Source organism: Lissotriton helveticus, chromosome 4_1 (assembly GCF_964261635.1).
Source record: "Lissotriton helveticus chromosome 4_1, aLisHel1.1, whole genome shotgun sequence".
NCBI lineage: Eukaryota > Metazoa > Chordata > Amphibia > Caudata > Salamandridae > Lissotriton > Lissotriton helveticus.
Window position 1 is genome coordinate 2,004,250,217 of NC_136063.1, and position 288,358 is coordinate 2,004,538,574.

Below are 288,358 nucleotides of genomic sequence, written 5' to 3' on the forward strand. Positions count from 1 at the left end.
CCTTCTCTTTGGTTTCTTCCAGCTCCCAACCACAGGAACAACCTCCAGAGGCCCAACAGTGGAATAAGCACCTCCTGGCAGGTTAGAAACCTCAGCAAGAGGGTTCAGGGGAGCTGGGGGTGAAGTCTTTGCGTCCCTGAGATTTCAGAACAGGAGGCCAGCACACAGGCCCTTGGAGATCGTCTTCAAGCAGATTCAATGCAACGTTTCAGACTTTGTCCTCTCCTTGGTAGAAACAGCAACTGCAGGCCCATCCCACACAGCACACAGCAAAGGGGAATATTCCTCCTCACAGCTCTTCAGCGTGTCTCCTTGACAAAGGGTCCTCTTGATTCCATAAGTAATCTAAATCTCTGGGAGGTTAGGTCTAATACTTATACACTTATACCCAAAAATGTATTTGTTCTCTTTGTGAATGGGACTCTGAGCCCAGTCCAAACCAGTTATGTCCTCACTGGTGCAGTATGACCACAAGGGGAGGATACACCATTGTGCAAGGAAGACAGTCCCTATTCAGGCACAAGGAAATCTCCCCCCACTACTCTAAATTCAGCTAGGGTCTATTCAGCCCAGCTCTGAGTCATACAGGAAGGGCCAGGTATACCTCACCCCCCCCCCGTGGCTGTCAACAGTGTATGCACATCCCCAGCCCCCATCACTCCAAAACCAGACAGTCAATACACAAAGAGGCAGGGGCAGACAGAATGGTAAACAAGAAAATGCCTTCTTTCTAAAAGTGGCATTTTTAAACACTCAATTTAAAAACCATCTTTACTGGAATATGTTTTATTAAATTCTGAGTTCAGTGAGTCTAATCTTTATTTTCTATCTTGTCCCAATGGGAAGTTATAAGATGTTATAAATAAACTCCCATTCTATCCTATGGGGCAAGATAGCCTTTCAATAGTGAAAAACGAAATTGGCAGTATTTCACTATCAGGACATGTCACTCACACCAGTACATATCCTACCTTTCACATACAATGCACCCTGCTTAGGGGGTACCTTGGGCATGCCATTGGGATACCTTGCATGTAGAAAAAGGGAAGGTTAGCGCCTGGCAAGTGGGTGCACTTGCCAAGTCGACATGGCAGTTAACAACTGCGCACAGACACTGCAGTGGCAGGCCTGAGTTACCTTTTCAGACCTACTGTTGTGGGTGGCACAATCAGTGTTGCAGGCCCACTAGTAGCATTTGATTTACAGGCCTTGGCACACTTCAGTGCACTTTACTAGGGGCTTACCAGTAAATCAAATATGTCAGTCAAGGAGAACCAATTGTAACAACAATTTATGCAGGGAACACTTGCACTTTGACACTGATCAGCAGTGGTAAAGTGCCCAACGCATCTAAGCCAGCAAAAATGTAATCCAGCAAAGCATCAAAAACACAGGGGGTAGAGGGAAACCATGCTAAAGATGCCAAGTCTAACATGTGTCCCTTCCAGCTGACAGATGGGGAGAACTTCCCACCCTCTTTGGAGTTCTCATCACTAAGGCGGAATAATCTGGACAGACCAGCAGCATTGATGTGTTCTGTACCAGGGCGGTATTCCACCATAAAGTCCATTCCCTGGGGAGATGGACCACCTCAACAGTTTTGGGTTCTCAACCCTCATTTGCATCAACCATCTGAGGGGCCTGTGGTCTGTCTGAACCAGGAAGTGAGTCCCAAACAAGTAGGATCTTAGCTTCTTCAGTGCCCAGACCACAGCAAAAGCTTCTCTCTCAATTGCACTTCACCTCTGTTCCCTGGAAAGTAGACTCCTACTAATGAAAGCTATGGGTTGGTCCAAACCCTCGTCGTTCAATTGTGAGAGTACTACTCCCAGACCATGCTCTGAAGCGTCTGTCTGCACAACACATTCTTGGGAGAAGTTGGGTGCCTTGATTTCAGGACATCAAAAGCGGTCTGACAGGCATCGGTCCAGATCACTTTTCTTGGCTGCTTCCTTGAAGTCAGCTCTGTGAACTGAGCCACAATGGTGCCATATCCCTTGACAAACTGTCTGTAGTACTCGGTGAGTCCTAAATAGTCTTTAACCTCTGTCTGGTTCTTGGGGGTTTCCCAAGCCAGAATGGTGTCAATCTTAGGTTGCAGGGGCGCCACCTGGACACTTCCTTTCTGGTGCCCAAAGTACACCACAGAACCCTGCCCTATCTGGCACTTACTGGCCTTGATAGTGAGGCCTGCCGTCTGCGGGGCCTTCAACACTCCACAGAGGTGTTGCAAGTGTTCCTCCTAGCTGGAACTGAACACAGCAATGTCATTCAGAGAAGCAGCGCTGAATTCCTTCAGCCCGGACAGTTCCTGGTTGACCAGTCTCTGAAATGTGGCAGAGGCATACTTAAACCCAAAGGGCATGATATGGAACTGGTAGTGCCTCTCTGTCATTGAAAACGCAGACCTCTCTCTTGCCCTATCAGTCAAGGTAATCTGCCAGTACCCAGACATTAGATCAAACATACTTAGGTACCAGGCAGCTCCCAGCTGATCAATTAGCTCATCAGCTCTGGGCATGAGGTGCACTTCAGTCCTGGTGATGGCATTGAGCCCCACGGTAGTCCACGCAGAATCAGGGTTCAGGAGTGCCACAGAGTGCAGCAGCTTTTGGAACTTAGACCACAGGGCTAACCCAGGGACTGAGAGAGGCCTCTATCACCCCTAATGCCAACATCTTGGAAACCTCTCCCTTGAGGCTGGCCCTGACTTTGTCAGCTACTCTGTAAATGTCATGTTTTACAGGTAAACTGACTCCAGTGTCCACATCATGAACACACTAATTCGTGATTCCTGGAGTCAGGAAGAACAGGGAGGCAAACTGTCCCAGCACCCGGCGACAGTCCATCTGCTGCTCTGGGGTCAGGGTGGGGGAGAGGTTCACTCCATCCACTTACCCATCATTTATTTATTTTATTTATTTATTTATTTTAAAAGTTTTATATAGCGCTGGCTAGACCCGGAGGTATCAGAGCGCTTTACATGAGCATCAGATCATAGTTACAGGTTACAAAGGTTACACAGTTCTTAGAGCATGGCACATAGTTACTTGTAAGGTCGAGATAAACAATAAGCACAAATACGTAAGGGGAAAAGAAGGCAAGGTGAAAGATTCAGGGGTGAGTTGGAGTAGGGGAAGTAGACAGATAATGAAGGTGGGAAAGAGGAGGGTAGGGTGAGAGTCACAGCATGGGGAGAGGAGGGGAAAGGTGACGGGGACAAAAACCGGTAGACGAGTCAAGGCAACGTCCAAAGTCCAGTAAGCTGTGATCCCAGGGGAAGTGGTATCCCTTCCCTATCTCTATTGCGAGAGGCTCCCTTTACGCAGTGGACTCTCTCAGAGAGGTCTCTGAGACTCCAAGGCCTACATACTGGATCCTTCCCCAAAAAGGGGAGAGGGAGTGCTTTGGCAAGGGGTGCCATACCATACCTCAAGTGTGAGTGGCTCCCTTGGCGCAGTGGACTCACTCAGCGGGTTCGCTGAGACTCCAGAGTATAAATATTGGATCTTTCCCCAACAAGGGGAGAAGAAGTGCTTAGTCAAAGGGCACAAAGGACAGGGGGTAGGCAGAGTAGCAGGCAAGGGGATAGATTCAAGGGAGAGAGGATAGGAGCTAGGGAAGAGACAATAAGGAGAGACGAAAAGAAGTCTGCCTAGAGACCGACTGGGTAGGTGACGACCAAGGAGGGAATCCAAGGCCCATCTCCCCTATAGCTAAACCAAGTAGCTCCATCGGGCATCAGACAAAATAGTTCAGTCTCAAAACATTGAGAGAGGAGGGAGGGAGAGACATAAATAGAGGGAGGATGTGGTAGGAGACAATAGGAGAGACAACAGGAAGTGCAACAATGTGGTTCAACAATATACTAGAAGAAGATCAACAAGTAAACCTTAAATAAAATAATCAGCGATACAAATTAGGGAAGGAGTGAAAGGCGAGAGAAAGTAGTGGGGGTAGGAGAGGAGAGGGAGTGAGGATAAGGGAAGAGACAGCCATAGAGACGAAAGGAAGTCTGTCTAACGTTCACAGAAAAACAGGGTGGGGAACAAAGGGCAAGGGCAAGTGAGGGCTGAGGACAGAGGACAGAAGCTGGAAAGAGTAGGAGCGGAGAGGGGGGATGGTTGCATAAGGTGCATAAGGTTTGAACAGACAGAGGCACGTATCTCCTGCCTGGGGGCTGTATTGTTGGGACCATGTTTAGATACAGAAAGGTCCTGGGTGGGGGAAGGGAAATTGAGAGGAGGCATATTGGGCAAAGAGAGAAAGGTAAATCAGATAGTCACGTGAGAAGTCAAGGGAGGGCAGTGTGTTGAAGCTGTGGAGGCAGAGACGTGGAAAGGGAGGAGTGGAAGGACGCGGTGTTGGGAAAGGGAAAGGGTAAGGGTAAGGGTAAGATGATATAAGAGAAAGGGGCGAGAGACATGAGAATATGAGTCATGTAAATAGGTACGAAGGAAGCGGTAGTCAGACGGAGTTAGGAGGTAGTGGGAGAGTCAGTAGTTGAGAGGTAGAAGGCAAAAGTTATCGGACGTGCGTTAGATTTGTCGAACAATTTTGTAGGGCCTGCCGTAGACAATCAGCAATACTGCTTTACATGATTGCTTGTGAACAAAGTAAGAAACATAGACCTAAGCAAAAAGAGAGAATACAATTCCAAATCAATATATGAAGCATAGACTAGGGATCTCAAGGTGCAATAAACAGAGGTACTAGATGGTAAACAACAAAAGGACAAGGTACATAATATAAGCAAGTAGGAAACAGGGTAGTCGGGATAGAAAAGGCAAAGGAGACTAGGCAATAGTAGCAAAAGAAAAAGGGGGGGGGATTGACACTGTCCAGCAAAGCAAACAATTACAGCACAGCTACACTTGGAGGGAGTTATAATAAAGCAATGTTAAATAACCCTAGCAAAGCAAACAATCAATCCCTGCAAGGCTATAGAAGGAGAGGATCGCTAGGTTCAGGATCAAAAACATTGGGTCATCAATCAGCACAGATTTTCAAGGTGGGAGCATTGTTAAAAACAGGCCACAATGTGGAGCTCCAGGCTAAGGAAGGGAGCAGTTTAAAATTCAAGGGAAAAGAGGCGCTGTTATTCGAATGGCAACACGTCCATCTTGAGGGGCTTAGAAGTCGTCAGATCTAGGCTTTGGCACCATTTTGTAAGGCTAGTAGGTTCACGCAATTGGTGCAGCAGGTCATTCGTTGCATCGTGTGGGCGGCAGCCTGTATTAGCCCATTATGAGTGATTACTAGGAATCCAAAGATATATTACAGACAGTTTTCACCGCTTTGATCTAGCACTCGGTTACTCCCATCAGTGTCCAATCTGTTAGATTACTCCTCTTGGCGCCGGAGGGAAGCTGATATTTCCGCCTTTGCCTCCGCAGACACTCACTTACAGCGTCCCAAACACTCTGGTGCAAGAGCAACTCAGCGCGCCGCCATTTTACATGTTGCTGCTTTGTCTCACCCCCAGTGCTGGCTTGCAATTGTGCCGTTGCCCCCACACTGTGCAATACCTTACTCCTATACCACGCAGGGCCTATGGATCGTCCGCTGAACACTGTAATAACTGGATGCTGCCATCGCCACCTTCGCGTCTGTCTGAGCGCAGCTCCGTAAGCAATTTGGCGTGGCTGCAATCTAGAGAACCTCCGGCTCACCACATCCCTGGAACTCTCTCCTGATAAAGCCTCTTCCCACGCAGGTCAGCGATCCTTCACTCTTGCGCAGCGCGGGTCACAATTACGGTCCACTGTGCACTTTACCCGAGTGTTTCCGGAGCTGAAGCTGTCACGCAGTTAGCGGGGCTCACTGACCTTCCGTGTCTCAAGCTGCCGCCATGTGGCGCTGCAAAGATCCTGCCTCACCAGAAGTCCACTCACGATTACTCCGCCACATTAACCAATTCAGGTCTCTTCTGCTGCACAGGTTAGTTGCGAGTTGTTCCGATGTCCATTTCTGCCGAATCGACTCAGATCTGCAGCCGCAAATCCAAGTCTTCAGATGATAAATGTGCCTGACCGGCGGAGCTCACTTCTCTCGCCGCCATTGAAAAAGGCACAGGTGGGATTAGATCAATGCAATCAGATTGCTTAAAAGCACCCGCCAGCCTCACTAGTCGAATCCAAACTGCTCATAGGACCGACTTGGTTCCTGGGTATCGTCAGTGTCATTTTCGGGCATTCGGGTATATTGCAGGGAAAAACGGCCGAACACACGTACAACAGCCTCACTGTGTCTATGTGGCCATCGATTCCCAGGTCAGCATAGTATGGAGCTTCATCGTCGTGGTCAGCTACTGGATGGAGTGCCAGATCGTTGCGAAAACGTACACAGTCCTCTCCCCGGCGGTGTCGAGCATACGGGTGGGCGTGCGGGCATTAATAGGGATTTTCACAGAAAAGTGAACCCTAGTCCAGGAGCTACTTCACAGCGCTCCAGTCCCACGGCCATCATGTTCCTTGGCTGACATCCCATCATCTGTAGCCAGGAGCATTGTTACTTCAGACCTCTAAAACTGCGGTTTGAGGAAGTTAATGTGCAGGACCCTGTAAAAAGGGTTCCTAGGAGCCTGCAAGTTAACCAGGTAGGTTACATCACTCTTGTGCTCCGCCACCTCAAATGCACCAGTCCACTTGTCTTGGAGCGCACAAGGCTCCACTGCTGCCATCACCCACACTTTTTGGCCAGGCTAAAACTCAACCAGAGAGGTATTCTGGTCAAACCATCATTTCATCTCCTCCTGGCTGGCTTCCAGGCTCGCCTGAGCAAGTTATCACAAGTGTTAAGTCTGGTTTTTGAAAGCCAGCATGTAGCTGAACACATATTGGGTAGTCTTACCAGGAGTTTTCTCCCAGCACTCCTTCACCAGACTCAGAGGTCCTCTCACAGGGTGCCCAAACAGCAATTCAAAGGGACTGAACCCTAAAGATTTCTGCGTTACCTCCCTGTAGGCAAACAACAGGCATGTTAGAAAGATGTCCCACTAACGTCTCATGAGTTCTGCAAGACCCTTTATCATGCCTTTCAGGGTTCCGTTGAATCTCTCAACCAACCCATTCCCTTGGGGATGGTAAGGAGTGGTGAACTCATACATTACACCGCACTCCTCCCACAGTGACTTCATATACATGGAAATAAAGTTTGTGCCACGGTCAGAGACCACCTCTCATCTGGGGAATCCCACATGGGTATAGATCCCCTTCAAGTCACAGCTCACCACAGGGGCCGTGATTGTCCTGAGAGGGACAGCTTCCGGGTACCGGGTAACATGGTCCACCAAGACCAAGATAAACCTGTTGCCTAAGGCTGTCTTGGGTTCCAGTGGCCTCACAATGTCGATGCCCACCCGCTCAAAAGGGGTGCTCACCACAGGAAAAGGTTGGAGGGGAGCCTCACACTTCTCTCCATTCTTTCCACATGCCTGGTAAGTCTGGTAAGACCTACAATATGTGCCAAAGTGCCTCTGCATTTGGGGCCACTAAAAGTGGGTGACAAGCCTGTGATAGGTCTTGTCACACCCCAAATGTCCTGCCAAAGGCTTGTCATGAGTCTGAACCAGTAGGAAGGTCATGTTGCACGCGGTTACCACCAGCACACAGGCTGCCCCGGGCTCAGTAACCTTAGGCTCATTGTAAAGGAGACCTTTCTCCCAATAAATTAAATGTGATCCGGACGGACCACCTGCTGCCTGGTCTGCAGCCTGCTGCTGCAAACCAACCAACCATGTGCGCCTTGCCAAACTCCTCCCTGTAGCGACCTCCTTCCTGCTGCCAATGGGTCAGCTCAGGCAGATCTCCCAGTTTAGCTACTTTGATCCCTGTAGGTTCCAGGGCATCCCCTTCAGGTTCTGCCTCCTCCTGGACCGTGTGAACTTCGGGGGCTGGTTTCCCATGCCCCCTGCCCTACTGCTTTCTGGCAGGCACCGGAGCCACTCTTTCAGGCTTCAGGTTCTCTTGATCACCCCTACTGGCTGCCATTGACTGAGTAGTCACACAGGTCCACTCAGGCAGTCCCAACATCTTTAACCCCTTCTATGCTCATGACCGAGCGGTTCCGTCATGAGCCACGGTGGGCGTTACCTCTAACGGAACTGCTCCATCATGGCCCCTACACATGGGGAAGCGCTGGCGTTCCCCCCATGGGCAGCTCAACAACTTCCTACAAAGGGGGATGGCAGCAGAAGCGTTTCCGCTGCCACCCCAACCCTCCCATGGGAATCCCATGATGTGAGCACGCACAGCACGCGCTGTCGTCATCAGGAAGCCCTTTGCTTCCAGGTGTCAGACGGAGGAAGATAGGTTACCATGCCCCTGGGGCGGTGTCCTCCCTGTACAGAGGCATCTGGGGAGAGGAAAGAGTTTTTCTACTCCCCTGTTGTCTCTTTGCAGGGCATTTCAGCTTCACGATCGCACACAGCGTCACCATCATGCAGCAGAAATGTCCCCACTAGGCATCAGTGATTTAATTTTTTTAATGGAAGCAACCCCTTGGGCATGGCTCACTTCCTTAGGGGACTGAAATGTTGTGCAGGTTTTTTCTGACCCCCCCCCCCCTACCTGGGGACAGATCGGCCCTTTTTTGGCCTTTCTGTCCCCAGGGAGGGGAAGAAAACCCCACTATGCACCAGTATTTTTTTTTTTAATGGAAGCGACCCCTTGGGCATGGGTCACTTCCATAGGGAGCTCATATTTTAGGCATGTTTTCTCCCCCCCCCCCCACCCTCGGGGGCAGATCGGACCTTTTTTTTGGCCTTTATGTCCCCTCCTGCCCCCAGCAGAAAACACCACTCGGCACCAGGGATGGTATTTGTTTTAAACAGAAGCAACCTTTTGGGCAAGGGCCGCTTCCAAAGGGGATCATATTTTCTGGATGTTTTTTCAGCCCCCCAGGGGCATGTCAGCCCCTTTCTGCCCCCCCTAGGTGGGGCAGAAAACCCCACAAGGCACCAGGGATTGTGTTTTTAGTGTTTTGAAGTGACCCCTTTGGTAAGGGTCGCTTCCAAGGGAGATAAGTTTACTGGATGTTTTTTCTGTCCCCCTGGGGGCAGATCAGCCTGTTTTATGGCCTTTCTGCCCGAGGGGAGGGGCAGAAAACCCCAGTAGGCACAAGTGTGGAAGGGTATGCTCAGATGTGAGTCCCTTGCTCACTGCACCATCAGGATTCAAGCAAGCCGGGCCGAAGACGGCTGTAATGCCAGAAACCGGTCCCCGGAAGCTTGTTTCCTTTCCAGTAAAGAATTGGCTTGATAGTTTGGTCTGCCCTGTTCCCATGATGCACTGGGCCAGGGACAGACTAATTTGCATGTAGCCAGGTTCTGAACTGGGATGGTGCAGTGAGCTAAAAAAAAAGGTGATGGATCAAGCCCTGATCTTTTGACTGGGTAGGAGTGTTCTGCTTAATTCAGATACTCTGTCCATCACCACCCCCCTTTTTGAATCGTTTTGGCCACCACAAGTGTGGAAGGGTATGCTCAGATGTGAGTCCCTTGCTCACTGCACCATCAGGATTCAAGCAAGCCGTGCCGAAGACGGCTGTAATGCCAGAAACCGGTCCCCGGAAGCTTGTTTCCTTTCCAGTAAAGAATTGGCTTGGTAGTTTGGTCTGCCCTGTTCCCATGATGCACTGGGCCAGGGACAGACTAATTTGCATGTAGCCAGGTTCTGAACTGGGATGGTGCAGTGAGCTAAAAAACGGCGATGGATCAAGCCCTGATCTTTTGACTGGGTAGGCGTGTTCTGCTTAATTCAGATACTCTGTCCATCACCACCCCCCTTTTGAATCGTTTTGGCCACCACAAGTGTGGAAGGGTATGCTCAGATGTGAGTCCCTTGCTCACTGCACCATCAGGATTCAAGCAAGCCGGGCCGAAGACGGCTGTAATGCCAGAAACCGGTCCCCGGAGGCTTGTTTCCTTTCCAGTAAAGAATTGGCTTGGTAGTTTGGTCTGCCCTCTTCCCATGATGCACTGGGCCAGGGACAGACTAATTTGCATGTAGCCAGGTTCTGAACTGGGATGGTGCAGTGAGCTAAAAAACAGTGATGGATCAAGCCCTGATCTTTTGACTGGGTAGGAGTTATCTGCTTAATTCAGATACTCTGTCCATCACCACCCCCCTTTTTGAATCTCCCTGTACAGAGGCATCTGGGGAGAGGAAAGAGTTTTTCTACTCCCCTGTTGTCTCTTTGCAGGGCATTTCAGCTTCACGATCGCACACAGCGTCACCATCATGCAGCAGAAATGCCCCCACTAGGCATCATTGATTTAATTTTTTTAATGGAAGCAACCCCTTGGGCATGGCTCACTTCCTTAGGGGACTGAAATGTTGTGCAGGTTTTTCCTGACCCCCCCCCACCTGGGGACAGATCGGACCTTTTTTTTGGCCTTTATGTCCCCTTCTGCCCCCAGCAGAAAACACCACTCGGCACCAGGGATGGTATTTGTTTTAAACAGAAGCAACCTTTTGGGCAAGGGTCGCTTCCAAAGGGGATCATATTTTCTGGATGTTTTTTCAGCCCCCCAGGGGCATGTCAGCCCCTTTTCTGCCCCCCCTAGGTGGGGCAGAAAACCCCACAAGGCACCAGGGATTGTGTTTTTAGTGTTTGGAAGCGACTCCTTTGGTAAGGGTCGCTTCCAAGGGAGATATGTTTACTGGATGTTTTTTCTGTCCCCCTGGGGGCAGATCAGCCTGTTTTATGGCCTTTCTGCCCCGAAGGGAGGGGCAGAAAACCCCAGTAGGCACCAGGGATTCCTTTTTTTTTTTTGCTGATGAAAGCGGCCCCTTGGCCAAGGGTCGCGTCCAAGGGTGTTAAATTATACCCATGTATTTTCTGCCCCTCCTCCCCCCGGGGAAAGATCTGCCCGTTTTTGGGCCTTTTAGCCCTCAGGTGGGAGGGGCAAAAAACCCTACTAGGCACAAGGGATCTATTTCTTTTGCAAGGGGCACATTTCTGTCTGATGTTGTCTGCCCCACCTGGGGACAGATCGGCCCGGCAGAAAACCCCACCAGATCCCTTGGGCAAGATCATCCAGCCCCTATTTTTCTCAGCCCTATTTGAAGGCCCATCTGGCAGATTGACCATTTCGGTGGTGACATAGCGTGTTATAATGTTAATTGTAACATTGTATTTCTCCTTTTTATTTTAGTTAAAGGCTTTTGCTCTTTAGTCTGTGTGAGAAGTTGGCCTGGTATATGATGCTCACTAGTTCTAGTGATCACCTTGTACCATGCCAAGCAACACTTATGATGATTGGTTGTAAGTCAACCTTATAGACAAGCTACCCTAGGGGTAGCATGGACTAAGCAGTCTTAGGCTAAACTCTGTAAAGGCATTTGAAGCAAGCTGTTTTACCATACACAATCCCCTTGAATACCAAATGAAAGGACACCACACAGATATATATTGAAAATATATATAGATTTATTTCTACAAAGATCCCCTATACTCTTTATGAGCACAGAAGCAAATGCGTTAAAACAAAACACAGTTTAAATATACAAAAGTTGCACAATATGGATGAGCCCTAGGGGCCACCTAAACCATATACTAAAATAGTGGTATAAGAACCACTATGGGGAAAGGAAAGAGGCCTAGGGCCTGGGGAATCGCTGGAGCTGTTCGGGACTAGCAGTGATGAACTCGAGAAAGGCCAGCGGGACTCGGGTGCAGCGCTTAAAGCGCACGCATGTACCAATGCAATGTCAACGGTGCGTAAAAGTTACAAAGTTAGTGTTTAAGGAACCTTCCGATGGACCTACAGGGATAAAACTTTAGACACAGGCACTAGAGGTGTATACCAGTGTGGGAACACCGGCGTTGCTGAGTTACCTCACCCACAGGAAGCGGGTGCACGGTGCGAAGTAGTGTCGGGTTTCGTCACGCAGGTCGATGGTGCTTGGAGCTGAAGATGCTGCAGGCGGGTCGTCGAGGAGAGTTCCGGTGGATCCAAGGGTGGATCTGAAGAGGTGAAGACCTGAAAGCAGAGGGGACAAAGTTCAAAGTCACTAGCCAGTGACTACCGTGGAACCAGGATGGAACCAGGCAATGTCGGGTGCAACCAGGTGAAGAAGTGAAGATTGTCTCTGCAGCCACGTGGACACGAAGAGGTCGAGGACGTCTAGGCATTGGTCACGAGCTGTCCTATGAAGGTTCTAGCTGTTGGCGGTGTCGGCTTCTTGATCGGAGCAAACAGGCCTTGGCTAATGCAAGCCATGCAGGAATCGATGCAAGCTTTTCATTCGGACCAGCAAGGTCAGAGCGGGTGCTCCGTTTCAGGGGAGCAAGGGCCAGTCTGGAGCAACTAGACCAGTGGTGTAGTTTGTCGTTTTCGTCGCCAAGATGGCCGCTAGTCACGTGGCAAGTGGCCGGGATGGCGCGTCAAGTGGCAAAGTGCAAAAGGGCCCCACGCAGATTGTGGAGATGCTGGGGGGCTGATCTTCAGTGCAAATGCTGCTCGGTGTTGGGGCTTCTCAAACCCCAAAGCACAGCATCTAGGGTGCCTCGGGTGCTGCGCAGTCAGCTTCTCGGGGGTCTTCCAAGATGTCCGGTCCTACGACTCTCGGTGCCTCCACGGGTCTCTTCTTTTCAGAGACTATGGATCGGGCTCTGAGATGTCTGGAAGTCTGGGTCTTGTCAGGCTCTGGGCTCTGGCTCCGGCGGGAGGCGGCGGCAAAGCAGATGTCGAGGTGCTGGTTGGTGCCTGTATTCACAGGGTGGTCACTCCTTGGCCACAAGGGAGATTCTCTTCAGTCTTCTGTGCAGCAGAATGTCGAAGTCCAGTTTTCTTCTTAGTTTCAAGTCGAGTTCAGGATGATCTGAAGTCTTGGGACACAGCTCCTACTCTTATTCCAAATCTAGGGGCCGGATTACCTGCTAGGTCCCTCCTCTGGGTGGGACCAGGAAGGGGGGTGGTTACACCCCCTTTCCTTTGTCCAGCTTCGCGCCAAGACTGGGGCTGGAGAGCCCCAGCACCGGTTTGAACTGGCATATGCACAGGGACACCTTGTGTGCCCCAGGCATGTCTGATTCTATTCAGCCCTCTCCTACCCAATACACAAAATCCTGTCTGGGGTGGTGCTAGCACCTCCCAAGGCAGGAAATCCTTTGTCCAAGCCGCCCTCGCTGAAAGGACTCCCAGCAGCAGGAGGTCAGACTTGTGTCTGTGGTGGCAGCATCCATTTTGTGATGCTGAGGCTCATGTTTAACTTTAACCGGGGTTCAGGCTAGGTACATGTCGTGTCCCTCTAGAAGGGTGGAATGCTACCCCTGTTTCCAGAACTGGCGAGGGGGTAGTATTCCAATTCGTATGACACCTTACTCGACATGTTTTGATAAAGCCAAACCAAAGATAGCATTTAACCGCGAGGTTCATAATGCACTTAAGAGTATATGGTATGGCAGTATCATGGAACAGCTAAAGGACTTGGTTCCGAAAGCTGCAGACAGGCTCAGCTCATGCCAGAGCACCATCTCACATATTTCCAAGCACTCTGCCTCCAGGATTGAAGAGGCCTTCCATAGGAGTGGCTGATAGGAACATATGTGTCCATTTTAGGTTAGGCATAGGCATACTATAGCTAAGTAAGGGGTGATTACACCGACTTACCCCAGCTGAGTGATCAGCCAGTTGTGTCAAATATGGAGGCCAGGCCAGGGGTGGCAAAATTCGTGCTGCAGCCCCTGGTAGGCCTTGGAAGCACCTATGCCCTGGGTACCTGGGGTACACTGTTACAGGGGCCAATAAGGTAAACCAGTTCCAATTTCGTAATGCACCTAATGTGCATTGGCATTAATTTAGAGAGAGAACAGCAGGCTATGGGTCTGATTAGCAGGCCCACAGCCACATTAAGTCATAAACCAGTGAAGCAAAAAGCAAAAATTTGGGGTGACCATAGTGTGGAAAATGACTAAAATCAGTATACATAAGCGGCGTTCATTTATGTTCACCACAGCCACTGTTGAAAGTAGAGCGACAATCATGAAAACAGTAGCCACGCCATCTTGTCCCTTTTAGGCCCCATCGCGAAAGTAGGTGGCAGCCATTTTTGTGTCACGACCTCTCTGCCCACTGCCAATAGCCTGCGCGCCTCTCTCCCTCACACCCCAGCCTCGCAAGCATTCCCCCGCGCCCCGGCAGCCCCCGGTTTCTCCTGCTTGGACCATAAGCGCACCTCTAGTACGACCCTGTCTCCGAGCCACATCCCGTGCTGAACCCCCTCGCTCTTTCATCTCATTCAAAGAACAGGCCCTTCTTTGATAACCTCTTCCTCCCTGCTCGATTGTCCAGCCCGATCCCAGGCCATCACCTAGCCCGGCAGATGCAGTTTATTGCCCCCTACAGTAGGGCCCCGCCTCACATCAAAGGAGCGGTGGTTAATCAATACCCTCACACCTCCAGATCCGACCGATCGCCCCCTTTCCCGTTCCCAGCAGAATGTCCAGCTGCGCGACAACCACCACATGCTGAGGTCGAGGTGGGAACTCTACTGTAAATGTTTGTGGGAACGGGGGTGAAGCGGGGATTCCGAGGATGTCTTTCCGTACATCAAGTATTGACAAGAATGTGTTTCATGTAATAAAGCAATAAACCTGTGTATAAGAGGCCAGGCCTCAAGGATGTGTGAAGAGCACCTCGAGAAGATACCCTGTTGTCTGATTTGACGTGTTCTGCTCCGTCGGAATAAACTCCTGTTTCCTGCCTTCTGTCTCCAGCACCTGCCTCTTTGTTTGGTAATCTCGAATGGTATGAGAGGCGGCTAACGTCGGGCAAATACTGAAGGGTTCTTGGTCGAATTCGGCCCTACCTTTCGACAATTGGCGTCCCAAACGTGGGGCCCATCAGTGACGCGTGGATCCAGTGAGAGAGGTCCCAACGACAGAGTGAATGACTGCAACGATCGGGAAGTGCACCTGCCCGATAGACCCTCGTCTGGCAGCCGATCACCCGAACTTCACCGGTTCCGAGCAGACCTCTCTCGAGTGATCTACGGTCCTGACTGGGAACCATCAGGAGTGCCACAGCAATTACAGAGAATAGAGGACGATCAGGCGCTGGAAGCGGAAGACGAGAAACTGTCCATGCGGTCCGGGTAAGGTCGTGTAAACACGACGAATTGCGAATTGATTGTTTGATTGTTTGAAAATACTAGTATTACTCATTTGATTGTTTCTGAGAGATTCTCTATTTGCAAACAAGCACGGAGTCGCCATACTCTGTTTAGTCTTTGCAGATAGTGAAGGGTAGGTAACGCAGGCCTTTGCCCCCGTTGTAACCCGTCGTGCCTACTTCCCTCTCCATTTGATTGATTGTTATCCAAGCATTTACTGTTTTGGAATTGGTTCTCTTTGGACAAAAAAGCACAGAGTCGCAATACTCTGTTTAGTCCTTGTGAATAGTGAAGGATAGGTAACGCAGGCTTTTGCCCCCGTTGTAATCCGTTGTGCCTATTTTTATCCCTCATTTGATTGATTGTTTGACCGAACATTGATCGTTCGGAATTGGTTCTCTTTGGGTTATTCTCTATTCACAAATAAGCACAGGGTCGCAATACTCTGTTTAGTCTTTGCGGATAGTGAAGGATAGGTAGTGCAGACCTTTGTCCCCTTTGTAACCCGTCATGCCTATCTTTGCCCCGTTTGTTGGTAGGTGGTTCAGCCCGGACCGTTTATTAGAGGTAGATCATCCGGCTCCGCCGGAGGACGCCCCTAATAAAAAGGACATAAATATATATATTAAAAATTGCGGGTTAGCCGCTGTATCGCGCTAGCAAACAAAAACATAAAAATCGTTAGGAAAACCAAAAAGGAATCGAGTAAAATCAGTAGGCCACTGATGGGATCTCTTTCCTGACCTCGCTAAAATAGAAACATTAGGAACAACCCCTCATGAGAAATATGAAACTAATGAGAAGAATCGAGCTCGACGCCATGATGGCTGCAAGACAGCTCGGCTTCACCGCCCACCCCGCCCAAATAACGACAAACCCTATGCAAGCATTATAAATATATACAACACTCCAGCAAAGTAACATGTTAAAACTTTTTATTAAACAACTATTTAAAACTCTTTATTAAACAACTATTTAAAACTTTTTATTAAACAACTATTTACATGGCAGCCGGCTGCAACAACAAACCCAACGCATTCGCCGTCTGCTTAACGCTGTTCCTGTCCCGCCTTTAATGTTGGGCTACTTTGAGCTACTTTTTAGTAGGCTTTGGGCTATAAAAAGTCTACAAAAGCCATCAGCCGGCGAGGTAGCGTCGGTAGCGGCCCGTTGAGCGAATAGGCCGGAGGCTACCCAACGCGCCAAGACCTTGTTGGCAGCCATCGGCCGAAGAGGTCGTCGGGTGGATGGCCCGGAAGCACCACGGCCACGATGTCGTTGTACGGGCCTTCCCATTCGTCCGCCCTGAGATGGCATCCGGACGGCGTGGGGTGCGCCGGGAGGGAGAGGCGGCGCGAACGAGCCTCCCCCACCTCCCCAGGTGGAGGTGCCTCAGCTACACCCCAGCGCTTCACTCGGCCATCCAGTTGCGCCCGCTCTTGTGGCACAGTGCCTCGCTCGGCCAACTGAGTTGCGCCCGCTCTTGCGGCACAGTGCCCCGCTCGGCCAGCTGAGTTGCGCCCGCTCTGGCGGAACAGTGTCTCATCCACCATCCAGCTGAATTGCACCCGCTCTTGCGGTGCAGCGACAGGCGGCTGCCACGGAGCTCACAAAATGGCGGCCGACACCCCAGATCTGGGCCTGGTCCATTGGAGTGGTGCTGGGCTGCCTTGGAACTCGGATGCTTGCCTGCTCGGGCATGGGCCCCACTCTTGGAAACGTCCTCTCGGTTTAAAAAATTCTTCGAAAGTTACTGGCCCTCGGCGCCCGCAGGCTTCCGGTGGGGGCCACCGCCACTGTTGCTCGACTATCCTCCATGGATATGCCACTGCCCCGGGCGACCGCCACCTTATCCACATCTGGTATCGAAGGAAAGACTGATTCAACGTGTCGGTGGAGGGAAACACCTGCTGTCCCGCTCTCCTGAGTGGCCATAACATTGTCACAAGGTGGTGGTGCTCTCGTGCTGACACCGGCCTTTGTACTGCCAAACTCGATCAGCTCCGGTGGGACCTCAGCGGGACCCGGTAGGGAAGATTTTGCCTTCCTCGCCTTTAAGCCGCAGTCCACGCCGCTTGTCCTCTCTGTTGGCGCTAACGAACTTTTTTTGACTACCGAAAGGGATTCTGGTCTGGCCGCTGGTTGTCGGAGGCATTTGAACTATACTCTGGACCCACCCGGCCACGCCCCAAAATGGCGCCAGTATGGGCGAGACTTGCAACTCCTTATGACGTTTTAGCTGCGTAGCCTTGATATTATGGGAATATGTATACGGTCCTTGAGCACGTGGCGGGCGGGGAAGGGTACTGACTGGGCATGCGGACAACCCTGCTGATATTGGTTCTTATTCACTATTGATTATTGTATTTTCGAAGTAATGCTACTCATGATGCTCGCCCATGGTATGCGTATAAACGATTTTATTGTAACTAATCTTGTTTTACTTTCAATTATAAAATCAACCTTCATTGATCCTGCAACCATTTGTCTCGTTTGAGTTTTTACAGATAAAATGAAGCAATTTTGGTTATGAAAAATTAGAAAGGCATGGTACATACGAACAATGCGAAAAGAATAGTCAAGATCTGTCGTATATTTGCATTCCTGCAGCATAAGCAATAGGTAAAAGGCTCGGATTTAGATATATCTATGAATGGGACGATAGACCAGTCCCTCTGGGCTGCAATGCCGAGATGCAAGGTACTGCTTCCCACAGAAGATAAGTTAGGCACATGGTAGGTAAAAACATTTTCGTGTCTTTGCGCTCTGATGTGCTTTGTACGCTGTCACCCCCCCTTCTCTTTCTCTGCAGGTTAATATCGGAATTTCAGCTGGAGTATGGAGAAGACCCAGAATGCACCGTGTTACACGCAGAAAGAGGAAGAATTGTATGGTATGAATGCACGCGTGGGCCCCGATTTGTGTTGTATGAATGCTCATGTGTGGCGCACGTCTGGGTTGACGAACAATTTTTTTTTGGATGACTGAGGTATGGATCGAGCGGTTAATGGAATAAGAAAAACAAGCCCGAACATGGTACCTGCATGTGAAGGACGAGAAAGAATATAGCACTTACCCTACCTAGGAACGACTCTCTCTCTCCCTCTCTGGAGCTAGTGAATGGGAGAGTGGCCTACGCCAGAAACTTGAAGGGTTATTGCAGTACCTCGGACCCCAACTGATATCCCAAATGAACGCCCTAAATGACGCGCACCAGTGAGTCAACTTAATGTGCAGACTAGATTAGAAAAGTTAAGGATACCCCGGGTTGGGATTCATCTAAAATCCCCCCTCAGCCCGGAAATTAGGGATATTGTCATGTTTTAGATTCACCCCCTCTTCTTCCATCCTCATAAGAAAGTCAGAATTGCACCATCGCACATCCGACGGACACCCCTCCTTTACCTCAACTCGGATCGACATTTGCTAGATGTTGGAAGGCCCCACCGTGAGTATAAGCACGACTGGACCAGTGTCCGACCAATTAAAAGGAGTAAGTATTTATTGAAGCGAGGTTACCAACAGAAATTGTCTGCTATTAGGAAGGAAGGAGAACGAAGAGCTCGACCCCCGAATGAATTAGCTGGAGTACTGAACATATGCAACACGCATGAAAAGGCTCTTTCGCCAAAAATAGCCCTCTGTTTTATCTTAAGTTTTCGTACTTGATGTATGTACTGTCGCACCCTATCTGGTATTTGTGTTTATGTAAACTATGAATTTATGTTTTCCCTCAGCTTGTGTTCTTTTTTTACGTGAAACTGACCCGTACTGATCTATATGTGTGTGCACTGAATAGCCTATTATTGTACACGTCTCTCCCTCTCTCTCCCTCTTTTTATGTTGTACGTGTACTAATAGCCTATTTGGTACGCACAACGCTCTCTCCCTCTGAGGGCTCCCTCGCTCCCTTTTGAATAAATGACGACACTGTACCTCGCCGGTAAGGGAATAATTGGCTCTTAGACACGACAGTGTTTGAACAAATTGACAGAAACAAAACGATCGTATTTTTGCCATAGTACTACCTCTCCTTTCTGTAAAATGATGAAACTTAATTGGCCGAGAAAGAAAGGACAGGTGAGAGGACTGATGTCCCCTAATCTGACCCTTAAAAAGGGAACTATATGTCAGTGGCTTTTGTCTTAAGTACTTTGGTGACACCACCCTCATCATTCGGATTACCTCCGCCCATTGCACAAAAATAGAATGTCCGATACGTCCCCGTTCCTCCAGAATGGTCCCAGTTCTGTACCAGCCGTCCCAGAAAATCTTAAAGACTGTAGCTATAGTCCCATGATAACAGCATTTCACAATTTTTATAAATTAACAGACCTTGAAGAAACATATAGCTCAACAGGATTTGTTTTAGACAAACGCGAGTCTCTACTGAAGGAGCCGGTTTGAATTCGATAAACTATGTAATTTTTAGACATAAGACTTCTTGCCACGTTCGCAACTATAACAAGAGTAAAACGCCAGACAGACGTGTTGTTTGAAAATAAAAAATGCTTGCCAACCTGCACTACAGCAATGATGCATGAGTTAACAACATACACCGATGTAAGGATTACTAAGCATCCACCCTATCGTGACCAATGAACGTTTCCCCAACTACTTGGGGTTGGGAGAGAAATTAAAGTGTGTAAACATCTTCCCCTGCCAATTCTCTAAAAATTGTTTTTTTATATACTCATTCAAGGATAACGTGCAGTCGTCGGGAGGAGAGAGGCCGGATGTGACGCACAGCCTGGCTGCAGATCGGGGAAAAATCTATGACCTCGACCTAGGGGGAGCCGCAGAGCAAAGAGTTGCGGGACAAGGCACCGTTCTCAGCGTGGAAAGTGAAGGAAAGAAGGGCCACCCAGACGCCCCTGCACGTTGATGAGCTTGTGTCGGAAGTCCCAGCCCATTGTGCCCGATTGATTGGCCCGCTTGCTTGAAATTTCTGCCCTCCTTGGTCCGTTTCAGATCTGATCCCACTCCACCCTCTCTTCCCTCGGCCTCCCAAAGCACGCCCCCATAACCCCCCCCTTTTTTATATGGAATTTTTGAACTTGACTCTGAGGACAAACACAGGACTGTGGTCCAAGAGCAAAGAATGGCCACACCCTGCAACGCGAGATCTGAAGTAGAGCCGGACGCGTAGCTCCACCGCCGGTGCTCAACAGCGCCAACGAAAGAGGAAGAACGATGAGAGTCTACCAGTGATGGCTCGCTGTAAAAAGACACTGGACAGACGAACCCTTTTTGAACATTGCCACCCCTTGACTGTCCCTTGTCAAGTTGAATTTCTCTCCCAACCGCTTCATATTGATTACCACCCAATTGAGTTTTCATAACCTTATATCGGTCGCTTTTCAATTGTAACTAAGAAGGCGTTAACTCTATACCTTGATGATTGTAGAACACCAGTTATGCACATGAACATGTTGTTTAGTTTTGATCCCCATGGAGTCCAGACCTCAAGTGATAATAGCCCTTATTCTGCCAGAACATTTTCTGTATGATATCATGCTTGTATTCGAACGAATTTCCTGCATCGTCTAAATAATGTCCCCGTCTCCAAGGTCTGACGTATGACACAGCTAATGTAATTTTATATGCACTGCCTCCTCGCCTATCGCATTGACTACCTGTGGTTATGTACGATTCTGTCAAAATTTTAGTAGGATTATTTCCATCTGCCCGTAATGCATATGGGCTACCAAAGACCTCGATAGACAGCCCAGCCACATACCTCCCTTATTAGTATAACTAAAATGTCAGCTTGTACGTCCTTACCTCAGACATGAACAGAAATGAACTTACTCATGATAAAAACTGGGGACTGTGGAAAATGACTAAAATCAGTATACATAAGCGGCGTTCATTTATGTTCACCACAGCCACTGTTGAAAGTAGAGCGACAATCATGAAAACAGTAGCCACGCCATCTTGTCCCCTTTAGGCCCCATCGCGAAAGTAGGTGGCAGCCATTTTTGTGTCACGACCTCTCTGCCCACTGCCAATAGCCTGCGCGCCTCTCCCCCTCACACCCCAGCCTCGCAAGCATTCCCCCGCGCCCCGGCAGCCCCCGGTTTCTCCTGCTTGGACCATAAGCGCACCTCTAGTACGATCCTGTCTCCGAGCCACATCCCGTGCTGAACCCCCTCGCTCTTTCATCTCATTCAAAGAACAGGCCCTTGTTTGATAACCTCTTCCTCCCTGCTCGATTGTCCAGCCCGATCCCAGGCCATCACCTAGCCCGGCAGATGCAGTTTATTGCCCCCTACAGTAGGGCCCCGCCTCACATCAAAGGAGCGGTGGTTAATCAATACCCTCACACCTCCAGATCCGACCAATCGCCCCCTTTCCCGTTCCCAGCAGAATGTCCAGCTGCGCGACAACCACCACATGCTGAGGTCGAGGTGGGAACTCTACTGTAAATGTTTGTGGGAACGGGGGTGAAGCGGGGATTCCGAGGATGTCTTTCCGTACATCAAGTATTGACAAGAATGTGTTTCATGTAATAAAGCAATAAACCTGTGTATAAGAGGCCAGGCCTCAAGGATGCGTGAAGAGCACCTCGAGAAGATACCCTGTTGTCTGATTTGACGTGTTCTGCTCCATCGGAATAAACTCCTGTTTCCTGCCTTCTGTCTCCAGCGCCTGCCTCTTTGTTTGGTAATCTCGAATGGTATGAGAGGCGGCTAACGCTGGACAAATACTGAAGGGTTCTTGGTCGAATTCGGCCCTACCTTTCGACAATAGGATAGCAGACCCTACTCTCCTACAGTCTGATGTTCCAGGTTGAGGGTTTGTTGCTGGTGGTTCTGCAGTTTGTGTAGTTGCATGTGTTTGATAAGAGAATTTCTTTTTGTACTATTTATTCTGAGTTTCATTTCCCTGCATGAATGTGTTTTTGCAAAGGGTGTAATAATAGCAACATGTTTTGCTTCTGTTTTTTGAGTGTCAAAATCTTGTTGCATTTGTGCTCGATGTGTACTTTGTTGTTTTGTGAGTAATTGGTTTTGTTTTATCTTTCTAGTGTATTTTGTTGTCTTGTGAATATTTGGTTTTGTTTTTTCTTTCTAGTGGGATATTGTTGCTTTTTGCTGTGTCTCTGCAGAGTAGGTGGTGGTGAGTGTAGCTATCTTTGGCAAGTGAGTCATATTGTATTTGAGTATATAGATCTTTGTGATAAAGCCACACTTTATTATTACTTACTTTGCACAGTGTTGGTTGTTGTTGACTCGTTTGTGAAGTCTCCGTTCATTGTAAGGATTATGGCTAGCTGCAGGATTACTGCTCAGCAGGTTGTTGGTATGCTTTTTGAGTCTTCCTCTGAACATGGTTCAGAGACTGAACCAGCATTTGAGACAGAGGAGGTAGTGGGAGATTCTGGCAGTGAGTTTTCTGTCCACGAGGAATCATTGTGTGGAAAATGACAATGTATATGTACATAAGCGGCGTTCATTTGTGTTCACCATACCCCTCGCTGTAAGCAGAACGAATACCGCGAAGCATTGACCGCATCATCCCACCAGCATAGGCCCATGCACGCACGTACACGACAGCCATTTTAGGCACCAAGGCCTCTCTGCCCGTTTGTTAAATCCCCAGCACGCCCCCCTCCCCGTTGAACACCCCCGCTCTCTCATGCATAGGCCATAAAACCCTCTCCCTCTGCGCGACCCTGCTCTAAAAGTGACACCCCTGCCGGACCGACACCCCCTGCATTCCTCCCAGGAACACCCTTCCCCATTTCTGATGACCCCCCCCGGCTACACCTGGCCTCTCAACCCGGTCCCAAGTCATAAAACAAAGCCTCATGGATGTACCCCCCCTGGCCCCGCATAGCGAAACGTGATACACCAACCGAAGTGCCCGATCTTATCGCCTGCCCAACCTTAGATCTGACCACCCCATCTTGCCCTCGTGTCCTGTTGGAATGTCCGGCTGCAAGATTACAATCACATGTTACATTTGGGAGGGGAAACGACATCCGAGCGACAGGCATGGGAATAGGCCTGAAGCTGGGATTCCAAACGTGCCTTTTCGTACTTCAAAGTTTCTTTATTGCAATAAGGAATGTTTGTGCATCATAAACCTGTGTATAAAAGACGGAGCCTCAGAGAAACTTGTTAGAGCACCTCTTGAAGACATTGTGCGCGTGTCCGAAATGACAGGCTCTCCTCATGAGAAATAAAAATCTGTTCTTGCACTCTCGCTTCCAGCGCCCGTCTCTTCATTTGGTAACTGATGAAAATGGGAACTAAGAGGCGTCTTGTGCCAGCAGCCTGGGCATCGGTTGTAAATTGGGCTGTTTTTCCTCAATTGGCGTCCCAACGCGGGGCCCATCAGCGACAGAAGGTCCGGTAAGAGAGGTCCAGACGATGGGGTGAACATCTGAACGATTGGAGTATACCTGCCTTGAGAGGGCCCTCGTCCGGCTGCCGATTGAATGAACTTCACCGATTCCGAACGGACCTCTCTCAAGCGACCTACTGTCCTGACTGGGATCCCACAGGAATGCTGCGGTAAAAACATGGAGTAAGAGAACGATCGGGCGCTGGAAAGGGAAGGCGAAGAACTGTCCACACGGTCCGGTCCGGGTAAGGTTAAGTAGGACGTCTTTACGTCTGATAATCGGTATTTAAATACTGGTATTGTTCATTGATTGGTTCATTTAGCCTTGGTTGCTACTTGAAGTATTGGTTCTCTTTGAGACATTCTCTGTTTGCAAACAGCGACGAATAGGAACGTTCCTCTCTCTTTGCAAATAGTGAAGGATAGGTAATGCGGACTTTTGTCCCCCGTTGTAATCCGTCATGCCTATTTTTCTCCCCACTGATTGATTGGTTGCTCTGTTGCTCTTTGAGACATTCGCTGTCTACAAACGGGGAAGAATAGGAATATTCTCTCTCCCTTTGCAGATAGTGAAGGGTAGGTAATGCAGACTTTTGTCCCCCATTGTAATCCGTCATGCCTATCTTTCTCCCCACTGATTGTTTGTTATCGATTTTTTATCGATTATCGCTCTTTTGAGATATTCCCTGTCTACAAAGAGAGAAGAATAGGAATAATCTGTCTCCCTTTGCAGATAGCGAAGGATAGGTAATGCAGACTTTTGTCCCCCGTTTTAATCCGTCATGCCTGTTTTTCTCCCCACTGATTGATTGATTGTCTGGACATTTATTGTTCAAGGAATAGTTCTTTTGAGGTATTCTCTGTTTGCAAAATAACGTGGAATAGAAATATTCTGTCTAGTCTTTGCAAGTAGTGAAGGGTAGGTAATGCGGACCTTTGTCCCCCGTTGTAATCTGTCATGCCTATCTACTCCCCACTGATTGGTAAACTAGTTCCACCCGGACCATTTATTAGAGGTAGATCATCTGGCTCAACCGGAGGGCGCCCCTAATAAAAAGGACATATGTAAAATATGAAGTAATCACCGTATCCTGTTAACAGAAACTTTAGCGCAAAAACACACTAGAAAAGGAAGGAAAAAGAAATCGAGCAAAATCAGTAGGCCACTGATGAGTTTTTGACTTCGCTAAAAATAAGAAACGTTAGAAATAGCCCGCAATAAGAAACCTGAAAGTGGTGAGAGAAGCCAAGCTTAACATCACGGCAGCCACGAGGTAGCTAGGCTCCGCCGCCCCTCACTGCTCCAAACATGTCTGTCCCACCGCCCGCCACGCCCAATAACGGTAACATAAGATAGATACAAGTCAGCAGATACCTACCCCCATTCCGGAAGCTCCCGAAGTGCAACAGGTCCACGGTTACGCCCATCCGGAAGACGAGGCCTCGACACGTGCAGGGCGGGGCCCGGCTGGCCGCCATCGGCCGGAGAGGTTGTGGGGTGGATGGCCCGGAATGTACTGGTCTTCCCATCCTCTTCTTCTAGCGCCTTGCAGGCCACGGGGGGGGGATGTCTTGCTTACGCCTCCGACCCCCCCTCCCCTCTCTCATCGCCTGGTCCGGCCATCACGAATGCCATCGGCCGGAGAGGTCGTGGGGTGGATGGCCCGGAATGTACTGGTCTTCCCATCCTCCTCTTCTGGCGCCTTGCAGGCCACGGGGGGGGGGTGTCTTGCTTATGCCTCCGACCCCCCCCTCTCTCATCGCCTGGTCCGGCCATCATGAATGTCATCGCCAGAAGACGGCGTGGGGTGCACTGGAAGGGAGAGGCGGCGCGGACTAGCCTCTCCCACCTCCCCAGGTGGAGGCCCCTCAGCTGCACCCCCAACGCTCCACTCACCCAACAAGGGTCCGTCCACTCTTGCGGTGCAACGCCACGCCCGACAGGCTGGAGTCCGTCTGCTCTTGCGATCCAACGACTGCCGGTTGCCGCGGAACTCGTAAAATGACGGTCGACTCTGCAAGATTGGGCCAGGCGTGCAAAGATGGCCTGGTCGCTTGCCAGCTAGAAAATGAATCCCCCGTCCAGAAGCGTTCTCCTCAGCTTTGAAGATTCTTTGAGAGCTGCAGGGGCCCCCGACCCCCGCAGGCCCCCCCCGATGGGGAATGACTGCCATGATTGCCCGCGGAACGACCAAGACGTAGCCACGAGACGTCGGCGCTCTCATGCTGGCGCCAGCCTCAGTTTGAATGACCAAAATCCTGCAGACTACCAATTTGATCAGTTCCGGTGGAACACCAGTATGACCCGGTAGGAAAGATTGTTGCCTCCCTCCCCCCTTTGACTGATGGTTCATGTCGACGGCCCCTTCTGTTGCCCTTTAACGAAACTTTTGGACTGCCGAAAGAGGCTCTGGTCCAACCACGAGTTGGTGGAGACATTTTGACTATACTTGGACCTGCCTGACCTCACCCAAAATGGCGCCGGTACAAATGAAACTCGCAACTCCCTGTTGTGTTCCGGTTGCTCAGCCTTGATCGCATGGCGGGAGGGGATGGGTACTGATTGAACACTTGGACAATGAATTGATGTTAAGTTCTGACGCGTCATTGATTACCGTATTATTGAAAGTTCGAATTTTCGGCACTTATGGTACTTGTCCACAATGAATTTTCGATATGATTTTATTGCACTTGTCGCACCTTTATGAAATCAACGACCACCGACTCCGTTACGTTTTCCTCAAATAAATATCCCCTCATGTACAGTTCCAGTCTGCTCCGTGGCTGGCCCACGTGGTTGTAGGCCCGTATTTGTGCGCCAACATTTTTGAATAAAGGGTTTTTTGAAAAGCAAACATAGTTGTAGCGCTTAGATTGGTAAGTTTCCAATAAATGGCCACTGTTTCCGATATAAGTAAAATACAGGTGAAATGAAGCAACTCGATTACTTAAAGGTTAAAGTACACAGAAATATGGCAAATGTGAATGGTCCAGGTTTGTTGTGCGTGTGTGTTTTTTTTTAAATTATATTTTTATTTTTGTGCAACGTAAAGCAATCGATAAAGGTCCCCATATTTAGCCTTTACTTTATGTGCCACATGTATCAGGGAAGTTGTTTCAGATGCCCCTAAGCCACTCCGAAGGAATGCCACCTAGCCCCTCTAGTTTCCGTGCCTGATGAACAAAAACGACCCTGTACCACTGTAGACCATCCCCCCTCCTCGAAGGAGAGCACGAGTTCACCCCCCACTTTACACTGACTGCCCTTTGTTTTGACCCTTCCCTACACACGATCCGTAATACCACACTTGGGCGATCTATGCAATACACAGTCCATCAATGATTATCTCTCCCGCACTACCGGTCCCTCTGGGCTTAAACGCCGAGATGAAAGGGACTGCATCCCGCGGAGATAGGTCGAGTATGTGGTAAGTAAAAGCATTCTCGGGTTTATGTGCGCTGATGTGTTTTAAAACGCTGCCCCACCCCTTCTTTTTCCCTTCTTTTCTGCAGGTCACATCGGAACGTCGACTAGAGTATGGAGAAGACCTAAGCAACACGCCATGGTTCCGCACGGAAAAATTGTATATTGTCTATGGGGACTGCCCCTGAGAACATGACCAATTTGTGTGATATGAATGCACGTGTGTATGCCCTGATGTGTATAGCTCGACTGAATGTACGTTGCACACGTTTGGATTGATGAGAGAACTGTTTTATGTATGACTTAAGTGATGATCGAACGGCCGATGGAATGGGGAAAAGGGGTCTGAACATGGTGCCTATACAAGAAGAACAAACAAAGATATAGCACTCCCTTACTTAGGAACGACTGTCTCTCTCTCTCTGAACCCAGCGACTGGGAGGGTGGCCTGAAGCAGAAACTTGGCGGGTTATTGCAGTATGACAAAATATGACTCCAACCGGCACCCCAAATAATGCAACCAAGAATGACGTGCACCCATGAGTAAATTCATACGGTAACTAAATAGGGAAAGGTTCAGGAATATTCCGGGGTGAGGTTTACCCAAGTACCCTCCTCCTGGAAGACTAGGAATATTGTCAATGTTTAAGATTTACCACCTCCTTCTTGCACCCTCATAGACATGAAACTCAAAGCTGCCCTATTGTTCTCCCGACTGACACCCTCCGTTGCCTCAGCCTGGATACCCATTCACTAAAAATGATTCGAAGATCCCACCGTGAGTATTAGCCCGACCAGGTTAGTTCCCGAACAATTGACAAAGGTGTAAGTATTTGCAACCGAGGCCACCAGCAAAGGCAGCCAGATGAATTAAGTAGGAGACTAAGGATGCGCAGCATGCAGGAAGAAATCTTTTTGGCCAAGTACTGTTCTATGTTTTGTCTTGGATTTTCGTATCTAATACATGTACTATTCCCCCCCCCCCGCCTGAATTCATGTGTACGTAATGTATGGATCTACGTCGTCCCTCAGCCTGTGTTTCTATATAACTTGACCCCTGCTGTTCTGTGTTGTGTGCGCACTAAATGGCCTATTATTGTACACGTTTCTCTCTCTCTCTCCATGTCGTACGTGTACCGAATAGTTAGTTTAAAATGCGGACGACTCTCTCTCTCTGAGGGTCCCCCTGTTCCCTCTTCCTTTGTGTGGTAACGTTGTGCCCCGCCGGCACAAGCCTAATTGTTTTTTTTTAACACAAAGGTGTTCGGCAAAATTGACAGAAACTAAAACAATTGTAATTTGCCATATTACTACCTCTCCTTTCTGTAAAATGATGGAACTTGAATTGGCTAAGAAGGAAAGGACAGGTAAGATGACTGATGACCCCTAATCTGGCCTTTTTTTTTATAGGGGACTATATGTCAGTGGCCTTATGTTCTCAGTTTGTTAGAAACACAATCCCCAATGCCCAGATTGCCCCACCTCTCTGCACCCAAGTACGGATGTCCAAAGCGTCCTCGTTTCTCCCGATTGACCCCAGCTCCATACCCCGAAGTATAACTGATGACCCTGATTAACCGTTGCTCCCCGAGAAAAGAATGTTTAGCCTCTGTCCCTCTCTCATGATGATAGAAGATTGCCAGGGCTTGGGTTAGAAAGACGAGTCTCTACCGAAGGATCCGATTTCGAGTTTGATGGAATACGCAGTTGATAGGAGTCTGACTTCTCTCCATATACGTCATGAATGAACGCCAAATAGACTTAGTGCAAACTCAGTAGAAATGCCCGCATACATACTTCATAGTGATAACTTCTGACCGTGACCGATGAACGTATCCCCAACTACTTAAGATTGGGGGCGGAATTGAAATGTATAAATGTCTTCTCCTGCCAGTTCTCTAAAGCTTGTTTTGTACCCATTCAAAGATACTCAATCACCGGAGGAGAGGGGCCGGACGTGACGCACAGCCTAGCCGCAGATCATGAAGCACATGTGACCTCGACCAAAGGTGGAGCCGCAGAGCAACGAGACGCGGGACGAGGCACTACTCTCAAACACGGAAAATGAAAGGACGGAGGGCTGCCTTGAAGCCCTCTGCTTGCTGACCCACGTGTGCCAGAAGTCCCCACCCCTTTGAGCCCGATTGATGGGCCTGCCTGCTCGTTATCCTTTGCTCCCTTGGTTTGTCTCAAAGATCTGATCCCACTCCGCCCTCTCTTCCCTCGATTATCCGACAACCCCCCCCCCCTTCTTTCCACATGGATTTTGACTCAGAGAAGAAGAACAGCATTTAGGTAGAATAGGGTTTGCCACGGAAGGAGAAAGAAATGCAGGTGCCCAGCATGAGGCACCCTTAACGAGATTAGTTAGGAAACAGGACTGTGGTCTAACAGCAGAGGACAGATCGCACCCTGCGACGTGTAAGGATGGATCCGAGCTGGACCTATAGCTCCACCGCCGGTGCTCAACAGCGCCAACGGAAGTTAACGAACTACTAGAGCCTACCAGTGATGGCTCGCTGCTAAAAAGACACTGTGGCGAAGACCCCCCCTCCCCTTTCTGAACTTTCTACCCCCCCCCTGACTATTTGCTTGTATTGAACTGAATTCCTCCCTCAACCACTTTGTATTGCTCTCAAAATGTTTCATCGGTCACTTTTAACTGTACATTGATACCGCCGGAGAGAGACTCAGAACATGGTTCCATAATGTGTCGGGACATTTCCTTGATTGACTCCGACTGAGTTGTATGCCGATCTCTAGACTCGTATATATAACACGACAAATGTAAATTCATATGTATTGCACCTCGTCTATCGCATCGACTGCACATGGTTATATGCAATCCGCCAGTATTGACAAACGCTATTTCATTGACCACACATGGCTATATGTACACCCCGTCAGTTATGATAAACACGGAAATGAACTAACTTATGTTAAAAAGCGGCGACTGTGGAAAATGACAATGTATATGTACATAAGCGGCGTTCATTTGTGTTCACCATACCCCTCGCTGTAAGCAGAACGAATACCGCAAAGCATTGACCGCATCATCCCGCCAGCATAGGCCCATGCACGCACGTACACGACAGCCATTTTAGGCACCAAGGCCTCTCTGCCCGTTTGTTAAATCCCCAGCATGCCCCCCTCCCCGTTGAACACCCCCGCTCTCTCATGCATAGGCCATAAAACCCTCTCCCTCTGCGCGACCCTGCTCTAAAAGTGACACCCCTGCCTGACCGACACCCCCTGCATTCCTCCCAGGAACACCCTTCCCCTCTTCTGATGACCCCCCCGGCTACACCTGGCCTCTCGACCCGGTCCCAAGTCATAAAACAAAGCCTCATGGATGTACCACCCCTGGCCCCGCATAGCGAAACGTGATACACCAACCGAAGTGCCCGATCTTATCGCCTGCCCAACCTTAGATCTGACCACCCCCTCTTGCCCTCGTGTCCTGTTGGAATGTCCGGCTGCAAGATTACAATCACATGTTACATTTGGGAGGTGAAACGACATCAGAGCGACAGGCATGGGAATAGGCCTGAAGCTGGGATTCCAAACGTGCCTTTTCGTACTTCAAAGTTTCTTTATTGCAATAAGGAATGTTTGTGCATCATAAACCTGTGTATAAAAGACGGAGCCTCAGAGAAACTTGTTAGAGCACCTCTTGAAGACATTGTGCGCGTGTCCGAAATGACAGGCTCTCCTCATGAGAAATAAAAATCTGTTCTTGCACTCCCGCTTCCAGCGCCCGTCTCTTCATTTGGTAACTGATCAAAATGGGATCTAAGAGGCGTCTTGTGCCAGCAGCCTGGGCATCGGTTGTAAATTGGGCTGTTTTTCCTCAATTGGATGATGAAGCCACTCTTAGTGCAGCTGAAGTACCTGTCTTAGAGGAGGGCATTGATGTGCTGATAGTGCAGCAAGAAGTATATGGGTTGCAGCCTGGGACTGCAAAGCCTCCCATTGGATGTAGTGACCTCTGGGTTGCCCCAGGCATGGTGCAGCCGACATTGCCAGACTTTACTGGTGTTCCAAGTTGTGGAGTGGATACTGAAAACATTTTGCCTATACATTTTTTTCTGTTGTTTATGGACGATGTATTTTTAGCAGTTTGTTGAGCAGACTATTTTTATGCTGAACAGTATTTGAGGGGCAACAGTACCAGCCAGAGGCCCCACTCTCGAGCTACGCGGTGTACTCCCACAAATCTGGAAGAGTTGAAGTTCTTGGGTTTAACTTTTTTGATGGGCTTACTGTAAAGATCCATAAGCAGAAATAATGTTATAAAGAAAGCTCAGTTTATTATAATAGAGCACAGTACATCCATCCAGGCCAAAGGTCTGAGCTGAATGTCTTTTTACAGATTCTAAATGATGTCATATAAACAGAATGGCATGTGCCACTAATTAAATGAATACAACTTCTAACATTAAAAGGGCAATACAAATAAAAGAGAAATGCAAGATGTAACACATTTTTCCCCTTTAAGGAAATACATTTCTACCTTTTGAAACACGTCTAACATTCCAAACATGTCCATCTTGTGTAACAATACTATTACGATTGACTTTAATAATTCTCACAGGTTTACCAAATTTATTGTCACCTTTTAGCAGAATTCCTGTTTTTTTGATTCAAACAAACTCCCCAATTTTAAATTAAGGAGTTTTGACTTTCATACGGATGTCATATAAATCCTTACTCTTCTGTTGTTTTCTCTCAATATTATCAGACAAAACTTCATGGTTAACAAAAGAAGAATGATGCTTCACACTCTTCTTCAACCACCAAGGACACAATTTAGAAATTGGATCACGTCCCTTGAGTAAACGGATAGGAGAAACCTCCGTTGTAGAATGAGGTGTTATTCGGTACATCCATAACTTTTCCATCAATTTATACTTCTAATCAACTCCAAATCCTAGAGCCCACAATATATCTTGTTTGAGGACCCTGTTAAACCTCTCAACCTGGCCATTACCTTGTGGTTCATAAAGGGAAGTAGTGACATGATTTATACTATGACATTTAAGAAATTCTTCCATTTCATAAGATTTCAGTTGTACCCCATTATCGGAGATCAAAACTTCTGGTGTTCCCTCCCGAGCAAAAACTTCTTTCAAAAACAGAATAACACTTCCTGTATCAACCCGTGGAACTAACTTAACTTCAGGCCATTTTGAGTGGTAATCCACCATAACAATGGCAAATCTACAATCTTGTGGCAAAAAATTAAAAGGACCAGCAATGCCCAACCCAACTTTTTGCCAAGGAAAACTAGGCCATCTGACAGGAACCAAAGGAGCAGGAGAACACCTAAGAGACTTTTCACTATTTACACACTCAGAACATTATCTCACTACTCTGTCCACATATCTATCCATCCCCGGCCACCAAAAAGTGGATCTGATAAGCCTTTTCATTGATGACATTCCCAAATTATGAGAGACAAAATTGTTTCGAGTAAAGAACTAGGAGGAACACATTTCCCATCCCTGTACAATATGTCACCTTCCACCACAATCTCTTCAGAAATTTTCCAAAATGGATGTAACTCCTCAGATATTTCATTCCTTTGTGGCCATCCTTCCAATGTAAATTTAATGACATCTTGTAACAACTTATCATCCTTCATCCCATTACTCCACAACTCCTCAGATATAGATCCAAATTTCCCTGACAACAATTCTGTAATGTTGGAAATAATCTCTTTAGGACACAATTTCTCAGAAACCTCACAAGGTAATCTCGACAGACAGTCTGCAACAACATTACACTTTCCTGGAACAAACTCAATACTAAAAGAATACTCTCATAATCTTGACATCAATCTAGCTATTCTGGCTGTGGCACATAAACCTCCACCCGGTGATAATATACTAATTAAAGGTTTATGATCACTTTTGATCACAAATCTTGCACCCCAAATGTAATTTCTGAAATGTTCCACACTCCATACACACGCCAACAACTCTTTTTCAATAACAGCACATTGCCTTTCTGTCGCATTCAAAGTACGTGAGGCAAACGCTACATTCCATGTCTCATTCCCAGATACTTGAGACAAAACGCAACCTAGTCCATACTGACTAGCATCAACAGTGAGTACACAAGTTTTCCCAATACAAAACGGTTTGAGAGAAGTAGCAACCACCATTTCTTTTTTAATATTTTCAAAAGCCTCTTGCTGTCTTGTACCCCAGACAAATTCTACATTCTTCCTCGACAATTCTCTTAAAGGTTCAATTTTTTCAGCAAAATTTTCGATGAATTTACTGTAGTATTCACATAACCCTGAGAATGAAAGTAGTTTCTCTTTGGAATCTGGTGATGGTGCTTTAATTATGGCATCTACCAATGATTTCTTTGGGATTACACCTTCTTTTGACAATGTATGTCCTAAATATTCAACCGAATTTTGATACAGTTTACATTTTTTCCTCTTGAAAGTCAGACCATGATCTTTCAGAATTTCACACACTTTTTTAAGATGTTCCGAATGCAAACTTTTATCTGGAGAAAAAATCAATATGTCATCCTGGAAGCATTTTACAAAAATCCCTACATCATCAAACAAATGGCACATAGATCTTTGAAAAACAGAGGCCGCAGATGCCAGACCAAATGGCATTCTTGTGAACTGAAACAATCCAAATGGTGTGATAAAAGCCGTCATGTGGCGAGATTCTTCAGATAATTCCACCTGATGATAGGCTGACCTAAGGTGGAGAATATCGTTGCACCACCCAACATGCTAACAACTTCATTTATGTTGGGTAGGGGATGACAATCCACTAATATATTTGCATTCAAAGCACGAAGATCCACACACAACCTTAAAGAATTATCAGGTTTCCGTGCTAAAAGAATTGGAGAAACCCACTCTGGTGATTCCACTTCCTCTATCACCCCTTCTTGCAGCATCTCTTTCAAAAGTTTTCCTAACTCTTCGCTTACATTTAAAGGAACATTTCTTAGTTTTTGCTTAACTGGAACAGCATCTTTTTTCAATTTAATCATATGGCGGAAGCCTTTAAGCCTTCCCAACGAATCAGAAAATACTTCAGGAAATACTTTTCCTAAATCAGCACACTCATCTCCCACTGACTCATACTCTTCAACCATCATGACAGGTTCTTTATTACGGGGATTGAGCATTATCCCTAATTTCCACTGATCTCGCCAACCCAGAACATTCACACCTTCTTTCACAACATATAATTTAATAAAAGCTGTTCTTCCCTTGAATACCACATCAGATGCAACGTATCCTATAAAATCTATAGCAGAACCATTAAAGCATCATGCTAATACATCAGGAGGATTCAAATCATCCACAGACATAACATTCCCATATTTTTCAACAAAATATACTTCTGTTACAATGGTTCAGGGAGAACCAGAGTCCGACATTAGTTCAAGTGTTTCATTGAGAAACGTCACCACACATTTTGGAGACCCAAGATTGTCTTCCACAGCACAGACATCAATGATGAAAACTATCAAACCTTTCTCTTCAACACCACTCAAATCCCTTACACAGGAAACTCCACTTTCCTTGCTTGTCAGATTTTTCTGGGAGTCATAACATTTTTTCCTATCATCCTTGCATGCTTTGGCAAAATGTCCAATATGTCCACACTTGATACATTCTTTTCCTATAGCCGGACAAAATTTGAAGGACGCCACATGGTTGGTGCTACCACATCTAAAACAAACCACATTTTTGTTAAACTGATGTGTGGATCTTGGAGGAACACATTTTTTAACAGCACACACTTCATCAACGCACTTACTACTATCACCCTTTGAACTCACATCATCAATAGTTTTCCTCCACTTGTCACTCTGCTCAAAAGCTTTAGCTGTAGCAATAGTGTCATGCAGGTTAGGATTCCCTAAAATCCATAGTTGTTCTTGTGTTTTCTTATTCCTTACATTTACAATAATTTGATCTCTAATCATTTCATCAGCTAAATTACCAAAGTTGCAAGAAATTACCAAACTTCTAAGAGCAGTAAGAAAATCATCAAAAGTTTCTGATTCTCTTTGTGCCCTAGTGTAAAATTTATACCTATTAAGCGCTATGCTAGTGGTCGGTTTAAAACGAGTTTCCATTCGCATCAAGGCTTCATCAAAAGTGCCCAAATCACCACTGGCAGTAGGTAAAGTTCTAAACACTGCTTGACCTTCAGAACCTAAACAGTGCAATAAAATGTTTTTTTTCTTTCATTCCCCATCCTTTCCCCATCAATAGCTTTTAAATAGGTTATAAACTCTTCTTTCCATCTTGACCATGGAATTGGGGGTTCACCTTTTGATTGTAAAAACTTAGATGGTGGATCAAACTGCATTTTCTTTTTTTTAAATTGAATAACAGTACTATATATAGTAATAAAAGTAGTATAAATGCAGATGAGGATGAAAAGAGTATCAATGTCAAGTATATGACATTTGTAAATATAAAACCATTACCACAAATAAAATTTATGAAAGAGTTAAAAATCCAATAAAATCCTTTTTAAAAAAATGAAAAATCAGGTGATAGATATGAAGTTCCCAAATAAATTCGATTGAAATCTGCTTCCGGAGTGCAAATCCTTCTTAGAACGATGTTAAAAACGATATGTTAGCGATGATATCCGAAAATGTCCCAATCAAAGAGGGCCGCCACGTCCGATGACGTTAAAACGTCATCGCGCACGCTCCGCCAGCGTCAGCGTGATGACATCTCAGCTTGCCGTGTCTTCAGAGCCGTGTCCTCGGGGAAGACGCTCGTTCACCAAGAAGTAAGTTCTAATGACGCGTAAAATACAGTGCGTCCTTTAAAAGTATAACGTTGCAGTAAGGAATTCTGATAACGTTGCGGGCACATTATTTTGTTGAAACTTGCCGAAACTGCGAGTAATTAAGTAACGAAGGAAAGTTACTGAAACAGTATAGTGGTAGATCGGCAAACAGACGTTGTTCCAATATTTAAATAGTATTGTGGAGTAAAAAAAAAATTCGCCCGATAAGTATTAAATAATCCCAATATTAGAAAGCAGAATAACCTTACTGTTGTACAGCTGTTGAATCCAGGCAGCAGTTCTTTATTTAAGGTGAAAAACGTAAATCCAATGTAATCCAATGGTGAAATGACTCCAAAAACTCTCTAAACTGTCCAAAAGAAATTTTCAATAACATTTTTGGTACCACTCCTGTGCTCTTGTATGTAGCAGGTACCAGTTTCCCTCGTCGCCAATGTAAAGATCCATAAGCAGAAATGATTTTATAAAGAAAGCTCAGTTTATTATAATAGAGCACAGTACAACCATCCAGACCAAAGATCTGAGCTGAATGTCTTTTTACAGATTCTAAATGATGTCATATAAACAGAATGGCATGTGCCACTAATTGAATGAATACAACTTCTAACATTAAAAGGGCAATACAAATAAAAGAGAAATGCAAGATGTAACACTTACTAAGGAAGCTGTTGATGTCTTCATATTGGTCTACTAGTCCCTTGATGGCAATGTCTATATTTCAGGCAGTCATGAGTCGGGATCAGTATTTGCTTCTGCTTCGGATGCTGAATTTTGTCGATAATGGTGTAGCATTGCCACAAGAGCATCCTGATTTTGACCGTCTTTTTAAGATTCGGCCTGTCATTGATCACTTTGTAGATCGATTTTCTGAGATGTATGCTCCAGGGAAAGAAGTAGCTGTGGATGAGTCTTTGGTCTTGTTCAAGGGCTGCTTGGTTTGTAGGCAATACATTCCTTGCAAGACGGCACTCTATGGAATTAAGATGTATATGCTGTGTGACAGTAGGACTGGATATGTCTCTGATTTCTGGGTGTACACTGTTAGGGATTCCAGGATTGACCCTCCTGGTTGTCTGTCCACTTTTGGAGTGACTGAGAACATTGTGTGGGAACTTGGTAGAGGACTTGTTAATACATGTCACCATTTATATGTAGATAACTTCAACACTGGTGTGCAGTTGTTCAGGTAATAGGCCAAAGTGGACACTGTTGCTTGTGGCACAACCTGCTCTAACCGTAAAGGTTTCCCAAAAGAACTTGTTTGTCGAAAGGTTGTGCGAGGATAGTGCAGTGCGTTGCATAACTAGTCCCTCTTCACTTTTTACACCCTATTTCATAAGCATCTAGGTCCCCTCATAGGTGCTTCATCTCCGTCAACAGAGGCGTGTTACAGCAATTTCATCTCCGTAAGAAAAATTGTTAGCATGCCGCGAGGCTTTGCTGGCACTGTATGTTCGTTATGAACTTTTATTTAGACACTTTCAGTTTTCTGAGCACTCTCACCAGATAACGCCACACAGACAATAGTTATCACGTTGATCTTGTTACGGTGTCTCTGTTTCCATGCCGACTTATGCCACACGCATACCAGTAAACTTCTGTAGGGTTCATTAAGCTGTTTTTTATATGCTCACACATTCATAAGCCGGGCGTTTATACTTACCTCACCACTATGAACTTCTTTCACACTTTTTTCTAGCATGCTTGCACACCCATGGTACGACTTCTAGTATACCGCACATTCACTCACGTTCACTTTGTTGTATTGGCTGTATTTATATACACACTGTTCTTGGGTTTTTATTTAAACAGTGACTTTGAAAATACCTTGCACCCGGATTGAGGTGATGGTACGTGATCTTCATTGTTTGGTTTCCTCAAACTATCATTGCTAGTTTCCTTGTAGATATTTTCCCCTGGCGAAGGGCTGATACGGCCCGAAATACATTGAGAGAGATGATTGACATTTGTGATGGGGTCATTTAAGTTAATACCAGCTTTGTTCGATATGAAGCACTAATATCGAACCACAAATAAAATTCTTACAAGCTTCATAGATATGATTTGAGACTACATTATTTTGCATTATTTGCCAACAGACTTCATATATCCCGCAAACTGGGTTTCGTGTAGTGCGCAGGGGGACGTCCCCACATTAGTAGATGCTATTTTTTCATAGATTGAAAGATCGCCACTTTCATGATCACATTCCTCCCATGCCCTCAAAGGCTTTCCTAGTAGGAGATGTAGAGTCTATTGGCAAAGACGTACGCGGAAGGAGACTCGTATGTACTGCCCCGAATGTCCTTCTAACCTACCGCTGTGTGCACCTTCTTGTTTCAGAATGTAACACACGCAAAATACTTTTTGTGGGCATCCATGAATGGTAAAGTGAACTGAATGGTATGAATTATTTAAACATTTTGGTTCAATTTCAAGGTTGGCATTAGTGCAGTGTAGTTAGTTTCAGATTTGTGTTAGTAGATTTGTATCTATTTACAATTTGTGTTTTCTTTTTTGTATAAAGAAACCCTAAATGTGATGGCAGTGTGTGTAGGCTGGCGCTTGGCTGGCAGTATGTGTAGGCTGGCGCTTGGCTGGTGGTGTGCATGGACTGGCGCTTGGCTAGTGGTGTGCATGGACTGGCACTTGTCTGGGAGTGTGCGTAGACTAGCGCTTGGCTGGCAGTGTGCGTGGACTGGCGCTTGGCTGGCAGTGTGAGTGAACTGGTGCTTGGCTGGTGGTGTGCATGAACTGGCACTTGGCTGGCAATGTGCATGAATTGGCCCTTGGCTGGCAGTGGACATGGACTGGCGTGTGTGACTAGTGACTTGCCGCTGGTCACTACACACACTGGCAGCCAAACGCCAGTCCACACAATCCATCAGCTGCTGTGGTTGCTGGGTCAGGCATGTGGGCATGTGAAAGTGATGGGCCCTTGAATGGCGCTGTCTGCTGATGTGAGTGTTGTAATGTGATGGGCCCGCAGCTGGCGGTGTGAATGGTTTTGTATGTGTCACACATATGAAAGGTGTATGAATGGCCTGTAAAGAGGTTGGTGCCTTGTTGTGACTTCAATAGTTCAGTCTCTTGTCCGTTCAATTATTAACATTGCATTTCATTTTTGTAAAATCTCTTGTTAATAAAATTGTATATACTGAACCAGCACTCACGCTCATGCCAAATCCAACAAGTATGTATGTGTGTGCTTAAGGAATAGATGGTTGTGCAGTAATATTTGTCTTTTCTGTCTTTCTCAAGCAGGGTGTACCTTGTCCCTTTTTGTGAATGTTGTAATGTCTTGGTTCCGTGCCTCGTGGTGTGAATGGTCTTGTGTGTATCACATACAAATGCTGTGTGAATGGCCTGTATAGCTGTTAGGGTCTTGAACCTCGTGCCAAATCCAACCAGTATGTGAGAATGCTTGAGGAATAGATGGTTGTGCCGTAATATTTGTCTTTTTCTGCCAAGGTGTACATTCCATCTAAGAAAAACCTCCCAACTATAAATATTCTTGTACACTGAATACCCAGGGGAGTACAAGGTGATGCTCTCTCGGGGATCTCAACAAGTTATCTTACCCACAATGCTCTGCAAACCTCCAAATGTGACTGTCACGTGTTCCTTGCATTACTGTGGCATAATTTTCACGCTTCAGAAAGAAACAACAAATTTCCAATAACCCATTGTTCCCCAAATCTCCCAATAAAAATGGTATGTCACTTGTGTGGGTGGGCCAAGTACCCACAGCAGGAAAGGGCCCAAAACGTAATGTGGAGACATCAAAATGTCTTATTTCGAAACAACCTGATTTTGCAAGGATTTGCCCCGGCTCGGCGGCTATCTTAGGAAACCTACCAAACCCACATATTTCTGAAAACTGGACACCCTGGGGATCCCCCATTTCCCTACCCATAATCCCCTGCAAACCTCAAAGTTTGCTTAAAAAATCAATGTATTTTCTGATTTTTGTGTGGGAAAGTTGTAGGATCATCGGGTTGACACAAATTTCCTAACACCCAGCATTCCCCCAGGTCTTCCAATACAAATGGTACCTCACTCGTATGGGTGGGTCAAGTACCCACGACAGGCAAGGGCCCTAAACATATTGTGGAGACTTAAAAATGACCTAGCAGAAAATGACCTGGTTTTGCAGGGTGGGCAGCACCAGAGTTTTTAGCCCCATGCTCAGCGGCCATCTAGGGAAACCTACCAAACCCACACAGTTCTGAAAACTAGACACCCAAGGGAGTCCAGTGAGGTATGGCTTGCATGGATCCCCTAATGTTTCCCTACCCAGATTCCCCTGCAAACCTCAAATTTTGCTGAAAAATCACATTTTTCTCAAATGTTTTTGTGGGAAAGTTGTAGGATCACTGGGCTGACACAAATTTCCTACCACCCAGCATTCCGCGAGGTCTCCCAATGAAAATGGTACCTCACTGGACACCCTGGGGAGTTTTGTTTGACAAAGTTTGAGGTTTGCCTTGAATTATGGGTAACAGAACCTAGTTAGAGCCAGACATGTCACCCCATACTGAATTCCCCTGCGTGTCTAGTTTCCAAAAATGTATAGGTTTGCTAGGTTTCCCTCCATGCCAGCAGAGCTAGGGTTCAAAATCTACAGCAGGGCACTGTGCAAAAAAGAGTCAGTTTTCACTGTAAAAATATGGTTTGTCCATGTTATGTTTTGGGCCGTTTCCTGTCGCGGGCACTAGGCCTACCCACTCAAGTGAGATACAATTTTTCTCCGAAAGACTTTCGGGAATGCGGGGTAAGTGGAATTATGTGGATCCACACCGATTCCAGATCTTTCTATCACAGAAATGTGAGGAACATTTGTTTTTTTGGCAAACTTTGAGGTTTGCAAGGAATTCTGGGTAACAGAACCTGATGTGAGCGAGACAAATCACCCCATCCTGGATTTCCCTGGGTGTCTAGTTTTCAAAAATGTGTAGGTTTGCCAGGTTTCCCTGGGTACCGGCAGAGCTATGGTTCAAAATCCACAGCTAGGCACTTTGCAAAAAAAGGGTCTGTTTTCACTGCAAAAATGTGGAGTGTCCATGTTGCGTTTTGGGCCATTTCCTGTTGCAGGCACTTGGCCTACCCACACAGGTGAGGTCCCATTATTATTGAGAGACTTAGGTGAACAGAACAACTGGTATTACCTGTTGACTTTCGATGCATTTCAGTCTTCCAAATTTAAGACAATGTGAAAAAAAGAAGTCATTTTGAATATTGTCCTATTATTCACATGCTAGTATGGATACCCACAATTTCGGTAAATGTGCAAATAGCTACTGTTTCTAAACTCTATATTTTGTTCCCATTTCAGAAATACATAGGTGTCTTTCATACCTATTTTTTACTCTTTATTTTTCCCAAATTAATTGCTATATACCCGGTAAGCAATAAAAAAACATTGCAAGATGCTGCTCAGTATTGGCTATTGGTTCGTCGGGTTCTTGGTGAACCTATAAGTCCTATATATCCCCACAACTAGATAAAGTCCAGTGGATGTAAGGGTATATTGCTTTAAAGAATCTGTCATACTTAGAAGAAAGTTACAGGTGAAGACATTGGCACAAATGCCTGTTTTTTTCAACTAATTTTCAATTTTTCCTATTTCAACTGTTAGTTCCTATTGAAAATACCTTGATAGATCTACACAAATAGCCCCTTGCTGAATTCAGAATTGTGTCTACATTTCTGAAATGTATAGCTGTCCAGGATCCATTATTGCTTTCATACCCATTTCTACCATCAACTGGAAGGAGGTTGAAAGCACAAAAAATACCCCAAATTGGCTATTTCCCAGTAACATGCCAAAACTGTGTTGAATGTTTAGGTTTTCTGACAAAACTCTGTAAGTCCTAGAAAGCCGGGAAGATGGTGAATTCAGCACCATCAACCCTTTGTTGTTACCATTTGCGGGGAACAAAACAGACGCTTTCATCTGCAGCATTTTTATTTTCCATTTCCCACCACCAAAAACATTTAGCTGTATTTTGGCTAATTTATAGGTCCCCTCCATGAGAATCAACCAATCCTGGGTACCTTTAAAAGACCCATGATGTTGGAACTAAAGGACACAGATTATGTGTGGATACCTTATGTGATAAAAAAGTTACATGGGCTTAAGCGCAAACAACCCCAAATAGCCAAGAAAAGGCTTAGCACAGGAGGGGAAAAGGATTAGCAGCGAAGGGGTTAAATGAGCCTGGCGCTCCTCCTCCCTCCAAGGTGAGCTCCCCAGGTCATTGCCAAGCAGACAATAAATAGGCATGGATGGACCAACAACGACCTTCAAGGAACCTGAGACTCCCCCACTCAAAGGGAACTTGCATCACTTTACACAGGTGCTCATAGTTGTCTGCAAGTTAAAGTACATTGGGGATGACCTGATCTTCAGATACCCACTGACACCTGACAGATGTCACACCGGCTCCTTTGTCTCTCAGAGCCTCCACCCTCCTACCATTGACGGTCACCCACTGTAGGTACGTTTTAGTGTTATCCAGCAGGCAGGTTTTCTGGACCATCTCTCTGAACCAACTCCTCCCCCAGCACTACACTAACTATCCCTGGTCACGGTGCACCAGTGGGTGCTTGTGATGCCTTAGGGTACTTGGGATCCTTCACCAGGTGGCCTTCCTGACCACATCCATAACACTTGCGAGGACCCCGTTGTCTGGCCTACCTTTAGGTGGCATATCTTCTTAGAACTGGGGGGCAGGGGATAATACCCTGGGAACTATTTTGGGGTCCTTTAGAGAACTCCTTTTCATTACCCTTGCCCCCCCACTCTTTTGCTGGGGACCCAGCCCACCTTTTGCTGTATATCCCACATACCACACACTCAACCCACATATTGGATTCAAGCTTCTTGAAGGACCTAAACTTTTTCCTGTACTTCTCAGGTGTGAGCCCATACCTAAGGCATGAAGCCTCCTTTATATTGGGATAGGTCAAAGCACCCGCCTCCTCCAAAGGTGTCAGAGTGTTCCTCCCATTAGCCTCAAAGTGTTTCCACAGACCCAACCCCCAATGTTTCTCTGGGACCTCATTCATACGTAGTACTGCCTCATAAGATGAAAACAATGCATAAATATCCTCCCCCTTCTGGAAATTCTGTACTAGGTCCTTGAGAATGTAAACATTACCCCCTTGCACTGGCTCTGAGCTGCCACCATTTGTACTGGACTCAACCTGTTTGGCTTTAATGTCTAGTTCTCTCATGCTCAATTCATGTGCCAAAAGCAACTTCTTTTCTTCCAAGGCACAAGCACTCTGGCCCTCCTCTGACTTGTTCTGGATTTCCATTTCCTTCATCTTGAGCCTCAGGAGTTCTAGCTCATGCTCTTTTGTTCTCCTCTATGTCCTCTGGAGACAAATTTCTGGAAGAATGATTGCTGCCAGCCCTCAAGGCTCCTCTCCCAACAGGCAAATCCTGGAATCTGAAACTGCACACTGGTACACCCCATCCACATCTGCATCCCCTGCCTCCTCAGCTTGTCATGCCTCACACCAGCCCCTAGGTCCTTCTGTAGCTCCTCTTTCCTAGAGTTGCTCTTCACGAGACATCCAAAGCTCTTGCAGAATTGATTGAGTTGCTCTACTTTGTAACAACTTAACATTTCAATGGAAAACTCCAATTCTGCAGCCTCACTTGCTGATTTACTATTTAGAGACATGATGATTTGATAGCCCAAGGGTCAGATCAAAAATATAACAAAAAATAAAACAGTATTCGGTTGAGTAGTGGTCTGCACTAAACTAGTGATGTATACCAATCACTGTGGGTCAAGTACAAATACAAGTTCAAATCCTCACCGCTGACCACCAATGTTAGAAATGGGTCTCTCTCTAGTTGGCAGAGGTATGTACATTTGTCCATACAGGGTTAAGGGGATACACACTTTAAATAACGCCTGCTCACCCCTGGGGTGGCTTAGCATGAGCAGACAGACTTATACCAAAGGCAACGTGTAAAGTATTTGTACTCAAAACACACAGTAATACAGTGATAACACCACAAATGGACACCACACCAGCTTAGAAAAATAAAGTATCTTTACCCCCTCAACAAGTCCAAACGGCAAAAATTACAACATACAGGTAATAAGATATGACTTTAGAACAGTTATAGCAAAAATAAATTTTGTAAAAAACAAATAGCTCCACCTGGGGCTATTACGATGTCGTGACAGCAATAAATCCAAAGTACAGCGCCGACTGCGAGTAGTCTGGCGTCGGGCATGGAGTCACACAGACCAGCAAACAAACAGTACCTTGGAAACGAAGTCTATGATGATGCACAGCATTTAGGAGGTGAGGCATTGGTGCCGAGATCAAGGCCGGCTCCCTGGCGGCCACAAGGGAGGCGAGGCTATGTGTCCATGAGGAGGCAACATGTCATGTCCAGGACAGAGGAAGGCAGTTGCGACGGCGGTGAGTTGTCGGTTCCGATGACGCTGCAAAGTGAGCAAGTTTGTGGGGTCACCCGAAGGTGGTTACAGGTGCCGCGATAACAGGATGCAGGCGCTGGTGAGGACTGAGTTGGTGCAGGCGCTGGCATTGGGTATGACCTATAACTGCAGGAGTCTGCGGGCATCGGAGCTGGTGTGCAGACGGGGCGGTACGTCGTTCACTTCACGAGCGGTGCCCCAGGCCTCGGTGCAGGTCGCAGCGACACAGAGGGCTCGTTGATGGCATCAGAAACAGGTTTTCTGGCTTCTCTTTGGTTTATTCCAGCTCCCAACAGCAGGAATAACATCCAGAGGCCCAAAACTGGAATAGGCACCTCATGGCAGGTCCGAACTCTCAGCAAGAGGGTTCAGGGGAGCTGGGGGTGAAGTATTTGTGTCCCTGAGACTTCAGAACAGGAGGTCAGCACACACAGGCGCTTGGAGATCTTCATCAACAGGTTTGTAGCAAAGTTTCAATCTTTGCCCGCTCCTCGGCAGAAACAGCAACTGCAGGCCGAACCCACACAGCAGACAGCAAAGGGGCAGTACTTCTCCTCACAGCTCTTCAGCTTTTCTCCTTGGCAAAGGTTCCTCTTGAGTCCAGAAGTAATCTAAATCTCTGGGGTTTTGGGTCTCATACTTATACCCCAAAATGTATTTGTTCCCTTCGTGCAAGGGTCTCTGAGCCCAGTCCAAACCAATCTGTTCTCACTGGTGCAGTATGACCACAGGAGGTGGAGACAGCATTGTGCAAGTGAGGCAGGCCCTGATCAGGTGCAAGAAAATCTCCTCCCACTACTCTAAATTCAGCCAGAGTTTATTCAGCCCAGCTCTGAGTCATCCAGGAAGGGCCAGGCACACCTCAACATCCCCCAGTGGCTGTCTACAGTGAATGCAAATTCCCAGCCCCGGTCAATCCAAAACCATATACACAAACAGCTAGAGGCACACAGAATGGCCTACCTACTTTCTAAAAGTGGCATTTTCAAACTGACAATTTAAAAACCATCTTTACTGAATGGTGTGCTATTAAATTCTGAGTTCAGAGAGACAAAACTGTATTTCTCTATCTTGTCCCAATGAGAGGTTATATTTATTAGATGTTTTAAATAAACTCCAATTCTATCCTATGGGGCAAGATAGCATTTCAATAGTGAAAAATGAAATTGGTAGTATTTCACTATCAGGACATGTCACACACACCAGTACATGCCTTACCTTTCACATACACGGCACCCTGCCCAGGGGGGTATCTTGGGCCTTCCATAGGGGTGCCTTAAATTTAAAAAAGGGGAAGGTTAGGGCCTGGCAAGTGGGTGCACTTGCCAAGTCGACATGGCAGTCAATAACTGTGCACAAACACTGCAGTGGCAGGACCGGGTAACCTGTTCAGAGCTACTCATGTGGGTGGCACAGTCAGTGCTGCAGGCCCACTAATAGCATTTGATTTACCGACCCTGGCACACTTCGGCCGCATGCGACATGGTAAGCCACGCAGTTCTGTTATGCAGACTGGAGAAACTGGGTGTGAAAGGCAAAGCTCTGAAATGGCTACAATCGTATCTGTCAGATAGACAATAGGTAGTGACCATGACTCCGTATGCTTCCCCCAAGTCCCTGGTTCATCACGGAGTGCCACAGGGTTCGTCGATCAGCCCTATCCTGTTTAACATATACCTGCAGCCCCTGATCACTATCATAAAATCCTATGGGATCGACCGCAATTACGCCGACGACACCAAATTGGTGTTTTCCCTTGAAGGGAAACATGCGGTGTCTACGGACACCTTTCAGGAATGCATGCGTAGTGTCTCCGGCTGGCTCAATGCAAACTCTCTGCAATTTAACGAGGGGAAAACGGAGGTAGTGTACTGCTCGACAGCTAAACTGAATCAGCAATTACCGTGTGAGCTCAGGTTTTCCCCGGGGACCGATCTTTGTGTCCCAGTTAAAACAGTGCGCAATTTGGGAGTACTGTTCGATGAAAATCTTCAAATGGTATCGCAAACCAACAGAACAATCAGTGTATGCTTTGCCCTGGTAAAAGCACTTAGACAGATTCTCCCTCTCCTACCCAATGAGGCTAGACCCCTGGTGGTAAGGATCACAATCTTGTGCAGACTGGATTACTGTAACTCCCTATATTTAGGTGCCCCTTCATACATCTTGCAGGGGCTGCAAAGAGTCCAGTCTTTAGCGACTAAGCTAGCACTCAACAGACCGTGCAGTTCCTCCACCACAATGGCTTTGAGAGATCTCCATTGGCTGCCGATAAGGGACAGAGTTACCTTTAAATCAATGTGCATTGTATATAGAGCACTGCACAGTATGGGCCCCCTATCAATGCAGGAAAGATTTATATGGTATAAGCCCACTAGGCTCCTTCACTCCTCCAGTGTAAGTCTGGCAACAACTACCAGATTCAAGAAATCCAGGATGGGAGGCAGGGCTTTTAGTACAGTAGCATCCCGGTTGTGGAATGAGCTGCCCCAGAACATCAGGCAAGCCAACTCTCTGATTTGTTTCAGAAAGAGTTTAACCCCTTCGACGCTCATGACGAGCCCAGCTCGTCATGGAGTTTCCATTGATTTCAATGGAAATTGCATTGAAGACCAGCATGAAGCTTAGCATCCAAGTGGTTAGAGACCTGGCTATTTGCTAAAATCTGAGACTCCTGTGCCCTATACTCAGCCCTGCTTTCTGCCGTTTCCATCTGATTAGGTTTTCTAAAAAGCACCAGGATACCCGTAGGGTGGCAGTTTGCGATATACAAGTGCAATATACATATACATACATACATACATACTTACATACATACATACATATACATACTTCAGTGCAATTTACTAGGGGTTACCAGTAAATCAAATATGCCAATCAGGGAGAACCAATTGTAACAACAATTTACACAAAGAGCACTTGCACTTTGACACTGATCAGCAGTAGCAAAGTGCCTAACGCATATAAGCCAGCAAAAACTAATTCTAGCACGCATCAAAAATACAAGAGGTAGAGGTAAAAAGTCAGGGGATACCACGCTAAAGATGCCACGTCTAACAGTGAAGATATTCACATTGCTTTTTTGCAGGAAATTCACCTAGAAGATGGGGAGAGACAAACTATTGGTAAAAGAAGGAGAATAGGTTCCATCATGCATCCAACTCTACATGCTCCCAGGGAGTGGGGATGTAAATTGCACCAGAGCTTCTCTTGTCCATCACTCACTCATTGTCAGATCCCTGTAGTGTATGTTCGATTGAAAGCTGGACATTAGAGACATCTGAATAGCTCATGTTTACGGCCTGAATGTTGATGACTTTGATGCTTTTCGTGTGGTAGGATTGTGTGCTATGCTTAATTTGTGCAGGTGGCTGCAGGAGTTGTGGTGCTTAATCGGACTATGACCCAAAGCAAGAGAAAAATAGGTATAGAAGGTCGAAAGAAGGACAACGTGAAAATAAAAATCAGATGCAAAGGGAGTAAGCAGGAAATACAGAACCTGCAAGAGTGAGATAAAGAGACAGGATTGTGATGGATAAAAGATACATGACGTAGAGACAAAACAAGGCAGTCTTGGTATTTGACAACTGAGGCATTTTGCAGCAACAGTATTAGGGCCCCTTATTACAAATTAAGCGCAGCTTGTAAACTCCCCACATTGACTTCATGATAACCCGACTTTCACTGTGTACTGTATGAAATTTTTGACTTGTTAAGTTGTAAGACAGCAAATATCAGAATCTTTTCAGGGCGCTATAAGACATGGAAATGTTAGATGTCTGGAAGTAACATATGTTTATCTGTACTACTGGATTAAAGTTCGAAATAGGAGTTAAGGCATTTATTATAAAAAATAGGGTGAAATATTAGGTAGACAAGTGACGTGGATTTTGAAAAGGTAACATTCCCCGCCCACACTTGGGCTATTGGTATACACTTTTGCCATGACTGGAAAATTGGTAATGAGCTTATAATTTGTGAGGCCTATGGAAGCATGATGAAGACTTTTTAAGTGAGTGAGAAGGACACAGCTATCATGAAAAGCTAGGAGGACCAACAAAGAATTAATAGTGGCAAACTCAACTGCAAGCTTCTTAAGAAATTAGGCAGGTGCAGGCTCCACAGGGGAATTGACCTCTTTTTAGTTTCTAACCCCACAGTTCTACGTTTGCGTTTTTTTTAAAACTCTTATTTAATTATTTTTTTTTAGAATAGCCTGGCGCTCCTATAAAATGACACGCAGCCATGTCATCACTCCTTATTATACTCGCCTGCACAGCTCTTGCGCTGCACTTGCGAAATCACTTGTAAACAAAAACAAAGCTTAAAAGTGGCTTAGAGCCTGCCATTACTTACTGTTGCTCTGACATGCATTTACCTTCAAGAAATGAAAAGACAAGAGGTGTTTGGCAAAATAGGAACAAGCTGGTTTAATTAAACACAGAGGCCAGGAGAATCTCAACAGAATGCGTCTGAGGAAATTCTCTCGGTGTACAAAATTTGGATGGTATTATATACATTTTATCTGGTACAATGAAACAAAAATCTTCTTAAAAGCATCTCAGTTGTAAATCAACAAGCTCAGGCATTTGATAAAGACACAGATGGCTCTCGACCTTGGGGACAGCTAGTGTGGGCCAGTATGCATGTGTCCAGATATCCGGCATGAGGAGTACAGGATCATTACATGTGGTGTGCATGTCGTGTTCTGATTGGCTGAGTATTTCTATCTAAATTTATTATCTAGATTTTGTGGTATTCCTGGGGAACATGAGCCTTTGGTCAAACATGTTTTATTGGGACTATTTGCCACGGACATGTTCATGGTGCAACTATCTATCTGTGGGATCGATCAGGATTTTCCCTGTCCACCTGTTTGTCTTTGGGTTGAGAGGCCCCACCTGTGACCTGGTATTCTATACGAGCAGGTGTGGGTTGCAGGACCCGCCTGACCTTGTACTTCTGACTCGGGTTGAAGGGTAGGTCACCTTGGGTAAATCTGAGAGCAACAAGGTAAGTTCACTATAACTCCTAAAAATAATATGCAAGTAACTGGTATCTTTTTATCGACAATCTCAACATCTGTGTGTATAGTTGTCATAGCGTACATCAACATTGTCTTTATTTTTATTGGCATAGTTATGCATTCCTAAACCATGGGTTACATTGACATTGCTTTTACTGGTAACAACGCTGTCATTTGTACATACATAGACATTGCTACTGCCGGTATTGTCGCTGTTGTACAGGTACAGATTATGGCATACATTGACATCACGTTTATTGGTATTGCCGTTGTCGGGCATGCACATATCATGGTATTCATTGACATTGTATTTACCCATTCCAACATTACCTTTACTTACCATTGGTTGGCTCCACGTCAACCTTGTTGCCTTGCTTCCCATTGATCAGTGCCCCCACCGTGCCTCAGATTTTGCCTGGGCTTGGAGCCTTCGTCTTGCTGTAAAGCCTGGACCAAGTACTGCTTCCTGTGGCCAGTGTCCTTCCACTAGATGCAGGTTCCTGCATGTGCTTTTTAAAAAACTTTTTAACATGCACTCTAATAGAATGCATGTCTCGGCAGTCATCTCCCTGCCCCCGCTCTCCTCCCGCTTTTGCTGCTCCCTTGAGTTACTTTCCCTCACCTTCCTCACTCTTGTTGTCCCCCTTGCCCCCACTACTCTTGCTGTCCATGGTTACTTCAAACCTTGCTTTCACTTTCACCCAATCCACCCTGGTCCCCAATGCTGTTTTAAAAAAAATATATATATTTTTTAGAATCTGATATTAGAGTGTAAACAATGCACTCCTCGCCCGCCTCTAGTGCCAGGTGGCCGTGGCTTTGGCACATGAAAGGTCTTATTTTTACTCACAACATTTTCATATATAAATCACTGCCTGCAGCGCATTTAAATTCATGGAATGAGTGGATCGGGTTTCACAACGTGCATTGCAAGTAGAGATGTAAGTAAGCGCTATGTAAATCGAAATGTTGGAACATAAGTTCACTCTCATCTCACGCTGAGTTGCAATGAATGGTATGGTTAGCATACTCATCGTACGAACATAGAAACACTGGAGTCTAAATAATGATGTACCCTTTGGAAATTTAAAAAATCAGAGAGGTGGGTTGTTGGAAAAGATGTCACAGTATATGGACTTTTACCTCCAGGAGTTCGTCACAACACTACCCTCCTATATAAGGGACAGGAATGATATTTGAAAACAAAATTAAAGATGTACCCTGGTCAGACCAATACCATTTGGTAACTCTTGACATGCGTGCTTTGTAGACCAGCATTAATCATGTCGACGGGGTAAAAGCAGTGGGTTTCTTTTTGGAAAATGTAGCCTTTAAAAAGTACAAACGTGGGAAAATGATCTTAGAGATGATTAATTTCTGTTTGCACAACAACTTATTTTTATTTAATAAGGATGACTATCAACAAACAAGAGGTGTTGCCATGGGAGCAACTACCAAGTGGCCAGGCACTTCAAGGCTGTCCACAACAAGGACCTGAATTGCCTGAGATACTTTGTCATAGGGACCGTACCCCCACTAAGAAGAGGAGGGAACAGAGAGAAACTTTTGAAGAGTTTGGAGTCCAAATTCATTTTGGAGCTGGACATACGAGCACCTAATGGACTGAACAATGGGGAGGAACTATGTAACTATCTTTGATATGAGTAGGTGGATCATTTAGCTCTTTTATCTTCAATGTAATTAAATATATTTTTATATTCAGCTGCATGAGACTCCATGTTAGAGGGTTTGAAGATAATTATACTTTTATGACAGCTCCAATTTGAGGGGAAAGGTTTCACCAATTATATTGTTAGCCATACCTCTACTCTGCCCTCTGCACTTTATTCCCCTGGAGATACTAAAGCTTAATTTTAGATAATCTAGGAATTAACAAGCCGGTTTGAGTATGCATGATTTAATTGATTAAGCTGTGCTCATCCCCAGAGAAGTACCATTGCTGCTACCTTTCCTGGTCCCTAGTAGATATAGGTCTTTATTTTAGCACTTCAGCACTCTTTTCTAGCACTATGGGCCTTTTTTACTAATCCTGGCACTGTGTGTCAGGAGCACGCAGGCTAGTCGTCTTATCACAGATTTGGCTTAACTGCTCTCATTTCATATGAATGTTTTATTGAAAATAATTCATAACATGGATTTAGACTCGTCATAAATGAAAGGATTATATTGCACAAATGTATTGGCAGTTTCGATATACCTGCACCAAGCACTTTATTATTACTCCAGGGGAGAGAGGTCCAACATTCACACAGGAAACATTGGAACTTTGCTTTTTCATATGATTTGAAGAGGAGGCTTGTACTGCATCAATGAAAGTAATTGTAATGGTGTATGGTACACGACTAAGAATCGTGGTTACCATGAATGTTGTATTGCATTTAAGCAAGTATTAAGTCAAGCAATACATTATATACCAGCAGCATTCAGAATTTTTATCGGAATTTGTTTTTTAGATCTAGTTCATTTACTATACTTTTTATGACGAGCATTGTTGAGATTTGTACATACATCCATATCAAATTAGATCATTGGAGTCAGTCTGCTTTTAATGTCTATGCCTGGTTTTAATCACGTGGTGTATATTTTGCTTTAAACGTCAGTACCGAAGTGTGTCTCGCTATGTGAGCAAGCCCAGTGAGGTGGGTGAAACACATCATCCTGCTATAATATCAATAAAGTAATTCAATAGCACAAAGTGGAGTAAGTGTCCCATGTCCAGCACAGCAGCGCTGTGGGATTCAAAATGTGCATAAACACACACATATATACACACACACACACACGTATATATATATATATATATATATATATATATATATATATATATATATATATATATTACCTACTGGCGGTCGCCAGTAGGTATATATAGTTAGGATTTTTTCTCTATGGGATTTTTGAAAATTCTATGTCTAATAACTTTGGCGTTTTTGGACGGAATTGGCTGAAATTTTCAGGAAAATGGAACATTTTGTTTCTGAGCAGCCCCTGAAAATTTGGGGGGGGTTCGTCAAGGGCGGGCCGAGAAAAAAGGAGGGTCCCAAAACGCGTTTTTCTCATGTTCATTTCCATAGGGCGGTTGGCCTCACTTTTAGCCCGAACGGCTGAATGGATTTGCATGAAACTTGGCAAAATTGTAGGGACTGTTAGCCCGATGTGCCTTTGCTAGGTCTCAATATATGTGCTCCAGTGGATTTTGATAAATTAACGTTCAAAAAAATATATATATCTGTAACAGCGCTCCGGGTAGCGCTCCGGTTCGCGTACTTGACGCGTAACGGAACTTCGCGAAGCGAAGCTGATTGGCTCTCCGGTGTCTGTCAACATTCTAAACAGTCCGGAGCGGCCGCCATCTTGTCTCTCGGTAGGATCGAGAGACAAGAGGAGGCCAAAACAAAGGGGGACATGACCATAAGGGGGCATAGTAGATCCTCCCTCACCCTCTAGGTTTGATGTGGAGGCTTTAAAAGGGCCCCGCGGGGCAAAAAAAAAAAAAAAAAATTGTTTTTTTGCGTGGGGAGCGCCCGGTACGCTTTTGTGCAATGGGCGGTGGTAATCTAAATGATGAGGGGTGGGGGCAGCGTTCAAAGCACATCAGCGTGCATAAACACGAAAATGTTTTTATCTACCACGTACTTGACTTATCTCTAGCTTTATTAATACAATAATCAATAATGAAAAATCGACATCAATAGGGTTGTCAGTATTCCCAGTCAGTACCCTTCCCCGCCCGCCATGTGCACAAAGACCGCATACATCCCCCATAACGTCAAGGCTAAGTAACTAGAATGTCATAAGGAGTTGCAAGTCGCTCCCATACTGGCGCCATTTTGGTCGTGGCCAGGCAGGTCCAGAGTATAGTTCAATGTCTCCAATTAGTAGCGGCAGGACCAGAATCCCTTTCGGCAGTTCTGGCTTCGTCATTACGAGCACTAGAAAACAAGACATTCTGGGCAATACCACCCTTGACGCAGCCCTTTATTCTACAAGATGGTGTCTTTCAAAAGCCAGGGGTATAGGAGTATGTAACAAGCGGTCCATTTAATTGAAAAAACTAAACGTGACAAACGGTTGCAGGATCAGTGAAGGTTGATTTTATAATTGAAAGTATAACAGGATCAGTTACAATAAAATCGTTCATACGCACATCATGGGCGAGGAGTATCATGGGTAACATTATTTCGAAGCTTTATTAATACAATAATCAATAATGAAAAATCGACATCAATAGGGTTGTCCATATTCCTAGTCAGTACCCTTCCCCGCCCGCCATGTGCACAAAGACCGCATATATCCCCCATAACGTCAAGGCTAAGTAACTAGAACGTCATAAGGAGTTGCAAGTCGCTCCCATACTGGCGCCATTTTGATCGAGGCCAGGCAGGTCCAGAGTATAGTTCAATGTCTCCAATAAGTAGCGGCAGGAGCAGAATCCCTTTCGGCAGTTCTGGCTTCGTCATTACGAGCACTAGAAAACAAGACATTCTGGGCAATACCACCCTTGACGCAGCCCTTTATTCTACAAGATGGTGTCTTTCAAAAGCCAGGGGTATAGGAGTATGTAACAAGCGAGCCATTTAATTGAAAAAACTAAACGTGACAAACGGTTGCAGAATCAGTGAAGGTTGATTTTTTAATTGAAAGTATAACAGGATCAGTTACAATAAAATCGTCCATACGCACACCATGGGCGAGTATCATGGGTAACATTACTTCGAAGCTTTATTAATACAATAATCAATAATGAAAAATCGACATCAATAGGGTTGTCCGTATTCCCAGTCAGTACCCTTCCCCGCCCGCCATGTGCACAAAGATCGCATACATCCCCCATAACGTCAAGGCTAAGTAACTAGAACATCATAAGGAGTTGCAAGTCGCTCCCATACTGGCGCCATTTTGGTCGAGGCCAGGCAGGTCCAGAGTATAGTTCAATGTCTCCAATAAGTAGCGGCAGGAGCAGAATCCCTTTCGGCAGTTCTGGCTTCGTCATTACGAGCACTAGAAAACAAGACATTCTGGGAAATACCACCCTTGATGCAGCCCTTTATTCTACAAGATGGTGTCTTTCAAAAGCCAGGGGTATAGGAGTATGTAACAAGCGAGCCATTTAATTGAAAAAACTAAACGTGACAAACGGTTGCAGAATCAGTGAAGGTTGATTTTTTAATTGAAAGTATAACAGGATCAGTTACAATAAAATCGTCCATACGCACACCATGGGCGAGTATCATGGGTAACATTACTTCGAAGCTTTATTAATACAATAATCAATAATGAAAAATCGACATCAATAGGGTTGTCCGTATTCCCAGTCAGTACCCTTCCCCGCCTGCCATGTGCACAAAGACCGCATACATCCCCCATAACGTCAAGGCTAAGTAACTAGAACGTCATAAGGAGTTGCAAGTCGCTCCCATACTGGCGCCATTTTGGTCGAGGCCAGGCAGGTCCAGAGTATAGTTCAATGTCTCCAATAAGTAGCGGCAGGACCAGAATCCCTTTCGGCAGTTCTGGCTTTGTCATTACGAGCACTAGAAAACAAGACATTCTGGGCAATACCACCCTTGACGCAGCCCTTTATGCTACAAGATGGTGTCTTCCATTCAGAAAATATTGTTGCCAGCATTTTGAAAGGAAAGATAAACGGCCGTTCTCCTAGTGAGTCTCACATTGTTACATTTATGAAGAATGTTGAAGAGTAGTATGTTGAAAATCTGAAGCCATCGTTCTACAAACTCTCAACCAGCCTTGGATGGAAAAATCCTGAAGAATGTACAAACTGAAAACCAGTTTTTGTCTGCATAGCATCAGCAGCAACACTTGAGTCAGCTTTGTGTGAAGCCGCCATCTTGATCCAATCAATACTGTCCACCTGCACACATTCAGGGACCAGGCCGCATTGCGAGGGCACCGCAAGACGTGTCTTCAGGTCAAACGGATTGTGGGACAAGGTCCAGAATGAAGAGTCACCAAAAGGCAAAAAGTTCCGCCGGACCCCGGGAGCCGGCCGCCTATGTCGGGGGCGATCTCAGGCCACACCAGGGCAACAAGACTTGGGGAGGGGGCAGGAGCCAAGCGCCCCCTCCCAGTCCGCGCCACCACACCGCCCCTCGGGTGCCTCCGTCAAGCGGTTCAGGGAGGCACCGCAGGCAGCGGTTCTTCAGATCAGTGTCTCTCACCGGCAAGGCTCCCCTCCGTCAGCAGCGATCGTTGGCGCTGTGGTTGCGGCCAGAGGCCCGCCTAGTCAACGCCCCGGCCCCTCCATGTCGTAGGCCGCAAGAGTGGGCGCAACTCAGCTGGATGGCGGGTGAGACGCTGTAGCCGCAAGAGTAGGCGAAACTTAACCGGCCGAGTGAGGCACTGTGCCGCAAGAGCGGGCGGAACTCAGCTGGCCGAGCGAGGCACTGTGCCGCAAGAGTGGGCGGAACTCAGCTGACCGAGCGAGGCACTGTGCCGCAACAGGGGGCGCAACTCAGCTGGCCGAGCGAGGCACTGTGCCGCAAGAGCAGGCGTAACTCAGGTGGCCGAGCGAGGCACTGTAGGTCTTCCTCTCACAAAGATGAAAGTCAGAGTGAGGAAACAAGGAGGGGTTTTCATCATTTGGGACAAAAAAATAGTTCTAAACCAATGAAAAGTGTCATTTTTAGGTCACATGACCTAGCCTTACATCATTAGGAAACCAAAAGTGAAATGAACCAATGAAAATTTGTATTAACAAGTCACATGACCTGTTATGCTTACGTTACGCGCTCCGCGCCGCGCCCCGGATCGATTCCGGGAAGCTGCGCTTCGCGCCTCGCTTCGCGCCTCGCTTCGCGCCTCGCTTCGCGCCTCGCTTCGCGCATCGGGTGCGCTAACGCGACGCGTCATATGACGCATTACGCGACAACGCGATACTACAGTGTTTCTGGATGTTTCAGACTGAAGCTGGCGTCAGCATGAGAGCACCCCGTGGCTACGTCGTGACCGTTCCGCAAGCAATCATGGCAGTCGCTCCCCACCGGAAGTCTGCGGGAGTCGGGGGCCCCGGTGACTCTTGTAGAATCTTCAAGGCTGAGGGGACGCTTTTGGGAATGGGGCCCATGCCCTAGCAGTCAAGCGTCCGAGTTCCAGGGTTGCCCAGAGCCATCCTTGCAGGCCAGGCCCAAGTCTGTGGAGCCGACCGCCATTTCGTGAGCTCCGTGACAGCCGCCTGTCGCTGTACCGCAAGAGTGGGTGCTATTCAGCCGGATGGCGGGTGAGACGCTGTAATAGCAAGAGCAGGCGCAACTCAGCTGGCCGAGAGAGGCACTGTGCCGCAAGAGTGGGCGTAACTCAGCTGCCGAGTGAAGCGCTGGGGTGCAGCTGAGAAACCTCCACCTGGGGAGGTGGGGGAGGCTCGTTCGCGCCGCCTCTCCCTTCCAGTGCACCCCACACCGTCTCCTGGTGCAGGTATATGTGATGGTCGGACCAGGGCACCGCAGGACGTGTCTTCAGGTCAAACGAATTGTGGGACAAGGTCCAGAATGGAAGAGTCACCAAAAGGCTAAAAGTTCCGCCGGACCCCGGGAGCCGGCCGCCTACGTCGAGTGAAGCACTGGGGTGCAGCTGTGAAACCTCCACCTGGGGAGGTGGGGGAGGCTCGTTCGCGCCGCCTCTCCCTTCCAGTGCACCCCACGCCGTCTCCTGGCGCAGGTATATGTGATGGTCGGACCAGGGCACCGCAGGACGTGTCTTCAGGTCAAACGGATTGTGGGACAAGGTCCAGAATGGAAGAGTCACCAAAAGGCAAAAAGTTCCGCCGGACCGCGGGAGCCGGCCGCCTATGTCGGGGGCGATCTCAAGCCACACCAGGGCAACAAGACTTGGGGAGGGGGCAGGAGCCAAGCGCCCCCTCCGAGTCCGCGCCACCACACCGCCCCTCGGGGGCCTCCGTCAAGCGGCTCAGGGAGGCACCGTAAGCAGCGGTTCTTCAGATCAGTGGTCTCACCGGCAAGGCTCCCCTCCGTCAGCAGCGATCGTTGGCGCTGTGGTTGCGGCCGGAGGCCCCGCCTAGTCAACGCCCCGGCCTCTCCATCTCGTAGGCCGCAGAGTAGTCGGGGAGAAATCCCGGGAACGGCGGCATGTATTTGGATCGATGTTGCAGCAGGCTGCCATGTAAATAGTTATTTAATAAAACGTTTTACCCTGTTACTTTGCTGGTGTGTTGTATATATTTATAATATTTGCATAGGGTTTGTCGTTATTTTGGGCGGGGTGGGCGGCGGAGCCGAGCTGTCTTGCAGCCATCATGGCGTCGAGCTTGGTTCCTCTCACTAGTTTCATATTTCTCATGAGGGGTTGTTCCTAATGTTTCTATTTTAGCGAGGTCAAAAAGAGATCCCATTAGTGGCCTACTGATTTTGCTTGATTCCTTTTGTTTTTTCTAACGATTTTTCACTATCTGCAAAGACTAAACAGAGTATTGCGACTCTGTGCTTGTTTGTAAATAGAGAATGAACCAAAGAGAAGCAATTCCAAAACAGTAAATGCTTGGATAACAATCAATCAAATGGAGAGGGAAGCAGGCACGACGGATTACAACGGGGGCAAAGGCCTGCGTTACCTACCCTTCACTATCTGCAAAGAGAGAATACTCCTAAAAGAAAAGAGGGGGGGGCAGCGTTCAAAGCACATCAGCGTGCATAAACACGAAAATGTTTTTACCTACCACGTACTTGACATTTTAAAGCTTTTGATATTTGCTAATAAAAAACCATTGAAATTCACTGAAAAAACCATAGGTTATAGACCATATATAGTTAGGAATTAGCATTTACAAAACCTTGAAAATTCACTGAAAAAACCATGGGTTATAGACCATATATAGTTAGGAATTAGCATTTACAAAACCTTATTTTACTCACACAAAACCATTGAAATTCCATATATAGTTAGTTGCACTATATATCGCGCACCCGCAATCCACTGCTGATGATGTCACATATTACATCATTCATGACATGGTCAGTGACATCACTGATGACATCACTGATGACATCTCAAATGACATCACTGATGACATCTCAAATGACATCACTGATGACATCACTGATGACATCTCAAATGACATCACTGATAACATCTCAAATGACATCACTGATGACATCACTGATGACATCTCAAATGACATCACTGATGACATCTCATTTGACATCAATGGTCACATCACTGATGATATCATTCATGTGACAATACAATGCATCTCCTCACACTTTAATATAACCTCTGTTACACCCAGTGTTAAATACAGAATATAATTTTTTAAACCATTGACACACCAATACTAGTTACTACATACGCACTCACTGATTCCTACGTCTACACACACATTCACTCATTCACCCATACAATCATTCATACATACAATCACTCATCTTTACAACACTATCATATGCACTCATACACCTATATAGACACTCACACTCTGCCACTCATCCATGGAGTTACTCACACACCTAGTCAGTCCTGTAAAGAATCAATCACACTTCCATTTTCTAATCTATACAGTTAAACATAGAGTACCTTACATTTTCAAACATATACTAACACATACTTACTCTCTTACACAATCATTGATACAAGAACACATTGATCTGCACAGAGTCACACATCTCCCAGCCAGCCACACACACACTCAGTCTCCCATACAAATACTTGGACAATCAATCAATAACCCATATAGTTACTCATATAGCTACTGATCAACACATGCAGCAGTTTACAGAACAACAGACATAATGATGCACAAATTAAGACAGTTTAGTCACTAACCCATGCATTCAGTGAGACACATTTAATCACTCACTCATACAGTCAGTCACGCACCTACTAAATCCTTCATCCAGACACTTCTACATCTACTCATTCTTCAATATGTAAAACATATTTAAACTTTACAGAAACACACAGTCACTTATTTGCATATACAGGTATACACACACTACCACTTTACTTCTAAGGAAACTTACACATACTTACTCTCTTAAACAATCACTTATAGAAACACATACTAATTTAAATAGGAACTCTTACAATCTCTCACTCTCACATATACTCACTTATATACAACAATATTCACATATACTAGATTTAAACTTATGTAGTTACTGATAAGGAAACTAGTGAGACACTCATTCACTCAGTAACACACACATATACACAGTCATCCACCCATACAGTCCTGCACATATGCTGTCTTCAAAACACATACAAGCAGAGAGTCAGTCACTCATGCATCTATGTGCTAAGTAATACCCCCACCAAACCATATAGACACTCATAATGATATTAAAACAAACATCTAATAACCCATATACACACACATGTCGCTAATCACCAACCCATGCAGCCACTTATACACAAAGTGAAACACTAACACATATATTTGAATATTTAAACATTACTTGTTAATAGATGTATTCACTAAGATACACTTAATAAGCCAGTTAAACAATCAATTTGTTTTTTTTTAAAAACATCAATGTAAACTCTTATTTAAACATTTATTCTTCCAGCAACTTTTACATATACATATATAACAAATATTTATTTTTTTAAAATACAGACATTCACTGGATGGTCTCATCAGTGATGTCATGAGTGATGTCACTGACCATGTCATGAGTGATGTAATATGTGACGTCATCAGCAGTGCATTGCACGCGCAAGTTATAGTGAGTCCAACTAACTATAACGTGGGAATTTCAATGGTTTTATGCGAGTAAAACTTTCAGCTAACTATAACTGGTGTGAAACCTATGGTTTTTTCAGTGAATTTAATAGTTTTTTTTAATGCTAATTCCTAACTATAACTGATGTGAAACCTATGGTTTTTTCAGTGAATTTCAATGGTTTTTTAATAGCAAATCTTTATAGGTATAAAAAGTGAAAAAATGTAAAACGAATTGTATATTGTATATATATGTTAATTATTTATTTATTTATTTTTATTTTTCACCCCGGGGCGCTCCCGGGGCGCGTACCGGTGAACGCACGGGTAAGCGCAATGTTACGGCGCGCCCCGGGGCGCGTACAGGTGAGCGTCCCGACAGCGCTATTGCCGCGAACGAAAACAACATTGTGACGTATCGTGTAGCCGCCACGCCTTGCGTCATAAGACACGTATCCCGTACCCGCGAGATGCGTCTTATGACTCACCGCGTAAGCACACCCGGAAGCGCAAACGATCGGGCAACGTAAGCGCCTCGACGCGCTTACGCTACGCGCCCCGGGACGCGCCCCAGGGCGCGTAGCGTAAGCGCGTCAAGCCATGTGACTTTAAAATAACACTTTTCATTGGTTCAGAACTTTTTGAGAAACCCACCCATTTCTCTCACTATTGCTTTGTACTTGGAGAGAGCAAGAGCTGTTCTGTGTATTGTCTTCTTTTCCTAATTTTCCTGATCTACAGCAATGGCTGCAAGGGAGTCATCCAGCAGTGATTCAGAAGGTTTTTTGCCTGAGGACCCTCCTCACCAGAAAAAAAAGAACCACTTCATCTGGAAATTTTATGACATCCCTGAAGGACAAAAAAAAGTTAATGCTGCAAAAGTAACCTGCAAAATATGTGGCAGTATTTTATCGAGAGGCAATCCTCTAAAAAAATATAGCTTTGGAAATGCCAATTTAATTAGGCATGTCAAGAGAAGACACCCACACAACTTTGCCAGGGAGAGTGTCAGGGAGCTGGCACGGAATTTACCAACAGATGGCGGCAGCACCTCCACTGGTGGAGCAACAACTTCGGGACCGCCACGTGGAAGAATGGTCCCTAACATACAGCCGGTGTTTGCAGGCATAAAATTTCTGTGCGTGGAGTGTGAGGAACTGCTCTGTTATGGGGAGCAGAGCGTTGAACTCATTGCTATAAAGAGACAGGAACACCGCTGCCCTCCCCGTCCCTAAATTTTCAAATTTTTTTGCTCCTGTTGAGCAGTTTTGGAATCCCTGTTTTTGTTTTTCCCCTGAAAAAAATCCAAAAAAATATAAAATCGTTTTAAAAAGTATAAAAAAATATAAAACAACAAAAACAAAAAAAAAGTTCTTTTCAGAACTACCTCCAATTTATAAAAAAATGCTATTTTTTTTTAAAAAGTCTGTCATTCTTTTATCTCCATGGTACGCTCCCCGGTACGCGTACCCGGCGCTCCCCCCTCGAAAATCTATGGGACCCTTTTATGGCCCCCACATCAAACCTAGGGGGGTGTACCCTGCCCCCTTTTGCTCATTTCCCCCTTTGATTTTTGCCACCTCTTGTGTCTCAATCCTACCGAGACACAAGATGGCGGCCGCTGCGGAGTGTTTTGAATGTTTACAGACACCCGAGAACCAATCAGCTTGCCGTGCGCAAGTCGCGTGGCGCGCCCGGAGCCTCCCCGGTACGCGTACCGGGGCGCGGCTCTAGATATATAAATTTTTTTGATCCTAAATTACTCAAAATCCTCTGGAGCACATATCTTGAGACATAGCAAAGGCGCATTGGGCTACCAGTCCCTACAATTTTGCCAAGTTTGGTGAAAATCCATTCAGCCGTTCGAGCTAAAAGTGCGACAGACCGCCCTATGGAAATTAACATGGGGAAAACACGTTTTGGGACCCCCCTTTTATCTCGGCCCCCGCTTGACGAATACCCCCCAAACTTTCAGGGAACGAGCGGAGAGCCGCTCAACCGGCGCCAAAGTTATTCCAAATAGAATGTTGCGATTTCCCTATGGAAATCAATCCTAACTATAACTACCTAATATATATATATTACCTACTGGCGGTCGCCAGTAGGTATATATAGTTAGGATTTTTTCTCTATGGGTTTTTTGAAAATTCTATGTCTAATAACTTTGGCGTTTGTGGACGGAATTGGCTGAAATTTTCAGGAAAATGGCACATTTTGTTTCTGAGCAGCCCTTGAAAATTTGGGGGGGGTTCGTCCAGTGGGGGCCGAGAAAAAAGGGGGGTCCCAAAACGTGTTTTTAACATTGAGTTTTCCATAGGGCGGTTGGCCTCACTTTTAGCCCGAACGGCTGAATGGATTTGCACGAAACTTGGCAAAATTGTAGGGACTGGTAGCCCGATGTGCCTTTTGTAGGTCTCAATATATGTGCTCCAGTGGATTTTGAGAAATTAACGTTTAAAAAAAGATATATATCTGTAACAGCGGACCGGTTAGCGCTCTGGTTCGCGGACTTTTCGCGCAACGGAGCTTTGTGAAGCGAAGCTGATTGGTTCTCCGGCGTCTGTCAACATTCCAAACAGTCCGTAGCGGCCGCCATCTTGTCTCTCGGTAGGATCGAGAGACAAGAGGAGGTCAAAACAAAGGGGGAAATAACTATAAGGGGGCATAGTAGATCCTCGCTGACCCCCTAGGTTTGATGTGGAGGTTTTAAAAGGGCCCCGCGGGGCAAAAAAAAATAATAAAAATAATAATTGAACGGCTGAATGGATTTGCACGAAACTTGGCAAAATATTAGGGACTGGTAGCCCGATGTGCCTTTGCTAGGTCTCAATATATGTGCTCCAGTGGATTTTGAGAAATTAACGTTCAAAAAAAGATATATATCTGTAACAGCGCTCCGCTTCGCGTAACGGAGGTTTGCGAAGCTGATTGGTCATTCTGTCACTGGGCTATAGTTGGGCTACATCTGGCTGATATTTGGGCTACATTTGTTTTTTTGTGTGTCTGGCGGCCATCTTTGGGCTACATTGGGCTACATTGGGCTTCATTGGGCAACATTCGGCTAATTAGCAAATAGCTCATCGCAAACTAGGAATGGTAAAGAATCGCTATTTATTCCTTAAAGTTCGCTATTTAGGAAATGCAAATAACTTTGATGATACATATGGCGGTTCATCTCTAACAAGATAAGAAGCATAGGGATAGATTTATGATGACTGGCGCATCACCAGGGATGTGTTAGTCATTCTGTGCCGCTGTTCCGTCACCTATGGTGTGCTGCATTTACAATGCGGCGCATCACGGGGCAAAAACAGCACAGATGCGTGATGTATCTGTGCCGTAAAGGTGGCGCATTGCTGGAGTTGTATCGCAAGTGTGATGAAGGTCCAGCAAGGGTCGGGGGTGCCCCTGTCGCAGGGTTTCTGTTCTCACACAGAACTGTGGACAGAGGATTGGAACCTCGGCGAATTAGGGTGTCCCAAAACTCACGTTAGTAATCAAAAACTATTTAGCAAGCTAGGTACAGTGTCACATTGGATATAACAAACTCTCAATGTTTAGACAATCCAGAATATGAACTTATAGTACCTCAGGATACGTGGAACTCATGAACAGTCGGTCGTTATATATTTCTTAGAAACCAGAACATGGAGTTAAGAAGAACACATGTGTATTTGAAATGTTTATTTACTAATGCCGTCTTCTCAGGCGTAGTACCTTAGATAATAAAAGTACACATATTATCAGTAGCAAAATTACCAGCATAGTTACTAGTACATAAAAAGTGAATGGTGATAGTATGTTAACATGCTGTAAATGAATAAGAGTTAGCAACACTTATAAGCAGCCGCGGGCCGTGGAGGGAGTTACGGTGAGGCAGGGAGGCGGGGAGGGGGAGAAGCAGGGTGGAGAATACAAGTACACATATTATCAGTAGCAAAATTACCAGCATAGTTACTAGTACATAAAAAGCGAATGGTGACAGTATGTTAACATGCTGTAAATGAATAAGAGTTAGCAACACTTATAAGCAGCCGCGGGCCGTGGAGGGAGTTACGGTGGGGCAGGGAGGCGGGGAGGGGGAGGGGCAAGGTAGAGAGGGCTCCACCCTGCTTCTCCCCCTCCCCGCCTCCCTGCCTCACCGTAACTTCCTCCACGGCCCGCGGCTGCTTATATCTCACCCTCCCTAATACACATATTATATTATTTGCTAAGAAGGTCTCTTTGTGTTGGTTTAGGGCGTGCCCATACTTTAGTGTCTTAGATTTGAAGGAATCACATCAGCATACACCAGCTCTCTCTTCATGTGAACCGCATCAACTGTTGTGTATGTGTGTTCGGCAAAGCAATATAAAACCCGCCTCATGCCCAGAATTGGCAGAAGTTGCACTTATGTTATGAGTATGAAGTCGTGGAGATCAGACCTCATAACAATTCTGTACCGTGTTGTTCTTGAAACTTTAGCACTCGCTGTACAGATATAGTTTAACAAGTAAAGCAGATAGTAGACCAATAACATATTATTCTCATGTAAACCACGATGAACTACTAGGTGGAAAGCTAAAGCAACAACTAAATGTCGTGTGCAGAAGTTGCAAAAAAGGAAAAATGGCGTTTAAACCGGTAATGAGCCCATGCTAACTTAACACGGTGTAAAGATATCCAGGACCTAGATGACACCTCCTCATGATCCGGAAACGAACTGAATAAGATAATAGAAGTGCCATCTCATGAGAGCAGATTGCAAGTTTATATGTGGACGGTCCGCAAGGTAAAGCATTAAAAACTAGGAAAATTCAATGCTAAAGAAAAATAAAACAGCCAAGTACTTTATCGAGTCTTAAGCCAATAGGCAAGGTAAATAATAAAAACTTGACAATTAAGTCAATGAATTGTCAATGAAATGCTAGTACTCAGCATATGAAACATGAAAAAGGTCTATGACATAACTGTGTATGCAAAATAAGCTGCAACAGCCTCCAACAGGAAGTCACCGTCTTCATCCGAAAACAGTTCAGCCATCCAATTTAAAAGCGGAAAAGAACATACGTGCTCTCCCAGCACCGGATCCTCTATCACCATCAGAGGACAGCTCGGTGGGTTTTCAAGAAAGCTGTGTTCCAAGAAAGACTGTGCTGCCGCCAGTAAATTCCAGGGACCAAGTAGTCCATGCATCAATGCCACAGCCATAATCCTTTCGCCAGGACAAATCAACTCGTGAGTAATGATAGGAGTCATCAGCTGATTAAAGTCGACGTCAGGAGAAACCGGTCCGCAGAGACACAAATCAATGGCCCAATCGAAATCACAGGTCAGGCAGTGAAATACAGGCTGGACACAGGTGAAGTAGGAGAACCGAAAAGATAATCCATATGCCGTGCTTAATATCGCCAACGGCATTGTGCCATAATATTCTAGCATGCGATTGCGGAACAGTGTCAGCAGCTGCAGGGTCGGAGGTTGCATAGGAGGGACATCCATATTTAAAAATGTAAAAAAGTACAAGAGCGTCCGCTGGTAATGCAAGTAAAAATGCAATCCACGAACCAGAGTGGAGAAAATGGAATGAAAGGGAGCAGGGATGACTCCAAAGATTTTCTCAAATGAAGTCACGAGACCACTGGTAACAACTTTAAAAAAGTGTGCCAGGGATTTTGTGGAGGATGCGTTAAAGATAGTCGGAAACATGTTGCTGAAATTGAAAGGCAAACCTGTGTACGGGTGTTCGCTATGTGAAGTACGAAAGTTTCACGGGCCGAACTCAAGGCCACCTCTCTCTGAGACAAAAGAGCTCTTATTCTTGTCATGCCGTTGAAACGTGTCCCAAGGTTGGTATTTGTGGCCAGATTGAAAACTCCCTATGTTCATGTGTGGGAGGAAATAGAACATTTCTGCAGCAAATAACCCGTTCACTTACTGTTACGATAAAAGGAATACTTTTAATTAACTCAGAACAATCTTCATTATTGAGCATCAAATAACTACCATTTTCCAACAACTTGAACGTGGGGATGATAGCAGGAACTGGCGTGCCTTGCATCACGCAAGCCATATTTGGTCGCTGTTTGTTGCATGAATCGTGTAACTGTATGTGCCTACACATTAGTGAATGATCTGGCGTCTCAGTGCATTCCTCTCCATTCAGATAAACTTCTTGATCATCTTTGAAACATCTGTATGTGTATGGAAGCGACCAGACCTCATGAACAAAAGCACTACCTAAAGGTTCATAAAGACCTATTGGTATATATTTCATACAATTTGAAAACTTATATAAAGCAAAAGGCAGCGTTATTAAACCGTCGATAAGGCATGTTGCCAAAAAACCCGCAATCCTCTGCTGATGATGTCACTGAGCATGTCATGAATGATGTAATATGTGACATCATCAGTAGTGGATTATGGGTAATAGTATCTCTAGTTTACTCCCCTATAGCTGTCTTTCTTTTAACATAAGTGTGTGTTTCCTTCCCTTATACTTACTGTTTTTGGTTCGCTTCCAGTTCGCGTACCAGCGAGCGAACTAGGAAGCGAACTAAGAGAAATAGAGGTTGGCACAGTTCCAAATATTGTACCAATTTTTTAATAACGGGGAGGTAGTTCTGAAAAGAACTTTTTTTTTTATTTTTCTGAACATTTTTTTACTGTAAGGTTCCCGATTCGCGAAGCGGGAACGAAGAAAAAAAAATATTTAAAAAAATAATTATTCATAAACATATAAAATATATTTTTGGATTTAAAGAAGAATAAATTTTACAGCTACAGATATTAGCTGTTAAAAAACCAATGAAATTCACTGAAAAAACCATAGGTTATAGACCATATATAGTTAGGAATTAGCATTTACAAAACCTTGAAAATTCACTGAAAAAACCATAGGTTATAGACCATATATAGTTAGGAATTAGCATTTACTAAACCTTATTTTACTCACACAAAACCATTGAAATTCCATATATAGTTAGTTGCACTAACTATATATCGCGCACCCGCAATCCACTGCTGATCATGTCACATATTACATCATTCATGACATGGTCAGTGACATCACTGATGACATCACTGATGACATCTCAAATGACATCACTGATGACATCTCACTTGATATCAATGATCACATCACTGATGATATCATTCATGTGATAATACAATGCATCTCCTCACACTCTAATATAACCTCCGTTACACCCAGTGTTAAATAGAGAGTATCATTTTTGAAACCATTGACACACCAATACTAGTTACTACATACGCACTCACTGATTCCTATGTCTACACACACATTCACTCATACAATCATTCATACATACAATCACTCATCTTTACAACACTATCATATGCACTCATACACCTATACAGACACTCACACTCTGCCACTCATCCATGGAGTTACTCACACACCTAGTCAGTCCTGAAAAGAATCAATCACACTTCCATTTTCTCATCTATACAGTTAAACACAGAACACCTTACATTTTTGAAACATATACTAACACATAGTTACTCTCTTATAGAATCACTGATACAAGTACACATTGATCTGCACAGAGTCACACACCTCCCAGCCAGCCATACACACACTCAGTCTCCCATACAAATACTTGTGCAACCAATCAATAACCCATATAGCTACTTATATAGCTACTGATCAACACGTGCAGCAGCTTGCACAACAACAGACATACTGATGCACACTTTTAGACAGTTTAGTCACTAACCCGTGCATTCAGTAAGACGCATTTAATCACTCACTCATACAGTCAATCACGCACCTACTAAAACCTTCATTCAGACACTTATACATCCACTCATTCTTCAATATGTAAAACATATTTAAACTTTACAGAAACACATAATCACTGGATGTTGTCATCAGTGATGTCATCAGTGATGTCACTGACCATGTCATGAATGATGTAATATGTGACATGATCAGCAGTGGATTGCGGGTGCGCGATATATAGTTAGTGCAACTAACTATATATGGAATTTCAATGGTTTTGTGTGAGTAAAATAAGGTTTAGTAAATGCTAATTCCTAACTATATATGGTCTATAACCTATGGTTTTTTCAGTGAATTTTCAAGGTTTTGTAAATGCTAATTCCTAACTATATATGGTCTATAACCTATGGTTTTTTCAGTGAATATATATATATATATATTAATATATATATATATATATATATATTTTACCTACTGGCAGTCGCCAGTAGGTAGTTATAGTTTGGACCTATTTTCCATATGAAATCTGTAACATTCTATTTGAAATAACTTTGGCGCCGGTTGACGAATCTTCGCGAAATTTTGAAAACTGGTGGGGCACTCTGGTCCGCTCCTATCCTGAACGTCTTGTGGTGATTAGTGAAGCGGGGGCTGAGAAAAAAGGGGATCCCAAAACATGTTTTCCCCATGCAGTTTTCCATAGGTACCGTTCATTGCGGCTACAGCCTGAACGGCTGAACGGAATTACACCAAATTTGGCAAAGTTGCAGTCCTTGGTGTAAATCCGTTCAGTAGTTCCTGAGAAAATTACAATTAAAAATACATATATATCTATGACCTCGGTGGATCCGCGCATCTTGCGCGCACTCTAAGCGCACAATCCCGATCACGCGCTAAATGCTAATTGGCTGTCAAGTGTTTGTTAACATTCTAAACCAGGAAGTGTTGGCAGCCATTTTGTGCCTCGGTAGAAGTGAGGTTGAAGAATTCAGTGGAAGAAGTGTGGAAAGCGTATAAAGGGGGTATGGTAGAAATATCTTGACCCTCTATACCTGTTTAGAGGGTCCCACAACGACTCCCAGGGCCAAAAATGTTTATTTTTTTTGTCCTCATTTGCCTTACCCTCAATTTGGGAGATACCAACCACCTTGCGTGTCCTTCACTTAGAGCCGGAGCAAAATAAATTTACCCGTCACCTGTGCCAGAACGGGAGTATAATATAATGGTGGCAGAGAGGTCCCAGGGGGAAGAGGGGCTTTTGGGAGCTTGCGCTGACTCCATTAAGGTATGCTTCAACCTGTAGGACCAATATCGTAACGAGGCTAGACCCGGCCCAAAGAGTGTTGATGGCATAATCATAGGACTCGGGGAAAAAAAGAAAGAAAAACGGAATACTATCTCCACTTGGTCAACAAGTCCCAAAAAGCCATGTTACGCTTACTGCATGATCTAGTCAGGTCAACCTTCGATGTTTCATATAGGGACGTGAGCCAGCCAGAGTGTGATGGGGCAGTTTTCTCTACCCAATGTATAAAAATTTGCCTTCTGGCCAACAAAATGGCATAGAACAGGAGGGACCTAGCCTTGCCGGTGATACTGTCCTCCAAGCCAAAGATGATAAGTGGCAAAGTAATTGACAGTGATGTATTTAAGATGGAGTTTAAAGTAGACTTCACTTCCTCCTAGAAACGGCCGATGTGAGGGCATTCCATAAACATGTGGATGTCCGATGCTCCCATAAGGTTGCATTTATTACATTTCTTATCAGGGAGAAATTTAGAAAGTCTCAGCGGTGTGATGTAAGCGCGATGAACTGTGAAGAGATGGTTCCGTCTTAACCATGATGGTTTCACAATTTTATAGAGGAGGGAAAAAGAATTTAACCATATCTCCTCACACTGAAAGCCAGTCGCCTCCCCCCACAGCTCATCTGGGAGGGCAAACTCCCCATCAATTTCCTCCAACAGCTGCCAATACCATAAGGCTACCTCCTTTCCTCCCCTAGATCGTTCCACTAACAGTCACTCCAAGTTGCAGGCCTTCCCAAGTTGAACACCTTTACGACACTGGGCTTTCACCCAGCTGTCCAATTGGATGAACTTAAATCTGGAGAGCCCCGGACCGATGTGGTCACGTAACTCATCCCAGGCTATTACCGATCCTTCCACCAATAGCTCACCCCATCTTATAATCTTGCCGTCCTCTAATGAGGAAGACAGGCTGTCCCTTAAACATAATGATAGACCCAGGGAGTCCCATATTGGGGCGAGATTAGAATAGTAAGACAGCCCCAATCTTTTTCTGATGGTTAACCAAACATTAGCCCATGACTGAAAAATTTGAAGCTTAATTTTTTTAAAGAATTTCTGGCTCCCGAACTTAAACAAAAACCCATCCGCTGGTAAATTTGCTCCCATTAACATGGCTCTATAGATCGACCCACTGGGAAGGTTAGATGGTGTTTTTAAAAGCATCCTAGAGTGAGACAGCTGAAAAGCCCATCCATAGAATAGTAAATCAGGCAGGGCAAGACCTCCCTTTTCTCTCCTCCTCCTTAACTTCTTCCAAGCGAGTCTGGTAGATCTATAATTCCAGATAAAGGAGTTGATTTCTCGCTGGCACTTATCTATCATTTTGGCATCTAACGCCAGGGGAATGGCATTGAAAATGAACGTAAACTTGGGGAGAATACACATTTTTATCAGATTCACCCTACCCATTATAGAAAGTGGCAGGTGAGTCCAAGATTTCAGAAGCCTTTTACTCTCTTTAAATATTCGATCCAGGTTGGTTTGTCCTATACTACCCACTTCTTGAGTGATTCGTATCCCGAGGTAGCGCATAGAAGTGGAGATATTTACACCCACCCGTATATCAGGTATGTTCCATACCATAATTTCAGTTTTACTTGAATTGATGTGTACCCCAAGATACCCCAAACTCCTCTGCCCTCTGGATAACAATGGGAAATGACAGTACCGGGTCAGATGTAAAAACCAAAATGTCGCCGGCATAAAGTGCTACCCGCCTTTCCCACTCCTCAAACTTGAAAGATGGAATATTGGCCTCTGCCCGCAAAACCTGGGCAAACGGTTCGATATACAAATTAAAAAAGGAGGGGAGAAAGCGGGCAGCCCTGCCTCGTACCTCTAGTGATCTTAATGGCTTCTGTCAAGACCCCAATAATTAGCAGCTTAGCCGAAGGATCCCCATACAGCGGGGCGATGGTTCTACAGAAGCCCTCGCCAAAGTTAAACTTTTTCAGTACGTCATTCAGATAGGGCCAATTAACACTATCAAAGGCCTTTGTTGCGTCTAAGGTGAGGGTGGCCAGTGGAAGGGAAAAGGCCGAGGCTATATCTATTGCCCCTATCAAGTCGTGTGTTAGGTCTGATAGTTGTCGCCCTTTAATAAAACCTTTCTGGTCTTGGTGGACTATGGTGCCAATTACACTGCCCAATCTTGCCGAAATGATAGTAGTGAAGATTTTGTAGTCACTATTCAGCAATGATATCGGACGATAGGACCCACAATCCGAGAGAGGTTTCCCTGGTTTAGGGATAAGAACAATTGTGGCCTCACCCCATGATTTTGGCGGTAAATCTCCTTCTCTTAGAATGCCTTGAAAAGGGCCGTCAACACCGAGACGATAGCATCCTCCAATGTTCTATAAATCTCTCCCAGAAGACCATCTGGGCCTGACGCTTTTCCTTTTTTTATTTGGCCAATTGCTTGGCCAATTGCTTTCCTCACCTCGACCTCCGTTATTTCCATCTCTAGGCTATTGCTCTGTACTGTTGAGAGGGTTGGAAGCGTAATTCCCACCAACCATCTATCCCTTGCCACCTGGTCGTTGGTCGGACTTTGCTTTCCATGCAAATACCCTACCTGCGGCTTCCCCAAATTCGAACTGGGAAATCTTGCTCGCCTCCCACCTTTTATTTACCCGTTCTTGCAGGATGTTCTCCAATTGTAGTTTTAACTCAGCCAGTTTCGTCTGCTCCTCTGATGATCCTAGGGACGGGCCGATTTTTAACTCTTTTTAACTCTATTAGTTTCATTTCCTGCTCCCTGTATTTTTTCCGCCGATAGGTGGCTCTACTAGTGATACGACCTCTTAAAAAGGCCTTGAATGCCTCCCAGACTACATCTAGGGCTGAGGATTCAAGATTTAATTCAAAAAATAAGATGGTCTCTGCTACCAAAAAGTTAACTTCTTCGTCCTCAAGCAAGAGTGTCCGGTCAAACGACCAAGATGGAAAATAATTCTTACTGTCAGATCTCAAAGTAAATACCAGAGCGGAATGGTCCAACAGATGGGAGGGGAGATAATCTATCACTGTCAGAGTGTCCTTCAAGCAATAGCTTAAGAGGGCATAATCAATTCGAGATTTATGCTTAAATCAGTTATTCCGGAAGGACAGCCCCATTTTGTTACCTACTCTTTCTCTCCATAGATCTGCCAAGCCAAGCTGGGTCATAATCGTAATGAGGGTTTGCCTAGACTTAGCAGAGCTACAGGCTCTAGAGTTTACCGATTTGTCTAGCCTGGGATTAAGCACGATATTAAAATCCCCCATCCAGATCACCGGATCCTGGGATGTTACCAGATGATTCCAAACGGCATCCAAATGTGATGGGTCATCTGAGTTAGGGCCATAGTAGCCCAGCAAGGTACAAATCCGACAGTCCAGCGAGACTCTCAGTATCAACCATCTCCCTGTAGGGTCTTCTTTGTGATCCAGAATTAGGGCTTTTACCTATTTTTTAAAATTAAATAATACCCCCCTGATGTTAGCATTGTGGTCTGTGCAGCAGAATTTGTCAATCCATCTCTGTTTTTTAAGTATAGCGGTGGCCTCTGCTTTAAGAAGATGTGACTCCTGGAGGACTATGATCTGCGTGGGGGAGTCTCTCAAGTATTGTAGAATACGATCCCGCCTACTTCTCACACGTAGGCCATTGATGTTCCAGGACATATATTGAACTGAGGTCATGATGTTGCGCCTAGCCAATGCTCCTTCACAATTTTTAGCTCCCAGTGGCAAAATCCTAGTCTTAACATTTTAAGATTCTGGTGTTGCACAAGTATCAAAAAAGGACAGGCTAAGAAAAAAAGGGCAGACTCATGAGGAATTTTTACTGTTTTTAGTCTCCCTCCCCTACCCCTCCCCCCCTGGAAAACCCACCCCTACTTACTCTGGCCTGATGTCTAGCCAGATTTATGCCCACCTACAGCCTTTCATCTCAACCCCACACTGCTGCTATATTCAAAAGGAACAAGCTACAATTACCTGCCGAAATGGACGCAGAGGAAAATCTTAGGTTATATCCCAGGGATACCCTTACAGTGTAGTGCAGAACATTTTCTTTCTTTTTTTTTCCCTCAATCATTTATGTATTTATGTTTCTTTTTTTTTAATTGATTTTTAGATCTTTGCTACACCTCTTAGTGAATTATGTTTTTTTTAATTAACCCCTTTTATTAATTCATTATATCCTCTCTCTTTTTTTTTTTTTATTTAATTATTTCTATCTTGATCCTTACTTATCCCTTATACCCTTTTAGGCTTAGTGGTTTTCATTTGATTATTTCGAAAATTTGGAGATCTTACACGTAGGAATAACTGTGGTATTCCAACTGGGCCTAAGTTAAATTCCACTCTGAGCCTGGGCATGATCTCTGATGGTCTCTAATAGTTCGTCAGCATCCAGTGGGGAACGAATGTTGTGCATTTTGTTATTTACATAATGCGCAAAAAAGCCGGAAATCTCATCTGAACTGTGGCGCCCAATGACCTAAACTTATCCATGCGCTGCCCCAACTCCCACTGTCTATCCAGAGTAGTTTTGGATAAATCTGACCGTCCTCAAAAGAGAAGTCCGGGCCCTGTAGTGTTCTGGCTTTCAGTGCGAGGTTCAAGATCTTATCTTTGAGTGAGTATGTCAGGAAGTTTATTGAAACCTTTCTAGGTTTGTTTCTTGCTGGGTTCAGGCGGAAAGGATCCCGGTGTATTAGCTGGATGTCCTTATCCAAGTCCTCGACCGTTTCCTCAAGGTTAAGGGAGTCCTTTAATAACTTAGTTATGAAGCTTTTGAGATTTGCGCCTTTCTTTCCTTCCGGGATCTTCAGGAGTCGAATGTTATTCCGTCTGGAATAATTCTCCAATACTTCAATCCGCTCCCGCATACTCTCCCCGTCTCTTTGCAGTGTTTGTATTTTAGATCTGGCAGTTTCTAAGTTCGATGTCAGAAGACCCACAGAGCTTTCCAATATCGCAGTCCTTTCACACAGGCCGTCTACCTTTTGTTCGAGCACCTCGCAGGATGCTCTTATTTCATTCTGATTGGCCTTAGAGACCGCAAAATCACATCTAATCTCCTCCCTCATTGCAGTTATTGATCTGACCAGAGCCTCAAGTGTATTGCCTACTCCCAGGTCACCTTGAATACGTTCTGCACCGTCGCCCATTGTCTCCTTGCCTAATGATTTTGCCACTTGTCCCCTTTCGTCTGCCTGCTCATCTTGTAAGGTAAGTGCATCCCCCACAGTAGTAAGCTCTGAGAATGCCGGTAGGCCAGATGGAACATCAGGTAAAACAATAGTTGAAGGATTAACTGTGGGAATGGAGGCCACTAAAGGAACTAAGGGCGCTACCGGTTCAGGAGACAGGCTAGAAGTGGAGACAGAAACAGAGACAGGGATAGACAAGTCCGCCTGCAAGGCCTCTACCCTGGAGGTTGCCATACCTTGTGAAATATCTAACACTTGGGGCAGGACTTTGAAAAAGGAACGCAGAGATGGTGTTATGCCACCACAGATCTTCGGGTTTTTATTTTTTGTCTTTCTTTGCTTTGAGCCTTTACCTTTACTTTCCTCCTTTGTGACTGCACCCTAAGCCTCGCTTAACTTTAACTTTAATTCGTGCTCCTGGCCTCCATCCACACTTCTACCTGCACTTTGAACCAGCCCTGTGGTGCACCCTGGGACCTGTAGTTTTTTTTCATCCAACCTGTGCCTCTTGCCTCGCCTCCTAGTTTTACTCCTTGTATCCCTTACGAAGAGTTATTTGCTCTTGCCGCCTGTATTTATTCCACCCTTGGCCAGCCCAGTCACCTTACTTCTGGGAGAGCAGGAGTCCTCTGAGTCACCCGAGTCAGCCGCCTCTTCGTCCGCTCCAGGGGCAGCCTGCACCGACGTTGTACCGGCCTGGGGAGAAGAAGGAGATCCTGGCAGGACAGTGCCCTTCGTTCTCGGCCCTCCTCCCCACCCACCACCAGCAATCGCGCCGAGGAGCCCAAGAGCAGCGGCCGCGCCTAAGCTCCATGGCTGCCCACCTCCAGCACGGCAGAAAGGCGGAGGTGGGGAGGGGAGGTACAGCAGGCAGGCACATCCACTGAACACATCGAGGTTCAGTCTGTGGAAAATCACAGCCGCGCTATCCCCTTTTTCGGTATAAAACAAAGCCCAAAGGTCAAGGTAATCAAGGGACTGCGTCCTACGGCATAGTCCCGTTACCAGCAGCGCAGGGTCTCGGAGAGCTGCTCGGAGCGTGCCGACCGCTCTAGCCGACGGCCGCCATGTTTCCCCTGAGGGTGTCATGGGCATAAAAATATATATATTTTTCTAAAAACGCCAAAGTGCCCTTAGGGTGCGCGGATCATGCCGTAAATGAACAAATAAAAGGAAGCGCAGGCTTTAATAATTAGCTACCGGGGGGGCCAACTTCCGGGGGCAAAAGTTTTACATTTTATGGGGTCCCAGAGGGGCTCCTAGCACCAGGGATTGCAACCCTCCAAAGCTAAAACATAAATGGGTGGCAGGGGTGGCTCAACCACCACCCCACCAGTAAAATAGATGGGTGGGGGGTTTAAAGGCCTGCTACTCCCTAGGGGTTTTTCCAAAAATGGTTGAGGGGGGCTCAAAGGTCCCTCCAGTCCCAGAGACCTCCATTTCTGTTTGCTATAGCTCTCTGGTGTGAAAAAAAGTAATATTTTCAGATATACATGAAGCTTATGTGTTTAGATTTGGGTGGCTCTAAAAAGAGCCCTTGTGTTTATTGAGAGAATTTTGGTACTTCTATGCAGAGTCTAAAGTTCAAGAGGAAGACTCTATTACCCTCATCTGTAAAATGTACACCATCTGTGCTATAGATGCCATTAATATTGAAAAGCAGATTGTTGTGGTAAATGGACCCCATTCTATAATCTCGGGGAGAAAAGCAGAAACAGATTTATTGACATGTTTCCTAACTTCCTCAATCTGTGGACAAAATTGATTGGACCAGTTCCATTTCTGCCTTTGGCATGGGTTAAAATAGACAAAGGCAGTTTGCGGGAAAAGTGACATCAATTCTGTAAAGGTGTCCTTCATAAGCATTTCCAAACCTACCCCAGTCTAAGTGCCTAGGTCATTGCCACCACAGTGCACAATTATGAGGTCAGGGTGTTGGAGATGTACAAAGGATTTAACCAATGGCATCAATTGGTGCCACTTTAACCCTCTCTGTCCAATCCATTTAATGTCTACATTTGGTAAACCTAGGTCTTTGTCTATGGCTCCATTTTCTGCGTACCTTTGGCTCCAGAAAATATAGCTGTGTCCCACAATCCACACTGTAAGCATCTTTAAAGGAGGTCTGAGGAGGTCTGGATGCACTGAGATGGTCTCTGTAAATGAAATGGCAGTTTGAAAAGTACGATTTTTCTAAAATGGTGGATAAGGTGTAGTTTTGAAAAAACAATAGAAATGATTGGCTGTTTAAAAACATTGTCGTCTGAAAAGTAGGGTGCATGTTTCTGTTTTTTAAAAGCATATTTCTTATTGTTTAAGAAAAACTGTTTGAATGGAACATTACATTAGATTAGGTGATATTTTGAAAAGTCAAGCACACTTGCTGTTTGCATTAGCAACATTGTGTGCTGAACTTGTGACCTGTGTGCTTAGTTCAGTGTTGCATGTACTATTACCATGGTAACAAGCAGTAAGTAGATTGGGGGTAGGTTTCAAACTTATGTGAATTGGAAAGGGTTGAAATGTGTAACCAATAGAAATGTGTGTTAGATTTTGAAATAATGTGGGAAGCAATATGATTTGAATTTACATGTATATGTGTGCAGAATGAGAGGGAAACTTAGCCATTTTTTGGTTTTACTAAGTAGTGCAGTACAGAGATTCTGTATAAGAAAATCTGGTGTGTTACTGACATTCTTCTCAATCTACAAATCAATTTGAAAGGTAAATTAGTAATTTGTGAAGAGTTTTCTGTGGGGTTTTTATTTTTAATATAATTAATGTGTTTTTCCTCGTAAAATCCAGGTAGTAGTGTTGCTTGTCTAGAATTACAAGTGTGCCTGCTGTTAGGATCCTGCATAAACCGTAATTAGCAAGAGTTTTGGTATCATTCCTCAAGTGCAGGGTTACCTTGTAAATACAACACTATTGCTGTACTCCCCTCTTCCATGTTCTATTGTCATCGAAAAACGTACCTTGCCTCTGGGAATGCCTACATTGCAACTCAGTGGAGATACAAGGGTAGCCGTTACCAAACCGACTGCTAACATGCGTTAATGCATCTTATCGTCACCTAGACAATAGGGCGATATAATTTTCACTGCATTTTTGGCTTTTTTTAAAAATTGTGGCGAAATGGCACTTGTTAATATGCCCACAAGTTTGCTATGACAGAGCGGGAACCTCGACTCTGCCTTGCCATAGCAAACAGCAGTGCCAGTGTCCCGGGGATAAACACCCCGAGATACAGCAGGAGCCGGTCCTGGGGGGTGGTGTTTCCCAAGGCTTCCGACTGCTCCAGAATGGGGGCCACGTGGCCTGTCTCCTACATTATAAAAAGCCACGGAGAGTGGTGATCAGCAGGGCTTAGAGGGACCTTTGAGCCCTCTGACCCATTGTTTTTCAAAGCTTCGAAGAGTAGTGGTTCGCAGAGCTGAATGGGGTCTTTAAGGCAGTCCTACATAAGTATTTTTCTGGAGAGTACCTTTGAGTCTCCCCACACATTTGTAAATTTAAATCCAGTACTTGTATAGCGCACAAATCACCCTCAAAGGGGTATTTCGGCACTGGGGGCCATTGGGAAGATTAAGCGAGCTATTGCTCAAATTCGCATGGTGCTGGGCACACCCCTGCTGCCAGAGCTGGGGATCGAACCGTGATCCCCAGCGTCCAGCATCAGTTGCCCTGGCCGTGGCGCCACACCTCTTCTCCATTTATTTTTTAGCACCGAGGAATGGTGGTCCCCGGGCTACAAGGCCCCTCTGAACCCCAATGAAATGTAATATTGTAGACCTCGGGATTTGGCCCTTCCCAGGATGCTAATTTTTAAACAAGAACAGGAGCCCGTATTTCATTTTTATTTTTTTACGGCAGATCCATACACCCTGCGCACATTTCTCCATTTTTGTTTTTTAAAAAACATGCTTTAGGACATGGACTGTTTTAAACTGCTATACACTATGTATGTACTGGTCTAATCACCTTTACAGTTGTGTTTCAGGTCTACAATTCTCTAGTCAGTATACCTACTCTACAGCAAACACATTGTCACTGCTCTTGCAATGCCATAGTGAATCTTTAAGTACTATGCTTTAATCCATTCAGTAAAGTAAAACTCAACTAGTTATAAATTCACTTTGTGTCTTTTCTTGTACTATTCTAATTATTCAGTTAGTATGCATGCACTCATATAGTGAGCCAGGCTTTAGGGTACAGAGTGCTTCAAACTCCTATGCACTATGCATGTGGTGTAGTGTAACCACTTTCACATTTGTATTTAAAATGTACAATTCTCTCTCAGTATCTATATAGAATGTGTTTGCATAGTAATATAAAAGTATAATTTATAAGATTAGTAATATACTTTTATTCATGTTTATTTTTTACAGATATTATTTATCATCATTAAAATAAAGTTATCATGCCTGAAAAACGTTGAAAAAGAAAAAGAGAGCTAAAGGATATTTACGTGAAAAAAAACTCAACAACAAGTATTGGATGAGCAACATAATGTGGCCAAAAATAGAAAATCTTTTGGTAAGATTACTAAGAAGTTTATCAAAAATGTTTCTAGACCAAAAAATAAGGTTTAACCCCTTCGCTGCTAGGCCTTTTCCCCTCCTGTGCTAAGCCTTTTTTTTTGGCGTTTTGGGGTAGTGCGCGCTTAGGCCCCTGTAACTTTTTGACCACATAAGATATCCATGCCAAGTTTGCGTCCTTTTCTTCCAACATCATGTGGATTCTAAAGGCGCCCAGGGTTTGTGGATTCCCTTGGAGGGGTCCCAGAAATTAACCAAAATATAGTGAAATTTCTATATTTTTTCATTTACTGGGTATAGAGCACTTTGTCTTGGAAAATGTATACATGGAAAAATCTGTATGAAAGACACCTATGTATTTCTGAATTGGGTACAAATTATAGAGTTCAGAAACAGTATATAATTGCACATTTTCAAAATTGGGAATACTCATACTAGCATGAGAATTATTGGTCATTTTTCAAAAAGATATTTTTTTTACACAATGTCTTTCATTGAAAGGGAGAAATGCATGAAATCTCAATTGGTAATAACAGTTGATTTACAAATCTGAATTACCCTAAGTCTCCCGATAAAAATGGTACCTCACTTCCGTGGGTAGGCATAGTGGCTGCGACACGAAACAGCGCAAAACGCAACGTGGCCGCACCTCAATTTCCCTGTGAAATCTTGCGCTTTTTGGACAAAGAGACTACCTTTTGTTTTTGAGCCCTAGCTCTGCCAGCACCTAGGGAAACCTAGTAAACCTATACAGTTTTTGAAAAATAGACACCCAGGGGAATTCAGGATGGGGTGACTCGACTGCCTACCACCAGGTTTTGTTACCTAGAATCCCTTGCAAAGCTAAGAATTTGACAAAAAAACACATTTTCCTCACATTTCTGTGGTGGAAAGTTCTGGAATCTGCATGGATCAACAACTTTCCACCCACCCAGCGTTCCCCCAGGTCTCCCAAAAAAAATGGTACCTCACTTGCGTGGGTAGGCATAGTGGCTGCGACATGAAACAGCGCAAAACGCAACGTGGTCGCACCTCAATTTCCCAGTGAAATCTTGCGCTTTTTGGACAAAGAGACTACCTTTTGTTTTTGAGCCCTAGCTCTGCCAGCACCTTGGGAAACCTAGCAAACCTATACATTTTTGACCAGTAGACACCCAGGGGAATTTAGGATGGGGTGACTGGACTGCCTACCACCAAGTTTTGTTACCCATAATCCCTTGCAAAGCTAAGAATTTGACGACAAAAAACAAATTTTCCTCACATTTCTGTGGTGGAAAGTTCTGGAATCTGTGTGGATCAACAAATTTCCACACACCCAGTGTTCCCCCAGGTCTCCCGAAGAAAAGGTACCTCACTTGCGTGGGTAGACATAGTGGCTGCGACACAAAACAGCGCAAAACGCAATGTGGTCGCACCTCAATTTCCTAGTGAAATCTTGCGCTTTTTGGACAAAGAGACTACCTTTTGTTTTTGAGCCCTAGCTCTGCCAGCACCTAGGGAAACCAAGCAAACCTATACATTTTTGAAAAGTAGACACCCAGGGGAATTTAGGATGGGGTGACTCGACTGCCTACCACCAGGTTTTGTTACCCAGAATCCCTTGCAAAGCTAAGAATTTGACAAAACAAACACATTTTCCTCATATTTCTGTGGTGGAAAGTTCTGGAATCTGCGTGGATCAACAAATTTCCACCCACCCAGCGTTCCCCCAGGTCTCCCAAAAAAAAGGTACCTCACTTGCGTGGGTAGGCATAGTGGCTGCGACACGAAACAGTGCGAAACGCAACGTGGTCGCACCTCAATTTCCCAGTGAAATCTTGCGCTTTTTGGACAAAGAGACTACCTTTTGTTTTTGAGCCCTAGCTCTGCCAGCACCTAGGGAAACCTAGCAAACCTATACATGTTTGAAAAGTAGACACCCAGGGGAATTCAGGATGGGGTGACTCGACTGCCTACCACCAGGTTTTGTTACCCAGAATCCCTTGCAAAGCTAAGAATTTGACAAAAAAAACACATTTTCCTCACATTTCTGTGGTGGAAAGTTCTGGAATCTGCGTGGATCAACATATTTCCACCCACCCAGCGTTTCCCCAGGTCTCCCGAAAAAAATGGTACCTCACTTGTGTGGGTAGGCATAGTGGCTGCAACATGAGACAGCGCAAAACGCAACATGGTCGCACCTCAATTTCCCAGGGAAATCTTGCCCTTTTTGGACAAGGAGACTACCTTTTGTTTTTGTGCCCTAGCTCTGCCAGCAACTAGGGAAACCTAGCAAACCTATACATTTTTGAAAAGTAGACACTCAGGGAAATTCAGAATGAGGTGACTCGACTGCCTACCACCAGGTTTTGTTACTCAGAATCCCTTGCAAAGCTAAGAATTTGACAAAAAAACACATTTTCCTCACATTTCTGTGGTGGAAAGTTCTGGAATCTGCGTGGATCAACAAATTTCCACCCACCCAGCGTTCCCCCAGGTCTCCCGAAAAAAATGATACCTCACTTGCGTGGGTAGGCATAGTGGCTGCGACACGAAACAGCGCAAAACGCAACGTGGTCGCACCTCAATTTCCCAGTGAAATCTTGCGCTTTTTAGACAAAGAGACTACCTTTTGTTTTTGAGCCCTAGCTCTGCCAGTACCTAGGGAAACCTAGCAAACCTATACATTTTGAAAACTAGACACCCAGGGGAATTCAGCATGGGGTGACTCGACAGCCTACCACCAGATTTTGTTACCCAGAATCCCTTGCAAAGCTAAGAATTTGACAAAAAAACACATTTTCCTCACATTTCTGTGGTGGAAAGTTCTGGAATCTGCGTGGATCAACAAATTTCCACCCACCCAGCGTGCCCCCAGGTCTCCCCCAAAAAATGGTACCTCACTTGCATGGGTAGGCATAGTGGCTGCAACAGGAAACGGTTCAAATTGTATGGTGGTGAATTTACAATATCCTATTGCAAATCTACCTTGATTTTTTGGGGGGGGCACCTGAGTTTTTGGCCCGGGGCTCAGTGGCCATCTTTTGAAACTACCAAACCCAAACAGTTCTGAAAACTAGACACCCGGGGAAGTCCAGGGAGGTATGACATGCGTGGGTCCCCCAATGTTTTCCTACCCAGAATTCTCTGCAAACCTTACATTTAGGTTAAAAAAACACTTTTCCACACATTTTTGGGTGGGATCTCCCTGCCGGCACAAATGTCCTACCACCCAGCGTTCCCCTTGATCTCCCGAGTAAAATGATATCTCGCTTGTGTGGGTGGGCCAAAGCCCTGTGACTATGCTGGGGCGCTTAATTTGTGAAACCTAAATACTAGATTTTTTAAAAATTCATTTTTAGCCTGTTCTGCTTTGGGGCACCCACACAAGTGAGGTATCATTTTACTCGGGAGAACAAGGGAAACGCTGGGTGGTAGGACATTTTTGCCGGCACGGAGATCCCACGCAAAAAAGTTTGGAAAAGTGTTTTTGTTACCTAATTTTAAGGTTTGCAAGGAATTTTGGGTAGGAAAACATTGGGGGACCCACGCATGCCATACCTCACTGGACTGCTCCGGGTGTCTAGTTTTCAGAACTGTTTGGGTTTGGTAGTTTCCAAAGATGGCCGCTGAGCCCAGGGCCAAAAAATCAGGTGCCCCCCCAAAAAATCAAGGTACTTTTTCTATAGGGTATTGTAAAATCTCCACCGTACGATTTGGACCTTTTCCTGTTTGCAGCCACTATGCCTACCCACGCAAGTGAAGTACCATTTTTATCGAGAGACCTTGGGAAACGCTGGGTGGGATGAAATTTGTGTGAGCCCAGTAACGCCACGCTTTCCCACACAAAAATGTGTGAAAAATCTGATTTTTTTTTAGCTATAATCGAGATTTGCAAGGGATTCTAGGTAAAGGAACGTTGGAGGATCCACGCAGCCATACCTCCTTGGAAGCCCCCGGGTCTCTACTTTTCAGAAATGTGTGGGTTTGGTAGGTTTCCCTAGATGGCCGACTAGCACGGGGCCAAAAACCCAGGTAACCCCTCTTCAAAAGCTGGTGGTTTTGACAATGGTGACAATGTCAAAACCACCAGCTTAACGTGGACGGTTTGCATAACACTAAGATCAGGAATGGTTAGCATGATGAATCAGATCTCATCTACATACATGTACAGGTTTGAGGACGAGATCGCAATCAGGATACATTTCAAATACAGTAGACTCCAAATAAATAATAATAATGTTTTCCCAAAAAAACTAGGACACATCATAATATGAATTGGACTAGAGTTAGTACGACTGCGATCCAAGTAGTTTTATATAAGTAACAGTGGAGTTAGAGATAACAATATAGAATAGGACCACAACAGTGCGACTACAACCCCAGTGTATTTATATAAGTATTAGCGGATATGAACATGGAATTCAGAAATTCCCCCTTTTTTTAGTTTTTAATCAGTAGAGGGAAATAAGGAAGCAAACAATAAATAAAACAATGGGAGCGTTTATGGGAGACACGCTCGGAGAATAGAGCGCGATACGCTAGACTGTAGCCTTCTAAAAGCCTTAAATTAAAAACTGAGTTGGTGACCTAATATCCAACCAATAGTAGTAAGCCATAAAAAATATCGGTAATGATAATAGCGAACTAAAGAGCATTAAAAACATAATCGCGTTAAGCTAGTTCCCAAAAAAGCGGACAAGTCATGAAAATAAAAACTAAAGAGTGACTTTAAAGCGCCCAGGGATGAGACGGTATCACATTAAGTACGGTTCCGTTACACGGAGATACTAAGTTGGAACGTCTCCTTAGCAACGCGTCTCACCGCTTAAACCAATAAGCTTTAGCCTGTAACAAGAGATTCAGCCAACCCGAGCGAGCCTTCGAAAGTGGCGATCGCCATAGCGACCACTACAACAAACAGACATCCCGACCAACCAAAACTCTGGGAACTGGGCGCCCAATCAACTGGCTGATACTACTTAAGTAGGCAAACATCGCGGGTCTAACATTATCAGAAAACGCCGTGCGGTGAAAACAAGGACGGGCTGCCAGGAAGGAAGGAGCAGGGAGGCCGATACCTGTAACACTGGTGAGTAAAACGGACAGAATAGAGCCTTTTTCCTTAATGTTAGAGTTAATGTCTATATTTAACGTCTTGTTAATTAGTCTAGGCACCCCAGAGAATAATTAACTAAATAACTAATAAAAAACGTAAGAGGAGGGCGATACAACGAGCAGTACAGAGAACAATTGGGTTATTTAACAATGATGTTGAGCGGGGTTCACGTGCAATAACCTATCCATAAGGAATTAATGTGAGCACATTGTGCAGACATACAAGCAACTAACATCAACAGTTGTTAGAAGACCATAGGAACAATAGGCGAACGTAGTTTGGGAAGACTCAGGAGTTAAATCTAATAGATTTTAACTAGAGTCTAGTGTAAAGAGAAATGCATAGAAAAGATAATACATCAAAGATCAGGAGATAACTAATGGCACCCATACCCTTACAGAGCTCAACAACCTGAAGAGGAAATTCCTGAACACATTGATCGTATTTTTTGACACATCCTGACCTAATTGAAAGCGGTTTTGTATTTTAGCAACCGATTATCCGGCTCCCACGGTGAGTGCTATTACAGTCAAAAAGATTTTTTTCAATGACATTAAAAAAGCGTAACAGGAATCTGGGTTTTACATCCATTACATTAATGTTAACCCTGTAGGGAGAACATTGCCGAAAAACATACTAAACGGTGGCTCCTCCTGGCAGCTAAATACGGCAGGAACGTAGCCTACATAAAGGTATGTTGTCTACCATAGTAAATTATTCAATAGTGCACAAACAGAGGAAGAAAATTTTAAAACAACCCTGTATATTATGCTCCTAAATCAACAGGCACAGAAGGTGGGAATCAAGTTCCCCTATGATATGCAAAAATAAAACCATCTTAAACCAGAGGAAATTGAATTCACCCCTCTAATACTAGGTATGTATCAATGAGATCTATCACTCAATGCACCTAAAGGATGACTATTAATATGTATAAGTCATTGGCATTTATATGTCTTTATTTAGAGACAGAGCAACTTGGTATAAAAGTACGAGCAAATTGCGACCTACCAACTGTCCGTATTTTAAAGGACTCTCCATTGAACCAACTAGTTCCGTCCACATGGGCAATAAATCCATTTGGAATAACAAGGTACGCAGTCAATATAAGAGATGACGTACTATTTTTAGTGGTGACAGTATGGGGATGTCTCTAACAAGGTACAAATGTCCAAGGGGAAGGGAAAATAGAGGATTGTATAGATGTGCAAATAATAACTGTCAGCAATAAGCAATGAGAACTGAAAACGCAGATACAGAACATGTGGTCCACGTACCAGAAGCCAGAAACAATGGGACTAAATACCACTCAGAAAGCAGCAGTAATTAATCTGTCTAACCACCAGCCCACTCCTATGGAAATAAAATTACTTGAAAAAGGTCTGGGTTATGCAATCTGTTCCCCTGTAGACAGATATGCATTGGAAAGGGATATACAAAACTTTTTCAGAAAAGTCAGACTGCGCGTATTCTTTGAGGGTAAGGACATTCAACCCAGACATAATAAGTCAGGACTGAAAAATAAATCCACCTGGACCCCATCCCTTAACCTAGTGCATAAAGACATAGAGGCTTTCGAAAGATCGATTGATAAAAGTATAGACAATCTCCTTAAGCAAAAGATTTGGACACCATTCAATTTGAGTAAAGAAGAGAAAAGGGCATTAGAACTCCTTGAAAAAAATGATACCCTAACAATTAAACCAGCAGACAAAGGGGGAAGTATTGTACTAATGGAGACCATGGATTACAACATTAGAATGTACAAACTCCTTAACAATAGGGAACATTATAGCAAATCAAATAGGGAGGAATGGCAGACCCTAAAAGAAGAAATAGGAAGAATGCTCAGACTCGCCAAAGATGATAATATTATATGCGATGATGAATTTGCATTTCTGATGAATACAGATCCCCTAATCCCAGCACTATATGGCCTTCCTAAGGTGCACAAAGACCTCAATGATCCACCAATGAGACCAATAGTGTCCTGTATAGGATCACTTACAGAACCTTTAAGCAAGTATGTGGAGGTCTTTTTACAACCTTTAGTCCAACAACAGAAAGCGTACATCAAAGACACTACCCACATGATCAAAAAAGTAGAAGGATTAACCTTTAATCCAGATACACAAGTGTTAGTGACTTTGGACATCGAAGCACTATACACCAACATTCCACAGGACAGTACCATTGACATCATGGAAGAGATTTTAGGTAACCAACAGGACCTATCTGACCATCACCAAACATTTATTTTAGAATGTATCACCGTAATCCTAAAGAACAATATCTTTCTGTTTCAAGATGACCTGTTTAGGCAAATCAAAGGGACCAGCATGGGGGCCACATGTGCCCCGAGCCTGGCCTGCCTATATGTCTCCAGATTTGAAGACAACCACATCTATAATCCTGATGCCCCATTCTATGAGAATATCTCAGAGTGGGGTAGATACATAGATGATATTTTCTTTATATGGACAGGAGATTTGGAGATGTTGGGAGAATTTTTACTCTGGTTAAACCTTGGAGACCCCAACCTTAAATTTACCTAACACATAAACAAACAATATGTAGAGTTTCTGGATGTTATAATTAAACATACAGACGGTCACCTAACTCTGGAGCTTTATACAAAGCCTACAGACAGGAACACTATGCTGCATTTTGAGAGTAACCATCCTGCCTCACAAAAGAACAATATTCCTTTCGGACAATTTCTGAGGCTGAAAAGAAATTGTACCTCCATGCAAGACTTTGAAAAGCATGCGGCTACTTTAAAAGCCAAGTTCATTGAGAGAGGCTATCCTAAAAGAATGATCAGACATGCCTACAAACGGGCCAAATATTTTAATAGAGACAATCTATTCTTACCTAAGAACAATACCCAAGAAAATCAACAATCTATCATGTTTGTAACCAATTTCTCACAAGTGAGCCATAGGGTAAAAAATATTATAAATAGGAATTGGCACCTAGTAAAGGATATAACCCAGATTCCAATCCCAAAGCCCATCTTCTCATTTAGAAGAAACAAAACCATCAGGAACTCTCTTGTACATACATACAGAGAAAGCACCACAAATTCCCAACGTACCATTAATGAGACCCCTTTCCCAACAGGCACATACCCATGCCTGGGATGCAGCAATTGTTCAAGCATTATCAAGGGAAGTACAATAACGGTTAATGAGAGATCAACCAGCATAAAAAGCTTCATGAATTGCAGGACAAAAAACGTTATTTATTTGATTCAATGTCCTTGCCAGAAATCCTATATAGGCGAGACTTCTAGGGAGATTAGATTACGCTTGAATGAACATCGATCAGCCATAAGGAGAAATAAACCAGGGGCACCTCTTACTGAACATTGGCTTAGTGCCGGACACCACATTGAAGATCTCAAGTGGTGCGGGCTGGAGAAAATCACAGGAAACAGGAGAGGAGGCAACTTAGACAATAAGAGAAATAGGAGAGAACAATTCTATATGTCTTCCTTTAATAGTGTAAGGTGCGGTTTGAACTCTAGAGAAGATTGGGAGAAAATAATTCAGAATTGAGGATACGCATAACACTAAGATCAGGAATGGTTAGCATGATGAATCAGATCTCATCTACATACATGTACAGGTTTGAGGACGAGATCGCAATCAGGATACATTTCAAATACAGTAGACTCCAAATAAATAATAATAATGTTTTCCCAAAAAAACTAGGACACATCATAATATGAATTGGACTAGAGTTAGTACGACTGCGATCCAAGTAGTTTTATATAAGTAACAGTGGAGTTAGAGATAACAATATAGAATAGGACCACAATAGTGCGACTACAACCCCAGTGTATTTATATAAGTATTAGTGGATATGAACATGGAATTCAGAAATCCCCCCTTTTTTTACTTTTTAATCAGTAGAGGGAAATAAGGAAGCAAACAATAAATAAAACAATGGGAGCGTTTATGGGAGACACGCTCGGAGAATAGAGCGCGATACGCTAGACTGTAGCCTTCTAAAAGCCTTAAAATAAAAACTGAGTTGGTGACCTAATATCCAACCAATAGTAGTAAGCCATAAAAAATATCGGTAATGATAATAGCGAACTAAAGAGCATTAAAAACATAATCGCGTTAAGCTAGTTCCCAAAAAGCGGACAAGTCATGAAAATAAAAACTAAAGAGTGACTTTAAAGCGCCCAGGGATGAGACGGTATCACATTAAGTACGGTTCCGTTACACGGAGATACTAAGTTGGAACGTCTCCTTAGCAACGCGTCTCACCGCTTAAACCAATAAGCTTTAGCCTGTAACAAGAGATTCAGCCAACCCGAGCGAGCCTTCGAAAGTGGCGATCGCCATAGCGACCACTACAATATAGAGACATCCCGACCAACCAAAACTCTGGGAACTGGGCGCCCAATCAACTGGCTGATACTACTTAAGTAGGCAAACATCGCGGGTCTAACATTATCAGAAAACGCCGTGCGGTGAAAACAAGGACGGGCTGCCAGGAAGGAAGGAGCAGGGAGGCCGATACCTGTAACACTGGTGAGTAAAACGGACAGAATAGGGCCTTTTTCCTTAATGTTAGAGTTAATGTCTATATTTAACGTCTTGTTAATTAGTCTAGGCACCCCAGAGAATAATTAACTAAATAACTAAAAAACTAAAAAACGTAAGAGGAGGGCGATACAACGAGCAGTACAGAGAACAATTGGGTTCTTTAACAATGATGTTGAGCGGGGTTCACGTGCAATAACCTATCCATAAGGAATTAATGTGAGCACATTGTGCAGACATACAAGCAACTAACATCAACAGTTGTTAGAAGACCATAGGAACAATAGGCGAACGTAGTTTGGGAAGACTCAGGAGTTAAATCTAATAGATTTTAACTAGAGTCTAGTGTAAAGAGAAATGCATAGAAAAGATAATACATCAAAGATCAGGAGATAACTAATGGCACCCATACCCTTACAGAGCTCAACAACCTGAAGAGGAAATTCCTGAACACATTGATCGTATTTTTTGACACATCCTGACCTAATTGAAAGCGGTTTTGGATTTTAGCAACCGATTATCCGGCTGCCACGGTGAGTGCTATTACAGTCAAAAAGATTTTTTTCAATGACATTAAAAAAGCGTAACAGGAATCTGGGTTTTACATCCATTACATTAATGTTAACCATGTAGGGAGAACATTGCCGAAAAACATACTAAACGGTGGCTCCTCCTGGCAGCTAAATACGGCAGGAACGTAGCCTACATAAAGGTATGTTGTCTACCATAGTAAATTATTCAATAGTGCACAAACAGAGGAAGAAAATTTTAAAACAACCCTGTATATTGTGCTCCTAAATCAACAGGCACAGAAGGTGGGAATCAAGTTCCCCTATGATATGCAAAAATAAAACCATCTTAAACCAGAGGAAATTGAATTCACCCCTCTAATACTAGGTATGTATCAATGAGATCTATCACTCAATGCACCTAAAGGATGACTATTAATATGTATAAGTCATTGGCATTTATATGTCTTTATTTAGAGACAGAGCAACTTGGTATAAAATTACGAGCAAATTGCGACCTACCAACTGTCCGTATTTTAAAGGACTCTCCATTGAACCAACTAGTTCCGTCCACATGGGCAATAAATCCATTTGGAATAACAAGGTACGCAGTCAATATAAGAGATGACGTACTATTTTTAGTGGTGACAGTATGGGGATGTCTCTAACAAGGTACAAATGTCCAAGGGGAAGGCAAAATAGAGGATTGTATAGATGTGCAAATAATAACTGTCAGCAATAAGCAATGAGAACTGAAAACACAGATACAGAACATGTGGTTTTTAAATAAAAATTGTGTAGACCAAGATGGTAAAGAGTAAACTAAATCGGGAGGATGAAATGTGATAACAGACAGATGAATAATGTAGCACCCAATCTTATTTGTTTGGTAACTTTGTGTTTTATTATTTTAATTGTTTAGAATCAGTCCTGATGAAGGTGTACTAAAGAAAGCCGAAACGCCGCGTCGACCCTTTGATTCTGTGCTTACATTTATATTTTACCAAAAAATACTGTGATGATCATGTCTATTATTAAATGTTTTTAAAGTGGTTTTTAATATATTGTGTAAAGTGATAAAGTGTAATAAAATGTATATATTGTTACCAAATATATGTGGTGATATGCTTTTAATCAAAAAAAAAATGTTCATGCTTGTTATAATGTTGCAATTAGATTTGTAATACTGGTTGAAGGCATCTGAAGCAACTACTTAAGAATCTGTCATTTACCCGTGTCTACTCTAGTAACTATAAGTGCGCAATTTTCTGTATATGGATAACTAATGACATAAGTGTGTATTTTTTGCCTTTCCCGTGGAATTCACGCCCTTTGACAAATATTACAGTTAACAATTATTACGCCCATCTGTCAAATACTAAAATAAGACACAACCTTCGTTGTCCACCGACGTAGGACGTCTGTTGTTCTTTGCAAATCGTTTTACCCCACCGTCCCTCATAATTTAGTGTGGGGTCCTCCTTAAATTTTTCCCACCCTGAAATTAGAGACATATCCAGTCTCACTGTCACACAGCATATACAGTTTGATTCCATAGCGTGCCCTCTTACTAGGAATGTATTGCCGAAATACCAAGCGGCCCTTGAACAACAGCAAAGACTCATCCACTGCAATTTCTTTCCCAGGATAAAAGATCTCAGGAAATCGATCAACAAAATGATCAATGACAGGCCGAATCTTGAAAAGACGGTCACATTCAGGGTGTTCTCGTGGCAAAGCAAGACTATTGTCAACAAAATGCATCATCCGAAGCAGATGCAAATACCTATCACAACTCATGACTGCCGGAAATATAGCTGTTGCCATCAAGGGACTAGTAGACCAATATGAAGCCATTGATGGTTTCCTAAGCAAGCCCATCAAAAAAGTTAAACCCAAAAACTTTTTCCTCTCCTCCAAATTTGTGGGAGTCCACCGGGTAGCTCTAGCGTGGGGCTTAAGGCTGGCACTGTTCACCCTCAAAAAAATTTCAGCATACAAATTAGTCTGCTCTACAATCTCTGCCAAAAACACATCATCCATAAACAACTTGAAAAAATCAATAGGCAAAAAGTTTTCAGTGTTCACCCTACACCCTGGAACACCAGTAAATTCAGGCAATGCCAGCTGCACCATGCCTGGTGCAACCCAGAGGTCAGAACTTTCAACGTCAAGTCTTCCAGCCGCAGGCTGCCGCACAGCTGCCTCTTGTCTCACTACACCAACTGGAAATCTAGCAGCCCCAGGCTGCAGCCCAGATGTCTCTTGCCGCACTATTGGCACAGCAATGTCCTCCGCAACCACAGGCACAGCAATGTCCTCTGACACCACAGGCACATCATCCACACCAAAAGTAGCTTCATCAGCACTCAGAGTGTCTTCATCATCAGATGAAGCCATGTGTAGAGAAAACTCACTACCTGAATCTTCACCTCCCACCTCTGGCTCAGAATCAGAGTCAGTCTCTGGACCATGGTCAGAGGAAGAATCAAAAAGCATTCCAACAACTTGCTGAGCAGTAATCCGGCGGCTAGCCGTTATCCTTACAAATAAAGGAGTCTGCACAAACAACTCAACAACCCCAACACTGTGCAAAGTAAGATAAAAAATGTAAGCCTTTTTCACACAAAAATATATTTAGAAAAAATATACAATTCACTTACAAGACACAACTACACTCACCAGCACCTACTCTGCCAAGACACAGCAAATAGGCAACGATATCCCACTAGAAAAAAAAAAAACTTACATCTACAGAAGGACACATCAAAAACAAATGCAAAACCTGTTTTACAATCACAACAAACAGAAACCAAACATACTCATATTACTACACACTTTGTAAAATGTACAATGACATTACAATTGAACAAAAAAGAGGTCTCTTACCAAACACATGCAACTACAGAAACAGCAGAACAACAGAACCACCAGTAACGGAACCGCACACTGCAACAATCTAAAGAGAAAAACAATACACATTAGAAGAAACAAAAACAACACACATTACAACAGGCTATGTCACAAGGTATGTCACAAATGGGGTGTCTGTCCCAAAGAGGGGAAGATTATAAATCAAACGTGGGCCCCCTGGAAGCAACCCTACGGAGGGCAGAGAGGCCAAATAAAGACACGGCAGAACATACTTTAGAAAACAAATGGGCCCAAGGAAGCAACCCTTGGCCAAGGGGTCGCTCCCTATAAAAAAAAGTGGGCTTTTCTATCCCCCCTGGGTCCATAAACGGTAAAAAAAACAGCCGATCAGGGGTGGCAGAACAGTCTACAATATTTATAATGCCCCCTGGAAGCGACCCTTGCCCAAGGGGTCACTTCCTTAATAAATATAATAAAATCCCCGGTGTCTAGTGGGCTTTTCTACCCCCCTGGGTCCAGATGCGGTCCAAAAAATGGCTGATTGGCCCCAGGGGGGGCAGACAAGTCTAAAAAAAAATAAGGGCCACTAGGAAGCAACCCTTCCCCAAGGGGTCGCTTCCTTTTCAATTGTAAACAAATCCCTGGTGACTAGTGGGCTTTCCTGCCCCCCCCCCGGGTGCAGATCGGCCAAAAAAACAGCCGATCTGCCGCAGGGGGGGCAGAAAAGTCTGAAAAATATTTTATCCTCCTAAGAAAGCGACCCTTGCCCAAGGGGTTGCTTCCTTTATAAATATAATTCAATCCCTGGTGTCTAGTGTGCTTTTTTGCCCCCCCCTGGGTCCAGATGCGGCCCAAAAAACGGCCGATCTGCCCCCAGAGGGGGGCAGAAAAGTCTAAAAAAAATTAGGGCCACTAGGAAGCGACCCTTCCCCAAGGGGTCGCTTCCTTTTCAATTGTAAACAAATCCCTGGTGACTAGTGGGCTTTCCTGCCCCCCCCCCCGGGTGCAGATCGGCCAAAAAAACGGCCGATCTGCCTCAGGGGGGGCAGAAAAGTCTGAAAAATATTTTATCCTCCTAAGAAAGCGACCTTGCCCAAGGGGTTGCTTCCTTTATAAATATAATTCAATCCCTGGTGTCTAGTGGGCTTTTTTGCCCCCCCCCTGGGTCCAGATGCGGCCCAAAAAACGGCCGATCTGCCCCCAGAGGGGGGCAGAAAAGTCTAAAAAAAATTAGGGCCACTAGGAAGCGACCCTTCCCCAAGGGGTCGCTTCCTTTTTCAAATATAAGCAAATCCCTTTTGACTAGTGGGCTTTTCTGCCCTCCCTGGGTGCAGATCGGCCAAAAAAACAGCCGATCTGCCCCAGGGGGTGCAGAAAAGTCTGATAAATATTATGGTGATAAAAGGAAGCGACCCTTGCCCAAGGGGTCGCTTCCTGCACAAATAAATATGGGCAAAAACAATCCCTGGTGTCTAGTGGGGCATTCTTGGTGCTCCAGGAATGCCGTGCATTGGGACATCAGGGGAGAGGAAACACAGTTTTCTCCCCCCCGATGCCTCAAGGCACCGAAAAACGCCCCACCGGAGCAGCACAACACCCACCTATCTGCTGGACACGCTGGAAACAAATGGCTTCCAGCGCGTCCAGCGCTTCCTGATGACGTTGGCGCGCGCTGTGAGCGCTGACGTCACCAGGAAGCATGGGGGGGCCAGGGGGTGGCAGCGGAAAGTCTTCCGCTGCCACCCCAGGTACAAACAGCAATATCGATGCCCCAGGGGGGGAGCGCCAGCGCTCCCCCCCAGGGCTGTACTGATGACGGAGCGGTTCCGTCATCAGCACAGCCCAACCGATGCTGATGACGGAACCGCTCCGTCATCAGCATCGAAGGGGTTAAAATGTTGAAAGCAGTGATGACGCTTCAACAAGAAAAAAAAATCTAAATAATAGGAAAGGAAAAAAAGCAAATGTAGAATCAAAAAAATCGACTTTTGGTAAAAGAAGAGAAAATCAGTATAAAGCAATTCGAAAGAAAATATTTTAAAATAGAGTAGCACATAACTTGCTGAAAGATTTGAAGAAATATAAAGAGATCCCTATTTTATAAAAAGAAGAAGCATATTGAATCCATTGTTGAAAAGGCTTTTGAAGTAAAAAGGAAGCTATTTAATTTAGTTTTAAACAGAATTCGATCACTAGATAAACCAATCCATTCAATGAAGGCCAAAAGTAAGAGGAAAAGAGTAATTAACAGAACTAATTTTTGTGATTTTTTGGGGGGGAATGGAAACACAGTTCAAGTTCAGAGCCTTTCTTTAATGAAGAGAGTTATTTTCAGACCAATAATTTGTTGCATGCAGCTGACACCAGTGGTCGAGCTTATGAGGTTAAAAATGGTTGTCCAATTGAGAAAGAGAAAATGGTTCCCAGAAATGCAGAAGAAGTGATAGCTGATGAAGTTCTAGGCAGACGTGCTAAAGCCCCAGTGTACACATGGGATTGCAGTAGTATTTGTAGTGTATGACAAGAATCTATTGATCTTTTACGTAATTCCTTACGAGAATATAGTAAAAAAAAGTGTTAAACAAAAGATAGAGGTGTTGCAAGGACAAGACCCTTGCAGAGTGAGAAAAAATACTGGTTTGCAAGGTCATTCTCTGGCTTGTCTTTCTAGCAAAGTATGTCAAAGTGTTTTTCATCATTTCAGGATGTTGGCTGTACATCATACTCAAATGCGGAAGTTAGTCAGAAGATTGTATTATGCAAAAAGTCCAGCACTAAAGTTAAATGAGTTGAACAGTGCTCTTTTGCGTGGGTCAGTTTCAGATGTGAAGAAGATTTGTGATGATATTGAGTTTTGTTACTTTGGTCCTGAACAAGAGAGTGAAGAAACTCAGACATTAATAGAAAAAATGTTGAAGAGAATGTTGAACATAGTTGTACAAAAAAATTTTAAGATGAAATTACAAAGTTTAAGGTGATTTCAGGTAAAAGGCCAAATTACTCTTGTATTTGTTGCCGGCGAACTCACTATAAAAATCAGACTAGGAGTGTTGATCTGTATTTAAAAAGTGGAAGAGAAAATAATGATATGTGGAAGGAATTTGCAACTTTTTTGTTGGTAGAAAATTGTTTTGATTTGGGTTCTGATCAGCGTATTTGTAAATATTGTTATAACAAATTAGATGAGAATAAAATGCCCGCTAGAGCTGTCCATAATAATCTAGAGTTGGTTGCTATTCCTCCAGAATTGATAGATTTAAATACCTATGAGTCTATTCTCATCCAATGTGTGTACCCGTTTCAGGCTATTGTTTGTATGGACAAATATATAACAAAAGGAGGGAGGGAGAGGGAAAGTGGATTTGGTCTCCCCTGGCAATTCCCATAAACAAAATGGAATCCACTCTGGTAGTGGTAGTGGTCCCCACAGTGGTGGGAAGCACACAGTGTTGTTTTGAATACCCCTCACACACCAACAGGCCCCTTGGTGTCATGCTTCATCATTGGGGTCTTCGCACCCCTCTACGGGATGCGGCGTGCTACGACTCACGACTACGTAGGAGCACTTTAAAGTGTACTATGTGTTGGTGTGTGTGAGGGGAAGATAGATGTGAGTGGTGAGTTAGTGAAATGTGATGGTAAAAAGATACCTGGCTCATAGGTAGAAAAATAAAATGTATTAAGCCCTCGGCTGGTATCGTTAAAAGGGGTGCAGAGTGAGGTTGTTACTGTGTATTAGGGTACATCGACCTCAGAAAGTGCGTCGACATGTTACGGAGTGTGAAAACTCCTCTTCAGGACGAGGATATGCACAACTATCCTCACCTTACTCACATGTAGTGTAGGTGTAAAAGTGAACTCTACAAAAATTATTTAAAAATAGGCGTAATGTGCCTAATAGTGTATAGAAATGTAGTCTGTTGCGCCCATTTGGCGTTTATAGAACAAGACTTATAAACTAGGACTAGATGGCCTCATGAGGTGTAGCACGGTTACAACGAATTTTTTACAACGCACTACCATTACATCGCAACTTTCACCACGCAAACCATTACAACGCAATGCGCTGGGGGGCGCTCTAGGATAGGGAATGTATTTAATATACTATCCAACACCTTCCCTGCTATCCACGGGGACTGGAGTTGGAATAGTAAATTAAATAATTCACTATCCAGCGCCTAAAAGCATTATGCGTTGTAATGGACTGCGTGGTAAAAACCGCGTTGTAAAGGCATGCGTGGTAAAAGCATGCGTTGTAGTGACACCAATCCCCTCATGAGCCTATGCGTGGTATTGGGGTTTTTTTCTCCTGCTCAATGCGGCAACGATTTCTGCAAGACCCAGTAGGCTGCCTTCCCCTCAACGCGGCTCCTACGTACTGGGTACTGGCCATCCAGTCCTAGTTTTACAGAGAGGATTAAAAGGAAGAGTTGTATATTTACCATTAGAGTTAAAGAAAAATGTTGAAACTATTGGTGTAGAGTGTGTAGAAAATGAACCACTGGTGATTCTAGTTAATGGCGTTCCTACTAAGAGTAAGAAAATCTGGCAGAAGTTAGTGGATGTTAGAAAAGTACAGAAGGCGACTTTGTATTTAATAAAAAACAATCAGTACTATAAAAATGTGTATATCGGAGAAGAAGAAATAATTTTAGCATAAGATACTGAAACGTCATATGGACCAATTGAAAAAGTGGATATGTCAAGAAGTGAAGAAATGTATGAACATTACAGTGTACATCCACTTCATTCAAAAGAAGTGATGGGGAACACTATTGAGTTGTTTCAAATGAAAAAAGCAAAGGGAAGTCCCATGAGTGTATGGGAAGAGAGCTTGGAAGCTTGTTGTTTTCCACAGTTGTTTCCAACAGAAAAAGGAGGATGATATGATGAACGACCTGTGCAAATTCCTGCATCTGAATATTGGACAACAATATTATATGCAGAAGATCCAAGATTTGGACAATCAATCCCTTATATATTTAATCTTTTGTTTGAAAGTGATTTGTCTGGACTTTCATATGCAGTCTATCACATATTGAAAACAGGGGTACATCTGCAAAATATTTCTGCAAAGGATGTGATGGATAAAGTGCACCAGAGGGATGATCATTTAAAATCTCAGCTGATTAATCTAATGGCATGTCAGCATGGCACTAATGAATATTGGTACCGTCGTCATGGAGAACTGAAATGTATGCTACGGAATTTAGGAACTCCTACATGGTTCCTTACCCTAAGCTGTGCTGAGTACGCTTGGGATGATTTACTCGAATTTCTTCAAGGGGCATATTCCAATATAAAAAATATTGAATACAAGGCACCTGGAGAATTGTGCTCTTTGGATCCTGTTAATGTATGTAGGTATTTTAATCATAGATTTGAAGCTATGATGTCATTTATCTGAAATAAAAAAAATCCTCCTCTTGGAGAAGTTGTGGATTTCTTTTGGAGAAAGGAGTATCAAGCAAGAGGTGCTCCTCATATACATATGCTATTATGGATCAAGGATGCCCCAAAATTCGGAACAGATTCAGATGATACTGTTTTGTCTTTTATTGAAGAATATGCCACATGTACTATACCCAAAAGTACAGAAGAAAACAACTTAAGACAAGTCTTATTATTCCAAAGCCATTGATGTGGAAAATATTTCCGACAAAAATACAAGTCTATGGATAAGTTCTATACCAAATGTCGTTTTGCATTTCCACGTCCTGTAATATCCAAAGGAAGAGTGAACAGTTTTGTGTCAGCTATGCGACATGTCATCACAAGAAAGTCTCCAAAAAATGCCTACAATTTAAGAAGAAGCTAAGAGTCAAAATACATAAATGACTACAATCCGGTTATTCTGTCCATGTATAATGCTAACATGGATTTATTTATTTATTTATTTATTTAGTGTATTTTGGTATCGCGCACAGCTACCCCAACGGGGTGTCCCGGCGCTTCTGTGTAGCTGCATACTGCATGGAATGGTTGTTAAAAGAATGACAGTCAACAGAACAGGTAGGTTTTTAGGGCTCTCCGGAAAGGTTGTTCATCCTTGATCAACCGAATGGCATTAGGTACTTTATTCCAGAGAGCTGCCGTCAATACTGGGAAAGATTTCCCACCAGAACGGGTTTTCCTAAATCTGGGGACAGTAAGGAGGTTTTTTGAAGAGGAGCGTAAGGTCCTGGAGTTGTTATAAGGAACCAGGCACGTGGAAAGATAGGCAGAGCCCTAGCCTCGCAAGGCTCGATGAGTCAGGACCAGGGCTTTGAATTCTGCCCTTTTGTGGACCGGTAGCCAGTGAAGTTGACGACGGTGGGGAGCTATGTGCTCACGTAGGGGGATACCGCCAACCAGTCGCACCGCGGCATTCTGAACCGTCTGGAGGCGATGGCAGAGCCCCACAGACAGACCAGTATACAGGCCATTGGCGTAATCCAGGTGTGAAGTGATTAGCGCCTGTACTACGATCTTCCTAGTATTACTGGGCAGAAAATGAATGAACTTTTTTATCATTTCGGATCTTAGCTAGACATGCAGCGGAGACTGTGTGAACTTGATGGTCGAATGTGAGGTTGGAATCCCATCTTACACCTAGATTTTTCACAGAGTCTTTTGGGAAAGGAGGGGCGCTTAAATCAAGAGGCCACCAGATGTTAGGGTCGAGTGGAGATGGCAGGTGGAAAAAAAGGACCTCCGTTTTTCCTGCATTCAACCATAGGAAATTATTATCCATCCACTTGGCAATTGTTCGTAGGCAGTTTTTTAAGGGATCGAAAGTAGTGGGGGTGATGCTATTAAATGAAAACAAAAGCTGGATATCATCAGCATAGGAAGTGACTTTTATACCAGTTTGGGCAATGATATCAAAAAGAGGGGAAAAATATACATTAAATAAGAGCGGACTCAGCGAGGAGCCCTGAGGGACTCCCCACCGAAGCGGACGACTTTCTGAAGTAAAAGGGGGGTGAACACCACCTGGGTACGGTTGGACAGGAAAGATGATATCCATCCTAACGCTGTACCCTGAATGCCCTTCGAATGCAGGCGTTCAAGGAGGAGGGGGTGGGAAACGGTGTTGAATGCTGCTGACAAATCCAACAGCACCAACACCGCTCTTGATCCCTCATCCAATCTCCATCTTACAGCATCAGACATCTCGATGAGTGCCGACTTTGTACTATATCCTGGCCTAAAGCCGTGCTGAGAATCATGAAACGCACCTGATGTTTCAAGAAAACTCGCTAATTGTTGTTGAGCGAGTCTTTCGAGTACTTTAGCAGGGGCTGGTAGCAACGAGATTGGTCTATAATTAGTGGGCTCACTGGGGTCAGCGTTGGACTTCTTAATTATAGGAACTAGTCGTGCTTGTTTCCAGGTGTCAGGGAAGAGTCCCAGTTTAAAGGAATCATTCCAGATCCTGTTCAGGAAAGGGTTGAGAACGGGGGCTAAAGACTTATACTGTTTAGCGGGCCAGGGGTCTAGTGGGGAGCCAGATTTAGTTTTAAAAAGTTCCGCAAGAGATTGTTCCAAAGTGATCTCTGCGAAGTCAGAAAACAGAGACTCTCGACCCATGAGAGGGGAAGGAGAGGAACGTTTTATAGCCTGAGTATTGCTGGGGAAGGAGTCATAAATGGTGGCTATTTTATTCTTGAAGAAAATGGAGAGATTGTCACAGAGAGTCTGTGATACCACAGGGGGTCGTTTTAGGGCTAGAGGATCCGTAAAAGATCTCACTGTCTCGACTATTTCCCTAGATGACCCTTGGGAGCGGTTTATTTTTTATTCTAGAAATTTTCTTTTGTGTTCAATGATCTTCCTCCTATAGTTTTTCAATGCGGCTTTATAAAGGCTTTTGCGGTCAGGAGAAAAGGTAGTTCTCCAGCGTCTCTCAAGACGTTTACATTCCGATTTGAGCACTCGGAGGTCTTTCGAATACCATGGGGCCGAAGGAGCTGAACGATAAGTTTTTATGGGTCTGACTGGGGCAATGAGATCGATTACCGAGGTAATCCGATCATTGAGGTTAGTCAGCCGTGTGTCGAGATCTAGACTCGTGTCTAAAAAGTCGACCGACAGAAGACGAGGAGCTAGGCTCTCAGATGAAATCTTGCTCCAATTTCTGCCTTGTTGTTTAACCGGGCGAGCGTGTCGATTTATAAGATGGCAGGGTAATGTAAAAGGGACAAGCAGGTGATCTGACCATACTATTGGAACTAGATCAAGAACCTCCAAGCCCTTCAAGTTAGTACAGATTAGGTCGAGTGTATGACCTGCATATCGCAATGAAGCTTGCAGGACGAGGTCTAAAAAAGCTGGGAGGTGGGCTGGTTTAGAATTGGGTGGTCGATAGGCCAGAAGACCAGAAAAGGTAAAATTAGGAGACATTTTAATACAAAAAGGGAGCGCTTCGATGCGTTCTGATTGGATAAAGGGAAAGGACAAAATGGTCCAAAGGGATCTATATATAATGGCCACTCCGCCCCCAGGATGTGGGCTCTGTCTGTTGGCACACAGTATACTGTAGCCTGTAGGGATAGCTAGGTGTATCGCGGGATTGGTATCATCTGTTAACCATGTTTCAGTAAGAAACAATAGATCCCATTTATCCTCTTCCAGGGTATGGAATACGTCCAAAGAATGTTTAACTAAAGACCGACAATTTAACAGGCCAGCTTTTAAATGTGCCTGAGGCAGAGTTTTCTGCTGAAGAAGACAGTCATGCTTTCCATCTCCGGGTTGATGTAAGAGGCATTTTGTGAGAGGAAAGAGGGGTTTGACAGAAGCGCTGGAATTAGATGGTAAAATACAATGCCGAGGCTGCAAGGATTTTAGCCTGGCGCTATCGTAGGTCAGAGGAGGAATGCCAAGCATAGCAATACCTGCGTCTGCGGCCGCATCCTGGTCGCGGACGGGCGCAGACGGGCAGGACTCTGGCACGACTCCGGCACAGGTCCGGCGCGTCCGCTGATCGCGTCCGCTGCGCGGAGGCATGATCTTCCGTTTTTATAGTGGTCAACCGGTGCCTTTGAAGTCTACCCCACTCTAAGATGGCCGCCGAAGTTGATCCGATCACCCAGAACAGCGTTCCAATCGGCTGCGGTGAGTGAGGGTCTTGGTAACGGGGAAGCAACTATCTGACCTGCGAGCAGGAGGGGAGCGGGAAAAAATTACCACCACCGCTTTTCTAATCAGGCGGAGGGGATAACATGTGAGTGCTGCAAAGCTTCGTATTTCAAGCTAAGTGCACCTAAGCTCGTGTTCAGCAAAGTAAGTTACAATATTCAGCAAAATAAGTGCTTTAAAAAGCTGCCAGAACAGCTGCTAAGAACGTGCAAATTAAATTTTAACAAACAAAAGCAGCGGCCTCGCGGCTCACGCCTCAGGAGGGAATGACAGTTACAACAGGTTAGAGGACCAGTGCAGCGCTGTCCCTTTTATAGTGGTCAATCAGTGCCTTTGAAGTCTACCCCACTCTAAGATGGCTGCCAAAGTTGATCCGATCACCTAGAACAGCGTTCCAATCGGCTGCAGTGAGTGAGGGTCTTGGTAACGGGGAAGCAACTATCTGACCTGCGAGCAGGAGGGGAGCGGGAAGAAAATACCACCACCGCTTTTCTAATCAGGCGGAGGGGATAACATGTGAGTGCTGCAAAGCTTCGTATTTCAAGCTAAGTGCACCTAAGCTCATGTTCAGCAAAGTAAGTTACAATATTCAGCAAAATAAGTGCTTTAAAAAGCTGCAAGAACAGCTGCTAAGAACGTGCAAATTAAATTTTAACAAACAAAAGCAGCGACCTCCTGGCTCACGCCTCAGGAGGGAATGACAGTTACAACAGGATATGGATATTCAATATGTTGCGGACAATTCTATTGATGTTGCTCGATATGTAACGTCCTACATTACAAAATCAGAAAAGACGGAATTGAAAGAAATGTGGGAAGAGATTACTCACGAAAAGAGTCTAAGTAAGAAATTATACAGTTTCAGTTTGAAGATGTTATCCCATCAAGAAATTGGAGCATATGAATGCTCAGATCGGTTATCATCTGCAAGTCTATACTCCAAATCTAGAAGAATAATTTGGGTGAGTCTAGGTCTTGCTGCAATGCGAAATCGGGTATTGAAATCTGTTCAAGAAATTGAATATTTAGCAGAAAAAGATCCAGAAAGTACAGATATTTTGAAAATGAATATGCTGGACACATATTACCCAAACAGAAGTCATCATCTTGAGAACATGTGTCTCTATGAAGTGCTACAAAGCTACACTTTTAAACGGAATACTACTGAGAACATCAATGATGGAAAATATGGAGTGATTGGTTCCGGAGGATGTTTGATAAAACAAATTAAATAAAATTTGATTATTCACAGGTAGCTGAGTTGCGACACTGCTGATAAAAGGGAATTTTGCTATTTAGTTCTTTTGCAACTGTTCAAAACGTGGCGTTCAGAATTGGAAATACTTGGAGATTTTCAGAGCTATGAAGATTCCTTCAATGCTTGTAAAGATAACATACAATGTACTGCTTTTGCAAATTATGTGAAAATGTTGAACAATGAATTTGATCAAGAAGCTAATATTGCCGCTGAGATTGCTAGAGACAGTTCTCAAGACAGTCAAAGTTCTGCTGCGCTGAGTCAAGATCCACTAGGACAACCAATTGTTGAAAATGAAGCAGCAATCACCATGAATGAGGTGGAAACAGTAATGCATCAACCTCAAGAAGATGTAACCTATCTGAATGTATGTGAGTGGACAAGCTGGAACAGGAAAAAGTTTCTTAATTAAAGGAATCACCAGTTATCTACAGAAAACAACTGAGTCACATTTGTCTTGTGCTGTAACTGCTCCAAATGGGTTAGCAGCACACAACGTTAAAGGAATTACATCGTTTACTGATGCTACCTGCGGAGCATGAAAACAAATTGGAATATCACAAGCTATCTGGAGAAGCTTGTTGTGAAGTTTCAAAAGTGCTGAAGAAAATGAAACATCTGATTATTGATGAGGTAAGCATTTAAGAATGCAGCAAATTCTTAAAACAGAGTATGATGTGTTGTTTGGAGGAAAACATGTTATCGTTTTTGGAGATCTACTGCAACTTACTCCCATAAAAGGACAACCAGTATTTAAAACACTTGCGCATGAAGACACCAGAAAGTCTCTGGGTAGTGTTGGAAATATAAATATTTGGTCATATTTGGAATACAAGGAACTCATTACAAATATGCGACAGGCAAATGATGTTGATTATGGACTATTCTTCAAGATATAAGAATTGGCGTACTGACAGAACATGGCAGAGAAGCTTTGCAGAGTCGATTACTTTCCAATTTGCTTCCAAATGAAAATGTTATTCCTGAGAAAATATATATGGAAATTGCAAAAAGAAATCTGTAATCTGCTTAATGCCAACTCTGCGTGTGTGTTCTATATTTATGAAGAACTTTTGAAGCTGGAAACTGAAGAAATACTAAAAATGGAAGCCATTGATAAAATTGAGCATGAAGGAATCACTATTATTTTGACAGAAAAGTTGAAAACAAAATTGGATTCTTTAGAAAAATCGATATCTAAAACTGCTGGTTTAGAAAATAATTTATATATATGAAGAAACTGTTGGGTAATTTTAAGGCGTAATTTGGATGTAGAAAAAGATTTAGTTAATGGATCAATAGGCAAAGTTGTGGATTTTGTTAATTATCCGAATAAAGATGGTATCGAATTTTTTAAAATTAAATTTGATCAGATTGAAAAAGTAAAACAAATTTGTCGTTGTTCAGTTAGTTTTTTTCTTGTTAAAGATTTATATGTCCGTACAAAACAGTTTCCAGTTTCTCTGGCATATGCAGTGACTATTCATAAATCTCAAGGTTTAAGTGTAGAAAGTGCTTTGGTGAACATTGGAAATACTGTGTTTAAAGAGGGTATGGCATATGTTGCTTTGTCACAAGTCAAAGTTTTATCTGGTTTGTTTTTGATTGATTTTGATGACACAAAGGTTACTGCAGATGCAAACTGTGTAAAAGAGTATAATCCGTTAAGAAGAGTTTATGCTCCTAGTTTAGGTCAATATCCTGTATTTGAAAAGCGTGTAGTAGGAAGAAAAAGAAGATATGAGAACATCTGTAGTGTAGGTATAGAGTAGGGAAAAAAACAAGGTAATGTTGTTATTGCAAGCAAAAAGAAAAAGGACACTGTTAAAGAGATTGCTGGTTATCAGTTTGAAAATAGTTCAGGTGTCAACTGCTATGCTAAAATAGTGGTCAATGTTGTTTTTTTTTTTAAGGTTTGCAACAGCAAATTAAAGAGATTCGGGAAGAAAGATTTTGTTGTTTGTAAACTTTTGGATGTATGTTCTGGTTCTACACAATTTTCGCAAAATATCCAATAAGATGCTCAGGAATTTCGTATATGCTTACCATATTGGAAAATTAAGGTAAACAAATTGAAAACCTTTTTGGCCTTTGTTATAAATGGGAACATCATTGTGAAAATTGTATGTATACATGTAGCACTAACATAGACATTGAAAGATTTATATATTTGACATTGCCAGACTGTAAATCAGTGTCATTCAATAAACTAGTTAAAGCGGCAAATCAGACCATGGAGTCCAGCCAATGCAAATCAGAAATGTTATCAACATTATTTATACAAAGATATGGACAATATATAATTTTAATGATGCAACGTTATACAGCTGATGGAAGAAAATTAGAAACTTTAATAAAACATTTTGTAGCAAGTCAGCTATTGATATCAGGAAGGACTTTTGTAGCAGTAGCAATCACTTTCCATGAGGGTCCTTCCACAACATCTGGACATTACACTGCCTATCTAAAATGTGAAAAAGGCTGGATACTTTGTAATGATACTCAGTTCGTTTTTAAACAATGTTTGTCAAACAAATGACCTAATTCCTACCTAATATTTTTTAAGCTAAAGTTTTAAGAACAAAATTTGACCTCTGAGGAATTTATAAATATGTATTAATACGATTACTGTTGCAAAATTTCAATATAACGGAATTCAAGAATACCATTTGGCCTTGAGGAAAGGTGTTTATTTGAATTACGGACTTTTTCTTGCACATTATCTCGGCGTATAGTTTTAAGCAACAGCATTTACAGTGTTTATAAATTTAAGTTATGAAATGTTCTTACCAGTAAGCATTTTATATATGTGTGATTTGTATTTTATGTTATTTTATTGAGGATGGATTTTTTTTTTTTAAACAATCTTATTGATTGTTTTTTTTTGCCCACTGTTATGTGATGAGTGTGATTGAAATCACTGTATCAAGTGAAATTCAATATATTCTGAGCAAAAAAGGCAAAGAAAATAATTTGTGAAATGTAAAAATTATTCTGTTTTCTACAAAGTATAGTACTATGTATCATAACTGTATTTGTTCTTCTCTTTTACAGATTCTAATTCAAATGTATTAAAATTTATTTTATAAAAAAAACTGGAAAAAAATGTCTAGCCTTTTTTATTTATATTATTGTGCAGGTAAGTTTAACTAAGTATTAAAATGCACAATAGCATGTGTTTGCACACAGGTGAAGAAAATGGAGAAGGACGGAGTAGATATATGTGGAAAGATGCTCTGTGGGTGTTTTAAGTTACAGGATAAAATTAACATGAATACTGAGGGGCAGATCTAGAAGAAAGTGCTGCAGTGTGGCAACGCAAGCCCTTTGGCTGACCACGCTGCGGCACTTTCAGAGCACAGGAATACAACATATCTACAATGATATGTCGCATTCCTATGCTCTCCCCTGCGCTAGCACAGAAACAGCTGCCAAGCGCCGGCGCAGGCACCATTGCACCATGGTGCAAGAATGCCTGTGCCATGGGCAGATTGTTTTTGTGCAGGAACGGGCACCTTCCTGCACACAACAATCACTACAATCTTTTTCCTCTTTCAATGCATGCTATAGAATACAGCACACATTGAAATAATAATAATAATCCACATTTGTAAAGCGCACAATCACCCGTAAGGGTCTCTAGGCGCTGGGGGCCGTCGGGAAGATTAAGCAAGCTATTGCCCAGAGTCACATGGTGCTGGGCTAACCTGCCGCCGGAGCCGGGGATCGAACCCTGATCCCCAGATTCCAGCGTCAGTCACCCTGGCCGCGGCGCCACACCTCTCCCAAGAGGAAAACACGAGGAGAAATGAAAACATTTCTCTTTGTTGCCCCTCCCTATGCCACCACTAGGGTGGTGTAGCATTCAGACACATCTACAGATTGATGATTTCTCGTAAATCTGGAGATGTGTCTTGTTCCATGGGTGTTGCGTGGGAACACCCACAGCAAAACCCATCAAACGCCCAATCACCGCAAAGTGCTGCATGTGAAGGGGCCGTGTTTACAAGGAAAGGAAAAGTCACGCAGGGTGACTTTTCCTCTCCTTTTAAATATGGAGGAGCCCCCTGCGCCACCAGTATGTCACGAAAAGTGACGTACTGGTGTTGCAGAGAGCTGTCACTGGGGACCAACTAACCCAACAGATATGTATAGAAAGCATCCTATGCCAACAATATGTCACTTTTTGTAACATAGTGATAGCGTAAAAAAATCTTTCAAATTTACAAGGAGATGAAAAGGCATTCTGTACCTTTTCTTTTCCATGTAAATACGACTACATCATACACACCACTTTATGTTAAAAGGGCGTTCTATAGATGTTACTGTGCATGTTTGCAGAGAACACTCACAAAACAAGACACATCACCAGATTTATCAGAAATGATAAGTCTGGACATGTGTATAAATACTGCACCATCCTCCAATTGAAGTAGCGATGCACAACAAGGAGAATTCTTTTTATTTCTCCTCATTTTTTCTCTTTCAATATATGCTAAAATGCACACCATACATTGAAGGAGAAAAATGTGTTCATTGATTGTTTTTGTGCGAAAGGTGAGCTTTTTTGTAAAAAAATAAACTGCACATGACACAGATATTCTTGCACCATGGTGCAAGTGTGCCTATGTCACCACATGGATGTAGTTTAACCAGCAGTGCAGAGAGAAGCACAGAGTTGCAATATATTTATGTATATATGTTGCATCCCTGTGGTTCAGAAGTACCTTAGCATGCAGTAGGTAAAGAGCTTACAGTATCATGCTACAGCACTTCCTTATAGTTCTGCAGTTATACATTCACCATACACCACAAATGCATTCTTTCACTCAATTATGTAGTACGTATACATTCATATAAACGTTTGTACACTAGCATACAAATTTAGCTCTTTCTTTAACCAGAGTACCTCTGAAAATAACTTTTTTTTAGTTTTTTGTACTTTTATATTTTTTTTGATTTTTTGAACGTTTTCTTCTTTTTTTCGTTTTTTTTTAAAAGAAAAAAGTCAACAGGACAAACAAAACCATGAACTTTGAAGGAATAAAAAAAAAACTAGCATCGATGGTTATCAATTGCTCTGCAAACTAGGTCTGCTGACTGCTCCCCATAACAAATTAAACAATTGCACTTCACGCAGTGCATTATAACTTTCACAAATTGGGGATGGTGAAGGTGATGCCCCAGAGGTATTTGGTATTGCCGGTGGTGGAGGTGCATTTTGGCGCAGTCTTCTAAATTCCTTGTGAGCATAGTTCACAGGATGCAGGGATTGGAGGTGCTTGCGAATACTAGCAGTGCTATAGGAGTATTTTCTATTAGGATGAAATGAAATGAAAAGAAGATTTATAAAGCGCGGTAGCTGCCCTGAGGCGTCCTAGCGCTAGGAAAACTGTTCCTTCTGGTCAGACTGTTAACAGGAATTATTAAACTTTTGTGAAAAGGAAGGTCTTTAGATGTTTGCGGATTAGGAGTAGGTTGAGCTGAGATCTCAGATGAAGGGGAAGAGAATTCCACAGTTTAACCGCGTTGTAGGAGAAAGATCGACCCCGCATCTTGATCTTTTAATCCTAGGGACTGTAGCAAGAAAGGACTGAGCAGAACAGAGCTGTTTAGTAGGGTGGTAAGGGGTGATCAGGGGATGGTTAATAGCAGCACCTGTTTTCCAGAACGCTTGGTGGGAAATGCAGAGGGTCTTAAAATTAATTCTCTCCCTAATCAGAAGCCAGTGGAGACTTCTGAGGCCGGGTTTAGCTGAGAGACGGCGGGGAAGCTGCAACAGAGTGCGTTCTGCACAATTTTGAATTATTTGCAGCTTTTGTAGGGTTTTTTCAGGGGCTCCTAAGTAGGGGGCATTACCAAACTCCAGGCAAGACTGGATTAAGTCTTGGATTACAATCTGTCTTGCCTCAAAGGGCAGCAGGGGGAGAATCTTTCGGATAAGCCGGAGAATCCCAAAGCAAGAGGCTGACAGTTTGGTCGCCTGGCAGTTGAAGCTGAGAGATTTGTCCAGCCAGATACCAAGGCTTTTTATTGTGTCCTTCGGTGTAGGGGATGGGCCAAAGCAAGCGGGCCAGATTGAATTGATCGAGGGGGTAGGAGAACTGCCGAGAAGCATCAGCTCCGTCTTGTCTCCATTCAATTTCAGGCAAGACAAAGTCATTCAGCTGTTGACTTTCTCTAAGCAGCCCTTTAGGTTAACCTGCTCATTATGTGGATCAAGCTGGTTGAGAGACTAGCTGAGTGTCATCGGCGTAAGTTATGATCTTTATTCCGAATGGACGGACTATCTCAGCTAGTGGGCTCAGGTACACATTAAATAAAGTCGGGCTCAAAGAGGAACCCTGTGGTACCCCACAGCTCAGGGGTTTGCTGGGGGAGATGGTATCACCGTCAAAGACTTGAAAAGACCGGTTACACAGGAAGGATTGAATCCAGGCAATAGCTTTCCCTGAGACTCCCAACTAAGGAGCCGATGTAGTAGTATTCTGTGGTTCACCGTGTCAAAGGCGGCGCTTAGATCGAGGAGGACGACTGCCACCGATCCTCCCCGATCCAAGATCCCCCTTGCTTCTTCTGTCACAGCAACCAACGCGGTCTCCGTCCCATGTTTTGGGCAGAAGCCCGCCTGGGAGGAGTCGAGTAGATCGCTAGTCTCGAGAAACTCCGTCAAAACCCTATTGATGTGTTTCTCCAAGATTTTACTTATCCAAGGAAGCAGAGAAATAGGGCGATAGTTGCTGGGGTTGTTAGGGTCCAGATTTGGTTTCTTAATAGGCGCTCTAACCATTGCCTGTTTCCAGGGAGTTGGAACAATGCCTGTGGAAAGAGAGGCATTGAGCACGTCCAAAATGATAGGGAGGATGCTGTGAGTTGCGGACACCAAAGTACATGGAGGTGCTGGGTCGCATGGGGAGCCGGACTTTACTTGTTGCACAATGAGGTTGAGCGTCTCTGAGTCCAGAGGTGGAAAGTACTCCAGAGTGTTAGGGGGATGCCGTTCTTGTTCCGGTAGGCAGGTGGATGTATAGTCAGGGCAAGTGTGAATGGGGGAAAAGGAGGTGTAGATCTTTTGGATTTTTTGAAAAAAGAATTCCGCTCGGTTGTTGCAATGATTTTGTGCATTGTGAGTTGGAGGAGCATTATGAGGGAGTTTACTGAGGGTTTTGACAATTTGATATATTTCTTTTGGTTTGGAGGAGGCTATGCTGATTTTCTCAGTATAGAAGGAGGAGTGTGTGGTTTTGATTTTGTTTTTGTAAGATCTTATTGCTTGCCTGTAAATGACCTTATTTGAAGGGGAGTAGTCTAAACGCCACTTCCTTTCCAGTTTTTTGCACTGGCGTTTCCTTTCCCGCAGTTCGGGAGAGTACCAGGGTGCGGTTTTTGACTGTCGTTTAGTTTTAGTACAGCATATAGGAAGTGTGAAGTCCAGTGAGTTTGAAATCCAGTTGTTATAGCTTTGATTTGCTAGGGTGGGGTCCTGAATTTTCAAAGTTCTAGTGGATTCTAAGACTGTTCTCCATTCTTCCATGGGGAGTTTTGACCAGTTGCGTGATTTTCGTGAGGTTGTGTTTGAGAGAGGTGAGGTATGAGTGGTCCAGATGAGGGTAATAAGGAAGTGATCGTCCAAGGGAGCGGGGAGGCAGGGCCCACAGTGAAATTTGTGCAGTTACTAAAGACGGGATCAAGAAGGTGGCCTTTGGAGTGGGTGGGGGACAGAACACATTGTTTTCATTGCAGAGCGGAAAGACTGGTTGTCAATTCCGATGCGAGATGATCTGTGTTATCATCAAAATGAATATTAAAGTCCCCCAATAGAGTATAATTGGCTGGGCTGGTGGCTAAGTCAGCAACGATGCGAGGTAAAGCTTTGTGGAATTGTTTTAGAGTTCCGGGTGGGCGATAAATAAGTGTCCTGGAGAAGCTGCTGTTAGGGGAAAAATCGGGATCTCCTCTGGAAAGCACTGCCTGGCAAATCTTGCATGTCACCTTCCTGGCATTACATTTCTTTTGCTCCTCCGGAAAAGTAAAACATTTCTATACGATGGATGTGTACCTTTCGGGAGGAGGAGGTTCTGGTAGAAATTATTCAGCAACAAAATCATCAGAATCAGATGATTGTTCCAGCGGTGTAGCCATTTTATTCTCAAAAAAAGAAATTCAGATTTCCAACAAAGGAAAAGTGAGGTTCTTCTCAGAACAAATCTTCTCCTAAGGAAGGTCTAAGAAGAGTAATTGAAATGGGTGGGGTTCTTTAATAGTTAGAACAGTAAGTGTTACAAACCAATCAAATCTCTTTTTTTTTAGGCACATGGGATCCACGTTGGGTGCGTACATGCAACACGCACCTAGCGTGACTCTGCGAAATTGCATTTAAACGTAATATAAGTTTATTACAACTAAATGAATATTATTTTTTTCGCCTTAATATTTATATTAAATGCATATATATATATCTTTTTGCGTACCAAAAAATTTCACGGAAGTCACGCGCCCACCGCGTTGAAGACGTAGATGATATCATGCGGAACCATGCTAGCGTGGGGTGGCATGATACGTATATGCCGCATATGCGCTTGAAGTCACGTACGGGTCGCATAGCGATCGTGCATGAAAATACGCACCCATCACCCACCCTATGTGGATCCTACAGAACAATTGTAAAATGACAGCTACGTTCCGCACAGTAATTGTGAGAGGTGAGCTTTGGGTTTGTAAAAAAAAAAGAAAAAAGAAAATATTGTAAAAATATTGAAAAAAATATACAAAATACATTTATTAAATAAATATTTAATTTTTTTAAAGAAAAATATTAAAAATGTGTTATGTAATGTAAAACATAAGATATCTAAAAAATAAATAGATTTAAAAAAAAATAGTAAATCAGTACCAAAGAAATAAATATATTAATTGTTATATTTATTTGTTTGGTTTTACAATTACAAATTGTCACTGAAAAAAACCATAGGTTTCACATATGTTATAGTTAGGAATTATCATTTAAAAAACCTTTTAAATTCACTGGAAAAACCATAGGTTTCAGACAGGTTATAGTTAGGAATTATCATTTAAAAATCTTAGAAATTCACTGAAAAACCATAGGTTTCAGACATGTTATAGTTAGGAATTAGCATTTAAAAACCCTTAGAAATTCATTGAAAAAAACCATAGGTATCATGGGTGTTATAGTTAACAAAACCATTGAAATTCCTCCGTTATAGTTAGTTGTACTAACTGTAACTCGCGCACCCGCAATCCACTGCTGATGATGTCACATATTACATAATTCATGACATGGTCAGTGACATCGCTGATGACATCACAGATTACATCTCAAAAGACATCACTGATGACGTCATCCACGTGACAATCAGATACACCTCATCATACACTCGTATAGCCTTTCATCACTCTGTTAGGATTCAATAGCCTTGACTTGTGTGATTGAAATGGTCTGACACATTTTTGTGGCCCCTTATCTTGTGAGCTTGTAATTTACAGACCTTCCCTAATGGGAATAAGGAGGAGCAGCGAACTACAGCCGTTGCTTGGCTTACTCCTTCGTGACCACGCCCCCTCTCCACTTCCTGGTTCCTGCTCGTGTGTTTGCTGGCGTCTTGAGGACTCTCTGGTGGTTCCTTGAGGATCCCTACGCTGACATCTTGTTGCTGCCCCCTTGTCCCTTGTATTTTTTAACTCTAGGAGTGGTGTGTGTATGCCTGCCGGTCCTCGGCATTTCTTCGCCGCTCCGCGAACCGGTGAACGCGACGCCCCTACCAAAGCCCACGCATTTTGCGGGCGTCGGCAGTTCATTGCATTCATTCTCTTATCCCTTGGTGGCTGCATTACCTCCTTTGCTTGTACCATTCTTTTGGGTCATTCCCATTGAGAGTGAGCGCTCCGCCCTGTCTTACAAGGGGCCAGGTGTCTCACCTCCTGAGATGGTACTGCTCCGCTGTACTTGCCCCCATTACAGCCGGTCGGTGCCCCTCACTCCCTTTCAGTATTGTTTTGGTTGTGTTTGTTGTGTGGTTGTACTGCTCCGCTGCACTTGCCCCCCCCTTGCAGCCGGTCGGTGCACCTCCCCTCCCTTCATGCTTTTTGTTTGCGTCTGAGGTGTGATGAGTCCTTCGTGAGTTCTTCTAGCCCCCTCCCTGTTAACAGAACTCATCGATGAAGCTCGCCCGACCTACAGTTGGGGTAAGATCAATAATTAATCACACATGTCAATGTTTTCTTCTTTTTAATCAGAATAACAGTGAGGATTGTTACTGTTTATAACTTGCTTTTGTTTCCTAGCCTGGACCATCCCCTGAGACGCCTTCTGTTATTCGTTACCCCTCGTATGAGGAGAGTGGTGGACACTCCTTGGGTAAATTCCCTCATACTTTTAGGAGACAGTAGACAGGAGTGTTTTATATACTTATATCGCATTCTTGCTTCTGTGTCCTGGAGGTGGAGGGATTCTTCTTTGCTCCCGTGGAAGCTGGCCCTTCTCCTAACACACTCACTGTAAAATACAGAATACCATATTTGAATCCTTTGACACACCAATACAAGTTCCTAAAAACCCACTCAGTGATTCCTAGATCTACACACACATCTAATCACTTACCTATAGATTCACTCATACATGCTGTCAATGATCAATAGCGGTACAAAAGGGGGTGGTGATGAAAGGAGCATCTGAACCAATCAAACACTCACACCCAGTCAAAAGATCCGGGTTTATTCCATCACCGTTCTTTAGCCCACTCTGCCACCCCAGTTCAGACATGGCTATATGCAAATCAGTCTGACCCTGTGCCTCATGGGAACAGTCCAGCCCGAACTGCCAAGCCATGCCTTCCCTAGAACGGAAACAAGCTTCCGAGGACCGGTTTCTGGCATTACAGCCGTCTTCAGCCCGGCTTGCTTGAATCCAGTGGCAAAGTGAGCAAGGGACTGTACTGTTCCCATGAGGCACAGGGTCAGACTGATTTGCATATTGCCATGTCTGAACTGGGGTGGCAGAGTGGGCTAAAGAACATTGATGGATTAAACCCAGATCTTTTGACTGGGTGTGAGTGTTTGATTGATTCGGATGCTTCGTCAATCACCACCCCCTTTTGTACCGCTTTTGGCCGCCATTAAGTGTGGCAGGGTATGCTTAGACGTGAGTCCCTTGCTCACTTTGCCACTGGATTCAAGCAAGCCGGGCTGAAGACGGCTGGAATGCCAGAAACCGGTCCTCAGAAGCTTGTTTCCGGTCTAGGGAAGACATGGCTTGGCAGTTCGGGCTGGACTGTTCCCATGAGGCCCAGGGTCAGACTGATTTGCATATGGCTGGGTCTGAACTGAGGCGGCATGGTGGGCTAAAGAACGGTGATGGATTAAACCCAGATCTTTTGACTGGGTGTGAGTGTTTGATCGATTCGGATGCTCCGTCCATCACCACCCCCTTTTGTTCCGCTTTTGGCCGCCATAAGTGTGGCAGGGTATGCTCAGACGTGAGTCCCTTGCTCACTTTGCCACTGGATTCAAGCAAGCCGGGCTGAAGACGGCCGGAATGCCAGAAACCGGTCCTCGGAAGCTTGTTTCCGGTCCAGGGAAGACATGGCTTGGCAGTTCGGGCTGGACTGTTCCCATGAGGCACAGGGTCAGACTGATTTGCATATTGCCATGTCTGAACTGGGGTGGCAGAGTGGGCTAAAGAACATTGATGGATTAAACCCAGATCTTTTGACTGGGTGTGAGTGTTTGATTGATTCGGATGCTTCGTCCATCAGCACCCCCTTTTGTACCGCTTTTGGCCGCCATAAGTGTGGCAGGGTATGCTCAGACGTGAGTCCCTTGCTCACTTTGCCACTGGATTCAAGCAAGCCTGGCTGAAGACGGCTGGAATGCCAGAAACCGGTCCTCAGAAGCTTGTTTCCGGTCCAGGGAAGACATGGCTTGGCAGTTCGGGCTGGACTGTTCCCATGAGGCCCAGGGTCAGACTGATTTGCATATGGCTGGATCTGAACTGAGGCGGCATGGTGGGCTAAAGAACGGTGATGGATTAAACCCAGATCTTTTGACTGGGTGTGAGTGTTTGATCGATTCGGATGCTCCGTCCATCACCACCCCCTTTTGTTCCGCTTTTGGCTGCCATAAGTGTGGCAGGGTATGCTCAGACGTGAGTCTCTTGCTCACTTTGCCACTGGATTCAAGCAAGCCGGGCTGAAGACGGCCGGAAGACGGCCGGAAGACGGCCGGAATGCCAGAAACCGGTCCTCGGAGCTTGTTTCCGGTCCAGGGAAGACATGGCTTGGCAGTTCGGGCTGGACTGTTCCCATGAGGCACAGGGTCAGACTGATTTGCATATAGCCATGTCTGAACTGGGGTGGCAGAGTGGGCTAAAGAACGGTGATGGATTAAACCCAGATCTTTTGACTGGGTGTGAGTGTTTGATTGATTCGGATGCTCCGTCCATCACCACCCCCTTTTGTACCATCAATAATCAATAGAACACTATCAAATATACTTATACACCTATATCGACATTACACACCAGCACACATCCTATTCACTTATGCAGTCATCAACTCACTTATGCAAACAATGGATCATACTTACATTTACTCAGCTACACACTTATACAACCACCACTTCATTTATTCATATAGATAGTAATATAGATAGTAACTCATATTTAGTGTGTTATAAAATCACTATTACAAGTATACAGTTATCCATACAGTCACTCATACAATCACTGAGTCTTATGTATACTTAATTATATACAACAAATGTCACATACACTGCCTTTTATTTTTCTAGTTTGTTGGAGAGATATATTTACTCATCACTACACCCATAAAGATATTCAGTCATCCAAACAACTGTTATAACATGTAGTCTTAACCTCATATACCTACTGAATCAACTATTCACACATCTTTGGGCAGTCACACACCCCCTACCGAACCACACACACATTCACTCCCCCATACAAATATTCAGTTAACTAATCAATAACTAATATAGACTTTTACGCAGCTAGTAACCAACAGGTGCAGCAGTTTACACAACAACTGACAAAGTAATACAGATTTTCACACAGTTTAGTCACTATCCAATGTTTTTAGTGAGACACTATAAATTAGTCAAGTAAACAGTCAATCACCCTGCTACTAAATCCTCCATGCAGATATTTATATATCCACTCATTCTTCAATGCAGATATCTATACATGTAAGACATATTTAAATAACGTGAAAAACTGAACCGTAACGATGGACCCTTTCTACTAACAGCACCTGATCTCCTATCCTCCCTAATCAAATGTATATTTCCCTCAAAATACAATTGGGGTTTGTGTGCACACTGTATGGCACCCACCGTTACTGTGCCTTTTCCCTAAGGAACTGAATACAAGTAAACAAACGCAAAGGTGCACCACAAAATTATTCAAATAACAATTTTGTTAATAAATCATGCAAAGATGATGTCTGTCTTGTGTTTTCAAAATTCTTTATTTTTCCGACGTTAGCACCATACAGTCGACGTGTTTCGTCCCTATGGGACTTCTTCAGGGCTGTTAATACAAACATATTTACAGTGAAAATCTGTTAAAAACGAGAATTTACACATAATAATTTACATAACACACACATACTACATAATTGACCGAGACAAATATACTGCACAGACATCATAAAAAAATTTTGGCTTACATCTAAGAACCAACTTAGATAAGCATGGACACTAGTAGGCCTAAATTCACATTTAATAAAAACATTGTTGGACAGACGGCTGGAGTCTAACTACAGGTGAGGGGGTTTCATAAGTCACCTAATATGCATTTGTTTGATGTCTCCGACATTAAATTTTAACATTTTCATATATTGTTATAAAGCATTTCAGCTGTATGAATTGAGGAGAGAGAAAGTTTTTTTTTTTCTGATGTTATAAAAAAGGATGCAATTTTCTTTTTTGTAACAATTCCAACAGTAACATAGGTGTTCGTCAGTGTGACCATTAATAAAACATTTCTAGTAACATGTGTATAGGAAAAACATAAATACAGTATTACGCCATTGCAGGTCCGGGATAGCAAGCAGACAGCGCCCCACACCGATGATGACAATCTGGGTGGAGACTTTAACACAATGTACAGAGCAACCACCGGAGGCCAGGCGTTGTACATCAGGATACCTAATGGCCTTCGCCGTTTCACAGTTCATGAATATGTCCGACCGACCCATTTGAACAGGTACAAAAGCAGCATAACAGGCTAGGTGTGCACAGCCGGGCTACCAGGAGCCGTCTCAGGTGGAGATAGTCTGTTACGTGACCATTGCAGGAAGGGTTCCCAGATGTCTCTCGGGCGCGCAGTCACTGGCATCAGCTCCCAATAGGAACCCAGCTGAGCATGTCCATATGTCACATCGGATAGCCAGTCACTCAATCTCGGTTTGGTCTTTCTCCCCCAGGTGATGGCCACCCGCCTCTTGGCATATAGCAGTAGTAGCGCATGGAGCTTTCGGCTCGCAGGCGCAGTATCCGTGACCAAGCCGAGGATCCCCAGCAGTGGCGACGGGGCATCCTCCCTACCAAGAATTTGATTAATGGCTCCAAATATTTCAATCCAGTACTCGGAGAGCGCTGGACAGCGCCAGGCCACATGTAAAAAGGAAGCCCCCTCTGCCCCACATTTCCAGCATCTGTCGTCTTCTCTGAGGCCCATACGGTGAAGAGAGATCGGAGTGCGGTATGATGTCTGTGCAGTATATTTGTCTCGGTCAAATATGTAGTATGTGTATGTTATGTAAATTATTATGTGTAAATTCTCGTTTTTAACAGATTTTCACTGTAAATATGTTTGTATTAACAGCCCTGAAGAAGTCCCATAGGGACGAAACGTGTCGGCTGTATGGTGCTTACGTTGGAAAAATAAAGAATTTTGAAAACACAAGACAGACATCATCTTTGCATGATTTATTAACAAAATTGTTATTTGAATAATTTTGTGGTGCACCTTTGCGTATATTTAAATAACGTACCAAACCACATTTACTGGATTGAAGGGGACACTCGGTGTGTATGCACACATGTCCCTCTGTCCCCCTCCCTTGACCACTGTGCAAACGCGCCAAGTAACGCATTTTAGGAGGTAGTTTTAATCCTCCTGCACTATTATGCACTAGGGCCTTACAGAGGAGGTCATGCTAATCACAGGTGTACCCCAATGCATAGTGTTCCCAAGTGTATGTAGGTGTTTTCACTGTATTCTAAGTGTCTTTTAGCATACCACTGGATCTAGGCATGGTTAGTCAGAGTCAGTTACCACTAGTACCCATCTGAAAAAGTTGTGGGTACCAGCCTAGTGGGGGCAATCCGCCCGCCATCCTAATGGGCCCCTTAGCGTTTATATTTCTATTCCCTAAGTAGGTAGGAGACATTCTTTGTGAGCAAATGTATGTTCCAAGCGCCGTGCTGACAGGTCGGAATACAGTTCTAACCTCAGCCTTTCACCTCGCTGAAATGGTGCTCCATCCCACGGCCGGGCTGCTGTGTGCATAATTGTTTCCCCAAAATGCCCTGAAGCATTGGACAGTCACTCGACGGCGTTTGCTACCATCCGGAGCTCACATTTTCCTTCCCCATTTGCATTTTTCCATGTTGCCGACGCGTTTCAAGGCATGTCCGTCTCTTCTTCATGGGCTCACTTTAAAACAACACACTGACGCCTCACCTTCACTTCAAAATTACGATCTTTTATTGGCACAACAGGGCCCAATGGGCGTTTCCTTAAATCAGTTCTCTTTTGTTGTGTGCTGGGACATGCAGTCCCTGAAGGTGAGTAAAATCAATTCCTTTAGTAGGTTCAGTGTAAGTTCACATTTAGCGTTAGTATTTCTATTCCTTAAGTAGGTAGGAGACAGCATTTGTGAGCAAATTTATGTTCCAAGCGCCGTGCTGACAGGTCGGAATACAGTTCTAACCTCAGCCTTTCACCTTGCTGAAATGGTGCTCTGTCCCAGGCGATAAGGCGCGTAAGCAGCAGGGGTTTAGCATTATCAAGTATAGGGGTATCAGTGTGGACCTGAGATAGAAAGTGCACAATATCATTTAGGTACAGCTAGAACAGCGTTAGAGCCAGAAACGTGGCCATGTCAGACTCCTTTAGGGACTGGAACCCTCTCAGTCAGCTGGCCCTAATAGTCCCATCGAATTCTGCCACAATTGTCTGTATATAAGTGTATGACAAGGGATAGGATGTCAGGAGGAATACACTTGTCTTTAAGGGCTTGCCCCAATCTAGGGGGAGGAACCACGTCAAAGGCAGATTTTAGGTCGACAAAGGCAACAAAAAAGTCAACGTAAAGGTTGCCTCTGCCAATTACCACTGTCTTTCAATATCTGAGCATAAAACTCCACATTAACATCAAATATAAGAACCTGACTATCCAGCCAAATCATCCTGATATTTCATGTTAAAGAAGAGTCGTGTGAAACCTTTATCTTTTTTTAATATAAAAATTTCTTCAAACTCAGTGATTCGCAAAGGCCCTCTGAAATGCATCCCCCTGGTCAACAGCAGCACTGGGCTGCTGTTTACTCAACTGAGCACTAATTTTAGCAAGCATTTGTAAAGCCAAAAGGTTTTGCTTATGCCAGCTATTTTGGCTTTGTCTATTTTTCTTAGACATGTTGCACAGCAGCGACATCGCAGCTAGATAACAAGGATGAAAGTAGAGAAAATATTACTGCAATGACTCACAGTGCTCTCCTCATCATACTGCTATTATTTTCTTTCCTTTAAAGCCGTGTTGCACAGCAGCCAGCACTGCTGTACAACAGGTGTAAAAAACATTGACAAAGCCAATAGATCTGGCATAGGCGAAACATTTTGGCTTTGTCAATGCTTCTTTAATAATTTTTTTGTACATGGTGTTTGTTACAGTTAATTGGAATTTTATGATTAGAGAACTTCACTATAGGAATTCGGCGCCCTGAAATATTGGTTGACTTACACAAAACAACTGGCCCTGGTTATTCTGAAGATAGCGGTTGTTATATTCCATATAGGTACCCTAATATAGGCTCAGGTAACATCGAACCCCTTCACCTATATTATCCCCTACATTACATACATAACGGTTCTTAAGGACTGACCTTTTACCTACTTATGGCACTGCACAAAGAACGCAGGATTTTCCATGGTAAAAACCTCATACATTCCTTGTAAAAGTCTGCAGATATTATTGTCGTTTCCCTATTGTTGCTGATGACTCTGGGTTTCGGAGCTCTGCATTATATGTGCGTACAGACAAATAACATCTGTTTAAAAAAAAAAACTCATACATTATGCATGAGGATTCTTGGAACCACAGCAGGACTACCATCTCCTGTATAATATCTATGTAGAAAGTTAATTCCCGACGTTATCCTAAGACTGACAAAGTAATACAGCGAGGTAGAACCCCTAGGGAGACTTATGGGCATACATACATCACATTTTCCAAAGACAGGCAGAGAAGACCAGGACCTCCCGGCCGACCCACTAACGCGAGACGCTGAGCTTCCTGCATGCAGACACTCTAGCTAGCAGTGGTCTAACATCCCTCGCGGGGTGTCCAACCCGAGACTAGAACAGGGTCCCACAGTCTCTCAAATCAGGCTTAACACCTACACACATGCTAGGTACGTCAAGTTAAGGAGGCATCATAGGAGTACACACTTTTATTGTCATGTATTTTATACACACATATGTATTCATGATTCTCGCAAGATGGTAGAACTCTATCATCCTTTTACTTTAATAGTGCTTCTAATCATTTATATCTGTTACTGTCTGACGGCTGTTGCAGCTCAGCTATTTTACACCAGAATAACAACTGTTCAATAAATGCTTATTGAAAATGCCCAGACTGTTTATTCTGAGTATCTCTCGTAAGCAAGAGTGACTGAGCGAAAGGTAGTATATTGTTTTCACGGTCCTGAGGGATTAGGGTTGTCATGTTCGATGGTTGCCAAGTACTATTCCTTGTTAAGAGGAGATTCTAGAGGCACTGTGAGCTAGCTGATACAGAAGGCCAACATATCTGGTGGGGGTGTTTAGATTCAGTGTGACACCAGTCCTACAGTGTATGTTGTCCGAATACGCAGATCCGGTATACATTTTTATATGAACTATATGACATGGCGCCCCCAACGTTGGTTGGGTACTTATTTTACAGTAGAATCTGAGTAGTCCAGTTGTACTAGTCTCAAAGACCCCTACTCACAATTCCCCAGAGACGTCTGGAGTATGTAGGCACAAACTCCTATTTATTGGCTGTTGGTTAATCAAGCCTGAAGGACACATTGTTTATAAAATTGTGCATAACACCTTATCTTAGTTCCCTTGGAAAGCACTTCTTTACTAAAACAATGACTGAGTCAAAAAATAACGTTGTGCAATAACTAAGCCCCAGATGCATCAAGAACCCATTTTGCGATTCCTTATTAGCGAAAAATAAGGAATCGCTAATAAGGAATAGCAAAATGGTATGCAAGAAGAAATCACTTTAAAAATAGCGATTTTTTAAAATTCCTTAATTGCAAATCGCAAATTGCGATTCGCAATTAAGGAATACATCCCCATTCATTCCTATGGGCCTAAAGGCCCATAAGAATAAATGGGAAGAATTTTCAATTTGCAAATCGCAATTAGCGAATCGCAAAATGAGATTGTGGTTTCAAGGGTGCAGGGGTGTCCAAAGGACACCCTGTTGCACCCCTGAAATTGATCTGTGCACATATGTTGCGCACACACATGCCCGTAGGGCATGTGTGTGCGCAACATGAAACTTTGAAAAATGCACTTTAGTGCATTTTTTAAAGTTTTTGCAAATTACCATGAAGTTGTACTTCATGGTAATTTGCGAGCCCTATTAGCGAAATCGCTATTTTTTAAACTTTAATGCATTGCATTTTAGGAATCTCAATTTGAGCTTCCTTAAATGCAAGTAATCGCAAGTTAGCGAATTCTCAATTTGTGATTTTTGCATTTGGGATGATGCATCCCCAATGCAAACATACCGGTCGCAAAGGGGCAGATTCTGAGAATCTGCCCCTTTGCGACCTGTTTTTTGCTTGATGCATCTGGACCAGATGCATCAAGCAAAAAATTGTTTCATTACTACACAGAAAGTGGCATACCAGACGAATATTGTCCCTATGAGGACATTGAAGTTCCGCTAACTTACCAGGAACATTTATACTGGTTTAAAGGTGCCCTCCCCATACAAGAAATAAAGTAAGACTCGGTCCGCTTGGAAGAGAAGGAGCGACATGGCCAGTACTAGGGGCCCACACACCCCATCCTGACATTGAAGCAATGCTAGGAGAAGCCTTACTGACACCTCACAAAGAATTAATAAAACTTTACAGAAACATGACACAGTTCGTCATGAGGACACTCACAGTTCACCCAGCAATGGCTACAACAACAGGTCCCGTTCAAAATACAGCAACTAAAATCACACCACAAACTTTACACGCAGTAATGGGTAAGAGACCTGCAAAATGTGAACAAATGCCATTTTGGGCAGCTCAAAAAATAACACAGTTAGAAGCAGTATTCCCAAATACCAGCCCTTAAGAAAAACACTGGGGCATATTCTCAAGGACTTATCGACAAGTTATCGGTACTTTACCGCAGCAAAAGCGGCAAAAGAATTATCACCCCATTCTCAATCTGGTGCAAACTGCCGATATCGCCAGTTTTCCAGCAAAAGCTTCCGCAAAAAACATCGCCATGGATGAGAGCGACAGCTAATGCTAATGATATGCAGAGTAGGCATTCCAGTGCAAAAAACATGAAAACCACTTCCCGATATTATCAAAGACCAGTGAGATCTGCGATGCAATCTAAAAACAGGCGATAAGGTGTGTAAGCAGCAGGGGTTTAACACCTGCCTTTTACTGGTGAATGTTACAGGGAAAGTGGCCCCAGTGTACACTTATTATAGAAACAAACAATCCTTTGTGCTCAATTTGGAGTGTAAACAATGATACAGTAGTTTAAAGAGGAATGTTATTTAATCACATCCTCTTCAAGGCAATGTTTCACAAATCATCTTGCAATATATACAATGTGCCCTGAAGAAAAGGGGAGAAGGGGTGGGTAAAGAGATTGTGAGGGTTAGGGTTTTTTTGGGGAAAGGATTTTTAAAGGTCCAGTGCGGTCACAGAATGTATCATTTGACATCACATATGCATTTATTAGCTGAACTACATTGGAAAACAATACAGATCCTAGGCCATTTATCGGAACACAGTGATAGTAGTCTGTTGTTCATGGATAGGTGCAGGTGATAAAGTCGACGTTTCGACCCCTCTAAGATGTAGGTTTAGTTGCCACCTTACTACGGGGCCTTCCTCAGGACTGGGGTTGGTGATGTGAGTTTAAAAAGCAGGATGACTACCTGCAGTATGAAAGGGAGCCCAGCCCAGAGCCACATCTGAAGACCAACACCTGTCATGGAGACACTGATCAAGCAGCTCGGGGGCCCAATAGGTCCACAACACCCACCGCCACCACTCCCATGTCCCCCCAGAACCCCCACCTCCTGGACTACCACAAAGGCAGCGCAGAACAGGACAGCAGACATTCCTAACACCCATCAGCCTCAGAGACTCAATGCCAGAGGAAGTCATTGCCCACTACAGGCACAAAAGGACAACCATCCTCTGCATCCCGACCCACATTGCCCACAGGCTGACGGTACCAACACAGCAGACAACCAACATCCCTCCGCAGACAAAGCTGCTGGCTGTGCTGCACCTGTTGGCCCCTGGTACCTCCCAACCAACAACTGCCAGAGTCGGAGGAGTCCCAAGGCCAGCCCTATCAAACTTCCTCACACATGTCTTAGATGCATGTCCACAACAGTCCCTGTATCCGCACCACATGACAGTTCCAATTCGTAGTGTTCCTGCGCAACCAACGCCAGCCATTGCCAGACGCCTCTGTGCCCCAGATCCTAGATGCAACTGAAATGGGGGTGCTCACGGTCATGAAGTCCAGTAGTCAACAGTCGTGCAAAAACAGCACTTTATTACAAATGCACAAATAAAAAATACAAAAAGCACAGCCAACGCCCAACGGGGAACTTAATCAGGGTAACGTGTGGATTCAAGTAACTGCATATGCTGCGGGAACTCCCCAATACAATACCATACTCCAGAAGTCAGTATTCAGAAACCTGTTGGAACAATGGTGACAATGGTCAAGCATTCGTATAGTCACAAACCCAATCTGGTACAGTGTATAGCACTTGGACAAACCGGAATGCTTACAGGAAGGACAAATCCTGCTCAAAAAGACTGTAACAGAAGTATGTGTGGTTATAACCTTCGTAGGAAAGAAAAGGAAGGTTAAAGTCACACAAATTTCTGTTACGGTCTCATGATGCAGGATTTCTCATACCTGTAAGCATCACGGTTTGTATCAGCTTGATACCCATGCTTCTTCACTCCCCCCACCCAGCCACGAGGGCTCCACCGTGACCGGTGGTGCCTACACGACCCTGTGCACCTGCTGCACCCCAGCCCTGGTCCGCTGCCCAGCGAGGACTGCTCGTCCCTGCACACCCAGGCCTTAATGCTCACCTGCCGCCACCAGCATGTCTCCAAAAGGGCCCACCATGGGTTGGTGCAACCTCCACAGCCGATCACTGGATTCCTTGCTACAGCTCCCAGCGCACCCTGCTGCACTGCGCCGCGGAGTCATGTCTGTGCAGCCTGCTGCCTTTGGCGTACACTGTGGTCCAGCTGGGCTCACAATTCAAATCGAATCTTGATTGGCAGGACGGCATATCGAGGCCTACATATCATCGCAGGCTGCACACCCGCTCAGCTCGGGTGCCACTAACTCAGTGCACCGCAAGTCATCACCACGTGGCGGGAGGCCCGTGGTGGCCAAAGTGCCTCGGCTGCCACCAATTCTGTGCGCCGCAAGTCACCGTCTTGTGGCGGTAGGCCCGTGCCACCCAAAGTGCCAGCGGCTACCGACAACTCTGTGCTCTGCAAGTCATGGGCACTTTATTATTGAGTCTCATGGTGCGACGCCATCATGTCACCTCCGGAAGTGGGGAATGTGATGTGGTAGGGACCTAGGCCCTCATGCATAAATAATGACCAGAGGGACACACTCAGATAGATAGTGGTAATGGCCTCGAGCACGTGTGCCCGGCCCGTTTTGTTGGCGTGGTGTGGGTGTAAACCAGCCCTCAGGGAGTGGCTGTGGCATGCTGACAACTAGACCTGTGATCAGCAGATCACTACATAGAAGACCTGGGACAAGTAGAATTGTACCCCCCTGGAAGCATAAGCGGAGTGGTCTGGCCTATGCCAGTCCAGCGTAGGGGTGTGAACAATGACCCCGGGGCTCTGGGCGTGGTTCCGTTCTGGGCTGGACAAGGAAGTAACTAATGTGTGTGTCTCTGTTGTAGTGTCGGCGCCACCCAGACCGCAATCGGTAATGTTTCACTCTGTGAAACAAGTCCCACAACATGAGCAACATGGACGTAAGAGGGAATAACTGACCCTACATTCATCCATACTTTGACACTTGAATGATCATTGACATGACACATCTGTGTGAATTTGAATGTTTAATGCACATTCAGTGGAGTGTTGTAGCTGGAGCAGTACAGGGCCATGCAAACCCCACTTTACATTGTTGCCCCGTGGAGGGCCAGCCAGAGTCCTTTAGGGAATGACAAGTTAATCGGAAGAGGAAGAGTTCAGTCCGCAGACTGATTGCAGTGTCATTGGTAACCAAACAGAATATGACAGTCGATGGCAAGGTCCAAGTTGAGTGTCGCAGAGTGTACTCGGGGACAGGGGAAGGTGATAATGCAGAGTGCAGATACAGGCCATATGGCGGAGATGAATGCTATTGCGTCCTTCTTACCACTGAGGCAGAATCTTCCGCATCTTCGTCCTCTGATGCATCATGTGCCTCACATGTGGGTGGTGTTTTTTTGTCTGAATCACTGTGTGGCAGTGACACAACGGGCCAGAGGTGGAATGTCTGCCACACTGTGTGGCACTGACACTTCAGGGGGCCGAGATGTGGATGGAGTGGTAGCAGCAGCATTCATCGCGCCAGGCCTTGTGGCAGCAATGCCATGATGAGGGTCTGCAGGGCACAGAAGAAGCCAGCTACCTCTCACTGGTGTGAAGCCATGGCAGCCATTCTTTGCGCCTGCATCGCTCCATGTTCTAGGTGATCCTCTGCATGTGTCCCAACTCCCGGCTGACATCGCTGGAGTCTCTCTAACTAGACAGTTGTTCTTGTCTCTCGAGTCAGGACTCCAGCGATGTCAGCCATGGATCGATGGAGAGCATGGAGTGCACTGTGGGTCTCCGTTAGGGACTGTGAGTAGTCCCTGATGGGACTTAGACAACCAACTATGGCATCTAGTTTAAATGGTATGAGGTCGAACCCCACGTGCACCTGTTCAGCCATCTTCTCCTGGCACCCCAACACACGGCATTGGAAAGCCATGCATTGTTCGTGGGGGTCCTGCGCGACAGCTGTGGTGGTGGGTGCTTCCTGCTGTGTGTTCTGTGCATGGGGTGGGGTCTCCTCGATGCAGCTGGGCTGCCCTGCTTTTGGAGGTGGCGTGCCGAAGCTGTCCATGAGCTCTTGGAGGGCGTTAGTGTCGAAGGTGGGGAGGTCCTGTTTGTCATCAGTGAATAGTTGTTGGGTCTGCTCTGCAGGAGGTGTTGATTTTCCCTCTGCAATGTGAATGGGAGATGCAGTTTAACATTGTGTTTACATGTATGTTGACGCATTGTACATGTTTACATACAGACTGCATGACAGTGTACATTGTGACTGTTTGGGAGGAGTTGCCTATTTGATGCGGGACAGTGGACATTTTGACAACATCACGGATGTATGTTTGTACTTATACATTCTCATCTCACATTTCCCTGCTATGCCAAATGTGATTGGCCAGTTTCTACACACAAGCGACACCAGTTGTGTCCTCTTTTCTGCTGTGAAAGTGTTGCAGTTTGTACCACATTGTTGTCAATGTTGATGTGCTCTGAATGTTATGTGTGTGTGCTGGATTTTGGGAGAGTCGCCCCTGTAGCTCTGATTTAGCTGCCCCTTTTCCCTTTCAGGCGTTGTGCTTTTGAGTTCTGTGCTTATACAGTGCTGAGATGTTGCATACTTGGGTAAATTGGGCTCTTGGTGTGAATTGGGGCTCTGGGGCATGGTTTGTCCGCAGATGTGTTGTTGATGTCAGGGGTTGTTTGTGCACGTGGATGTGTCAGGGTGTGACCTGCTCATTTACGGATGTGGTCCACACTCAGCCACCTCAGTGTCATGGCGTGCATGTCATGATATATTGACTGCAGCCATGCTATTCGTCATGCATTGTCAGTGTGGCTCACAGACATGCCGCTTTGCTGGTTTTGGCACATGTGCACGGGTTGGTTGTGAAACTGGTGATGTGTGGGAAGGGCCCCCTCCGGACAGATAATCGACGGGGGCCTAAGGGACATGACCCAGACTCATTGTGGGTGTGCACTGTGCAATACTTAATTGTGCATGTGTGCCATTGTGCCCATCTCCCCCCGGCCCCACAGTCCCCGGTCATTACTCACCCTGTTGCTGTTGTGTCAGGTCATGTTGAGCAATGTCCGGTCCCCCAACTCCTGCCACCATCGCCACACTGATGACTGTGGACACCATTTCCTCCATCTCATCCACCTCCTCCTGTGGCGCTGGACTCCCACTTCCAGTTTGCATTGCTGCCTTCTGGTTGTTGCCAAGTTTCTGCTTGGTTTTGCGATTCACATAATTCCAGCGCCTCTTGACCTTTTCCATTGTCGTCCTCAGCACTCTGACTGCATTCACCTTGTCCACGATGGACTGCCAAAATTCCATTTTCTGTTGCCAATGACACAGTGGAGGTGACGAACAGTAGTTGATGGTGTTCTATCACCTCTGTTATCAGGATCCTGTTTTCCTGTGAACTGAACTGCGTCTTCTTCTTTTCTTGCCCTTCCCTGACCCCTAGGTCCCAGGCCGGTCCTCTGTGGGGCTTGTGGGGTGCTGGATGTCCTCTGTACTTGCACCGGCTACCTCCATTGTGTTTTTCTGTTGTTTTGGTTTTGTTTGTGGCTTTTTTCTACTTTTATAGTGATTTTTGTGTGTGAATTGCAGGATGGTGCATATTATCGCAGATTGTTTTATTGCGGTTGGGCCCATTGCAACTTTTTTCACTTTCGGGTTTACATTTTTATCGCTGTCCCGGTGACTTTATCGCGGACATTTGATGTGTTATCAGGAAACTATCACATGTTACCGCCTTGTTTTAAATAGGACGTTAAAACAGAGTTATTTTCCCGCGATATGAAACATTGCGTTAACCTATTTTGGCGATGATTATCGCACATTCTTGAGAATATACCCCACAGAATGTTAACAATCTGCTTGCCCACGGGGATAACACCACACATAGAGGATGGTACCTCTTAGGGTACAGTTTTAACTGCCATATATACCAGAACACATGGTATCCCATCATTAGCAGTAATACCAGATGTATTAAGACAAATGCAGAACGAGTATGGGGCAGAACCTGCTCTGAACTTAGGGATAAAATTACTTGGTAGTTTTGCCCATGTATTAGCTATAATATTAGCAAATATTGAAGGGGAAGCAGCATCAGAGGCAATCCGTCAACGCCTAAGGAAGTTCAGTCCGTTACAACAGGAACATGAATTACCTAAAATAATTGAGACTATGTATGCAGAGTTCGGCAGAGACAGTTTGGGTGGGAAAGCATTAAAACCACAACTAATGGGTAGTCTCAAAACGGACACATTCAACAGGCACCTGCTCCTTCGAAGAAAAAGTTGGAAAATAACAAAAAACTGAACAACAAAGAAAATAGATCTCAATCCAGAGGTAACAGAACCAAAATGCCTATTGCACTCAAAATAGTAGTGTAGCCCAGCGTGTGTCCATGTGGACACCAAGAAGCAATTGCAATAACAGCTGCTAGAGAAACAAAGTAAAGTCTTTAAAGCAAATCTTCATTTAATGTCCTTGATAGCCAGTTTACACGTGTTTCGTCGCTTTGGAAAGTGAATTCAGCGACTCCTCAGGGCTTACGTAAAATATGGGCCCTCTGGTAGGTCGCTAAGCCGGTGATAATTCCGACCCGGCTCCGCTCCTGACCGGGTGATATGTCTATGTGGCAGTGCGGACGTGCGATTCAAGTTGTTGTCGGCTGAAGGTAATAAAAACAGTATAAGATGCGAGTTTACAAATGCCTGCAGTCCTGCAAGGAGTGCGGCGAGTCTGAAGGTTCGATGGAGCGCTTAACATCACTTGGCATGGGTTAAACAACAATGTATAAAAGCAATAATATCTTTAAAAAAAAAACTTCATTAGTATTACTTTAGACCTATTCTATAATTAGCTAATATAAAGAAAACAATAAAGGGCCAGTACCGATTAAACACGAGTAAATAATGTTCTGAGGTAGTAATTGAAAAGTTTTTAACGACTTTTCTTTAAAGCTCTATCAGCTCCATTCCCATGATAAGTATCTAGTAATCACTTCAGTGATAAGTCTTAGGTGGCGATTTGTCGTACCTATGGGAGGAAGTTACTCATAAGAAAGGTCTTAGTTTCCCTCTTAAATTCTACAGAGTTTGTAATTTTTCTGATGTTTGCGGGAAGGGAGTTCCACATTCTGGGAGCCACGCCTGAGAACGTCCTGTCATAGGTTTTTTTCTTCTTGAAGATAGGTGGTCTCAGGAGCAGATAATTGGCACTTCTGGCAGGTCTGTTTCCTCCTGAAGTTTCTATTTTGTGGGCGAGATATCTAGGTGTGTTGTGATGAATCGCTTTATGGGTGGGGATTGCGCTACATGAAATCATGCAATACAATAGATCAGACCCCAATTGGAAGGGATGCTTGGTTTGGCTCACAGACACTAATTGATGACAAGAAATATTTAAAGGTACAACCAAAGGGTTTAGTATCCACATGCCAGATCCATGCTATGTACATAGAGAACATCCAGGGGTAGTGACATCCTACAGTGTTGGGAAGTTGTGCCCAGACTGACTGATAACCTCAACACTTACACAAGTGAAGCAACACTTATCCTTACTTACAGCGGATGTGGACCTCTGGGATTTTTTAATAGGGTCCCAGAAAGCCAAGTCAAAAACTTTTCTATTATGCTGTCTATAATTGCTGTCTACAACGAAATCTGGAAAATCTCCCAACAAGAAGCTGCGGAGAGGTTACGAGAAATAGATTGGATTAACTTAGAAAAAGCTTTAGCCGTAGTTGCCACCGGTATGACTCCTTAACTTCCAGGATATGTTCACTGGGCAACATTGTATCTTCTGCGACTGATGTACTAGAACAAGATTTGTCCATACTACAGCACAGGTAATCACAATTAAGTTCTATTATGTTATTAAGCTGGACACTACAATCTACAGTTTGGCTGTGTGCCTTGGCGTTTTATGAACAGTACGTCTCTGTTTTCTGCACACAATCTAACAGAAAAACAGATCGAAATGGCACAAATGGGAGCAAAATATACAATGCTGTGTATTGAAAAATGGACAGATTAGCATTTACAGTGGCAGAATCACCATCCACAGAATGGTTAATCCATGGCCATAAAACTCTACCGGTCACAACTTTCAAATTCCAGTATTTCCTAGAACAGCAGGCAGGCAGATATGAAGAAATGGGTAGGGAAATCATCAAGAAATCTTGGGAATTACCGTAAAGATTTCGATGTAGGAGTGGGGATCTAGAAGTGTTTCTAATTGGTATAAACTGTGAGAACGCTTTGAGTGGATCTCTCATATGCCAGGATGTAATGCTGCATGGGGCCTGTAATGGCTCAGTAGCTAAATATCCTGTCACTTAAGGGGTGCCCCACCATCTGTGATTACTCCAGTGTTCAGGCTACTTTCGAATGGGAGTTACTTGATTCTGAACGATCAAGGTTGTTGTTGGATGCTTCTGGACGTTGCATATCTGTGAGCTACAGGGTTACTTGATGTATGCAAGTATTGTTTCCACCGACACATACAGTCAGGGATGTGCCATTATGGCCTTCACTAAATGTTTCTTTAATACGGTTTGATACTTTGAGCAGAATTAAAGCCATGCTTCTATAGAAGACAATGCCCTCAACCTCAGCTCGAGAGACTTTTGATCTCCAGATCGCAAAGACTTGAGCCGAGATACAAGCACTCATACGTACAAACTGCCCCTTCCAATTCTCAGAAATGGTAAATCGAATCTTTGATATGTCTTATACGACGGGTATCGTCCACCTATTTAAGAATATAGGTTCAGGATTGTTAAGTACCTTGCAGACAGTTCTCGGAGTTATACCAAACTTTATACACTGCGTAGTCTGAAGCATTTTTGGAGGACTTCTGCTAATTTTGTTTTCAAAAGCAGGTAATCTGATTGTCATTTTTCCGCTGCCCAATGGATGTCCCAGTCACCAAGGAGATGGAAAATCACTCCAGGAACGTAAATACCGTGATCGCATGGTACAATATTTGGGCACACCTCACCTGAGAGGACTAAGTGCATCTTGGTTCTTGTGATTTAGACCAGTCTGGATAGACTACATCTTACCTGTCCTCCGATGCCTGTTTTACGAAGAAGAATGCATGCTGATACTCCTATCATGTGTGCAATCGGACGTTGATGCTTTACTGGACCCGATAACGGCCCATGTTCTGCAGTATCCCAAGCGTATTCCAATGTTGATGGCGGCCTTGCTAGAGCCTCCACAGATAGTCACAGATCCTGTCAGAATGGATACCGGCTCCTCCACTGACACCCAGGCCGTGGATGGAGCACAGGCTGCCCCAGCATTGGCTGCTGGCAGTACAGAAGATCATTTGTGCTCTATTGGCGTAATCTGCGAGGTGTTACACAGACCGTCGTCTGCGAAGGCAGGCAACAGTAACCTTGTGTCTACCAGCCAGGACACATAAACAATTGGCTCATTGTGTGCTGGAAGAAATTTGGCCTTTTTAAACAAACTAAAATTGGAACTCAAAAACAAATTGCCACTTTTTATGAACATGCATGGCTTTCAGGCGCTTGTAGTAGTTCGAACTATACATACAGACATTTTAGAGCTATGGCTTGAGTAACAATTTCCTTTTTAATTTTTTAACGATTTTTTTAAATTTTAAAACATTTTATTAGCATGACTATTTATTTTACTATAGTTATTTGCTTACCAGTGCCTAGTCAGCCTTGTAGTACATTTAGAATTTGGATTATGTCATCCAGTTGGATGAGGAGTGGGTGTTATATTCCATATAGGTACCCTAATATAGGCTAAGGTAACATCATAACCCTTCACCTATATTCTCCCCTACATTACATTTATAACGGTTCTTAGGGACTGGCCTTTTACCTATATACAACACTGCACACAGAACAAGGGATTTTCCATGGTAAAAACCTCATACATTATGCATCAGGATTCTTGGAAGCACAGCAGGACTGCCATCTCCTGTATAATATCTATGTACAAAGTTCATTACTGATGTAATCCTAAATCCGACAAAGTAATACAGCCGAGGTTGAACCACGGGGAGACTTATGGGTATAAATACATCACATCTTGCTAAGATAGGCAGAGGAGACCAGGACTTCCCGGCCGACACACTGACGTGAAACGCTGAGCTTCCTGCATGCAGACACTCCAGCTAGCAGTGGTCTAAGATTCCTCGTGGGGTGTCCAACCCGAGACTAAAACGGGGTCCTACAGTCTCTCAGTTCAGGCTTAACACCTACACACATGCTAGGTACATAAAGTTAGGGAGGCATCATAGGAGTACGCACTTTTATTGTCATGTATTTTATATACACATATGTATTCATGATTCTCCAAGATGGTAGAACTTTATCATCCTTTTACTTTCAAAGTGCTTCTAATCATTTATATCTGTTACTGTCTGACGGTTGTTGCCACTCATCTATTTTACACCTGAATACCAACTGTTCAATAAATGCTTATTAAAAACGCCCAGACAGTTTATTCTGTGTATCTCTCGGAGACAGACTAAGTAAGCACGAGTGACTGAGCGAAAGGTAGTATATTGTTTTCACGGTCCTGAGGGCTCAGGGTTCTCATGTTTGATGGTTGCCAAGAACTATTCTCTCCTTGGTAAGAGGAGATTCTAGTGGCACTGTGAGCTAGCTGATATAGAAGGCCAACATATCCGGTGGGGGTGTTTAGAATCAGTTTGACACCAGTCCTACAGTGTATGTTGTCCGAAAGTGCAGATCCTGTATACGTTTTTATAGGAACTACATGACACTATGAGTTGGAAAGAAACAAGGGTGTTTGCTCCAGCTATTACTTTTTACATTGACCATGGAACCACATGTTCATATATAATGCACCCCAAGGTAAGGCTCTTGACTGGTGAGTGTTGGCAGGGAACACATTGTCTCTTGTTTCGGCAACAACATGCTGAAGAACATTAAGAATCCAGAGAAACTGGTGAATGACGGGAAACATCCTTTACAACGCAACTTTTACCACGCAGTGCCTTTACAACGCAACTTTTACAATGCAAACCATTACAACGCATTGCGCTGGGGGGCGCTCTAGGATAGGGAATAGATTTAATTTACTATCCAACACCTTCCCTACTATCCACGGGGACTGGAGTTGGAATAGTAAATTAAACTATTCTCTATCCAGCGCCCCAAAGCACTATGCGTTGTAAAGGTATTCGTTGTAAATACCGCGTTGTAAAGGCATGCATGGTATAAACATGCGTTGTAATGTCAAACATCCGTGAATGACAAACTGGGTGTAATAGAGATGTTTCGGGTAGTCTATTATTGACCGTAGATAAACTGGCACAGATTAATCCTGTTTATGAGCGGCTTGATACAAGGACCAGATATACATCTCATACCATTCCTGCCTGTGATCTAAGAAACAGTATCGTTCAGGTGCTTGGGCCTGAAAGTGGCTCATTTGGAGACACAAGGTCAGGATGAATGATGCTACCGATGATAAGCATCACAACACTGGCAAAAACAGTGAAACTGCTAGTTTCTTTATCACAGGGGTCTTCTGAAATACTGTGATGTAGCGTTGTTCCATGTTAGAACATGGAGTGTTAAATGAGAGGGTTCTTACCTTATAATTTGGCAGAAGACACCGATGGATGTTTTTTTTTAATAAAGCTTCTCTTAGTATATTCATCAATATCCAGTGTGGTGTCCTTATTACACTGGCATCGATTGCATCTTTACTGGACATGCAAACCCCAACATCGTGGAAGGATTAAAGAAAGGAACACGTGAGCGGTGTCCATCGAGGAAGAAACGGTGGAGTTCAGCGTTGCATGAATAAAAGAAACGGAGGCCACCGTATGGTGTCTGTGTCGCTGTCAAAGTTAAATGGTGAGACTGTGGGCGGAAGGTAAAGCTGTGGAAAGTGCAGGTTGCTGGAACACACAAGTCGTCTGCGTTTCACGACCAGTGCGGTGAAAATCCAGCTTTTGTCAGAGTTAGCCCAATCTCCCAAAGAAATAAGAACAACGGTAAGGCCGTAGGAAAACAAGCTAGATCAACTTTGGAAAGTGGCATTAATGTTGACATAGTGACGTCGGCGGCCATTTTAAAGGAGGAGTAGCATTGGATTTCAATCGGAACAAAGAAGTTTACCGGCAAGGAAGAATTGGATCAAAATAACAGAGGAAACAGGCACCAAACTTTAAGTTGTTACGTCGGTTGCAATTTAAAAGAGGCATAACGGAAAATATGTAGGAGTTTTTTGTAAAAAGGGAAAATTATATATTAATTTTAAGGTTAAAATAAAAAATACTGTACAGTGAAAAGTATACAGGAGATTGGAATGTTCATCAGTCTTGGGAGCAATAAGTGTGTTTTAAGTACTGAGAAACACAATGTTTATATTTGAATATGGTATGTAGCATATATGATGGGGTGGAAAATCGTTTAATAGATTTTTAAGTAAAAAGGAAAAAATAGGGTTTTTTTAAAGGTGTAAAAGAGGTAGTAGAATGCAAAGTGTAACTCCACCTCCGTTTTATGACACGTCCAGGGGAACAACCAGTTAAGTGTCAGAAATGGAAGAAAATATTTGAAAATTATGAAAGAGTGTGTGGGACAAATTTGTGTGCGGAGAGAAAACAGGTGCTTTTGCTTCATTGTTTAGGTGGTGAAGGTCAGGAGGTGCTGGAGAATTCACCTCAATTAAGGACGGGGAGTCAAAGAGGATTAAAGCAGGATGTCTAAAGCAGTTAGATATACATTATTTACATAAAGTGAGTACTATCATGGAACGTTATTATTTTGGATTAAGGGAAAAAGGTAAAGCGGAAACTGTTGAGGAATATGTGACTGCTCCCAGGAAGTTAGCCTCAAGATGGAAATTTGGGGAACTATTGGAAGAGAGAATACATGACCAATTGGTGTTAAAATGTTGCATTGACAAGATTAGAGAGGAAATTTGGTTAAAAGATGAACCACCATTGGATGAAGTGATGGTTATTGCAAAGTGTGTTGAAAACATGTTGAAATGTGTGAGTGAGTTAAGTAAGGCAGGGAAAACAGGTAATGCTGCAGAAAAAGTTGAAGAAGTTGTCTGTCAGGCAATACACAAGTTTGACATAACTAGTAACAAGTCTGTAGAGGATGAGAAGAGAAACAAGAGTGGGGATGAAGGAAAGAATAGTGTTGTAGTCTTTCAAGGGACTTGTTATCATTGTGGTAAAGTTGGTCACAAAGCCAATACAACTTCTTGTCCTGGTCTCAGAGTGGTTTGTAGTTACTGTGGGAAAAGGGGTCACTTGTCAAAGAACTGCCGTTTTCGCAACAAAAAAGATGGCAGGAATGAGGTGAAAGAAGTAAGTTTTCAAGTGAATGAGTGTGGTGTAGAACACCCTTCTGAGTGGGTAAATGTAGCAAATGTGAGGATAAAAATCTAATTTGACTCTTGCTCACACCTCACGTTAATTTCAAATGATGTGTATGAAAAAGAGTTTAAAGATAAGGTTAAACTTCTCAAATCGGATGTAAGACCAACTGGTTATGGAGAAACTCCAATAGGATTGTTGGGGTATTTCCAGGCATGTGTGAAGTGCAATAAGAGATTTACTGATACAAAAATCTATGTTGCAGAGAAGGGGCGTAACTTACTGAGTTTGACACACCAGGCTTGCCTTGGTGTATCATACTAAATCCAAATGGAAATCCACCTGTGCAAGTACCGTCTGTTGTGAATGGAAAAATAAAATATGTGAAGAAGTTTGAAGAATTGTTCATGGATAAGGTGGGACGTTTGAAGGGATATACTCACAGAATTAAGCTGAAATTGGGTGCAAGGCGAATTGTAACAAAGGCCAGGTAGATTCCACTGAGTGTTCAGGATTCTGTACAAAAGGAGATAAACAGGGTACTTGAATCTGGTGCGATTGAGCTCGTAGAAGCGACAGAGTGGTTGGCTCCCATTGTGGTAGCGAGAAAGAGTAATAATGAGATTTGTTTATGTGTTGATCTAAGTGCATTGAATAAGGAGGTTGTTGTGGACAAGTTCCCATTATCAAACATAGATGAGATGGTGTTGAACCTGGATGGTGCATGTTTTTTCACCACACTCGCATTGGCTTCAGCATATCACTAAGTGCCTCAAGATAAGGGTTCAGGAGCTTACTGCTTTTATTACGCCTATGGGGCGTTCAAGTTTTTGAGAATGCATTTCGGGTTGGTTTCAGTAGCCTCCATGTTTCAAAGGATTATCACTGATGTGGTCAAGGGAATCTCGGGGGTCAGGTGTTATCAGGATGATCTTTTAATTTATCGTAAGAGCATTGAGTAACATGATGTAGGGTAGAGAAAGTGCTGGGGAGATTGCTGAAAGCCGGTCTGACTTTACATTTTGACAACTGTAGATTTAGGGTCACTGAAGTTGATTATCTGGGTCATCACATATCTGGGTGTGGTGTGAAGCCGAAGGAAGAATTGATAGATACCATTGAGAATTTAAAAGAACTGTGTTCAAAGGAAGAGCTTGCGTCATTCTTGGGAATGACTGAGTTTTACAGCAAGTTTATAAGAAATTTCGCGGATAAAACTTGTCATTTAAGAAGTTTATTGGGTAAAAAATGTGAGTTTGTGTGAGATGAAGTGGGCAAAGAAGAGTTTGCAAAAGTTAAGTTTCAATTCAGGAATGCGCCAGATTCACAGGCTTTCAAACCTGGTGATCTGACTTACATTGTAACTGATGCGAGTAAAAAAGGCCTAGGAGCTTTGTTGGTTCAGAAAAAAAGATAATCAAGAGATATTGGTTACTTGTGCTTCAAGATGTTTAAGAGGTGCTGAGGTGAACTACTCAATCATTGAGAAAGAAGCTCTTGCCATCTTCTGAGCTTTGAATACATTTAAGAAATGTGTGTGGTGTACTCGATTCATCGTTAGATCTGATCACAAACCTCTTAAAGAAATTTTTGAGAAGAAGGGTTTGGACTCTATTTCTCCTAGGATCAGAAGGTGGGTGATCGCTCTTCAAGATTTTGATTTTGGAATGGAATATATTCCAGGAGCTACAAATGTTTCAGCAGATTGTCTCTCACATTTAGTAGGCTGTGTGGGAGCTGAAGACTTAAAGGGAGATGATGATTTTATGGATGATTTTGAGGTGAAGGTGTGTGGAATCACTTTAGGGGCTATCAAAGAGGATGAATGGAAGGGAGAGATAGAAAAATATCCTGGAATGCTAAAAGTCAAAGAGATGATTTCACAAGATAGAGGTAGCAGGCTTGATAAATCTTGGTCTTTGGTGTGTGATGAGTTAGCAATTTATAATGACATTCTAAGAGGGACAAGGTTAGCTCCTCCGGAGAGTCTGAGGAACAAATATTATCAAAATGGCTCATGAAGGACACATCAGTATTTGTAAAACAAAAGAAAGAATTAGACAGGATTTTTAGTGGCTGGGTTTAGAACTCATGGTGGAACGGGTGGTGCGTGATTGTGTACCTTGCTCTTTGAGTGACAAAGTTCTAAAGACCAGACAATCTCCAATGATTTGCAGGAGATTACCATTATGTCCATGGGATGAAGTTACAATTGATATTGTCGGTCCTCTTCATGGTGAACATCTAACGCCATAGTTAATTATGTTAACTGATTTGTATTCACATTGGATTGAAGTTAGCTCAGTGCATCATATCACAACACAGTCTGTCATTAAGTTTCATAATGCAATTTTCAAGTGTGAAAGTTTTCCTAATTCTTTGCTTTCAGACAATGGTCCACAATTTTGTTCAGGTGAAATGGAGGAATATTTTGTAAAGTGTGGGATTAAACATAACAAAATCTCTCTTTGTCATCCAGAGAGTAATGGTGCCATTGAAAGATTGAATACAACTATAAAGGAAAGCATTCAACTCGCAAGAGTCAACAATTTGAATTGGAGGGATGAATTACAAAATAGGATTTCAGCTTACAGGTTTACTCCCCACTCCTCTACGGGGAAAACTCCTTTTGAGTTATTCAAGGGAAGATCTGCAAATAGCATCATTTGTCCTGGCTGGATGTGTTTGGACAAAGGTCTGAAGGACAATGACATTGGTCAGTGGAGAGAGAAGGAATTGGCCTTACAAATGAAAAGGAAGGTTTATTATGACTCTCACAAATTGGTTAAACCTGTTGAATGCAGAGTTAGAGACAAAGTTAAAATCAAAGCACCAGTGGGTTGTCTGAACTGGTCTAAGTTCACTGATGTTAAGTCTGTTGTAAAATTGTTCAAAAATGCTGTGAAGACCAATGATGGTCGCATTTGGAATCATAGCCATGTAGTTCATTTTAGAACAACAAATGGTGCTGTCTGTGAAAAGCGAACATTTGAAGCACCTCTTGCAAGTAAGCAGGCTTTGGAACCCCTGTTTATCTCATAGATTTTGCAAGAAATTCGTTTTTTGTTTAAGGAAAGTGCATTGTTATTGTTTTTTGTTACAAAGGGGTATGGTTTGGGTTCTTATTGCTCTGTAATTCAAATGTAGGATGTCATTTGTTGGGTTTCTTTTGCCTTTGTTGTTTTAAAATGTAAAGAGGAAGAAGTGTGATGTAGCGTTGTTCATGTTAGAACATGGAGTGTTGAATGAGAGGGTTCTTACCTTGTCAGTTGGCAGAAGACATCGATGGATGGGGTTTTGTAATAAAGCTTCTCTTCGTATATTCATCAATATTCAGTGTGGTGTCCTTATTACACAAATACCTCAACCATATTCTTACTTGACAAAGTGGGAGGGGATAGAGGAGGACAGGTGTAGGGTCAAATTACACTTTTTGAAGCTTTACCATGGAGATAGCGGCCACCAGCCAAAAAACACAGAATAATATTGCTTGGCAGAACACTACAGTACATTTTTATTGGCTCTTAAACAAATTCAGTTTTGACAGTGACATTTGTCTGGCATGTGCCAAGGAGTGTATTCCCTCTTTGGCCTTGCCCCCACAGTTCTCCAGATCACATGTTTTACCCAAGATGGCATCACCGCAGTGGATAAGGATGTTTCTTATTGTCCATTAGCCACTCTTTGGGTGCTGCCTGCCTTCTGTGTTGACAGTAAAGAAATTAGTGTCAATGGGCGAGTTCTTCATGAATGGCATCGCACATATTTGTTAGCGATCCCCATGAGCCTGTTTCTACAATATAGAAGATTGTTTAAGGCAAATAAGAGTACTTGAAGTTCATAACTGAAACCAAGAGATTCCGCGACTCTGGCAGCACTACTCCACTTGCAAGAGGGGTGGAGAGCTATTTCACTTTTTAATGTTCTTAGGTTTGACACACAATTGACTCATTTGGCCCTTAGCCTAAATGGAAAACTGAGTGTGCCTCTGAAGTATCTAAAAAGAAATGGAGTAAGACTTGCATTTACATGTAAATGGCCCCTAATTCAAGTTTTCAGATGGCAATATGTCATATTTTCCCTCAGCCCTAAATGACCCTAGTCATTCTAAACAAGCGCAATTCCGTTAGAGCCAACAATTACCCAAATATGAAAGCCCAGAGGCAAGATATTTAACTTTATATTTTATTGTCGTTAAGTTACTGAACCCTGGTGACGCAATAGGGAAAAAGTTTGTTTCTGTCTTCATTCTACACTGAGCTCCAAGGCTTGCGTATAGGCTTTTCACCGTTTGAAACGTGTTAAAATGAAACAGAAAGCTGCAATGCTGGCCTCGGTTCTTGCATAGCTTCACATTGTGGTTAATGAGATGAGGTCGAAGTGCCAAAGGCTGTCTAAAAAACATGGAGGGATGTGCTGAGGCTGAAGCTAGTTATCTGAGTTGAACTACTACATGAAAATGGAAAGAAGGCCTCACTGAATGGAGGATGTTGGATCATGCTTTGTTGTACCCACTTCACCATTAGCCACCATGAGTGACAATTCCCTATCTATTGTTTTGTGTTGTTTTCATTCTACTGACACGTCATAGGATATGTAGATCATGTGAGGATAAACTTGTGTTTCTGCTTAGGCAGTATTGTATCTGGGGGCTCTGTAGAACCGTGATCAGCTTTGCTCAACTTTAAGGAGTACTATCATCATATTTTTTGTATTTCACACCTTCTAACTTCAGCTGTTAAAGCCTAATGTCCACATTGTTGTATTTTTTTGGAAACTGTCAAAATAAAAAATGTTTTTGAAAAACTCAAGGAATCAGATTAGGAAGATGCAATGACGTTCTGCACGGAGGCCCCTTTTGGCTTTATCAAGAGTAGCTAGATAAGTAAGAATCAATGGATACGCAACAATCAAAGAAAGCTCATTTCTGTTTTTTGGTTTTGCTTAATTTGTGTTGATGTTAACCTAAGGACCTCAATAGGAGAGGCCGTCAGGAAGAACACATACTGGCATTTAAGTGTGCATCCACTGGAGACGGTAAAACAATATAAGTACCTAGAAGTTTTGCTAGACGGGGGGTGCTAGGTGGCGCCAAACCAAGATGGCCGCACTGTAGTGAGGCTCTCGCCAGATCGAGCCTTTGACCGATCCTGCTGACCATCCTGACCGGGGATACCTGTTCTCTCTCCCCACCGTGGTGACCGCAGCGCTTTTCCGCACTCAGCGGTGCCAGCAGCTTTGAAATCGCCCGTCTGGGAGCGGAGATATCAGCGGCCTTACTCGGAGGCGGCTCGGGCTGTCTGCCAGTGACCCGCCGCTCCGGGACCGGCTGGCCAGGAAACTCCGGGGATTTGCGGCCTAATCGGAGCTGCGGACACATCAACTGCGGAGCGCACGCTGTGCCGTCGCTTCCTCTGCGCCTGTTTTCTTGCTGGAGGGGGACCTCCCTACATTGACGGTGAGCCCTTCCCCATACTGCCGCATCCTGGGGGTGATTGCAGGCGGCCGTTAACGGCGAACATAAAAAAAAAAAAAGGCGCGAACACGGCCATTAGCGGCGGAGCGGATTTCAACGGGCAGTGACAAGACGCACTATCTGGCGCCGCCTCCCACACCACTTTCTGGACTGCAGAGGCGCTGATACAGCTGGGACAATACTGAACTCTTGCAGGGAGCAAACATACATCCTGCGCTGTAGCGCATTGAGGCTGCACAAGTCCCACTTGCTATTTCTGACCTTCCCGCCGCCCTCACATTACTGTGATCTACCTGCTGGCTCCCTTGGGCGGTGGGCTCATTCATGCTTCTTGTGTGACCCTGCATGCACCTCCTACGGCGCTCTCTGCACCCGCCTGCTCCCCTGAGACGACCTTCCCGCCTTGCAATACACGAGGTACACTGCCGGGGGGTTGTCAACACACCGGCCCAGAGAGCTCATCGTTCCCAGCACACATCGACGAGGCGCGGAGGCCGCCTCACCGCTCCTTCGCCTACTTACGTGACTTTGCCCACCGGCTACACTGAACATTGGCACAGGGCCGGCGATATCTGACCAAAACCACTTGATCTGCTACAGGGCATAACCTGCGATGTGATCTGGCCCCCTTTATAATTACCACCTTCCTGGTTGCTCTTCTGGTTACTCTCCTGTTGTGGTCCGCATAGAGAGACCCTGGCTGATGTGTCGATGGGCGGATCAAGCTAAAGTCAATTGCTTCTCCTGCTTCACCTGTGGCTGGGGAGACATTGGTTACTAGCCCTGCCTCGCTACTTTGGGCTCGTGAACCGAAGAATTCAAACGGACATCACCTCTGAAATACACTGCGCCCATAGTGCCACTTCCAAGAGTGTTTTTTTTTCTCGCCCTGCAATTCCGCCCAGTCGCATAGGCGCTACCTCTCGTCACCACACACTGGCTGCTCCTACCACGCCGGCTTCGCGTGCACCTAGACACGACATGGGCCGCAATGACGCCAAACAGACCAAAATACCGTTTGAATCTAAACGGGCCTCCAGAAACACGCACGAACCCGAAAGTAGCCCTCCCGCCCGTGGACCACCGGGTGACGACTGGAAAGCCTTGCTGCTGACCATGCAACAGAGTCTAACAAGCATTGACGCCAAAGTTGACACGATAAATACTCGCATGGATAGTGTGGTTACCAAATTGGAACAGCACGACACCAGACTTAAAGAAGCGGAAGATAGAATATCAGATCTGGAAGATGGTGCCACTACGAATGCCAGGCAGGTGACCCAAATGGACAGGCTCTTAAAAATCATCGCGGAGAAAAACGAGGATTTAGAAGCCAGGTCCAGGCGCAACAACATCCGCGTCCTGGGCCTTGCGGAGTCCACCAACACTGGGAAAATGGAGGTGTTCATTGAAAATCTGGTCATCGAACTCTTTGGTAAGGAATCGTTCTCCTCGCACTTAATAGTGGAGCGAGCCCACAGATCCTTGGCCGCACGCCCGCCGCCAGGCGCCCAACCTCGCCCCATCATAGCGAGATTTCTCAATTATAGAGACCGGGATGCGGTGCTCCGACGAGCGAGAGAAATTGGCACGGTGAGTTACTGTAACACTACACTCTCATTTTTCCCGGACTTCACCCCGGCGGTGCAGGAAGCCAGGAGGAAATTCATAGGTGTAAAGAAAAAGCTCCAGGATCGAGAGATGACATACGCCATGTTGTACCCGGCGAAATTGAAGGTTTCTTGCGGGGGCAAACAGCACTTCTTTCAAAATCCTCAGCAGGTGGAGGACTTTCTTAAACGCCACAGGGCGGACGAAACCAGAGGAGGCGCTGAAAACCATCGCTCCAGATCCACTTCGCCTATGAACCAGCAGGAATAGTCCATATTCACAATGACCGCTCCGTGGACAAGCAGTGGTGACGGACTAGACGCCTACACCATGGTGAGATGCAAATCAATAATGTTGTTTGACTTGGTATACATATTTGGCAGGCTCGATCGCCCACCTCCGTCCCACGCCAAGAGACCGGGTCTTTACCTGGTTCCAAGTGGGTGTGAGTAGGGAGGTGGATGGCAAGTTTGGTGCCCCTAGTACGGTACCCCAATGGGCGAGCCCCAAACCCCCCCTTCTTGTGGTAGAATGGAGGGATACGTGACATTTCTAGGGTTTTTAAGTTGGGGAGTGGGAGGGATAGTAGGGATTGGGTGGGTTCAGGATGCCCGGCGAGTTGGGGTTGCCGGAGTGGGTGGGGGAATGTTCCAACATATTACCTGTAGGACAGAATTGTTTGTTGCTCACGCTAGAAGTTGGGCATACCGAGAGGGTAGTTGGGATTCGATTCCTATATCTGCTGCCATTTGTTATTTGTGCATGGATGTGGTGGATGATTGGCGCTCATTTTTTCCGTTAGAAATATGGGAGACGTAACTGAACCTCAGCCCGCCTCGCAGTTCCGAGTAACCTCCTGGAATATACGTGGGCTGAATAACCCGAAGAAAAAAAGACAAATACTGGGGTATCTTGACAGACACGGGATATCTGTAGCTATGCTGCAAGAAACTCATCTGATGCCTAGCGGTTCCCCTCCATTCGCTTCTAAATGGGCTGTGAGCAGGGTGTTCTCCTCCTATTCTAATTACGCTAGAGGGGTGGTAATACTGGTGAAACGAGGAACACAGTTCACTCCAGCTGGGCCTGAGATAGATGCTGAGGGGCGCTACTGTATGCTATGGGGGAAATTACACTCACACACAATACTGTTTGCATGTTACTATGGTCCTAATACTGATGACCCTGATGCTCTTCTCACCCTGTGGGGGAAAATACAGGCTTTGGGGATAGATCACGTGGTGCTGGGAGGAGACTTCAACACGGCCCTCATACCCGCACAGGACAGGTCGCACCCACATGCCTCTCATTATACTAATACTCAGCGATCACTAATAGGAATACTGAAGGAGCACCGCCTGGTGGATGCGTGGCGACATATACATCCCACCGCCAAACAGGGTACTCATTGCTCTGCGTTCCACTCCACATGGGCCCGCCTTGACTATATATTTGTCTCAGCAGGTCTGTCCCCATGGTTAACCAAAGCAAGTCACCTGGCGCGCACATACTCGGACCACTCCCCGGTTCTTCTCTCCCTAACTATTCCCCTTACAACACCCCCTTTCCTGAACTGGCGCCTAAATCCCGCACACCTGACTGACACTGCCTTCACTGCTGAATTGGAGCTGGAAATCACAGAGTTCTTTGAACGGAATATCAATTCAGTTTCTAGTCTCACTACAGTTTGGGAGGCCTTTAAAGTGACAATGAGGGGGAGCTGTATTGCCAAAGGGGGAGGAGTTCTCAAGGCGCTGCGAACAGACATACACAAGCTTGAATTGGAGCTCCGTCAGCTGGAGCGAGAAATGGCGAATGGAGACTGGGACGGCGCAGTACATGCTCAGATCAGGGAAAAACTGAACGAATACTCAGAAGCGGCGGATAGGGAAGGCAAATTTCTGGGTAAGCCCTTCAATGCTCGGGTATATGGTGAAGGAGACAGACCTGGCAAGGCGCTGGCCAATGCAGTCAGAACCCCTCGATATCAAAATTATGTCCCAACTTTATTGGACAAACATGGCACACCACACCACGATACCGTGACACAGCTCCAAGTGTTAACTGAACACTACACCTCGCTTTACACCTCACATAGGAACGACACGCTCAATCTGCAGGAATATTTAGATGACACTGCTATTGCCTGGCTGGGACCGTCCCAGCAAAAATTCCTTCATCATGAGCTCGAACTTGATGAGATCAAGGATGCCATCATGTCCATGAAGTCAGGGAAAGCGCCGGGGTCGGACGGCCTTCCGATAGATTTTTATAAATCCTTTATACATGTATTAGCACCCATACTGAAACAGGTCTTTTATGCGGCATTGGAAGAAGGCTCACTCCCCCTCACGATGCGGGAAGCATTAATAACGTCGCTGATGAAACCAGGTAAGCCACCCGAACATTGTGATTCCTTCAGGCCCCTCTCGCTATTGAATACGGACAGCAAGATCTTAGCTAAAGTTCTCGCTACACGTCTTAACCTCCTTATGGAACGACTCGTCCTTCCAGATCAGGCGGGGTTCGTCCCGAACCGCGCCACGTCCCATAATTTGCGTACTTTACAAGCAGTGCTGCAAGATATTAACCCCAGGTGCGAAGCTGCTGCCGTTTTCCTGGACGCTACAAAGGCGTTCGATTCCCTGGAGTGGGACTACCTTCTTGCCCTGCTCGAAAGGATGGGAGTCCCATTTAATTTTCTGGACTGGATTCGGCTGTTATATTATAAACCCCAAGCTACGGTGCTGCTCAACGGTGCGCGCTCCGCTCCGTTTGAGATCTATCGGGGTACCCGACAGGGTTGCCCCCTGTCCCCGATACTCTTCGCGATCGCCATCGAACCCCTAGACAACACCACAAACATCGTGCACTAGTCTACCCGGAACGGCAACTTCTGATCGCATTATACGCTGATGACATGACCCTATACGTAGACAATCCACGAGATAATCTAAATCCCTTATTGCGCGAGATTACTAAGTTCGGGGCTATAGCGGGGATACAGATCAACTGGGCGAAATCTGCTATGTTCCCCTTGACAGACAAGACCTCGGAGTTTCCTCTTGAATACCCCCTGGTGTGGGAATCCGATGAAATAAAATATCTAGGAATCAAGATCACCAGGAATAGAGAGGCCCTTATCAGGGCTAACTATGGGACGGTCCTGGACAAATTGACAGACAGCGTTACAAGGTGGCTACATCTTCCTCTATCCATGGCGGGCCGCATATCACTTATTAAGATGGTGGTCCTCCCCAAATTACTGTATCTTTTTACGAATATACCCTATAGCCCGGGGTCTTGCTTTTTTCGGGCCCTCGACTCCCAGCTCTCGCGACTGATCTGGGGAGGCAAACAAGCTAGACTTAGTTTGAAAACCCTGATGTTACCTTACCACCAGGGAGGGTTTGAAGTCCCGGACTTCCGAAAATACTACGATTGTGCCCAGGGGCATTTTGCTGCGTACTGGTTCCATCCCCCTCCATTTATGGCCCACCTGGCGGTTGAGGATGGTTATATGAGACCAGAAAAACCCTCTGGGTATCTCTACACTACGGTCAGTATGACCGACAGAGACCCGTCTACGGTGGACTGTACTGTCAGAGCCTGGAGGCGCATAGCAGGGCATATGGGAGTACTATTCGCTTACTCGCCTCTAATGGCGGTGGCTAATGACCCCAGGGTGAGTATCGCCCGAGAAGAATTAGGACGTAAATTCCTTGCCAAATACGCTATAAACACATGGGGAGATCTTTACCTGCAGGGCGCCTTCCGCACGGCTGTGCAGATTTTTGGGGACAACACCCCCACGATGATGGATACTTTCCTCTATGTCCGCCTCCGACAAAACATAAAATCCGTCACGCCCAATTTTTCCGGACGAACCAGAAATCTTGACGCCTCTGCACTCCCTGCTCCAGGCCACGGTCCCGAAGCATGTAGTCTCCATGTTGTACAAACACGTCCAGGTAGCTCCATCGCCCCCCTCCTTTAGAGCCCGGCAGGACTGGGACGCTGACCTACCCGATCCCATGTCAGACGAGCAGTGGGAGACGAGCTGCTCTCACACACATGCCGTAACCGGAAACACACGTCTCCGACTGCTCCACTATAAATTCTTGCACCGGCTCTACTTCACGCCGGCAAAGCTGCACCGTCTAGGCCTCAAAGACGACGATAGATGTCTCCGATGTGGCATCCCGGGAGCAGATTTTATACATCTAGCGTGGGGATGCCAAGCAGTCGCCACGTACTGGGTGGAAGTGTTTGCAGCTCTTTCGGAAATGCTCGGACTATCCATTGACCCCTGTCCTAAGATAGCACTGCTCGGACTAGCTCACCCTGCTGTTCAGACGAACCGCAAATTTTTTGCACTAAGCCTCCTGTTGGCCAAACGTCAGGTGGCATGCAGATGGGGCAGGGGGCGGGCACCTAAATTTAAAGACTGGTTGAGTTGCATGGCTACCTGGCAAGAACAATTACACAACTATGCTGACCTCTTACCACCTAAATCACGTCCCAAAGATCTATGGGGTCCTCTTACTTCGTACCTACTTCACTTACACACTGAAGAGCATTCTGCGGAGGAGGATAATTGAGGGGTAGACTGCAGCGATAACCGCTCCGCTAACACACGTGGGTTATACTCATTCACACACTTTCAATGGCATTACTCTAACGCGCGCCTCCAATATATGCTACCCCCTGCTGGAGATGGCTTGCTTTGGGACCTGCGTAAGTGAACACGCGCAGCACCTACTGTTACGCCCCCCCTGATACATGACATACAGGACGCGGTGTGACGGGATTGCGGGGTGACGAGCGTCCCCCCCCCCCCCTCTCACCTCTTGTATTATTCGGACTTGGTTCGGAACGGATATTCTCATTCAGACAATCATCCACTACAACTCATCCATAGCACGACACAATATCGTACTCTCTGCATGGCAAGCGAGCAAACTACCTTCCCCGAGGTTGAGTCAACATTATTGCAGTAGTAATGACACGACCGGCATTGCCTGACATCCGGTGCTGGACAGTGACTTCGACCTTGCGCCCCCCGCGCAACTAAGCTCCAACATTCCACTGCTCCAATATGGGGGAGTCGCTAGGGGAAGGAAATGAACAAAATACGTTGTAAAGTTGTTTTAAATGTAAAAATTAACCTCATTGCTTTGCTGCTCAAGTCTCACAGTGTATTCAAGTGGATTTTCTGCAATTTCCTCTATGACCCATGTTTAATGCTTACGCGGCCGGCCCGGATGGGTTGTAGGCGGCTTGCTGTGTGCATCCCATAACTTTATTAGGACTGCTTGTCCATCCTCTTTCGAGACACTGTGAAAGCCGGCCCAGGAATATGGGTTGTAGGCGCTGAGCTGTATTCCATGTGTTTATGACCAATAAAGGTTTTCAAAAATAAAAAATAAATAAATAAAAAAAAAAAAAAAAAGTTTTGCTAGACAAACTGGGATCTTTCAAACAACAGCTTTGAGCAATTACCAATGAGCTGCGCCCTAATCATGGACTTTAATGTGCTGTGCAAAAGTTTGAAAGGCCCCCTTCCAATCAGGCTACCAAACGAACCACAGCACCGAGACGGGATTCCTCACTGCAATGGATAACATCCACACTCCCCTAGACAGTGGCAAAACGGCAGAATTCATCCTCCTGGACCTCTCTGCTGCCTTCAACACTGTTCCCCACCACGCCCTTTGCACAATACTTCACAACGCTGGCGTCCACGGCAAAGCTTTAGAGTGGATCCGCTCCTTCCTTACAGGTCAAACCCAGAGAGTCAAGCTCCCACATTCTCCTCGGGACCTATAGAGATCAGTTGCGGAGGTCCCCAGTGCTCCTCAGTGAGCCCCACCCTCTTCAACATCTACATGGCCTGCTCGCAGCCATCAACAGAAACCATGGACTCAACATTGTCTCCCACGCAGACGACACCCAGCTGGTTCACTCCTTTACCGACAAACCTACCGCTGCTAAGAGCAACTTTTATAATGGCATGAAGGCAGTTGCTGACTGGATGAAGAAGAGCTGGCCCAAACTCAATTCAGACAAAACTGATGTCCTAATCCTGGGCACCACCCCCTCTGCCTGGGATGACTCCTGTTGACCCGCATCTCTCAGAACTCCCCACACCCACCGACCACGCACGTAGTGTAGGCATCACCCTATACTCCTCGCTCTCAATGAACCACCAAATCAACGACATCATCTCAAACTCCTGCTTCCACATGTTCTGCATGCTTCAGAAGATCTTCATGCGGATCCCCACTAAAACCAGGAAAACGGTCAGCCAGATGCTTGTCAGCAACAAGCTTGATTATGGCAACGCACTCTATGCTGGCACCACCCAAAAACTCCAAAAGAAACTGCAGTGCATCCAGAACGCCTCTGCCAGACTTATCCTGGATATCCCCTGCTGCAGTCACATCTCCAGTCACCTGGGAGACCTTCACCGGCTCACAATCAACAAAAGAATCACCTTCAAGCTCCTTCTGCATGCCTACAAAGCCCTTCACAACACCGGCCCTTCATACCTCAAAGACCACCTCTCCTTCTACACACCCACCAGACATCTCTGCTCCGCCCAACTGGCACGGGCCACAGTCCCACGAATCCACAAGACCTCAGCTGGAGGAAGATCCTTCTCCTACCTCAATGCTAAGACCTTGAACTCCCTGCCACTGCATCTCAGGTAATTACTGTCACTACCTCAATGCAGGAAGGGCCTGGCTCTTCCACTGAACTGCAAATATCTGACCTGCACATACCTGCTACACCTAAACATAACGATGCTACAGTGCCACTTGGGTTCCATCCTGACCCAAGCGGAAAAACCAGCATGGCAGTATACCGGCTACAGAGGCTGTCGTCTGTGCAGCTCAATCACGGAGGATCTTGCACATTTCAAATATATATGCTCTGAAATGGCTACTGACAGGATTGACCTTCTTAAAGGCACACAAAAAATGAACAGGAGCCCTACATATAGGCAGACTCGCAAAATACCTCATTAGATTTGAATAACAAATAGGTAAGCTGGAAAATGTGCGGAGAACGGCGCAGTGGCCCAGTGACTGCTAGAGAACATTAGCATACTTCCTCCACAAGCCAGGGAGAGAACCTATGTCACATCATCGGGCTAATTTGTCTTCTTATATTGCCACAAGACTGTCTTATGAAATTAGCTTGTTTACGCATACATTGTTATTATTCTGCTACTTCGAGAACAAAAACTTTGGGGCCCGGTTGCTAGCCTGGGTGAGGTTCCGCATCAAACCAACTAGCCCAGCTATCCTGGCTCTACACAATATGACTGCACTAGAGCACTTCATAAAGTTGGTGTACCTGCGTTCATGTCATTATTAACCTACTTAGTTGGCTGGGGCCAGGCTGCTAGCCTGGAAGAGGATCCACACTACACCCCAGGCTATCTAAGCTCCACTTGACTTTAAAAGAGCGCTTTACAAAGTTGGTGCACCTGCTTTCAAGATGTCATTATTACTTCTTTAGGCCTGTATTTAGAGACATCTTGATATCCCTTTTTAGTATCATCTTTTTAATTTTGTCTTTTTTACTTGAAAGATTGTATCTTCTATTGCAAAGTTTTTATTACACATAAAGTTGACTTACTTACTTACATACTCACTTACTTAACAAGTATATCATTACAAGATGCATGTTAATTCGAGGTGGAAATACCAGGGTCAGACAACTTTGGCCAGTATCTCCTCTCTTCTCCCAAGTTACCAGGCATCATCAGTTTGGGTCCAGGAATAGGTAATACCATGTCGGACCAAGCATTTCCAGGCCAACATCGCACAGCAGGCCTTTTACGATGATATTTTGGCTCTGAGCCTGTAAAATTGTCCACCGAGAAATATTTGGTTTCACCATGTGCGTTCCTGAACCAAGCAAAACTCATAATTGGACTGGGCAACATCCGTCCGGGGTTGGCACTCAACCTGAATCATTATGGGCTCCTCAATGTACCACAACATGCCAAGATTTTTTGTAATTCTTTTGCAGTTTTATATAGCGCAAACATACCCTGAGGCTATTGAAGCGCTTTACATGAGCTCCTTTTACATTCATATCTTGCTGTACCTGACATCCTTGGTGTGGTTTTCCCTCAGCTTTTTGCCTTTCATCCTCCTGTGCTTGCTGACTTTGCCTTTGATGGCTTTAGGACTGTAAATACTTCACCACTGTGCTTAAGTGCTTGTGCTCTATCTTTTAAACTTGGTATTGGCCTACCATTGCAGCCTGTGAATGCTGTTTTAAACTGTCATTCCGACCTGGCAATATAAACCTTTTGCCAGACGTAACCCTTCCTTTTTAATACATATAGATCACCCCTAAGGAAGACCCTAAACAACCTAGAGGCCAGGGTGCAATGTATTTAAAAAGTTGGACATTTACTTTAAAGTTGTACATGTCTTGGTAGTGAAAAAATCTTATATTTTCCTTTTTACTACTTCAAGGCCTGTCTCTCCCATAGGATAACATTGGCTTGATTATTACATAACTTTCCATTGTGAGCAGGTAGGGAATGTCCAGTTTGGTGTCTAATGAATTGCAATATAAAACTCTCTTCAATAGTAAAGTAAAATTTAATGTCAGAATTCTGAAAAGGCCACTTTCAGCACAACACATCGAATCTCCTCACAGTTCCACTTCCGAATCACTGCAGAGCAACATATCCCAGACTCCGGATCTTGCCTCATAACCTGCAGTCTCCTTGGAACCGCTACTGGGTGAAGCATTATCGATGCAGGCCGTTGCAGGTAAGCCCCTTGTTGAGAGAATCCTCAATGATGATGAAGGATTCTCCCTCGTAGCGTCCCCTCGTAGGTAGAGAAATGTTTCTCTAGTTCTAGGTTTGAGTGCTCTGATCAGCACAATATGCCCCAACCTGTTACTGGATAATGCATATCCTTATAGAAGACCCCTCACTCACCAACCTAGTTGGTGACATGCTTCATCATCGGGGTCCCACCCCATAGGCCGAGTGCCTATAGGGTGTGCTGCGACACCTGACTACAGTGGAGCTGGTTAGTATTCTTCTTTTATGTGTTCATAACTATCAAAAAGTGTTTTAAATCGCCGCTCTGGACCGCCCATCCAGCTCAATACCGGCGTTCCTGGTAGAGCTGGAGAATTTTGGCGCGGTGTCAGGTTTCAAGGTCAACCAGGGGAAATCCCTGATACTACCCCTGGGCAGTCATGCTCTTCCTAACACCCCGTCGCCTACCTTCGGATGCAACCTGCAATCCACCGCCCGGCTTCCGTACTTGGGGATCACTCTGACCTCCTCCACGACCTCGACGGTCAACCACAATTACTCTGCCCTGTCTTCCCAGATCCGGGCCGACCTCGCACGTTGGTCGAAGCAACCCCTCTCCCTGCTTGGCAGGATAGCGGCGGTAAAAATGTTGGTCTTACCCAAAATATTGTACATCTTCCAGACTCTCCCGGTATCACCGCCGCTGGGAGTAATAGCTGACCTCCAACACGACATTCACCAATTTGTGTGGGAGAAGAAACGCGCCAGATTACACAAACGAGTGGCATACAGAAAAGTTGACGAAGGTGGCCTCGGGATCCCGAACCTGTTACAGTATTTCCAGGCCTCGCAAATCCGCTATCTGGTGGAGTGGTACCGGCCCGAATCTGAGAAGAGATGGCTCTTCCAGGATAGAGCAATGGCTCAGACCTCCCTGTGGAAAATACCTTTTCTTGCCCGCCGGCACAGACCGCGTTACCTCCTCCGCTCTCCTATCACCCGAACCACTATGGCAGCTTGGGACATGGTGGCGGTCATGAGGGGCCTCACGACCTTCCCCTCCCCACTTACCCCTCTCTTTGACAACCCTGCGTTCCCGCCCGGCACGGACGCTCGAGCTTTCCTGCAATGGCGCGATACACCTTGCCAATCGGCCGGACACCTCTTTGACTTGGAGGGGTTTCTCTCGCTCGCTGACATCTCGCGAGACTACGGAGTGACTAAGCCTCACATATTTCAATATTTCCAAATTCGCCATTGGCTCTTGCAGCCGGACGTCGCCCCTTTGGTCAGCCGGCAGATGACACCGTTTGAACGCTGGCTTGTGTCTAAGGAATCAGACAAGCACCTTATCTCAGACCTTTATCAGATGCTTTCCCCCGCTGCCGACCCGGCTAAAACTGCTGGTCAACGACGATGGGAAGCCGAGCTCGGGAGGACTCTCTCCTCAGTAGAATAGAACCACATACATTACAGGGCCGCTCACACTACAAGCAACACCAAGGCTAGGGAATCGGCGATAAAGCTAGCTATCTATTGGCACCTCACCCCAGTGAGACTCAATCAGGGCAACCCGACTCAGAGTGCGCTGTGTTGGAGGGGATGTGGCGACCGGGGCACCCTGACTCACCTTCTGTGGGACTGTCCCGCCTTGCAGGAGTACTGGAAGGCTGTTTTGGACGACATAGATTTCACATTTGACACTGAGGTCCCACGCTTCCCAGCTTACACACTCCTAGGGCTCCCCAACGCGCTTACATTCCCCCTGAGGTCGCCTCGCGGCAAACAGATGGGCATCGCTATGCAGGCAGCGTCACAACACGTCCTATCACTATGGGGATCTACTACCTCACCCACCCACACAGGCTGGCTACACAAACTATGGTTCACGCTAGGCATGGAAAGGATCCAGGCCACGCTCACACATACCTCTGACTCATTCTGGACCACCTGGCAACCGCTCTTGACGCTGCTTTCCAGGGAATTCCATGAAATAACCTGCCCGAAGTACCTCCGCATCTTACGCCTCACAGATAGTACAGGGGACCAAGCACGACCCAATGCACCCTGACACACTCTGGCTAGCTATGGCACACACCACTAATTTGGCAATATGGCGTACTGGTAGGGGTGGAGGGAGGGAGTTAGAGTTGGGAGTTGGGGGGTGGGGCGGGTTTTCACAGTTGTCTTATTCACTTGCTGCTCCGACTAGGGGCCTTTCTCGATCTCCAGGCACCGCCTTTCCATTTGGGCATGCTCACCCTGCTTATCTAATGCTTAATAGAGAAGACATGCATGTCTGTCTCACCTGCCAATTTTGCCTGCTGATTGTCTATTGCTCCGCCTTGCCTGTTTCTTCTGTTTTGAAAATCAATAAAAATATTTTGAAATTAAAAAGTGTTTTAAAAAAGGGCCAACACTACTCACTGCAAGTATTTTATTCTTGAGTGCTTGAACCCTTGTTAAAATATAGTGTGGCACCTGTGCCTAATTAGGTAGGCTTTGGTGTCATAAGTAGTATTAAAGGTTTAAAAATAGCAAAAGTGTGCTATGTGAAATGTGAATCTTACAAAACTATTAATTAAAAAGGTCTACATGTTTCAACCCATCAATCTATTCAAGGGTTTTCGTCAGGACCGTGGTATTTTAAACTGGGTGGTCCGCACACGCTAAGGCGCGTCCTGCCCTAGTTCAATTAGGAGACCGCAAATTACGGTCTCATGTAAAAAAGTGCGTTTTTCCTTAGTCGGGAAAAAACCTGTAAGGAAACAGGAAAAACAGGTCCGTTCTGGAACCACTCTCGCAATTTTGCGACGTGTTCTTCAAAACTATGGTGCAAAAAACTAGCACATACCTGCAAGACACCAAAAGTCTATTACAAATTCTAGATCAACTCACCGTGGACAATGACACCATCCTGGTGAGTTTCGACATTGAGAGTTTGTACACCAGCATCCCCCAGGATGCCACACTGGATGTGCTAGAAAGAGCGCTAGAAAAAGAAGAATGGACTTCCAGAACACCTAGACAATTTGTTCTAGAATGTGCCAGATTGGCACTCAAAAGAAATTATTTTGAGTTCGAAGACCAGATATTTCTACAGACGGGTGGTACATTCATGGGCAGCTCTTTTGCGCCGAGCATAGCGGGATTGTATGTGTATGACTTTGAAGAAAAATATATTCTCAGTGATACAAACCCCTATAGTTCCAATACTTTATTATGGCGTAGATACATCGATGATGTGCTGACCATATGGAGAGGTACCGAAGAATCCCTGACTTCTTTCTTCAACTGGATGAATACCTGTGATGATCATCTAATGTTCACCTATGAAAAAAACACTGATACATTGGTCTTCTTAGACGTAACAATTACAGAAAAAGAAGGAAAATTGACTACTGTTACCCATTATAAGCCAACAGCCAAACACTAGGTTGGTGAGTGAGGGGTCTTCTATAAGGATATGCATTATCCAGTAACAGGTTGGGTCATATTGTGCTGATCAGAGCACTCAAACCTAGAACTAGAGAAACATTTCTCTACCTACGAGGGGATACTCCTCTATTGTTTTTGTAAATTGCTCGGGGGACCTGGAGTTCCCACCTCACATAGTGCCTGTATAAATTCCCTCACTCTCTCTTTTGTTATTAAAATTCTCCCTCGTAGCCCTACTTCTTCTTCAGAACCACCAATGCACAACGCATCTTCGACACAGGACTTTGCATCACAAGTCCTTCATTGATGGCATCCTTGGCGATGATGCAGAACTCTGCATCTCAGCCTTGCTGATCCTCAAAACCACAACTGCACAACCCATCTTCGATGTGGGATCTCGCAACGCACCGCAACCAGAATTTAAGGTACTATGTTCAGCATATGTAACTTTATCTGTGTATCCGGCTCACACTCCATCACGGTCGGCCTGAACTTGTGACTTTGTTCCAGTATGGTGCAGCCATGTAATGACAGTTGGCACTTTGTGCTTCCAGACACTATTTTCGATTGAAACTTTAAAATTGCAAATGTCCGATTTTACTGATTCGATTTTTGTCGATATGGTCTCAAAAAAATGATTAGGTTTTACTCTTTTTTTCTATATTGTTGTGGAATTTTTCTTGTGTTATGTTTTCACTTTATTACTGTGTGTTGCAGTGTTGCATAATACTTTACACATTGACCCTAAGTTAACTCTGACTTCTTTGCACCAAGCTACCAGAGGTTGTAGCACAGGCACGTTTAGGGTAGCTTTTTTTTACCCTGATTCAGATTGTGGTTGTTGCTTGAAAAGGGGTTTACCCCCCTCAACCAGTAACCTAATTTCCAACATATAAATATATATAATTTTTAGGTACTAGGACATTAAGTTATTTGACCAGAATCACAGGATGAGCCGATGCCGAGTCTCGAGACTGGTGCCCTAGCTGCAAACTCCTCAGCGCTGGCCGAAATACCACAGCCTATCCCTACGATGCCACCCACATGACACTGGAATGCCTTTTTACACCTTAAGCCAACAAGATGCAATGCACATTCTTGTACAGTCGTAGTTAAAACAAAAATCTTGTGGGTCATACAAAATCCGCGGGGGTGGAGTTGTGAAAATTCTTAACTTGAAAACAGTGGAATATTTTAACTATTCCTCTTTACAAATGCCTGTAAAATTAATTGTTTTTAGTCAGTAAATAGAAAACCCAAATAAATAAATACATCTATATATATAAAAACGAATGTATGTCTGTCTGTCTGTCTGTCTGTTTGTCCTTTATGCATTACTACACCATTCATCCGATCGCCATGAAACTTTGGGAAGTTGTTGAGTACACTCCCGCGAAGGTTTCTGACATAAATTTTTGTTAAATATCGGCCCCCCAGGGCCCTCATAATCTTTCAAATACTGATGTGCGCACCAGACGGAAACACAACAAATCGTGTATCCACAAGCACTCAAATAAATAAATAGAATTAAAATGACACTTTGAAATGTTTTCCATATTAAAATGAATAAGTTTCAATAAAAATGACACAATGTAAATTGAATGTTATCATAACGAGTTTCCTTGAATTTCCTTTCTTCGGAGATCGCAGCAACGCGCGACGGGTAAGCTAGTACATACATTACCTTTTTTCGTTTCTCATTCTAGCCCTCGTTCTTCTTAGAAGGGAACAATCGTATTTAGAGTACTGTAGTCGTTAAACTGGACGAGCATGGTTAGTGACTTGTTTTTAAACGCTAAAGTCAGCCCACTACTGTACAACACACTTTGTCAAAAACCTAATTAAGCCTTCTTTCTCTTTGAATATCGGTGATCTGCCCACTATTGTCTTATTTGCAACTTTACTTAGTACTCCTACCGCCTACTCCGTGGTTAAATAATGGCAGATTAATCATCCCTACAAGCATTTAAGCGTGTCATTATCCATATCTCTTTTCATAGTTTTAGAATTGCTCGTTAATATGAATGTTCTGACATATCACCATGCTTTAAAATGAGGAGCATCTAAGGATGCAGCTTCATTTACTTCACAATATCAGGCTGCCTGTGTTGAGCCTCCTAAACTGCTGAAGTACATTCATCAGTGATGCGCGTTAAGATTTCTCTGTTAATGAGGGAGGACCAGAGAAGCAATTAGTGCTAGTTAAGAGAGAAAGAAAAGAAGGGTTCAGGGAACAACTTATCCCCTTGGCTTAATTGAACCAATGTCGAAAGTAAAGTGTTCAATTGCAATTCCTATTTTTTCCTTACCTCTTAGTTCAATAATTCAATCTTTTAATTACATGGAACGCAATGAAAGCAGGAGTTAATCCAGGTAAAGACCGGAGAGGTCCGCCTCCAAATGCATGACCTTTGAAAGACAATCAAAAATATACAGGAATGTTAATATAGATAAATTTGTTTTCTTTATTTTTTCGATACCAGTGGATATGATTTAATAAGTAGTTATTCCTCATTGCTTTGCATTATTGGACATATTTCCCAGTGAAGGGCAGCAGGGCTGGTGAAGGATAGAGAAGGCAGTAGCCTCTCGTAGCTGTCCACGCTGCCTTTGATCCTGATTAATGTTGCTAAATGAGTGGCATCCAAACACCGTTGGAATTTGCAGATCCCAACAGTCATGTAGCTTATGAATCGCCTTAGAGTGGATATCTGGGGACTGGCAGGCAGTTAGGTACCAGCTCTGCATCCATTTTCTCATGCTCTGCTTATTAGTGCAGTGCACAAGATGAATGTTTGCCACCCTGATGTGTCAGGGATGTCAAGATCTAGGCAGGTGCTGACTGGGGTCATTGGGTTTATAGACAACAGCAGGGTTGAATGGGCCTGTAAGGCAATCTGACAGGGTGCGTTGTTTGGCTGTGTGTGGGCCTGTTTTATGGTCTGGCTTATTTCCCTGATATTATCACAAACAAGGCCTGCAGTAATCACAAATGCATGAAGTCTCTCATAGCTTGCAAACCACCTAAACAAAATCAAAACTGCCCCAATGTGCATATGTTGGCCACTTCTTAGATTTCTGATTTCTTTGCTAAAGTATTGTGTGCACTGTGTTTATCTCCGTGTAGGAGATATTGGAAAGTACTAGAGAGTATTATATAATAAATACATATTTTTATAAGTACTTGGTGTGGTTCTTTTTCACTTAATCCATACAATAAGATTGCATTCTGGTAAAACAAATTGGTTTACACTCCTTCTGGACTATGCTTGAAGGCTGCTCTCCGCAGCTACCCATTAGAGAGCTTTCTAAGGTTGTCTAAGAGTCTTAAATCACCATAAGGGTTGTCTGGACTGGTGCAAAGAGCCCACATAGACAAGTGGATGCAATTTACCAGGCCAGCTTCTCACAGTAGGCACCAAGCGTTTTCCCGGTGGGCTGGAGTGGTGGGGGCCAGTTTTGTGGCTGTGGTGGGCGGTTTTGTCACTGGGGTTAGTTATGTAGCAGTGCTACAATATCGGCCCCCTGTAACAAAACCGGGAGCAGTGATTCTTACTAGCACTACCCCCGGTCCCAGGGCCGGGCGAACAGCAATATACCAGGGATGGTTGCTGTTCCCAGTCCGGCCCTGCCCACAGCTGCACTTCACTGAGGTGGTCACTTTAATGTGAGAGGTCATATTTCAGTTAGGAGCACTTCTTCAGGGCTGAACCCTTATGGCATCTGCCAAGCTAGTAATAATGTGGAGATGGAGTACGGAACTTCACCGAAGCACTGATGGTGCAAGGCAAAAGTGGCTTCCACAGATTCTGAGCATTGTCTCTGCCAGGGTCTGCTCAAACCCGGTCCCATTTCAGTCATGATCAGAGCCCAAGGCTCTTCAGTTGTGGCCCACAGGTGGAAGGAGGGGTCAGGACAGGTAGCTACGTACAGAGAAACATCAGCCCATATGGAATGAAGGTCTCATCGTCGAGGTACATCCTGGGGATTTAAGTTTTATGAGGGTGTCTTTCCCTGAGTATCTTATCCATTCTCATTCAGATGTGGCGTAAGTCCAAATGAGGAAAGAAAGCCATGGGGACAGTGTGTTTGCTATGGTTCACCGCTCGCACATTGATGCTGTACCTGGGTTTTCTCGCTTAACTAGATGTGGATCTTTGAGTTATTTTATTAATTCAAATGTATATCCAAGAATCCTTTGTTTCATGAGATGTTTGCATTCTTGTATTCAAGTATATCTTTATTTGCACATTGATGATGCATAGGCCCCAATGCATTTCACGTGCGCCCTTCATCAATAGCCATTAATTATACAACACACATCTTTCCTTGAAACTAAACAGAAAGTACTACTAAGAATTCCTCCTTTAGCAAACAATATAATCAAGCAGAACATTACATGGTACGTTCAGTACTTTTGGATCGGACCTCTCAAACAATGCATGTACAAATTATTCATGTTTGTGCAAAACAATGCATGCGATGGGCAGGAAGAAAAATGAGTAACAATTGCTCTTGACTGCATGCGTGACATTGTATTGGACCCAGGGCCGGCCTTGGGCATGGGCGAGATGGGCCCAGGCCCGAGGTGCCCATATTCTGAAGGGTGCATCAGGGAGCTGCCTGACCTAATGTTATGTATACAGCAGCTCGTCCATTCTGCTTGGTCTCAATGGGGTCCCGCCAAAGACTTTGTAACCATACCTTAATGTACCTCAACGTAATTGTTAGCCCACCACCAACCTCCTGCCCTCCTCCTATCTTCCTCATTCATCCTGCCGTCACACCTCAACGACCCTCCACCCCCACAACAAACATCCAGGGGCTTATTTACAAGGAGCTTGAGCCACCACTGCATCAAAACTTTTGAGTCAGCACTCCATATTTACAAAGTGACGTATCTTGGAAGATGCTCACTTTTCGGAGTCCTGCATCAAAAGGAACTTGTGTCAGAACTGCCTGTGTCACGTGAGTATTAAAATAGGCAAGAAAGGTGCTCCATCGTAATTTCCACCATAAAACAGACACATGGATATTTACAAGATTTTTCCAAAATGATGCATCACCGGCTTGAGAGGCGCAGAAGTCTGCTATCATCAAAAATCCTGAGCCTGTGAAGTCAATGTGTAGGAAATGACGCATTGACATTAGTACATAAAGATAAACCATACAGATCAGTGTGTCAACCATACTTACACCATGAAGGTGCTCATTTTGAATCTGGAATTTTTTTTTTTTTTATTTTTTTTTTTTTATTTCTTTATTTCGGCCATGTATGGCCATAAAAGTCACATACATACATAGAAAAAGCAATCGAGCAATATGCATGGCAACAATTAATTTAAAAAGGTAAAAAATAATTTTTGCATTTTCATTTTAAGATACATTTCATTTTGGTGATGTAAGGATTTTATAAACATGAGCCATTTAAAAAGTTTTTCATGTTAAAAAAAAAAAAAAAAAAAAAAAAAAAGGGTTTTATGAATACGTACACCTGTCCAGCTCAAAGAACCTGTCCTTGTTTCTTACGAGTTATATAGACAGAATAAAGGAATTTACTCAAGCTAAATACAATATACTGGGTTGAATTACTTTTCATGATCCTATAGGCTGTAGAACAGGATCTGGTTCCCAAGAGGTTACACATTGGTTTTAGCCATTTCTTTCTAGCGATCACATATGCACTGCAAACAAAAAACATATGAACCTCGTTCTCTATGCAGGCAATGAAGCACATAGGGCAACACCCCGTTTTAACATTCAATTCTCCCAGTCTTTTTTCTGCCCATCGTTCTGTATTATAGCTCAACATAAGTATCCCGTATCTAAACTTTAAATAGAGGGACTTTGCAATGGGTGGCTCTATCTCATCCAGGAATGATTCAAAATAGAACTCATCCTTAAACGATAGAAAATCCCGAACTGCGGACCCAGCTCTAATTCCATCCACTATTTTTTCACTCATGTGAGTCCAAAAGGCTCGCTTGACTATCAATTTTGAAGAGGTAGACAATTTGTCAGGAGTTTCCCACATTGAGTATAGGCCCAGGAGTGTAAACCATTTTTTTATATGCACTAGCCACTGGATGGAGTTTAGAGAATCAAGAATCAATAGTTCTTGTAGGCCATTTCTATATTCTGTAAGCTCCGGGGTGGTCCATAACCTGACCCAGAATATTAATGGTCTTAGAATAGCAAAATGGTCTGTTCTCCTAAAATTCAGATCAAGTTGAAGGGGTAACAGAGGTGTACTATTTGGGACCCTTACAATGGCCCGCATAAATTTGTTATCCAGGCTCTGAAAACTTTCTTTTGCCCAAGGGCCCCATATCTCTGCTCCATATAGCACAGCAGACTGAATTTTAAATTTTAAAAGTTCTAAGACAGGGGTTACACTTTTGCTTGTGCTGGCATTCATTTTGCAAATAATTGGTTTGGCATTGTGGGCATATGATATCTTGCTTTTCTCAATTTGGGCCTTCCAACTTAGTTTTGAATCGAGTACAACGCCCAAATAAGAGAAGTTTTCCACAGTGCCTAGTTTTTGACTGTTCAAGGTCAAGAACCCTCTGTCTGGTTTACTAGGATTTAATGACATACATTTTGTTTTGTCAGCATTAATTTCCAAACCCTTTGTCAAACAGTAGCAGCTAAAGGAGTTAAGGAGTGCCTGGAGGCCCTTTTTTGTCTGAGATATGAGTATGGTATCATCTGCGAAGAGCAACGCAGGTACCCTTTCTCCATTGAGCTGCGGGGAATCATTAACACTGGCATTCAAATATTCAGGGACATCATTAATAAACAGAGAGAACAGGGTAGGGGCCAGAACGCACCCCTGACGAACCCCGCGTTCGATGGGAATATTGCGTGTCAGCTCACCATTAGGGCCCCACCTAATGTTTGCAAAATTGCCAACGTGCAACTCTACTATTTGGGCTACAAGGCATCCCGGTAAACCTACATCTATTAGGGTTTTCCAAAGCAGACTGCGCGGGACAAGGTCGAATGCCGCTCGCAGGTCAACGAAGGCTACGTACAGATGACCTTTTTTAATGTGTACATACTTCCAGATCAAACAACAGAATCGAAAAATTTGGTCTATAGTGCTGGTCTTGCTCCTAAACCCAGCTTGGAATTTGGAGATTATATTCGAGTCCTCCAGCCAGTCGTTGATCCGGAATAGCAGGTGTTTGGAATACAGTTTTTGAAGCGTGTCCATAAGACTGATTGGTCTATAGTTAGAAGGTATCAGTCTATTCCCCTTTTTGAATATTAACACAACCTCAGCTGCACGCCAACTATCAGGAAAGCTGCAGTTTGAAGATAACACATTAAAGAGACGGTTGACATAAGGGGCCCAGACATCAACATCGTGTTTGTAAAGGTCCCTCGGTATTTTGTCTGGACCAGGGGCTTTGGCGTTTTTTAGGTCATTAATCGCCCTTACTGTCTCCTCCAATGTAAAGTTAAGGGGTTCAATGGGAGGAGGATACCATATGCTCCTGTTATTGTCACCATCATATTGTTTGTAGAGAGTTGTAAAATGGGTTACCCAGGTCATCTCGTCCAGGAACACGTCTTTCACAACTCTCCCAGCGTGCCCCTCATTTGCCACCAGCCTCCAGAAACCAACATTATCATTCATTTTTGCAGCGGCTAACATTTCAGCCCAAATCGATTCCTCCCAAAGTTTTTTGGATGTTTTTTGGGCACGTTTGTATTCCACCCTTGCAAGTTTAACTTCTTCCTTTGACTTAGTTTTAATAGCAAGCAGTAAGTTTCTTTTAGCAATCCTGCATGAGTGGTCATACCATAGTTTTCCGTGATTGGCCACTCTTGTGTTTTGTTGCTTTCTCCTTGGCATTTTTGACAGATATGTTTTCAGTTCTTTATAGAAGGCATTATGGAGCTCAATGAAATGCTCAAAGTGTTCAGGTAAAAAGGCGTGATCAACTATATGTGCGAACGTTTGCTCAAAAAGGGAATACACCGACGCTAAGGCCTTACCATCTGCCAAAAAGCGAGGCCACTTAACTGCGCGTCTATTGTTGTTTATGTGGACATCCTCACACATACTTCCATGGGTGTTCTCAACTGTTGTTACGATGGTGTCGCTAACCATATGCACATCGATGTAAAGTTCCAAAGGATAGTGATCACTTTCACCCCTACTTGCCACATTTAGATCAATCATAAAATGCCAGATGCTGAGGGAGACAAGCATAAAGTCTAGGTTGCTATTGGCTTTAGAGAAAGTTGGTTGTTTTTGCAAGTCCGTCGGGAGGCGGCCGTTGCATGCTCTAAGACCATGATCTACAGTTAATCTTAGTAATTGGCCGACCAAGGTAGAGTATTTAACAAATTTTGTGGTCTCAAGCTGGGGAATGTTATACGCTTGGTCCTCATCTTCAAAAACATCATAAATGCCCGGTACAGGTTCGAAATTACAGTTTAGGTCTCCTCCCAGAATAACCGGGGTATCTCCAACTACATTTTTCAAGAGGAGGTCCAAGGCTTCAAGTGTTGGTGAAACCTTGGAATGGCCTATCGGTCTATTGTAAACATTAATAATGTAGCATTCATTTCTGCTAGGAGGAGTAACCTTTAGTACCAGAATGTCAGGAATACCTGTATCTATAAATTCGACCTGCATAACCAGAGTGACTTTTAACCAAATGATTAGGCCCCCTGATGGTCTTCCTCTGTCAGACTGGACTGCCTTGGTTCCATAAGTTTTATATCCAACTCGATGTGGGACTTCAGTCGCCCAGGTTTCTTGTAACAGACATATGTCACAGGTGTCAATATAGTCTGCCCAGTCGGGATCTTTAAGGTTCTTGCCAACACCTGCGATGTTCCACGAAAGAATAAGTAGGCGAGGTGATAGGCTCTGATCATCAAAGGAAGTCTTAATTACTGGGTGATAAGATACAGTGCCCAAATGTAAATTGGGCATGTCTTTCTCTAGGTCTTTGGCTTTTTCTCTAACTATAGTCTCAAATCCCCCATCCAGACCACCCTTATCTAGACTATCGCATGCTATTCCAGCTGATAAAGACAATTCCTTTTTCTTGTGTTTAGGGTTGGGCCTATACATCCTATCCTCAATGACCTGAGCATCATCATGCAGCGGTATAACATTTGTGTGATAAAGATTGCCATTAGCCATATTACAAAAAGTATCATATAATTTAGAAATACAGACAGGCATAGTTCCAAGTCAATCGACAGCATCTAAACAACTGAATCTATTAAAGGTGGGAATGCCAGACCACATGCTATGATCACCCTGTCTGGCCACGTTTGGTGTAAAGCCATGACATTGGTTGACAGTGTTCCAGCTAGGGCCGTGTTTGATGGATCTAGGTGGAGGATAAAAGAACGATAACTGCCTAGCTTCAATGGGAGGAGTTGCTCCATACGATTTCCAATTGCAAATCTGTTCAGCACTATGGGGTTCCTCAAAGGATATGACAATACAATCTCCCGTGATTGATTTAGCCATCGGCCCTACCCACGGTACCCTCCGAACCATAAGAATTTTACTTTTCATCTGGTTCGGAATGGGTTTATTTCTATTTAGCCAAAAAATCACTTTATTTTTTAGGGATTGGAAGTTCTCTTCATATTGGCTATCCAATTCTGGCACCCCTGTTAGAACAGCTACAAATGGACTAACGTCAGGTGGCAGATCTATATACCCTCCTCTAAAATTACTATGTGAATGGCTAGGCTGGAGATTTGTTTTATAGGTGGTTTTCGCGAAAGATCTATCAGGCAGTGGTTGATTGCTCGCAGGGATGATATTAGGGTATACAGGCGGATTTGGTGATGGTTTCTTTGAAGCCGGTACACTCTGGATAGTAGAGTGACTGGTGGTAGTAATTGGCTGTTGTGATGTATTATTTTGGCCCTGACTCTTCTGCGAGGGATTACTGATGGAGTTTAGAATTATAGAGGTTGTGGGAGTTGGATTTAAGTTATCATTAATGCTAGCTGGCTGTTCAGTGTTTGAGTTCCTTACTATTCCCTCCTTTTTTCCCTGGACATTAAATGGGTTAGTCTTCGATGGTAAAACCGGGGCGGGAGCTCCAGCTTGTTTGTGGACTGTAGACACTTCAGTACAATTAAGACTTAAGCTTGAAAGAGTAATGACACTTTTCTCAACCTCGAGTAGCTGGTTCTCAATGCCAGTTAGCCTGACTTCTAATGGTCTGAGTAATCTCTTAAGCGTCTCCCACACTATTGCTAAAAATTCTTCCCTTCCTCCATCTTGTTCTGTCGTGACAGACGATACTCTTTGCCCCTTATCATCAGACTGGTCAGCCATTACAATAGAATTTTGTTCATCTACGCTGACATTAGTACTTTCTACAATTACCGACGCTTCATCATGTGTAGTGTTATCAGCAGTTACGCTAGACATAGTTGGAGTTCCCCCCGTGAAATTATGGCCAAGTGCTACTTTTGCCTTTTTCCTAGCATAGGCAGATAGATGTTTGCGTTTTCTCTTATGTTTTGATGATGCCTTAAGGGATGCCTGACTTTTGTTAAGCTCTAACTCAACCGGTGGCTTACTCGTCACCCCATTTGTGCTATCCTCAGAATTCTCCACTAGGAGAACCGATGGTGGAAGGCTTTCAGATTCAACACCCATAGAGGGCAAAATGTGATCTTGGTTAATAAGGGGGGTTATATCCTCTATTGGTGAATGAACCTCGGCCAAAGTAATAATTGGTATTGGACCAGTAGTGCGTTCGGGAGTTCTTGCGGTAGCAATACTGCCTAGACAAGATTTTTTTTCTAAGTGCAAGTTCGGTAGAGAGCCTCCTAGCACACTCTAATTCTATTGATACTTTATGTTGAAGTTTAGTTATTTCATTATCAATAGAAAGGCTGGTCCTTGTAATAAAATCATCTAGGGTGCCTGTTGCTTTTTTGAAGGTCTTAGTAGTCTTGCTCCTAGTTTCGCGATGAGACATTGTATAAAAAATATATAAGGGTGATCAAAGGGAGAGGGCCCAATACAAAGTTCACAAAAAAAAACAAAAAAAAAAAACAAGGAGGGTGGCCCGGTCCGGTCTTACCGGTCTATAACGGCCTAAAACGGCCCTGTCTTTGCCCAGTCTTAGCCCGGGCTGCGTCCCGCGCTGCGGGAGTGTTATGGCGTTATGTAGTTGGTGATTGAGGCGGGGGGGCGGGCCGGCGGGGAGAGCGGACCGGAAGCTCTTCCTTGGTCTCGCAGGGACTTCTGGGACACGAAGTCCCTGCACGCTCGCAGCCCCGCTGGTACCTCGCGCCCCTTACCGCCTTGCCGCCTAGGACCTTGCCTGTACTCCCACGACGCTGCAGACACAGATTCCCTCCAACGAAGCGGCACCCGCGGAGCGGGTGCGGCGAGGAGTTAGCTGCTGCTGAAACTGAAGCAGGGAGCCTCGTGTGCAATTCCAAAGTGCGCTGGTGCAGTAAAGTTATTCTTTCTCGATGCCTGGAACCTCCGTCCAAAAGTAAGTGAAATTGAAAAGAGACAACCACCCACCACCACAAAGGCAATGCAGGAGAAGCAGTGTGCATGATGCATACATATTCCGGAACTCCATAATAAATGACCGCTTCCATGATGTTCGATAAGGGAATGGCCTACTTGTAGAAAAGGAAAACTCAAGTACCTAAAAGACCCACTAACAGTTAGAAATGGATCCTACAATACCCATCTCTGTGTCTGTCAATGCAGATAGGGACATACGTATGAAGGGTGTGCCTCATACATGCACCATTCATCATGGTACATGTGTAATGCATACCGCCAAATCATGCATTTTAAGACAGTCCAAGCCACTCTGTCTGCTGTTGAATGGTCTAAAGGTATAGAGCAATGGTGCAAAGCAATGCATCACTGGTGAAAATGCTGGGCAGCATTACTGTGTGCAAGGGAGGTGTTCCATGGGCATCGTCGAAGTGTTGCCATGCCACTCCCATGGTTTATCAGGCATGTCATGTATCCCATCCCAGTAAGGTAGTACAATGTGACAAATCAAGTGGTCTGCCCAGGTGATGTGTAATAGTCAAAAAGGAATGAAGTTATCCAATTCACTCCCATGTCCTATGTGTGCTGTGTTCTGTGGCATACATACATAGATGGTCAGATCTTTGAGTCTGCACCCCATGAGGAAGAAGCCCCTCTACACACAAACACATCCTGCGAGCAATACAGGCCCCAACCACCTGTGGTGCAAGTGAGAATGTATATTTTCTAGGCAACTTATGTGCAAGGGTAGTCTGAATGAACTGGAATGTGCTGTATCGTCTAATTACTGCACACTATTGCCCTTTCTCAGTGAAGTCGTGCAGTGATGAAAGGTGCCTTGCTGCATAGCAGAGTACCACTCTGTAATGATCGGGGCCCATGTGTCATGTCCACAGATTGGGAACAATCCCATTCAATGGTGTGCTACTTTGGCATGCACCTATTAACCTGGAAATGGCAGTAACGACACTACATCACTCATTTGCAATGTGTCCGTTCATCCTGTGTGGATGTATGGAACCACATCAACTGCACTGACTAGCAATATACCCTTAAAGGCCTGTGCCAATGTCATGTAGCCCACCACTAACATCCGTGGTCTACCATGGACATATACATGTGTCAGTGTAAGGCATGTCTGCTGTCACTACCTACCTAGGGAGGACGAGCTACCTAAATATCTGATCCTTAATCTGTCACTTCACACATGTAGTGTAAACACATAATGTAGAGTGGGCAGGAGCATCTCCAAATAGCCAGAATAAAAAGCTGCAGGATCAACATAACGGTCAGGATGTAGAAGTGTACGATACAGCAGTCCATGCTCAGCATTTGCTGTTACATAGAGTACTGGAAGAAACATGTGTAAATCTATGAGCAACTATACAGTACCCTTTTTTGTGACAATCAGGACAAAATATGCATGACAATATCACTACACATAATGCACATGAACTGGAATATATCTGTAACAGTGAACAAAAACATTAGCAGTTGTCCTTTCTTTTCACTTCTGTCTAACCAAGGATTTGGGCTTCAGCCATGGGTAATGATCCCGTGAGGACACCCCAGACTGAACCAGCTTGGAAAGCCTACAACTAAGCACTAAACATTGATACGACACACAACATTTCGGAGCAAACCTTTGACCTGCTCAAGCCCAGGTTCTGCTGCCTTGTAATCTCAGGGGGGAGATTGCCTTACTTGCCCCCTATGGTGTGTAAAATAATCCTTTTTTGTGCCATACTGGATAACAAATGTGAGTGGGCAGAGGGTGGGTACATCCACAATACACAGGCTGGAAATCTTAGACGCACACACATAGTGCAACATTCCTATGCCTTAAGAAAATGTTCTGGGATGAACTATGAACCAATTCGCACTGTAGGTCCAACATGACAATAAATGTTTGAACCCATCACTTGTCTTTGCATTCATGTCACAGGCCCATGAAACATAAAATGCCAAAACACAGATACCTACATCTTTGCAAGCATCATAGAAACTGTATTTTAATTGGCCCATGTCAAGATATGTACAACTGACACTATGTCTGTGTTTGTCACAGCAATATATTGCCTGCCCCTACTGTCCGCACCATGAACGCAAGGAGTTACACATATTTGCACTGTTTATATACACACACAACACACGACGCGGCAGGGTCGTGGACCAGGGTCAGCGGACTCGATAATTCTCGCCTCGGTGCCTACTCTAACCAGGGATCACACTCGGCAACTCTGGGCATTAGCTTGCCTCATCTCTACAATGGCCCCCCACATTCGCCGGGGATGCCTGGTTTCACCTTGGAGATACCCAGTAGGGACCATCTCACAGGGATAGCCAGGACGGGTTCCCCAGCGGTCTACAGCACCACGACGCCTCAGGGCAACAGTGCGCTTTACAAGACACATACATTTACATTTACATCCCAAGGTTACAAGAATGTCAGCCAAGAAATTATAAGCAAGAAAAGTTATGTTATGTTATGGTATGTTATGTTATGTTATGTTATGTTATGTTATGTTATGTTATGTTATGTTATGTTATGTTATGTTAATGTTATGTTAGAAGCTTGTAAAGCGCCTGGTTACTCCAATTCTGAGTGTCCCAATGCTAGGTTTTCTCCTTTAGCAATCAGTGATCCAGCAATGGCTGTTAATTTACCATTAATTGTCTGAAGAACCAGGTCTTTAGTTTTTTGTGAAACAGAATTTTAGAGGGTTGCATTCCTGCCTGAATAGGAAACCAGTGGAGTTTGGCAAGGCCAGGACCTAAAGAAGAACGTCTTTGGATATTTAGAATAATTGTTGCTGCCCTGTTCGGAACCCTCTGCAACATTCTTGTCCTGTCTTTGTAAATACCAAGATAAAATACATTACAATATTCCAAGCGCGAGACTAAAAGCACCTGGATGAACTGTTTCCTTTCCCTGGGTGTGTTTACCTGCATTGCACCAATCAGTGCACTGTACCACACACAAAGGCCTGATTGCAACAATCAAAGAAATACACATTGGTCCATAGTGTGATGGTTTGCACCAAGAAAGTCACTCGGAAGCCAGCCATCAATGTCAAAGCCTCAGAAACAATGCATTGTGTGTGCCTTGTGTTGTGTGTAACATGAACCATCGCCATTAGTAGTAAATGTGACACTGTAGTAGGAAACGTGACACTATATTAGTAAATGTGACTTTATATTAGTAAACCTGACACTTAAGTAGGAAAGGTGACACTATAGTAGTAAATATGACTGTTTAGTAAGAAAGGTGGCGCGTTTGTAGTAAACATGACGCTTTTGTAGGGAAAGTCAGTCTTTACCTGAACACGATGCTTGAGTAGGAAAGGTTACACTCTAGAAGGAAAGGTGATGCATTTGTAATAAACGTGATGCTTTGTAGGAAAGGCCCCGCTTTACCTGAAAACATGATGCGTGAGTAGGAAAGATGACACTCTAGTAGGAAAGGTGGCACCTTTGTAGTTAACGTGATGGTTTGGGATGAAAAGTCCCGCTTTACCTGAAAACGTGATGCTTATGTCGAATAAGCATCGGATGGAATCCAAATATCAACACAAAAGCATCAAAAACCCTGCTTTGGGTATTGTCATGTGTTGTGTGTAACTTGCCCTTTGGCTATTTCCCTAGCGAAGCCACTGAAAAACATGTTGCTTTAGTAGGAAACATGATGCATAGATCAGAACCGTGACGAATCCACCCAGGAAAGGATGCAATGGCTCAGCCATTCTGCAAACCAAGAAGTTTTAAGTTCCTTTAATTTTCTCTTGCAGTCTTTTTGTCTGTGCTGGTTGGTGAAGGTGTTTGTTGTTTGCTGGAGAGTTTGGTGCTGCTTCTTGGTTGGTGTATCTTCTGTCCCTGTGTGTCCCCAAACGTTCGTTTTTGTTTTGTCATTGTAATTTTTTGTTCTTTTGTGTAGTGTATTGTTGAGTGTTTGCCTAAATAGGGATTTATAGTTATTGGGGTAGAGGGAAGGAATAGTGTACTGTTGTTGGGTTTAGGGTGACCATTGAGGTTAAGGGTGTGATGGGCAGGGCCAAGACCTGAAGGACGAGTTTCGAGGTCTACTGTGGCTGATAATCAGGTACCTGCCCAACATGATCGGCAGTGGAGCCAGGTCAGCCAGAGATATCTAACCCGAGAGAGGCATCGGCGTTGGGAGATGGTGTGGTTTCAGCTGTCTCACATCATCAATTTCAAGCACGGGGGTAGATGTCATCAACCCAGAGCAAATTCTCCTAGACCACCGGGGAATAGAAATTGGTGGGGCTACTGGTAAATCCCTATATACCATGAGCTTGTAGCTATGTTGCTTTCACGCAATAGTTTGAACGGTTTTCATTATAGAAGGCCCAGATATTTAAATAGGTTACTATGGCCTGATACTGGCTAACACCGTTGCATACACTGAACATCCCATAGAGCCCTCTTTACAGATGCATCACATTAGCCAACACATGCCATGCAGTACAGGGGAGGCCTATAAGTGATGTGGGACTCTTCCAGCACTGTGCAGGGAGTATTGTCACCTGGTCCGGTAGGGCATTACTGAGTTAGAACTATGGGGGCCACCCACCATGGAAGTTGCAGGGCAGCGCACTCACATGTCATCAGGCCACAGGTTGGACAGGGTATTTGATACCCCCCACCATTGTCACACATATGTCTATGTGATAACAAATGGTAATCATTCATTTATGAGCCTAAATGTGCCTTGATTGGTCATTGTTCATTTACAGTGCACTGTGGTGTGTGCCACATTGATGGCAGCCACTTACGCACTCTCCCTAGCACCATTTTATTGTCACATCACTGTTGTCTGCTGGCCATTATGCATGGAGGTATCCCACACCTGGACAGAAAGGTCATACAGTCAAACCATAGACTAATTGTTTATTGTAGCACTTCATGCATGTGATCTTGGGTAACTACTTGCTAGTTTAGATGCACATAGGGAATCACAAAACTATTTTGCATGGCCTGTGCAGTTTTACCCCTCGGTTTATGATACACATTTTACTTTAGATAGTAGGTAGTGTCTTTAGGGTGAGCACTTTCACCATGGTCTACTTAGTCAAATCATGAACAGAAATACAATATGCTCATTCTGGTTAGTGAATTTATTGGCACATGAACCAAGAAGCAAGGAATAAGTCACAGTCCCTGGGGCAGCAACCAAAACATAGCTTGTTAGCCATTGGATGTCCAGACAGAGTCTATGGTGGATAAATGTCATGGGACATTTGGAGCGGAGGAGTGTTCCAGTGAAGAGGAGGACAAAATTGACATTAGGGAACATAGTCCAGATAGATGGCCCACAAGTAGGTGAGATCAACAGTTGGAAAAGCAAAGGGATGACAGTACCAGTCAAGAAGTACACTGGCATGGCCATAAGCAGAGGTAAAATGGGAAGCTGGCCATGTGGCACAGAGAAATACTCCTGACCAGCTTTTTGTTGGAAAGTGGAAACATCCACATCTTAGCCCTCTGATGGTTTGGTGCCTTCTGTAAGTGGGCTGTTGTAGGAGCCGGTGGCGACAGAGGCACACAACAAATTTGGGGGCAACGCTGTGTATCCCCTGTCCTTAGCAGTATTTCTCAGAACCAACAAGTAAGGCAGCACAGCACTAAGAAGAGCCTGTTTGACAACTTCACTGTGTAAGGCACCCGTTGTCGCTATGTAGGAGTCCTGCTTCTGCTGCATGGAGTCCAGGATGTTTTTGGATCATCCCAAGATAGTTGGCAACCTCGCTGGTGCCGCTGGTGTATGGCAGTTGCTCATGCCTTTGATAACACCGGATTCTTATCTCATTTTATCTTATCTTACCAATCCTAAGAATCCTCGGCCGACTGGATCTTTTTATCTGCTGAGAAGTGTAAAGCGGAGAGAATCAATACATTCACCACCATCAGTATGGGCCAATCAATTTGGACTCTGAAAGGACCACTGATTTCGACAATTTTAGGGGTTTTATTACAAAGCCAAAAATAACTGAACGTATAAGCACATCATGAGGAGGTTTAAGAAATACATGGGCTCTAATACAAAATTCATGCTACGTACTAATCGAATCTAGTGAAGCAGAAAAAGAATAAGTAATACTAGAAAGATTAAACAAGCAACAACTGCTCCAATATCCAAATCAGCCTTCATCAGTTGTTACAGAGAAGAAAGAAAAATAGTTAATTCTGTCCCTACACTAAATCTAAGGTGACAACCCTACTCAGCATTTTCCCAGGCAAGATCAAGAAAAGCTGTCAGCTTGTGAAGGCTTCCTAAGAAGTACACTCACGTTGCATGGATCAGTAGCCGAAGCTAAGTCTTCCTTCTAAGAATTGATCCCTTCTCCTACCCTCCTAACTAGGCGCACTATCCCTAATACAAAATGATCATTTAGCAGAACACACCCTGAAACACCTCCTTTGGCTGGGCATCTCTTGCAGGTAACTTTTCACAGAAACTTGTACTCCATCCAACAACGGTTGATATGTTGTCAGGTCTCAGGCTTCTTCAGCGAGTTTCTAATTATCAGCATTCCACAATACTCTGTTGCAGGTCTCCTCTATACCTAACTCCTAAAACAAAGAGCATCGGTCTAACTAACGAAGAAGATGTCCTTGCACCTGCAATGGAAAGCATGTGAACGAAATAGCCTTGCACGCACAAGAAATCTACTGACTGCCTTCAACTGAGACCCCTTCCAGGGAAACACATTTCAGCCCACACAATTCAGCTAACATAAGAAATCACGAATAGGCCTTTCATAGCAAAATGTGAACATTCATTTAGGCCTTTACACATTAAGAATTACACAAATTAATAAACATTACATGTATAAGCATTACATTTCTTCACCTTAAGGCACATTTAGACATCTCTACCCATGTAGACTTTTATGACACACGTTTAAATCTAATGCATTACATTGCACATGAACTAATTCATTAGGAAATCGCAATAAGCAGTTACATTTTACATGTCATTTTACCTTCTCAACTAATACAAACTAATTTTCTAACATTACACATACATTGTTCATTAGTACGTTCACATTTCTAATGATCAATCCTTAGTTCAATACAAGATCATATACAGGTGCGGACTATCTGTGATCATGATGCACCCCTACAATTTTCAGAATACCATGATGCTCTATCACTGCTGTCTCATGACATTAGCGATGTCAGCCAGGGACAGTTCATAGCCATGGGGAAGAGGGTAGGTGCCTCTTATGGCCTCGGAGATGTCCTTATGGGGACTGAGTGCTACACAAACAAATGATGGACGGAATGCTGAATAAATCAAACATTCACCCCGAATCAAGAGATCTGGGTTCAATCCATCATTCTTTTGCTCACCATGCCACCCCAGTTCAGACCCAGCCATATGCAAATCAGTCTTGACTCTGTGCCTCAGGGAACACTCCAGACGAACTGCCAAGCCAGGTCCTCCCTGGACCGGAAACAAGCATCCTGGGACCGGTTTCAGGGTATGTCACCCTTCATCAGCCAGGCTATCTTGAATCCAGGGAACAGTGAGCAAGGGACCCACGTCTGGGCATACCCATCCCACTTAGGGTGAAAAGTGCTGCGCAAACAAATGATGGACGGAATGCAGAATGAATCAAACATTCACCCCCAGTCAAGAGATCTGGGTTAAATCCATTGTTCTTTTGCTCACCATGCCGCCTCAGTTCAGACCCAGCCATATGCAAATCAGTCTTGACCCTGTACCTCATGAGAACAGTCCAGACCGAACTGCCAAGCCAGGTCCTCCCTAGACTGGAAACAAGCATCCTGGGACCGGTTTCAGGTTATGTCAACCTTCATCAGCCAGGCTAGCATGAATCTAGTGGTACAGTGAGCAAGGGACCCACGTCTGGGCATACCCATCCCACTTAGGGTGAAAAGTGCTATGCAAACAAATGATGGGCGGATTGCTGAATAAATTAAATATTCACCCCCAGTCAAGAGATCTGGGTTAAATCCATCGTTCTTTTGCTCACCATGCCACCCCAGTTCTGACCCAGCCATATGCAAATCAATCTTGACCCTGTGCTTCATGAGAACAGTCCAGACCGAACTGCCAAGCCAGATCCTCCCTTGAAAGGAAACAAGCATCCTGGGACCAGTTTCAGGGTATGTCACCCTTCATCAGCCAGGCTAGCTTGTATCCAGTGGTACAGTGAGGGCGCTCTGCTCTGTTTGCGTAAGAGTATTCATTCTGCCGTATGGCACGGTGCTGCCAGGATAGGGGAAAACCCTGAACCCCTAATTATGTGTGGGTGAAGATTCACTAAGTATGGGCGAAATTTGCAAATTCGCAATACGCGAATTCGTGCGAAAGAGAATTTGTGGTCCGCATAATCCGCGAATTTGCGGATTTTTTTGGGCGTGTTCGCGGGGCGCTCTGTGTGTTTGCAGGCCGCTTTTAGCACGCCGACCTCGAAGTTACCCATGCGGTCGTACATGGGCGCGGCAATCTTGTGCGCGTTGCGTATTTCCGTTTCCGGGCGCTAGTTGCATGGTCGCGTTGTGCGCGGGACGCGATACGTGTTCGCTTGCGTTTTTCCGTGCCCGCGGGGGAAATATCACGCAAACTTACCCATGCGGTCCTCAATGGGCGCGGCCATCTAGTTTTTCATTCATTGCTATGGTTCTGGGAATGCTTTTTCTATCCTGCTTTAATCTTTGCAATCCTTGTTTTGTTTGAACTTTTTTTAAATCTTTTTTACTCATTATCTATCCCTCTCTTTTTCTGCATCTATATTTTGTGTTTTTTCAACGTTTTGTTACTTTAATAACTACTTTTTTTGTTTAGCTCTCTCTTTTCTTTTACTTACTTTTTTTCCCCAATTCTTTTCTTCTTTCACCCAGGACCATGGCAAAGGGAGCCGGCAAGTCTAAGGGGAAGGGTCCCGCACCCCGTAGCCGGCTCCCTTGTGGGCGCTTAAGGGCGGAGGATACGCAAGCCAGGGAGATCTTTAGTGCGGTGGTGGTGGCCTCACTTATCTTTTATGTGCAGCGCCACCACCCGAAGACCGTCGCAGCAGGGGGCAGGCCCGGTTCAGGGTATGGCCTCCGCGAGCGTCGCCAGCTCTGGGCTATTGTGTGCTGGGCCATGTTTAGGGAGTCAGGGGTCCGGCGCACCTATAACCAGGTGACGCACCGGTGGTCCGACGTCCTTGACCGGGAGCAGGACCTGCTCCACCTGCTAGGTGTAGAGATCCCTGGCCTTGGTGAGTAGCTATTTAATAACGACTTTGTTTTCTTCTGCTCTGTGTTATATTGCTAATATATGTTTTTCCCGAAGAGCAAGAATGCTGCCGATTTGACTACATTGCAGGTAAATGAATGTTTAAATAGCTTCTGTGATTGCAGGCGCTCGCCTGCTCAGTGGCGTTGCTACTATGCTTACTTCTTCAACCCAGTTAGGCTCGTTGATGTACTTTATTGCATTGGTGTCTCTACCAGACTCTTACTGTGCCTCTTAGATGTTGCTGGGGTAGAGGAGCGTGTGGGCACTACCACTGCAGTGCTGCTGCCAGGGGTACTGTGTTTACCAGAAAAAATGTCTCCCGGTTCTTCACCTCCCCCCTGCCTGATCAGCTCCTCGTCATCATCAGATGCAATATCAATGGATACATTTAGATTTGTAGTTTGGGCTGTTTTCCGGATGTTACTTAGGTGCGCCTCCCACTGGATAATGTGGTGTTTTTGGAGATGACCTGTCTGGCCTCCGGTACCATAGTTGGTACCAAGCGTTCCCCGACTAACTACTTGTTTACAAATCGAACAAATGACTAGGTTATCCGCCTTTTGGCTAATACTAAAGAAGTCCCAAACTGGGGTGTTGAGATTTCTGGGGGTGGTGGAGGTGCAACTTTCAATACCAGATGAAGTGGTGGATGGGCGTGGTGGAATTTGACTCTGTTGTGCACTTACAGCACCACTACTTGAGGTAATGGAGGTCAAGCTGGATGTAGGTCCCTGCCGGTCCTTCTGACGAGAAAATATGGCAGCTGTAGGTTGTGTTGGTGCAGTAGTTAGTACCTGTGTTGGTGGTGGTACCAGTGCCTCGCCGCCCACATCCTGCAGGGCAGCATTTCGGGATAGGGTAAAAATGTTTGTCTGCTGCATGCCCGCTGCGGCTGGAGTGACGACTGTGATGACTGGGTCGTCATCGTCAGACTGTTCATAAGCAGCAGAATACGCCACTTCTGCTTCTTCTTCGTCATCACCCATAAGTGGAAGCCTTGCGGGAACCTTCCTTTTACCAAATGTGTCGGCTCATGGCGTGCCTCCCTCTCAGACTGCATTGGTGGGTGCCAATCACGATCCAGATCATCAGAAGGAAGGGGGCTTGAAGAAGAACTTGTACTAACCCTCCTTGACCTTTTCCTTGCTGTGGATCTGGAAGACAACAATGGATCATCAGGACTCGGAAGAGTGGCTTGCTCGGCTGATACCTTCGCATGAATCTCAATTTCCTCATGTGCCGCTACTTCTGGCGGAACAAGCATTGTGGACAGTTGTGCCTCTCCATGCGCCTCTCCATGCGCCTCTCCATGCGCCTCTCCATGAGCCTCTCCATGCGCCTCTACTTGCGCCTCTCCATGCGCCTCTCCATGCGCCTCTACTTGCGCCTCTACTTGTGCCTCTACTTGCGCCTTTACTTGCGCCTCTCCTTGTTGCACCTGTGGTTGTCGTTGCGGCTGTGGTTGAACACTTGTCAGATGAGTTACACCCTGCATTGATTGGATGCTACTTTCTTGCATTGAGTCAACGCCAACATCACTGGTCAATGGAGATTGAGCAATTAAAGTCGCTACCTCTGCGGCACTCATGGCCTTGGGCCTAACTTGGCGTGGTGGCACTGAGACCAATGAAGCAGAGGTGCTGCTCCCAGCCTGGTCCCTGGTGGACACCGCTGCTGCTGCAGGCGTAGGTTTTTTTCCCAAAAAAAGGTGTCTGTGGGCACACCAGTCTCCTTGGTAAGTGGCGCCACTTGCTTCTTCTGCTCCTTCTTACTGGCAGTGGCACTGGCAACTTTCTTGGTAGAGGAGCTACGGCCACCTTTCTTTGGGCCCATCTTCTTCAGATGTCTGAACAGCAGGCCGCAGTTGCACGAGTTGCAGAGTTGTCTGTGGCCACACGTGACGTCATGTGACGTTGTGCTGCACACACCGCTGCAGGACTTCTTCCTGGCACTGACGATGAATGACGACTGATGTGGTTCTCTTGTGCACCTAAAAGCAAAGGAAGCCAGAGGAACATCAGTTAAATAAATGTTGCATATGTCGTGTTTCAATTAATATTTGCAACTAGGCATTTATTATTATTACAACACACCCAAAAACAGAAAGACCCAAATTAAAAATTGCAATTCTAATCAAAAATGGATGTTTACATTAATACAAGAGAGACCACACAGAGAGAGTTGTTTCATGCACCACTGAGTACCCCTGGGCATAATGGATGAAAGCAAGTCAAACTGGGTGCAGGCCTAAGCACACTGCCTGACTTCAAAATGGCCCCTTGAGCCCGACCCACATGGCCAGGCCCTGCCTGTACCAGGCCTCAAAATGGCCCCCACCCACATGGCCAGGCCCCAACAACACCCCAAAAGTCGAAAAACACACCAAAATCACCACAATCCAATGCCATCAATGCCCTCAATGATGTTTAAATTCAAGACACCCCACAGAAAGACTTGGTCCATGCACCACTGAGTACCCCTGGGCATAATGGATGAAAGCAAGGCAAACTGGGTGCAGGCCTGAGCACACTGCCTGGCTTCAAAATGGTCCCTTGACCCCCACCCACATGGCCAGGCCCCAACAACACCCCAAAAAGTCGAAAAACACACTAAAAATCACCACAATCCAATGCCATCCATGCCCTCAATGATGTTTAAATTCAATACACCCCACAGAAAGACTTGATCTATGCACCACTGAGAACCCCTGGGCATAATGGATGAAAGCAAGGCACACTGGGTGCAGGCCTGCGCACACTGCCTGGCTTCAAATTGGCGCCTTGACCCCCACCCACGTGGCCAGGCCCTGCCTGTACCAGGCCTCAAAATGGCCCCCACCCAAATGGCCAGGCCCCAACAACACCCCAAAAAGTCGAAAAACACACAAAAATCACCACAACCCAATGCCATCCATGCCCTCAATGATGTTGAAATTGAAGACACCCCACAGAAAGACTTGGTCCATGCATCACACTACCCCTGGGCCTACTGGCAAGTGTGGCTTCACAGGCACCCCAAAATGAAAAAAAAAATCCACATATAACAGTGAGCTAAAATCCCATGACATAAATGAGATTTAAGTTCAACAAAACTCACAGAAACAGTTGTATCATGCACCCATGACTAACCCTGGGCCTACTGGATACTGTGGCTACCCACAATATATATTTTTTAAAGTTGTGAAAAAGTTTAAAATTGTAGTTGCAGCAACTGCAATGCCCCAACCAAACAACACCAACTTACTTGTAAAATCTCAAATCCAAATCCAGATCCAAATGAAAAGTGACCAGGACATGAACAAAGCACTGGGTGGAACCTGCTGGACAGGAACAGGAAGTTGGAGACTCTGGGGCACTTCCTTCCTCCCACCCCCGCCCTAAAATGGACTCCTTGCACATAAAAGTGCAAAATCATCATTTTCAGAAGGTTTATGCTGCCTGCGGTGGATTTCTTGTGCAGAATTGCAATTTTTGCAAGTTCGGGAAAACGAGCTGTTCAAATCTCCCGCCGGAAGTCATATGCGCGCCGCATCTACGTGTTCGTAATTGTTTACTCCCGCGATGCGTGATCGCGGGCCCTTAAGACGTACTCGCGTTGTCAAACTCTCACTGTGCAAGATGGCGGGCCACGATGACGTACTCAGGGTCGAAAAACTCTTGCGCGATCACGCAGCAACATCCAAAATGGCACAGAGCACACAAACAGGGAGGAAAAACAACTCGGCGAACCCAGAATCACCTTAAGTCAAACCCGCACGCGCGAGATTGTATTTTTGAAGCGCGACCAAGCAAAAAAAATCCGCCAGCTTGCGAATTGCGAATTTTTGGGCAAATTCGTGGGATTCGCGGACCGCGAAATTGCCAAAAATCCGCAAATTCCGCTAGCGGAACGGATTTTCAGCCCATACTTAAGATCCACACAATTTGCATAAAACCATAAGTCCCAGGTACACGTTAGCTAGGTGTTTTGACTATTTATCAAAACGTCATTCTTATTTCACAATGTCTGATGATTATTGTTCACACAATTGTTCTTTCAGGTATTTAATCTTAACGAACACAACCAGCCTACATGTGTTTCGTCACAATGGTAAGTATCCTGTAACTTCTTCAGGGCTGTCAGAAGCGTGTCGTAATCAGGTGGTGTGATAATTTCAACCTCCAGGTCAGGTGGGGAAAGGATAAATTAAAAAAGTCCTCGTGGTACGAGTTATCAGGCAAGGTCGTTCCAGAGTGCTAGAGACCTAAGTTGAAAGAAGCGGAAACTGCCAGAATCAGTCCGCTCGTAAAGCAGGATCGCCAGGGAATCGGCGATCCACAATTAAAGTGCCTGTCTAATGTAGTACAGTGAGTTCACCATAGGGAATTTCCTGTAGCAGAGGCTCCAGAAGTGGACCTCCGATACCCCGGCGATACTACTTTACGAGCAGACTGATTCTGGACAATAATCATCAGACATTGTGAACTAAAATTACTTTTTGATAAATAGACAATTCACCTAGCTAACGTGTGCCCGGGACGTTTGGTTTTATACATTGATTTGAGGCACAGATCGCCATTAATGAGCATCTATGCAGTATTCATATGCCCGCCCCTCCAAAGGTAGTGATCCGTGGAATAGTAAGAGTGTTGCTCCAACACCTCATTTACATTTGTCTTTTCACAACAGTTATTGAGGGCGTGCATTTATTGTCTGGGTATAGTGTGTACAGGTGAGTACCAGAGTCACTAACTCAGGGTGATGTCATCCACAGCATCTAAAGCTTGGGCCAGTAGATAGGACTCCAATGGTTCCCTTATGTCTCTGGGCCTTGAGCTAGGTGGTAGTAATTTGGCATAGACAGTAAGCTGATCTTTGCAATATATCTAATCTTGCAGCCAGTCCTTAAATTTGGGTGCCAGGCCCCTACCCCTTACATGCAACTCATCTCTTGGCCAGTAGCAGACTAAGTGATACATATTTACAAAACTTTACTTCAGTCTCACCTGTGTGTCCCAATATCGCCACCAGAGGTGTAAGAGTGGTTAACTGGCCAGTCATGAGCGATAGCGCTACCTCAATCTCGCCCCAACAGGACCGAACCTGGTGACATGACCAGGCCAGGTGGAGGAAGCCCGCCTCCTCCGAACTGCAACTAGCACATTTGTCATCTGGACGGAGATGATATTTATGTAATCTTATAGGAGTATAATACATCCTGTGCAGAAATGTATAATAATTAGAATAGTGAATATGACCCCCATCACATTAGGAGAAAAAAGCATATATCTGTGGTGGTCCCATTTCCAAATGTTTGCTTTACTGGATTTACAATAGTAAATGGGACCACCACAGATATATGCTTTTATCTCCTAATGTTTGCTATAGTGGAGATAAAATAGTAAGTTGTACCCCCTCTAATTTGAGCAGTTTCCAAATATTTATTGTATTAGAATTAGAGTAGTATAATTGACTCCTTAATGTATATACTTTCCAAGTGTGTTAGATAGGGCTTTGATTCCCTCCTTCCCAAAATGTATGTATCTCTTATACCTGCAGCAATAATCAAATCAAATCAAATCAAATCAAATCAACTTTATTCGGTTTTCGTCTTGAAAGCCATAAAAGTACAGATATTGACACACAAAAAAAGAAAGAAGCAAATTGTAAAAACATTAAATTCATAATATGTTAAAATTATTCATTCTTTAAAAGTTGGACAAAACATTTACTTAAGTCCATTTTATTTTTTGGCATCTCTATAATATTCATAAGTTCATACGATGCCTCAGGCACGCCTTTAAGTAAAGTGCCACAGATTTTGACACTAGGCTGTTTTCCAAGAACTGCAGCGCTAGATATGCAGGGCGGCACCTTCGAAAGTTCATTAATTTTAAAATTGGTAAAATCCACCTTTTACGAAGTGGCATATAAAATTTACAAAAGAAAACTACATGAAGTGTGGACTGAGGGGAAGTAAGGTCACAGGGGCAAGGTGTCGTGTTACGTGTCCAAACATTCTGGATAGGGAATAAAACCATAATATGAAAAAGATTGAACCTGAAACGGGTGAGAAGAAGTTTTTCGAATTGCGTGAGGTCATGCCGCAGATACGGTTGGATTGATGGAGCCTGTTGTATCATTAGACAGTGTTGAACTGATGACCTTCTTATTTCAGTCATTATTCGTAATTGGGTTAGATGAGACAGACATAGCTTTTTTAAATCCTTTTTTGATTTGTCTGTTACTGATTGTGGTTCCTCAAAAAACCTCGGAAGACCAATGTCTGTAAGAAAGGATTTTACATAGCATAACCATTTTATCTTCTTCATACATTCTAGTTTCACACAGTCCTTGATAATTTCTCTTGTGAGCTGAAATTCATCCGTGGCCCATATTCTACGCCACAGCATTATGGGTTGGATCTTAATACTATCTGAGATATGATCCAGTCCGAGTTCTAAGTGGCAGCCAAAGGTAGTTGTACTTTTTGGGACTGCTAAAAGAAATTTTAAAAATGTATTTTCAATTTTCTGTATTTGTTCAACATTTGTTATTCCCCAGACTCCTGCTCCAAAGATCGCTGTGCTAATGCATTTTGCATTGTAGATCTTGATCATCTCGGCTAGGGGTCTTTTTCCTAGACGAAGAGAGAATGCTTTTAGAGCACCGACTGTTTTTATTAATGATAACGTGCGTGAGTTAATTGCTTCTTTCCACTTAAACTCTTCGTCTATGGTAATGCCGAGGTATGAGTAAGTTTTAGTTCTTTCTAGGGGCAGTTTGTCTACAAAGATTGTCTTCAGTTTTTTCCCCTTTGTGCCAACATGCATCACGTAAGTTTTTTTGATGTTGACTTTTAAATTTAGGCTTGACATGAAGGTGCAATAATTATTTAGTGCCAGTTGTAGCTGGATAGGGGTGCGCGCCAGAATCACCGCATCATCGGTGTATAGTAGTGCCGGGATTGGTCGCCGATCGACTTCTGGATAATCTGTTACGCCCTGCAACATTGCGGCTTCCAGTCCATTAGTGTAGAGCGTAAATAAGAAGGGGGCCAGCACACACCCTTGCCTGACCCCCTTCTGGATTTGAAAGCTATCTGTCAGTTGGCCTTCGACCCCGTAGCGTATTTTTCCTGTGGCACCAGAATATAATTCACGTAAAAAGTCTACAATTGCTGGATCGATCCCCATTTGCAGCATTATAAACCAGAGTTTTGAATGTTCCACACAGTCGAACGCGGCCGTTAGGTCAACGTAGACCATGTGTAAGCTTGTTTTTTTTGCTGTTGTGTATTTTCCAGCCAGCAATGTTAGGTTCAACACTTGATCCACGGTGCCCAGGCCAGCCCTAAACCCGTATTGGAGATCAGAAAGAATCCCATGTTCTTTTGACCACTCCTGGAGGCGATCAAGAAGTATTCTCCCTGCCATCTTGCCTACAGAGTCCAGGAGGGAGATGGGGCGATAGCAAGCTGGACTATCCCTACTACCTTTCTTGAAGATGGGAACCAGTATAGATGTTGACCAGGAGTTAGGGAGGTTGGTTTCTTTGGCTGCATTCAGAACTCTGGTTAGAAGAGGAGACCAGAGATCAGGAAGAAATTTATATAAGTCCATTGGAACGCAATCTGGGCCTGGAGCTTTACCATTTTTTGCTATCTTTATTGCTTTCATTACTTCGTTTATGGTAAACTCTATTTTTATCGGGTATGTCACCAACGGAAGGGGAGGCATAGAAGCCAAGCCTGCAGGATTGACTTCTCTGAAAACCCCCGAAAAATGTTGCACCCAGTCCTCCGCATTTATTGCGACATCTAATGAAGGACCCTCATTGTTTCCAGTTAGAAATGGGGATTTAACTATTTTCCAGAAGGCGGCACTATTTTTTTGAGAGCTGCTGTTTATCAATTGAGTCCAGAGATTACCCTGTATCTCTTTTTTCCTTAGTTTTAGTGCTTGCATATACGATTTCCTAAGTTGCGCTATCACTTCTTTTTGTCGGCCTTTCTTTGCAAGAGCTTTCTTTAAATCAGAGTAAGCCTTTGTGCATTGGGTATTAAACCAACCTTTTCTTCGTGTATTCTGTTTCTTTCTGGGTTTGGTTAATTCATTGCCTATGGTTTCCACTAATGCGCTATAGTTGGTCAAAATTTCAGATGCCGTTGTGATGGGGTTTAGGCAGTTATCGATATGAATCCAGCATTTAAATTATCGTTCCACTGATTGATTCTTGGTCTAGGTTGCCCCATTTTAGCGTGAAACCATTCACAGTAAGTGCATTTTGGTGCAGTAAACCCAGGTGGTCCACGGCTTGATTCTTATGACAAACAGGCTCAAGGTATGTAAGTCTTAGTGGATGGTGGTCGCTGAGTGCATTTTTGTTTACTTCAAAGTTCTTTATGTGTGCGGCATTGTTTGTGGAGACTAGGATATAGTCAATTACTGTTTGTGCGCCTCTTCCATGAAAAGTTGGTGTAAATTGAATTATCGGGGACATTATCCTGTTCGCGAAACCTAGGTCTAGCTCAAACATAATAGTCTGCATGTTGTTTCCTTGCTCTGTATGGGAAAAATGCTCCAGAGGGTTATCTTGATCGTCCGTGATCCCACTTATGGGAGCATTACTTTTAGGACATATATGGAGGTTGAAATCTCCGCCCCAGATTATTGAATGAGTGATTCTAGCATGTTTGGTTTTTAACTCGTTTATCAGATATCTAATTTCGGTGAGAGCTTTGATTGAATCGGTCAAACTCATGTTGTTATAAAAGTTTATTATGGTGAGGTTACGTGACGATTTTACTCGTGTTTGTAACATTGTCGTAAATACATAATTTTGGTATCGGTGAACCGCAAATGATCCATTTAGTATATCCTGGTGTTTTCGCTATGCTACGAGCAAGAGCACTCCTGTTACCAACACATTTGTGATCTACCCATGGCATCCATCTTAGAACACGGAAGCCATTTTGTATTCCTTGCCCTCACATAGTCAATGGACACGCAATGACCTCTTTTCATTACAGGACACGTAGGCTTTGGCCGGCGAATCACCTTGCAAGTGACACGTGCACCTTAGGCCAGCAACGCTGTGGCAGCATGACTCGGCAAGAGCTGCCTCCCCAGCCTGAGGCCAGTCCTGCTATACTGGTTCTTGTGTTCGTTGGCCTGATCATGATTAGGCGGCCGAAGCTGGTAACCGTGCCCATTTACGACCCACAAACATTTCTTATCCTGTCTTTCTATCTTCCACACCTGGCTCTGCTCCCTTCCTTCTGGGCCTTTAGTAGGGGGTGGTAACGAAATTTACGATGAGGCGGTCCGGGTCTTGAATGAAGAATTGACATGGGATTATGATGGACTAGTGGGAACCCCTCATTTGTAATGTTTTGACATCAGATACTGTTGACGATTCCTGTGCAACGCCAAATATTTATTGTATAAGACACGAATGTTTAGAACTGTGGTAACATGTAAAGAATTTGCCTGAAGCCCAATATTTAGTATATAAGGAACAACCCTCTTTGTACAAATCGAACAGGCTCCTAGATACTGCCCATGTGTAGTTTCTGTGACTTCTGTGTCCCTGCAGTAATAAACCTTTGGTCTTTGACGCCACCATCGAGAAGCCCGTGTTTCTGTTTATTTGTGTACCAAGACAGGTTGAACTCCGGGGTCTTCGGGTGGTGTCCCTGACACCTCTGGACGGAATCAAAAAAGTCCAGAACTCCATTTGGCGCCCAACTCGGGGCGACGTCATTCGGTACCGGTCCAAAAGCCTGAAGAATTCGAGGAGCTTCGTGTGAAGATTTCAGAGGGAGGCGCCCCACTTCATCGATCCCGGCATATCGCAAAAGTGGCCCCGACGTCCTCTTCCACGAGGGTTCCCGTTCAGACGGCTGCAGTGGTCCGTTGCCTTGACCGTCGCCCTGTCTTGGACCCGAGGTGCAGTCCTCAGTACGGCGAAACGTGACGGGTTTCTCCTTGGTGACGTCTTCAGTGCCTCAGTTAAGTATTTAGTGGTTGCTAGTTGGTTATTTTGTGAGGGTTGCTCCTATTTGGATAATCCTTTTAGTTCTCAGTTCAGTTCAGTTCTGTAAGGTTATCACTGGTTATTCTAGTTACGATAATCATTCTGTTCAGTTCAGGTATCGATACAATTGTCAGTTCTGGTAGGCCTAAGTTCTCGGTTCAAGTGCGCATCTTTTTGTGTTTTGTTTGTCTTGTGTTCCGGATTATAAAATGGTAAGTCAGAAAAATTGTATGTTGTCTTGTTTTAGTTGCAACAGTGATTCCCAGTTGGAGGACTCGTGTTTGGTTCCTCCGATTGGAACTCCCCTTTATGATCTATATTGCAAATTTGGTGTGGGCCCTATCTCTTATAACGAGATATGGATCCGCTATACAGAAAAAGATGGTGTCCTTAGTTGGCCACTACATGGTAGTTTTGAACCTGAAATTCTCGATAATCTAGAAAGAAGGTTGTTTAAGAAGAAAGCCCGGCCGGCAATGTTTGATTCTTTCCGTTATTGGCGAAAAGAATCTAAACAGAGAGAAATTAAAAAGTTGAAGAAAGAACAGAAAGAGCAAGAGTTGACTTTAGAACAGTCTGCTAGGCAGCTGCAACTCAACGAGTCTGAGAAAGCGATGGAGGTGGCCGATAGAGAGCGTAATTTAGCGATAGACAAGTGCTATCCTGCTTTACCATCGAGTACGGCTAAGATAGTAGAGGACCCTGAAAAGGATCCCCTGTTGTCTTACTTGTTACGATCACCCCCACCGTATGCACAAGGTGCTACGGCTCCACCTATACCGAATGTTCAATTACCGGTTGCTGGACAACCTGGTGTCCCTGTTCTCGCTCCCCTGAATCAAGTTCCTGTACCTCCTGTGGTCAATATTAATGTTCCTTCGACAACCCCTCTTCTAGGGTTGCCGACTTCTTTACCTATGCCTGTGTCGCTCACACCTGCTACTTCACAAGCTAATTTTCAAGCTACTCCTACTGTTCCTGATCTATCTGTTCCAACTGCTACTCTATTCACTGCCTCTGCTAATATTATGACTCCGCTTTCTGTTCGTCGAAGAATCACTGATTCTGTCTCTAATATTCTATCTCCCTTCTATAAAACTCTGATTAAGACTCCTACCTCTGACTCTGTGCAGAGACGTAGTCAGCTTCCCAGTACTGAAGAAAGAGGAATACTAGATTCCACTGCTCTTAGATGGGTTTCGAAAGTTGGAAGATATAATGTACAAAATGTATTAGATACATTTATGCAATGGAACGAACCGACACAACGATATGTGTTCGATGAAATGTGTTTCCTTCTACGTGAGGAATTGGAAGAGGATGACCCTGAATCAAATCTAGGAGAATTAATTAATGTTCAGAAAGAGTTTGCTACAGGTATGATAGTTGGACAAAATATAAAAGAAGCGATGGAACTGGTTCTAAGTTATAGATCCGACTCATCCCTTCTTTCACCGAGAGAGTTAGAGAAACGTAGTACGAAACGAAATCGTCAATATCCAATGAGAGAGGTTCCACCAATTTGGCGCGAAGCTGTGCAAGCTAATGCACCGCTTGGTATTGCAGCCGCTCCGGCCCAATTCCAGAGAGTATGGATACATATTCCATGGAAGCGAGCTGAAGTATTAGCAGTAAAACAGGCTTTGCCAGATCCGCGTAAAAATCCTGCAGGGTACTACAAAGAGTTAGCTCAAACAGTTGACGCTTGTGTATTAAATTTAACTGACATAGATCTGCTGTTTGGTAATGTAGTACCGCAACCAATTTGGGCTAAAATTCGTAAAGAGAATCATCCAGTTGCCCTAGGTGGTGACTGGGCAGCTATAATTGCAGCGGATGGTCAACAAATAGGTGGTTCCAAACCTGAACCTTTAATTGCTAATTTGCCTGGTAGAATAATCGATTTAATGAAAACCTTGATGCCAGCATTGCGCGTTAACTGGGACAAATTGTCCGCGTGCAAACAAAAGAAAGACGAAAGCGTCTCCGACTTTTTCACAAGATTCGAGGAGACTTTCGTGGATCATAGTGGTCAGGATATGAGCACAGAAGGAGGCCAGAGATTATTTGTCGATAAATTTGTGCACAATCTGTTGCCAGAACTTAGTAGTAAATTAAAGAATTCTGAAAGTGCGTGGGCTGTCTCTACGACTGCGCAAATACTTGCGACTGCTCAGTACTATGAAAATAGGGATAAAGAAGAGAAGGAAAAATCAGATAAAAAGACGAAAGATTTAAAAACTAAAGTACTTTTACAACAAGCTTATCCGCCTCGCATGAATCAAACTAATATGCAGCAGGGGTCATATCAAAGAACGGATTATAACTTTCAAAGGCCACAATACCAGTGGAATCAATGTGCTTATTGCAAAAAGGAAGGTCATTACAAAAGTGAGTGTCCAGTTCGAACACAAAATAATGATGCGGCAGCTCAGAGAGGTCGTGGTAGTTCTATGCAAAACTCTAGAGGTCGAGGACGAGGTGCTATGCCTCCACAGACAAGTGATCGCCCCTCTAATTATTTCGACCAGCGAAATGGACAATCTGCCCAACAGAATAGGTCTCCACAGTATCATGTTGAAGACTATTATGAAGCTAGTGAGGAAGGTCAGCAAAGTGAATACTAGGACAGCCATGGACAAAGAGAGGGAGTAGTATCAGTACCAGTAGATCAGAGTGGGCCTTATGTCGCAGTAGCAACATCAGGTATAGTCGAACCGTTTCTGTTGGATACTGGTGCAGCAAAAAGTTCTATCATACATGCAAAACTCCCTGGCGCACCTTTGTCTGGCTCAACAAACGTTTCAGTAGGTTTTTCGGGCGCCCCTGTTCACAACCCCGTTTCTGGTCCATTGTCTATTTCTGTTGGACCCCGTCAATTGAAAGCACCCCTGATTTTGACGACAGGTTGTAACGAAAATCTGCTTGGTTTAGACTTGTTAAAACGCCTGTACGCGACATTGTACTGTTCTCCAGCGGGAGTACAGCTTACGTTGGGTAAAAGAATCATCTCCCCGATGTACTTGTCGATGGATGCGCTCCCACCAGAGCTGCGTTCACTCCCTGATACTCTTTGGGCGACTGGTCCTAATGATGTAGGTCTATTGGAAATTCCACCCTATGTAGTAACTTTGAAAGCAAATGTCAAACTTCCACGAATTCCACAATACAGAATCTCTAGTGAAGGTGAGCGTGCGCTCCTACTGATAGTACAAGACCTGATCAAGAAAGATGTTGTAGAAGAGACTAGAGGTAATGTCTGTAATAGTCCTGTACTGCCTATTTTGAAACGAACTGACCCTACAAAGCCTCCAGTATATAGGTTCGTAATTGATCTTAGAGAGGTTAATAAAATTGTGATCCCACAGTTTCCTGTGGTACCAGACATTACTGCATTGTTAACGTTGAGTCCCGCTACAGCAGCATGGTTTTCAGTTGTCGACTTGAAAAATGCCTTTTTCAGCATTCCGATAGCCGAGGAAAGCAGAGATATTTTCGGTTTTTCTCTAGGAGGACGAAGTTTTAGATTTAAACGCGCTCCACAAGGTTATTGTGAAAGCCCATCCATTTACAGTCAAGCATTAAAAAGTCAGTTAGATTCCTTCGTACTTCCTCGTGGTTCTGCTTTAGTACAGTATGTCGATGATCTTCTAGTGGCTGCCGATGACAAGGAAACTTGCAAAACAGCTACGATTTCTTTATTGCATCACTTGTCAGATTTAAATCACAAGGTGTCACCTTCAAAAATGCAATACTGCTGCCAAGAAGTGACCTACCTAGGTCATCTCTTGTCAAAGGAGGGAAGGAAGTTGACCCCAGAGAGAATAAAAGCAATTACACAGATGAATGTTCCTAGCACGCAGAGAGAAGTGCGTGCCTTTTTGGGTATTACCTCCTATTGTAGGCAATGGATCCCAAATTTTTCTCTTTTAGCAAAACCATTAGTAGCCTTGACTAAGAAAGGTGTTCCGAGTCCGGTACCATGGTCTGTTGAATGTCAGCAGAGTTTTTCTGAGTTACGAAATGCACTGTGTTCAGCACCTGTATTGGGTACACCCGACTACAGTAAGCCATTTACGCTCTATGTCCACGAGAGAGAAGGTTGTGCATTGAGTGTTTTGACGCAGAAATTTGGTGATAAACAACGCCCTTGTGCGTATTTTTCACCAACATTAGATCCAGTAGCTAGAGCATTGCCTAGTTGCTTGAGAGCTACAGCCGCAGCTGCAGCTTCCATTCGACAATCTGCTGGTTTAGTAATGAACAACATGCTAGTAGTTATGGTTCCTCATGCTGTGGATACACTCATGAACCGAACCAAGACGCAACACCTTACCAGTGCTAGATTATCAGGCTATGAACTGACACTATTAGCTAGTCATATTCAGATCAAAAGATGCAATGTATTGAATCCAGCAACATTGTTGCCGACTAGCCAAGAGTCGAGTGATTCCGAACCACACGACTGTTGTTTCAGAACTGAGGAAGAAACAAAAGGACGAATCGATCTAAAAAATACTCCGTTGTCAGATCCAGATGGCACGTTGTATGTTGATGGGTCTTGCTTCAAATTGGAGAATGGTGATGTGACTGCTGCCTATGCCGTAACGACTTTGAGTACGATTGTGGAGACTGCAAGAGTGAGTCAGAATTCTGCCCAGGCTGCAGAATTGATCGCGCTAACAAGAGCGTGCGTTTTAGCTAAGGGAAAGAGAGTGAATGTGTTCACAGATAGTCAGTACGCGTTCGGCGTGGCCCATAGTTTTGGCCGTTTGTGGAAAGAAAGAGGTTTCATTACGTCCCATGGGACTAAGATTCAACATGGTCAGCTAGTTAATGACTTGTTGGAATCTCTAACCTTACCGACTGAAGTTGCGATTGTGAAATGCAGTGCTCATAAAGCAATCACGGATGATGTTGGTCGTGGGAATGCTTTTGCTGATGAGATCGCAAAACAGACAGCTAGAAATATGATGAGTAGAATGTATGTTGCAACGTCTGCAAGATGGATTTCTGAGTCTGGAATGTGTGAAGACACAGTGGAAAGCGTGAAGGAAATTCAGAAAGAGGCGACTGAGGAGGAAAAACGTGCATGGAGAGAGAGCACGGGTAAATTGGACTCGAGTGGGTGTTGGATTGATTTGTCGGAACAACAGCGTTGGATGTTGCCTGATGCGTATGTGCTTGCAGTAGTGACGATGGCGCATGGAACAGCACACATCAGTTCAAAAGGGATTTGTAAGATGTTGGCCCCGGTCTGGAAGAATGACGGAATTAGTAAGTGTGCAGAGAGAGTGGTGAGAAATTGTATGGTATGCTTGATGCATAATCCTGGCAAGGGAATCCCCACACCTGCAGGTCACTTCGCTCCTCCTTCCTGCCCTTTTGAAGTGATCCAGCTGGACTTCATTCACATGGACCGTTGTAATAACCTGAAATACGTCCTAGTGGTAGTTTGTGCTTTTTCCAGATGGATCGAAGCATACCCACTGAAGGACAATACTGCCTTATCCACTGCCAAAATTCTTCTTAAAGAATACTTCCCCCGATACGGAATGCCACGGATTGTATGGTCAGATAACGGAAGTGAGTTCGTAGGGAAAGTTATGCAGAGTGTGTGTGCCGGCCTAGGGATTAGGCAAAAATTTCATAGTGCGAATCATCCCCAGTCCGCGGGTTTAGTCGAGGGTTACAATGGCACCCTTAAACTGAAACTCGCTAAGATACAAGCATCCACGGGTTTGTCCTGGCCAGATGCATTGCCTTTGGCTTTGCTATCAACAAGAGCAACTGTACATTCTAGAGTAGGGCTTAGTCCTTACGAAATAGTTTTCGGTCGTCCTGCAAATGTTTGGGGGGTACCTAGACCGAAAGAATTTAAGCAGCTGGAATACCCAATGTTAATTGATTACCTTTTCGACTTGACTGCTAAATTGAGTCTTATTCACCAACAGGTTTTCGACGCATTGCCAAAGCCACCGGAGAGTCCAGGCCATCAGCTGAAACCGGGTGATCAGGTGGTCATCCGAAATTTTGCAAGAACGAAAAATCTTCAGCCCAGATTTATTGGCCCTTTCCAGGTCCTGTTAGCAACGAGAACTGCTATTCGTGTGGCCGGAAGGAAACATTGGATCCACACGACACATGCTAAACGTGTGCCTCTGCCACTTCCTTACGACAACTGGGTAAAGAAAGGAATCGGTGCCTCTGAAACGGAACGAGTCCCCAGGTTCATACCTTTCAGCGATGCAGAACTGATCACGGATTCACCAAGTTCTGACTCTCCTCCTGAAACTGCTCTTTTGAACCCTGAACATTTGCCTTCTGCACCAAAAGAACATTTGCCATCTGCGAACGTGAACATTGCAACGCCAGCTGAAAATACATTGTTTCCAGATGAGACAGCTCCTGCAAAACTGAGATACAACTTACGTTCTCGCGATATGGACAAATAAAGCAGAAAACTGCCTATTTTCAGATTTGCATTTTCTATACATTGCCTCCAGCCAGGAAGTTTGCTAATACTTTGTATTGTTTCTTTTTGTTTTAAAATTGCCTTGCCGTCTGGGTAGCCGTAGGGTCGTGGCTGTGTGCCTAGTTGAATCTGCAGGGGTCTGACACAAGGTCGATCTTTCTGTTAGTTCTGGGAACTCCCAGGGCTGATAGAGGCATTTTCATCTACGTACACATCATCAGTGGTCGCGAACGGTCGTAGAAGATGGAGCTTCCTGAGCTACAACGAGAAAATGTAATTTATGTTCGCAGAAATAGACTGTACAGAATACTACACAGCAAATGCTTTCTAATGCAATGTGCAGTTACATTTTTAATTGTTTTGATGACGCTGGTGGGTGGAATCGTCTTTGGCGTACATTTGATTTTTGTGCCAATAGCTACAGTACCTCCCCTTGATCCTACTACTTCTACGGTTTCTTCTATGCATTCTTTTCACTCATTTCCTGAACACGAACAAGCTCGACGCTCAGAATTTATTAATAATACATTTGTACAGCTCTTGCATCAACACCAACTGATAGTTAATACTACAAACTGCTGGGTGTGTGGCTTGATACCTCACACTATGGATAAAGGCATTCCCTATCTAGTCTTGCCTTTTAGCTATAATGGATCATTTCAGGCCTTTCAGACCATTTTTTCATATGCCCTTGAGACCTATCCTCCGCGTCCACCACGGTCCACTAAATACAACTCAGCCAACAAAGCTTTAGTCCAGGGAATTATTGATATGATTAAAGACGTCAATAATACTCCATCTTATCCTAGAGATGAATTACTGGTGTATCTGAGTTGGAACTCTACAGAGTATCGCCTTAGTTTGGGAGAAAGCAAGCGTAAAAGCTCCACTTCAGTTTGGGTCGTGCCTCACCGAGGTCAGGTCTGTTTGCAAGGAAATGGGAGAAATCCGAGAGCTCAGCTAGGGAAGAGTGAGTGCGTTGAGACTTACGTATTTCCGTCTAACTCCTCCCCTGCCTTTCTGACTGCTAGGGGTACCTACTTCATTTGTCAGGACAGAGCATATACATGGCTGCCTGCTGACTTTTCAGGTTCATGTTATATTGCTCGATTGTTACCCCCGACATACACTGCTTCTTCAGATTATCATAAACCCAGATTAGCAAGAGGTGTCTTCAGCAAGGAAGATACCGCTGGTCAAGAAGCTGGAGACTTCTTCAAAGGTTTCCTTCCGTTTTGGGGGCCTATGGCCAATAGTAGAAATCTTCGCCAACTAACACGGGTAGTTGAATCTACTATTACAGAAACTGCAGGTGCTCTTAGTAACTTAACAGCTGAGCTTCAGGCGGATCGTCTCATGACGTTGCAGAATCGTATGGTTCTAGACGTAATACTTGCAGATCGAGGTGGGGTATGCAGAATGATCCAATCGAGCTGCTGTGTTTTTATTCCTAATAATGCTCCAACAGTCTATGAAGCAATCTCTAAGCTACACAAGATTTCCGACTCTATACACGTAGATAAGGGAAACTGGTCCTTCATGGAGTGGTTTTGGACTCTGGTATCAGCGTGGGGATGGAAGGTTCTGATGGTTATTGGTGTCATCCTAGTATTTCTGTTCTCGTGCTGTCTTATTATCCAGTGTGGTCCCGCTCTGTGTAGTCTCTGCGCTGCAACCTGTTTCAGGAAACCACCTGCATTAGGAGAAAAGGCACGAGGCAGGATGATGATACAACGACATGTCGCTGACCTAATGAGCATAGAAATGGACTCTGACTCTGATATAGACTGAGTAATTGCCTATGTAAGGGCAAAAGGAGGGTCTGAGGTTCCGTGACGATTTTACTCGTGTTTGTAACATTGTCGTAAATACATAATTTTGGTATCGGTGAACCGCAAATGATCCATTTAGTATATCCTGGTGTTTTCGCTATGCTACGAGCAAGAGCACTCCTGTTACCAACACATTTGTGATCTACCCATGGCATCCATCTTAGAACACGGAAGCCATTTTGTATTCCTTGCCCTCACATAGTCAATGGACACGCAATGACCTCTTTTCATTACAGGACACGTAGGCTTTGGCCGGCGAATCACCTTGCAAGTGACACGTGCACCTTAGGCCAGCAACGCTGTGGCAGCATGACTCGGCAAGAGCTGCCTCCCCAGCCTGAGGCCAGTCCTGCTATACTGGTTCTTGTGTTCGTTGGCCTGATCATGATTAGGCGGCCGAAGCTGGTAACCGTGCCCATTTACGACCCACAAACATTTCTTATCCTGTCTTTCTATCTTCCACACCTGGCTCTGCTCCCTTCCTTCTGGGCCTTTAGTAGGGGGTGGTAACGAAATTTACGATGAGGCGGTCCGGGTCTTGAATGAAGAATTGACATGGGATTATGATGGACTAGTGGGAACCCCTCATTTGTAATGTTTTGACATCAGATACTGTTGACGATTCCTGTGCAACGCCAAATATTTATTGTATAAGACACGAATGTTTAGAACTGTGGTAACATGTAAAGAATTTGCCTGAAGCCCAATATTTAGTATATAAGGAACAACCCTCTTTGTACAAATCGAACAGGCTCCTAGATACTGCCCATGTGTAGTTTCTGTGACTTCTGTGTCCCTGCAGTAATAAACCTTTGGTCTTTGACGCCACCATCGAGAAGCCCGTGTTTCTGTTTATTTGTGTACCAAGACAGGTTGAACTCCGGGGTCTTCGGGTGGTGTCCCTGACACCTCTGGACGGAATCAAAAAAGTCCAGAACTCCAATGGTATAAATAACCTGGTTGGTTACTTTGATGTTGATAACCTGATAGTTCTGGTGGAGTACGATAGGCATAATTTCTTGAGTCGGCCAAAGATTGGAGATGTACGTAATTAGGCCGCCTTTACTTCTCCCTGAGTGTGACTTTGTTGCCTGGGAGAAGTATGTTCTGTATCCCACCAGATGAATTGGTTCGTTCAACCAAGTCTCCTGAAGACAGATTAAATCGTTTGTGTATATTAGGTCCTGAAAAGTTTTCTCCATGTGCTTGGTCGCTAGACCCGCCACATTCCAGAATAGGATATTCCTCGCGATCTCTGTGGTGGTGTTATCGGACTGGAACTGCAGGGCAGAAAAATCTGCCTCTGTTGTTATGTTTAGAGAACTAACGTTCAGAGCAGTCTCACCATAACGATTGTTAGAGGCAGGGTGTTTAGGGGTTTGCTTTGTTGTTTCAAAGTTAAGATGATTAGAAAGAACTTTGGTCTGACTGTCTACATTTTGAGTTATGTTTTTTGAGAATTGGTCGTCGGTTCTGTCTTTGTAAAGACTTTGTGTCTTTTTAGGCGTCCTTGTCTTTGGATTATTAGGTGACAAAGAAAAACACACTCTTGTATTGGGCAAAGATCTTGAAGATGGTAACTGTGGTGACGGTCAATCGACCATATCCAAACAGCTGTAATAATTGAAAGTTGGAATTCCAGTCCAGGGTTCTCTGTTGAGATGTTGGTATCCCCTCCTACCAAAGTTATTATAATCTCCTCGGTCTCTTTGCTCGTATCCCCAGTCCCCCTGAGAGTAGTACCTTTGATTATTTCCCTGATTTCTGTCACCCTGATTCCAATTTCTTGGTCCTTGGTCAAATTGACCCCATGACCAATTTGATGGCCAGTTTGGATCCTCAGGACGGTGGTTTTGTCGAGGATAAAAAAAGGATAAGCGTTTAATGTCTACTCCTTCTTTGTTTTCTGGAGTGTCCCAAGAACAGATGTGGTCCACTGCTCGTGGGCTTTCAAAGTTAATTATTATGCAATCGCCCTGGATTGTTTTTGGCTGGTGTCCTATCCAGGAGGCCCTTCTCACCGTTGTAATTCTAGTATTGATATTTGGGTGGCTGGGCCTGTTGATATTTAGCCAGTAGCGTGCTTTATTCAGTAAGGACCAGGTAGGTTCATCTGTGTCTTTGTTAAGTTCTGGGACCCATGTTAATATTGCAACGAAGGGCGCAGCTTCCGGTGGAAGATTTACTGTCCTTGGCCATCTTTTGGATTGTCGTTCTGATTTACTGGTTTGTCTAGGTGGATGTTCCTGTCGGATTGTATTCGATGCTAATGGAATGGCAGGGGTTATTTCCCGCTGGGCTTTCGCCTGGATAGGTTTTGCGGGTAGGTGATTTTGAGGAGCTGGAGTAGTTTTAACGTTGTCATGGTTGGACTGAGTTTTCGTAGGGAGGGTTTGCTTCATTACTTTTTTTACTGATTCTGTTGTATTTATATTTGAAACATTTGTAATACTCGGTTTATTCGTTTGTTGATTCGGTGTGTTGATAGCGTTTACTTTACTGATATTAGCGGTTATACCTATTGAAGGTGGGAGATCGTTTTTCTTTAAGTTGGTGATTGTTTTAACGGTTGTAATTAGTATAGCCATTTGTTTTTCAATTATTTCTAGGCTTTTTTGTACAGGTTGTAACTGGTGTTCTACTATTTCCAGGATTTCTTTTAGCATGGATTGCTCTACCTTGGAAAGTCTTGTGGTTCTTGACGGGTGAGAACCCGACATTTCTGATCGTGTATGTTTGGAGTTTGACCTGTTCACCTGGACACCGACTCTGTGAGCTTCAGGAAAGATATTATTGGTGGGTTCTGTGTTAACGATTATCTGTTGACTTTGGTTGGTAAACGATTGTTCGGATTCAGAATTTATATCAGTATCAGTAATATATGTTAGGCTCTTAGGATTCAATTCTGTGTGAGTCCGTTGTTTGGGGATTGCTCCTTCCCTGACTCCTCTGAGTTCTGGCAGTGTTTGAACAGTGTTTATTGGCTGTAGACTCGCAAAAATATCAGGAGTCTGTTCAAGGTCCTGAGAAGATTGTGATTTAGACAGTTGTGAGGCTACCGATAGGTCGACAGTGTTTGGCAATGTTTGTGTTTCGTCACTCGTTTCCCCAATTAGCATATTTTGAGGTACAATATTTGGAGTTTGGGCTTGTGCTAACATGCCCATAGCTGAGCGTCGTCGTGCTTGATCCAGCTCATAAGAGACTCGGCGGTCGATCATTAGTACTGTTTGGTCTATGGTTTCATTGACTTTATTCAGAAATTGATCGATGGGTCCGACTTTGGTCACCATGTTAGCCTTTTTGGTTTTACTTCTAGAGCTTCTTGAGGTCATTATTAATAAATCAGCCAAGAAGATTAAATGGTTGGACCTCAGATTATAAGTGGGTCGTGAGTGGTAATGAAGCCCTATGAAACTTAATAGCTGGCGTATAGGACGAAATTTTACCTTGGGTTGGATGTTAGGGGGATGCGCCCGGCCCGGGCTCCTCCGGTCTGTGACGGGCCCACCCTTGGCCCAGGCTTCGTCCAGCGTCCCGCGAGAGGGAGCGGTGACGCCCTTTATGCGCCTCCTGACGCGGCGTGCTGGGGGTGTGGCTGGAGACCTCGAGGGCTGCCGGGAGTTGTAGGCAGCCCCTCGCCTCGCTCCACTCGGCGGCCCCGCTGAAGATGTCAATAACAGCAGGACGGCGGTAGGGAGGCGGTGGGGGGTCTCAACAGCCTGCAGCAAAGTCTTTGAAGGGGAGCCTTCCCCTGTCAGCGCGAGGCAATCCTTTGTGGTAGAATACGGGTATGGCCGAGAAAAACAGCGTGTCACCGCTCTATGCAGCGGTGACGCCCTTTATGCGCCTCCTGACGCGGCGTGCTGGGGGTGTGGCTGGAGACCTCGAGGGCTGCCGGGAGTTGTAGGCAGCCCCTCGCCTCGCTCCACTCGGCGGCCCCGCTGAAGATGTCAATAACAGCAGGACGGCGGGAGGGAGGCGGTGGGGGGTCTCAACAGCCTGCAGCAAAGTCTTTGAAGGGGAGCCTTCCCCTGTCAGCGCGAGGCAATCCTTTGTGGTAGAATACGGGTATGGCCGAGAAAAACAGCGATAATCAACAAGTCGCACACTTCAGGCCACCTAAGGGGGATCCATTGAGTGACAGAAGACTCCCCAGGTGTCATTCATAACATTTACCTTTGTCAGGAAAATCCAGTATTAATTAACAATTATTTCACAGAACATATTAGGTATTAAGCAGCTCTTTGAGGAGAAAGCCACCCAGAATTACCTTTATAATGGGGACATATTATGCCTGCGGGAGACGAGTTTCATAATGCTGCCACAACATACAATAAGTTTGGCTGGCCATCCTGCAGCCTTTCCATCTTCATCAAACATGCCCGGAAAATAGTGGCCATGGCATTACCCATTAAGTCAAACATTCTTCAAACCATGCTCATCAAAGGCAAAATGTTCAATTCACAACCCCCACCGCCTGCTGCTAATCAACCGCTATCTGTTCACAAATACCATCAGTTGAGGACCCTAAGATCTAATAATCATAAAAACCTCACTATCCCCCGTTTCTCTAAATCCAGAATTGGAGGACGGTCTTTTTCCGTCAAAACTGTAATCCTATGGAACTCCATGACCGATCATATTAGGACAGCTAAATCAGAACTCATTTTCCAGAAGGTGCTGAAGACTTGGCTCTTCAGCCTCCCGTAACAAATCAGGGACTGACAGCTTTGACAAACTTTGGCATAAAAGACAACTCTATCTCATCTCTCACCGTGTCCACAAGCGCCGGGACACCCCCGTTGGGGGTAGCTGAGTGCTATACAAGCTTAAATACATAAATTTCAATCATGCACAGCTCCAGAAGAAACATGCCTCTGACATTTTAGCAAACCCCATTGACGAGCTACTGAAGTAAACAAGTTGTACCAGAAAATCATGGCTGGTGATTTTAACACCAGAGAGCTGGGCAAAAACACCCATTTTCCAGAGTTGCCAGGGATGGCCACATATTTACATGCTCTCTTTGTTAGCCATCACTTCTCCTCGTCCCAAGCCATAAAATAAGCCAGCTCTCCCTTATGGTGCCCCAACCCACCTGTATGAACATTTCCATAATAGATTATACTTTTGATAGCAAAGGGCTGGCGACCACTCTCTATGTTTTTGAAATCGATGATAGGGAAGAAAGCGATCATAGACCCCAAAGCATAACATTACATCTAGTTTCTGCAAACTCACCATTCATACCTTCGCTGGGGGAACCTACAGGGGATGAGTCCTACATAGAATTAAATGGTCGGTCAAACTAGGGGACAAACATTCAGTCTGGATAGAAGAATGGAAGACAGCTAGCAACCTAACCAGTCCTAAAACTGCATAAAACCATACTGGGAGGGCCTTGTGTTGACTTCCAGAAGGCACTGGGCAAAGGCCAACTGAAATTCCTGCATTGGTTACCACCAACTAAGACATGGCAGTAATCAGGCCCTCAGTAAGGTTCTAGGTTCCAGGAGAAGAGGTTTTAAATTGGGAAAAGATCAAACCCTTTCCCTGCTTAGTGCAACATACAAGAAGAAAGTATGGCAGCACAAAAAGGAGCTCAAGGAAGCAGAGTGGTGTAAGAATTTCACCATAATAAAAGATAAAAGCCATTCTCAACTATGAAGGTATATAAATTGTCTTGGTAACCCACGGCACACCAAATAGAATGAAGTAACAGAAATGGATTGAATTAGTCACATGGAACAGCTATATACAACAGGACAAGTGAATGGAGTAGCCCCCTCAACATTTCTACCATCCCCAGATCCCAGGGTCCAACACAGAACACTAATCACAGAACGCACAGTACTTACTACAATTAAGAAAATGAGAAACAATGGGACACCAGAGCCTAACGGAATACCGGCAGCAGTGTTCAAAACAGCTCAAGAACTTTAGCAGACAATACTAACGCCACTCTTCAATTACACGTTTGTAACAACAATATTACCAGCGTCCAGGAGGGGCTCAATTCTCTTCCCCATTCACAAATAGGGAGACTGTTCCAACCCTGCAAACTACAGGCTCATCAATCTTGACCATGGGTCTCTCAAAAGAACGGTTAAAGGCCCACACTTCCCACATAGAGGTGGCACTACAAAGGACAGTAAAGGTAGAGCCCATCCACACAGTCATGCCCCAAAGGGGCCCAGAGAAACCCAAGAAGACCCCTGCCTCGGCTCTTGCATGTGGCCACTGTGGGGGAGGGCTGGGGGTCCATCGCCCGATGAACTTTCCAACGAAAGGCAAGAGATTTGCCAGATGCGTGAAATCTGATCACTTTGCACGCAGTCTGCAGGTCAAGAAGCAGTCAGACAATACGCATGACAGTTAATGCAATTCCAGAGGCCTAGGTGGAAACCAGTATTATGGGTGATGACGGGGTTGCAGAGCAGACAGTGCATTCAGTTTTCATCATAAGGACATCTTTGAAACCACAGGCACATCTCCCACAGTGTCAGATACTGTTTGGGATGCACCTGCTGGTGGCCATCGTGGACACTGCCCCCTCCACTGATATCATTTCAGCAGAAGACTTTAAAACCATGCAGCCATCTCAGGCCCTCCAAAAGTCTGCGATCAGGAAGTTCGCTTGTTGCCCGGACATACCGTTACCCATGCTATGTAGATTCAAAGCACTAATCACCCATGGGTTTAAGACAGTAGACTTCCTTATCATCCTCATGGAAGGTGGCCATGACATGCTGCTCAACTGCCACACGCCTGAGGTTCTCAGGATCGTCACATTTGCATTTGATGTTCAGTAGGAAGAGCTATCTCAAATATTGACAGAGTTCACTGATGTAAAGGCATCGGATGAATAAAAGGAAAAGTAGTGAAGTTACATATTGACTTCTCAGTCCAACCCATAGACCTTCGACATCGATGCATTGCATTTCTTCTGAGTACTCAAGTGGAGAAATAGCTAAACAAGCTTGAAGCAGGTGGGATTATTGACAGGGTGTCAAGTTCCACACCGTGGATGTCACCCATTGTGGTGGCGCAGAAGCCAAAACAACCCACTTTTGTGTGGACATAAGGCTTCATAATGTTGCAATTAAGAGGGAATGCCCCCTGACCCCCACCATAGATGACCTCATTGGAGAACTAAGCAGAGCTAGTTGGTTCTCTATGGTGGACCAAAGATCAGGCTGTCATCAACTCACCCTAGCTTAGAGTTGAAGTCCATCACAGCTTTTTCCACCCACGTCAGTCTGAGGCGCTATCAGAGGCTCAACTTTAGGATATCGAATGCCTCTGAACTGGGGATGGTGAATTATTGTGGCCGATTCACCAAGGACCTGACTAGGCTGACTCAGCAGCTCTGAGACCTGACCAAGTCCTTAGTCCCTGGGTATGGAGCGATGACCAGGAGCAGTCCTGCCAAGCCACCAAAGATGTCCTCTCTGCAGAAACCGAGCTTGTTTACTTGACAGGAAAGAGATCATAATCACTGTGGATGACAGTCCAAAGGGGCTAGAAGCATGGTTGATGCAACGTCCGGAGTGTGGAGAATGGGAACTAGTGGCATTTGCAAGCAGATCTCTGACAGAACAGTGGTACTCACAAATACAGATTAAAGCAAGAGCAATACACTGTGGACACTTCCACTTGTATGTGTAAGGACATCCTTTTGGAGTCACCACGGACCACAAAGCTCTAATTCCACTGCTTCAAGGGACAGTACAGAAACCACCCCCATTAATCAAAAAGAAGATGCTACTGTTACAGGAAAATAACTCCCAGGTGGAATATTGGCCTAGAACCAAGAACCCCGCAGACTACTTGTTTCATCATCCTAGGGCAACAACCCCAGAAGTAGAAGAGGAAATCAATGAGACAGAGGAATATGTACGATCTGGGGCAGACCGATCTCGTCCTCTATCCATGTCTGTAGACACCATATGCCAAGTTACTGCGAGGAATAAGAGTTTGAAGCACTCCCTGGAAGCTGTCAGAACTGGTTTGTGGCATCAGTTCAAGGCCCACTGGGCTCAACACACACTCTTGACGCATTCTTGAAGGTCTATACCACATTCCCCATGATATGGTGGCAGACCCAAATGGTTGTCTCCTACGAGCACATCACCTCATCATCCCTACAAGCCTGACCAACCAAGTGGTGCAGCTAGCCCATGTTGGCCATCAAGGGGCAGTCAAAACAAAGAACTGGCGAGCTCCAGTCCCTGGTGGTGGAGGGCTCTGACCCTGCTGCCCGGCGGAACCTCCTGTATGTTCAACAGCAGCTTCATCAAACTCATACAGACTCTGCCAAAGAGGCCTGGCTGGCCACTCGGTATAGGATCTACCAATGGGGCGATAAGTCTAGCCAGATGCTTCATAGGCTCTGTCAAGCTAGGGCTGCCCGAAGTAGATTTCCCTCTTGAGGTTCCCCAAAGGGGTAATATGCGCCTCCCTGGAGGCAGTTGTACAGGCCTTAGCTGATTTTTACGCGGCATTATATGAGGAGTGGGAGGTTATTGCAGAACCCCTTTTTGATGCCTTCTTCGCATATATCCCTTCCCGCTGCCTCTCAGATGATCAACGTGCCGCCTTAGAGGAACCCATTTCTTTAGGCAAGCTACGGGTACGGGCGGCACTATCCAACATACACCCAGGATGCGCGTCTGGCCCGAATGGGTTCCCATCCCACTTCCTGCGGCCCCATTTGGAGACTCTGGGACCTCATCGCCTTGGAGTGGCGCGTTCTACCTCCGTATTGGAGGCATGCGGAGATCGTAGTCTTCCTTAAATCGGGCCGCCCACCGGAGGTTCTGGGCTCGTACCACCCCATATCTTTGTTAAATTTTGGGCCTAAGCTGCTGATGAAGGTCCTAGCGGACAGCCTCTGTACGTGCATACAGGATCTGGTACATCCAGATCAGGCGGGCTTTATGCCACACCATTCCATTAGACACAATATCAGACGTGCCCACAACGCTGTGGCTGAGGGCCACTGCCTGGAGCGCCCTGCAGCTGTCTTGCTCGCAGATATTGACAAAGAGTTCGATTCCCTGAGTTGGAAGTACCTCTTTAAGCTCCTGGAGGCAGTAAATCTGGGCCCTCGCTTCAGGGCGTATGTAAAGTTACTATATACCGACCTCACTACATCGGTCCGAGTGGCTGTTCACTGTTCGGGCCCCCTTCCCCATCTGCAGGGGAACGAGGCAGGGGTGCCCACTCTCCCCGCTTCTGTTTGCGTTGGCTATCGAGCCCTTGGCTGCCTGGGTCCACCTGGACTCTGTCTTTCGGGGTCTGGACTGGTCACCGGAGTGCTCAGATAGGATTGCGCTTTATGCAGACTATGCCTTGTTTTCTATATCAGGTCCCTGGGTCTCTGGGCCTCCGGTGCTCTAGATTCAGTGGATTTTTGGGGAGACCTCTGGGCTTTACGCCAACCCATCTAAGTCCATTTTGTTCCCTATCACCGGGGGTTAGCGGTCTCAAGCTTGGGTCTCACAGTTGATTATCTCGGAGGCGGGTTTCCGGTATCGCGCGGTGCCCGACCATGGCATGGTCATGTTACATGGTGCCATTGCTTCCCGTGGTACGAGATGAGACGACGGTGTGGCCTCAACTACCCCTCTCATTATACGGCAGATCTGCCATTTTTAAAATGGTGTCTCTACCACGCCTGCTTTATCGGCTGCTGAATTACCCATTTCCCATCCCACCATCATGGTTCCGTCAAATCAACGCATTTTTGAATAGGTTTCTCTTGTGGGGGGAGCAGTTTGGGTGGTGCTTGCAACATGTGTACAATCTACGTACTGCGGCCGAACAGCTGCGGCTGACGTTCGGGCATACTACTGGGCATCGCACCTTCTAGTGATAAACAAATGGTGGTATAGCTCTCAGGCAGACCTGGCTTATGCTGTGGAGAGACTCTTCATGGCAGAAACCTCGCTGCTCCACCTCCTGTATAGTTCCTCGTCTCTGACGGAGCTTCCCCCAACCTGCAGGACCGTCATCCAGATATGGAGGCGGGTTGTCCGCCTAATGGGTTGGTGGGGTAAGCTCAGGGGCGGTGCGTTCATTAGGGCGCTTGGGCGTTGCCCCCCCACTGAGCGTTGCCATCAGTCACTCTCTCTGACTCTCGCCTCACTCAGTCACACAATGCAATCATTCTATCCTAGGCCGCTGGAGGCAGTCATCTCAGAAGGGGGCGGGGCAACACTACAGGAGTTCAGCTGCTGCAAGTGTCTGAATGATTGACATTCACATGTATCACAGGTGGTCGGTGGAGCGCACAACACCAAGAGTGCGCATGCTCTGTTTAAGGCTTAAAAAATGTGAGCCCAGCCGGAACATGCGCACTATGCGTTGCTCATTAGAAGAGCAAGGGTTGTTCCATGCCGCGCTGCTAATGAGCAGTCTAGTGCGCATGTCAGGGCTGGCTGCAAAAAATGTTAAGCCCTAAACAGAACATGCGCACTACTGCTCCAGTCAATCCTGGTGCTGCTGCTGGAGCGGAGTCTGGATTGGCTGAGACCGACGCAGGCGGTACTTGCCAAGGCGCCAACGCGGCCCAAGACTCAGGACTCGCAGAGGCGGCGTGGACCCGGTAAGTTTAGTTCGCTTAGTAAACAATGCTGCTTTATTTTAATCACCCCGCGACGTGCCCCAACACCCTCAGCCCGCGAGTATTGGAGCACGAGACGCGACTGTTAGGTGGTCATATCCCTAAAATTTGATTTTTTTCGAGAGTAGAGAACACTCGAAGTCACCGCTAGACAACTGTTTGAAGCATGCCAAAAGTATTGTAAATACCGTTTACTGAGGCATCCATGGTGCCTTAGGCTGCCAGAATAAGTGAGCCACAGGGACACATTTGTATTATTTTGGTATGGAAAAATGATATTTAATCCTTTCGAATTAACGACAGGCTTCTCATATTTAATTTAATCTGCCGGTGATGTGTTCTAACATTCTGACACCAAATTCCCCGTTCAGCATTGTCAATTGAGAACTGGGAAATGTATGAAACATTCAGAGAAACATGATTTCATTACAAGACAAGGAGGCTACATTATGCATTAATCCTTTAATGCCAACTCACAACAGCCGCTTACATCATAAAGGAACAATAAAGAACTAGATGTCATCACGCCATCAATATAAGCCATGAGCAGGAGTAGAGCTGCCTCTTTTAAATGCGGCTCACAACAGATAAGTTGTCTCTCTACTCTTGTTATCGATATTGTTGTTAGTTTTTGAATTATTGAATTTTCTCATATATTCTATTATTTAATGAGTTACTAGCATTGTTTTTTCATGCTCTTAATTACTAGCATTGTCTTTCATGCTCTTTAAATTACTAGCATCGATTTTCCATGCTCTTAATGTGTGAGTAGGATCATCTACATGCTCTTATGTGACAGCTTTCACCCTATCCTTCAACCCTTCATACCCCTCGACTTCCAATCTATGGTTGTCTCCCCTTCCCGACCCCCCGCTCCCCTCCCCTCACCGTTGGGAGTTCGTGCGACTTTCTTGTGAGGCGATCTGGCGCCTTTGCGACTCCGATTCACACTGTCCCTATATTCATTTTAGCCCAAAAGGCATTTTGGCCCCTTTCTTCGTCGGTCTCCGACGATCCTTGCCAGCGCGAGCTCACCTCTTCACACCGGAGGAATGGACCTCGGCAACGGCGACGCTGCGCCCCATGCCTGCTAAGGGCCTTTCCTCCACTCTCATGACTCTGCTGGCTCGAGCGCGTCGGTTGCCTTCGTGGCTTTTACCGATCGCTCTTCTCTCCTCAACCAGCTGTTCACCCTCGTTTGGCCTCGTACACGCCTTCGATACCTTGCCCAACTCCTTCAGGGTCTAATTATACCTCTCACTCGCAATATATCAAATAAAAAAAAAATCCTCTTTCTCTAACTTTCTACCTTAAAAAAACATTAAAAAAACAGGATCCCCTTTCATAATATTAATTTTAAGGAATATAGTCTATTTATCTAATCACTTTTGTATTAACTTTATCTAGTACTTCTGTTACACCTTACTTTAACCAGCCTACTTACCTGCTATGTCGCTAGCTCGCCTAATCACAATAGCGATGCATTTAAATCCTTCTTACAAAGGGAAATGAGAACTTGTATGTTGGATACCTTGAGGGAGGTCATGTCCAATAAAAGATCCCTTTTACTCGATGGCACTCCTCGTGATCCCGAATACTCTAAGCCCCAAAAAAAAAGCAAACACTGCCTAAGCACTGATGAAGGTTGCGATACCTCACATGACATGGGAGGTCCAAGCACCTCACAAGGTATGGGAGGCCCTAGCGCCTCGAAAGGTAAGGATGCCCCTCGCGGCACATTCAGGTCGGGTGTCCCTAGCGGCACAAATTTGGCGGGTGCGCTCAGCGGCACATGTATCGACAGTGCATGTGTTGATCCTAGCTCTGATGAAGACGAGTTCTTCAATGACCCAGACGATGAATTCGTCCTCGACCTCGATGAGGGAGACATAGATGACTTGGATCTTAACACCTTTTCAGAGGCAGATTCCTCACCCTCTTCAAAGGACGCGATCCTTGACCCTCTTGGTGGATAAATGTTCTCCCCGAACAATATCTCCCACCCTAACAGTTCAAGGTGGTATCCACACGACCACGTCGCTAAGTTTGTGACTAAATGGCTCAGGAACTCGAGAGAGAGAGAGAGAGAATCACGCAACACTATGAGGTCTGAGTGTCCTAGACCATATATAGAGGGTAAAGTTTGCCAAACACCTAACCTAGACCCCAACCTCATAAAGTTCCTATTCAAATTGGGCAAGGATCCAAGGAAGGGCCTCGAAAGGGCTCTTAAAGCCTGTCAAGATCGCCTTCTTGACCTATTGGGCCCCCTTACTAGAATCCTCAACTTGGCTGAGGAATCCCACAATTCTAACTCACCCCTTGATACCAATCTAATAAGGGGATGGAGCCAAAGAGCAATAGTTCTTCTTGGTAACGCTAATTCCTCGCTTAACATCGAGAGAAGGAAGACTGTCCTTAATAGAATCAACCCAAACGCAGGGATCTTGCCGAGAAAGAACCTTCGAGTAAGCCCAATGGACTCCTCTTTGGAGAGGATATGATGAAAACGATCGGTAAATATGTTGCAACCTTTACCGCTTTGGACAAGGCTCAAAATAACATGAGACGAGTTTTTCTTACAAACCTTTCCGGCCCTTCTCATCAGGAAGAGGAAGAGGTTCTTCTGGTAGAGGCTTCTACCCCTCCAACAACAGACAATACTATCCTCAGAGAGGAAGAGGTTTACGTGGAAGAGGCTTTCCCGCCCCTGGTGCTTCCAACAATACTCAAAGTAAGTGCTTCTCTTTCTTCTTTTCCTCCAAGGGTCGGGGGCAGGCTCAAACATTTCTTTCACGTTTGGGAGTCCTTGACTCAAGACCCATGGGTTCTCGAGACAGTCCAGGGTTTCAAAATAGATTTCTTAGAGATCCCGTATCAATCTGTTACTCCCAAACCTCTGGTTCTTCCTTTAGAACACCTAGAAATCGTCAAAGAAGAGGTTTCTTCTATGTTGAAGAAGGGCGCTATAATCGAGGTACCTTGGTCTCAAAAAAACTTTGTAAGCACCCTCTTCTTAGTCGAGAAGAAGGACAAGGGTTGGCGTCCGGTAATAAACCTTCGGGAGGTAAACAAATACCTCGTTTATCAACATTTCAAGATGGAGGGCATCCATCTGCTCAGGGACCTTCTCCTCCAAGGAGATTGGTTGGTCAAATTGGACTTAAAAGATGCCTATTTCACCATACCCATGGCTATAGAACATCAACCCTTCCTCCAATTTATTTGGGACAATCGCCTCTTTCAATTTCAGGCTCTTCCTTTCGGCCTTTCATCTGCCCCTTGGTGTTTCACCAATGTCATGAGAACGATCGTATCCATCCTAAGAGCCAGAGGTATTCGTCTCATCATCTACTTAGACAACATCCTTATCATGTCTCAATCTCATACACAGATATTAGAAGACCTCGAAACCTCCATGAACCTCATAGAGGATCTCGGATTCATTATAAACAGGGAAAAGTCCATTCTTTCACCCTCCAAATCTCTGGAGTTCCTAGGCTTCACAGTGGACGCCTCCAGCTGTCTCCTCTTACTCCCAAAAAAGAAAATTGCCAAACTTTCGCAAAGAGATCAGGTTTGCCCTAAGGCAACAGTCTCTCTCCCTCCGAGAATTAGCCAGACTTCTCGGTCTCCTTTCTTCCTCGATCCAAGCTATCTTCCCAGGTCCGCTGAACTACCGTGCTCTTCAGAGAGTGAAAGCCAATGCTCTCAGATCCGGCCTTTGGTACGGAGACCACGTTTTCCTGGACGAACAAGCCAGACTGGAACTCTCTTGGTGGCTGGACAATTTGGACGCTTGGAACGGAAGGGCTATCTTCGGTTCGACTCCGGACTTAGTTTTAGAGTCAGACGCCAGCCTTCACGGCTGGGGAGCACGTCTCCTCGACCGGGACACTGGTGGCGTATGGACCCCTTCAGAGTTATCTCACCATATAAATTTCCTAGAGTTGACGGCCGGTCTCTATGCCTTGATGAGTTTCAGACACTCTCTTCAGGGCAGGTCCGTTCTCCTGAAGATGGACAACGTTTCCGCAGTCTCCTATATCAACCTTCTCGGTGGTACGAGGTCTGCCGACCTATCAGACCTGGCCAAGAAACTCTGGATGTTCTGTTTGGAACACAAGATCTCACTGAGGGCAGAATACCTCCCGGGGAAATCCAATCTCTCAGCGGATTGGAACTCGAGATTCCTTCTAGATTTCAGCGATTGGAAACTCGATACACCCGTTTTCAATTCCCTGTTTCACTTCTGGGGTCCTTTCGATGTGGACCTTTTCGCAAGCCGTTTGACTTTCCAACTCCCTCAGTATTTCAGCTGGATGCCAGACCCGGATGCCCTAGCTGTGAACGCTTTCCTCCAACCTTGGGCTCCTCTCCACCCCTACGCCTTTCCGCCATTTGCTATGATCCAAAGGGTTCTGCAGAAAGTGAGACAAGAACAGTGCTCTCTGGTCCTGATAACCCCTTTCTGGCCGTCTCAAGCGTGGTTCCCCACAGCTCTGGAACTTTCTTGCGACGTTCCCTTCCTGATTCCGGCTACTCAAGGGCTCCTTCTAAACGCAAACGGAGAAGATCACCACCTGGTTCTCTCAGGGAATCTGAACCTTCTTGCCTGGAAAGTGTCAGGCAATCTAACCAATTGTCTGGACTTTCGTTATCTGCTCTCACTCTCCTTGGGGAATCTTGGGCATCTGGAACACACTACAGATATAATAACAGCTGGAAAAAATGGTCTAGTTGGTGCTTGGAAAGGGACTTGGATCCCGTGGAGGCTCCTATCATCAATATAGTGAATTTCCTGGTGGAACTTTTCGACAGTGGTCTTTCTTATAGATCTATTAACTGTTTTAGATCCGCAATTTCCGCAGGACATTCTCTTGTCAACGGTAAGACGGTAGGTAAAAACGTTATCATTTGTAGAGTTCTTAAAAGTATCAGGCTTAAAATGCCCCCTTGGCCTAAATATCAATCTGTTTGGGATGTTAAACTCTTGCTTGACCTTTTTTGCTCCTGGCCTGATTACTCCCTTCTTAACAGAAAATGTCTTTCAATTAAACTTGCCTCTCTCTTATGCCTCATTTCTTGTCGCAGGGTATCCGATGTCAAAGCTTTAGATATCTCTTATAGATGTTATGACATGTTTGGTGTTAAATTTGAAATTTATAGAAGAACTAAGACCATATCTGATTTCATTTTCTATCCTCGTTTTGATTTCTGCAAAAAACTTTGTGTAGTTGATTGTGATAGAGATCGCAGGTCACCCGGCCAATAATTTTCACCATACACGTACCAGGCCCATATTTTTCCAATTTATCATATACATTAATCGGGTGACCTAACACTCTACTACCAGTAACCCTGGTTCCTTTCCTATTTATTTCTATTGTACCCGACTTACCAATCCACCGTTACGGGTACCTATGACCACAACGGATCAGGGAGCTAGCTGTAAAAGAAAAGGCAGGCAAAATACAATACCGACTTTTATTTCTTCTGTATTCATCAAATAACCACAGACTACTGGGAAGTTTTAAAAGTTTATCTTAGAAATCAGATTCTGAGAGTATGCAATTTACAACGAGAAAACAATCTATAATCAGAATAATGAAGAACAAATAACCATATAAAAAGAAAACTAAGGCAACCATTTATGAGTCTATAGGAAAGTAATAACAAAGCAATATGCTAAATAGATTTCGGAAATGGATCACGAACTAGAATTTTACTGTTTAGAAAATACTTCAAACTAAAAGATTGGAAATCCTATACATCTATAGGAGGGGAAAAGTGGAACACGCTACAGTTCTAGCGTCATTACGTCAAAATCAGATTGCAGGAGAAAATTATATACCACATTAATAATTCATAAACAGTATGGAGAGAATGTGTTCTAAATGGTAAGGAAACATGGGGACATGCTAAAGAAAATGTACGGTATGACTTTTATAGTAGGTTGCGGAAAGCATGGAAAATTAACGTATGCAAAGAAATGTCTTTATTAAAGCAAAGACAGAAAATGGAAGGTGCAGCATAGAGTTCTTAGCCCTATATAATTACCTAGAATGCTGTGCAGACCAACCCTGGCCACGGATCAGTCAAGGACAGGAAATACCCCAAGGAAGGACAGTCATCTATGGGACAGCAGGTGCAGATTGGACACCCCAGGACAGGACAGGAAAACCAGATTAGGATCAGGACAGGACCACCAAGGCACGACCGGTACCCGCAGTTCGGAAGCAACGCCTGCGCTCCACCCTCTCTGCAGCTATCAGTCAGAACCCCGATTGGGTTAGCGAACTCCCCAGCAAAGTGCTCCGCCAGCACTTAAGGTTTGGTAAAACCTTTAGAGTCTATGGTCAAATTCGGACAGAGTGCTCCGCAGCGCTCTGTATTCAGTCACCTATTGAGTGCGTTGGGTCAGTGACAGGTCAGCTATTCAGACAAGTCGGACAAATTCTCTAGCTAATCCTAGGCTAGTTATATTGTTTTCGGGTCAGTGTACCACCCCCCAAATGTTGCAAGTGTTAGAATCCCCAATTTCGATTGGTCCCCTAGTAGGATAGGTCAACACACCAATCAGAACAAACTTCTACAAGCCTAAATTACCATTTTCTGAGACCGCCTAGCAGGTTTGGGGTTCTCACGATAGAAATGACAGAATACAATAGAAAATATAAAATTTGTTTCTAATGTAACACATTTTAGCTTCTCCGGCTGGGTGAAGGTGCATCTTCCCAGGCACGTCTTGGCAGGGACCTTTAGTTGGCACTTGGTCAATGCCACCGGCAGAATACGGACATGCGCAGGACATCACATCAATATGGAGTCTTTGAGCATTGTATCAGACCCTCAATACCGCGGTACATGAAAAGTAAGCGAAAACAAATTAAAACATAGAAATAAATGAATTCACTATATACCATGAAGAGCTACTTTAAACGTAATTAATCAGCTGGGAGGGATGAGGAATTTGCGTGTCCGTTTCTTTCCCCAAAGTATTCGATTAGCAATCAGCAAAAAAGGACACTTGTAACACTGCTCGACTTTCGGTTCAGTGCAAATAAGGAAACCCTCAGAGAGGTCAATGTATACTTGCGAGTAGCGGTATATTAGCTTCATCCGCCCCACATTGACACTCATGCAGTTATCATCGGGTTTTTCCTCTTGGTGTGTACTGCTAGCCTCATCCAGAGGCACCTCAAGTCTCGACTGCAGTGTCCAGAGACAAAAGGACTTTCCCAAAAGGATTGAATAAAAATGAAAAAGAGTACCCAGAAAATTTTTTTAATATTGGGCAAACTTTCATTATTAAAAATTGTGAATACTCATTGGTAGACCAAGTTACGGGACTATATGGTATTACTAAAGTGGTTTTGTCGACAAACATTTATAAAACTACTCACACGAATTGTGCGGTAATCCCACAACTCAATACATTGATTTGAGTATTGTTCTCAATCTGTCGTTATTACGACTTCTACTTCCTGCGGGGGTTCTTCAGACGCTACAGAGCCGCATGGAGTCCTTCCTCCTGCCTTGTGCTGACTCTCCGGGGGCAATACTCAAATCAATGTATTGAGTTGTGGGATTACCGCACAATTCGTGTGAGTAGTTTTATATATGTTTGTTTGTATCATCCCCTGTTAGTCCTGACGAAAGCTCTACAGACCGCCTGGCCCAATAGAGCTGAAACATGTCGACAAAACCACTTTAGTAATTCCTTTTGGGAAAGTCCTTTTGTCTCTGGACACTGCACTCGAGACTTGAGGTGCCTCTGGATGAGGCTAGCAGTACACACCAAGAGGAAAAACCCGATGATAACTGCATGAGTGTCAATGTGGGGCGGATGAAGCTAATATACCGCTACTCGCAAGTATACATTGACCTCTCTGAGGGTTTCCTTATTTGCACTGAACCGAAAGTCGAGCAGTGTTACAAGTGTCCTTTCGAGCTACTTTATACTCCTTAAATCGGAAAAATATAATATGGCATTATAATTAGTGCAACAGACAATACCACGAGAGCATCTGCACAAGCTTCACCACGTTAGAACACCGACAGCCATTTTAGACGCAAGCACGCATGCGCACATTTTCCCACCAGAAACTGCAACTACGTCACGTCACGTGAGTGTGACTAACGCATGCGCAGAAGCAAACCCATCAAGCGGCTGCCATTTTAGGGACAATGATTATTTGTATTAGTAAACACATAGGCAAGCGTCACTACGATACACATACACCATAAATAAAGGGAAATTAGTAAAACGTACAGGTTGAATTATAGGATTAAGTGTTATTCGAGGTTCTTGATGTCAAGCAAGTCACGTAATATGCAAAATCTTGCTTCATCAATCCCCTCTTTGATGATATTTACTATCATCACAAACTAATGGAACCAGATGCCAACTTTCTCACACTTTGTGCATTTCGATTTCTTCCAACATCCGATTTAATTTCTCTTTCACATCTTTATCAGGGTGAGAATTTTTCATCTTTTTGTAAATCTGATTATTTAAGTCTTCCAATTCAAGTTCATCCACACTCCGTTTCACACCTCTCTTATTCACAGCGTATTTCTTTGTGTGTTTGCGGCATTTGCAACAGACAAATATGAGAAATATGATGAAACCTATCACTCCAATTGGCATCAGTACCTTAAACAATAAACCTTTACCTAAATTAGCAAACCAATGACCTACAGCGGAGAGACCATTAGTAAGTCTCTTCCAGGCACTATCAACCTCCAGTGGTTTGAGTTCCTTTTCCAAATTAGTAATGTTCTTTACGTACTTTTTGATTTGTACACTTTTGTCCGGTATGTAAGTGCAACAATGTTGCACTTTCAACATCCGGCAGACTCCGCCCTCTTTTGCTAATAAGGTGTCAAGTGCAAGTCTGTTCTGCAAAACCATTGATCTGATCGCAACCACTTCGGTATTGACCAGCAGGAATCCATGAGCTGTGTCAGTAGACAACACATCCACTATTATGGATAATTAGCAAATTCTGTGTGTGTTCAGAACCACTCCCACTCCAGGTATCAGTGCACTAAAAATACTACCCATTATTTCGCCTACGCTTTCTCTTTTACTACGCACTAAGCCATTAGTGTTTTCATTGCTTCCAGCACTTTCCTTCACATGGTATATTTTCGGGAAGACAATGCCAAAGTAGCAGCTTCCATACCAGTGATCCGGCAATTTGAAATAAGCCTTGTTTCCACATATATAATAAATTCCGGGAAACACAGGTTCTGACCCATTTTTGAAACCCCAACCTCCAATTACCTTGTAATTATGCTCACATTGACTGGAACCAATGAAAATTTTATTATAATAACTAGTCTTCTCGCGGTGAAGACAGAGTTTCCCTTTTCTTTCGAAATCCAGCAACAAAGCAGGACCACTCCCACCATTTGAGGTGCTTTCCATGTTATCAGCCCATTTAGGAGTTTTCTGTCTCTTATCATTTGCCTTTCTTTGGAAACTCTCCCTTCTTTTCTCTGCCATTTTTAGAAACATTTTTTCTTGTTCATGTAAGGAACAGGTCAAGTTATCTCTGTGTGCTTCATTTAAGTCTATGGTACCTATAGTCAGAAAATATTCTCCCATATAACGTGTAACGTCACTTTTAGTATGTACAGGATTCAGATTTCCACGTATTGGAAGCTCAGAAAATATCACGTCAGAGTTAGAGTAGTAGTACTGTAACGGTCCTCTTTTGTAAAATAAACTAGCTAGAATGCTACAGGAAAATCCATAGGTCAAAGGTAGGTGATGATAAGTCACGCCTTCAGATACAGAAGTAGGTAGCTTCATGCAGAGATAACAGTCTTCTATTTCCATAGTTTCTACATAGTACACTAAAAGGTTAGCGAATACATTTAAATGTGTCTGATTTTTAACTCCATGATAGTGTAGTCCTTCCTCATCTGATGCTTCTAAGTCTCGTTTTGTTTGTCTGAGTGCTTTTTCACGTCTTTCTACACTTCGTGTTGTCAGTTCTTCAATGTCAGTAGTCACAGTCTGAGTAGGGTCAATATTAGTATTTTTGCTCACCATATGAGGAATGAAAACTGTTAGTCCTATCCAAATTATTAACACTATAGCTATGCTACATATACATACTCTGCAGCATGTTTTACAACAACTGTGTCTAGGCCTTCCATTCACATTTGAATCAGACATCTTCGTTCAGAAGAAGATTTCTCAACCCCTCTTAGTAACTTTGCACAGGTCGCTTACCCTGCGCAACTTCAGGTTGGTTCGTCTTCTTCGGCAGAATAATCAGCTGTCTGTTCTTCGTCACTTTCGTCAGTTATATCAAGATCCTCAAACTCCTCCAAAATTAAATATGTCCATTCAGGATCTTGGTATTTTTCGTTCAGTCTTTTTATTCGGTCACTCCTCCTTTGTGAACTTTCTCCAATTTGCTCTGCAATACGAGGACTTTTCCTTCTTTCTGCAAGTTTCTCCTCTGCTGTTTTTACTCTCAGTCTCAGTCTCTTAATATATCTTGGTTCGATATGTTTCTTTTTCTTGAGTCTTTTAGTTGGCACTGTGATTTGGCTTTCTTCTAATGCTCTTTTATTTTCGTTTGTTTGTGGCACTTCTGCTTTTGTTTCTTCCCTTCCTGTCTGACTAGTTCCAGGTCTTATTTCTATTTCTTCTGCCTGGTTACTAAGCTGGCCTTGTTCAGGTGTGTTCTGATTTTGACTTTCGAGCGTCTCTGTTTCTGTGTCCTGAACACGTTCTTCTAGTTCTATCTGATCCTGTTCAAGCACTTCGATCCCTTGATTTTCTTCTGCTTGAACCTTTTCACTAATTCTTGTCTGTCCCTTTTCAATTTCAGGGGTTTGTGGAGGTGTGTCGATCACTTGCTCTGTCCCTGTCTGACCTTCTTCTTCATCAGACTTGACGTGAATCTCAATAATCTGAGGATCTTCGCCTGTGCCTATCTCTTCCTCTCTATCCCACTCTCTATCTGCATGGGTTTGACTTCTTGTTCTGATCGGGTCATTAGTCAGGTCGATTATGGGTATCCAATCATCTTGACTGGTGCTCGGTTGTTCGTCATCAGCTACTTCAGGACCAACTTCTGCAGACCCCTCAGCTGGACAACCTTCAGCGTCAGTTTTCTTGTCTGGAATCACCTTCTGTGTATGGCTGGCATGGATCCACTTTGGAACGCCGGCACACTTCACTGCTGTCGTGGTCACCGGTATTACTTGGCGTTGTTTTCCCCACCTCGGTGCAAGGCAACTCGAACGAGTATGTTTCTTGAGTATAACCCAGTCGCCAGGAACCAATTTGTGAACTGGAGTTGTTGGATTGGCGACGGCGTCTTCCCCAATCTGGCGAGAGATAGAAGGCACTTGGTCACTGTGAGGTGGCGCCCCCGCGGCCCCCCCAGGAGGGCTGTACTACCCCGCACCTACCTCGGTCTTTTCCACCACCGGGACTACAAAAGCGCACCCCCTATCATATGGCGAAGACAGAACCGGGCAATCCGGCCATAACCACGAGGCTCCGCCCTTCTCTCTTCCCCAGGGACCAACCAGAACCACGAGCCCGGAGGAAGCATATCCCTCCGACCCCGGAAGTCCCGCCTTGGCGGCAGAGTCCGCACAGGATAAAAGCGGGATCCGAGTAGAACACCCCGTCGGAGTTTTGTGGCAGGAGATTCAGACCGGAGCTGGAGTAGGAGAGCAGACGTGTGACGAAGAGGTGTGGACCGAAGAGTGGTGGAGCCCACAGGAGGTGGCTGAAGAGCGGCCGTAACTCACTTGGAGAGTTACGGCGGACCGGGTGAGTGTCTTAAGCCTTCCTTACCCCGACTCATTAGGAGTCCTAGTAACGCCCTGTAAATATACCCTTCTCTTTAGCATCACGTCCCTTGCACTGTAGCATATTTGTATAGCACTCGCACTGTTTGAAGTGGCCCCCTGTCCCCGTTCCCGCACCTCCCTTCCCGACACCCTTTCTACAACCCCCCCTTGTGTTCCGGCCTCCCTACGCCCTCCTTTCCTCACGATATCTTTTCTCTTCCCGCCCCCTCACGGACCGGGTGACGGTGTTCGGTATAGCATTGGAGCATAAGGATAAGACTAACGGTCCTTTGTTTCTTTCTCTTACTGCCCTCCGTGGACCTCCCCTACATCGGAGCTGTCGTTGGAGAATCCCAGACCCAGGACTGCACCCAAGACCCGGAGCGGACTGCGAACCCGGATCTCTCTTTGCATTCCTTTTTGTTGGGACATTGATTCTGCCTCCTTGTATAAATAAACTTACAGAATAGCACACTACATACGGCCTCCTTGCCTGCTTTTCCGGCCCGCAGATCGCCCAGCCTTACATTTGGTGTCAGAAGTGGGATCTGCTGGAGGTATGGAGGCCGTGGTGAAACAGATGGCGGAATCCCAGGAGCTATTCGGGAAACTTATGGAACAATTCCTCAAGACCGCTGAGACCGACAGGGGACAGCTCCATGACGTCCTTAAGGGACAGGGGGTTGCCCACGAGCAAACCATGGACAAGCTAACTACCGCCCTGGGACAACCTAGGCCGGTCTCGTCTTTTCCGTCAGTCGTCTTGCAGAAGTATGTCCCGGGTGAGGATCCGGACTACTTCTTCACCAACTTCGAAAGGCTAGCCCAAGCGGCCAACTGGCCTGTGGATCGATGGGGTCAATACCTGGGTCCCCTTTTGACCGGCGACCTACAGGCGGCCTACCAGCAGGCCAACATTCAAGGCACCACCCCGTATGCAGACATAAAACGGTGCATATTAGAACGCTTGGGTATCGATGATGACACCTACAGGGTAAAACTGCGACAAGCAAAGGAGAGACCCCAGGAGAATCCAAGAGCCCTCTCCTTCCGGATCAGGGATCTCGCCAACAGATGGCTCCGACCCGAGACATCCACCAAAGACAATATCCTTGAAAAGATATATCTGGAACAGTTCCTGAACTCCTTGCACCCGGCCACCCAGCGATGGGTGAGACAACACTCTAGGCTCACTCTTGAAACCGCCATAGAGATAGCCTCTGCCTATAGCCGGGCTCAAGAACTCCAGCGGGGAAAGGAGGAACACTCTCACAGGAATTCACACCCTATGGTCCCCCGTCCCCCTCGTCCACAAACGGGACGGAGACCGGAACCTTCTCCTCTTCTGCCCTCTCCGGTCCTGTTCCGACCCCCCAACCCCGGACCCCAGTGTTACTCATGTGGTGGGTTTGGACACATCGCTCGGATGTGCCCACAGAAGGAGGAGCCAATGGAGATCGGCCTGGTACGGAACTACCTGTGTCACCCTCCAGGGGTCGCTCCCCCGCCGTTCCACTGTCCTGTTTCTGTGGATGGACAACGACTGATGGCCCTGGCTGACACGGGGTGCCGTCAGAGTGTAGTAAGACCCCAAGATCTGGCCCATCCAGTCCAGCACACTACGGGAGTAGTGGCCATCCAATGCGTCCACGGGGACACCAAGCACTACCCTACTACACAAGTGCGGATCCATCATCAGAAGGATCCAGGAACCAACCTCACCGTAGGTCTCGTGCCTGCTCTCCCTGAACAAGCCATTCTGGGGAGTGATTATCCGGGATTACCCACACTACTTCAGGAGACCTCTGACTCTCTAGCCCAATGGTGGAAGGATGCGCCTTATCCGGGACAGTCTCCCCCGGAGTCTACACCTAAACCACATAAACCCAAAAGTCAGAGGAGAAAAGAAAAGAAAGAGTACGTCGGCGCATATCCCGTGGTAACCAAAGAACACCCCTGGCAGACTGATAGAGAGTTCAGGGCGGCACAACAGGAGGATCCCCTCCTGCAGGAAGCCTGGGGAAGGGCCCTTGACCACAAAGACCCCTTACAAGTAGGTCCCTACTTTTTCAAGAGAAACGGGTTGCTGTACCGGGGAGGGGGAACTCTACAGAACGCACAGTTACTTATCCCAGGCCCCTTCCAGGACAAAGTCCTCTTCCTCGCACATAGCCACCTTCTAGGGGGCCACTTTGGGGATGAGAAAACCAGCCAAGCAGTTCTAGAGAAATTCTATTGGCCGGGGGTACACCAAATGATCAAAACCTACTGTAGAGAGTGTGTGGTCTGTCAGAAAAACAGCCGTTACCGACCCCCCAGAGTCCCTTTACAACCCCTTCCTCTCATAGACGTCCCTTTCAGTAGGATAGGAATGGACATCATAGGCCCCCTCCTTCCTTCCCGCAGCGGGTGTCGTTATGCGTTAGTCATAGTCGACTACGCCACCCGCTTCCCGGAAGCCATACCCCTGCGCCAACCCACTACCCAGGCGATAGCAAAAGCCCTGATCACCCTGTTCTCTCGGGTAGGGTTTCCCAGAGAGATCCTGACTGATCAGGGTACCCCTTTTGTATCAGCCCTTATGAAACGGGTCTGTGCTGAGCTGGGGATTAAGCAAATCCGTACCTCGGCCTACCATCCGCAGACAGATGGTTTGGTAGAACGGTACAACGCCACCCTCAAACAAACTCTCAAGAAGCTTTTGGGTCTGGAAGCTAAAAGATGGGAAGATATGTTGCCACTGGCTCTGTTCGCCATACGCTGTAAAACGCAGAGCAGCACAGGCTACTCCCCCTATGAGCTGCTATATGGACGACCTCCCCGCACACTGTTAGACATGGCACAGGAGGCCTGGGAAGCAGAGCCGGATCGCACACGGCCGCTTCCAGAATATATGGATAACCTTAAAACCCACCTAGGCATGATACGGGACATAGTCCGACAGAACCTCGAAAGTGCCCAAACCAGCCAGAAAAAGCAATATGACAGGGGCACGCGTCCCAGGGTATTTGCTGTCAACGATTTGGTCCTTCTCATGATGCCCTCGTCCGACCAGAAGCTCCTGGGTCGATGGCAAGGCCCCTACACCATTCTCCAGCAGGTGACGCCGGTTACCTATGAGGTAGAACTGGACGCCACACGCGGTACTTCCCAGATATTTCACGTGAATCTGCTGAAGAAATGGGAAGGACCCCGGCCGGTGTTAACAGGAACCAGCCAAACCCTGTCCTTTCCTTTTGACCCTTGTGTAGACCCTGAACTACCTCCTACTCTAGTCCAGGAACTCCGCAACGCCCTAGGACCCCTTCAGCGAGTCTTTTCCTCTTCTCCTGGTCGAACCACTATTACTGAGCATGCCATTGAAACCGAACCAGGAAGGGTGGTCCGGTTACGACCCTACAGAGTACCCGAGGCCCGTCGGGCGGTTATAAGGCAGGAGATAGAAGACATGCAAAAGATGGGAATAATAGAGCCCTCAGTTAGCGACTGGAATTCCCCTATCGTCCTTGTCCCAAAACCAGACGGGTCGGTCCGCTTCTGTATAGACTTTCGGGAGGTCAACAAAATATCCACCTTCGATACCTATCCCTTGCCCCGGGTAGACGAAATGATAGAGAGGATAGGGAAGGCGAAGTATATTTCCACCCTGGACCTCTGTAAAGGGTACTGGCAGATACCCCTCAGGGACCAAGACAAGAGAAAGACCGCCTTCTCCACCCCTGAGGGGTTATACCAGTTCCTAGTTATGCCCTTTGGTCTTCACGGGGCGCCCGCCACCTTTCAGCGTGCAATGAACCATGTTCTAAGACCCCATGCACAGTACGCAGGCGCCTATCTAGACGATATCTTCATATTCAGCGACAACTGGCCACAACATGTGAAACATCTATGCAGTGTTGTCTCTTCCCTGGGCTCTTTTGGATTCGCCATTAATCCCGCCAAAACCACTCTGGCGGCGAGGACTGTCAAATACCTGGGGTATCTTCTGGGGGAGGGACTTATAAGACCTCAGGAAAGCAAAACCGTGGCTATCAGGTCCCTATCCTTTCCACAGACAAAGAAAGACCTTCGTGCCTTTTTAGGGCTTCTTGGATATTATCGGCGGTTCGTGCCCAACTTCTCCCAGAGAGCCGCCACCCTGACGGATCTTCTAAAGAAGACTAACCGCTCTGATGAGTTGTTACGAAACCCCTCTCCCGAAGCCTGGCACGCGTTTACAGATCTAAAAGACGCCTTGACCTCAAGCCCTGTTTTGATACCCCCTGACTACTCCTTGCCCTTTATCCTGCAAACAGATGCTTCCGAACATGGGCTGGGGGCGGTGCTGTCCCAGAAAGACTCCTCAGGAAACAAAAGACCCATTCTCTATGTTAGTCGTAAACTGTTTCCCAGGGAAAAACACTACTCAGTGGTGGAAAAAGAAGCCCAGGCCATAAAATGGGCGATTGACAACCTACGATACTACTTGGAGGGCAGGGAATTTGTCCTCTATACTGATCACGCTCCCTTGGAGTGGATGGCCCGGAACAAAGGCCAGAACGAACGGGTCCTCCGCTGGTTTCTCTCCCTTCAGCCGTTCCACTTCAAAACTCTACACAGGAAAGGGTCAGACCAGGGCAATGCCGATTATCTGTCACGCTACCCTCATACTCCCTCCAGTACAAGAAGGACAGCTAGGGGAAGGGTATGTGAGGTGGCGCCCCCGCGGCCCCCCCAGGAGGGCTGTACTACCCCGCACCTATCTCGGTCTTTTCCACCACCGGGACTACAAAAGCGCACCCCCTATCATATGGCGAAGACAGAACCGGGCAATCCTGCCATAACCCACGAGGCTCCGCCCTTCTCTCTTCCCCAGGGACCAACCAGAACCACGAGCCCGGAGGAAGCATATCCCTCCGACCCCGGAAGTCCCGCCTTGGCGGCAGAGTCAGCACAGGATAAAAGCGGGATCCGAGTAGAACACCCCGTCGGAGTTTTGTGGCAGGAGATTCAGACCAGAGCTGGAGTAGGAGAGCAGACGTGTGACGAAGAGGTGTGGACCGAAGAGTGGTGGAGCCCACAGGAGGTGGCTGAAGAGCGGCCGTAACTCACTTGGAGAGTTACGGCGGACCGGGTGAGTGTCTTAAGCCTTCCTTACCCCGACTCATTAGGAGTCCTAGTAACGCCCTGTAAATATACCCTTCTCTTTAGCATCACGTCCCTTGCACTGTAGCATATTTGTATAGCACTCGCACTGTTTGAAGTGGCCCCCTGTCCCCGTTCCCGCACCTCCCTTCCCGACACCCTTTCTACAACCCCCCCTTGTGTTCCGGCCTCCCTACGCCCTCCTTTCCTCACAATATCTTTTCTCTTCCCGCCCCCTCACGGCCCGGGTGACGGTGTTCGGTATAGCATTGGAGCATAAGGATAAGACTAACGGTCCTTTGTTTCTTTCTCTTACTGCCCTCCGTGGACCTCCCCTACATCGGAGCTGTCGTTGGAGAATCCCAGACCCAGGACTGCACCCAAGACCCGGAGCGGACTGCGAACCCGGATCTCTCTTTGCATTCCTTTTTGTTGGGACATTGATTCTGCCTCCTTGTATAAATAAACTTACAGAATAGCACACTACATACGGCCTCCTCGCCTGCTTTTCCGGCCCGCAGATCGCCCAGCCTTACAGTCACCCAGTTGCTTGCAGTACTCAAGTACCAGATCATCAGAAATGTTTATCAGTTTATGTCCTGGTACCCATGCTTGTCTCATCACTCTTCCCATCAGGATTTCAAGAGGGCTCAGGCCTGTTTTTCGGTCTGGAATACTTCTGAGTCCCATCAGAACAAGAGGTAAAGCATTTATCCAGTTCATGCCCGTAGAGTCACACATCTTTCCTAACCTTGCTTTTATAGTGCCATTTATTTGCTCCACCACTCCAGAAGCCTCTGGACGATATGCACAGTGCAGCACCTGTGTGATCTTGAATGCTTTACAGAGTTGCTCAATTATCTCATTCTGAAAATGTCCGCCTCTATCTGATTCAATAGTGACTGGAACCCCGAACCTAGGTATTAATTCTCGTAGTAACAATTTTGCTACAGTTATGGCATAATTCTTTCTAGCAGGGTAGGCTTCCACCCACTTTGAGAACAGACAGACAATGACAAGGACATATCTCATTCCCTCACAGCGAGGCAGTGTGATAAAGTCAATCTGTATTCTTACAAAGGGACCTCCTGATTTTCCAATTTTTCCCAATTCGACTACTGTCCTTTTCCCAGCGTTAAACTGCTGACATGTTAAGCACCTCTGGCAGAGTGACTCTGCTACTTTTCTGAACTTCGGATTGTACCATGTTTGTTGGAAAACCAGAACCATGGCATCCCTACCAGTGTGTGAATCTCCATGTATCAGTCTGGCCATAGAAGCAAGCAGATGTCTAGGCAACACAGGCATACCATTTGGGCCCACAATGATACCATCCTCACTTCTCGGTCGACAACCAAGTTTCTTCCATTTTTCTTTCTCTTTTGCTGGCACCGCATGCTGCCAATCTCTCAACTCTTCCCAGGTAGGCACCTCTTCAAACACCATAAGTTGGCAGCTGTTTCCAGGTCCCCCCAGTTTAACATTTACAGACATGCGATTTCTGGCACAATGGTGAGCCACTTCATCAGCAAATCGGTTTCCCAATGTTATAGGGTCAAGGCCAGATTTATGAGCAGCACATTTGACCACTGCCAATTCTTTTGGTAATTGGATTGCCTCCAGTACATCTTGTACAACTTTTCCATTTCTGATGGGAGTACCTGAAGAAGTCAGAAACTCCCTCTGTAGCCACAATTGGCCAAAGTCATGCACAACCCCATAACAGTACTGACTGTCAGTATATACTGTTATTCTTTTGTTTTTCCCAATTTTACAGGCTCTTATCAATGCAATCAATTCGGCTACTTGTGCAGACTTAATCCAAATAAACAGGAAGCTTCTTTAATTTCGTTTATAGAGACTACAGCATAAGCAGCACTTAGGCCTACAAGTTCGTGTCTCATACATGAGCCATCCACGAACAGCTCCTCATCTTCCACAGGCAAAGGCATTTCCTTAATGTCTGGCGGGGTTTAGTACTGAATTCTGTCAGGTCTATGCAGTCATGCTCGTCCTCTCCCTTGGCTTCTGTAATCATTGAGTCAGGGAGCAGGGTAGCTGGGTTCAGGATATTACACCGAGTAATGACTACATTCGCAGCACCCACGAGAATCCTCTCGTATTTAGTCAGCCGACTAGGGGTGAGATACTGGGTCTTAGTTCGGGTCAGTAAAATTACAACTGCATGGGGAACATACAAAGTTACAGGATGTCCCATGACAATAGATTCACTCTGTTCTAAACTTGTGCAAGTTGCAGCTACTGCTTTCAGACATCCAGGTAATCCAGCAGCCACTGGATCCAAAGTGGCAGAAAAATATGCCACTGGACGTCTAGTCAGACCATGCTCCTGAGTTAAGACTGACAGTGCACAATCGTCTCGTGTGTCACAGAATAGTGCAAATTCCTTGGAATAGTCAGGCATCCCTAAAGCAGGGGCTGTACACAGACATTCTCGTAATTTAGTAAATGCGGTTAAGCTTTCGTCATCCCATTCCACGGGGTCTTTTGCTCCTTTCTTTGTCATTTTTATCAACGGTTTTGCCAGGACTGCAAATCCCACAATCCATTGCCTGCAGTAACCTACCACCCCAAGGAACATTCTGACTTCTTTCTGTGTACGGGGTAACTGCATGTTTCGAATTATCTTGACTCTCTCTGAGGTAACTTTTCTGATGCCTTTTTCTATCTGGTGCCCCAGATATTTCACTGACCTTGTACAGAACTGCAATTTGTCAGGGGACACTTTATGTCCTTTTTCCCCTAGGTGATTCAGTAAAGCAATGGTGTCAATCACACAATCTCTATGACTTTTAGACGCCACCAAAAGGTCGTCTATATATTGCACCAAAACAGATTTTCCTGGTAACACTAAAGATTCAAGGCACTTTTTTAGAATCTGATTAAAGATTGAGGGACTCTCAGTGTACCCTTGAGGGACGCCATTCCAAACGAACACGTGACTGTCGAAAGCAAATGAGAAAAGAAATTTGCTATCTGGATGTAATGGAATCGAAAAGAATGCGTGAGACAGGTCTATTACGGTAAACCACTCAGCATCCCAGGGAATCTGATACAGGATCACTGCTGGGTTTGGAACAATAGGACAACAAGGAACTACAATTTTGTTTACCTTTCTCAGGTCCTGCACTATCCTGTACTTGCCACTAGGTTTCTTGATTCCAATTATGGGTGAGTTACACGGACTACTCATCACTTCTTGTATGATGTTTGCTTCTAGCAGTCTTTTTATTTCAATGGCAACTCCTGCTCTCACTTCTGCACTCATTTTGTATGGCTTGGTATTGGGATAAACTGCATTTTCTTTCATGGCTATTTGTATTGGGTCTACATTTGCCATTAATCCTACATCCTTTCCTGTAAAGTCCCATACTCCTGGTTTCACTGTCTTTCGGAGTTCTTCAGGTAAGTCTTGTATAGTCATTTGTTTAATTTCTGAGTCTGGTCTAATTAACATTAATTTGTAGATGCCATCCTCGTCTGGGGTTTGAATTTCGAACGCCTTTTTGTGTACAAAAGATGGTGCAGTTCATTTTGTTAAGTAAAACAAGGGGTTTTCCCACTGGGAAGTATTATAACCTGTTACTAGATCAGGATTCAAACTCACAACCATCAATCACAACATTCATTTTGTGGAACTAGAACACTTACCAAGAAGGAACATATACAAACAAAAATATAAAAAAGTTGCAATTTATTAAAAAGATATTGGTTACACAATTTATCGACAAAGATATCAGTTAAAAACATATAAAAGACAAAAATACCTCAAATCTATACAATTTATAAAAATACAATCAGAGCCACCTAACGTGGACGTGGAGAAATATCAGAAAGACAATACTATCTGTCTTATTCATTTCATTTCGGACACCTAGTTTGTCAACAATGGAAGGAATGTTGTTCCTTTGAACCAGGATTGTTGTTGGCAACGCCGAATATGAATTTAAATTATAGCGTCGACGCGTTTCGGAAGCTTCAACTTGATAACGGCTTCCTTCCTCAGGACCAATTTATATTTTTATTCTCCACAACGTGAACGAGTTACTCCAGAGTGGTTCTGTTGCTCGTAGAAGGCTACCCAAGGTGTAGCTCCTTATAGCTTGTGAAGTCATCAAACTTTTTTTACTCCGATCTTAAATTTATTTTCAAATGCTTTTTAATTAGCAACTTCTCTGTTCGGAGAATAATTCAAAGACAGACGGGTAAGTTTTACTCGAGGCTAACGAAAGGCGTCTGATAGATCACCGCTTTTGTTTTGAGAGCGATACTCTCAAAACAAAAGCGGTGATCTATCAGACGCCTTTGAAGAGCAGGTCCGGGGAAACTCGCCGTGTGCGTTCAACAGCCACGTGTTAAAATACCCGACTGCCAAACAGAATCCCCCCTCACGGAGAGGAAACCCGTTCGTTAGCCTCGAGTAAAACTTACCCGGCTGTAAAACAGAAACCCCACCCACGGAGACAAGACCTGTCCTTTGGTATAAAACGATTTCAAACGGAGGGGAACTGCCAAGTCAAGTACGCTGGTTGGCACAGATGAAAAGAGGTTTGTGCCGGTTCTGTCTTTGAATTATTCTCCGAACAGAGAAGTTGCTAATTAAAAAGCATTTGAAAATAAATTTAAGATCGGAGTAAAAAAAGTTTGATGACTTCACAAGCTATAAGGAGCTACACCTTGGGTAGCCTTCTACGAGCAACAGAACCACTCTGGAGTAACTCGTTCACGTTGTGGAGAATAAAAATATAAATTGGTCCTGAGGAAGGAAGCCGTTATCAAGTTGAAGCTTCCGAAACGCGTCGACGCTATAATTTAAATTCATATTCGGCGTTGCCAACAACAATCCTGGTTCAAAGGAACAACATTCCTTCCATTGTTGACAAACTAGGTGTCCGAAATGAAATGAATAAGACAGATAGTATTGTCTTTCTGATATTTCTCCACGTCCACGTTAGGTGGCTCTGATTGTATTTTTATAAATTGTATAGATTTGAGGTATTTTTGTCTTTTATATGTTTTTAACTGATATCTTTGTCGATAAATTGTGTAACCAATATCTTTTTAATAAATTGCAACTTTTTTATATTTTTGTTTGTATATGTTCCTTCTTGGTAAGTGTTCTAGTTCCACAAAATGAATGTTGTGATTGATGGTTGTGAGTTTGAATCCTGATCTAGTAACAGGTTATAATACTTCCCAGTGGGAAAACCCCTTGTTTTACTTAACAGTATATTGGCGCTCCATTTCCCTCTGGGTAACTAAGAGCCCCTCTCTTCTTGTTTATGCAGTTCATTTTGCACAACAAATCACATCCCAGTAAGTTTACTGGACTGGTATCACAAACTACAAATCTATGCATTTCTTTGAAATTCCCTATTGTGATTTCCATGGGCTCAGTAACTGGGGTACTAATCAATTGATTAGACACACCCACTACTTGGATTGCTTCTCCAGAGAGGGGTAGGTTTGGAACGTCCGCTGTTCTCACAGTAGAACGGGTAGCACCAGTGTCCAATAGAAAGGTGACATCATTTCCATCAACCTTCCTTTAATGTATGGCCCTGACTGGTCTACCGGCAAGGAGGCGCCAAGAACACACTCCTCGTCCTCCCCTCTCAGGCCCTGTCAGTATTGGTCGTCACAGAGAAAAGTATAATTCAACAAAAACTGCGAAGTTGCTGCATTTCTATTCTCATTGCCTCCCCAGATCTCTATGTCATCACCCTGTGGTGATTTTCCCTTATAATTTGGTTTTGGCGCTCGGGGCAATTGACTTGCCTTTACCTGATGCTGAGTCTTTCTTGGTTTTTCATTCTGCGTCAGTGGAGTTAAATCAGGGGTTTGGGTATTATCATGCTGTAAATATGGACACTCGTCTCTCCAGGGCCCGATTTCTCCGCACTGGTGGCAGGGAAATTTCTTTTTAGCTTCCTCTCTGCTCATTTTGACCTTGGGCTTCCCCCCACCCCCAGAGCCTTGATTTTGGGTATTCTAATTCATTTTATTCATTTGCTTTTCCTGTTGTTCTGCTAGTTGCCCACATGACCTTTTCCTTTAGTGCCTTTCGCTTATCTGCCATCTCGTCCTCACAGTACTTTGCGTACCGTAAGACCTCATCCATTTTCTTAGACTGCCAACAAATCTTATTGTCTTTGATTCACTGGCAAATTTCGGGTCTTAAACCGTTTACAAACCTGTAAATGAAGTGGGTCATATCCTTCATCTCGATGTTATCTATACCACTGTAAGTTTTGAACACCTGTAACAGTCTTTCATAAAAGGAGTGCACAGACTCATCCCTTTCCTGCGTGGTTCTATCTATTTGGGTCCAATCAGTTTCCTTTGCAGGCACCTTTTTTTTTCAGATGTAACATGACCTGATCATATTTTCTCATCACCTCATCAGAGGGAGCACCTGTTACCGGGTCCCTATCATACTCTTTGTTGGGCCAATCAATGGCAACCTTGCATTCGGTCCATAAATCCACAGGAACCACAATGTCGAAAAACCCATCCAGGTCTTTCCACAAGCACTTTTTCACCTTTACAAACCTTTCCACCTGCCTGTACGAGTCCACAGGCTTTTCTCGTAATTTTGGAAAGTCATTGGTAAAGGACACAATATCCTGTCTGGACCATGGAATGTGCACGTATTTTCCACCTGGCACTTCACGCATAGGGTATAACTGCTCAGGTTTGTCAGCTTCCTTTAGAACGAACTCAGAAGGCGTCTGTTTAGATCTGGCCTCATCTTTCTTCTTTGCCCACCTGGCTTTCCACTTTTCTACGTCTCCCCATTTTTGCAACACAGTCAATAATTCTTTAACCTGCGCCTTTTTCCCTGACACATTCATATTTTCCAGATCTTTGTCTAAAAAATCAGCTCTATAGGGTTTCTGCAGTGGCTTTGATTTTGAAATATCGATTCCCATACTAGCTGCAGTGTCTGTTAATTTTTCATGGAGCACTCTGGTGTTTCGGGTAAAACTCTTGCCGATAAACAGCAACTCTTCTTCAGAATAGGTATTTAATCTGTCTAGACCTACATTTCCTGCCATTAGCTCTTCCATTTCTATTCTCAGCTTGAAGATATCTAAAGGTTTCGACTGAGGAGTTTGTTTTTCTAACTCTCGACTCCATCTTTCAATCTCTTCAGGAGTCACCAATGTGACACTCTTGGTACCCAAAGTCGATTCCATTTGAATCTCCCTCGTGTTGAAAGGATTATGTCTTTTCTGTAACCTTTTTCCTGCACCCCTAATGGGCAGATCCATTAGCGAGACCTCGGACTCACATTCACTGGTCTGGTCATCCACAATTAAGGGCTCCAGTCTTGGCTGTGCTACAACTGGAGTAATAACTGGAGTCTTCGGACTTCCCTGTCTATCCCCATACAGCGGAACCACTGGTCCAATAGTTACCGGGATTGTCAAAGCTTCAGGACTTGTATTTAACTGGGAGATTTTCTGAATTATCTCGGCTCTCTGCTTAGCTAGAGCCTCTCGTTCCCTGTCCTCCAGTATCCTGTCTAAAGAATTGTCATGTAATACCTGCGGGGTCAAAGTTGGGGCATCACTTGGCCCTTCACCGTAATTAAGTTTTGGGAACAGACTTCCTGTGCCTAGGGATCTTGGTTCCTCCTCAGGCGGGGGTCTTGAGAACGGAATTCCTGACGTTGAAGGCCTTGCCTCACCTTCGTAGGGAGGTCTAGAGCAGAAGTCTCTTTCTCTCGTATATCTTGCTCCCCACTAAATGGTGTTCTTTGACAGATATCTCTAGCACCTAGAGGTCCCAAACCCTCATTATACGGAGGTATTTGACAACCCTCTCCTACACTTACTGATCTGGCCTCTTCCCGGGGAGGAGGTCTCCGAGAATTATACCCTTCACTAGAGGGTCTGTGTCCTTCATTATAAGGAGGCGGACTTCTCATAAACATGTCATCTAATAATTCATCATCCGACTCCCCAATGGGCACCCAATGTTTGTATTTTTCTGTTCTCTTCTCTCCTGCAGGAGGACCACCCATTGACATCATTGGAAACAGCCCTTCTACGATCATATTCTGTCTCCACTGTTTCATCTTTTTGTCTCTGGTCTCTTGTTTCAGTTTTGGATAACATTTTGTTAACCCTTTATCCATTCGGGGCTTATCTCTCTCAAAAGCTTCGAATTCCATTCCTCTAAAGCTTCGTACTGCGTTAATCTAGGTCTGGGATGTAAGTCATTCATTCGGGTTCTCAAATTAAATAGAATTCTGCCATTGAATGTACCTTCTAAGGGAAAAGCCAAAATTCCGTCATCCTTGGTGTATTCCGCCCAGTTTTCCAACCATACACACGAGTGGTACCCTTTATCAAACATCATGAAAGATGCGGGAGTATTAGGTGGCGGAATGTCAACACCTTCTCTGGTTTTAATCAGCTTGTCCTTTTTAAAATAATTCTTTACTTTGTTTACATGGGATAGTTTTCTCTTATTTCCGTACATAATGTCGGTTTTATGCCCTTTCCACTGATCGTTCTCAAACCCTAAATGTCGTGCATCAGGTCTAGTATGCGGTCTATACGAGTGCCACATACGATTTTCGGCTAGTGACTCTGTTTACAAATCACTTCCAATCCAAGTGCGTTTTTTATTTTCGTGCAACCAATGAAGTGCACGGTTTCAAATAATCTCGACCAATGGGTGTGCGGCCTTTCGCGAGACAGGTTCTCACGCTTCGGCACTCACCCCTCCTTTACAATTCCAGCTCCGCTACACACCCGCTACGTCTACCAATCCCAGCGCGGCACAGAGTGACGTCAGAGCAGCTCCGCAACTGACTCTCTCCCTCACAAGGTAACGGAAACTTAATTTCTCTCTAAAAGTGCAAGTGCTTTGTTATTTTACAAACGAATACACATTCGCCACTGTACCCAAGTGTCTAGACAGCAAAGATTTGTTTCACTGCAAGTAAACTACTTCCATTTACTTTTCACTCACTACGGATAGATCTCTTCTGCCTACCCTTCACTCAAGCATTAGGAACCTGCTACTTCTTCGACTCATCCACTTCTTTTCGGGATATATATAGAGCCTAAAGTTTCACCAGCGAACCCCTTTGCTATCACCCAAGCTCCGACGAACCTGCTACTCCTTCCGGTGTGACCCTTACTAGGTTATATCACAATAGAGGTTTTGCCAGCCAACTCGTTGCTATCATTTATTTAAACATACATTCAGAAAAACCCTAGTTAGTGCTTCCAGTTCTGCCTAACCTGCACCAACTTTCCATAGGCCAGTGACCTCAAAGCAAAGTGGATTCTCTTCACCACTCGCTATTCAATTCCCCGGGGATTCCCAACAAACATGTAAACACTTTTCTAACGAGTGGGTTAATACATATATCAGTACAATAATAAGAAAAACAATTTAAAACATTTCATAATTTTCCAAAGCAAACATTTCACGTGATTGATCAAGTCACACAAACTGTTTACCCTTATAGCAGCAAAAATATTAGCAGCATCCACCCTATCTAGCTTAACTAGTCCTACCTAACATTAACTAGTCCCTAACCATCCTCTGCTACCAGAAAATTACTGATAGAGATCGCAGGTCACCCGGCCAATAATTTTCACCATACACGTACCAGGCCCATATTTTTCCAATTTATCATATACATTAATCGGGTGACCTAACACTCTACTACCAGTAACCCTGGTTCCTTTCCTATTTATTTCTATTGTACCCGACTTACCAATCCACCGTTACAGGTATCTATGACCACAACGGATCAGGGAGCTAGCTGTAAAAGAAAAGGCAGGCAAAATACAATTCCGACTTTTATTTCTTCTGTATTCATCAAATAACCACAGACTACTGGGAAGTTTTAAAAGTTTATCTTAGAAATCAGATTCTGAGAGTATGCAATTTACAACGAGAAAACAATCTATAATCAGAATAATGAAGAACACATAACCATATAAAAAGAAAACTACGGCAACCATTTATGAGTCTATAGGAAAGTAATAACAAAGCGATATGCTAAATAGATTTCGGAAATGGATCACGAACTAGAATTTTACTGTTTAGAAAATACTTCAAACTAAAAGATTGGAAATCCTATACATCTATAGGAGGGGAAAAGTGGAACACGATACAGTTCTAGCGTCATTACGTCAAAATCAGATTGCAGGAGAAAATTATATACCACATTAATAATTCATAAACAGTATGGAGAGAATGTGTTCTAAAAGGTAAGGAAACATGGGGACATGCTAAAGAAAATGTACGGTATGACTTTTATAGTAGGTTGCGGAAAGCATGGAAAATTAACGTATGCAAAGAAATGTCTTTATTAAAGCAAAGACAGAAAATGGAAGGTGCAGCATAGAGTTCTTAGCCCTATATAATTACCTAGAATGCTGTGCAGACCAACCCTGGCCACGGATCAGTCAAGGACAGGAAATACCCCAAGGAAGGACAGTCATCTATGGGACAGCAGGTGCAGATTGGACACCCCAGGACAGGACAGGAAAACCAGATTAGGACCATGACAGGACCACCAAGGCACGACCGGTACCCGCAGTTCGGAAGCAACGCCTGCACTCCACCCTCTCTGCAGCTATCAGTCAGAACCCCGATTGGGTTAGCGAACTCCCCAGCAAAGTGCTCCACCAGCACTTAAGGTTTGGTAAAACCTTTAGAGTCTATGGTCAAATTCGGACAGAGTGCTCCGCAGCGCTCTGTATTCAGTCACCTATTGAGTGCGTTGGGTCAGTGACAGGTCAGCTATTCAGACAAGTCGGACAAATTCTCTAGCTAATCCTAGGCTAGTTATACTGTTTTCGGGTCAGTGTACCACCCCCCAAATGTTGCAAGTGTTAGAATCCCCAATTTCGATTGGTCCCCAAGTAGGATAGGTCAACACACCAATCAGAACAAACTTCTACAAGCCTAAATTACCATTTTCTGAGACCGCCTAGCAGGTTTGGGGTTCTCACGATAGAAATGACAGAATACAATAGAAAATATAACATTTGTTTCTAATGTAACACATTTTAGCTTCTCCGGCTGGGTGAAGGTGCATCTTCCCAGGCACGTCTTGGCAGGGACCTTCAGTTGGCACTTGGTCAATGCCACCGGCAGAATACGGACATGCGCAGGACATCACATCAATATGGAGTCTTTGAGCATTGTATCAGACCCTCAATACCGCGGTACATGAAAAGTAAGCGAAAACAAATTAAAACATAGAAATAAATGAATTTACTATATACCATGAAGAGCTACTTTATACTCCTTAAATCGGAAAAATATAATATGGCATTATAATTAGTGCAACAGACAATAACACGAGAGCATCTGCACATGCTTCACCACGTTAGAACACCGACAGCCATTTTAGACGCAAGCACGCATGCGCACATTTTCCCACCAGAAACTGCAACTACGTCACGTCACGTGAGTGTGACTAACGCATGCGCAGAAGCAAACCCATCAAGCGGCGGCCATTTTAGGGACAATGATTATTTGTATTAGTAAACACATAGGCAAGCGTCACTACGATACACATACACCAAAAATAAAGGGAAATTAGTCAAACGTACAGGTTGAATTATAGGATTAAGTGTTATTCGAGGTTCTTGATGTCAAGCAAGTCGCGTACTATGCAAAATCTTGCTTCATCAATTGCATGAAGGAATATGACTCAAGAATGAAAGACCTTCGTCCACCTGATGCAAATCAACTTCTTGTCTCTTATGTCAAACCCTTTAAACCCATTTCATCCTGCTCTATTGCTAGGTGGGTTAAGTTGGCTATGAACCTTGCTGGTATTGATCTTTCTAAATTTCAAGCTCACTCTCTAAGAAGTGCTATGTCCAGCAAATCTTTTTGGTCTGGTGGAAAGTATGATGTTATCCTTAAATCTGCAGACTGGTCTAATGCTTCTACCTTTGCGCATCATTACTGCAAACCTATTGAACATGTTTCTGATGCTGTTATTCAGGGCTACCAACATGCATAATGTAGCCTCCTTGTCTTGTAATGAAATTGCAATTCTCCTATTAAAATGACCAGAGAATCTGGATTTCATTAAAGACACGGAGGCTAACATTATCCCCCCCTTCCCTCCCTTGGATGGAGTATATTTTGAATATTTTGTTCAATTAGACATTAATAACTGTTGGACCCGGCCTCGTGGCGTGGTTCGCCTCTGTCCCTCCACACCCTGTGAGCGTAGGCCTGTGCCCCGAGTCCCCGGCGCAGCCTCCCCGTTAGTGTAGCCTGCACCCCGAGCCTGGTCGTCCTACTCCAGTTAAACCTAGATCCCCCTAGAACCTCGACCAGGCCTGCCTTTCCCGCTCCACGCCCGGCTCCGGGCACCTAACCTTGCATGCCCCACAAGGCCCGGACGCCATCTTCCCTTCCCGACATCCCTGTCTCCCTGGGCCGAGCGTGACCCCGGCCCCAGCAAAACCCAGACTCCAAAGGCGCGCCAGTCCCAGCTGGGGGGTAAAGGGCTCCCCGAGTGAGATAAGCCAGGGAGTTTCGATGGCACCTCCGGCCTCCCCTGAGGGGCTGGTTTCTGTCACACCTTTGGCCCTCCCCTGTGGGCTAGTTTCGATCACCCCTCTGGCCTCCCCGAGTGCTGGCTCCAGACCCGCTGGGCGTCTGGGAATTTCCGGACCCATCTTTCAAAGGGATCAAAGAGCCAACCGCCGGACCTCACCAATGACCAGCCCCCCCCGGGCAGGAGACCTCTGCCTGCGAGGGTCCGGAGATCAAAGAGCCAAAGGACTATAACTGGGCCCGCCCGACAACTAGCGGGCAGTTGTATCTTGGACCTGAAGCCCTGCTGATCTGATCGCGGCTGACCCTAAGAAGACTCATCCTGAACCTCTGAGCCCTGCTGACGCTGTCGCGGCTCAAGCTGAACTTGTAACCATCAGAGCCCTGCTGACGCTGTCGCGGCTCAAGCTGAACCCGCAACCATCGGAGCCCTGCTGACGCTGTCGCGGCTCAAGCTGAACTTGCAACCATCGGAGCCCTGCTGACGCTGTCGCGGCTCGACCTCTAAGACCATCGGAGCCCTGCTGACGCTGTCGCGGCTCAAGCTGAACCTGCAACCATCGGAGCCCTGCTGACGCTGTCGCGGCTCAAGCTGAACTTGCAACCATCGGAGCCCTGCTGACGCTGTCGCGGCTCTCTCGAACCTCTCCAGATCGAGCCCTGCTGACCTCGTCGCGGCTCGAGGAGTACTCTGGTCCGGCTGGACCATCGAGACCACCATCACGACCGAGCCGACTCGACGGAGGTGAGGCAGCCAGTAGGACCATCATCCCGTACCCCCCGGATCGAGGATTGAGAGCTGTGAGTAGGGTACGCCGCGTACTGACCCAGAGACTAAAAGACTGTCCCGCGTCCCCCTTCCCGAATCCTCCAAGACTTTGTGGTCCCTTGACCACTGTGTATACAAGAGTGCTTCCTTCGTTATTTGCTATATAAAGAACTTGTTACTAGAATCCAACGGTGTGGTGTCTGTTCGTAGTGTGGTGTGAGCTCAGTGTGTACGATCCTAGACCCGAAGTCCTCCCCGGTGGGGACCTCCCAATCAAGACTCGGCAAGTTCTGTGGGAGAGGTGGATCTTGGGGTGACCAGGTGAGCACAACTTGGCCCTCAGAGATCGCCCCGTCTAACAATAACATAATGTTTTAGATGTGTATTCAATTTTCAAATTAAAGTTTGCTTACATCGAATGTTATCGCTAACTTTCTGAATTCTCCTCGTATGTTAACGGTTCAAATTTTTGATGTTCTTCATTTTATTTTCAGATAATTCAAATTAATGGATCTTCACGGTTTTTGCTTCACTTCCTTCCATGGATTTCAACCTCTTCACCATCCTTGGACCAAGTTGCAGCTTGATTAGACTTCTCATTGTTCGTTTCACATTTAAAAGAGGCAGCTCTACTCCTGCTCATGGCTTATATTGATGGCGTGATGTCATCTAGTTCTTTATTGTTCCTTTATGATGTAAGCGGCTGTTGTGAGTTGGCATTAAAGGATTAATGCATAATGTTAGCCTCCGTGTCTTTAATGAAATCCAGATTCTCTGGTCATGTTAATAGGAGAATCGCAATTTCAACTGTTATGTTTTCCACAAATTTCTAATTACATTTGAAATAACAATGCTGATTTCTCAAACAAGCCTTTCAGTAATGATGCCTCGCATGCTCAGAGATCTGGGAACTGGTGTGGGTTGGAAAAGGCGCCGAGGTTGACAGCAAGACTTTGCATTCAAAAAGAATGCTTTTCAAAAACAGTTCAAATTGGTGGTCATATCCCTATCGACTTTCATGTTATCCGATTATGCGTTTAGTTAATTTTTGTCGTGGGCTAGGTTGGTGCAAACTAAACACTGCAAAACTGCATTTTTTGGAGGAAGGATTACAGAAAAGGAAAGACAGCTGTGCACATTCCGAAATACACAAAGAAATAGCGCTATAGGTGGCAGGTGGCTGATGGATGTGAAGGGAGTTTTTTTATTTATTTTTGTAAATTTGCTTTACTGTATGAGTGGTTTAATGAATGTACGATGGCAATCAAGAAAGGGAGCACAGAATATGGATCTGGAAGTTAGGTTTTAAAAGACAGAAGAACTTTGTATTGCTGCTGTACGGAAAAATACATAACAAGTGTCAAAGACAGACCTCCCTGGTGTTACATCGTTTCTCGCTCTGCTTTTGTTTTTGCATGTGTTCTATTTCCAGCATGCAGTGCAGTTTGGATGTGCAGGGTTGATGTACCCACCCAGCCCCAATACACTAAAGCCTGTCTTGGGTAAGTACAGACATGAGCCCCACATCAATGGTCAGAAAGCTGTGGCCTATAGGGACACAGGGGCTAGTGTCACCATGGTGACAGAGAGACTAGTATCCCCAGAACAGCTTTTACCTGCGTTCACATACCAGGTGACCAATATTGATGGAGTAAGGACAGATCATGCCATGGCTGCAGTAAGTCACAGCCCAAAGAGAGTGGCAGTGTCCCCAAACTTGCCTGTAGATTGTTTACTAGGCAATGATCTAGAGATCTCAGCCTGGGCTGAGGTAGAAGAAGAGGCCCATTTCAAAATGTTAAGCCTTCCTTAAAAGGTTATGGGTGCTGTGAGGGCCACAGCCCAATCCCAGACAGATTCTAGTGTAGTGAAGCCTGAAACCATGGATCACTCCACTCAGACAGAGAGCATTGAGGAGGAAGAGATGTCTCCCTCCCAGCAGACTATAGGTGAGGGTCAGCCTCCTCAGGGAACTGACCCTACCCCTTGTGAAGGAACTGCCCCAGAGGTAGTCAGGCCTGGCCTGGCAGAACTCCTGATGGCAGTAGACCCTTCTAAGGAGGCACCCAGTCTGGAGCAGGTAACCTGCCCTTCTCTACCCTGCTCCCTGTTCAGAGGAATCCCCCATCAGCAGATTAGGGGCACCCAGTCTAGCAGCCCCAGCCAGGTCAGAATTCCTCAACCCTCTGAGGGAACCCTTTTGATATTCAATAGGGACCACCCCCGGATGGGATCTGTGGGGCAAAGGCAAACCTGGGACCCAGTGGTCCCAAACCTACCATGTCCCTCCAGGGTCCCAACCAAAGGGACCCGACCCAAAGCTGTAGGCAGCCAAAGGTTGACCCTTAGAGCCAAGTGAATGAATGAATACTTTCTTTTATAGCGCATGGCTACTCTTGAGCATCCCAGCGCTGTAAGACAAAGGAAAGTAAAGACACTATTGGAAGAGGTGCGTCTTTAAGCGCTTCCTGAAAGCAAGATGGTTTGACTCATGCCTGATGGCGTCTGGGAGTGCGTTCCATTCTTTGGCTGCATGCACCGAGAGTCGGCGGCCACCCATCCGGGCCAGCTTCATCCTGGGAACTACCAGCAAATTCCGCTGGTTGGATCTCAGAGATCTCACTGATTGGTGGCGACGAAAAAGGGGATCCAGGATAGGCGGGCCAGCCCCATGGATGGATTTATGCGCCATGCACATGGTCTTAAAAGTTATCCTTCCCTTGATGGATAGCCAGTGCAAAGATTGAAGTGCGGCTTTTGCTGAACATCTTTTCGGGACTTTCATGAGTAGTCGGGCAGCACAATTTTGTACCGATTGCAGAATTTTTATGGTCCCGACCGGGGCCCCCATGTAGACAGCGTTTGCATAGTCCAGCCGTGACATAATCAATGACTGGACTAGCAGTCTTCTTGCTTCAAATGGCAGAAGGTCTAGCACTTTTTTTAAGACTCTCAGCAGCCCATAGCAGGTTCCGGCTACCTTTTTTGCTTGGTGTTGAAATCCTAAAGAGGAGTCTAGCCAGATCCCTAGGCTCTTTATATGAGTCTTGGGTGCTGGGGGAGGTCCTAGGCAGTGAGGCCACCAAGGATCAAGGTTAATTGGGGCCTTGTAACCTAGGAGCATGATGTCTGTTTTGGCCCCATTTAACTTTAAGAAGGAGGAAGTCATCCACTCCAGAACCTTGGTGAGACATGGGGTCAGGTTGTTGATCCCCGGGTTTAAAACCTCGTTCCTCACCAGGGAGACCACCAGCTGCGTGTCATCGGCGTAGGTAACAAGTTGGATTCCCCAGGGAAGCACCACCTCAGCCAGTGGTCTCATATAGATATTAAACAGAGTTGGGCTGAGGGAAGAGCCCTGGGGAACGCCGTGATTCAATTGCAGCTGGCTGGATGACACCTCTCCCTCAAAGACAGAGAAGCTTCTGTCAGATAGAAAGGAATGGAGCCATTTAATGGCCAATCCCGAGACTCCTGTAAGATGCAGCCGATGCAGCAGAAGAGAGTGGTTTACTGTATCGAAGGCTGCGCTGAGGTCCAACAGGACCACCGCAGCGCAGCCTCCTGCATCCACTATACCTCTGACTGCCTCCACTACTGCCACCAGGGCTGTCTCCGTTCCCTGTTTTGCTCTAAACCCGGTCTGGGTGGGGTGCAAACCTTCCGTGGATTCAATGAAGGAAGAAAGGACCCGATTCACAAATTTTTCAGCTATTTTGCTGATAGTTGGTAATAGTGAAATAGGCCTGTAGTTGGCCAGATCTTCAGGGTCTAAGCTAGGTTTCTTAAGCAAAGCTCTGACCTTGGCCTTCTTCCATTTGGGGGGCACTACACCGGAGGCCAGTGATGCGTTAATGACCTGCGTTATCACAGGGCATACTGTCCCTGATACCTGTTTAAGAACTGCCGGGGGAGCAGCATCTAACGGGGAGCCAGATTTAAGCTTACCTAGGAGACTATCCACCTCATCCAAATCCAATAAAGGAAAGGCTTTAAGATCTACTGATGGGTTAGAGTCCATGTCCAGGTCCTCCTTTTTTTCTCTCTTCCAATCATCTGGGATGTCTGTCACAGATGCAAAGCCGGAGTAGATGTTAGAAACCTTAGATGCAAAAAAGATAGCCAACTCATCACAGTGTTTCTGTGGATTCTGAATAGGACTAATGGTCCTGGGTGTAGTTGCCAGGGATTGAAAGATTTTAAAAATTTCCCTGGGGGCGTTAGCGGCTTCCATAATTTTGCTCTGATAATATGCAGCTTGTGTGGTTTGTATTAAAGTTTTGTAGGATCTCAGGGTTGACCTATATTCATTTTTCGCAGAAACTGCATAGTTCTTTCTCCACTTCCTTTCCGCACGTTTACACACTTGTTTGTGTTCCTTGAGTTCCCTGGAGTACCAGGGTTGCTTATTAGAACCCTCTCTATGCCGTAGCTCTTTTTTTGGGAGAATAGGATCTAGTGTGGTGTAACTCAGTTATGGAAAGAAAGGCATCCATGGTGACCAGTGATCTGAGGAAGCTGAGACCAACCCTATTAGGGCCTCACTTCCCCATTCAGACCCCTCACCAGCCTTCTACTTTGCCAAAACACACCTCAGGTTATAATGCCCCATGGTGGAGACCATCTCATACACTTAGGGTGAGAGATTGCTTAGTGGACCATAAGACAGGGGGTAACCATGCTAGTGCAGGTACTTCCTTATATGGCCACTTAGTCAATAAAGGTACACCTGGATAAGGTTAGCCTCATCTCCTCTCATTTGGGGGGGGGTTATGTAGGAAGGTGGAATCTTACTAAATGGTTGCCCTCACTTTATTCCTGGTGTTTTATGGTTTTTTACTTAGTTTGGCTGGGATCCTGCTATTCAGGACCCCAGCCTATCTGTTTTCCTCTCTAAATTGATTACCTGTACTTTAGGTACACTCCAGATTGGTTATTGGGTTACCCTTGTGAGTCCCTAGTATATGGTACTTTAGGTACTATGGGCATTGGTATCCCAGAGGCCTACCAGGGTCTGAAGCATGTATTATACCACCCCTGGGAAGCCTTCCAAAATGGCACCACAGGTCTGCTACTGCAGCCTGTGTAAGGTGGTGCATGCACCCCTTACTAATATATAGGTTACCTATATCTACCTTTAATCACTGACACATATAAACCCATAAGTCACTCCTATGGCAGGCCTTATCAATCCTGAAGGCAGAGTGCTTGGTTTTGTGTGAGAGGGTGCCCATGCATGAGAAGGACCCCTCTGCAGCTTTCTGAATCTATTCTCTGAGGCTGTTATGTGATGCAGCCAGACCATATACTCTTAAGTGCATTATAACCTTGCAGTAAATGCTAACTTTGGAATGACTGCATGGAAACATGTCGTGTTTGGTGTCAAACACTTTGGAATCCTACCCTCCCCGCCAGTCCTGGCGGGGGAGGGGGGTAGAATTCCACCCTTCTAGAGTGAGAAGACATGTACACACTTACCTGACCGGTAATAGTGTAAATGAGCCCCAGCATCACAAAATGGATGCTGCAGCCACAGACACGAGTCTGACCTCCTGCTCCTGGACGAAACTCCCGCAGGGGAGGCCTGGAAAATAGTTTTCCTGTCACCCTCCCAGACAGGCTTTAGTGTATTGGGGCTGGGTGGGTGCATTCATAGAATGCTTTTCAGACAGTGCTGAGGACACACTTGGTGTCCCTGTGCATACCCCAGTTCAAACCGGTTGCAGGGGCACTCAGTCCCTGCTTTGGCGTAAAACTGGACAAAGGGAAAGGGGTGTAACTTCCGCTCCCTGGGTCCTCCCATAGGTGGGACCCTAGTGTAAGTCCAACCCCCTAAACTTAGTTTAAGTATAGAAACCCAGTACTTAGGACTCTAGATAATACCTGAACGAAACTCTGCAACATATATCCTGGAACTTCGACATTCTATTTCAACTAGAAGTTCAAACAGGCACCAAAGAAGCATCTTCCCGGTCTGCATTTCCAAGGCTCCCACTGGATCCCAATAGATTTGTGACTCAGGACATGGACTTCCAGACTTCTCAGAGGCCGACACGAGATCCCAGCAAAGCTGAGACCTGCAGCCCTCACGAGTGATGTGGAACCTGAACTCCTGGACACCATGCACATTTGCAAGTACATTAACTTCCCAAGCTATCCCAAAGTTGTGCAGTAGGCTACTTGTAGTCCAAGCCCAAGCATAATTTGCACTGAAGATTGTGGGCCTACACTCCACGAGGGGCCCGCTTCTAGCATTTCTGCTTGAGGCTCCTTTGTGATCCCTGGTCCGTCAACTGGTGGGTCACCACGAAAGTAACTCTTCTGTTTCTTGGGCTTTCCTGGTTGCCCCAGACGTGCTCTGACTCCCATCCAAAGGGTGAGTTCTTCAAACCTTGCTGGTCTGCACCAAAGCCAATCTTTGCTTTCTGCGTGGGTTGCTGTTGCCAAGGCTTGTTGGGTCCAATCCGGATACCGACACTGCAGCACTCGAATCCAGCTCCTGGTTGTCATCAACGCCTCCTGGTCCTCGTCGCTGAAGAGTCAAGCTTCACCTTCTGCACCTGAATTCACCCGACATTGGTGGGCATCTTCTCATTGCCTTCCTGGTCACTGACTAGTGACCCAGACTCTGTCCCCTCTGCTTTCAGGTTCTTCAGATATCTGATCCACTCTTGGATCCATCGGACACTTTCCACTTGGTCGCCTGCAGCACTTTTCAGCAGCTCGCCATAGAAAACGATAACGAAACCCAACAAGAAAAGATACCTATGCACCGGCTTCCCTGGGTGAGGTAAATCGAGTACTCCGGTGCTCCCATGGGTATTGACTCTAGAACTGCCTAGTTCTAGAACTGCCTAGTTCTAAAGGTGTTTGCTCCAAGTCCATTTCTAAGTGTCCCTAATCTTTAAAATTCTAATCGCAACTTTCTCTATAGAAGTCAATGGTGATTCGCGGCTGTGTTTAGACACTGCACGCGTCCCCCGTGGGTCCCCTGTGTCACTACCTTGGGTGGTTCATGGTGGCCCCAGTGGTTCTACAGGCTCTGGCCTGGTCTCTATGTCTATCGGGGTTCTTATACCACTTTCTTAGTATATGGTTTGGTACGCCCCTAGGGCTAACTATATATTGTGCTAATTTACTGTGTGCTAAAGACGGTTAGTGTATGTACTTTTGCTTCTAGCCTCATAAAGAGATTAGAGGGATGTGTTTAGAATAAATACATATATTTTATAAATATACCTGGTGTGGTTCTCCTTTCATTTGGTCATTCATGAGATTATAGGCTGGTAAAACAAGCTGCTTAACATTCCTTTAAGACTTAGCCTGAAGGCTGCTCTCCACAGCTACCACTAGGATAGCTTTCTATATAGATTGTCTTTAAACCTACCATCAATAAGGGTCGTTTGGACTGGTGCAAGGTGCCCACTAGAATAGTGACAGCATATGCCAGGCCAACTTCTCAGAGGGACCAAACCATATACTAAGAAAGTGGTATAAGAACCCTGACTTGGGTCAAGACAAGGTTGAGAGGACGTAGAAGTGCTGGGGACCCAAGGAACAACCCAAGATGAGCAGATAGGGACCCCACAAGGAGCATGTGCAGTGTGGGAACACAATTGCATACTCGGTACAACTCTACATGTAAGTTGCGGTTGGCTGATGAAACCCCTTGGAAGACAGAATGTTAGAGAGCCACCCCACCCGTGGATACCCTAGTACACATGTTATCTACACCAGGGAAGCCGGGTGCATACGTGTGAAGTGGTGACAGAAACCGCTGTCGAACCCAATGGAGGACTTCAGGAAAGTGCCGCTGCTGGAATAGGAGAAAGTGTCCGTGGAATCTGAAGGTGGATTCGAGATAACCATTATAGATAATGGGGTAACCCAAAAAGTGAAGACGGACCTGGGCACGATACAGGAAGGAAAGAATGGTCCGTGACCATTTGTTTAAACAAATTAAATTCAATTATGAACATTTGGTGTTACGTGGAGCACTACAACACTGTTATTTGATAACCAACCCAAAATTCCTTATGCATGCATTAATTCCTTTTTATGCATACATATGTCAAGAGACCACACAAGAAGGAGCGCAACAATGTATAGTCAATTCCCAAATAACAGCATTTAGAATTAATCAGGATTATTTTTCAATAGACAAAGGTTGCGCGCGAAAAAGAGTGAAAAGGTAGTGGGGGAGTGGTGGTGGGTAGTGAAAGTGCAAATCATAGAGATAAGGATAGAACCAATTAGATATTTAAGGATCACTGGTAAACAAAACCAGAAATTGCAGACCTGTCCATGTTATAACTTTCATTTACATGTATTCTGTAAATTCCAATGTGCACTTAATGCATTTTCCATGATACAACAGATAGGACGTAGGTACAGGTCTTGTTCAGAGGGAGAGCGTTGACGTTTCGACTCAGCTGATGCAAGGAGGGAACTTTGGGGCCTCAGCTGCATGTCTTCATCAGGACTGAGTGTTGCAACCTGTGATTGAGAATGCTTGGTTAGATGAGGCGTTGTGTGTGTGTGGTCAAGTTTGACAGGTCAAGTGATACAATTCTTACTGACATAAACCTGGTGCCAAGCCTGGCTACTCAGGTGTATGATCCATAAATGATCCAAGGGCCCAATGTCGCCAAGGGTACGGATGTTCCTGTGTGTAGAGACTTTCAACACCGTATGTCTTAACCATCCGTGAATGATGTACGATTTTGACCCACTTCTTATAAGATATGTAAAACCAAGTGTCAGAAGGAGCTGGGTAAAACATTGCAAGGTATGTATGGGGCCAATGCTAATACCCGGGTTTGTGAAGGTACGGTGTCACCCAATACTACTTAGTCAAGCGTAGAAAAAAAACCCTGTTGCTCCGAATAAGGAGTATAAAATTCAGGCAGCACCTCCAAAGGGCCATAGCTTGTACTAGGGTCTAGAGTCCCCAATATAGTTCACCAAGTACCAACGATATACCCAAGCCAGTTGCCCTGATTACGGAATAATTATAACCGGCAGCTCCAGCATCGAGCCATCTAATGGAGAGACAAGGAGACTACACAGATGCGCATGGGATAAGGCGCTAAGGTGGCGACTTCCGTCATAACTCAGGAGGTCACTAGGAAGCGATCCGCGGTACATGACCTACTGCGGTACAACAGAGTATTCAATTACCTTACTCGAAGGGGCCTCCGGTCAATCCATCTCGCTCCGTGGAAATGTGGACAGAGAGTGATGGAAAAGCAGCGCCGGTAGTTAAGCCGGGCGGTGGCACGTACGCAACGTGCATGCTGCCGTGCATGGATTGAAAGTCGAGCCCAGAGGCTTGGATCGTTAACCGGTTCCCAGGTGGAGGGAAGGGATAACAGATAATGCAACTAATCCCTAGTGTTTGAAGTCTGTATAATACAAGTGGATGCGAGTGTATTTACACCCTACCGATGCAATATATACAATTCCTGAACCAAGTGAAATTATATTCTGCGAGTAAGCGGCATTGTATGTACAATTTTGAAACAATATGAATCCAGTGACATAAAATACAGTGGTGGCTATATATACATATATACATAGTTGTTACACTGGTGGAATTAAAAACATATGCAATGATTTACACAGTAAAAACAAATTATTGAAGCAACCCTATGCTGGCTAAAAGGTCCTATATACATGGCTGAAGGGTCCATATGTATAGCTAAAGCAACCCTATGCTGGCTAAAGGGTCCTTTATACATGGCTAAAGGGTCCATATGCATAGCTAAAGGGTCCCCGTGTATGGTGGAAGCGGGGACCATAACCCTATATCGAAGGTTATGTGTGCCTATAGGCCAATCTATACCTCCAGGAGGCTGAATATGGTGCATTCATATTTAGCAGATTCGCAGATTGGCTGCTTGATGGGCAATTTCCTCATATTCATTTAATCCCTTGAGTATAGTGTTGAAAATGTGAATCCATTTGCATTCACGATAGTTCAAATTATGAGTGAGACACCATCCTCTAGGATTAATGTGTACCCTCTCAATGTGCCACCATCTCATGCTTTCAGCAGAGTGTCCAAATTTCGTGAAGTGCTCGACTAATGGAGCTCCCTGTATGACGCATCCTATTTTACTGCAATGCTGTAGAATGGATTTGAGATGACAGTTACCTGCAAGAAGAGGGGACAGAGTCTACGTCACTTAAGAGTGACTAGGAGACTTGGAAGACGAATGCCCTCCAAAGTCGGGTGTTGCAGGATGGATGACAATGGCCTTGACTCTGCAGCTGTGAGGACCAAGCGGTGCTGAGAAGGGCCAGGAGCCAAGCTGTCCCACGAAGGATGATGGAGCACCAACAAGCCTTGGCAAAAGCAACCAACGCAGGAATCAAAGAAGGAGCAACGTCGGGACCTCTAAGGTCCAGGGGACTCACCAAAATCAGGGGAGTCAGGGCAGGCCTAGAGCAATCAGGGAGCCCAAAAGAAATAAGTGTGACCCTCAAATGGACTGACAGGCCGGAGGCACTGGAGTCACAAGTGAACCTCAAGCAGCTCACCAAAAGATGCAGGCCATGGTTCACAATGATGTGATGTGACTGAAGATTCTGGAGATGCTTGAGGTGGGGGCTACTTGGAGCCTGAAGATCTTTTAGAAAGGAAGCCAACCAGCTTTTGCAACTGCAAGTTGCTGCGGTGCACATGGGTTCGGTTATTGAATCCCCACGAGGGATACTGGCCTCCAGCTTGGTGTCAGGGCAGGGCAGGCCTCAGGAACTGTGGAAAACTACCACTTCTGTTGTGCAGAACCTCATGGAGTCTGGAGGAGCGCAGGATCAGCAGACTGGTCGACTTGGTTGTGGAGCTTGCAATTGCAAGGGGGTGACTCCTTCACTACAAGGGAGATGTCTTCAGGTGTCTTTGATGCTCACAGACCTAGGAAGATTCCTGTATGGTGCACAGGCACAGACAATGCAACAGTCTGGAAGGGAGATGAAGTCGAGCCAAACAAAGTCCAGCGAAGTCCAGATTGCCCAGACGGTAAAAGTAGAAGTGGTGTCTGATCCGAATCTTATTCCGCGACACATCTAGGGGCCTACATCCAGGTAAGCTCTTACGTTCCCTAGGGAAAGGGTTGGGAAGATTCAGGGGACCCTCCTAGGGGAGGTTCTGGACAGGGAGGAGGTTACTCCCATATCATTTGTCCAGCTTCGTACCAGAGCGGGAGCCAACGGCTCTCAGGACTGGTTTGAACTGGACTATATAGGGACACCAAATGTGCCCCACATGCAGAGAGAGTGGCACTGGCAAGCGTACCCACCCCATCTCAATATACTAAATCCTGTCTGGGAGGTGGTCACACCTTCCTCTGACAGGATTCCTCTTGTTCTGCCTTCCCCAGCTCGAGCTTGGCTCAGCAGAAGGAGGGCAGAATCGTGTCTCTGGGCGGCAGCAACCATTTGTGCTGTCCGGGTCAAGAAGGCTGGTACTGGGAACACTGAGAGCATAACAAAGGAATCTTCCAGTGCTTGGACTCATACCTCCCACACCATTTACGGTGTGGGGGTATGATTCCCACACGTTTGATACCAAACATGATAGGATTTGTTGCAGCCGTTTTCGAGGTGGTCATCACGTAATTATGCCTGTGCCCCTCTATATAGTATATGGCTGCTTCACTCACAACCTGGGAGAATAGACTCCTTAGGCTGCGGGGGAGGGAGGGTCCTGCTCATGCACGGGTATCCTCTCACTTAGAACCATGCTCCCTGCCTTCAGGATTGTGAAGGGCTGCTATAGGGGTGACTTATAGATTTTAAGTGCAGTGTCCCTAGTTATAGGAAACCTATATTTTTAGTAAGCGGTGCTAGCACCAGCTTACACCGGTGCAATGGCAGGCCTGTAGTTCCATTTTTAATGGTCTCTCATGGGTGGTATAATACATGTTTCAGCCCCTGGGAGACCTTTGCCTATGCCCTGGGTACCTTAGTACGATATACTAGGGACTTATAAGGGTACCCCAGTATCCAATATGGGAGGTACCTAGGTACTGAACACAACAGTTTAGGGAGAAAGCAGATAGATTGGGGTCCTGATTAGCAGGCTTCCAGTCAGACTAGTCAAAATACAGCTTAGTGCCAGGCAAAAAGTAACCAGGTAACCATAGATGCAGATCCTACTTTCATTCAACTGGGAGAATCCTACCCCTTGTCCAGCCCCTCCTTAGGGAGGAACTCCTGAATTATCCCAACCCTTTCCTTATGGTATTTAAGGGCTTACCTTTGGGGAGGGTGAAAGGGCAGATGAAGGACAGACTGATCCTGACAATGCCAAAGCAAGTGTTGTCTGCTACAACTACAGCGGGTGAGGTGAAAGCTGAGTCTCAGGGGACTCTAGTGAGTTGCGAGACATGGACGGGTAATGGCCTGTGAAGTAATCCTGCCCCATCCATCCACCTAAGAGACCATGTGGAATGAGCCTGTGCCCTGCATCCCTAGAGAAGGCTGTGTGAGGTCATGGAGTATCTTTCTTGTAGCAGGACATGTGGGCAATGATGATTATCATGTTGTACCGAGAGAAGTACGTTGGTTATGTTTGTTGCAGTTTGGTATTGTTTCATTAAATAGGGGAGGATCATAATATCTACCAGTGACATAACTTGTAGGCCTGTGTCCACCAATGGTTGATCCAGAAAGAGGGATTTAATGTATCACCCGCAGTGTAGGTGTGTTGATGCGGTCCCACGGTCATGTGAGCCGTTGTGAATAAGAGAAGTCCAGCCAGGTGGGGTCAGGGAGCAGACTGGCATAACAGTTGCACATGGAGGATTTTTCTTTTTGTCAATTTTTAGACTTAGGAGAAACGGTATCAAAAGGGGGAACATTTAAAAGCATGCAGACTGATAAACAAGAAAACTGCAGAAACGGTATCCCCTTCAGGCACTCAGAGAATGGTCCCAAAAAGAAGTATCTAATAACAACTGTGGTAGCCTTATTAGAGAGCTATTTTAAACCAGGACTGGGCACACTTGTTTGTGATACCATTGTCTGATTTAGTCAAACAAAATCATCAGTAAGCACTGGTGTTGCTGCAACCAGTCCTCAACCTTTTGGGGTTTACCACCAGTGACATGACACTTCCTTTGGGGAAGGTGTAGCATTACCTATCTCACTAAATAAACCAAACCCATTGACACATGCAAAGAAACCCCATGGACTCTCATGAAACTCACTAATTTCAACTCACTCGACCATTTGACCATGCATGTTTAAGTATATTGGAATTACCTCTGGCAAGATTCACATAATCATCTGTGCACACAAAAGCACTATCAAATGTAAAAAAAAACATCAACCAAAATGACAAATCACTGTTTGGAGGCAGGTTATACTTAGCATGATATCCACTGGGTCATTACAGAACAACTATCTGGGAACACACCTGATCTACTGAAATGGTTACGGGACAAAGACCAGCGATGGATATACAGAATGAGGACTCACACAACAGATGAGATCCTATTGACACTAATGAATACGTAAATACAGTGTTTCCTAGTAGGATGTAGTAGTTTGTAGTCACATTTTGGGCTCATTGGGTCCATCAGCGCCTCCCCCTTGTTCTAGCCAGCTGTAACCTTTTTCTATTCAGATACAACTTTCTTAATAAATTTTGATTTGGAGAACACAGAAAATATTGGATGAATAATTTGTTAACATCTACTTTAAGGGCACACATGTTATTCATTCAAACTGCCATTGGATTGGCTTGCGTCTTTTCGGGCGGATAGATGCCAGCAAATCTGGATCCCACACTTTCCCACGGAACCATGTCAATTGACAGTGGGAGTCCCGCAGAGCTCAGCACTAAGTCCAACTTTGTTTAATTTACACTTAACTCCTTTGGCCAGGATTTCTGAAGGCGTCGGAGCAAACATTACATCATATGCTGACGATATGCAATTGCTGTTTTCTTTTGGTAAAGGTGAAGATATCTCTGGAGGCCAGATTAAAACCTGGCTAGCTACAGTTTTTCAGTGGTTCGTGAACAACCAATTAAAGTGTAATGCAGAAGAAACTGAAATTCAATTTTGTTGTACTATTGCGCCTGAATGTTGGCAGGCCTTTTGGCCCAAAGATGGGGATCCTCCAGACCTGCGAGAGGGCTCAGTTAAGAACTTGGTAGTCAAATATGATGAAAAGCTATCTGTAGTATGCGGCACCTGACTCACAGCCAATGTAACAGGTAGAATGTAAACTAATTGAGTCCATATGACATCATGTTGGAGTTGGCACTGACATTCCAATTCGTAATGTGATGATTTAAGTGAAACTGTTGGGTGAATTGGAGCTGTGTATGCAGGCTGAGGTGCTTAGGATTATCTTAAATAAACCTTCTTTGATTTCATCTACTACCTTGTGGATTGATCTTTACACTATCCTTTAAGTCTCAAATTGGGTCAGTGTTGGGCACTTGTTTTGATGTCCTACGTTCTCTGTAGAAATTTCTAAATTTCTTATCTTTCCCAGCTAAGAAAACTGTAATTCTGGCCCTAATAACTTCAAGACTAGACTATGGCAATACATTATACTTTGGATTACCAAAGCGGCTGGTGGGTAAACTGCAAGCTGTCCAAAATGCCTCTGCTCGTCTGCTTCTTAATCTACCAATCAAAACACAGATGTCCTTACATTAAGAAATGGATTTTGTTCAAAGTACTAGTTTTAGTGCATGGGGCTTTATACCAAACAGGAACAACTTATTTTAAAGTAAGATTTAGCTTTTACTGCTTACAAAAAAACCTGAGATCGGTTATTAAACTGTTGGCAGCAGTGCCCAAAATAAGAAAGGCTAGAACAGGAGGAAGGTCACTGACCTACCTAAAAGCTGTAGCATGGAATAAGATCCCCCCAGAGTTTCGAGCCACAAGGGACAGTACAATACATTTTCAAAAGTTGAAAACTTGGCTTTTTCTGCAGGATTAGTGATGGTTTTAGATCGTCAGACTTTTTGCATGCACCGGGACACTCTAAGAATTAGCTGTAGTGCAAAACAAACTGGTTTATCATTTATCCCTCCATACAATGTTTATGTGTTAACTGTGAAACACCACACCCACAATTTTGACTCTTCTTTCTCCTTATATGACCACGTCTATACTTAAGTTCTACCTCATTGCTGTGCAGCGTCAAGAAATTTATATTGAACAGTTTTTCTAATGAATATACCTAAAGATGAGATTCAATTCCATGATAGGGAGTTGTGGGTTATCTACCTTGAGGTGACAGACGTGTGCAATGCTCTCCCCAAGAGTGATGATGTCACGGCATCAGGACATGGAAGCATGAGTCAAGGTTTCTGTATTTAGATGATAGCTCTACCAGAGACCCTTCAAATTGGGCTCAAGGAAAATAGGCAAACAACCTGCATCCAAGCCATGATTATGTACGTTTTCTGTGTATAAGTATACTAACTGGGATTCTGCCAACTTTAACCAGTCAAAACTGGGCAGCATCATTCCCTCTCTTTCTCAGTTATGTGATGTACATTTTGCTTCAGTGTTTGGCTACAAGAGGCTGCTAAATTGCGTCCCTGATGGGGCTATATGTCAGTACCTAATAAGGTAAGTCTTAGAACAAATGGGGTATACTTCCTCTTAGCATATGAATTTGAGTGTCATACACAAGTGCTTCACAAATGTAGGTAGATTACAATATTGCACTTGCAAAATGTAAGAATGTTATGTGCATGATTTTGCCTACTAATTGTTGGTACATATATCTCTTTCCACACCATTGCAAAAATTAATGATTTACAAACTTGACAAGTTAACTGGATAATTTACATGCCGTCATTTTGCATGAATTAATGGATGTATGATGAATATGTTTAGAGATAGGAAACATCAAATTGTTAGGATCCCAGTCCTGAGGAAAGCCACAGACCTTTAGATGCAATTTTGAGGCTGAAACGAGTAGACCATTTCAGATGTCGCAATAATATCAATTCACAAAAATCTCAACCAAATCAAGAATAATAAAGAAAATGAATTTACAAAGATGGGAACTTTTGCAAATGGAACCTGACTTTCGAAACATCTTTAGGAGCCGCCCAATTTTAGCTTACACCCGATCACGAAATCTCAAGGAATTATTGAAGTCAACCACAATATTAGATCCAAAGAGACAAGAGGCCATGCATAAATGCTATCATTGCAAACATTGCAAAAACGTAATAGTCAGCAACAAAATGACGCATCCATTTACAGGTGAAATAGTGACACTCGATCATTCAGCAGATTATAACACCTCCAACGTGATTTACTGCGTTAAATGCCCTTTGCCTCCTGTTATACATAGGCAAACAGATAGGAAAGTAAAAATAAGAATCACTGAATACAAAAGCACCATTCGAACTGAGAATAAAAATTCCAATCTAGCAACTCACTGACATGAACATTACTCAATTGCAGTTTTTAGTTCTGGAAATAGAGAGAATTAAAGTAAGTGAGGATCCCAGTTAAAGCCTGTTACAAAGAGAGGTTTTTGGAGTAAAACATTGAAAATAATGACCCCACAGGGTCTCAATGACAATCTCAATATGAGTTGTTTCCTGTAGTTTCAACCAAGTTGTAAGCTTAGACCAGCAGTTAACAATAATCCTCCCACAGACGCAAGAACAGAAACATATACACATGTTTGTGGATTTTAGGGCAATATAAATGTGTTTTCAGTTTTGGTTCTTAGGGCACATTGAACATAAATAAGCGATGATACTTTAAATTGTTGACTAGAAGAAGAAGATCATTTGATGTTCATAAGACCTTTGAACCAACAAACAGCCAATGAAGATAAATGGCCAGAGCTAAGATCTGTTTGTAATAAGATCATTGGGTAGAAAATTGTTGAATTTTAAGGACACATTGTTAGGTTTGGTTTTGTAAAAATTACATAAATATTGTAGTATATGACTTTAGAAAATGTTAAAAGCTACTTTAAGGGCGTGGCTTCGAGGGCGACAATGGCGGACGCGGCTCTGTAGAGCTCCTGCCGGCCCGATCCCTATCCGCTGATTTATCCTGGCCCAACACCTTCCTCCCTCGTCTCTACTGGTGCTGGAGTTATCGGGAGTCCGGTGGAACACGGCGGTGTGGTCGTTGCTGCTGGGGACTGCCGCCGGCGCGGCCGTGGAAGACCGTGCCTGCTGGGCCTGCTTGCCGCGCGGTAAGCCGGGACCTCAATTTTTGTCCAGCCCACCGGAGGGCCCTAGCCGCGGGCCGGGCGTTGTGCGTCTTGGCCCGCAGGGCCGGAGTGGAGTCACCGGGGCTGTGGACCGGAGGGCCCGCTGGCCGTCTCCTGCGGTGTGGTAGCTCGGCGGTGCGGACCTGAGGATCATCCTGGTCTGTCCCGGATGCGCTGGCTGAGGCGGACGGCCTAGAGGCGCCATTCCGGCGGTTCCTGCTTGGACCCCTGCCTTGCGATATCCGTGCCCTGGTGGTGCGCCTCTCCCGTGGTTCTGGCCTGTATCCTGGCGGGCTGGGGGTGGACGGACCCCGAGGGATTGGTGTACTGAGGACGCCCTGAAACTTGCTCGCCGGCCATTCCCCCATAGCAGGTTCATCTCACTGAGCTGCCATGACGAGAGGCAGAGGTAGTCATGCTGCCACCACGACGGGGCCCATAGACAAGTTCACCGGCCCCGGGGGGAGTGCTGGTGCGGCCGGTGGAGGTCAAGCTGCTGGCCCGGACAATGCGGAGCTGCTGACGGCCATCACACAATCTCGGGATATGTTAGACGCGAAGATTGGCGCGGTGGGCGCTGATGTAATGCTGTTGCGCCAGGACCTCCGCCAGGCGGTCGCCCGCATCACAGAAGCAGAAACCAGGGTCACGACGGTGGAGGGCGACGTCGGGGCCCTGAAGAAGAGAGTCGCTGACCTGGAGCAGACGCAGCGGGGCCTGGCGCTCCGTGTGGAAGATGCGGAAGGGCGGGCAAGGCGGAACAACCTGCGCTTTGTCGGCTTCCCGGAGGACTGCGAGAAAGGGCCTATGGATGCCTTCCTATCCCGGTGGCTGGAGAGCTGGCTACCCCCGGACGCCCTGTCAAGCTGCTTCGTGGTGGAACGCGCCCACCGCGCCCTAAGGCAAAAACCGCCGGCAGGGGAGCGGCCCCGCCCGGTCATAGCTCGGATCCTTAATTATCATGATAGAGACGTCATCCTCCGAGAGGCCCGGCTCAAGGACACCCTGCTGTTTGATAACTGTAAAATTATGATCTTCCCGGACTATACTAAACTGGTCCAGCAGCAGAGACACTCCTTTCTGGCGGCCAAGGCCAAGCTGCGGGGCCTGAAGATCCAGTACTCCCTACTCTATCCGGCCCGCCTTCGCGTGATCTTCAACTCGAAGACCCACTTCTTCGATTCCCCGGAGGCCGTCTTCGCCTGGACTGACGAGACGGTCAGGCTTCGACCGCATGTCCAGCCAGGGCTGCACTCTGGGTCCTCACGCAGTTCTTCTCAGGAACGGAGCGACCAACCGAACAAGGGGAAGCGGCATCGCAAATCTCGCTCGAGGCGGAGGTCCCTGTCCCGAGACCCCCTTTTGGGGGACACGCAGCCGGAGACGGATTGCTCTGGCGGGGGGCCCTGATTGCTGTCTACCGACATTTTGCTCCTTGCTTTGCATCTGTGGCCATCCGCCGCGGTGACCGCCTGCCGGTCGGCAGTACAGACATAATTTGGTGCAGTATTATCTAATTATTTTCTTACCTCTCTTTGGGACTCATGTGAACTGATGCTCTTTATCATGCACCGCTTTTGATTGTGCCTTATGTTGGGGGGGAGGGGGTTGGGGCATGCTTTACGGGCTGCCTCCTCCTGTTGGGTTTGGGGGGTGGTGTTGGGAGTGTACTTGGTTGGTGGTAGGGGGGTTGTTTGGGATCCTTTGGCATGTCTGACTTTTGGCGCTATGTTCTGGGCCTGGAGTACCATATGCCGCGACAGATGCTTCATTGTTCTTTGAGGTATTGGGGTGGGGGAGGGGGGTCTTGGGATGTTGGGTGGTTAGATGGGGGGGTCTGCTTTTCGGGGTTTGTGAAGTTTGGGGTCCTGTTTTCTGGGGGGCACGTGGTCTTTGTGAATTTTGCAACTGTGGGGTCTGGGGCGCGGGCTGGGAGTCGGGAAGTGTGGGGTTGGGTACATTGTGATAATGGCTGATATTCCTCACTCAGCGCCCTCTGGCGCTTCCATGCGTGTTCTTAGCTGGAATGTACGGGGTCTATTGGACAAGATTAAACGGGGGGCGGTGCTTCGCTGGGCTAAGAGGGACATGGCGGATGTGCTCCTTCTTCAAGAGACACACATGCTAGGTACAAAGGCCCTGAGTCTGCAGCGCTTTGGCTTTCATCAGGTGTTCCATGCCGGATTTACTAGGGGCTCCAGTGGAGCGGCCGTTCTTATTCATAGACGGCTGGCATACGTTCATGAGCGTCAATGGCTTGACCCCCAGGGACGATTTGTATTTGTACAAGGGAAGGTGGGTGCGGAGCCTGTTGTGTTTGGCTGTGTATATGCCCCCCCCCCCTGCAGTGGGCCTTAGCTGAACGATTGTTTGCCTTGTGGACTGAACTCCCCCACTCCATGGCCGTGATTGGTGGTGACTGGAATGATGTGCTGGACGTGGCTTTGGACCGGCAGAGGAGACCTGGAGTGGCACTTGTGTCCTCCCCTACACGGTTGGGGGCTATGGTTGATGGTCTGGGTTGGGTGGATGTGTGGAGACATTTGCATGCGGAGCGGCGAGAATACACCTATGTTTCGGCTGTCCATGGCTCCCTTTCGCGCTTGGATTGTGTGTTTGTTCCGAGGGCTTTCCTTGACAGAGTGAAGGGAGCAGCGATTCGGCCTCGCGGGCTCTCTGATCATTCCCCGGTGGCAGTTCAAATTGACTTGTGCAAAGCACGCCCCCCTTTCAGATGGCGAATGTCCGCGTGGCATCTGCAGCGCCCTGATTACTCCCAACATCTACGTAGCGCGATCGCCCACTATTGGCAGGACAACCTTACTGGGGGGATGGATGCAGTGACCGTCTGGGAGGCTATGAAGCCCACCCTGCGGGGAATAGATATTGCTTGGTGTGCGTCTGCTCGCCGGACTCGGCTGGAAAGCATTGTTGCAGCTGCAGGGCGGGTGGAGGAGCTTGAGGCTCGACACAGCGAGGCACCCGATGATATGGCGCTGCGACTACTCCTGCAGGCACAGCAGTCTTACTCCTCGGTCTTGTTAGACGAGGCTCGTCAGGCGTGGTTGGCCACCCGTAGCCGGGTGTACCAGTGGGGTGACAAATCTTGCACTATGCTCCATAGGCTTTGCCAACAGACCCTGCAGCCTCTTACACTGCCGGGCCTTGTTGATGGTGCGGGAGTGGCGATCACAGACCCGGCAACTCTTGCAACGAGTTTTGCGCGCTATTATGGGCATCAATATGCCACCCGGGAGACCCTCCCCCCCGCCGCTATTGCTGATTATATTGCGTCGGTTCCCCCATCTGCTGTGCCCGATGAGGTGCGCGATGCCCTGGACCTTCCCCTGACGACTGAGGAGCTGGGTGACGCGCTGGGTCAACTGAATGTGGGCAAGGCGCCGGGGCCGAGCGGATTCCCCAGCGAATTCTATAAGAAGTTCCATCTGCAGCTCGGGCCGCATTACATGCGGGCCCTGGAACAGGCGCGAGGACATGGCCGCCTCCCACCGGATTGGCGCCATGCCGAAATCGTGGTGTTCCTGAAGCCGGGTAGGCCCCCTGACCGCCTTGAATCTTATCGCCCCATATCCCTTATTAATTTCGAGGCCAAGCTCCTGGCCAAGGCGCTGGCGAACTGCTTGCTTCCCCACATCTCAGCCCTTGTCCACCCAGATCAGGCAGGCTTTATGCCGCGCCGGGCAACGAGACACAATATACGGCGGGCGCAGGCCGCGATACAAGCGATTGAGTCTTCGGAGGATCCGGCGGCGCTACTGCTGGCTGATATCGATAGTGCCTTTGATTCGGTCAGCTGGACCTTTCTTTTTACCCTGCTGCCACTGCTGAACCTCGGCCCGGTCTTCCTTTCCTATGTCAGGTTGCTTTACACCGAGATCACAGCCTCGGTGCGTATCTCAGGGGCGGCATCAGCTCGTTTCCCAGTGTCCAGGGGCACGCGTCAAGGCTGTCCGCTCTCCCCTTACCTCTTCGCGCTGGCCATGGAGCCGCTGGCCGCCAGGGTGCGCCGCCATGCGCTCTACCGTGGCTTCGTCTGGGGTGCGGATCACTCGGACCGCATAGCTTTATATGCGGATGATGTGTTATTTTTCATGACCAACCTGCAGCGTACGGGTCCTCGTGTCCTGGAACTGATGCAGGAGTTTGGTCAGGCGTCGGGGCTTTTCCTTAACCCGCGCAAGTCAACCTTGTGGGTGCTGGGGGGTGACACAGTGGCCTGCCCTTGGGCTGCGTCCCTTCAGATGGCTGTGGAGGGGGTGAAATACCTGGGTGTCTTCCTCTCTGCCTCGCCCGCAGTGGCGTGGGACCGGAACATCCAGCCAGTGTGGGATCGGGTCCAACTGGACGTCAAGACGTGGACGCGCATGCCTCTTAATATCTACGGCCGATCGGCCATCTTTAAGATGGTGGCCTTGCCCCGTCTCCTTTACCAACTGCAGAATCATCCCTTCCAGGTTGACCCACAGTGGTTCCGTACGGTTGACTCTGTGCTGGGCCGGTTTCTGTGGGCTGGAGGTGCCTCCAGAGTAGCGCTGCGCACATGCTTCCTCTCTACGTACTGCGGCGGCTTGGCGTCTGCGGATATTTTGTCTTACTATCAGGCCTCCCATCTCCTTGTGCTTAACGAGTGGTGGTATGGGGACCGTAGTGATCCGGCCTATGCACTGGAGCATTCCCTGATGGATGGCGCCTCCCTTCACACCTTGTTGTATTCGGCCGGGCGGAGGCGACTACTTCCGCAGGTCACCCAGGTGGTCTTCGCGGTCTGGCGGCGGGCCCTGCACCGTATGGGCTGGTGGGGTCGACTGACGGCTGAAACCCCGTTGTGGCGTAATGGCCTATTGCCGGCGCTGGCGTCTCTGTCCGGGTTTGCCGGCTGGGATGCGATCGGGATCTCGTCCCTCGGCCAGGTCCTCTCTGGTACTACCCTAAAATCCTTTCAGGACCTCAGTTCTGAATTTAGCATGCCCAGGACCCAGTTCTTCCGCTACCTTCAATTTCGTCACGCTCTTACTCCTAGCCTGGTGGGCCTGGAGCAGCTCCTTGCCTTTAGTCCCATCGAGGCAAAACTTTTTATGGGAGACCTGGGTGACAAGAAGGTCTCTCAGATATACGGTTCTCTGGTCACTCACTGTTCCCCTTCGCTCTCGGCGCTGAGGGCCTCTTGGGAGGGTGATGTTGGTCCCCTGGATGACGACGACTGGCGCGAGGCCCTTGAATCTCCCCGTGGTGCTGCTATAGCTATCCGCCTCCGCTTCATCCAGTTCAAATACCTCCACCGGGCTTACTATACTAGACACCGCCTATGGCGGGCGGGCCTTATCGCGACTCCGGAGTGCCTGAGGAGTGGTTCTGAAGAGGGCACCCTTTTTCATACTGTGTGGTCCTGTGAGAGACTGACTCGATTCTGGGCTGGGGTTTGGGACTGCCTGTCCGAGGTGTTGGGATGGGACCTGCCCCGTACCCCTAGGCTGGGCCTTCTTCATGTTCTGGAAAACGTTGGGGGCAATATTTACAAACGCCATTTGTTGTTGCTGGGGCTAGTGGTGGCGAAGAGAGATTTGGCGCAGGCCTGGAAGAGCGAGCGCGCCCCCCCACTCGGGGCCTGGAAGGCAGGCCTGGACTTCCTCATGGGACTGGAGCAGCCTGTTTTCGAAGCCCGGGGGTGTCCCCGCAAACATTACAAAATCTGGAAACAGTGGGCGGATTACAGGGGCCTGCTTCTTGACCCCCCCGTGGATATTGATGATGCATTACCGCTGGATGTGGACCCCGCACTCTAGGCTGCTGGCCGGCTCCACCTTGTAGGTCATCTCCTATTGCTGGACTGTGATCACGTGCACTGGGTTAGGGTGGGATAAGGGGTGGGTAGCTGCGGGCGGGGTGGGTTGGCGTTTTTGGGGTTGGGTGGGTGAGGTAGTTCGTTATCTTTCAGTCTATAACGCTGGGTTCAATGCTGTACTAATGCTGTGTCTCTTTCTATCTGTCGTTGACAGTCTCCTCCTGACTGTGGAGGGCTGTACTGAAACTTGCTTGAACTCATAATAAAATTGGTTTTGAAAAAAAAAAAGCTACTTTAAGATGGCCGCCAATGAATGTAGATAGAGGGCTAGAATGCGCTGATAGTCCGTAGTTGATTTTGAGGGAAATAGTAGAAACACCGGCACAATACGTAAAGAAGTTGAGAACATGTTGCGTGCTCGGCGTTGGTGAAGCAGAATTTTCAGGTACGAGGGAGTTTTTGGAGAATCATCACATTACTAATGCTGATATAATAATACTTCCAATTTTAATGGCTACCCGTTTGTTACACAGAATGCAATAGAATGAGACGCGTCAGTAAAAAACGCACAGAATTAACTACAGTATTTATATTTCTTATATATGCTGCTTGCATTATTTAAATATTTAACGTCTTTCACATCATATTTATTCAACTGTATACCTTAATATTTATCTTTATAGTTGTGTTATTTATTGGTGCATAGTAATTAACATATATGCAATTTTTCTTTTTCTTTTCCATATATTCCTTATATTTATTCATATCATTCAAATTGTAAGTTATTATTAATTTTATTGTACTTATGATGCAATTTTCTCAAAATGTCAATAAAAAATGATAACACAAAGAATTAACTATGGTAAACTGGTGCGATTTTGACTTAAACATCAGCGATAATGGTTGATTGTATCAGGGTTTTTGGAATTGTTTCCATGCAGTCAGGCTCTGGGGCAATGGCAACAGGCTGGTACACCCAACGAGATTAAGAGACCGTGTGAGAATTAACAGAATTTTGCTTGTGATACAAGTTACGACGTGAGTAAGTGGTTACTATGATCTGCATGTATGTACTGGGATGTAATTTAACCAAGAGATCACTGCCTGGGTGAGGTGTATGAGTTTGAGACACATTGGTCTATCTGCATAGTAGGTATCCACACTTAGTGAATTTCATTTGAGTAATAGTTTTAACACATGAAGAAGAGGTGGTGAGGAGATTGCAGATTGTGGAATAGTTTTCCTCTATGGACTTTCATAATGAATTTGTCACCAAGTATTGAATATATGGAGGAGCCAAGCTGGCGACCGAGATGGCTGCATAGTCGCTCGGCTCCGTGAGCCCTCTCACCCCGCGCATACATCATGGCAATTATCCTGAGCCGTAACGGCATATTTAGGTAGGCAAAGGACAACTATCACTGACCGTTTGCTCCTGAGGCTTTTCCGTGCGGCGGACCCGTGGAAATGTCCCCGACTGTTTTGCGGCCTTCACGGAGCTGGGACCGGGGTGTCGAGTGAGGAGAGTGGCCGGCCGAGACAGCGACACCAGCGGCCTCCGGTGAGGGTGAGGAGTCGGCCGGAGGGCACCGGAAATCTGAAGGGCCGATGGCGACAGTGCCGACCCAGTCCATCTAGTGGAGTGCCTTGTGGGATGTGCGGTGAAGCAGGGTCGAGGGGGGTGCACGATATTTGGACCCCTTTCCGGTGTTGTGCCCGGGCACGACTCATGACTTCTCCCGGATTTGGCGGGCGACTCCCAGGGAGCGGCGGAGATTTTGTTTAGCCCTTTGGTGGCCCTTCGCTGGGAGGCCGGCCTTGACTTTCCGGGTCCCCGTGGTGACTCCTGTTGCGCCCTGGTTTGGGGCCCGGTCCCGAGGTCAGATGGAGAAGGACGAGGCCGGATCAGCTAAGATGGCGGACGGCACCCTCTTACGCAGACCGCATCCAGGCAGCGAAGCTGCTGTGCGAGAGAGTCCTGGGGTCGGGATATACGAGATGGAGCCCACGTTCGGAGATATCCTGGCTGCGTTGGCAACCCTGCATACGACCCTGCTCCGGGATGCCCTGGATCTGGGAAGAAGGATGGCCGCCATTGTTGTCCCACCGTTCCATGCGGGCATAGTTCGATCTCAAGGAGGCGCCGATGTGCCCGCCTCTGCGTCAGTGCTGAGTGCTCCGGCTGCGCCTAAGTTCGTGGAGACGCTGGCCGACCCGGTCCGTGAGATAGCTTTGGCCAGATTTGTTGTACATGAGAGTGACGCGTCTGGGCACTTATCTACTCGGCGGCTGGGGTCACGACATCGATCTATGGCTTGGGCTGCACCGGCGGCGCACCGGCGCCTACCGGATGGTGTGACTCTCTTTTCCTGGTTGGTGAGACTGTGTCCGGACTGGAGGGTGTTTTTGGGGTCGATACTGACACAGACAGATTTCCGCCATATATGTTTGGCTGGGTTTTGGTGGCTGACGCCCCATGGCATAACAACACGGCCCGGTTTGCCCGGATCACTTGGACCCTCCACGCTGCTCTGTGTGCCGCTTGATCAGTGGGCGTGTGTTGGTACTACTGATAGGACAGGCCAGGGGTGAGACCGTCTAGGACATCGTGAAACTTATTGTTGGCTGCCTATGTCTAGGGGGACACTCAGTGGGGATGTTATTGATTGTGCTATCGGTGATTGATGTTTTCCATGACTATTCTGATCTTTCTTTTAGGCTGTTTACTGTGCGCGGTGGTGGGGGGGGGGGCGGGCGGCCAGATCGATGGCCCTTCCCTGCATTTTTCCTCTTTTTCTTCCTTTTCTCTTCTTCTATGTTTCGGGTCTCTTATTTAGGGCGACAGGCACGCTGCTGGGGGGGATAGGCCGTGGCCTTCTGCAGGGGTGCAAGGTGGGGGGTAAGGGGATGGGGTTTGTTAATTTGTCCTTTTTTGTTTCTATGGCCCTTTGTCTTCCTTCCTTTTTTGGTGTCGTCGTTTTTCATGTCTCCTACAGTATGCTTCAACTTGAGGGGTGGGGTGCAGCCTTGCTACGTGACGTATTTGTTTTTGCTTTAATCCTGACTCGTGTGCCCTACCCCCGATGCTTCCAACGTATTTGCACTATTTGCGGATTTCCTGCTTCGTGCTTGCTATCGTAGGACCATGTTTGACTGTATGGCATTGATTCTTAGTTTTCTTTATTGAAAATGAACCTTTCAAATCCTGAACCTGCACAGTACGTTTGACTACAAGTTCTATCCTGAACACTTATCATGCCCTGACTTTCGGGCTGCTGTATTTTCTGCATTGCTTTGCGATATGTATGTCTTGACTAGCGGCCGGCCGGAGTGGTTGTAGGCCCGTACTTGTATTTACTTGACGTGACAATAAAGGTTCTCAAAAAAAAAAAAGTATTGAATATATTTTGTGAGACTTGTGTATTTATTTGTTGTTTCAGCGGCCCCTGACGAAGAGACGGTGGGTCGCGAAATGCATAGGGCAGGCAACAACAGTTGTCAAAAGAATCCACACGTGAACTTGTGAAAGATGTTTTTCATGTATACAAATGATGTTATGTTTATAAGTACGTTGTCACAAATACGATGCAACAATCAAGATATAAACATTGTTAAAAGCACATGAGTACGAATCATGTTTATGACAACAGAAATAGGCTATTCAAATCAAGGAAGAAGTGTCTATGTCACACATAATCAAAGCAGTGCACTTTGGCAGTTCCTGAACTCTTGTTCACATGTAGAATCAACAGAGAACAAGCATTGGCATAGCCAACAGGTCTTGCCTTTGGGACCTTATAACTGTTTAGTTATCCAGCACAATATCCTTGGTGCAAAAACATCAACTGTTGCATGGCTAACCACTTATAAGGTCCCAAAGGCGAGACCTATTGGCTATGCCAATGCGTGTTGTACCTTGTATGCAGTACTACATTTGCTGACTGTTATTACTTAAATGTGTATTCAATCCTTGGTGAACCACTGTTTTTATCTATTATGGAATGCCCAGGTTCCTTTTGCCTAATATATTGCACTTGTATAGTGCAGCAAATGTTTCCCCAGTGCATCATCATTGAAGAGCTGTTTGGACCATTTTCTGCTTCATAAACCCAATCTTGTTAGCTTGAGCAAGAGGAGAAGGTGTACTTGAGTCCTAAGAAAATAATGGATGTAGGGACTTAATATAATAAATTACATTATTTAAAATCATTAAAAACATAAATAAATATAAATTAATGTTAAAATATATATACTAATATTTATTATAAATTATTTATGGATGAGCCAGGCATTACTTGAGAGTTATTTGTAATTAGAGGGAAAAAAGCCTCTAAAACTAGTGGCTGTCTCAAAGTCCCCTGCTCTATTACTTTTCCCTTGTTTCCTTTATCTGTCGGTGCTGGCTTAATTTTATCTTTTTTATCTTTTTTATCTTTTTTTTTCAGCCTCTCCCCCACGCTGCTTCCAGCCTCCTTACTCCGTGTTGCACTCCTTACTTGCTCAGCAGCGCGAGGGTCTTCACTCATCTCCTGCGCCCGCGTCTGTTTCTTTGTGCGGAGGTTAGCCGCCGGAGCATCAAACTCGCTCCAAGCAGCTTTCTCTTCTCTCAGCGCTCTTGAGATCTTCGGCGCCATTGAACGCCAACTTGTGGACAGAGCGCCCGCTGAGCTGAGCTGCCAATCACGCTTCAGCTGCTGCCGCTGCCGATACTGTTTCCTCCAGCCGCTCGCCTTCACCATCAGCTGACGAGCACCGACCAATGCTCGAGTCAGCACCGCTTCCAACGTTGGGAGTGCTGCCTCCGCTATTACCTTCGGGATTAGTAGCATAGATCACCTTCTTCTTATGTTATGCTTCTCAAAATCAAAACCACAGCTCAGAACAGAGCACCGCCGTATTTATTTCCGCTCCTCTCCTTCTCCTTACACCTTAATCCTCGCATGGAAGCTCGAGCGGGGGAGCAGGGTAAAGCGCGTCCTGCCCCTACAGACTGTCAGCGGCCATCTTGCCCAAACTGGTGGCCAAGATATCCATCCCCTCATATGTTGGATATATTCGTCCTCCACTAGAAAAGCCTTTTCAAAAGACCACTCCGAGGTCTTCCTCACCGCTGTCAAACCTTTTAAAGTGGCTATAAGAGGGTTATGGTCCGATAATAATCTTGGTGTTCTTTCGATATCTATCCCATCAATACCTTGGCTACTGACTAAAAAATAGTCTAATCTGACACTTATCCTATGGGGTGCTGAGTAGTATGTGAAACCATCTTGACTAGGATTAAGGGTATCCCAAACATCCAGCAAGCCATTGTTTCTGGCTAAATTAACAATTGCCTTAAAGACTCTTTTCTTCCTCCCCTTATATTTAACTGGAGGCCCCAGCCCCAACCCCAATCCCCCTGCTCCATTAATATTAAAATCTCCTCCTATCAAAATAAATGGAGCCCAGGTCGCCAACTCAATGTCGATTGCTTCAAAAATCTCCGGATCATCACCTGTAGACCCATAAATAGACCCAAGAGTGACCCATGTTTCTCCAACCAGACATTCTATCAGGGCCCATCTACCCCATACATCCTCGCATTTTTTCCTGGTGGTTACGTCTCTTTGCCTTGCCATAACCGCAACCCCCCTATTCCTACTACCCTGCCTAGAGTGCGCTAGAACAGTAAGACCTAGCTGGTCTAACAGCCTAATTTCTGACAGTTGTATATGGGTCTCTTGGAGTATTAGAAAATCTATTCTTAAACTTTTAATCAAAACAGCTACCTTTTGCCTTTTTGTCTTATCATTAAGACCACACACATTCCATGTCATTATACGTGTACTCATCCTGGATTTTTAACAAATACCATCACAATTTTGGCTCTTAAAAAAAACAAATTACACATTATGACCACGGCTTTATATGACTCAACCGACACAAGCCTTCCTTCTGTTTCATTATTCCCCTTATTCCATAATGTTTCCTGTGTTATATATTTCCTATTTGCTTTGCGTTCCTTGCCCCCCCCGTGAACTCCACCCTTCCCCCCCACCCCGGCTATCCCACCCCCCCTACAGGCAAAAAGGTCCAACGGACCTCTGTGTGACAGCTGTGTCTGCTTGGGTCCCACGCCCCCCCCCCCCCGCTCCTATTGTATTCCTAGCCCTTTACATAGGTGGTGCTCTCTTACTATTACCAATTCGCACAATTACGTAGCAATACACTACAGTTCTCTGTTCTTGTGCTTCTATAAAATTTTCACTTTATATCTTGCTGCCTTTAGATGGTAAATCTACTGCTAGATCTTGAGATTGTGTACTATTCTGCGGGGTCCTCTCCTTGAGCCATGCCAAAAATTCAGCCGCTCTAATCTCAGAATAAAAGATTTTGAACTGGCCATCTTTAACCACCTTCAGTCTGCTAGGGAACATTAGGTATGCCTCGCACCCAATTCTCTGAAATGGAGCTATCAGCTCCCGAAGTCTCCACCTACGCTCTACCGTTATATGGCAGAAGTCTGGTCTAGCAAAGAACTCCACCTCCTGAAATCTACATTTTGCCTGTGGTCTTGCTTTGGCCAGTATCTCTTCTCTCAATAGGAAGTTGCCCACATAAATTAAGAATGCTCTAGGCTTTTTTGACCCATCCCCCTTCTTCTGTATAAAAGGAAATCTATGTGCACGCTGAATCTCTGATTCCCAGTCCCATCCCTTTATGTCTGGAAATGCACCCTTGAGAAATTCGATTATGTAGGCTCTAGCATCCTGTCCCTCCCTTCCTTCCGGAATACCTAAGAGTCTAACATTATTTCTCCGCTGCCTATTCTCGAAATCTTCGAGTTTCCATAATACATCACTGTTAATTTTCTCTTGGTCTTGTCTAAATTCCTTCCATCCATTTATTTCATCTTCCAAAGCTCCCGTTCTTTCTTCCACCTCTGTAACTCTCCCTGCCAGCTCTGTACATGCTTTATTTACTTTTCGAAGTGCATTTTGTATTTTCTTACTTTCCTGCCTGGCTCTCCGACTCTCTACCCTTGCCTCGGTCTGAATTTGTTTAAGCATTGAGAACATTGCTTCAAACCCCAAAGGTATGTTTTGACGTTGAGGCTGCTCCTGACTCTGAATCTGAGTTTCGGGTAGACCTTGCCTGGCTCTCTCTTCATTCAGCCGCAAAGACCCCATACTCTCATCAGGACTCCCAACACCCTCTTTATACATCTGAGATGTAGCAGTGTTGTCCCAATCAAGTCTCTTTGCCACATTAATAGCTGCTGGGCTTATAGATCCTTTTGCTCTTCTCCTTTTTTTGGTCAAAACTTTAGATTTACGTTTTGCAGCTAAGTCCTTATCAGAGAGCTCTCCAGAGCCAGAACCGGATGTGGATGTAGTCTCTGTTACCCAATTGGATTGGGTGTTAAAATACCGAATCTGAAAGGCCTGCGGCACTCAAAGATGTGCTACCTACATGTGCTTTTACAGACTCTGTATTTTTACCGAGTCTGTATTTACCGAATCGGTAATTTTATCGATTCTGTAAATACAGATTCGGTAAAATACCGATTCTGTAAAGCATGCTCCTACATCTCAAAATCCAATTACCGGTCGGTAACGGCCGAATTCGGCAGTTACCGACCGGTAATTGGCCACCTACATCTGGCCCCAAATCCTTTCCCGTACTGGTTGAATTATGGCAGGCAGCTAAAAGATCCCTCTGGACTCTAAAACTTAAGTCTATTAACATGTCAGAGGAAATGCACTTTTCAGGTAACTGCAAGCAAAACCCATTGCTACCATATTGTGATTATTATTAGTGATTTAAATGGGATTTAAAAAAATTGATGTATGTAAAAGAGGTGCAGTCAATTATCATACCCAGGAATCCTTTCCAAGAGGCATAGCTATGAAATTGAGGGTGCGACTTAAAATATGTAAACCAAAACCCTGTGCATCACACAGAATGCCAGCTGACCCCTATTAGGGTGCCTTTGTGTCCGTTTCTGTTATTGTATCTAGGCACATTACAATGGACAAATACCCAATTCAGCCAGACCTATTGGATATGGCAGTGCTTGTTAGTAGGACCAAATAATGAGTAACAACAAAGGTTTTGTAATAAATAATTAAAATTGATCATGTTTCAATTCTGAAAATATGAAACTGTGAATGAAACATTACCATGGTCTATGGAAGCGATAGTGGTTTTCGCAATGTCTCAGTCACTCCCATTCTTTCCTTCACACCACTTTACTCAGCAGTCTCTCACTCTGATAGACACAACCTTTTCCTCCCAACATTCCAACAATATCGTCTATCTGCATTTTTCACACATTATCTCTTGCCTGTTCAGTAATGTCTTTACATTCTCACCTTCTGCCCATTCTCCAACATTCCAGGGCACAAAACTCGCCTCACCTTCGACATAATGATAAAAGGCATTACAATCGGCTATCGAAGTTGACCCAGTCTAATTTTCACACATGAAAGGATCCTGCATGATGCATCCCGCCGCAAGGACGTGAAAGAAGAATGCTACCTGAACCATTTTTGGGACAATTTTCGGCATAAATCAAATCAGTGACAGAAACCGCAAGCAGCGCATAGCCATGAGATATCATGCATAACCCGCACATAAACAACATCAGACAACACAAATAATAATTTGTTCAACGAAAGCAGTTGCATGAAAGGGTCGTAAAATGCACCTTTCCTTCAAATAATGTCACCCGAGGCTTTCCTGCACATAACTGCGTATTTATGAAAACCGTAAAACATCCGGTATTAAAGCGGAGAGGCAAAAAAGCAGTGCACGAACAAATCTGCGGCTCGAGGGGTAGGTAAAGTGTTCGTTGTTTTGTGGGGACCTATAAAGTAATCAATCATTGTGGCTCCAGCAACTAACTTGCGTCAGGCATTTAACAACCATCAACAAACGTGTTAGTTTGCCTTCACAACACCAGGGGAAACAAAACATGGATTGACATTATTTTGGTCGCAAAGGAAATCATCGACTAAAAAGCCCCGATGGCAGCTAGAAATTAGAGACATCAGTGTGTCATTGTGACTAGTGACTGGTGCCCATGTAAAGCGCTCCGATGTCTAGGGGTCGAGTTTGCGCTATATAAATCTGCAAAAAAGAAACATGCATGTGCAGGCACAGACCAGAACAAAGACACGAACACACGGCTTCCATTAGACCCACAGATACCAGACATGAAGCCTCGGAGACACCCGGACAAAGAGGGACCCATGCACGTACCATCATAGAAGTTCACTCACACACAACACACAGGCTTGCCAACTTAAATAAATAAATAAATAAATAAAGTGAGCGCGTTGTCCCTAGCGGGCTCTGTGCTCAGTGAAGTAATCATATCAAGCACGCACGTGGTGCGCGCGGTGATAATTAAAAAACAGATATTGGAACAGATGGCCCATGCACGTAACTGCAAGCGTTAGGCCAGGGGCGGGTACCTGCACAGCCTTTGACCAATTGCGTGATGTCTTTCCCAGAAAGACACACGCATAGACCAATAAAAAAATAGCCACAAGTACCAGCTTGAGAAAACTGCTGGTCAGCTCCAAGAGGCCGTAAACCTTACAGCAAAGCATGCGCGCTGGCTCTAAGGCTCGACCTAAACAGAGGTGATAATACACGGATAGTGGCGTTGTACAGAACACTCTGTAAGGGTAACCTTATCGCCGTGACTCCATGTTCAAGTAAAAGAAAAAATTGTGAAGAAAGGTCAAACCCATAGAAACAAGAATGAACACTAGATGATACTGGCCCTAGTCAAAGGGTGTGACCCCGTCATAGTATACCTTATATCCGACTATACTTTGTGTATTTCCATGTTTTTATGACCCGGGGTGCATTAATAAAGTAAAAAGAGGAGCGAGAACCGGAGCTGGTCAGAATATCATACTTTCCAATGGAAAAATACTGGACATTTACAAATATGTTGATGATATGAAAATCGTACTGAACAATTGGGGCTCCCCCATACAGGAATCTGTATATAGATTGGGCTGTATCAACAGCTTGAGGGTATAACCTACTAGGACACAAGGTGAGAACAAAGATCAGAAGGTCCCTGTTCACGGATACCTGCATGTGTTCAAGGCAAATTATGGTCAAAAGGGACCTAATTACCTTTGTAAAAGGAAATGACATGTCCGCCAATGAAATAGCATGGGAAATGAAAACATGAAAGCGGTGCAGGAGCGGACAACCACTTCTATCAAGAATGGAATATACACTTTGAATAACAAGCATTGGCATAGCCAATAGGTCTCGCCTTTGGGACCTTATAAGTATTTAGCTATGCAGCACAATATCCTTACTGCAACAACATTAAGTGTTGCATGGCTAAACACTTATACGGTTCCAAAGGCGAGACCTATTGGCTATGCAAATGCGTGTTAGAAAACGCTTTTAAAACTGTCACATAAGCTGCTCCATAAAAACAAAAAAAAAGTAGCAATGTTTTCACACCTGAGCGTAAAGAAGCAACATAGTCATGTGCTTGGGTTAAAAAGACCTATAAATCTACTGACTGCCATAAATTTATTATTAACGTTCGTATATTTTATGCAAATTGGAGCAAGTAGAGAACGAATGTGGCTGTTTAAACGCAGTGAATAGAACAACAGATGGACTGTACTCCATCATATTACTTGCTTGTGATTTTCGTAAATTGTGTTTTAACATATTTTATTTTAAACCTTGAATGGCTAAGATCCCATTGCGTAAATTATATAATATGGAATCGATAGACTGCATGTACAAATCTAAAGGAGTGATAGATAAGGCGTCTTAGTAAGAGACTAACCAGCTCAACAGATTACAAGTTTAGCGTTAATAAAGAGGTTAACTGGCTCTCAGCATTGTAAATGTATCAATCTATGCATAGCATTCCAGAGTAAAGCAATCAGTGTTTGGTTGTATATGTACACAAAAGTAGAACGTTAAATTGAATGCATATAGTGGAGGTCACAGGAATCGTCAGTAGAGCTTTGCTCTGGAAACTGGTACAGGGATGGCTTCCTGTATTTGTTTTAAAGGACATGTCACAGTGATCGCAGCTGATGTGGGTACCTTCCACTTAAAGAGGCGCAAATTTAACTCAAATAGGACCTGTGATAAAGGGTTCTTAACAAAACAACCTGTGAACAGCCATTGTTGAAGATAAGGCAAGTTGGTAATACCTGCCTGTGTTTACGAGTAGAATATTAAAAGTGTTATAGGATTTAGTCAGGGGCAATCCTCCTCCAAGATGTGCCCTTCAGCAATGTCTGATGAAGATGCGGCGAGTAAAAACTGTTAAAATTGGTGTTGGATTCCTGCCACTGCATGTATTACTGATAATTAAACTGAAATTGTAAGTCAAATACAAAGGCTGTGCTTAGGGATGAGGAGAAGAATGCTGCTAAGTAGTAACTAGAGGCCCAGGTTTGTGTCGGCGTCTGCTCATCACCTGGTGATTTGGAGCAAATCACGTAAACCCACTGTACGTTAAACAAAATTCTGACCTTGTGTAATGTAATTCGGGGCTCATGTAAATCGCTCCAGTAGTTCACTTCATATAAAACTGCATAATAACGTTGTGGGAGTAGGAATCCAGAGAGGCAGACAGCAGATCAGTCTTCGTATGCACCCTTCAGTTATAAGAACAAAGCGATGACATCACTCACCTACGAAATCGAAAGCAGCCGAGCTGAGAGTGAGGGCGGGGGCTGCCCGCGCATGCGAGCTCCGAGCCCCGGCGCCAAAGCGGAGTGCGGCATCTGAAGTCCCGGGTCCCAGGAGGGGGCCCGGGTGAAGACCAGCGCTGCGGAGGGAGATCGAGGATCGAGACTGATCCACTGGCTGACGAGAGACAGAGACACGGAACACGCTAAAAGAGCCCGGTGAGTTTGGGGGGGGGGCGGGGGGGATGTGTGTGCGTGCGTCTGTCTGTGTGTGTGTTGTGTGTGCCTGCGTGTGTGCCTGCCTGTGCCTGCCTGTGCCTGCGTGTGCCTGCGTGTGTGCCTGCCTGTGCCTGCCTGTGTGTGCCTGCCTGTGCCTGCGTGTGCCTGCCTGCGTGTGCATGTGTTGTAAACGGCCGTCCGGGATCGGAGCGCGTGACCTGATCCGATTCCGGCCGGCTGCGTGCGCGTGACAGTCTGTTGTCTCCTCTGCCTGGTCCTTGAAAGGGAAAAGGACTGAAATGATTACAATAGATCGCTTCGCCCCTGCAATCGCAGGCGCGACCTAAAAAGGTAGTTCCCGAGACCAATGTAAGCACGCTATCAATTGCAAAAACAGTAAAATGTTTAGGAAAATAGAAAGACTAAACAACGAAAGCACACAGAGGATAGGGGTGCGCCCTCAAATAATATCTTTTCTGAATAATAGCAATTTAAATACATTGCCTGCATTTTATTTTAATGCTACCACTGGAACCAGAAATAATGACAACATGTCTCTGTAGTCCAAGAGGTAATTTTGCACAAAGGGAACCTCTTCCCTTCATATTTAATTCTCAAAAGCCCTCTGAGAAGTCTGAGCCCACCGTGACCACTACTCTTAGGGTAAGGATGGGTTATTTATGATGAAGCATGCCAAGGGAATGTAGGTGAATCTCCTGTATTGAAAACATTGTGCTCAGTAGGTAGGGTAAGGGACAGTAGCGCAATCATTCAGACTTTTCCTTTCCAGAAGTTTCAGCATTTATGTTAAAACATTTTGTATTGCAACCGCCAAGGCAGAAATTGTGGGTCTGCAATATCCAGCTGAGGTATATCCACACAAGGTGTCACTGACAGCATGATCAAGAAATTGAGAAGAAATGTAATTCATAGAGGCAAGACGATTGCCAATATTAGATTAATTTATAATTTGACAGTCTTTTTTATCCTATTACTTGGAAGGTTATACATTACTATTTCATCTCTGCTTAATTGCCTTTAAAGGTTGTCATTACATAAAGATCGAAAAACTCTGTGGGTAAAACTGTTGATCTTTATGTAGTCAATTTTTCTCATTCATCAGACTCACCTAAAATCTACCCACAGGTTACCCCAGGATCTGAAACGGAATTATCATAAATTATACTAAATAACACAGTAGATTTACTAGCTGTTCGTTGGATGTTCTTAAAATAAATATAGTCCATTCTTTCTTGGTATTTTTATGGCCCTCCTGTCCTTCAGCTAGATGAGTATTTGCTACTTCCTCAGATACCTAGTTATTATCACTATAAATTGATGGGCAGTTATACTATTACTCCATCACTTAATGTCCTAGCATTGGACAAAGACACACCCATATGATTTTACCTAATGACCCAAAAAACACAATTAATATGAAAAAGAGTTAAAAGGAAAAGTAGCAAACATTAAGAATCGCAATCAAATCAGATTATACATTGTTAGACGAAAGAGAACATGTAGAGTTTTGGCCCTGGTCCACTGGCCTGTCGGTGACCCGCTTTGTGCACTTCAAATGCTGACACGTCATTGGTGCTCTACATCAGCTAACTCCATGACTCAGAAGGGAACCAGATTGTAGGGTTGACTAGTGGAGTACAATAACCAATCAGGAGGGATGGCAGGAGGTTAAAAACATTAGACACTGTGCCCTACACATGCCATTCACCAGGGCCACCAACTATCACCAACAAAGTGCACAATGCCTCTAGAAGAACAGTTCAACTCTGGGTAAGTTCAAAGATAAAGCGATCACATGCCTAAGTTATCACAGCCCCTCTATATTTGTTCACTCTGTGTTATAGGAGCCGACAAAGGGTACAGTGTCAAGCACTGAGTGACTCATCCAAAAGTAGCTTGTAGCATTTAGATTAATTTGAAAAACCACCTTTAAGTTCAAAAAGAATTTTATTTCAGGGGTGAAGATAGGGACAAGGTGTCAATACAAAGTACAATGAAAAATGGAAAGTACAAGTACATCAATAAGCAATGGGCAAAATACAGTTATACATCATAGTTAAAGCTAGTCATGAGCGTCAGAGCTAAATAAAATAAATACCACAATTATAGAGAGAAATTATACGAAAGGAAATACATACAGTTGATGTTGTAAAAGAAACGGAATGTGGGAGGGCATTCAAGGAGGTTTGAGAACTTCTTGCTGTGAAGGCTGTGGGTGAAACGAACGTTGAGCACAAACATCAAGATAGAGTGAAACAGGAAGCCATAAGTCTGTGCGTTTTGCTGCCATGCACGCAGGAAAAACAAAAGCAGTATCCAATCTGTGATTATGGCAGACGTTATACCACCATGCTATAAAGGAAATGTTAGAAAAATTCTTCCAGTTGACTGTAATTTGCTGAAACGCAACAGCTAACAATAAATCAATAATCTGAGTATTAAGTTCAGCATCTTCCCAACAAGGAGAGAGACTTCCTAAAAAAACATTAGTGTAAGAGAAAGGAATGCAAGTATGAAACATTACATTAATTTGGGCCCAAACCTGCAGCCAAAAGTTATGGACAGATTCGCATAGGAATAACATATGAAACAAAGTCGCTTGCGGGGAGGAACAGGACCAACAAATGTGTGGAGTAAGTGGAAAGCGTTTATGAAGATCAGATGGTGTGAAAAGAAGTCTATTGTAAATGAAAAACAGGGTTTGTGTCAAGGTCGCTGCTCTAGAGGACTTTCGAATCTTAGACCAGATCTTATCCCATAGAGGGATGGGCCAAGATGCATCAAGATCCTGTTCCCAGCATTCCTCCACCTTAGATTTAGGTCTAGCAAGGTCTTTAGGATGAAGGTACTTGTAAATGGAGGAAGCTTTAGGAGTGGTACGTAAAAAGGAATGAAGTAAGGTGGTAGGGGCAGGAGAGGAAGTGGGGGGGGGGGGTGCGTGCAAGAGATGGGTGTAAGTTGCCATAACAGCTTCTTTGAGAAGAAGATACCTGTGGGTAAAAGAAGCAGGCAAACCATATGTGATACGAAGAGTAGAGAAGGGTATGAAAGAAGAATGTGAGAATAATTGGGAGACCCAAATTAGTCCTCTATGCCGCCATGCCTTCCAGTAAAAGGGCCTATCACATATCAGGAGGGAAGTGTTATGCCAAATAGTTGAGGCAAGAAGCTCAGCAATGGTTATAGGGGGATCAGGAGAAGAAGATAAAAGCAATTTAATGGTGAATTTGTGAATGGTAGTAGGAATAGAGGAGGGTTTGTGTGAGAAGGAAAGGTATTCGGTGAAGGAGAAAGGGGAGAGGAAGAGGCGTTCAAGTTTAGCCCATAAAGGGCAAGGGGAAGTAGAATCTTGTAACCAGAGGGAAGCCTGTCGTAACAGAAACGCCTTATGATAGACTGGGAAATCTGGGAAGTTAACTCCGCCTTCTGATTTGAGACGGATGAGCCGAGCAAGGGACATTCTAGGTTTCTTGTTGCTCCATAAAAAAGATATCAAAATTGAGTTAATTTTCCTGAAAAATTTAGAGGGGATGGGGACAGAAATATTAGAAATAGTGTAGAGGACGATAGGGGAAAGCATTATTTTAATTGTATCTAGGCGGCCCCACCATGATAGGTAAAGGGGGTGCCATCTAGATGTTAAGTCCAATAGTTTTTGAATGCATTTATTTAGGCAGAGGGAAACTGTGTCGGAAATAGAGGGAGTGATGTGAAGGCCAAGGTACTTAATGTGTGAGGAACTCCATGTAAAGTTGGAGGTACTGAAATCAGGGCGGAACGTAAACTTCGTCAAAGGCAGAATCTCACAATTGTCATTATTGAGCTTATAGCCAGATATCTGGGAATAATCTCTGACCTCGGCAAGGAAGGCAGGAATAGATTCAATGTGGTTAGAGATGAAAAGCAAAATATCGTCCGCATAAGCGGCCATCTTAACTTGGGAATCTAAGGCCTGAAAGCCGTGTATGTTTGGGTTTTGACGGAGTTTGGATAGAAAAGGTTCTAAAGCCAAATTAAAAAGAAAAGGGGACAGAGGGCAGCCCTGACGCACTCCTCTTCCTAAAGGAAGAAACTAGGCCGTTGGCGCAAACCGCCGCACAAGGAGATAAATTTGGGGCCAACACCAAACCATTTGAGGGCATAAAATAAATAGTCCATTCAACCCTATCAAAAGCTTTCTCAGCATCTAGGGCAATTGCCGCAAGGGCATGGGGTGATTTATGAGATTTCGACAAAACATTGAACAAAAGTCTAGTATTATCTGTGATAAAGCGGCCCTTGACGAAGCCTGATTGTTCCTCGCCTAAGAGGTCTGGAAGGAGAAGATCAAGACGCGCTGCAATTGATTTAGCAAATATCTTGTAATCAATATTGACCAAAGAAATGGGCCTATAGTTCTTACAGTGTTGCGCATCCTTCCCCTCCTTGTGTATGAGGCAAATGTGGGCGTCAGAGAAAGAGCCTGAGGAGGCACCTAAGGCAAGAAATGAGTCTTAGGGAGTGTAATTTTGGGATGAGGAGTTTTGAAAAATGGAGGAAGAATTCAACAGTGAGACCATCCGGTCCGGGGGCCTTGTCTTTTTTAAGAGACTGGAGTGCTAGAAGTAATTCGTGTTGAGAAACATCTAATTCTAAAGAAGAAAGGTCAAGAGGGAAATGGTCAGGTTTACGTATGGTAGAAAAGAAATGGTCTAGGGATTGGATAGAGGGTTGGGTCTCAGAGGAGTACAAAGTTTTGTAGAAAGAGGAAAATTCGGTGAGGATGTCTACATCTTTATGTTGGAGGTGGGAGTGAGCATCATAGATGGATTCAATATTCAATTTGTTATGTTTGATTTTCAAGTAATTAGCTAAAATTTTTCCGGCTTTGTTTCTCCCGCCATAAAATTTCGCACTGGATTTCAGTAAATAGAGGGAGGCGTCCTCTGTGGATTTTTTGTTGAACTTCATTTTGGCATGAACAAGGGCTGTTAAACTGTCTTGTGAGTGAGAGGTAAAATAAGAGTGTTCCAATTTCTTAATATCTTGAATAAGAGCCTCTGTAGATTTGCGTGCAAGTCTTCGCTTCTTTGCAACATACCCAATTATAAAATCTCTTGCCGAGGCTTTAAAGGCATCCCAAATAGTGTGTTTGGGGGTGGAAGGGGTATCATTAAATAAGAAATATTCATGAAAAAATTCAGTAAAGGAAGCAGTAAATTTGGGATCCAATAAAAGAGCGTTATTGAAACGCCATCTCTTTGGTCCAACGGGCTTAGGGAGTAAGTCAATATGGACTATGGTAGGAGCATGATCCGAAAATAAAATTGGACCAATTTCAGCATTAGTAAGAGTTTGGGCAATATTGTGAGTAACAAAAATATAATAAATTTGGGACTGGGAATGATGGCATGGGGAGTAAAAAGTAAATTCCCTTGTTGTCGGATTACACAGGCGCCAGGCGTCGATGAGTTTGTGTTGGGAGATAGCTTGAGTAAATAGCTTGTGAGATTTATTTGGAACAAAGTGAGTCTTGGAATTCCGGTCAATAAAAGGATCAAGGGGATGATTGCAGTCACCTGCTAAATTAAAATTATCATCAGCAAATCTAGTAATGTGATGGGCAAAGTCGTGCCAAAAAGCAGGATCGCCACCAGCGGGAGCATAGATATTAAGGAGGGAAATTGGAACACCCTTGAGAGACAGTTTAACATGTGTCCATCTTCCCTCAGTATCTGATTCCTGTGCAATGAGGGAATGAGATAAAGTTTTACGACATAAAATAGCTACTCCATTACGTTTCCCATCCCCCTGGGAATAATAAACCTCACCCACCCATCCTCTTTTGAGTTTAGCTGATTCTACATCAGATAAATGAGTTTCTTGTAAAAATGCAATATCTACATTCAATTTAGCCAGATGAGATAATATTCGTTGCCTCTTGATGGGAGAGTTAATGCCCTTAACATTCCATGTAATTATATTTAATGACATAATACATAAAAAAGCAAAAAAGGAAGATCAGTAGCAATGAAAAAAGGAAAGCCCATGAGAGAGAGGAAGTGTAAGAGAATAAGATGATCATAAATGCCGGAGAGAAAGAGGAGAAGTAATGAGAGAGAGGAGATGAGTGTGGAGGAGAGGGAAAAAAGGAGATAGGAACGAAGGGGAAAGAAAGAAGCCAAAGGAGATACGCAAATGTTAGAAAACAGAATAGTGATTGCCAAAAACGAAAGGGAAAAACATGTAAAAAGAGGAAAGGATGGAACAAAATCTTGAAAATTAAGAAGAAAGAGCAAGTAGAGAAGAAGAGACACCTTTAGGCATTGAAAAAATACGAGATCGAGGTAAAGGAGAACATAAGGGAAAATAAACATGGTAAACAGGAAGGAAAACTGTACTTACGGAAAGGGAGGGGAGCACAATCGGGAGGAGGATCAAAACTGGAAGACGAGGAGGGGGGTAGAACCAACCAGAGGAGGTCGGGCAACAGGGTCAACGAACCACCCAACCAAGGGGACAACACGGAACGCGATATGTAACCTGTGGACAAAGAAGAGTGACATTAGGAGATGGAACCATCAATAACAACAAACATAACGGAAAAAGGTAATGGGTACACAAGCATATAGGAGTGAAACGCATAGCTGCTGGACTCAGAGAGCAGATGAGGCAGGGAAGACAACAGTAAAGAACAATCATTAAAAAGAGAGAAAAAAAAATGCTGGAATCATGGAGGAAAAGAAGAAGACGGGCCAGAAAGGTCCATATCAGCAGCTTGGCAGGAATTCAGGAAGCTCTGGAGACGGACTGGATCCTCGTAGGTTGTCGTTTTGTTGTTGTAGGTGACCCTGAAGAAGCACGGGTGAAAGAGACCATATCTAGCACCAATGGAGCGAAGAGCGGGTCTCATATCCAGGAAGGCCTTACGTCGGTTCGCCGTGGCTCTTGCATAATCCTGCGCAAAAAACAAGGAGGATCCTGACTAGGTTAGGCGGGGAGAGGCTCTGGCTGCTGAAAGAACCTTTAATAAGTCAGTATATTCCAGAAAGTACATGATGACGCCTCTTGGTTTGGAAGAAGTGGAGGTAGGAGAAGGAGCTCTGCCAAGCCTGTGGGCCCGTTGTATATTAAGCGTGGTGCCTTCCGGCAGATGCAAGAGAGTGGGAAGAAAGGATTTGAAAAAGGCAAAATGGTCGGTCCCCTCACATCCCTCCACCAGGCCGTAAATACGTAGGTTGTTGCGCCTATTTCGGTTTTCCAACTCCTCCACCTGTTTTTGTAAGGACGCAACCTGCGAAGGCAAGTGGGAGACTTTAGAAGACGACTCCTGGAGAGAAGAGATGCTACGTTCCACAGACGTGACTCTCGCATCCATGTGGGACCAATTATCAGTCAAGACCTGTAATTTGGCATTGGTTTCTTCCATGAAAGGACGCAATCCTCTTATCTCCTCCAGCAACATTTCCATGGATATGGTAGAAGCAGGATTGGACGGAGAGGGAGGGTCCTTTTTTAGCCTTTTGGTGGTTCCTTTCCCCACAGTCTGCGCAGATTGCTCCATCGAGGTCTGTGGTGTGTGAACAGAAGGCGACTGAGACACTTCCAACTGGGCGAAGGCCGAGAACACCTTGGAGTTTTTAATGAAAATATGCTGCGCAGGTTTAGTGACACCGTTCGGCGTAAGTTTGCCCATGTAAGCTAGCCGTAAAGGAGAGAGGCAGCTAAATAGAAGATATGTAGAATTCTCGGTGTCTGCGAAGCAATTTATAGGTAACAATGTAGCAGAGGAAAAAAAAAGAAAGATAGTCTCAGATGCAATGAGGAAATTACGATGAACCAGTAGTCGCAAAAAAATAATGCAGAGGGATAGTGCAAATCATAAAATGGCCGCCATCTTTAGAAAGCTGAGGAGGCTGGAGATAGCATGGAGAGTCAGCCAAAAAGTGCAAGCACAGCTAAGAGGCAGAGCAGGTCAAAAATGAGGAAGACATGGCTTATCCTATGCAAAAAGCAAAGGTATAGGCAAGAAAACAGCCGTTTTGAAGAGCTGCTTATACCTGAGAGGCATCCTCGGTGTCACGAGAAATCAAAATGGCGGCCGCGACTTGACAGAGCCGCGACCGGAGCTTTAGTGTCCAAAAAAACGACAAGGAAGGTCCTCTGAGAACCCCATGAAGGGCTCACGACATGCTCTGCAGTTTCCGCCGTGAAGACCCGCAAACCGCGAGTCGTGAAGGATGCGCGAACCGCTAGTTCCCCTCAGCGGGATCGGAGCGCTAACGCCTACGCCGCCATCCGCATCGGGCGCTAAGCCACGCCCCCCCTTGAAAAACGACCTTGATCCATAAACTCAGACTCCAGGTTATCAGCAGTAGGCACTTCATGCTGTTCTTTCTTGATGGCCTGATTAGGCATGCACTTGTGAACACATACTCTGACTTTGCAGAGCTGTTTGGACTTAGATACAACCATGATGGGAGAGACCAATAAGGTGGGTCCTACCATCTACCTGATTATGCCAGCATTCCTGCACATTTTCCCAACAATGCGCACAGTGCCTCGAGTAGAATGGGCCAACTCTATGTTCAGAAATAAAGTGATCATGTGCCCAGGTTCTCAGGATCACTCTCCATCAGATCACCCCTGATATAAGAGCCAAAAATGGTTGAAGGGAGAGATAATGGAGTGCCAGCGACCAATCAGAGGGTGTTGAACAAAAAGTTAAGCCATGTCTACCGAACAACAACTTTCTCCACAGACGTGACACCAGACCCAGCAAGCATCACCAATAAAGTGTAGAGTACATCCAGACTCGGTTGAGTTAAAATAATCAGGTCCCAAGGTGCCCACCAATTCTTTGGTGTTCTGAAGACCTTACCATCAACTGATATGCCAAATTGGAGGTGTTTTTATCACATGAATCCAGTGCAGTTATAAAAAGAATGTATGCAGCTTGATGACTCATCCAAAGGCAGCAGGTAGATTGACAATAATTTGGAGAACCACTTTGTTCCATTAACTCTGACATCAGGTTGTCAAAAGTAGGTATTACAAGCTATTTATTTGGCGGGTGCCTTTGGTAGCTACGCCAGGTAAACCCCAGTTATCCAGAGCAATCCTCCTACCGGACATGTCCTGGACATCCTGCTGCATATTTATCGTGGACCTATGAACAACCGCCAACCGATGGTGCCACCCATTTGTGCTGAGGCCGTCTGAGAACTCCATTAGAAATCATTGCTGCGCAGTGCCAAGCCTGCTGCTGGTGGCGTAGGCCTACTGGCGTGCTGCAACGCACTGGCTGTGGCATCAGCCCTGCTGAAATTGCTGCCAGTAGAGTGGGGGACCTCTGTGGAGATCACGTGGCTGCCGATGGTGCACCAAGTCACTTGGTGAGTGCATTGAGGGGAGTGGGGGACCCAGTTGGGCCTGGTCGCTGCCAGCATACTGTTGGCTCTGCATCTGCAGTGCCATTGCAGGGCATTGCAGTGCCATTGCAGAGCAGCTCGCCATTGCCTGGTGGGCCGCCCTGAATTGGAGCCCCCCTGTGGAACTGAGTGACAGGCTCTGTGCTCCAGGCGCTGCTGCCCAGACGCTGCTTCCCCGAGTGCAGAGAAGGTGGAGGAATGCGCCGACCTGGAAGTTGGAGGCGGGACCTGCTCCTGACTGCTGCAAGCATGGCACCACTTCACCATTCTGCCCACCACATCAGCGGCCATTGAATGCACGTCCAACCTACGGCTGCAGCACGGTTGGCGGCCTCTACCTGAAGCACCAGATCCCACTAATGATGCTCAGCTCCTTCAGTACGACCTCCAGGCTCCGCTAAAGCCACAGACTAGTGGAAAAGTCAGAAATCTACTGCTTTGGCCTCCCCCAAGAGGTACAGGAGCGGAAACCATGTGATCCATCTGTGGTGGACACTGGGAGCTGTCGTTTTGCACCATTTGGGCCGATGCCACTGGCCCCTTTGGTACTCTAGACTCAAAATTTTGGGAAACACAACAACATCACAGCCTCACTGTCCCTCATGCCCTAACGGGATGCTCCTCCTGCTTATCCCATCAAAAGGATAGCTGCTGCAAGCACACACTTTGCTGGGGAGAGGGGACAATTTACATCCGACTGAAGTGGCTAACCTGACTTTTCCATCAACCCCCTGCCGGCGCTCCACACCACACACGATGGCTCCGGTCCTGAATCTGCACCAGTGACTGCGACACCCCCAGGAGGGCTTTTGGGAGTTGGGGCCCCCTGCACCTGAGAGCATATCTGGGCTACTCATGCTGCAGCACTTCAGCGGACTTCCATAGCACTGGCAAGCTGGCCCACCCCACATGCTTCATGTCACTTGAGTCACCCTTTAGGTCGATGAAACTGACCTCTGCAACAGGATAGGCCATACTGTTGAGGGAGACTCGATCTGCTTATTCTGGCCAAAGGATAATTGCTGCAAGCATAACAATTTGATGCTGAGTGGGGACAAGTCATGCAGCTAATCTAACCTGACCACCAACTCACTTTGCTCCATGCCAATACCCAGTGGCACAGGTGCCTCATCTGCACCCATTCCTAAGGCACACCCAGAGAGGCCCTCGGTGAGCTGGAGGCCACCTGTGCATGGGAAGCATTCCTGGGTTGCTCGTGCACTTATCGGGCTTCCAAGTGTTAGCCGGAGGGCCCACTCTATGTCCCCCCTGCCACTTGAGACTGTGCTGAACCCAAGTGGGTGTCACCTCGCAGTGGGCGACCTCTGATCAGGCACCACTACTCAACTCGCAAAGATGACTGGCGGGGGTACTACCTTGGCGTGCTGCACCAAATTTGTGGGTGCCTGCGATCGCCCAATATTGCTAGAGGACAAGATGGATATGTTACTTGAAGCGGTGGAGAAGACCCGCACAACACTGGAGAGCACTCAAGTCTCTCTAGGGGGCAAGATCAACAGCATAGCATCGGACCTTAATCTGCTCTACACAGATCATCATAAACTAGCAGACAAAGTGTGCACCGCAGAACGACCATTGCTGGACTGCAGCCAGCTTCCAAAGAACTCGTATTATAAGTCCAGCTGCTCACGGACCGTTTAAACACCTTGAAGCCAGGGATGTAGATGCTGAGGGCCGCTCACGCTGTAACAATGCGCGGGTGATGGCACTCCAGAAGGTGTCTAAAGACATAACCTTGTTGACTATCTGGACAACTGGCTGCGGAACTTTCTCCTGCCTGACTCCCTCACACAGTTCTTTTTGATAGACCGTGCAAATTGCATCCCGACATGGAGTCCCCCACCTGGCTCCAGCCCCAAAGCAATGCAAATTCGCCTACTCCATTATTGTGATGAAGACATCATACTACAAGAAGCCAGAGAACTCAATGAAACTGTGGCTGATAATGCCCACATGTTCTTCTCGGACTCCACAGTAACGGTGCAACATCACAGGGCCTGCTTTCTAGTCGTGAAACGTAGTCTTTGTGAACTGAACCTGAAATACTCACTTCTCTTTCTGGCAAGACTACGTGTCATTACGGATAGCAAACCCACTTATTCAGCTCGCCAGAAGATGCTTGGGATTGGATGGAGACCTCAGGACTCGCTACGCCCGCTGCTCTGTGGGAGTGGAGCAAGACACTGTCAGACCTGATGGCTGACATCGTCGTGGGTGAGTATAGGTGGGTAAACCTGTTGTTTGACTGACATGAGTATTAAATGGTTACATCCCATTACTCTGCACTTGACATTGCCTCCATGCCCCATCAGGATCCACCCCGATACTTGTCACTATGCCTCTCCCCTGCAGTAGTAAGCTTGGTCCATAGGGACACTCAGGACAGCAGCCCTCCACCTATACTCACACCACTAGCATGACACACACCACTTTTATAACCTGGAACTTGCGGGGCATGCATACCCACTCACACTGATATGCTGTCGATGTCTACTTCAAGTGCCTCTCTGCAAAATTGTCCATGATTTAAGATACTCACCCAACACTACCTGAAGCAAACAAACTTCAGCGCTGTTGGCGAGGACAGGTATACGCTACTAATTTCTCAGATCAGACCTATGGTCCCCTTCACCACTGAAGAGGTTGCAACTAATAGTGAAGTCATTACGTCCTCATTAAGGTCTGATTTGACGGTCGACATATTCTCATTGGTAGAATATGTGCTCCTAAAACAGAGCAATCCCTGTTCCTCCAATGGCTGTATATTCCTCATCACAGCCACATCACCACCCACCTGAAGGACCTGCACTGGCTTCCCATAAACAAAAGTATCACCTTCAAGCTCCTCACCCACGCTCACAAAACACTCAATGATGCCGGACCAGCATACCTCAACAAGCGACTCACTTTCTACACCCCGAACCGCCAGCTCCACTCCACCGACCTCGCCCTTGCCACATTCCACGAATCCACTGAACCACCACTGGCGGCAGAACCTTCTCCCACCTCGCCGCCAAGACATGCAACACCCTCGCTATCCACCTGTGACAGACCCAGGACCTGCTGACCTTCAGGAGACTCCTCAAGACCTGGCTGTTTGATCAGTAACCCCCCCACCAGCGCCTTGAGACCCTCACGGGTGAGTAGCGCCCTTTACAAATGTCTGATTGATTGATTGTAAACGACACTGTCTCGCGGAATGCTATGGGTATTAGGTGGGAACTTTAACTGTATTCTTAACGCTTACCTTGACAGATCATTTCCTCCACTACCCAGCATCCCGGCCACTTCTCCGTGCATGTGTTACGTGACTGGCTTTGGCCTTGGCACATGGTAGACATTTGGGGACAGTACAATGCTCAAACAAAAGTCTATTCCTTTTGTCCTCACCATACCGCATCCATGTCAGGCTTGACTGATTTGTTTGCACATAACCCCTACTGCCCTTTGTAACATCTACTGACTACCAGGGCCGCACCCATTCAGAGCACCACTTACAGACCATGCAGCTAACCTGGGACTATGGTCCTCCTCCCGTCCCGTTTTGGCATTGACAGCCAGCGGCACTTGAAGACCTTGAAGGTCATGCCCCCTTCCATGCCACTATTGAAGAATATTTCAAACACAATCATGGGTCAGTGACATGCAGTTTAGTTCAGTGGAACACACTCAAATTGGCAGCCAGAGGTCACTGCTTAGTGGTGACTTAGAATGTCTGACGACAGCTGGATGCTGATATAACTTGTCTAAAATGTACCCTCTTGTAACATGAGACCAATGCAGTATGTAACCCCAGTAGCTCTGAACACCTGCTGGCCACAAAATGCCCTCCTGGAGCAGCTGTGGTGGCTGAACTTCGCAGCTCACTCTGCATGCACACATGCAGCTGCTGACAAGTCTAGCACACTATAGGCAAGCCTAATAAGACATGACCAGCCCAATACCCCATTGTAGCTCTGAAATCCGCTACTGGTTACTTACACTGCATGCATCAAGACATACACCTAGAATTAACCCAACACTACGCCTTGTTGTACCAATCCTGATTTACTGCTATTCCCTCAGACATGCATGCCTTCTTCAGTGCAATTCCCTTGCCCTGTCTCACAACCCAATCAAAAAGGCGATCTAAATGATTCAATTACACTATTTGAAATACCGGAGACGATCAAAACTCTAGCCACTGGCAAAATACCTGCCTGTCGAATTTACATGGCATACATCACGCTCCTTGCACCTCGGTTGCTCACCCTCTACAAAGAGGCTATGGAAGATTCCTGCCTTCCCACTTCTCTATGCAAAGCTCTGCTGATATCACTCCCTAAGCCACACTATAACTCCACTGAAGTAGGCTCTTACCGGCACCTAGCACTGCTTAACACGGCACGGGTTATAAGGTACTTGTTAAGATCCTAGTGACTCGACTAGCACCCACAGGACCCACACTGGTACACTCTGACCGGAATGGGTTTGTGCCATCACGCAGTATGTCGTTAAATCTAAGACGCTTCTTCAGAGTCCTAAAATACGCACCAGAATTGTGGCCCTGAGCGGGATGTTTGGTACTGGATCTGGCCAAGGCCTTTGATTCACAGGATTGGGCCTGTCTATTGGAAACATTAACTCGCTATGGCATTACCTAAAACTGGTTAAGCTATTATACCCCTGCACAAAAGTGAAGGTCAAAACCGGCCCCCTGATATCTGACACATTCTAGATTCACAGGGAAACCCGCCAGGGCTGCCCTCTTTTGTCCCTGCTTTTCTCACTAGCCATAGAGCTGCTGGTAATTGCCATCCGTGATGCCGGTAGTGCAGAATGGGACATCCTGTTGGGTGAAGGCCAGCAGTCTGTCTCGCTCTACGCTGATGACCTGCTCACCTATCTTTGTGACATTCTCTCCTTCCCAGATGCTGTCGCCCTCAAACTAGACTGCTTTGCCCATCTATCCAGCCTCAGGTCAAGTGGACCAATCTTGTTTTTTCCTTTTTAACCGCTCACTGGCAGCCCCCATCTCATTCTCAACCAGACCAATGTGCCCTGGCAACCCTCCAAGTTCCGCTATCTGGGCATCATGGTGTACCATGTGGAAGAAGATTTATTTGATGGCAATCTGCAAAGAACTGTTACCTCACGGAGAGCGCAGATGGTGTTTTGGTGTACGCTGCTGCTGTCAGTAGAGGGTAGTATAGTGCTCCTTAAAATGGTTGCTCTTCCTTGCCTCCTTTATTATTTTTCTGCTCTCCCTATCTACATCCCCACTACCTTTTTCCAATCCCTGCAAAAGGCCTAGCAAGATTTAATATGGAACAACTCCCGCTGCAGGTTAGCCCTGTCGAAACTATATCTTACCACAGGCTGAGGCAGGCTTGCAGTGCCTTGTTTTGAGCACTACTATCTTGCATCCCAACTCGAATGGGTGGCTAAATGGATGTCAGGCTTATAGCTTACTGACACAGCAACACCAGCCCTGGCCCATGATCTGCAAGATGAACTCCGCATGTTCCACCCCTGTGCACAAGCGCCCGCCCCTAAATCCCTGTTTTGGGGGCCTGCACGCCTCTGTTATCGCCACTCTCTCATCCTCACACGCGCAGTGAAGTCTTACGCTCCAGTGATGCCCTTGCTTGGCATGCACAGGCAACACACCATTACATCATGAGCGGAACTAGCTGCCTGGCACAGCGCAGGTATCCACACAATCGGAGATCTTTACCGCAACAATAACCTCCTGACCTCTGAGTTCCTAATGGAGGAGGATGACCTCCCATCAGGGCACTTCCTCTTATATAATTCAATGGTGATTGTCATGGAAAATCGATGGGATGATATGGCACGTCTCCCCATGCAATACTTGCATGTAATGGGACCATGCAGACACCAGATCTGCTGGTTTGGGGACTCACTGCGCTTGCATACTGGCCCCCCAGTCACCCTCATTCATCACAAGTGGGAAGAGGAACTAGCCCGCCCCTGCACCGATAGGGAATGGGAGATACTGCTACAGGGCCCAGTGTCCCACGCATGTCAGATTTTGCCTAATACAATACTGCACAGTGCACAGTGCATACCTCACCCCAGCAAAAATAAACCAATACTTAGAGCGTACAGATACCGACTGCCCCCATGGATCTCTAGTAGATGCTGTCACTGTAAATTGTATCTGTTTTTTTAACTTTGCAGTGTTAAGCAGTGGTCGAAGTGGGGAAAAATAAGTAGGGGAACTGTGGGCGGAGACTCAGGGGAAGGGAATAAGCAGAGGATTGGATTAGTGGGGGGAGTCGGAGGTGTGGCTAGAAATAGCAAACATACCAATTTTTAGTACGTTTGGCATTTCAATGACCAGTTACAGCTTATAACGTTATTTAATTCAAACAATTGATAAACATGTTTATTTGAGGTTTAATATATAAATTGTTTATATTTAATTCATTTACAATGTGGGACATGTTTCTAATCGTAGAATATTCCAAACACGCTTATAAGTGGAATCATAAGCCATTTGTCTCCGAGCCATGCAGTTTCTTTCATCGGCACTTCGCCTCCCTTTTTCTAACCATTTCTGAACATAAAATTCAGGTTTAAATTCTAAGACAGGAGGCCTTACTATATTTAGGAACATTATAGAAGACAGACGATTGATTGATATTCTGTTCCGCAGTGGTGTGAGCACATCATTCATTACACTAAAGCCCCGTTCACATTCAGGAGTTGAGGTACAAAAGGTGTTTATAATGTGCACTAATGGTTTCAGGCTTTTAGGGATGCAATTTTTATTTTGTTTGTACTCTCTGAAACCAAGGATGTACTGCCTAGTATCAAATACATGCAAGCTGCTACAAAGGTTTTGTAATTCTCCCTCACTGTATAAAATGTCTACTGGATCTGGCCAATAAACTGGTTGTAGGAGTTTCATTCTATGTACTAACTCTTTGTATTTTATTTCGTCATTGTTTGTGGTGGTGCATCTAGAAACATTGGATGCATTAGACATTGTCATCCTTTTTCGCAGGTTATTTGCTAAGCTCCTAAAGAACTGTGCCCTATTGATGCTAACACAGCCTTTGTTCTGTTGCAGTCCTACACCAGAAAAACTGCATCCATTCAGCAGCATTTAATGCAGTTGTAGCAAAGGGCCCAGGTGAATCAGCCATTAATTCAAACACTAAAATCTGCATCGGTATTGAACGATCAGCCTCATATATGGTTATATCACGCGGTTGCAGCCTTCTGGATAGGTCACCCAATTCTGTGAGAGCATCATATAATATGCCCATATTTTCAACAAACACAAGGGAGGTTAATAAACGGTTAAAACCAGCATATCTGCTCTGCTCAATGTCACTCCTCGTTGAGTCTTTGGAAGATTCCATGAAATGTTTACTAAGTGCTTTGTAGTTATTCCAAACAGCTTTCACAGATCTTTCACTTGAGGGCCGATTTTGCAGCATTGCTGCAAAACCAAACCCCAGTTACAAAACCAGTCTCCCATGCAACACCTACCGCAACACCTCCCTTGCACACAGTAAGGCAATGCAGCAGTATGTGCTGCATTGCACTACTCCATATCTATGAAGCCGTTTAAAGACATGCAAAGTGGCTTTACGTGGCTTTTCAAATATGACTTGGAGCGTGGCATTGTGTAGGTAGCACATTGCAAGGTGCAAGCATGACGCAAGGCCCTTGAAAACATGCTCCTTAGTCTGGTGTGCATGCAATTTCTGCGTTGCAAATCCCTGGTGAGTTGCATTAGTACTACTGGAACAATGCCTATGGAGGCACCAATGGGTGAGGTGGACTGGCCTCAATGGTCCTGTGACCTCAGGGACAGAGTCCCTGACACTCTAGGGTGTGCTGCTTTGTAGGCCTGCCCGCAAGACTGAAGGTGAACTTCTGTATGGATTGTGGTGGACAGGGCTTCAAGCTTAACCAACACTGGCCACTGGTAGGCTTCACCTGCTGGTGCTAAGAAACCAGGGCTTCTAAGGTCTAGCGGGGCCTTCTAAGGACTATCATGGAATGTGCTCCCTCAGGAGTGGTCTGATGGACTAGGCATGAAGGCTGAACCAGGTTCCCCAATTCCAAATTCAGTAGCTCTGGCCATAGTGCCACATCCTATCCCCCGAACACCCTTCTGCCCCACTGAGTAAAACTCGCACTATCTTCAGCTACAACCCAATTATGCCCCATTATAAACACCTGGATGGGACTCATTTCAAATTATGCATTGCCTGAACAAAAGTAACAACATTCTGGAAAAAGCAAACACTCATAGGGAATGTAGGATTATGTAAATCCAGCAAAATATAAGCAGGAATGACATGTTACCATAATGCTTTTACTCTCATTGTTCAGAAATCAATGAGTATTTTTTGTCTTAAACATTGAGGACATGAATATAGGGCTGCTCTTGTACACATGTGTTAAGCAGGGCTCAGAAGACAAAGGAACTCTTCTAGAGAATCTGACCTGACTCACGGAAACCCACAAGGACTCCTTCATATTCATGTCAGCCAGCTAGCTGCTCAAACATAGTATAGCACATGTGCAAAGAAGAATGAGTGTGAGTAAGTAAATGTGGGTGCGAATGATTGAGTGCCTGAATGTAACTGAGCATGAGCATGAGTGAAAGAGTGTTTGTGGATGAAAGTGAGTGAAAGTGAGTAAGAATGAGTCCCGTAGAGTAAGTGAAACTGTAAGTTAGAATGAGGTAATCAGAGTAGTAAAAAGTGAGACTGAGTGAGGGTGATAATGTGATACCGAATGTTGAAGAGTGAGTGCAAGTGAGCAATTTTGAGTAAAAGCAGTCTTTGGGAGGGCTATCACGCTAGGAGCTCACCTCTTGCCCTTCTGAGGTCCCGCTGTGGTGTGCTGTTTGTTTTCCGTGGCTGTGGGGCGGCCGGGCTTTGCTCCGCCGGGGGGCATCTTCCAGCACTTCCGACTGGCCGGGCTTGGCTCCGCCGGTCGGGAGATCCAGAATACTACAGCCCCCAGCAGCCTTCACTCCAGGTCGCCTCCCCCATCATCACCCTGCAGCGCCAGGAGGCGCATATAGCTACGCCCACTGCCGAGGACCGAGTGGCAGTCTTTGGGAGGGCTATCACGCTAGGAGCTCACCTCTTGCCCTGCTGAGGTCCCGCTGTGGTGTGCTGTTTGTTTTCCGTGGCTGTGGGGCGGCCGGGCTTTGCTTTGCCGCGGGTCATATTCCAGCACTTCCGACTGGCCGGGCTTGGCTCCGCCGGTCGGGAGATCCAGAATACTACAGCCCCCAGCAGCCTTCACTCCAGGTCGCCTCCCTCATCATCACCCTGCAGCGCCAGGAGGCGCATATAGCTACGCCCACTGCCGAGGACCGAGTGGCAGTCTTTGGGAGGGCTATCACGCTAGGAGCTCACCTCTTGCCCTGCTGAGGTCCCGCTGTGGTGTGCTGTTTGTTTTCCGTGGCTGTGGGGCGGCCGGGCTTTGCTCCGCCGCGGGTCATCTTCCAGCACTTCCGACTGGCCGGGCTTGGCTCCGCCGGTCGGG